The 284306-nt window shown below is 44.7% G+C and overlaps 9 protein-coding genes across 19 annotated transcripts in view; 2 read left to right on the forward strand and 7 right to left on the reverse strand.

Moving 5' to 3' along the window:
* The window catches only part of LOC142813865 (epithelial sodium channel subunit delta-like), an 18737-nt gene extending 18197 nt beyond the window's left edge, over window positions 1-540 (reverse strand). Inside the window, exon 1 of the mRNA XM_075891823.1 lies at window positions 358-540. Coding sequence (XP_075747938.1) covers window positions 358-539 — 182 coding nt within the window. The 5' untranslated portion in view covers window position 540. The remainder of the gene's footprint in view (window positions 1-357) is intronic.
* Window positions 541-7291: 6751 nt separating this feature from the next.
* On the reverse strand, window positions 7292-27259 carry LOC142814131 (epithelial sodium channel subunit beta-like). Its single transcript, XM_075892062.1, has 13 exons — window positions 27078-27259; window positions 24868-24925; window positions 24532-24668; window positions 23787-23883; window positions 22539-22709; window positions 21433-21531; window positions 20382-20496; window positions 18271-18343; window positions 16760-16805; window positions 16175-16197; window positions 16011-16113; window positions 10636-10778; window positions 7292-7596 (listed from the first exon to the last, which is right to left on the reverse strand). The coding sequence occupies exons 1-13, from the start codon at window positions 27257-27259 to the stop codon at window positions 7506-7508; spliced, it is 1338 nt and encodes a 445-aa protein (XP_075748177.1). The 3' UTR covers window positions 7292-7505.
* Window positions 27260-36161: 8902 nt separating this feature from the next.
* On the reverse strand, window positions 36162-93285 carry LOC119171652 (guanine nucleotide-binding protein G(q) subunit alpha). Of its 3 annotated transcripts, none has more exons than XM_037422442.2 (9): window positions 93037-93285; window positions 92702-92929; window positions 85991-86175; window positions 73634-73788; window positions 66495-66623; window positions 57879-58008; window positions 56719-56872; window positions 45272-45379; window positions 36162-40560 (listed from the first exon to the last, which is right to left on the reverse strand). In XM_037422442.2, the coding sequence occupies exons 2-9, from the start codon at window positions 92820-92822 to the stop codon at window positions 40478-40480; spliced, it is 1065 nt and encodes a 354-aa protein (XP_037278339.1). In that variant the 5' UTR covers window positions 92823-92929; window positions 93037-93285; the 3' UTR covers window positions 36162-40477. The 3 variants fall into 3 exon arrangements, with proteins under 3 accessions (XP_037278339.1, XP_037278338.1, XP_037278337.1); XM_037422441.2 differs by having other exon boundaries at window positions 93012-93285; XM_037422440.2 differs by having other exon boundaries at window positions 92702-93285.
* Window positions 93286-98562: 5277 nt separating this feature from the next.
* Window positions 98563-121758, reverse strand: LOC119171656 (uncharacterized). The gene is made up of 10 exons (XM_037422445.2): window positions 121621-121758; window positions 116353-116380; window positions 113279-113384; window positions 112585-112670; window positions 110548-110634; window positions 106509-106657; window positions 104793-104886; window positions 101499-101592; window positions 99382-99474; window positions 98563-98761 (listed from the first exon to the last, which is right to left on the reverse strand). The coding sequence occupies exons 1-10, from the start codon at window positions 121621-121623 to the stop codon at window positions 98593-98595; spliced, it is 909 nt and encodes a 302-aa protein (XP_037278342.2). The 5' UTR covers window positions 121624-121758; the 3' UTR covers window positions 98563-98592.
* Window positions 118659-121549, reverse strand: LOC119171655 (uncharacterized). The gene has a single exon (XM_037422444.2). The coding sequence runs from the start codon at window positions 121418-121420 to the stop codon at window positions 118847-118849; it is 2574 nt and encodes an 857-aa protein (XP_037278341.2). The 5' UTR covers window positions 121421-121549; the 3' UTR covers window positions 118659-118846.
* Window positions 121759-128204: 6446 nt separating the features above from the next.
* Window positions 128205-226606, reverse strand: LOC119171657 (zinc transporter foi). Of its 8 annotated transcripts, none has more exons than XM_037422450.2 (15): window positions 226460-226606; window positions 163015-163144; window positions 162091-162147; window positions 160253-160604; window positions 159117-159214; window positions 157932-158127; window positions 155615-155784; window positions 153970-154149; window positions 152056-152188; window positions 145807-146029; window positions 141386-141536; window positions 137119-137200; window positions 136586-136666; window positions 134514-134701; window positions 128205-128468 (listed from the first exon to the last, which is right to left on the reverse strand). In XM_037422450.2, the coding sequence occupies exons 2-15, from the start codon at window positions 163132-163134 to the stop codon at window positions 128319-128321; spliced, it is 2181 nt and encodes a 726-aa protein (XP_037278347.2). In that variant the 5' UTR covers window positions 163135-163144; window positions 226460-226606; the 3' UTR covers window positions 128205-128318. The 8 variants fall into 8 exon arrangements, with proteins under 8 accessions (XP_037278347.2, XP_037278346.2, XP_037278343.2 ...); XM_037422449.2 differs by having other exon boundaries at window positions 134514-134689; window positions 160175-160604; XM_037422446.2 differs by having other exon boundaries at window positions 160175-160604.
* LOC119171659 (proton-coupled zinc antiporter SLC30A2-like) lies at window positions 188458-242635 on the forward strand. Of its 2 annotated transcripts, none has more exons than XM_075892240.1 (8): window positions 188458-188616; window positions 228067-228205; window positions 230306-230452; window positions 231960-232113; window positions 233600-233798; window positions 240043-240148; window positions 240891-241025; window positions 242202-242635. In XM_075892240.1, the coding sequence occupies exons 1-8, from the start codon at window positions 188533-188535 to the stop codon at window positions 242342-242344; spliced, it is 1107 nt and encodes a 368-aa protein (XP_075748355.1). In that variant the 5' UTR covers window positions 188458-188532; the 3' UTR covers window positions 242345-242635. The 2 variants fall into 2 exon arrangements, with proteins under 2 accessions (XP_075748355.1, XP_075748354.1); XM_075892239.1 differs by lacking the exon at window positions 188458-188616 and adding an exon at window positions 226917-227472.
* Window positions 242636-258241: 15606 nt separating this feature from the next.
* On the reverse strand, window positions 258242-262094 carry LOC119171660 (calmodulin-like protein 4). The gene is made up of 5 exons (XM_037422454.2): window positions 261985-262094; window positions 261839-261869; window positions 261619-261750; window positions 260715-260897; window positions 258242-258454 (listed from the first exon to the last, which is right to left on the reverse strand). Exons 1-5 carry the CDS (start codon window positions 261985-261987, stop codon window positions 258354-258356), a joined length of 450 nt encoding a protein of 149 aa, XP_037278351.1. The 5' UTR covers window positions 261988-262094; the 3' UTR covers window positions 258242-258353.
* Window positions 262095-262309: 215 nt separating this feature from the next.
* On the forward strand, window positions 262310-267639 carry LOC119171661 (peroxisomal membrane protein 11C). Its single transcript, XM_037422455.2, has 4 exons — window positions 262310-262634; window positions 263603-263781; window positions 263976-264047; window positions 267110-267639. The coding sequence occupies exons 1-4, from the start codon at window positions 262413-262415 to the stop codon at window positions 267303-267305; spliced, it is 669 nt and encodes a 222-aa protein (XP_037278352.2). The 5' UTR covers window positions 262310-262412; the 3' UTR covers window positions 267306-267639.
* The last annotated feature ends 16667 nt before the right edge of the window (window positions 267640-284306 follow it).

The following is a 284306-nucleotide window of genomic DNA, read 5'->3' on the forward strand; positions in this document are numbered from 1 at the left end:
TACGTCACAACGTTTATTTTGAGCGGGTGATTACTCGATGCGTCACATATTAGGTGCCGTTAATACGGAAGCCAAGCAGGGCAGACATTCAAGGGAAGATGGAAGAGGGGGGGGGGGGGGCATGAAGAGGTTAATTTTGTTTGCTGGATCCAAAGTTTCGACAAGTGGCACTGTCTTCTGCTTTGGGGACAACAAAGGCACTTGTCCAACCATTTGTTCTTGTGGCACTCCTGTGAAAGCATATTACCCTACTACGTAATTGAAAGTGCTTAAGTAAGCGCTGATCAACGCTCCAGCGATTTCCAGCGATGTCACGCCACACCACGTGAAAAGTGATGAGCCAGCAAGCAGACTCACCAGCTCTCGACGCACACGGTCAGTCCCGGAAACAGTATGTTCTGGCGCACTTCCTCGATGATGGTCACTGTGAACGGGTATCGCCGGTACATCTCGATGATCTCCGACGTTTGGTACAGGAAGCCGCTCATGCAGAACAGCCACACCAGCACCCGCACCACCATAGACGAGTGCAAGTTCATCCTGGAACTGAAATAGAAGCAAATGGTGGCTACGGTCATATGTATATGTTACAGCGTACAGGGAGCTTACACTAGCCGTGTAAAGCTTAAGAAACAGCGAAGCTGGTTGATCTTGGGGCTTAACGGGACCTTCCAGGCTGAAGCTGTAGGTATTTCTTTGGCGTAGACAGAGTAGCATCGAACCACAGCCTGTCACAGATCATGCAAGACCGGCCTAACTCCAGCGCCAGGAATGAGGTTGCAAACCTGGATTTGGCACCCCCGATAGAAGCGCTTACTTTTGTCGCTCGTGCTCGGCTGGCGCCAGGCAGCCAGCCACATCGGACAAACTCGGCGCGAAGCGTCTCCGTCTGTGGGCGTGTCTTGGCGGCGGCTTCTCCTCGGCGCATGCACAGCTAGGCCAGGTTAAATCCAAGTGATGCGCAGCTGTAGCTTTGTCATTTATGAGGAATGACGCGGATGATTTTTCGCGTACACCCGAAGTTTTGAAGTTTTATTATTTCAAGTTTTAAGAGCTTGGCACTATAAAGAAAAAAGGACGAAGCTTGCACTAAGCCGTACAAGGCTTAAACAGCGAAGCTTGATGATATTGAAGTCTAATGTGGTTGCTTCTTAAGTTGTTGCCAGTCTTTTGCTAGCTCATAGGTAATGTCACGTTGGTCTTTTTTCTTATGATGCTCCTTAGCACAGAAATGTCCTTGTTAAACTATCGACAGACAGCTGGAGGCAGAAACTCGCTCTGAAACCGAGTGTTGGTATACCGCTTATAATGTATACGTACACATCGTCGTTCAAGAAGGGCTTCCGTCGCTTCGGGGTATTCTCGCAGCTGCCCTTGCCTTCTCCATTCCCCCGTATTCTCTCGCTGTACAGTGCCAATTTTTATGAAGCACGTGGCCTGCGCACTCTGGCGGCTGATGGCTGCACGTTCAAGTGAGAGCAAGAGCAACCACAGCCTCTTTACGCGTCATCTCGCGGCGAGATAAACGACCTATCATTACTTATATGGAACCAGCGGCAAAACTGCAACCCCCTCCCTGTTCAAGGCGATAACGCAAGAGGCCGATAATCGCCTTGAAAGGGAATGGGGTAGCAATCTTGCTGCTGGTTCCATGTCATCAATGACTGCTTGTTTTGCTCGGCGCGAGACAGGTGCGTAGCCAGGGGGTGGCACACCAGGCACGTTCCCCCCCCCCCCGATATTTGGAGATAAAAAAATAGAGATCGAGAGACGGCCATTTAGGGGCCTCCCGAAATAAAAGAGGCTATAGTTGCTCTAGCTCCCACTTGAATGCGCACTCTTTTGTTCCCTTTCATGAAAATTAACAGTTTACGTACCACTGAAGCATGCGACCACTGTGTTTATTACTGGGTTAATTCCAATGGTTTATTAAAGCGTTTCTCAATTAGTGGTTGCATTTCCATAAAAATTTGAAACTGCAGGGTTTGCGGCGCATCTGCCTTTTTCATTCTCAGCCGACTGCTTTTGGTTAGTGGAATTTGCCCAGTTTTGGAGGGTACTAGTTGGTATCTATTCATCAGTACTTATTCCTCGGTATCTTTTCACTTATTAATCAATAGCTATATTCATTATTATCTATCCAGTATCTATTTCACCACATGAGAGGCTATCGTCATTGTGCCATTCATTCTTAGTACATTCTCCGGGTTTGTTTTTATGTAAATGTACGAAACGCGATTTTATAAAAGCATCATGCTTCCATCCAATAACTTTAGTTGAAAGTTTGCGCTTGCGCTCTTGTGGTTCAGCCTTCGTCTTCTAAACGGTGCGCAATAACGTAGCAATAAATTGTACAGTTCTTGTGGCGCATACTTGTACATGGTGATGATAGCTTCTGTACACACGAGAGTGTTTATGGTCGGTTCAAACAGCTGCACTGTTAAAAACAAACTAGCCCAGCTGTAGACCTTGCTAAAAGCTTCGAAGTGGGTGCTAACGTGTATTTAATGCGATGACTTGATGCTCACAATGACTTGTCTATGGTTCCCAAATTTGCAGGTATAAAAATAGGAAGTGACCAGTTCCTGGAATGAGACATCAGGGTTGCATTTTACTACATCAGCCATTATCGCCAAAAACAGGCATGGCTGTAGCAATGCACATTACACAGAGGAGGTCCGACTGAGCAAATGCATGAGGTACATTTGGCGCCCGTTTTAGGAGATCAGGCACATCAGCTGCCCCTCTCTCCTCATATATGGCTACTGCACTTTGGTCGCATAACAGCACACAAAATCTGATATCCAGAACGTTTACCTCTTGCGTTTGGTGTGGCTCTTTGTTACCTTTGGACATATGCACAGCAATGTTGCGTTGTATGTTATGATAAATTTAGAAATCAAAGGTCGGCATATTGAGTACGCAGAACACCTATAGTTTAGGATGTCAATATGGGCATGCTGATTTTGCACACTTCGGGATACATTTATTTCTTCAATTTTATTTTTATCCTAACAACCGATTGATTGGGAAGGCGTAGCCGTCGCCAAATAGTGGCGAAGACTAAACTTCACGAGATGGTCTATACTTTATAACTTGTGTTGGTTTGAAGTTGTTGGTTTAAAGTTGCACTTTGCCAGTGTTACAGCATTGCGTGGTTAAGGTAGTGTTGATAAACTTACGACATTGTATTGCGTTGTTTTACGTCACTCAAACTCATATCTAGGCAGTGTCGGGCTCCGAAGTTTGTGCTAACGCTTGAGTGCGTATATTCGAAGACAACGTGAAGTTGTTAGGTTGTTCTGGTTAATTTCTGTAAGCTAAGCATGTGTACACTGAGTTGATACATAAATATTATTTGGAAGTGATTAAACACCGTTCAGTAATGTTGCATTTAAGCTAGCATAATCAGGCACGATGCACCACTGGCACGATGAGCTATACTAACCATTACTGACTTACTCCATAGCAACTGTTAAGCTCTGCGACTACAAAGCAACAAGAAAAAGGGTAATTTATTAACTGCCTACTAAGCGCAGTAACCCATGTGGTTATTTAATTTTCACTTGCAATTTCAAACTGCTTTCTCGCTTTTCTTGTAAGGGTGTAGCCTGCCGAGCTAGTCTAGTGCTTATGGCGCTTGAGTGCTAACTCGGAGGTCACGGGTTTGAATCCCGGCCGCGGTGGCCGCAATTCGACGGAGCCAAAATGGTAGATGGCCACGCGATTAGATTTATGTGGGCGTTAACGAACCCCAGGTGGTCGGAATTTCCGTAACCCTCCACAAGGGCACCTCTCTTAATCATACCGTCGTTTCAGGAAGTGTTACTCAGAAGTTATTATTATGTGCATTATCTTAATGATACATGCGTACGGTGACATGCCCCACTCCACCAAGTCTGATTAATTTCATCTAGATATGGACTATGCTGTTTTCTCTGAAATCCAAACTGACCTCCCATTATCTGTTAACATAACTTTTACAAGATTTTCTTTCCACCATTCGTTCCGCAATTCTTAGCTTTCTCACACTCGCAAGCGTCGGTACTTCTTTTCTTTCTCACAGTCGTTTCTTTTCTCTCACACCTGTTGGACTTATCAATACCAAAAAAAAACAGAGGTTCAAGTTTATCACTGAAAAGCAGTCGCACGACAATGCTTACATTTCCGAGCGGCTCTTCGTTGCTCCGCACTGTGTGACGATGTTGGCTTCGCAGGAGACTAACTAGCCGGCGTGCTGAGCCCTTGAAGCCTGTTCTCACAAAAGTGGACGATCGATGGCCGTCCAGTCTCTGTTTGCGCCTTGTTCTCTCGCAAAGGGGGACACGGCTGGGCTCATGTCGGACCCACAATTGAACGGTGCACGTTAATGGAACCCTGGGCTGCGGACGCAACTCTCATATTAACGAGACGTCCCGGGAACAAAGTGCTCTTTCTTTCGGCGCGTATTTCGCAGCCATCTCAGCACTGCTGCGCGATGTAAGTTCTGCAGTGTGCTTTTTCTTGAAATCGTGTTTCCCAATAGTTCTAACCCGGAATGGGCTTAAGCGGTGAACGGTAGAATTGTCGGTCTGCCATTTACAATGTCGCTGATGAGTGCATGCTTCTTATCATTGAATGCCCACAAGCAGCATTCGCGAATCTCGTTTACTTCTTGTAGTGAATAAATACTGTGCACATCTAGTCGGTCAGTCGGTTAGTTAGTTAGTTCATCAGTTAGTCCATTAGTTAGGTAATTAGGTACTTCATTAGTTAATTCATTAGTTAGTTAATTAGTTACTTCATTAGTTGGTGAATTAGTTAGTGAATGAGTCAGTGAATTAGTTACTGATTTAGTTAGTGAATTAGTGAATTTGTTAGTGAATTAGTTAGTGAATCCGTTAGTGAATTAGTTAGCAATTAGAAAATAATTAATTATTAATTAATCAATTAATTAATAAGTATATAATTAGTTAGTCAGTTCGTTAGTTAGTTAGTTAGTTAGTTAGTTAGTTAGTTAGTTAGTTAGTTAGTTAGTTAGTTAGTTAGTTAGTTAGTTAGTTAGTTAGTTAGTTAGTTAGTTAGTTAGTTAGTTAGTTAGTTAGTTAGTTGTGGTTATTCCTGTAAGCCACGGTAGCGCAACTGCGGTTAAAAACGCCCGTGTGACGCAGCCCGCAAGCGAGGCGTCCACGTGCTATAGAGGATGACTAACTCCACTCCCCTAACACTGATAACAAGCAAAATGAACCGTCAGCGAATCCAACGGCCAACGCTAGGAGCAATCACAGGACGATTCAAGACGCGACAAGGTCGACAATTTTAAAACCGTTTACGAAGACTGCTGGACAGAAACATTTACTGTAGTTACATCCCTGAACAGTGACACAGAAAACACATGGAGTATTTATTTTTATTTTTAAGTATCCACAGTTTTCGAGATGTACCAGCGCATAAGTCAAGAAAATTGCCATGCCAGCATAAAGCTACATCTAAAGAGCTAAGCACAGCGTTACGTATATGCTATTTCAATGTGCAAAAGCCACAGTATTCACTATATTATGTATTGTGATCCGATGCTACAGCTTCAAGCTTCACTCATATAGACGTCAACATTACCCATAAAAATATTTGGCATATCCCACGTACAGTGGGAATCGATGATATGCGAAGCACGAATGAGGAACGTTGATGTCACTTTAAACTCTTCACAACGTTACGAGGTGGACGTAAATCACGCCGTACATGACTTCCATGTCATGGTTATTATGTTTGGACGTGTGAGTTAACTTCGTCGTCTATTGACATCACGTGATACCGAATATTGTATATGCGGAGCTATAGCGAAACGACCGCGGGCGCATCATGATCATAGTGTATAGTCATGTTCTTACATGACGCGCATGCCATGATTATCGTGTTTGCACCAGTCATGTATACCTTCGTCATCCATTCACGCCACGTAATACCATATTTGCTACATGTGAAGCTAGCTAAACGACCGTAAGTGCACCATGAGCGTACGGCTTGTAATCATGACATGCATGTCATGAGTTCCCCGTTAGGGTCTGTCAGTTATATGTTCAAAGTCGCCGCTCAAGATACGCTCAAAGTCGCCGAAGTTTGTTAAGAAATGCTTCGCATTTCTTCCTAGTACTAAAATATCTCATTGTATAGTGCAAGCTATATAAAAGTATAGTGCGAGAGAGAGAGAGATAAACGAAAGACAGCGATGCTAACCAGCCGAAACATCAGGTTTGCTACCCTGTACTCGGGAATAAAAGAGGGGTGCGAAGTAATAAATGAAAAGAAGAGTATGAGATGACAGTGGGCAACAAAAAAAAAGCTAACAGCAAACTCATGACTATAGCACCATCCAATCACTGCACACCTACATTGTCTGCCAACGATCAGTGAAGCTCCGAGAATCCGCGTATAGTCGTGAAGAGAAATTCTCGTCATCGCGAACCGGTGCACGCTCTCCTTTCCCTCTTTTTCACTTTTAAAACACGCGTGTCAGTTTTTTTGGCGTGTGATGCAATAATAAACTGAGTTGCGTGTCATCAGCAGCCGCACGGACGCAGCCTCCTTGGCCTCTGAGCCACCAACAGACACTCGTGCTCGCGTGTAGCTCTGCTAGCAGATGCGTGCGTTGTTCGCATTTTCACCTCAGACGCTGAGGAAGGGCATTCGTTGAGGTGCAAAAGTGAGTCGACGAACTCGTTCGCCGTAGACTCATGCACAACTGTAACTAGGCAACTAACCTTCAACCTCTGGGTGGTTTAGGGGCCCTTCAATAATTGCAGGCAAACAACATATATCTTTATGCAATAAGGCATACAGCATAGGACTTGGTATTCGTTTAAATAAAGGAAACCACAAAACAAAAGTGAAAATAGCATTCTGAGTGATAAGGCGCCCGTGAACAGTGCGAACACTCTTCATCGTGTTCCCGGTAAAGACTAGATTTCAGTTGCCTTGCATTTCACTCGGAGGCTTCGAATGGCGTCAAATGGCCCTTCCCCGTGTGTGTTTCTCGCTTTCGTCCATAAAAACGAGGCCCGTCCAGCAACTCAATCAGTTCTTTCTAACACTTCCATGTGTAGACCACCGAAATGACTGAAAAACAGCGTGAATGCATTGCAAGACAAAAAAAAATTCTTGTTGAAAATTGTCGCGCGCAGCGCCAATCACGGTTTACCACAGCCGCCAAAAAGCTACAGTATCACTGCCGCTACTCTGAGGTAATAATCATATACACCCCCCCCCCCTTTCATATGGATGTGAGGCGTTCGATGCAGCTTCGCTGGTCAGTCATGTTTGCAGCGCCGGACGGCTGCAAACTATTTTCTCTTTCTCTGTCTTTTATCTGACACCAACATTTCCACACGCTTGGGCAGGTGAGTGTGCGTATAGCCGCTCCTATAGTATCAGCTGGGTTTATTGCTATCTTTTTTATTCTATTTGTCGCTCATCCCCACTGTGTTTCTTGCAATATCACTTTGCACATATAAGCGACGAAAGCTTTCCTAATACGACCCCATCCTCAGTGCTCGAACACGGCGGTTCAGCATGCGGTGGTTCAGCGACGAGTGTATGGCATCTTCTTTCGTGGCGTCCCTGCAGAAAAAAAAAGAAAGACGTTTTATTTATTGTTCTGCTAAGTTTGCGAATTGAGCTGAACTCAAGCAGCTTTTAACTCGAAGCGCACTTGACGACGGAACGCTATCGTCTCTTGTTGCCAGAACACAGCGTGCTTGTCGGTTGTATCTTCCTCCTCTTTAAAACAGCGCGAAAGACGAAAGACGGTGACAAACGCTTAACAATACGAGCGCTGAAACCAATAAGCCCAACTCGCCATTTTGCTTTTCTTCCTGTTACTTTAAAATATATATAACCTAAATACTAAAAAGTGCTGCCCGGCTGACAACAAGTATTCGTTCGATATCAGACACTGCGTTCAAACGTCATCCAAGGAGGAGCAAAGTAACATATCCATGGTCGCCACGGCATGGAACATGCCGGTAATGCTGCCCGGTAATCCTTGCAAGACTGCAATGACCCCTTCTAACGTCTGATGTTGTTTGCTATACTTCGAATAATCGCAAAGGAAATTTCGCAGCCAACACTGCATACATAAAAAAGTCAGAACTATTGGCAACAGCACATGAACGCGTTGAATCGATTTCATATAGAAGTGTACTCCATCGAATAGAAGCACATCTGCTACACCACTTATGGCTAAGAGTGGCTTTCGCAGTCGTATTTCTTTTGGATAGGGATGGCCGACAACGCTCAGTGCGACGCCCGCGGTACCGAGGTTACTGTGCAGCATAAATATTCTGCGACTGTCCTCGATACGCTGTACAGAGACGAGCCCTCGCAATCACTCTGGCCGGTCATGGCAACAGAATGATGACGCTAGAAACTATTGTTCAATGTCAGCTCAAAAAGTTCTCAAGTACTCAAGCAACCAAGGCACTGCTAGAATTTCTAAGGACTGCAGACTAGCACGAGCGGCTGTTGGCTTTTAATGATGCCATATACTCCAGAAGATTGTCGCTCTGCTTTGTAACATTATGTGAGTACGGGTGCGAGCCTCCTCTCTTTCTCGCTTTATTTACACTGCTTTTACTCCCCCTATCCCTTCTCCCTGTGCAGGGTAGCATACCGGTCATACCAAACCGACTAATAAACCTGCCTTTTCTCTCTCTCGTTTTCCTTCCTAAAAACTACTGGCCAAAACATGCAAACAAGAAAGAGAGAAAGAGGAAATTGCACTTTCGTGTAATAAAGCTGGAAACATAAGTTCAGATCAACCTCAACGCGCACCGCTGCTAAGAAAGTTAAAATACTGCCATACAGATTAATAATAAGCAATCGTAGTGAAGTGGATTAGTAGGTTAAAATTCGGCAACTCACACTGCTTGTGGGAATAGGTTTCATGCGAAACAGTCGGCAAGTAACTGTCGACGCGGCATTTTTCGCCTTTTATTCAAGCGTTGCCAGGTGGATCGACCTCCTTTTATAAGGGTGCACATTGCAAGCTTGCCAAAAATGTCGACCACACCAACGTTTAAAGGGTAACTTATGTCATCACTCACGTTACAGCACAGACGTCAGTACTATAGCACCTTAAAGTGTACCTTACGGTGCGGTGATGAGTACTTCATCAACAACTTTCGTCAGCTTATTTCTCCAGGGTCGAGCGGAATCGTAGGGCAGCAAGCATGTTTATTAGACATGTTATAAAAACGGAGCCTGCTATGGCACCACTAATGACAGCAACCGATTCAACACCAGTATCACATTAGCACATAGGTAGTATTTATTGTCCTGTTACGAAATTAGCTAGCTAGCACTGGAATTATTGACGTTGCCGCCACATTAAGCCTGCATAGGCTATTTTTCCAAGGCAGTTTAAGGACCAAGCGTGGCACTGTGGTGGAATACCTTACTGCCCCGCAGAATGCTTAGGTTCCTGCTGCAATCATAATTTTTATCATATGTATTTTTTCGGTTAACGTGGCCGATGTCGATTTTTCTTAACGCTCTAGCATTTTAATTTTAAATGTCTGTTGTCACCATTTCTAGATGGATATAAAGTGAAAACTACCTGTGGTGCGTACCCACACACCGGAGTTCGTGGTGAGCGGGTTTGTGCAACACGTATCTGGACAAAATGGTTTGACGTTGTACGCAAAAGTTTTTAACGTTATTCATGTCATAGACAGACATATCTTTCCTTCTAACGCTTTTACTCTCTCATATCAAGGATTGTCTTACGTTAACGAGGCGATCACGAGAGTACCCGGACATAGGCAGCTAGATAAGTGCATAGATAGAAACGATCAAACAGTACTTGATTAACTAAGAAATGCTTCGGATTTAATAGCACACTGTATAAAGTATTTACTACCAACGTAAATTTTGCGCTATTCACACTTCTATATTTCCTGCTCTGAAGGACCATGTCTCGATATTAGTCAGATAAGTTGAGCATCTGCATAGCTGTCGAAGGCGCCCAACTAAATCTATTTATTAGGAAGTTTTAGAATAGCGTACGCAAAAATGAACACCCGCCACTTCCGTCACCCAACGGGAGTCTGCAAGATGATAAAACGTACGACGCATGCGTAGTGGCTAAAAACACTAACACAAAACTTTGCATTCTGATACAATTCTAAGACAGCCTGTTCACGTTATAGACGCTATTCAAAGTCTGGCTATTCGCGTTATAGTTACAAGCAAGACCTTAAGATGACACATGTGGCACTTTGGGTACCAGTGCCGCACTTTTTCATTTGCCCGACGTAGCACCATGCAGAAGTCGTCATTGACTTCAAATCACCTAATAACAACAACAACAACAACAACAACAACAACAACAAAAGCATTTTTCTCGTCGGCACACTTTAATGTTGCTTTTGATGGCGTTCTTACCCGCATATAATTATTTCTGGGTTCTCGCACAATTGTACCTATCCTTGTGATATAAACGCCGAAAATTTTTCAGCAGCCCTTTTCCGACAACAGCCGAAACTTCCCCGAGCCAATCCTGTTAAACAGACGCTTTTGTTTCTGCCTTGTCGCATCCGATTACATACCTTGGAGTCCTTATGGACTCACATACCTTCGAATCCCTATGGACTCACATACCTTCGAATCCTTATGGACGTCACCCGGCCGCTCCCGAAGAAGAAATCAAGGATCTTTTCCTCCAAACCCTTGAGAATGGAGAGCAACGAGAAGCCCAGCCACATTCCTAGGTAACCGCCCATGTAGCCGAAGGCTTCCACAATCTGGAGAAGATAGCGAAGAGCAGATTACTGTTTGCCTCGAGGACATTGCGTGGTACCACCTACGTGGTGACGTCACTCAAAGGATGGCGGAGGGTGTCGTCTGCTCGGACACAACATATCTTGCGCACACCAAGCGGTTTTGTTGTGTGCACCGCGCGTGCTGCCCCCTGGTTCTGAAACTCATTTCTTAAAAAAGCGGCCTAACCTGATAACCTGGGCCAGCAGGGTCGTTGGCAGGTTCTTTTTTTTTTTCTTGGGGAGTGCAAACCAGTGTTGCATCACGGCTGAGGGAGGAGAAGAGCACTGGTGCAGCTGGGGTGAGTACAAGTGCCCCTTTTGCACCCCCTGCCGACGCAATGCATGTGGGCAAGCGAACCACAACTCGCAAGGCCCCCGCGGTGACACCCACGTGTCTAGTCAATGTGCTACAATCGTGACCTAAAGCCGGTGCAGCTGACACAATAGAGGGCGATGCAAGTGATGTCGTGAAAGCTAAGCTGTTACTACATTCTGAAAGACTTTCCCCATGAGAATCACTTTGATCAAGGCGATGAGGTAGAGGCCCGTGCTATGTCAGTGCTCGTTAAAGAACTCCAGATAGCTGAAATTCCCAAAGCATTCCACTACGGCGTCTCCCAAAATCACATAGGCGTTTTGAGACTTATAGCTAGAGATATTGATATTATTGTCCCCGTGAGATTTCCCAAACTGTATAAGAAGAGCGAATGAACTTGCAACAACGAGGAAAACGTGCCGTCCTCTCGTGCGTGCTGTGCACTTTCAGAACTGCCAACGAAACCTTGGGAATGGTGAGTGGAGTAAATCGCCATGCATAATTAGAAGTGCTGGTGGGATCCGCAAAACAAAGGGTCAGTTCGACCTCGACTCCTCTTTTTAGTTCTTCAATATGATTGATGATCATCGCCGTTTTTTTTTTTGCTACTGATAAGTTTACTTTTCGCTTTGGCTAACACAATGTTTTCAACTCCTTCGGTAAAACCGTAAATGTGAAAAGATTGTTTTGTAAAGACCTCGCCCTGAAAGGTATTTGAGACGCGGGCGCTTTTTTTCTTTCTTTTTTTTTTTGCTCATTCAATGAGTCTGTCGGTCTGTGTCATTAGTAAAATTTATCGACAAACGCACGCGATGAGCTTCCGGGACAGCTTTTGCACACACGTCATGCTGTTACTGAACATCATAGAGGAGTACCCGGCGCCACGCATTGGCACCAACCTCTCCTTACATACATGTGATAAAAAAAAAAACATAGCTGCGGCAGCTTACGCCAAATCCTCGTCTCGAAAGTGCTTTCTGCAGACCCAAGCGTTAGCACGGCCGGTGTTTTTCATCCAGCGGCCGCAACATTGACGTCACCCATTTCTTTAAGTTTGAGGCGATGATACACGAGGATCTGTCACATACATGTTATGTGCACACGCACAACTGTCAACGAACATTTGGGAATGATGAGCGTAGTGCATCCTCATGCATGCTTAAACGTGTCACACCTGCAATACAAAGGGTCGATTTCTCCTTCACTGCTCTTTTTAGTCGCGCTCCGTATGATTGAGGATCACCATCATGTCGTGTTTTTTTAAACCACTATATGGTTGATTGATTGATTTGTGGGGTTTAACGTCCCCAAACCACCATATGATTATGAGAGACGCCGTAGTGGAGGGCTCCGGAAATTTTGACCACCTGGGGTTCTTTAACGTGCAACCACTAATATGGTTACATTTAGCTTTATCTTAGACTTTCGGCAACGTATTGATATTAGTTTTATTATTTAGTTCACTAACATCGAAGGTGCTCAAAAGCACTTTCGATGGATTGATGAGTGAATGAACTTTATTTGGTCCTTCGGAACGTTGCGGGCCGCTCCCACGACGGAACAGAAATACCAAGTCTCTCTGCTGCGTCGCGGGCCTGGTAGACTGCCCATAGCTGTTGTTCAAGTCCAGAGCTTGCAATAGCACCCTCCCATTTGGACGGCATGATGCCTTCCCCACAGCGTAATGCGTGGTACTGCCAGAGCATATATTGCAAAGTAGCTATATCGTGGCAGTAGCAACATGTATTAGTTGGTTGTATATCGGGATAAATTTTGTTCAATAGCGCGGGATTAGGGTACGCCCCGACCTGAAGAAGCTTGTGTGTCAGAGCCTGAGGTCTTCTTAGTTTTCTGTGCGGTGGAGGGTACTGTCTCTGCGCCATGTAAAAATGTTTTGTCAATTCATTATACAAGATGGGATGGTCACGGTTCTCCAAGACATCAGCGCCACGCCCCCCCCCCTCCCCCGATAACTATACGCGGTTTATTAGTCCTCGCGCAGCTATGTGGGCTGACTCGTTGGGATTGGGCGGGGCTCCCTCAATGCGTCCCATATGAGCTGGGAACCAAACGAGTGTGTGTGGCTCGAAGCCTTTGTCCCAAAGAATTCGCAAAGCTAGTTCCGATATTGTTCCCTTGGCAAAGGCTCGGACCGCTGATCTCGAGTCGCTGTAAATTGTGAACCTCCTGTTATCCAGCAGGGCCAAGGCAATCGCCACTTGCTCTGCCATTTCAGTGCACCGTCGTTCGGACCATGTCGATGTTATCGTAAAATTGACTAAATGTTCCATAAGGACCTCGTCGTGAGTGATATTCGTGGGCACTTTTCTTCTCAGTGTATTTTGCTGACTTACAGTGAGCCTATAGTTTTCCAACATAAATAAATGCCTGTGATAAGCTACCGGTAGCGCTCGTGAGCACTCGACAACTGTACGTCACCGAACATCTTAGCTGCGGTGAAATACAAAAAATTCTCGTCACGAAAGTGCTTTTTGCAGACCGGTGAGTGAGCATCGGCGTTCTTTTTCATTTTTGACTTCACGAGCCAAGTGTAGCGCATTTCTTTAGATTTAGGGGAATGCTGAAAACTTATAACAGGATTTGTCTTATGCGTCTGGCAATGAGGCAAAGTTGCTTGCACGCAACCTATAGCACTGTTAATAGGGCGATGATCCAAATAAAGCTTCTCACGCTGAGAATTGAACGTGGCGCACCATAATTTCACTTGACCCTCACGTTCCACAGTATAGTACGCAGCGAAGCAAGCAAGGGCATACTACCTGTGACGTCTAAACGATCGCAATGCCGGCCTCTCCAATGGAAGCCCTCGCAGCCAATATGACCCATATGAAGATGCGTTGTGAAATGAAACAAATCATATATAACAACAACACTAAGACATACGAAAAACGGGCTTCAGGTCATGCGTCTTGACCTCCAAGGTCCCAGCCACGTGCATTTCACCTGGTCTTGAAACTCGCAATAACAAATAATCTTTTAGTTCTCAGATTACGACCCCATGCATCGCAGAGTATGGTGCTCTAACATGTATTTGTTTTTCGTCATATTTATGGCGGTACCGTCAGCCGTCGTTATACACACAAGGGGTTCTCACAAAAGCAAATGAAAAACCAACGGGGCCGGCGCCGGCGGCGGGTTTTCTGCGACACGGGCTCTTTAACGCTATTGCGTTAAAAAATAATTAAGGCAATTTCGCTCTAGTAGTGACAGGCCTGAAAGAGCTGGACAGCTTTGTTTCTTTCTCTTCGAGTTTCTTTTCTTTCCTTTTCGTTTTTTTTGTTTTTATTTATTTATGTCTTTCTTTCTGTTTTTCTATTTCTTTTTGTCTGTCTATTTTCCTTCCAATTAATGTCATTTTCTTTTTAGTTCACGCATGGTTCCTCTAATTTTATATATTTATACGTGTTTTGCGATCGTTACGCCAAACGCCCTTTTTTTTTTTTGCTGCTGATGACAAGACATGATCGTCAAGGCACTCGAAAAACGAGAAAAAGACGTCTCCTTGGCACGAACGCAAGCTCAATATGATATGCATGGAGCGTTTATGCCAAGCGAAGGCAAAGGATGTGCCAGCTCCTTTCCTTAAAGTGCTCCGCAGTAAAAACGCTTTTTTTTGCCTACTATATCTCGTAACAGCGGCACCTTCTTATTTTAGGGGCAAAGCACTTGAGGATCGAGGCTTGTCCGTCCCTATCTGTGTCCCTCACAGGGAGATCATTGAATGTGAAACAAGAAAAAAGGTTTAACAAAACACTATTTTGCACCATAGTTGTGACAGAGCAGTATTAAACATCTATAATGTAATGGTCAGCGCCTTCAACGTAGACATCATGGCCTTTAGGACCTAGTCTTGTCGTCGACGCACACTGCCCGCTGTCATGTTTTATCGAAAACCGTTGCTATAGTCTAGAGTCATATGCGTATGTGTGAATAAAAAAGCATTTACAAGAGACGAACAACAACCATAATTGTGACGGAACCGTATAAAACACATACAAGCCCAAGCCTTTTATACTATACGGCGACTTCAACGTGACGTTACAGAACTTAGGAGCGAGCTTTGCCGTCGACTCTTTATGTCACTTTATGTCCCTCAATTTACGTTCAGTTACAGTGAGCGACATTTACGTTGAGTTACATTGAGTGACATTTACGTTGAGTGAGTGAGTGAGTGAGTGCTCCAAAATGCCCTGTTTCATTGAAAGTCAGCAACAAACGGTACTTTTGCGTGTTCTAGGCTTTCGTCCATCGAGGCACACACAAACAAAGAGCGATACATTTTCAATTCAATGTATAATATTAAGTACATTGTTCGGGAACAATTGGATATAACATTGAAGTACGTTCGAGGCATTCCAGTGATCACTTTCTGCTGTCCCTTGATGCAGGGCACGGGTGCTGCAAATAGCCGGAGTTGTAAAGGGGAACCTGGGTTTGTGATCAACATTGCAGTAAGTTCGCTCAGCGCCGTGCCATTTGATACCGAGTACCGAACAGTAACCTCGAAGATGTCCCTCAACGAATGCACTAAAGAACGTGCGGGCGATTTGGTGAATTTTCCGGGGAAGTCGCCGGCACAAATAGTACTCGTTTCCCCTCTGTTTCTTCTACGGTGCTAAGACGTGACGTCGTAAAGTAGATCGACAGAGTATGTCAGGTTCTAGCGATTCTCTTTGCTTCTCGCGTCGGACGGGCTCCGCGAATGGGACTCCCAGCGGGATCACGTCTTGGCTTCCCTTGGCGCCCACTTAGGGTGCGACTGGTACGCTGAGGTAAAGCGAGAAAGTTTAATAACGAGTAAATAAAGAAAAAAGGAAGATCAAGGCGCGAGGAACATATATCTCGGAAACTCGCCGTAAACGGCCAAAGTCACTCACCGTGAGATTGGGCTCGTAGACAAAGATCTTCTGCGTGTCCGAGGAGAACTTTACGGTCAGACCGAGAAGCTTTGTCCTTGCAATGAAAACAACAATACAGTCTCTTCATTGTCGACAAATGTATGCGGTTGTTTTTTTAGTGGACAAAAACTTTTTTTTCTTACTCGTCATTGGTTAACCACTTGTACTGCATAGAAAGAGAAGAAAAAACAACACAAGAACATTGATTAGAAAAGCTTGAATTACCACACCTTGTACGTGACTCGTGTTTTGCTTTTAGTTTCATTTGTCTGTGCGAGACATACTCAAGCTCCAGGACGCAACAAACAGAAGTCGAGGAAACGTTGCCAAGTACTCATTTTATCAGACCGTGCTCTTGAAACCAGACCAAGCAAACAAACACAAGACATATATTTCTACTATCACTACAACAATGGTTTTTAACATCTATAGCTTTGCGACATTACCATCAGCAAGCACTTTGTCAGCTTTCGTTCGGGCATCATGCATCTCTCATTGAATCGAGCTTTTTTGAAGACAGAACCATGTATAAGCTAAAGGCCAGAAGGGGGTGCTCTGCTGGGCGCTCATTTGCCAATTTTCAACACACTTTGCAGACTCCTCGCGCTATGTAACTTCAAGAAGTTTTGGTTCCGATTCCTCTTAGCGGTGTTCACTTAAATCAGAGCCCGGACTTCTACTTCTTTGAGCTTACCCCTTCGACGCATACAAGCCGCCGTTACACTTACCGATGCGACACCCATGCCAGTGAGTCGAACGTCGTACGCAGTGTCCCTGTAGAATAGGACGAAAATCAAATCGATGACTTCTGTATAGCTGGATGTTTAGAGCAAGTTCAGCTGCGGTGCACATGCAAAGCGGAGCACATGGGCTTTGCAGCTGAGAGCAAACGCGTTTCTATTCACTCATTTCGTGGCTCTGGCTCCTAGCGACATAAGGCGATGCTAGACCTCTCCTGATCCCAAATAATAGCGCCTGTAGAAAGTGTAACGAGTCTAAGGCACGCTATCATGCTAATTGGTTATAGAATTAATAAATCACGTGGTCGCGGAACGACAGGGACAAAAAAGAAGGACACATACACAGGGCTACGTGTGTGTCCTTTCTGGTTTCTCTGGCAAGTTGGAACATGGGAAAAAAAGGACAAAGTAGATAGAAGGTGCGCCGTTTCTGTCTACTCTGCCCTTTTCTCCTACGCGTGTGCGTTGAAAAAAAAAACTTACCAGTATGACTACACACCAACTAGTCTAAGCTTCCACTCTTGTAAAGTATATTTCTTGCCCCAGTCATGTTGCACTTCACCATATGAATTAAGAACTAGTCAAGCTGTTTCAAGCACAGCTTTTTGCTTTTCGTAGACCTTTCTTTCTGTAAGACAGTATGAACATTATTTTAATTCAATGTGATGTGATTTACCTTAATTAAACTGTGCTTGATGATAGCACGTCTTTCATTTGCCCACTATTGGCTACACCAGACAGAACTTGTTACTTGTTCGGGATTTTTACGGTGGCAGTTATTTTGATAACAATGCTGGACCGATAATACGCTGGCTGCGATTAAGTGGAATGTTTGTTTGCTCAACTCAAATAGATGCACATTCGTTTGCTCGTTGTTATTTGGTTTCCCTATCCGATTTCTTACCCAGCAGGAGCGGGTATTCACACCCTAGCTATTAAAAATCAATTAGGTTTATTATATCACCGAGATAAAGTTTACATTCAGACATCAGATGTGGCGATTATAAGAATATTATAATGGTTGCATAATGATTGTATTACAGTGATTGAATAGCTAGATAAATCAATGCCGATTAAGTTAATAGAAAAAAGTGCAGTCACCACTGTGGGCGGTTAATCAAAACCAAATTAAAGAACCGCTTATGCTCTGGAAGCACTGAAAAGTGCCTATAGGTCTAACGTAAGTCAACATGTATAAGAATGACGTTCGGTTATAGTACCCCAACTGTGTCATACTTTTTCTCTCTATTTATGTGTAGCTATGTATAAAGAATCCAAACAGTGTGCTTCCCTAAGCCATCACAGGTCGGCCTTAAACACACCTCGGATGCTGCGACAGCTCAAGGAAGGGTGCAGGACAACTGCTTTTGGATAGATAGACTCGTTATTTGCAAAATATATTTTTGCTTGCGCCTATACACCACTACTGACATGCCAACTGTGCTCGGAGTTGCCGTACGCTTCGCATCGCAATAAAAGCAGACATCTGCAGTACTCACATGCATGGTGCCCGGCACTTTTTGAGGCACGGTTTGAAAGTGTTGTTCTTACTGAGAGATGCCACACACACCTCTGAAGGAGAAAAATGAGCACTTCAACTGATTTATAAAGTACCCCTTCACGATTTTCCTTTATAACTTCCACCGTTTTGAGAGCCGATCAGAGGACGGATATAATGCGTCATGGCGGACTTTTCCAAAAAGCTACGACATTCACTGGGGCAGGACGCAGATTAGTTTTTGCGGTACACGCGTAGAAACAATAGTAATATTCTTATGGTCACACATCTGTTCCTTGCAGTGTATTTTGTTTTAGCGTGTTTATACTGCACGCACACCTAAAGAAGCACGCACAAACATATATTATGTATGATTTAACCCCTCTCTCCCCAAAAAAAAATTCCTGCTATGCAACCCGCAGCTTGTGTCAGGTAGCCATGCTTAGGTCTGCTTTGGTCGCCAATTTTAGATGCGGAGCATCTAATACTCGAGGCTTGTAGTGCGGCGCCGTCCGCAAGCTTCCTCCTCCTTCTTCCACCATCTGTGCATCCCTTCCTCCTCTACACACCGCGCGCGCTTCACTCCTACACCATCTGTGCACCCTTCCTCCTCTACACACCGCGTGCGCTTCTCCTCTTCACGAACATTCGCTAGCTGTATAATGTAGCGCGCATGCGCCGTCACGCTTCGAGAACATCGGCAGCTGACGCGCGCGCATGCGCCGTCGCGCTTCGAGAACATCGGCAGCTGACGCGCGCGCATGCGCCGTTGCGCTTCTCCCCCTTCTCGAACATTCGACAGCTGACAGTGCATGCGCCGTCGCGCTGTATATATACTCAAGGTCGGCGCTCGCTCGCTCAGTTGCCGCTCGTCGGTTGGTTTGTACGGCGCGTCGACGTCCAAGGTCGTGGTGAAATGAATTCCAACGAATCCACAAACACAATGATCGACGTTCCTTCGACCAGCGCCGCCCTTTCGCATACGTGTGTACGTGTTCACTCATTTAACACCCCCTCCTACAACCACGTTAACCAATTTAGCCATGGACCCAAGTAAGTCGCAATTTAACACCCCATTTCACAACCACGTTAACCAAGTTAGCCATCGACCCAAGTAAGTCGCACTTTAACACCCCGTTAACCAATTATATGCTCCGCATCCTCCTCAGTGTTCCCCCGAGGGAAGCTGCGGGCAATTTTTTTTTATCGCATTTCGAGTATACATTTCTCGAAACTCTAAACGGGAAGTTTGCGACCACCCACGGTCCAGTCGGCTGCGGAAACGCTATGTTTGCAGCGACAAGAGGCGTGCGAAAACGTGGTGCAGTCCAAGAAATGCGAAAAAAAATGCACAGTATCTTTTTCCACCTTCACATACATGTGTTATTTTTACAATTACGTAAAGCTTCATTTATTTGAGCCAGGTTACTCCGCGAATCGGAAACATGTACCGTTTCCTAGCACGCGCACAGGCAAGCATTTCGGTTCCGTAGCTCCCACACTATAGTATACTGCCTTATAAAGGTTACCACCTAGAGGCTATAAAGGACCTGTTGCAGAACAGTGAGGTTTGGCCACAATATTTATTGCGTGATAAACAATTTTTACCATTAAATTGAGTAAAATAGTGTTTATAAAACGTGTTTTGTCAATTTTAGTTTTTTTTTTTTTTAGGGTCGAAGCTCTTTATGGCATCACCCGTTCGTCTCCCGTTAACGTTTGTACTCACCGGTGACACATACCAGAGAGAGCGGGTATGTGCCACAGGGGATAGACTTCTACGGGCGAAGCTTCTTAAGCCGAGGGCTATGTATGTAGTAGGTAGCCACTTCCTGTCTAGTTCTTGGAATAACCACTACATGGCAGTACTTGTATATAATCACTATATATGATGAAAAGATGTGATATGGTGGTACTTGGTGTGTTCACTAGACGTACGGACATACAGACAGATAGACGCATGGACGGACGGTCAGGTCGACCCACGGTTGCACGGAGGGACGGATGCACGAATGGACAAACGGACGCTTCGCCCCACTCATCAACATTCAGACCGTGAATATGCTGCAGTTTTTTTCCTGGCATTCCTCTACAGATAATTTTGATCCTTACCGCCAGCCCCAGGATCGCATGCCGTAGCTCCAACAGCGCCAGTAAAAGCAAGCGCTGAGTACACGCAGCCACAGTGCTTTGTTTGGAGCCTCATTTCACAGTCATGTAAACAAGTCTGGAAGCAACCAACAATCGCAATTTGCAGACAGAGCAGTGCATGGGAACTCTCTGTATGCTAAACAATATCTACTGATAAGATATATTATCACGACGTGACAGTAATCTGGAAACGAGGACAATAAAAATTTTAAGGAAGAAACACTTAAGCATCACTGGTCACGGCTTCTTTATTATTATTATTATTATTATTATTATTATTATTATTATTATTATTATTATTATTATTATTATTATTATTATTATTATTATTCGGGGACGGAACGGGATAATAAAATAGTAAGCGGCTTAATGAACCCTGAGTTTCTTTTTAACAGGAATTTTTCTCTAATTATTGGCTGAAAGCTGAATAAATGCCATGAGCGTGCTCATTATCTTTATAGAACAGAGCCGAAATAAGAAAGCGGGATAATTTTATTTATTTATTTATTTCAAGGATTTCTCAAAGGATATTTAAAGTAGAAGTGTGCAAGGAAAATTAATAAGATAAATAGAAAGAAGTTATACAATGTTAGCGGGTAACGGTGATCAGAAAAACATGTAATTGATTTGTGGGGTTTAGCGTCCCAAAACCACCATATGATTATGAGAGACGCCGTAGTGGAGGGCTCCGGAAATTTCGACCACCTGGGGTTCTTTAACGTGCACCCAAATCTGAGCACACGGGCCTACAACATTTCCGCCTCCATCAGAAATGCAGCCGCCACAGCCGGGATTTGATCCCGCGACCTGCGAGTCAGCAGCTGAGTACCTTAACAACTAGACCACCGTGGCGGGGTCAGAACATGTACACTAACTGTGTAAATTAATGTGGCGCAATGTAAAGGTTACAACCACTGTGCAAAAACTAATTTTCTAGATCTCTGCACATGCGTCCTACACGTGGAGAAAAAAAAATGAAGAAACCGTGTGTTGCATGATGATTGATACTCACGTCTTGATTTAAGTATCCACCGTAGGCCCTTTGCTTGCCGTGCCTTGTGTATTCCGTGCATTTGGACGCATATGGAGGTGGCAAGCGCTTCACTGTTTGCTGTTTGCGAGTCACAGAATATCAGTGTATTGAACAAGGCAACGAGTACATGAGTGATACGTTGGCATATTCGACATAGGCAGTCTAAATTGTGACGACGTAACAAGGTTTTTCCCCCATGTCTTTACTCATCATCATCATCAGCCGGACTACGCCCACTGAAGGGCAAAAGTACGTCTCATAATCTCCGCCGAACAACCGAACAAAGCTTATGCTACGTCTACGGATGTATATTACACACAGGCACTATATATATATATATATATATATATATATATATATATATATATATATATATATATATATATATATATATATATATATATATATATATATAGTCGCTATTTGTTTATTATACAGGCACTGCTAGCTGTAGCTCGAATTGTAGCTCAAAATAAAGAAAAGTGACTGAATAGATAACTTGCCGTGAGCAGGAATCGAACCTACGTCCTTCGACTAACGCGTTCGATGCTCTAACCACTGAGCTATCACGGCGCCTATCCCCCCAGCCACTTTATTTGGTTTATATTTGAATTTAAACGTGGGAGTGTCAGTCAGCGCCATCTGTAGCCATGGCAGCGAGTGTGTAACACCCTTTTATGCGCCTGTGTGGCGTCACGTAGCACGTAAACCTATTACGAGCGGGCAGCTCACCAATAGTCCCTCGTATACAACCTAACGGCACCAAGTCTGCCAGTACGAGACCCTCGTTAATGAATAAGGGAAAGAAGTGTATACGTAAGGGCTCGTTTTTCCGTGTTTTGACACAATATTAATGATATCTAACACAATAGAGTAAATAGGAAGAAGAAAAGTGGGTGAAAAAATAACTTGCCGTGAGCAGGAGATACTGCTCACGGCAAGTTTATATATATATATATATATATATATATATATATATATATATATATATATATATATATATATATATATATATATATATATATATATATATATATATATATATATATATATATATATATATAGTGACGAAAAATAGCACGCACCTGCGTCACAGAGAGAACGTATTCAATATCGGTCTCTCCAACGATAGCAGACAACTTGTCTGGAGGGCACGTCTCAGGTCTGTGCACAATCACGGGAAACTTGTTCGTGTCTGCAATGGCCACCGACGTCCTTTTGCTCCAGTACACCTTCATTTCGAGCTCTAATTGTATGAATGAATCAATGAATGAATGTGTTAATTATTTGCACTAACGCTGTTCCGGGTGGTCTTGCTCGATTGCTTTTTGCCAGTGTTAGCATGCTCGCCATTACGTCACATGTGTACCTATGCCAAGTAGTTCGACTTTTCGGCTTGTTTTATAAATTACCATTCACTTTTACATTCCACTGCTTTGTTTTACCGTACTTTTATTTCATGTATTGCTGCCTCCTGTTTTCTTAAATCACAATGCGTTCATGCCACGTTGCATTCTCTTCGAGAATACTCCGTCAGGAAGTATCGCCGGGTGGTTAATGTCGTAGCTGTGATTAACAATTTCATTACTAAAATCCGACCAAGATAGGACTGGATAAAAGTGGGCGAGAGATGCGCAGGGCAAAGTTTAATTGGAAACGTTCTCGACAAAAAAAACTTACACGTGCATGTTAAGATGACGCTGTCAAATGAAGCTCAATTTGCGTTAATAGTGTTCCAGCGTATGCATTTAACAGACACGAAAAGCGAGGTACTTCAGTCATAACGTGGCGTATTGCAAGAGGGGAACACACAAACAGTTACTTATTATGGGCGAACTCGTACTCAAAAAAGTGGGTATGATACAATAGAAAAGTTCGCCACACACGAGTTGCTTTCGAACAACTAGAGGTCAGTCTTTTCGGCTCGTGCCCGTGCACGAGAGGCATGCCCCGCATTGCCCAAAATGCGCCAGCATGCTCGAGGCACTGTGGACGCCCACACAAGGTCTCGCTGGTTCTCTTGGTAAAGAGAAAGAAAGAAGTTGTAAAGCGGTTACAAGGGGTAATCTCGGTGGTAATATATCGGCTTAGTATTCGTCGGGTTCTGTTCAATCATCACAGATAGGCTGAATGAAAATCAAATCTGCCTCCAGTGGTCGCTATAGAATGTGTCGTTCGTCTTTGTATGCGACGATCGTTCTTATACACACAGGTACATGTGATCGTCGGATTAGGGAATTTCACTCATTCTGTTGCATGCCACTCACGTGACGAAGTCAACTCTGTTGTGCGAGCGTGGTAAACGTCACCGACTTACCCCACGTTTAAGGCGCCTTGCAGCGAAGAAATGTGCTCTCGGACTGTGCGTACTCTATCAGGTCCAGCGTGTAACACATGTGGCCCGGGTGCCGAAAGTACGTGCGCACTATACTGCGTTCAGGGAGAGATCCACTCAAGGTTTTTGTATGCAGACGCGCACAGTTGTACGCATTTGAAGTAATTGACTGCGCTCCGATGAAGAACGCCTCCGAAGCAGTAGTGTCGGAAATGAAGGTTGGCTTTTTCAGGGCCACAAATTATGAAGACAAGCTTTCCCCTGGAATGTCGGCTTTCGACCACTTTCGATCACTCGGACAGTCAGCGAAGCAGCACGCAATTCATTCTCCGCTTTTATCTTTTATTGTTCTTAGCGTGAGCCAATTTTCATATTGAAGATAGGCAAGAAACACTTTAGACGTTCTGTTCGATCCCAGAAGTTGACTAGTTTACGCTTGGTTGACACTATATTTCTTCGATAGCGTTGACTGTGACAGTCTTCCAACGATGTACTGGTACCAACATTCTATGATCCGACTTTTTTTTTTCACATTGCTTTTTTAAGTTTTGCCGCAATTACAATTGCTAACTTCATAAAGTATTGTCGTGCGAATGCTCTCAATTAGTAACACAATTGAGTTATCTTTAAAGCGGGTTTCCAACACTTTTCCAAGTAACCATCGAATAACCTTACTATCAGTGCATGCAACAAACGCTTGTCATGCTCAATGTGAAACCAAGATAACTGCATCTAACGTATACTTCTCTTTGCAGGGCATGGCCGAGCACGTTGGGTCTGTGGAGCGCAGGTAACACTCAAACATGTCGCCCGCGGATATGGCCACCTTGGCCTGTACCTCCCAGTCGTGCCCCAGCGCCGAGAGTCTGTCGGGGCGAGGCTTGCGAGTATAACATGCGATGAAATACACAGGCGGTGCATTACAATGGGCACAGCTTCACACAGTCGGGCGACATTCAACAAAATCGCAGGGCTAACTATGTACAATATTTTGAATAGCTTATTAACGTGACTCGAAGAGAAACCGCATTGCTCACCTACGTTTAGCGCAGAAAACGTTTTTTTCGTTGCTTGCCTACCTGATAGTTATCGTCGCAGTTGTTCTTTGATAAGGCGCAGTAGGCAGACTTGTTAATCCTAAGAAAGATAACAAATTTATTGGTCAAAGTGAACGTTTAATGATTTAAGACGTCGATACCTATGCATGTCTTAAAACGTTGGTTACTAAGCAAGAAGTCAAAGTAATGGTAAACAGCTTTGCACGAGTTCGAAATTCGTGATAGCATTTTGAAGAAATGTGAGGTTCGCAAACGAATAGGTAACAAAGTATTACCACAGTAACTGAATAAATCTTAAAAAATATTGGTTGGAAGATATGTGGAAAGCACCGATTCAAAAACGGCAACCTAGCTACAAGATCAAAGCGAAAACTACATAATCAATGCAGTGTACCCATAATATACTTTCTGAGGAGTATTAGAGATGACAGAACTCTGTAGGTATAAGGTCCTTGCTAAGGGTAGCTGGGTGTAAAGTAACAGACGTACGTTTGGAAAGTGGCCGTATGCCTTAGATATAGACTGCGGGCACGTTGAAGTGAGCTTAAGAGGGATTAAATTCGAATTAAATATATCGCGTATGTCATATCTAGAAATGTTATTAAAGAGAAAAAAAGAACGGGTACTAGAAGTGGAAACGACCGTGATTAAAACAAAGATTAAAGGCTAAATTAAGAAAATCTACAAACCTACGATGCAATAAGTCGGCGAATAAAAGTAACAAGCGCCTGCCCTGTCTGTCCCTCTTTTACTGCCCATCTTTTACGATTCATTTTACAAAAACAATAACAAGATAGACAGCTTCTGGAGACATTCGTATTGACCGAAGCCTGCGCAAGCGAGAACACAACCTGAAAGCGATTCGCATTGTAGATTGATATCGGCGTGAACAGTCGTCGGCAGTCGAGTAATGTGATCTGTGCCGAGGTGCGTTGCCATTTATACATGAGCCATGGAACCTTCCAGCCTTATCACTGGTGGCCACGTGAGCTCTCGAACAAACTTGACTATTCGCCTCCCTCACGCTCTGCGCCTGAACCTAGTGATCTTTAACAATCGCGAAACTTCTCAAGCATTGCAGCGCTGTATGGGCCAGGTATTCAGTACAGTATTTGTGGGTGCAACAGTAGACGGCAATACCAAATTACTAACAGTTAAACTACCTTCCTAAAATTTCATTGACAATAATAGTAACTGTAGGGGTTTAGCATCCAAAACCCACGGTGTGATTATGAGAGACGCCATAGTGAAGAGCTCCGGAATTTTCGACCACCTGGTATTCTTTAAAGTACACGAATCTCGAGCACTTTCACCTCAATCGAAAAGGTGGTCGTCTTGGTCGGGATTTCATCTTGCCACCTGCCGGTCAGCAGGCGAGCACCATATTACCAGTAGACCACCGCTGCAGATAGTTCCGTCGACATTTGGCTCGTACGTGATAGGAGAAAGAAACCAATGCATTTTCCGATGTAATCTATTATGACTATAGTTTCCACTGTTATGACTAATTACTTAACATTACTTTCTTCGATTTTCTTTTTGTATTCATCACCGTTTACCTTCTGACAAAATGTCTCATAGCACAGTACAGCTCCCTCTTTCAGCAATGTTCTATGGGACCTCCTCCTGTATCGCGAATAAAGATTTGATTAATTTAAGTGACCCTTCTCACTTTCCACCTGAAAACTTACATGAAAGTTTTGAACTCAAACGGGGTTTTCGCTTGTAACCTTTGTTCGTTGTTTGCAACCTCGTGACATGGGAGATAAAAATAAAGCTGCCATTTATATTCCAGTTTTCTACGTTACTGTCTATTCGCCAAGTCTTTTTTTCTCTCTCTCTCTGACTGCAGCCCCCCCCCCCCCGATAGGCCTTGAAGCCCTCGACTTGTCGGCTTACTCAATTCGGCCCTAATGAAGGGAACGAACTACACCAACCAAACAAAAGCTTAAAAGAAAACGACGTTTCGGCTCCCATAAGGAAGGAAGACTTGTTCACAATAAACTCTCAGTTCTAACTAATTAGCGTTCCTAAGAATGAATCAATGCGGAAAGTATCGAGAAAATCCCCGTTATAATTGGTCATTCCCCTCCCTCTATTGGGTACGAGCCGTGTGCAGGGTAGAACAACTCTCGGTTTCATCAACTCCGCCATCCGTCTCAAAAAGTAGCCGTCCTCTGATCTACGCGTGACGACCACGAAAGGAAAGAACTACGCATAGGTGGACTTGCCAGTTTTCGGTGCAGACAGTCAGTGCTGGGAACAGGATTCCCTTCTGCAGCTCTTCGACGACTGTAACCGAGAATGGGTACTGGAAATACATCTTCAGGATTATGCCCGTCTGCCAAAGGAAGCCGGTAAGCGAAACGAGCCATATTGCCGCGCGTACCACGCTACGTTCTGTCACGTGCATCTGCGAAAAAAGAAAAGGATTGAGCGACACTTTTGAAGACACTCCACTTAAAAGCTGCTCAGTTGAGAGCACGAACCTTCAAGTAGCATGCACTTCAAACCGACCCAGTTGAAGCAAGGTCCGGTTTTTATTTATTGTTTTTCCTCTTGCCGTCGTTACAACTATGTAGATTTACGCCTATCTATCAGGGATATGCATATACCCGACTGGCGTGATTCTGCGTGGTTGCACAATGACAACGTGGCATCAAAACTGGACGTTGCTGGGTAGACAGCAAAGTGGATCGCAAGACAATTGGGCCGGGGTAGCCGAAATGGATTTCGGCAGGAGGAGTGATTAGAAGGACAGATAACAGATGGACAGTTAGAAGGTAGGAGCGGATACCGATAGACGGGAGGAAGCGCCACCTATGACGTCAAACGGTTAGGTAATGCGACAAAATTTTAAAAAGGTGGTGGCATAAAATGCAATAAGCTCTCGCAGGACAGAGTGGATTGAAGATCAATGGGGGAGAGGCTCTCAACCTACAGTGGACATAAGACAGGCTGATGCCTTCGAATACGTAAGTTCCCCACAATCGTTGTAATTAACCCCCAAATCGCGCGATTCGTAGCGGTTTATCTAGCACGAGTCGTTTCACCGAGGGTTCACAAAGCCATGCGGTCATCATGAAGTCAGCCTCGAGTGCTCGAGGCGCTTCGTCATATGTGTTTAGGTGTATAGGCGCGATCGTTCTATGGTCCCATGCGACACTTACGAATGTTTTGTTGTTGTTGTTGTACGAATAAAATTTAAACACAAAAAACTATCGATGCGGCATGCAAAATGGTAATTAAAAACAGCAATGCCTCAGTTTTTTTTATACGAACAATGCAGATTTTAGTCACCTCACAAAGTGCATTCTTTAAGAACCCATTTCAGGGTATACTGTGCAGTCTAGTAGACAAAGCCAAGGAGCAAGGACAGCTAGCTGTCTTTGTACTACATAGAGCTGTACAAAATACTGCAGTCAAAACATCTTCAGAAACGCGCCTATGGCAATACAAACCACCAGTGTGACACCAACGGTACCAAGAAGAATCGACGTGAGCTCATTAAATCTGTGAAGTCGCAACAAAGATGGTAACTCAATGTCTTAAAACACCTACAAAAAGCAGTCAGTAGCGCCTGAATTGGTGATCAACTTACTTTGAGCAGATCCTGATTGGTATATGGTAAGCGACTGCGCCGACACCAGACTTGTCTGCTAATGCCACAGCCGCTTAACTTGCCTGCTTATTTCGGTCTTTTGAAGTGGTTCTAGAAACTGTCAATAAATGAGGCCACTTACAAAAAAATGCACACATTATGAAAGACACGGTCTCATCGACGCAAAGCGTGCTACCGGGCAAAAAGACAAATACTCTGGCGAGGAGCCAAAAACCAAAACAAACAGAACATGCAAAGGTTCACGTATACCACCCGAAAAACACGGTAAAATCAACTTTATAAACAACGAAGACCTGCTAGGCGATGTTCAAATGAAAGAAGAATCAAATAAAAGGTGCCGCCAGGGGACGACGACATACAAGCAGTCACGAAAACAGCCGCCGTGTGCATGATAGCATAGCGGTAAGAGCAGAGACTGCGGCTACCCTACAGAAAACGCGGTCAATATGAGCACGGCGACATTCAGAAAACATTCTTTCGAAGCACGACGAACGATAGCTGCAGAGTTTGTCATTAGACCAGGGCACAATGTCACAGAAAGTGGACAGCCTTGAAGCAAGGTGAACGCTATGTAATCCAGGACGATCAATCCGTTGCTACCATGTCAAGAGAAAGAAAGAAAGCAAGAACGAGAGAAACAAGGACAGAGAGAAAGAAAGAAAGAAAGAAAGAAAGAAAGAAAGAAAGAAAGAAAGAAAGAAAGAAAGAAAGAAAGAAAGAAAGAAAGAAAGAAAGAAAGAAAGAAATCACTACGTCAGGCGTGCTCGCGTCAACCTTTGCTTACCCTTATTTTTTCCTATTTAGAAAGCGACCTTAATTTTTTTTTAAATTCTCAGTCGTTTGTCGAAGCAGATTGTGCTTATTCCGTGTTGACCGCGAGCAGCCTTACAACAGACCTCCTACATGTTAATTGTTAACTACATTTTCACATTAGTTTTAAAATGCATCCTTACACTGTCTGTTTATGAAGTATTAATGACTTCCGAACGTCTCACATCCTTTCCATACACGTACTCATATTTTTCCAATCTCGGTATATTATTTTTTTTTACTGTAATCACCTGGTCGCAGACATGACTGAAAAAGTGAGGCCGTTTTCTTTTTTTAACTAAAATAAATCTTGGAGCACCACCATACTACCCACAACGTGTCAGAAATCGAACATATTTGTCTATTAGCAAACAAAACAATTTCACCTGTATAGGGGCGTACCCATAGAATTTTTTCGGAGGGGTGAGGGGAGCGGGGTACGTGTTTAACGGCTAACTTTGGCAACTGTGGATCGATGTGAAGATGTGTAAAGATTTTAGTATCACCCTAAAAGTTACATCATTCAAAATTTTCGAGCGTTATGAGAACCACCTCAACTCCCCCCTAGTTACGGCCTTGCACCTGTGTGCAGTTTAGAGGTGGTCATAACATCACTTGACTGTGGTCTCTCTGCTGTGCGTATGATGCTCTGTGGAGCGGAAGTTGGGACATTAGCATGCCATAAATAAAAAAGGTATTATACAGAGCCATCCGCTGTCGAATTGTGACTTTGCGTGTGTAGGTGTAACGGCGTATCACAGACTCCTATCTAGTCATTTTCAGCATTACAATCAGCCTTGCCTGGAATCACGTTTATGCTAGCTTCTACTCACAAGTATTCAAAATCAGTCACGGTCATTTATACTCCATTTCAATATGTATTCATCACAGGCACGAATTACGAATAGTGTGTCCTCGACTCCCCCACGCCCACCCCTACCAACTTTTCCAGATAATTCCTTGATAAATATACCGTATGCTGTCGTTCATTATTGTACAATACTTTATTATTGTCCTGAATCCCGGTCTTTTCAGACCGAGGCGGGCCGCCCCGTCGGTACCGTCAGGCCACTCGTAACTGATCTCGATAAGAAGCGCTTTGCACCATCTTCTGCCAGTGAAGTCATTTTTCTTCGACGCCGGCGAGAGTCGAGGGACAGCTCGTCAGCATGCATCTGATTCCAATGATGTCATCACATGCGTCACATTCTTCTTGAATTTCACTTTCAGGGAGAATTTCGTTTAGAAGATACGGATGGCGGTAAGTTCCGCTTTGCAATAAATGTAGCGTGGCTGTATGAGCCCTGTTCAACTCCACGTGTGGCAGTGGGAATCGCCAACGACCCAAGTAATAATATTTTATGATATCGTGGCACGTCATTACATTATCTTTATGATCCCCGGAATGGTAGTGGACATCGGGTCGGCTCTGACCGGCACGGCAAGCGAGTCCTCGTGCCAGGTCATCCGTCATCTCGTTGAGGTTGACCCGAGTCTCGTCCACTCGTCCCATATGCGCAGGAAACCATCACATTTCAGTATCGATAACATTGACTTCGTACGTAAGTTTAACCGCAGTCCCAGCGACATAACTCTCGCCAGAGCTCGTAATTGCTGCTTTGGAGTCGCTATAAAGGTATGACCATTTTCTGTTCCTGATAGCTAGAGCAATTGCGGCTTGCTCCGCCACCGTGGAGCCCTTAGTGAGTATAAAGTCAGGGCGTCCTGTACGTCTTTCTGGCTGTCTACCACCACAGCCTTTTCACCCAAGCTGCATCTACGAGGGCCACCTGTTGACCTACCTGTTCAATATGACCTTACTGGTTTTCAAGCTCTCCGACCTCGTGGAAGATACCATGACCAACAGCGCCAAGAAGAGCATCGATTGCATGAGATATTGGTGTTAAATAGCATTGACACTATGGTCGAGGGAGCTCATTCTCGACTCAAATGGAGCCATAAGTGAGTCGGGGTGAGCGATGTTTTGGTCGGAGTGAGTCCGATTTGAGAAAATTTTCGTGAGTATGAGTCCGAGTGAGTACAAAGTTCAAAATATATTTCATGAGTGAATCTGAGTGAACTGCACAAGTTTTGACGACCTATGATCGCAGAGCATTGACACGTACTCATGGGATTTACGATTTGACACACTTATAGTTGGGTACAAGGTTATAAAACTGTTGTATTTTCTCAAAGGCAGATGCACACAAGCCTGAACCAATAGGCACACAATATACAGACCGACGTCATGAACCTGATGGCCAGTGGCTTCAGACTCGGAGAACATTACCGAGTGCTTAAGCGGGAACACGCGTATCTTTTTTATTTGGTTTCGAAAGCGATCGATTGTTGCGGTTCGGTCATCTGGGCGGAACCTCTCTGGACTTCCTATTTTGCACCCCCCTTCCACCACCCCCAAAATGCTTTCAAGGTAGCAGCATAAGTAATTTTTTTCATATAGGGGGGGGGGGGGGGTCAGTCATATCTTCATGTATGTTCGTGCGTACGTTTGTATGTGTGCATGTAAATGTGCCAAATTGAAAAAAAAATAGGGCAGTTCGAGCTCTCTAGCCTAGCTTCGCTAGTACTTAACGGCCACCGGCGGCATCTGCGTTCTCCAAAATTTCGCTCGTTTCAGTAAACATAACGGGACATTCGAAGCGACTGAAGGGCATCTCACTTGCATTTCTGAAAGTAGTGTTTTCTAATGCTATTAGCCCCGATGCTCATTTGTGGCGAAGATCAATACCGTATAGCCGATACCAGTGCATCTAATGGACGCTCCAAGCTAATGCCGTGTGCTTGAGTGAACTTAAAGAGATGTAGTGGCACGAATAGCTTCGCACAGGCGTCCCGTTTTCGATTGGATGCCACGAGATGGCGCCACTTTAACTTTTCATATTACTATGGTGCGCCAGTTTATGGCTGCCGTGGATTTTCGTCACGCAATACTGCAGATTTTGACATTTTCGGTGCTGCTATCTACACACACCAATACTTTTTTTTTGGTAGTGAATGGGTTGGTAAATCAATAGCACTCAAACCCCGTTACGTAAAATGACTTTTTGGGGGACCGGCTTTCCATAGACTTGCACCTGCGCCCTTCTTGCGACGCGGATGTGTGGATTCCTTTCGGGAATTCGCTCACGTCATAAACGGCAACGAAGTACAGATTCCAAGAGGAACCCGCACTTCGTTGCCGCTTATGATAGGAACTATACTCCCGCAGAACGGTTCAAAGTGGTGCTCGCATACTACCGAAGAAATGACGAAAGCTTTACCTTTCCTATAAAGGTTTCGCTCACACTTGTTTCGAAGGTCATCGTTCTTCAGTGCGGTGACAGCGACGCTTTTGGCCCATTCGAGTAGCCCACGCGGCAACCCGGAGCGAAGCAACGTTCTAGTAACGTTGGAGCGAAGCACTGGTGCCAGTCTGTCCGCTTCTTGGCCATGCTGTATGCGGTGGTGAAGATCCACGCGAGAAGGCACTAAAGCGCAAGGCGTGCTCCAAACAATGACGACACGCAAGCCCAGACTACGGCACGTTGGGCGCAGCCATCCGCACCATACCACCGCCACACACACACTATGAATATGAGCAGCCTTCATGTGCGCACCCATAATAACTCCCAGACACGGACGAAGAGAGACACGAAGAGAAGCGCTGGCTAACAACTGAGTTTTATCACGAAAGAACGTGTACGCATCAATATGCACAATTGCACATGCGCGACTAAATGCTGTCGAAAGTGTCCTTTGATCATGATAGCATGTAATCATTTACTCGAAGTTAAGAGAAGCGTGCAAGGGAGATCACTCGCCGTAAGAACTCACTTGTGGAAAGCGTTATAGAAGGCTTGCTAATCGCTTATTTTTCTTCAATTGCCGCAGCATCAATAGTGAGCCTTTTTTTTTTTTCCTCGCATGGTGCTTTAGCGATTACAGCAGTGCCCTTAAAGATATGAGTGCAGCCACACACGGAACAACGTTGCGCCAAAAAACCATGCCCACCTTCTCCCGTTTTTTGACGATGCTCTAGCAGACGCACGTTGAGACATCTTCCCGTTTGTCCCATGCATGCCGCTCCGCGGTAAACGGGTAACCACGTGTTTGGCACACTCTGTGATTGGGTTACTGTGTTTAATATTGCAGCCTTCATCCGTAATCACAGAACGGGTTCGCTTGCAGAGCTTCGACGGTTTATTGGGAGCGAGAAAACGAAAACGCCACCTCCGATTTCTCGCCGATTATCTTTAAGCGGTGCGATATCTGATGCACATATGTGATGCACGATATCTGACGCGCATACTTACGCTTGAATGCTCCTTCGAAATAAATTTCCGTTGTTAGAGCGCGCAGGACACTACGGCGCGATGTTCCGGCGCGGGTGACATGTATCGAACTTATTCTGCGCACGCGCTGAGCAAGGTTGGACGGGAAAAACGACGCGTACAACAGCAATATGACAACGCCTGGCCGATTCCGGGGGCAGCGCGAGGCGTGGAGCAGCACACCAGCAAAAAAGGTTATTAAGCGTCTGAAATGTTAACTTGATTCAAAGATGTAATGCATTACTGAAGCTGAATACGGTTACGATCTAAACAAAAGTGCGTCCCTTTATCGAGTCGCGTGATCAAACAATAATGCAGCGGAGACCTGTCCCACAATTTTTCTCGTGCACACGATATAACAACTGAAAAGCTCGCTCACTATCTTGCAAGAAGAAATGGCGCGATTATTGTCCGCATGCTCACCTTTTCTCGCGTGGCCCTAAGGCGCCAAAACTTGTTCTTGAAAGAAACAGGTCGGTGCACTTATGCTGCCAAAGTCAGTTCATCAGTGACCGTCGCCAGAAAACTTGCCCATACGGTCACGCTGGCGACCTCTGACAAAGTGACATTTTTTTATCAAGCATTATTCACAGCTGACGTGACAGTTTGTAAAAGTAATGACGATGCAACTGACGGAAACATGCCGGGGCCGGAGTTGCACCGTCATGTCCGTGAAGTGAGCTGCGCCACGGGGAAATTGAACATTTTACGTCATTGCGCACACGACAGCGCTCGCCGCAAGGAAAGAGTATGCGCAACTCTGCCTGCGTGTGGGTGACACTAGCTGCTCCGAGATGTATTCGGTCGGTACGCTGCCTCTCGCGCTCCGATTGAGTTGCCACGGCATCTGGCGACTCCCGTCGGAGCCAGCTGCGACTCACATTTTAAATATTTTCACTATCTTCAAATGGATCTGCGACTCATGTTTTCAATCGACCTTGAATGCCAGCGCTCTTTTGTTCAGGGCGGTTACACACCGCCATAGTGTGTAAGGCCGTAGGGACACGCTGAACTAGCCACAGCAGAAGGCGCGCACGCTTCCTAGCAGGCAACGCCTGCTAGGAAGCGTTGTCTATGGGTGTCGCCTCCCCTGAAACCAGCTTCCTGCAATATTTCAGCCAACAACGGGAGGCGGCGCTAGCTTCGAGGCACCGTAGACTCAACCACTAGTGGATAAACTACACCATGTGTCGAAGGCCAGGGCGCTGTTCTACCTCAGAACGAGTAGTGGCGTAGAATCGTTTGCCAGCATAGACGTGCACAGGGTTCCCCTTCAAGGTGGGGGGTGCACAAAGGGTGATCGCAGCCCCCCCCCCTTTTTTTTTAAGTGGCCCATACCCACGCCTATTAATGCCGGTTCGCCTCATAGTGACGTCGTTCGTATCGCAGATGACAAGCACAAATTTGTAAGACCAGGATGCTACGACAATGCACATGAAAACTTGCATCTATTCCGCCAACTGTTGCGCAAACTCGAGGCGCTTGAATATGCATGCTACTTCGGCATCCACAGTGTGCAACGAATAGGTAACAGCAAAGCAATGGAAGAACGCATTCAATATTGAGTTTTCAAGCGTCACCCCCCCCCTCTACCTCACTCCTGGACAGTGCTGGTGAGTAGAATGCAAGTCATGGCTACCTGAAATGAGAAAGTCGCCCACTTGTGGGCGTAGAAAACGCGCATCTGGTTCTTATATGTTATTTTCATTCATGAGGTAGCTGAATTATCCTCGGATGGATACAATTCGGAGCACAAAAGGTCCAGGTGTAAAGATCATGCAATGGACACCAGAGAAAGTACATGTGAGGGGGGAGGGGGGTCAAAAGTTTTCCGATTACTATTCCACGTATTCCACGCTATGGGAGCGTGGCCTGGGAACTTTAGACCCACCCTGCACATGTCCACATGCTCATATTGCTTCATTATGGCTAAACCGCTAAGATGTACCTACAGAATGTGTGCACCCACCCATTGTGCAAACTACTCTTAGGAGTAGTTGCTAATAAAATTGAGTGACATCTTCGAGGTCACTTGATAAATGTTTAAAATATGACCTCTCTCAAGCCAAAGTAACATTTCTGTTGACTTTCTGTGCAATATTGAACCTGCAGTGATGTCTTATTAGACACTGGATCAAAAATTTGACCTTGTAGATAAATTTGCGATTTACTGGGTATGTATGTACATCGACCTTGACATTAGCTTGAGTGTTGGCTGCGAAGGCACCACCAGTGTTGATCACTTTAACTGATGGTAACCACTGGTAATATGCTTTAGAACACCCAATCTAGTGTACCAGCTGTCTTTTTGGACAATGGCACCCAAAGGAAACAAATTGGCAAAACAAATGGCCCAATAAATCCAACAAACAATGCCTTGTGAAGCTCATACACAGAAGTCCAAACATTTCATTCCAATGGGAAACCCATGAAAAGTACTTGCATCCGCAGCAACCTGTTCAGCCATCGTCGGCAGGACAGCAGAAAGGCCACCCAAAGATTGAAGCTTCATCATCTTGTGTAAAAAAACAAATAAGGTAACACACAGCTCGTTTTCAAACGAGAATTTAAGAGAATTTATTCAATACTTTACCCAACGGTTGCATTAATTTGAATATTACAAATTTACACATCCATATAAAGGTAAAGTCCTCAAAGTGTGTGTGTGTGTGTGTCTCAGAGCTCAGTCTGAGCGGCCTGACAAAGCATTTTGTTTTCCTCAAGAGCTCATATTTTATATATATTTATATATATGTATGTATAATATATACATGCACACACACAATACACGCACACCTTGTCCCGTACTAGGTGGGAGTCTGTTCCTGTCCTGTCTGGTGCTGCTATCTTCTGCACAATGGTCACACGCACTGCATTTTTCCCGGGGAGGGGGGTGCGGCACGTCTCTCTCATCACCGAGGAAGCGCCATATACATCATAATGAAAGTCCGTACAGCCACGCAGCGCGTCACACAATCAACAAACTTAACTCTTCATGTGTGTGCAGCACGGAAAAAAAAAAGAGCCAACAATCAACATGACAAAAACAAAAAGATGCTTGACAAGAAACAAACAAGTTGCCTCTTCCAGCCTCTACACAACAAGGCAAAAAACACATACTTTGCAACAAGCGTAAAGCAGCTGAAAAACACCAGCATGGCTTCCGCACTCATAAGAACCCCCAAAATAAGTTTGGCAAGGCATCAGACGGGGGGGGGGGGGGGAATGCTCTGTTAAAACACAACAGGCATGTGTCCTACGAAACTAATATATATATATATATATATATGCGTTCCTCTCAACTACAAACGATGCTCCGAACAATACTGTACAAAACACAGGAGCAATAATAATAATAATAATAAAAAGAAATAATTAAGTTTTGTTCTAGATTGCAAAGATAAAGAGAGAAAGTAGGCTGCGAGCAGCAAATGCTTCAATTTGCCTTCCCCCCCTTAGCCAACATTTTTTTTTGCGTAAGCTATGAATAAGAAAACCAAGGGCTGAAAACAGGAGTACAGTGATGAGACGATGTCAAGCGAAGTGCAAAAAGGAAGAAATCGCAGAGACAAGTGGCCGAGCGCACGCACAATATTCTCCTCCCAGCCTAGCCCCCCACCCAGAAGTCGTCAGAACGCCATTGGTATGCGCTCGAGAAAAAGTACAACTACCAAGTTCAACTCCTGCACCACGCACGTATGAAAGCGAAGTCCAGCGCTCTGAAAAAAACTCTGTCCTCCTGCCTGGTGTGACAAGAATCAGGTACCAAGTATGTTTTTTTTTGTTTTATCGAATAGGTCGCTGAAAAGGGATAGAGGTGGTGTTTAAGGGTGGAGGGATGAGCCAGCCAAAAGCGAGGACTGCACATCGGGGAAGAAGGAAGTCCACCATTAACTACAACAACACAACACAGGGTAACTGGAGGAGAAAGGTAAGGGTGTAGAAAGATTAAACGCACGTAAAAAGGAAAGTGGGGGCAGGCTGTGAAGAGAATGGAAGGCCAAGGATGAAAAAAGCACTTTGGGAATGACACTGGAAAGGGGGCTCAAGAAGGGGACCATATCCATCCCTCTATAAAACACTAATTGCACCTTTACAGACTGTCCTCTTTTAATTAACTAGTCATTGTTTTCCTCACTATATATATATATATATATATATATATATATATATATATATATATATATATATTTAAAGATAGGCCTGACATACACAGCGTACCGAGATACATATTTTTTTTTACCTTTTGCATGCACTCAAGGCTTCAAAAAGCTCACTCGCACATTTTATTTTTTTTTCTTCATGTCAGACACACACATACACAGCAGTCGCACAATGCGCGCATGCGCAAGCTTATAAAAAACATCAGCATACACCCCCATTTTCATGTTTTTCTACTTCTGCTGCTGTTGTCTTTTTCATAGTCCTACACACGCATACCTCCAGCAACAGCTGTGGCAACAGCAGCAGCAAGGCATTGTGAAGAAAAGTAGAGAAGGGGGCTGGGTTCCAAGAGGGAGGGCAAAGTGACCAGGGGAGGGAGAGCGCATTGCTCTCTCATTGAGGAGCGCACTACACCTGTTGTAGCTGAAGACTGTACACCCATTCGCACACTCAGAAAGAATCTGCTAGAATAAGCGAGACACCATAGTTTGGTTTGTCCCCTTTGTGAGGATGCGACGTCGCACCACAAGCACTCTGGGATTGCGACAGTTAACGAAGCTTCTTAAAGAAAGCCTCTTAACCCACGTGGCAAACGGATCTGCACCGACACATGTCCAACCAAATCGGAGGACTAGTCTTTTTCCCACACTCCCTCATGTCCCAACATGGCAGTATAGTTATGTCCCAGCCCCTGCCTTGGAGTATGAAACATCCACAAGAAAGAGTCTGCACCCTGAAGACTCCTCTCAAAATGTGCGTTGCCACAGGAAGAAGAAGAGGAGGAGGAGATTATTGGATATATACACATAAAATACGGTGGACAGTTGTGTCTTAGTCATCCGCAAGACGCTTTTTCAAAGGATTAAAGGGAAAAGACCAACTAAAGCAGGAATACTTAAATACATTATTGTAAATGTCAGAGGGCTGCCAGCTGGTACAATTGCTAAAACGAGAAAAAAAAAAAGAACAGCAACTCTGCCAAAATGGTAAAACCAATACTGTGCGTTACACAGCGGATGTTCAAACTCTCGCTCTTATGAACACAGCGATTGATTGGCAATTGATTCTAAATAGGTGCCCGTAAAGTTCGAAAAAAAAAGAGAAAAAAAAAGAAGGGAGGGGGCAGATAGAAGAAAAGCATGGTCATACTTCAGCAGCCTGCACCTTCATCTGAAGATTTATTTTGTCTGCCCGATATCTAAGACATGCATGCACGCACACATTCAAGACGCTGAGAATAGCAGGCAGTGGCACAAAAATGAAACAAAGCCATAGCTGCGTGTCCACAATACTGCTGCCAGGTGGTGGCTATGAGGCCTACGGTGGCACTGCAGGTGTGCCTTCTCACAGAGCCTGTCCTGTTGTTTCCCCCTCTATGCACAACACACATTCCCACTGGTTGCATTGTGCTTGCCAAGGAGTGCAGAATTGGACCCACAGCTGTTCCAGAACTCGCAATGACACACACTGCCACCTGCCATATTGCCTATGTACAAAATGCTGACTAGGTAAGAGTTCAAAATAAAACCTGCTGGAATTAAAAGAAATATAAACTCACAAACTCGCAGATGGGTGGGAACTTGTGAACAACACAAGGACAAAGCGAAAGTACAGAAGGAAAAAAAAGGAACTCACATTCAGGTGTGCGTCAACCACATGCACGCGCAAAGCATGGCGACTGGTTTCAAATGGACTGTCGCCAAGTCCGCAGGCATGGACTTGTTTGCCCTGGTCATGACTTGAGCTTGCCAAGGGCAGGCAGATTAACCAACTAGCAGTGGGTGCAATGTACTAGCATACAACCATAGGCTCTGACACAAATGTGCACCATCAATGCCTCATTGTTGCAGTGTGGCAATACCCATGCTTCCACCTATGCTGACCATGTGGCTAAAGTCCTTGTAGCTGGCAGGCAGCACACATGCAGAATCCTTTCCATTTGGCACTCCTTTAAAAAGCAGAGTTATTAAAAAAACAACAAAAAAAACGCTGACAGAAACAACACACAAGGAGGAGCACAAATGTCCTCAAGTGGTTTTAGGGTTGCAACCCTAGAGAAGGTTGTTCCAGGCATGTAATGCTGTTACACCCGATAGACCTGAACAGTAGCTGCTCCACACAAAGTTATATACTTTCTTTAAAAATGCAAACAAGTGTTCCTTTCAATAAATTTGAGTGGAGCAAACTAACAGCAACAGGGTGTGGTGGGCATGGCATAATAAAGACAAATCTTGTATGGCGGCGAGGCTAAAAACAAGTGTACAGGCTGTGTGTGCGAGTCCAAGAAAAAAGGAGAAGCATCTGCCCAGGAGTGTGCGGCAACAACAAGGCATCTCTTCCATCCTCCCCAGAAATGGCACCACACAGAGAGAGTCCCTTTCGTCATGGGAAGGAGAGAAGCACTGTCATCTCTCTTCCTTCGTGGAAAAGCAAGCATGTGTGTTGTCCATATGTGCGCCAGCAAACTATCCACAGTGGCGTTCGTCTTGGCATTGTGTCACCTCCGTAGGAGGAAGCAGGGGGGAACGTCGCCTCCATCAGTTTGTCGCGGCAAGCGGTTGTCACCACCGAGCTTGCGATGTTCTCTCTCTCTTGCAAGCCGGTCGAGAGGGAGCAAGATGCGAGAAGGGGCAGAGAGAGAGGAGAAGACAACCTGCTGCCTGGGGTGGGCTTGGGAATACCTGTGGTCAGCTTCAGGCAGTTCCTACACTAGGTTGTACTCCTTCAAGTTCAGCTGCAGGATGGTGTCCTTTACGGCGGCGAACACAAATCGGATGTTCTCTGTGTCTGCAGGCCGGAAAGGAAAAGAAATGGGAAAAGGAAAGGATGAGAGATGGCTTTGAAAAGAGAACAGTGATCAAAAGAGAAAGATAATGCACACCGTAAGAGTTCGCCAACCTAGAGAAGTTCATAAGCGTGACAAGTTTTACGACGGCACGTTGAATGACGGCACGTTTACGACGGCACGTTGAACACGACGGCACGTTGAATGCAATGCTATGAATGTGATAGCAACAAAGTGTAAGGCTGGCAGCCAACTCTATTGGATTCGATATCGCGGAACTCCTATAAAACGCTGGTGTAAGCAAATACGGCCACTACAGGAAGCTGCACTTATTTTGCAAACTCTCTTTGCGTTGAAAGAGCACTGATGCTTGCCAAGATAGCACGCGGGCCAGCGACGGCGCCCTTAAAGTCAAGGTTCACTGTTGCTACTGATTGAGCGACCCACCCCCACCCCCCCTCTTGTGTTTTTTTCTTGCTCGTCCAAGATGAGTGGCTTCCTTTCTGTTTGAGAATTCAACGGCAGTTTTAACACACGGGGGGATGTTATCGCATGCGCCCTACAAGCCATAAAGATGGGCCAGCTCACTTCATCTCTGCTCCAGCAGCACTCTCGCGCTTTTACTCACTCGCAGAAGATACGATGCGCGGCGATCAATTTGGACTTGTTACAGAATATGGCGGCAACGGTAAGAACCCGCCGAGAGTGTCCATATGACACATTTCTTGAGCGCTAAATAAGTGCTTTGGGTTAGCGATGGTCCTAAAACTGAATAGCGATCTACTATTTTAGATCATGCCTTACAAACAAAATTTAAATAGGTTAGAGCCTGTGATATTCGCCCCACGTGCCGTTAAATAATCTGAAAGGCTACAATTATAGCGGTACGATGGTGAAAGACGATGGTGGTACGATGATGAAAGTTGTATATAACTCATGTGTGCTTGTACACTGGTCAATACGACAGCCAATAAAAATGCTAATTCCTACACATAAAGCACACATAATTCGCCTTCATCACCATATTGCATTCATATAACAATCTCCTACACTGCAACATCAAGATTTTGCTACTTTTCAAGCACTTGCACTTGAAAATTCTACCCCTTGAAACTAAAACATACAAAAATTAAAATTTTATCTTTGCTTGTGTACCAGAACTTCAGCCAAGACAATAGCTCCATCAAAACACTTGTGTACTTAGATTACATGTCACAGTAACTGGAATATGTGGCTAGCATGTCATGACAATTTGAAGAAATGGGCAATGCGTTCTTAAGCGGTCAACACAACAGGAATGACCAAACAGCACAGAGAAACAACAGTGCCATATGTACCCATGTTACAACCTCAGTAGATCAAATACACAAGTGCCAAAGAAGCTTTGTGAATGATATCACAGGAGAACTGTGCTGTTATGTCTCACCTAGGAGCTTGATGCATACATTGGAGCCCTGATTATGTGACCCTAAGGGGACCTCACAAAATCATCAAAAAAAGAAGGATAATGCCACTCTGTCTTGCCAAATAAACAAACACATACTTCCTCAACAAGTTCGCAAAATGACCCTGGACTTGTTCAAGAAAGGTAAATTATATTATTCTTAAAAATCACAGCAAAACACTTAATCAGAGCTGGTGCAAGCAAACCTTCATTCTCAACTTAAAAAAAAAATATCTAATCTGTCGTGCACTTCCCTTCCTATGAAACCAGCCCAAAAAGCGCCTGCATATAGAAATGAAACCACCAAACTGCATAAGAAACAGCCTAACATCCTCACATCAAAAAAGACAGGCACAGTATATCGGCGTTACATAATGACGATGGAGCAATTCTGTGGAAGTTCCAAGTGAAACTGAGCTGTGCACGTCTTATTGGTTACCTTGTGAAGTGCAATCGGCAAGGTGCTACTGTTTCTATGAACACTCCTGTCAAGAGAATGTTAATTTGCAGAATGCAGTTGCTGCGTCACAACCTTTTGTGTGCTGGAGGCCTGAGACTGCAGGTGCCATAAACAAAGGGAGGAAACCTTCAGCTGCATGTTGAAAACGAAAAACTTCCACGGGCCGTTAACGTGAAAATATCTAGGTCTTGAAGATGAGATTGTCAACTGACTAAAGCTACTCCACGTAGGAGGAGCTTGTTAAGGCAACTGCCCTAGGACGCGCCTGTGATTGAGGCATATCTAGAAGCAATCTTGAAGCCACTGGATCACAGAAGAAAGTGAACTGTCAGGAGAATAAGTTTCCCACGCTGAACAGGCCTGCTGTACCTGTTCTCTCTTTTTTTTTTCTCAGCTATCAAACTAGGAGCAACACATGTTTTTTTTTTTTTTTTTTCCGGCCACAAATATGGTTTCGGGCGTTACTGTAGTCATTGTACGATGCGTGGTCAGTGTAAAAAGTTCGGACGTACAATCGAGGTTCTAAATAGATATGGGGCTTTTGTCAGGACCAAACTTACTCGTCATAAAAGGCGAGTCATCACAAAACCGGGGAGACGTATAATCATAGTTCCTCTATATATTGTTGGTAGCAGCCCTATAAAAAGGGTGCAATTTACCCTGACCAGAAAGGGTAGTACAGTTTTATCTCTTGCAAAGCATTCGATGTAAGTGCAAAATGATTACAACTGGGCTGGACAGGGAAGAGCATGCATGCTTCGCTTAGTCTGATGTGCTAACCATTATATAACGCTTTGATAAGTGATACCCAAGTTACACGGGCACCCTAACCACAGTTATGACGAACCTCAGTTTACGCAAGAGCACAGTTACATTCAGTTGTACGGAAAGCTTCAACACTACTAAATGTGGTTGCTCCAAACTGAGGTTGACCACTTTAGTTGTAGAAGCTGACCAAATTGTAGCACCTATGTCGATGGTTGAAAGCACTATAACTTCAGCAAAGACTTCCAAAATTGATTGAAAAAGTGTTTTCAAACAAAACAGTAGATGATGGATTAAAGGGTTTAGTGTTTTCTGATTTTCATTGAGAAGAGAAAGAAAGCCGCAGCATGACCTAGAAAGCTTTCCTTCGCAAGACTTACCAGGTATGCATAATACAGGGCAATCAACTGCTTTCAAAGCAACGATAATAGCAACCAGATCGCTCTAAGAAGAGCTTCAGCAGAATGAAAACTAAACTTTTGCCATTATATTTCTATCGCCTCGCTTCCGGCAGCAATAAAACTCCTAAAAAAAAAAAAGCTTAGACTTCACTTTTCCAAGGTTGCACTGGCCCAGAGCTCTGTAAAACGGTGAATAAATAGCGGAGATCCGTCCATTTGTTCTATCGCAAGCTTGTGATACTACAATGCCCAAGAACAACCCCATACTGTGACAACAGACGAATGAAATGGAAATGAGAAGCGAACCCATGGACAATGTACAACAGACGAATGAAATGGAAATGAGAAGCGAACCCATGGACAATGTGGTTTGAACACTGATAAGTTTAGCTTAGCACAGACCTTAAATTAGTTCCATTGGTAATTTTAAACAATAGCACATTTCACAATGCAGCTCATAGACGTGACATGCTGGCCAAAGAAATATCTCCAAAAGTTCAAGGTGCCTACTAAGGACACTGCACAGCAATCTCGCTGCATTATCACCAAAGTAATGACTGGATAGCACCAACGTAATTAGTGCAACCTAGCCTACAACTAAGGAAGCACAGCACAGTGTCACCGTGCAGTGCATTGCTTATCTATTCCAAGCTAAATACACAATTCTAGATACAAGTATACTTTTGTTTAGGTGTAGTGCAGAAAATTTTTATTTGTGTATCAACTATTTAAGAGCAGAATGAATTAGGATGCGCACAGTAATGTTCTCGTGAGACGTTTGTTGTACACTCCAGTCAAACCATTTACAGCTCGCAATAAAGCTCATTCAGCATCCGAGCAGAAAACAAAAGTATACCTTACATATTGCCGGCATTCACTTCCAATTAAATGGCAAATACAAGAGAGACTTTACTGTTCCTAAAGCACTCTCACAATTCAGAACAGCAAGGCCCATGGCCAGGACACAGAATTTATTTTTATGTCCTGTCATAGTTGACAAAGCTGCAGGTGCAACAGCAAAAGCAACAATTTGCAAGAATGCTGAACATGATGCAATGTTAATTAAAAGACACTGGTAAAGAACTTTCCAAAATGTAAAAACAAGGATAAAAGTGGCAAGTCACACAAACCCATCCAAACCGAAGGCATGCGGCTCAAAAGGAATGCAGGGCTGAGAAAGAAAGAATCAGGCAAAGTTGAACTCTTTAAGGTTGTTCTGCATAATGGTGTCCTTGACAGCACAGAACACCATCCGAATGTTCTCCGTGTCTTACGCCCGCAAGGCATGCAAGAGGAAAGAAAGGAAAGGAGAAAGGATTAACATATCAGGCATGGGTGGGATCACCCAAGTCTGGAAACAAGAAGTACACTCATTTCACAGTACGAACAAGAAACAGGCGGCAGTCAGAGCACAGCAGTCAAGAGAGGGGCATACCAAAGTGAGAAATTGAGTCAAGACACCGTTAAAAGTTGAAAGGTTCCAGGCAGTGCAAGCGCTACGCAAGTCGCATATTTCCAGGTGAATAAAAGCATTCCAACGAGCAATGATGAAGGCCAGTGAGAAACCCATGCAGGCTTCCACCGTAAAAGAGCACAACAGCCGCAGCAATGCGCAGGCCAGCAAGGCTGCCACACGCTCCTACCTGTTGCACACGTGAAATGAGAATAGATGATTTTTTCACTGTCCGGGTTGAGGTCCACAAACATTTTAAGGATGAACTCCCTAGCATGAATGGCATCTTTCTTTGGTCCTACAAAAGCGAACAAATGAAGCAATATCTACATAAAGATCAGCAGGTAAATGAGCTAGAGGGTGGGAAAGAGTGGCTGCAAGGAACGGGAAAGGGTGGCTACAAGGAACAAACTATGTGGCTACAAAGGCGTCACAACGAATCAGCACAACACTGTTACACAATGTGTAATATTGTGTAACAATGTGTAATATTGACTAAAGCAATCAACTACTATGTACCCACAGCAAACTAGCTGGTGGCTTGTAATAGAGAGAAAAAAGAAGAAAGACCCCCAACAAAGAACCATAATAATTTTAACGCATTGCTGAGAGCCAAGCTTATAGCCTACTGGTGCATAGCACTCGTCTATGAAAACAATATTCAGCAACACTACAGCACAAGAACAATACCAACAAAGCAAGTGAAAAGGAATGCATGTTTGCTTGTTCCTTGAAACAGCAGTTTTTGCACACAAGAATGGCCTCAGAATGGCCGTTGTCATAACTGCACGCACACATTTTAGAAAAGAAGGAAGAAAGAAACCCACAATAGCAACTACAGAAACACTCGGCATTTTGATGGCCTAATGTTCGCCTCACGATATCCACCACACAGTGCACTTAGCAGCAACTACACAGCCATTGGTACATCCCCTTCAAAAGAATTCAGAAACCATACCGTACATATCGGCTGAAGAAGCCCATGCAAGTGCCGTGGCATGGTAGAACTCCTGTGGCTTTTAATAAATGTAGAATAGAAAAAGAAGTGTTCTGCATTGCGTTGGAACTATAAGATACGACTTGGTCTTGTGATGCATGTAGGAACGGGAAAACAATAACAGCAATGACAAGAAGAAAGCTCCTGGGACACTAGAATAAAATTATGTGGTGGAAAAAGAAAGAAAAGCTATGCGAGAAATCCTCATGGCCCAGCATCTTGAGAAGGAAAGGTAGAAATCCTGGCACGTGTGAGAAGAAAAGGAGCAGCAAAAGAAGCAGCCATGCCTACGAGCCATCCTGCCAATGCATCATGTCCTTGAGCCAATGGCTCTTACGGCTGGCTCGTGTTCTTGGGCAGTCAAGCACGCCATCTACACCAGTCGTCCTGTGGTGCACCGGCAGCACTCTTTAGAGGCCCACTGCCTGGTCACCTGACTCCCCACTCAAAATTGAGCACAGAGTCAATGGTGCTGTAACATCCCTTCAGGGATGCTCATGATTTCCAGACAGAGATGATAGTAATGTGCACCCCGTTTTTTTTTTTCTCTTGAAAAGCAACTGTGGCCGACATAATGTAATCTCTTTGTTATCTCGTTTGTATGTAATCGGAGTTGTGTCTTTATAAAATCTGTTTATGTGAATGTGCAACGTAGAATGCTCACGTAGTCATTATTATTTACGCTTGATTCAGGCGATTAACCAGCTACAGTGACTGCAGTACATCGTGACAGACATATATTTTACAGCGTAGGCATTTTTCAGATAAATCTTTTACGCCCTGTCATAATACACGATGCAATGTTAGCGATTTGGGCAGCTGCTAAACCCCACCAAGGAGAATTTGTGCACCTTCTTGCCACTATAAAAAAAAGTATGTTAATGTTTGATTGGCTAACCTTCCTGATGAAAGCAGCATCACTATATGAAAACATGCACGTAGTTTCCTGTGTGCTTCCAACCTGCACAAAATCGAGAAATTGTGCCTGCATATCCAAAAGTGCATATGCCTCTGCACTTGCTATTTGACACAACGAGGTGTGAATACCAGGACTTCTTAAAATGAAAGCAAGCAAGAGTCACTTTTCAATGGGAATGCAAGAAAAAGCAATTCAAATGCAGTATTGCCAGCTGCAAAGAAGAATTTTGCACATGCTCAGCCACATCAAACACAGCAAAGGGCACTGTTAACTTCTCCCCCCCCCACTTCAAGCATAAAGTTTTCTCTAATGCCCTTATTCTCAATAATGCTAGCTTGACACAGACACCACCAAGAAATATACTGAGAAATTGCTTTTCACAAGCGTAACAGTAGGCCAAAGGAGTGTCAGCATAATTGATTTGATTTGATTGATATGTGGGGTTTAACGCCCCAAAATCACTATATGATTATGAGAGACGCCGTAGTGGAGGGCTCCGGAAATTTCGACCACATGGGGTTCTTTAACGTGCACCCAAATCTGAGCACACGGGCCTACAACATTTCCGCCTCCAACGGAAATGCAGCCGCCGCAGCCGGGATTTGAACCCGCGCCCTGCGGGTCAGCAGCCGAGTACCTTAGCCACTAGACCACCGCGGCGGTGAATGTGTGTCAGCATAATTAAGGAAGCTGTTACAAAGGAACATACATCATGATATTCTTCAATAGATTTTGAAATCTTGAAGTTAACAGAAATAAGACAAGTCCTGTCTATCACACAGGCATACACAAGCACACATTATCTATCGAATAAAATTACCAAATAAACAAATTTAGACAAGAAGTCAATACAGATTTGAACCTCCCTCACAGTTTCTGGCTATTGGCATGCTGAACCCTAAAAGTATCTGCATATGCTACAATTACAATCGCCTTTATGGGACACTAAAGACAAATGCTATGTAGCAAATTGTTGATGAAATAGCATTCCAGATACTTCATAGCCCTCTGTTAGGGCCAAGGAAATGCTTATCTTGAAAGAAAATTGGGTTTTAGTCGCCTGCGCACCGTTGGAGGAATTAAAATTGCCCGCCTGAAAATACCTTCTGGTGTGACAGATGCCTTGCCGCACTTTCGCTCGCTTTTACTGTGCAGCAGCCAACACTGCGGTTTCTTGCTCGTGCTGCCCAATAACGGCCAATAACCAATCCAAAACTGAGCTTAGCTTGGCCAGCAGCAGCAGTTGAGTAGAAGCAGTGTGGAGGTAAGTGAGAGTAACGCTATGTTCACACTACGGTCGTAAGGCGTCGATTTTTCATAACACGCGTAAGCGGAAGCACAACAAGCGTACGCGTCTAGTTCAGACTGTGAACGTAAAGGTACCAACGTTCGCAACGAACGCATAAATCGTGGGTGAGAGTGTTAAAGGCTAGGCAACTTTTACGACTGCGATACTACGACCGTTACGACACAGCCAATGACCGACCAGCTTTCGGTTTTCAACAACCGGTCACGAGACCTGACGGGACTTCCGTCCTCCCGGCTGCAGCAGCATCGCGGAGGGGATGGCGGTAGCTGCCGGCGCGGGAAGTGCTACTTCGCCATGAGTGGTCTCACTAAGTTCTCAAGGAAGTTGAACTGCTGGGGTGACATGTGCAGAAACATCGCAGCGTCTCCAAGTCGGAGCTTGACGAGAAGGTTGTGAAAGTCGCCATCCACGGCCCTGTCGAGGAATACTTGGCGCACCCAAACTCTTCTCTGTCGCCTTCGCCGTTTTCGGGCGATTGAATACACGACTATAAGCTCATTTTGAGCGTGAATTTCTTCCAACTCGGCCAGCGCTTGCGTGTTGATGGGAGCCATATTGAACCGCTAGTGACGTCGATTGTACAGCGAAAAATATGATTGGCCTATCGTAAAATTCGTAATGTACGTAGCTGTAAATGTGAACAAAGGTATCAGCATAACTGCGGTAACGCTTTTTATAGCCGTTGCGTTCGATACGCCGAACGAGCTGTTACGCACGTTACGACCGTAGTGTGAACATAGCTTTAGGCAGCAACTGACCATCAAAACTTGTCGCAATGGGTCTCGAGGCCCGGCACTCGGCTACAGGGGTTCATTCTGTGGCACCCAGTGGAAATTCACATCCGTTGCTTTGCTGCAACTAAAGCGGCTTACTAATGTCATTCAGGTATCCGACATGGACATGGCATTTTGTTGAAATTTCTGTCAGAGCAACCTCCATGAGTGTCCAAAACACAGGCAGTGGCATGCAATAACAAAACTACCACTGCGGTACAATCGTGTCAGTGAAGCCCAATCTGGCAAAGATGGAACTTTTGAACCAGCTGTGCCGTTCTTTATGGTAACACCTCCAATTTATTTTATCCATGCATCAAACAGAAACACACATTTGATGTTTTATTACCTCCTGTAATGCAAAAAAAAATGTTCTTTTTTATGATAAGTAGTTTGAGTACTAATGATTTGTTCTACTTGGGACTCTTGACGTCACCAGGCTAATTCTAAGTGTCCCACTTGTGGTGCATATGGTGTCGTACTACCTTAATTTCTTGATTATTTGAGCATTGCTGAACAATATTGACATCTTAGAGGTCACCTAAGGTTTGCATTTCAATAAAACTTGCTGCTGAGCGAGTCAGTTAATACCCGAAAGGAAAGAATGGTTGCACACAAACTACACACGAAGACGAGTGCAACCTGCATTCGTCCTTGTTTTTATGTCCTCGGGTGGCTTGTGCACAACCATCTTTTCTTCCCATGGACATTTCACAGCAACATAAATTGTTATTTGCCTTTAGTGCCCCTTTATAATATTATTACGGACAGTAAGGCAAAGAACACAACACAATAAACTGGCGAGCATGTTTTCATTAGTACATTACATGAAGTCATTGACACTGACGTGACTTATCCACTGACTTTTTGAGAAAGTCTATTCGTAGCATCCAACTGCACGATGCTGTTAGCACTCGATTAACTAACAGCGATGGCACTTTCTTGCAACCGACTTGTGTCTAATTCAAACCCAACAGCCCATGAAACCAAGGTGCACTGATGTCATGATTGACATCAATCAAGAGCCACAAGTATGAGCTTTATTTCAGGGTGTGCAAGCTTAAGGACAAGCAAGCAGCGAAACGATCATCCCTTATGACACCCATTTTTTTTATTTTTTATTTTCCTCACATGCCAATAGCGGATCAACTCAACTATGAGCATCAGTACTTATAAATATACTGAGAATGCTACCTTAGGAGAATGGACATAGCATACGTTAAGTGGGACTTACATATGCACTCACTTCCAGTGCATTCTGTATGACAGTCTTTCGAATTCTAAAGAGAAGCTAAGTTTAGTCTTCGTGCCCGTATTTTGCGTCCATATTTTGCTTAGTGTACAAGGGCCTGCTACAAAGTGCTTCCCGCACTGAAACATGGCATTGTTTGCTGCCATCTCGCAACGTTTAAAAAGGCCCTGCAACACTCAATCAGCATGGTCAGTATAGGCTGTCGATCGGCAGTTGAGGGTCTTGAGAACACTTGAGCCAAGCATTATAGTTCAGCCAGAAATTTGGAAGTCGGCTTAAAATAACTTTATTGCGATAGCAATTATATGGACGCTCTCGGCTGGATTTCGCCACCAGCGTCGGCGTCACTCACCATATATGTATACATATATAATTATGAAAACGCAAGAAAGAAAAAAATCCAGAAAAAGCTCAGCACAAGGAATCGTACTTGAAACCTCTGCATCGTGAGTGCGAGGCATTAACCACTGAGCTACCAAGGAGCACGTCCTTCAACATGTAAACGGGAAGCTATTTATATCTACCACTTACCGCTGGTGAAGGGCATCTTAGAGGGGGACTATCGTGTTTTCAGCATTAAACAGCAAGATGTCGCAATGAGTGCGCGCCCTCATCTCTCACGCGTACTTTGCCTTGCAGAAAGGAGTGGGTGGTCCTAAAGCCCCTGAACGCCCTTATCTTGCAGTTGGGAGCATCTTATGTCTTCGCTGTCCTTAAGCTTTCACCGGAACGATTCTGTTGTAGTTACCGGGCACACAGAGGTCTTGCGAAAATAGCGCACTTTTCAGTCACAGCAAAGTAACAACTAAGATGCTTATTCGCATTCATCTGTACCTGTGAGTACGTTCATGCATTATTTGTGCGTGAGAAACGTGGGGCACGTTTCAATCTGCTTGCCATTTTGCATGTGACCTTACGATTTGTTGCTATCGCGTTCGCTGATTCGCCTTTGCGGCAAAGCTGTGACTTTTTTTAATGATGCCATAATCCCAGATAACTGTGTCAAGAAAACAAAGGTTCACAGCTATTGGCTCATTAATACCTGCCAAGTTTAAGGATTCTGAATCCGGGAGATTTCCACAACAACGGTGTGGATGAAGTATTTGCCCCCTTCCTTTTTTTGGCAAAAAAAAAACAAGAACAAACAAGCAAACAAAAAACATCACGAAAAACAAGAGGGGTGGGAGGGTCCCAATCGCAAGCGTCAAGGTCAGCCTTGCGGTCTTATGGTGGCTTGGCATGGCCAAACACACGAAGATACGGTTTCCCACTAATATAACACTAAGGTGAGAGTCTCAAAGGATCAACACAACTAGCAAATCTATTTCCGTGAAAACAACTCGTGTATGTCTTTCTGGGACACACATGAACAGACGAGACAGAGCAGCTAGCTGCCGCAAAAGCGCGGGTCAATGTTTTGCTTACCACTAGATTCTTTTGACAGGAACGCCAAAATGCGTCTGGCCCCTTTCTATTACGATATTATATGGACAGTCTAGGCTGGTTTTTGCCATTGTCGCCACCGCTGTCAATCACTTCACCATATATGTATACTTATTTATATATATACGAACACTCAAGGGGGAAAAAAAAAAGCCGCCCGCCCGCGGCGCGTAGCTCGTCGCGATGCACCGACGACACACAGATAGGGGGGGAGGGGGTATATGCTTGTGCGCGCGCTTATCCTTCAGTGGAGAAAATTGTGTGCCTTTGGCTTACACTGCAACGATTGCGTTAGTTGTCTGGCGCACAAAGGTCACTTCCGTCTCTGAACAGGCCCTGTTTGCAAAAGGAGCGCAATTTTCCTACACAGCGAGGTATAACAACTGGGACACTTGTTAGTTTGTACTCAACTGTACCTTTGATTACGTATGATGCATTGTTTTTGTTTAAAGCGCATGTTACGTGTCAAGCAGTAAACATTGTTAGTTCGCTCTCGTCCTGTATGTATCGTTTTCGTGCATCATTTTGCGAGCAGTGCACTGCACATTTCGTCTGCTTGCTGTTCTCAGCGTGACATTCCAAGTCGTTGCTGTCGCATTCATCGGTTCGCCCTTGCGGCGAAACTGTGACTTTATTTTTTTATGTATTTACTGCCTTTACTCTACACCTGCGTGCCCTCGGAGCTCATAGATCGCTATGCGATTTTGTGCACGACGGTTGTGGCAAACGGTAGTTCCTTTTACAATCCCTATACGCTTGGCTGCGCATGCGCCTTCAAGACTAAGTCGTTTTATGTCATCTACGATCCCATCTGAGCCAGTTTTGTCCGCAGAGTTTGTAGGAAGCAGCGTTGCTTTGACTGGTTGAGTGCACACTTTCGGGGTTCTGTCAGTTATGTTGTCACCATACATGATTATGTTAAGAGTGACCACGATTTCGTCCACAGCGGTTGTAGCGGCGACAATCACACGCACTGTGGAAGACAGTGTGTGCGTCGGTCACATGCCTACTTTCCAAGCTTCTAGTACGCTGCTCTCGGCCTTCGTTCGGCGGTTTCCATACGAAAGTTCATTACCACCCACAGCGATTAGAAAATATGTTCGGAACAATCGAAATAAGGCCCAATGGACATAGTAGAATTTGGTTGAGGAATTTCACCAATTCGTATCTGCCGCGTTTCCGCATCACTGAGGTTCTACTGTACGTTTAGATGAACGCCTCTTAAACTCATTTATAATAAAATGGCGTAGGTTAGAAAAGCCTGGAGCAGATTAGGCTGCTTTTTTGTCAATGCAGCCAGGTCACGCACAGAAATTTCAATTTCCGGGCGATTTTCATGGCAACTGTACAAACGGAAGAAACTGTTGAAATCCAGGAGACTTGGCAGGTATTCTCGCTCAAATAAGCATTTTGAGCTGACAGTAACCGTGGCTGTTGCAAGTGATGCCGCGCACCCATGCACATGCTTGCGATCACATTGAAAGTAAACTGTGCATTTGAAGAAAAGAAAGTGTTTAAAATTATGGCACACGCTGATGAAGGGACACATCTTGCCCCCTTGTCCTCCCTGCATAGCTTTCAGCGCACTCACTTATATAAGAGAGAAAGTGCTTGAAGCATGCTAAAAACACCTGTCACTCCACTCGCACTCAACAAATTCTACAAAAATTTGCAGCAGTTAATTCGTGAGGCAATAAACTGATTTAATGAAGCCATTCCATAATTACTTGGTATGTGCTGCAGGGCCCCTTTAATCTTCCAAAAAGATGATACCAACACATAGTATTCGAACAGCACAGAAAGATGAACATCACCTACTACGTGTTGCTGCTTCTAGATGGCAAAGCCTTCTTCCAGCTAGGCACAGGCTAAGCAGCTGTGGATGGACTCTCAACTAAAAGCAAAAGCACTGTGTGCCTGCTGTCCAAGCCGTGCTGTCACATTGCCACATGGAACCTAACTGACCTGTGGCACATGTGAAGTGGGAGTAAACCATACGTTTTCTATCGGGGTTCTGATCCAGATACGTCTTGAGAATGAAGTTCCTCGCAGCCACGTGATCCTGTTTCGGACCTGTCACAGTCACCGAGTTAATAAGGCAATACTTGAAAAAAAACAGAGCAGCGATAGCATTTGTCTACATGCCCGCAATCAGTCCGAAATCAGTGTGCTTGGAGAGGTACACTCAACTGAATTTGAGTGCTCCAGAAGTAGTCCTCAGAAGCAGCGCCAATTTTTCAATACAGCAGTAAATTCTTTTCCAATATGCACCAGGTTTCTCACAACTGTATGTTCTTTGGGGGGGCGTTCTTAATATTTCTCTTCCAAATGCGTCAGAAATACGCATCAGCCAGCCAGGAAAAATCAAGTGTCACAGTAGGAGAGTAAAAAACTTCGAACTGCCCAAACACCAACTCCCCTCCTGCTAACATAGTCACAGTATATGGCTATGGCATTTTGCTTATATGCTTCTGGATATCCACTCTGACATTTATGTTTTAGTTGCCGATCTCGGCCGTTTAAGATGTAAGGTGGCCACACAGCCCATTAGATCTCGCACCCTGTGCGACTTATGTACTTACTCAAAGCAGTTAGCACATCACCGAGTATAGCTTTCCTGCCTGCTGACATGACATCATTCTTGGGTGAAACTTCACACCCTTCACAATGCCACCATTCACAAAGCTTGTGCTGGGCTCGAACTTTCACGACTGAATGTTGCACCACAACACAAAGCTGCTGACCAGCCACATAAATGAGTTGTCTGTGAGAACACCTCCCATGCCCCCTTTCTCCTTCACCTTGTCCCCACCTCCTGCAGTACCCTCACCGATGCTACCGTCTTTCACATGCTGTACCTTTTCGTTAGTTGTAAAGCTGTACTTATACTGTTAGCAATGTCAGACTTCACCAGCCACTTCAACAATTTCTTTTCTTGTGTCTATTACATTGCTCATCGCTGAATGTCTCAGCCATATAGACCATCTGGACTCTTCTTGTTTGGTTGATGTACCACACAGCTCTTTTCATATAAACCTAAACCAATTATACACACTTTCAGCAATAGGAGTTGTATACTAACAAGTCCTGCAGCTCTATCACAGTGGGCACCAGTCAAGAAATTCATTGCATATTTCACAGGTGCAACTTTACCGAACATGAAGTGGAGCACTACACCAACACTCGATTACACAGGTCATTCCGTTAACCAGGATGTTTAACAAGCATAGACACTGTATACAAATATCTCCACAATGTCCCCCACCTTTCAAAATCTGTATACTATATGCTCATAACCATACATCTCATGCCAGAACGGCCAATAGCCAGCATTGCCCATGCATATGTCTTCTGATGTTTTTAATATGTTGCTGCATACATGCAAAATCAACCTCCGGACAATCCTGCTGTGAAACAATTATGTGCTAGTAATAAAGTGCCACCAAAACATCAAGACAAATTTTCGTAGTTTGCTGAAGTGAACCATTGAGTTCTACAAGTATTTAATGAGGATACTACCACAGAATGGCCTTACAATCACTAATGCTCTGTTCATACCTCTCACGTGTCATCAAATGCAGCACAGTAAAAATCATATGGAGCAGACGTCACTCACACACACATACAATCGCATATGCACTTACAATGTAAAAGTTATTGACAATAAGCTTTACCTGACTCACAATCTCATTTTTTTTTTTTTATCCACTGACCTTCCTATACATCAGAACTGTGAAAGCATATGACTAGAAAATGCATGCACCAATGTGGAGCTGTGATGCAGTGGACAAAAAAAGCCCTCTGTAAATGCAACACATAACAAAAGCATCCCCACCCAAGAAGCCACAACAACATTCATGCAAATAGCTTACAGTAAACCTGAAATTTTACTGTAACAATCGTAAAAGAATGTTTGAATGCTTAGCAATACTTTAGCCCTTATCAAGAGACTGCAAGACTGTATATTTGTGAGTTACACTGCCATATAAACGTTTACACATCAGAGAAGTAACCAATAGAAAACATGTTTGCTGCTTTTTGGCAACAAGCATAATGAAGACCAGAGAGAGCACTATCACTTCTTACTAAAAAAAGACCATCAAAGCAGCCATCAATGTTAAATCTAACTTTAAAATTGAAATGCTGGTGACTGCACGTATAGGTCGTTTTGGTGCCATGTAGAAGCAAGTGGCACATTTCTTGCAAACGATGTTCCAAAACAAGTGGAAACGTCTTTTTAACGTCTATCGAGATCACTTAACCAAACAAATAGAATTGCTCGCTAGTTAAATTATAGGTTGCTCCATTTCAAACAGCTGCTTCTAAAACTTCTGCTACCTGCTATATGCTGGCAGCAAGAACACCAAATCAAGCACCAAAACACGGCACACATGTAGCTGACTAAGCTGCGTCAAATGTGAAATGCGGGACACTACTGTGTCAACCTGCTCTCCTCTTCACTGCTCCAGAGGCAAGGAGGACATTCAGGTAACTCTGCCCATTATGGAAACATGATGCTGCATTTGAAAACTGCTCTGCAATACAATGTGCGATTTTAAAAATCTCTTAGCGGAAACTGCAAGCAAGTTACCCCTGGCACCAGCAGCAGTTGGAATTGAAAATAAAGTGAAATGAAATGAAGTCTCAAATTGTCTCAACCTTTTTTAAAAAGCCATAGCAGTGAAACTTGGTTATGCTAAACTGCTGATAAACCAGTTTCGATGAAGTGGTAATAGTATAAAATACTCAATGGTGCTGAGAAGTTCATTACATCAAGGTATAACTGCGCTGCCCACCATTTTCATGTACCAGACTGAATTGAGCAGCTTGATTTCTGCTCGCAATGACATTACGAGCATATTTTCCAGTAGATTCGTTTCCCCCCTTTTCACTTATTGCCCTGAGAAGGCAGCGAGATGGTTTATCAACAAAGAAGAGACTCACCATCATATTCCGGAAAATAGTCCACTAAATGAGAATACATAATTTTTTCTTCTAGTAAGTCCTTCTTGTTTAGAAATAGAATAACAGACGAGTTTTGGAACCAGGGATATGTGATGATGGTCTTGAACAAAGCTTTGCTCTCCTCCATTCGATTCTGGAAGAAAGCATTTGGGTGAGAGATGTTCCTCTACAAGAAAGACGAACATGGACCATAAAATGCATCATCAGTTCACTACAAAGCAGCATTATATTTTTAAAGGCCCAATCAATAGGCTCAGACTTTTTTTTTTTTACACCCCCAAGGAAGCTCGGCAATTCGTAAAGTAGACAATGGTGACCATGTTTTCCGAATATTATAGTGCTGCGCGTGGCACAGAGCTTCTATTTTGAAAAACTATTCTCGCGCTACTTTCCTACGCCTAACCAATCCTCCTTTCACGCGCAGTGGTGCAATGTCGCGACTTGGTCTATATTAGCCACGTCAATGGGCGACACTTTCCCCTCTCTGTGAGAAAGAACGGCGGCGAGGCAGCACGAAAATTTAGAACAAGTTGAAACGGATGTTCTAGCCCCTGTAACTTCCTTCATATAGCATGTATTTGCAAAATTATTGTGGCAGAATGTTCACAAAGCCAAAGTGCACATGTTTCCCTTTATAACAATTTTTAGACCTCGGGATTGTTTACTGGGTCTTTAAATAACAAGTTTTTATGCACTGCTCAACAACAAAGCACAAGGACAGAGCTGACTGCGGGAAAAACAAAGTAAGGTGCAACACTGATACGACTACCGAGGAGGAAAGGAAGGGGGCTGTGCATGTAGAAGTAGTCAAGTCTAAGAAAAGACATTTAGCCAAATTACCAAAACTTGCAGAGAACCCAATAATGAATTGAAACAAGTAAAACATAGGCCCTAGGAAAGAGTACGTCCGTACAAGAATGAACCAAGAATCCATCAGATAAACAAGTCTTAAAAAACATGTGACCGTTCTCAAAGCAAAGCACCTATCAACAGACTAATGATCATTTGCAACAGCAGTACATCTAAGAAATGCAGATAAAAACTACAGAGTTTAAGACATAGCAAGCTGAAATTAATGGCCGCATCTGGCCATTTATAGCAGCCCGAAAGTTGCAAAACAATGCACAATGCAGGCTTACCTCATTGTCGGACTCGAATAAAATCTGGTCGTATTCACTTAAGGCTACTAGGAATATAATAGACGTGACATTCTCAAAACAGTGTATCCATTTCCTCCGCTCAGACCGCTGGCCACCAACATCCACCATTCTACAAGCAGAGAGAATAAAAATGACAAAAAATGAAAACAACAGCACTAACGAAGAAAATCAAACAGCAAATGAATTGCTCAACTACTGTTGATAGAGCATGTGTTAGTTTTTTTGTTTTACTAATAAAAAGGGGAAAAAAAGCGTGCCATATTGTGATCAAGTGCATGAGGCTTTTAAAAGCTTCATGTGCTAGCATCTTCACTCATTTGCCCATCCTTAACATTTAGTAGTTAGGTCGGCAAACTCACTCATGGGCCGACACACGCCGACTCTCAGATCGAGTCGAGAGTCTGAGAAAGTACTGCTGAGCAATATATTTGTCAGTGAGCCCGAGCGAGTCCGGCATATGAAAATTTTGGCGAGTTATAGAGTGAGCTTTCATAATTTTGCCAACAAGCGGCTACAACTTAAATATTGGTTTTGTTAACTTAGTTTTTTCTTCATTTGCCATTGCTACAGCACTATTCAGGCCGTTTTCAATGTGGTGGCCATCTCATTCACAGCAAAAAAAAGCACTGGAACATCACAGACTTCCTTAAAGAAGTACAAAAAGAGTTCCTAAACGTGCCCCTGTGTGTCTCGTCTAAATTAACTTCGAATTAGCTCTTACTAGGTCAATAACATACATGAGCAACATCTGTTAACATCCTCGGGATGGTTAATGTGTATGGTCGCAAAGTGGTCCCTCATGTATGTCATCACTTGTAAGTTCCTGCCTTCGGGATTACATATGCCCCTGCCCGACGCAACACATGGTGATGAGGATGCAGTTTAAACCCACGCAGGCTTTGCATTCACCACCTTTTCACGCGCCACAAACTGCCTGGCATAAAGCTTCCCCGAGTATGTAACCACACTCAAGTACAGGACCAGATAATTCCCAAAGTCGCCAACATGCACGTTCAGGCTAAGTTGCAGTCCTACAGGGAAAGCCTGATGCTGCGAAAAGCGGAAGAAATTGCACGCGACAGCGAGGCGCTACAAAAACAATATGCAATGTTAAACACAATAAGCGGCTACTCGGCTCGCATTCCGATTATGGGGGCAGCATCTAGCTGATAGTAGAGACTCAAAATGGCGGGTCAGCAGTTTCATTGGCGCAAAGTTCGAGTCAGCCAACCACCCTTACCCAAAATGATTGCATGGGCTCAACCCACCTCTGACATGCGCAAAATAACTAAGAACTGGCCTAGTTGGTACGTATTCATTCTAAATAGGCGCGGTCTTTCGACTTTCTCCTTGTGTTCGTGCTTGCATACTGTTTTTTTTTTTTTTTCAGAATGAACAGCGGCATTTCTTAAAACCCGATGTGAAATCTCCTTCTTAAATGATTCACACTCAAGCTTCATTACAACAAAGTAGCATCTTGCAAGAAAATAGCTTTGTTATATCTGAAAATTCGTTATAAAGTTTAATCCTAACATTGTATCTATTGCAAGATTATTTTTAGTTTATTTCACTGTACCGACATTGTTGTTGTATTTGTGTTAGTTATATCTACTTATCGCTTTCTCCCTTCACGTCACAATTTGCTTTCGATTTACTTTGAGTCCTTGTGGCAGGAAGTTTTAGTTTATTTTTTTCTCATTTTGCTTTCTCCTGTTCACCTCAATGCACCCATCAAGACATAGAGCAGAATCCCTGTCATTGTCGGTCACTGTGATAGCTCATTTCAACAAAGGCCTGTCACGCGGTACGTCTGCAACAGATTTTTTTTTATTGAGTCTATGGAAAACCAAACAAACATTACCGTGTTGTTCGTCTTAAGCGAGAATTCGTCTTAACTGGAGTATACCGTATTTCACGGCTAACAATTTCGGACACTTAAGGATGGGCTGTTCAATATTTAGGACTTTCCAAGCATCAGTCAAGCCGACTACCATCACTTTTTTCGTGCCGCCATCTTCATTGTTTACATTTTTTTCCAATAGCCTCGAACCGGTGCTGGCATTGCACGCTGCCGATACCTCTGCTTGCCGCCGCTAGGGTGGCTACTTCAAACACCTCGAACTGCTGGATCAAGGCTATTTCCGTACCAGTGTCGCTGCCGAACAATTCTTTTTTGCTGTGGCTGTTGAAGGGATCACACTGTTGGACTGCCTTAACTGACTGTTCGCCTGTGCGCGTGCCATATGTTCCAGGTGTGTCGCCTGGCTAAGTGCACTAATTTGAAATGGGTTAAGGAATTGTGAGTGCTATTGTCGGCCACGAGAGCTCGACATACTTTCCAAGCAGGGAAAGTATGTCACCATGTCGATGGCGAAGAAAGCTGTCATAGTCAAGCACGTTGAAAGTGGCCAATCGTGGGCAGACATTGCGAGTTTCAGATTTCCAGACTCAGACTAAATGAAAGACAAGCAGGAGATTTTGGAGACAGCGGAAAAGTCTACTGGATGTCACTCGAAAAATGCAAGCCAAGGCACCTACCCAAAGCTCGAGGAGGCCCTTGTCACATGGCTGAAGTCAACAGTGGCCATCAATCTCGGTAGGAAGCGCAGCCATTATTACACAGAACACAACACAAGCGCTGTGTTCTGTGAAATACAGTCGAAACCCACAATAACGAAACCCCGCGAGTACGAAATCCCCGCGGCAATATTTCCGGATCCCCGGCGAACGTTGATAGAAGACCATGTGTTACGTATCTCGCGGCAACGTAATGTTTTTGGACAGCGATCCCGCATTAACAAATTTTCTACTACGGTGCGGGCCTTATTTTACCTTCCCGCCAAAGGTTAACTGTCGAAAATATGCTCGTATGCGAGTTATGCGAACTCAAAATTTGTAAACGTCTGCTTTTGCCGCACTAGTGTGGGTACCGCCATTTTTGTTTACTTAAGGGAGGACGCGGCTTTAGGATCGCGAAAAATGGCAAAAAAAAACGATTTTTTGAAAATCAAGTTTTCAGTTTCTGGAACCTTTTTTCTATCCGATTCCAAAATATCTACACTGAAAACCGTGCAGAAGTGCTTCGGAAAATTCATTACACCCACCTAGGTAGCGAAACTTCTTCTGGAAATCGCGAGAAAACAGCGATTTTCAAAAAATTCATCATCATCATCATCATCAGCCTGTCTACGTCCACTGCAGGACAAAGGCCTCTCCCATGTTCCGCCAGTTAACCCGGTCCTGTGCTTGCTGTTGCCAATTTATACCCGCAAACTTCTTAATCTCATCTGCCCACCTAACCTTCTGTCTCCCCCTACCCCGCTTCCCTTCTCTGGGAATCCAGTTGGTGACCCTTAATGACCAGCGGTTATACTGTCGACGTGCTACATGCCCGGCCCATGTCCATTTCCTCTTCTTTATTGCATCTATGATATCCTTAACTCCCGTTTGTCCCCTAATCCACTCTGCTCTCTTCTTGTCTCTTAAGGTTACACCTACCATTTTTCTTTCCATTGCTCGCTGCGTCGTCCTCAATTTAAGTTGAACCCTCTTTATGAGTCTCCAGGTTTCTGCTCCGTAGCTAAGTACCGGCAAGATACAGCTGCTATATACCTTCCTCTTGAGGGACAGTGGCAATCTACTTGTCATAATTTGAGAGTGCCTGCCGAATGTGCTCCACCCCATTCTTATTCTTCTAGTTACTTCAATCTCGTGGTTAGGCTCTGCGGTTATTACCTGCCCTAAGTAGACATAGTCTTTTACAACTTCAAGTGCACTATTACCTATCGCAAAGCGCTGCTCCTTTCCGAGGTTGTTGTACATTACTTTCGTTTTCTGCAGATTAATTTTAAGACCCACCTTTCTGCTCTCCTTGTCTAACTCCGTGATCATGAGTTGCAATTCGTCCCCTGAGTTACTCAGCAATGCAATGTCATCGGCGAAGCGCAGGTTACTGAGGTACTCTCCATTAACTCTTATCCCTAACTGTTCCCATTCTAAGCTTCTGAAAACGTCCTGTAAGCACGCAGTGAATAGCATTGGGGAGATTGTGTCCCCCTGCCTTACACCCTTCTTTATTGGTATTCTGTTGCTTTTTTTTATGAAGCACTATGGTAGCAGTTGATCCCCTGTAGATTTCTTCCAGAATGTTTATATATATTTCATCTACGCCCTGATTCCGCAGTGTCTGCATGACGGCTGATATTTCTACTGAATCAAACGCCTTCTCGTAATCTATGAAGGCTATGTATAGTGGTTGGTTATACTCTGAGCATTTCTCTATTACCTGATTGATAGTATGAATGTGGTCAATTGTTGAGTAGCCTGTTCTAAATCCTGCTTGTTCCTTTGGTTGATTGAATTCTAATGTTTTCTTTACTCTGCTAGCAATTACCTTTGTAAATAGCTTGTATACTACAGAGAGCAAGCTGATTGGTCTGTAATTCTTCAAGTCCTTGTCATCTCCTTTCTTATGTATTAAGATGATGTTAGCGTTCTTCCAAGACTCTGGTACTTTTCCCGTCAGGAGACACCTCGTAAATAGAGTGGCTAGTTTTTCTAACACAATCTGTCCTCCATCTTTCAGCAGATCTGATGTTACTTGATCCTCACCAGCAGCTTTGCCTCTGTGCATGCTCTCCAAAGCTTTTCTGACTTCTTCTATCATTACCGGTGGGGTGTCGTCTGGGTTACTGCTAGTTCCTATAGTATTAAGGTCGTGGTTGTCTCGGCTACTGTACAGATCTCTGTAAAACTCCTCCGCTATTTTAACTATCCTATCCATATTGGTAGTTAATTTGCCTTCTTTGTCCCTTAGTGCATACATCCGCCTTTTGCCTATCCCAAGTTTCCTCTTCACTGCTTTGACGCTTCCTCCGTTTTTCAGAGCGTGCTCAATTCTCTCCATGTTATACCTTCTTACATCGCATACTTTACGTCTATTAATCAGCTTCGAAAGCTCTGCCAGTTCTATTTTGTCTGTTGTACTTGACACTTTCATGATTTGACGCTTCTTAATTAGGTTCTTCGTTTCCTGGGAAAGCTTGCCGGTGTCCTGTCTAGCTACCCTGCCTCCAACTTCCACTGCACACTCCGTGATGATACTCGTCAGATTATCGTTCATTGTATCTACGCTAAGGTTGGTTTCCTCGCTAAGAGCAGAGTACCTGTTCTGCAGTGACACTCTGAATTCCTGTACTTTCCCTCTCAGTGCTAGCTCATTGATTTGCTTCTTGCGTATCAGTCTCTGTCGTTCCTTCTTCCAAGTCTAGGCGGATTCGAGCCCGTACCATTCTATGGTCACTGCATCTTACCTTGCCAACCACTTCCACATCCTGCACGACTCCTGGGTGTGCAGTCATTATAAAGTCTATTTCGTTCTTATTTACGCCATTAGGGCTCCTCCATGTCCACTTGCGGTTTTCTCGTTTTCGGTAGAAGGTATTCAAAATACGCAGATTATTGCGTTCTGCGAATTCTACTAGTAGCTCTCCTCTGGCGTTTCTAGTGCCGATGCCATAATCTCCTACTGCCTGGTCTCCAGCCTGCTTCTTCCCTACCTTTGCATTAAAGTCGCCCATTACTATAGTATACTGTGTTTTCACCTTACTCATTGCCGATTCCACGTCTTCATAGAAGCTTTCAACTGAAGCGTCATCATGGCTAGATGTAGGCGCGTAAGCCTGTACTACCTTCATTTTGTATCTTTTATTCAGTTTAATTACAATGCCTACCACCCTTTCATTAATGCTATAGTAATCCTCTATGTTGCCAGCTATGTTTCTGTGAATTAGGAACCCTACTCCCAGTTCTCTTCTGTCTGCCAAGCCCCGATAGCAAATGACGTGCCCATTCTGTAGCACAGTATAGGCCTCATCTGTCCTCCTAACCTCACTCAGCCCTATTATATCCCATTTAATGCCTTCTAGCTCCTCGAATAATACAGCTAGACTTCCCTCACTAGATAACATTCTAACGTTAAACGTTGCTAAGTTCAAGTTCCAATGGTGGCCTGTCCGTATCCAGAGATTCCTAGCACCCTCTGCTGCTTTGCAGATCTGACCGCCGCCGTGGTCAGTTGCTCCGCAGCTGGTGGGGACTGAGGGCCGTGAGTTAATTGACGAATGCCTACGGGAGGGGGTGGCCAGATACTGCACCAGGGTGGCCAATCCTTCTCTGGTGAGATCATCGGTGAGCCGGTACGATCAGACAGTAGTGTCTTTTTCAAAAAATTATGGCTTCGCGATCACGGGGCCGGGAGCCGGCTTCTTGGGCTCATCGGAAAGAGCACTTCTCCGTGTTTAACTTTCCCGCCTCAGCTGCCTCCTCCCTTTAAATATAAGCGCACAAAAAGCAAATGTTTGAAGGTCGTTTCAAGGCCCTTGATTGGCTGTGGCCGCCATGTTGCCGCAGCTCGTCTCGCCATTGGCACGGTGCTCGCTCCGGGAGATCGTCGTCTGCTGCTTGTGCGTCGCGAGGACATGGCTCTCGAAAATTGCTACTTCGTGACGTGTTCACGGCTCGATGATCACTTAAGATATAATTACGCTTTAGTTAGGAGCAATAGGTGGATGCACGATCAGGTTACTACGAGCGCGGCGCGTCATGGGAGTCGTCTTTAGCCCTCACTCTGCCGATAGCGAGACTGCGGCCAGGAACGACGCGCTAGCTCACTCGTAGCGACGTGCTTCGTCGCAAGCAACGATGCTGTAAGCGGCAGCACGGTCAGATTACTACGAGTGGCCGCACAAGATGCACGATCAGATTACTACGAGCGGGGGCGCAGTCTACAAGTGCGGTGCATCATCGGAGTCGGCCTTAGCCCTAACTTCGCTGATAACAAAACTGCGGGCAGGAACGACGTGCTAGCGCATCCGAAACAACCCACGGGTTATTTTGTATGCGCAGGACACCCTTCGCTCCTTCGGCGCACATGACGACGATGTAGCAATGGACCACTTTTTCCAGTGCGAAGGCAGAGCTTTGAAGTTGTTGCATGGCAAGGGTCGGCAAAGTAAGTTGACCGACTTCTGGCAATAAATTTTTGTTCTGCTGGCCGTATCACTATTTTTATGTCTCATACTCGCGGCAACAAAATTCTCGCGAAAACGAAAATGTTTCGGTTTCCCCGGCGATTTCGTTATTGCGGGTTTCGACTGTAGTGGCTGCGCTTCCTACCAAGATAGATTCATACCAACTGGCCCGATACAATTGTTTATTGAGCGGCCATCAAGGTTGCAGTCTAGAGGAGCCTTCTCAAACAAAAAGCCGAGACGATGGCTAAGAAAGTTCAAGAAGCGCTCTGATCTCAGTTATAAAAACTGTGTGGTCAAAGTGCAGCTGTCGACCTTAGCGCCGTTGCGAACTATGGCTCTGAAAAGCTGCAGTCTTTTTTACAGGAGTACTAGCCCGACGATACTTTCAACTGTGACGAGACCGGACTTTTTTCAAGCTGATGCCAGAAAAAAAGACTTTTGCCTTTGCTGGCGAGCCTTGCAATTGTGGCAAAAACAGTAAGGAGCGAGTTACTGTACTAATCGGTAGCAATATGTCGGGCACAGGAAAACTGCCGATGCTCGTCATCGGCAAGTCGAGAGCTCCAACGTGCTTCAATGGTGTAAAGTCTCTGCCTGATTTGTACGAGGCAAAACGGCCTGGGTAACTCAGCAGATTTTTTTAAAGTTATGTGAGAAGGCTAGATCGCAAATTTAATCGAGAGCCGCAAAATTTTGCTCTTTATGGACAACTGCGCTGCACACAGGCACATTAACAACTTGAAAGCTGCGCGCGTCGAGTGCTTGCCACCAAACACTACAAGTGTCCTACAATCGATAGACCAGGGTGTCATACGCACTCTGAGAGTGAACTATCGGTTATGCTTGCTTTCGCGTACGTGGTGTGCCTCGACAGTGGAAACGTTTACTCTGTCAATTTGCTTGGAGCACTTAGCATGCTCATTGATGTGTGGAAGTCGATGGCATCGACAACACTGCACAACTATTTCCGCCACATGAGATTTGTATTGAATGGCGAGCCGGCCGAATTGGATGAGGACAGCGTCATCGACAATGTGTCCGGAAGCGAGGTGCTCATCGACTACCTTTGCACTGCGGGCGCAGAGATTCCCCCAAATGTCCCATTTTCTGAGTTTGCGTGTGTGGACAGCGAGTTAGAACCGTGCGCTGGCAAAGAGTCCGAGAGCGACAATGACTAACCAGGAACCGCTCAGCCAACGCGAGCTGAGCTGATGCAAGCGATCGCAACCCCTCGCAGCGACACGGCAACTCCAACCTAAATGCGGGCGGACAGGCTTGCAAATATGCGAAATATGGTCCAGAAGACGATCAATCACTTTTTCTGCCCCCTATCTCAATAGTAAGCAATAAATTGAGCATTTTGGGGGCACATTTGCTTTTTCCGACAGCCTGATTTTTCGGACATTTTCGCGGTTCCTTGCGGGTCCGAAAAATCGGTCATCAACTATAATGTGCCCTCATTGAAACAAACTCGTTGAAACCAAGGCACACATGGTAATAAATACTGTCCCACAAGAAAGAAGAGGAACAAATGGCCAGCAAAACTTTCATTTTGGCTTACCTGAAAATGATGGAGTCCAAGTCAAATGGGTACTCGATAATGCCCGTTGTGGGCACTCGTACCCGAAGGATGTCTTGTTGCGTAGGAAGGTAGTTTGGGGCAGCTATTCTGTCCACATCTGTAAGGTAGCTGCACGGCAAAAGCAAATGCTTCATCAGTGCACTCTCAGAGTATGGAAGATTCGGCTGTGACAGGCGCATAAAATTAAACCATCAGGAGCATACTGCACCATATCCCGTCTTACAACAGCCTTTATCTAGTTATCAATACGAAAAGATCAGTTTTAGCTAAAAATTACAAGCAACAATCGATCATTTGGGCTCGGTAAGGCCACGTAGAAGTTGGGACAACTGGCACGAAGAAATAATGCATTCATTAAATAATGGGAGACATTACTGGCCAAATAAGAACACATATGGCTAACTTGTATGCACACATGCTTCTTTCAATTTCTCAGCTAATTTTACATTTTCATGTTGTTCCGGTTTCCATTTCCAGTTTGCTGAGTTTTCTACACATTCATTCAGCTCATAGAAAGCTGACAGAAGTGCAGGTCCATTGCTTTGTAATCCAAGTAAGCAAAGCTGCTGCACGCATTCCGCAATTGCGGTTTTCCATGACACCCTCAGGTAATGCACTGAGTGGCACAGCACACATGGAAGCGGCAATGGATCACCAAGCCAACTTTGCTTGCTTCTTTTGGATTGAGTTTTCAGCTGTCACCGACTTACCTGCAACTATCCAAGCTTCAAACTTTTGGGGGCGACCCAAAGAAGCCAATGACAATGGTGTTGCGAATATACAACCTTTCGATTAATAGAAAATGGCATAACCCCAATGCCCCAGAGGACCTCCCACAATTAGATCATCTATTCACTTTTTTTTTCACAGCACTTTTTTGCAGCACTGCTAAATTGATTTTGAATGCACAATAACCCGTTTCGATGCCATAGTTGTACGATGCCACCAGCATCCGTCATGGAATAAGGAAACCTCTAGAGAGGCCTTATCATATCCCAACGCATTGCGAAAAATGTAGCGGAAATGTCAAATATACAGGGCAAACCAACCGGTATGGGGGCAAACAAAACAGCTGACGCTCCGTGGCATGCTCTCCCCGCTGGCTTGCTGCTGAGCAGACAAGCCCCAGCATAAACTTAGTGCACATTGTGCAGTTTGCATGCAGTGAAATGTTGCAACTACACATTTACCAGGCTATTCGTGCGTGGCAGGCCCGAGTGTTTCGTGCTGAAATTCTCCGCGGGGCGTTTTTGTCCAGCAGTACAGAAGGTACCAATATGCACTGCGATCCATAAAATTCAGCCCCTGTATCACCGTATTTTAACTCGCATGGCAGTGGCTTACGCACTCTGCTGGGTATTAGGCCTTTCTTTTCCTTTGTTATAGCCCGATTAGACTAGTAGCCGATTAGCGGTTCTTCACTGGTATAAACAGAACGAGCGTGGCATCGCACAATTTTGAAGACTTACCTAGTAGCTATCATATTTATTCGTGTAATCCTTGATCTATTTCGTGTAACGTATTTCGTGTATATTCGTGTAACGCTTGATCTATTTCAAGCCTATCAGCAACTTCCAGTCACTGAAGACACAGCAAATGTTTTGACCGTGAATACAATAAATGAACTGTATGCAGTCAAGAGACTTCCATTTGGAATCTCAGCAACGCCAGCAATATTCCAAAAAATCGTGGAGACAACTCTCGCCAAAATTCCTGGCCCCAGCGTGTATCTCGATGACATAATTGTCTGCGGAGAAACTCCAGATCAACACCACGAACGGCTAGACCAAGTGTTGTCAAGACTGGGTAATATGGGCCTGCGCCTACAGAAAGACAAATGTTTATTTGGGGACAAACATGTGGAGTTCTTAGGACATCGCATCAATGAACAAAGGGTACATACGACTGGAGAGAAGGTGAAAGCCATCATGGATGCACCAGCACCGAAAACTATGGTTGAGATCCAAGCATTTTTAGGCTTGCTTGCTTTCTACGACCGCTTCCTCAAGGACAGAGAAACATTAGCCTCACCATTGTACATGCTTTTACATAAAGAAACTGAGTGGATATGGGAGAAAGAGCACCAAAAGGCATTCGAAGATTTAAAAAAACTCGTTCACGACAGCCCAGTGCTCGCTCACTATGACGAGCGCAAACCCCTTCTCCTATCATGCGACGAGTCACCATATGGTGTCGGTGCTGTTTTATCGCAAGTGGAGCAGAAGCACCTATTGCTTTCGCGTCCCGAACGCTAGGAAGGCAGAACGGAGTCATGAACGGAGTCATGCACGATGAATATCGTGGCAGGAACTTGCCACGATATTCGGTGTTGATCATTTTCAGAAGTATATAATCAGAAGACATGTGACTATCACAACTGATCACCAGCCGCTACTCAGCATCCTCTGGCAGAAAAGGCCACTCCCGCAGCTCTCGTCACCACGTATGACCAGATAATGTCTGCTGAAACTGTCTGCTTACGACTACAACCTTGTTTACAGAAAAGACAGTCAAAACGAGAACGCAGATGCATTAAGCAGGCTGCCACTCCAAGGAGATGACGATGAGCCATCCCTTCCCAGTGATGTTCTAATGCTAGAATGTGCAATTGACCCCCAACTTTCGCCCAAGCACATTGCAGAGCTATCGCGCGAAGACAAAAGTCTAGCAGCAGTTATTCAGGCAGCCCAGCAATGAAAGGCGATGACTTTCGACCGTATGTCAAACTAGCGCCCGAGCTGTCGCTGCTCTAAGAATGCTTGCTCAGGAACTCTCGAGTGGCAATTCCGAGCACGGCTCGCACCGCAGCTTTAAAAATTATTCACTCAGGGCACAGGGCATCGTTGCTATGAAGGCCCACGCTAGAGGGTACCTTTGGCGGCCCAGCCTCAGCAAAGACATAGGAACGACTGTCCAAGAATGCGGGCCATGCCAGGAAAACCGAAGGGCACCTGTGAAGGCACCCCTTCCAGAATGGCCAAGAGCAGCACAACCATGAGAGACAATTCACATGAATTTTGCAGGACCCATTGAGGGCAGCATGTTCTTGCTTGCCGTTGACTCATTCAGTCAAAACACCTAATCATGCCCCGCCGCGGTGGTCTAGTGGCTAAGGTACTCGGCTGCTGACCCGCAGGGCGTGGGTTCAAATCCCGGCTGCGGCGGCTGCATTTCCGATGGAGGCGGAAATGTTGTAGGCCCGTGTACTCAGATTTGGGTGCACGTTAAAGAACCCCAGGTGGTCTAAATTTCCGGAGCCCTCCACTACGGCGTCTCTCATAATCATGTAGTGGTTTTGGGACGTTAAACCCCACATATCAATCATCAATCAAAACACCTAATCAAGGAATGCATAAATCTTTTCGTGACCTTTTTTCTAATGAAATGGAGTGAAACATGTCACGAGCGCTCCGTACCATCCTGCCACGAATGGTCAAGTTGAACGCATGGTCTTCGAACTTAAGCAAGCGTTTGTGAAAGAGAAGGACGCATCTGTTGCCCACGAACTTTTGCGTTTTCTTCTAAAGCAGCACACGACAACGCATGTGGGCACAAAGAAAACACCCGCCATGATGATGTTTGGTTGTGAACTTCCGATTGCATAGACATACCTGAAGCCCTCAGACTCACAGATCACAGAGGAAGAAGGAAAGGACGCAAAAAGCAAATCGTCTACGTGAAGAACTTTGTAGGCGACCCGGTATAGATGAAAGGAACCATCATCAAAGTAAGTCGTCGGTCTTGGTTGGTCAGTACGGACAGGTGTGTCATGCGACGTCACAAAAACCATATTCGGACTACGAATCAAGAAGCTACGGATGGCAACGCTTCTGCAACAGAGTCCCTGCCGGTCTTCACTGCTTCCGTTTTTCCCCCCAGACAGCCAGGCTGATAATCAACAAGACGCATTGACTGCAGGCGCTCCAGAGTGCTGTGCCACGCCAGCGCAACTCCCATCCGATGACGCTCTGCAAGAACCATGACAGCTGCCCCCGAGATGTTGCCATCCACCCAACCATTATCAAGATCAGTGGTTACTCGAACAGAGTGGGGAGAAATGTGTCGTGTTCGTGAGTTTCGGGTTCAATGTTGTGCTCGCGTTTCGGTTTGGACCCCACGAGATTTCACCGCCAGAGGGCCGAGCAGCAGCAGCACACACGCCGAGGGCACGCTGCCCTCTCCCCCAAAACAGAACCACTGTCTTCATCTATCAGCAGTGTGCTTCAAATAAATAAACCGAACAGACGTATGTAGCAATTGCATCGCTTGCACGGTGAAAAAAGAAGACTGCGAAAGTTTCGCGACTCGCTCGAAGTGCACATGCGCGTGATTACCACAAGACGAAAATAGCTAAATGTTTAGCTGCTGCTTCGATAAAAGGCGATAAGGGTGTTTGCGATGTGGAGGCTTCACGAATGTGATGTTACGGCTTCTCCTTACTATTTTCCTTCATCGTGTCCATAATCGCGACTGCATGAAATAAAAAATATCCCAATCAGATTGGATTTCAACCCAGGCTCCCTCTTGGGCAGTCAAGTATTCTACAGCACAGCCACTCCGATGTCTGAAACTCTTTTGCAAAAAAAAAAAAAAAAGCATCATGTCATGCAAGAAATCTCGTCAAATCGACTGTCAACCAACTTTTAAAGCACCCATTTATTTTAACCCAATGGAAAGCTTACTGGTGAGAGTGTCCAATTGTGAAACAGTAACGTGAAAAAAGCTGTGAAACATTTGAAATCAGAAACAAAACTGACAACCATGCTGCAAACAGCATGAGAGCAATTCATGTTCGAGCGCGTTGGCTGTTGCACGGCATTTTTCCTTGGCTACCATGAAGGCAGCACCCCTCCTCCCTGTGAAACTCCTTTTAACTTCTAAGCAGCACAAAATAGAGTGGGCATATATAATAATACAGTCGAACATGGACATATCGAACTCACATATATCGAATTTACGGGTATATCAAACGCGTAAGTTATCCTTTTAAAATTCCTTTGTAAAAATGTAGAAATTCGCACGTTTACGTCGAACAGTATTTTTACCAGCCTTCCATGATATAGAATCGCCACGTGAGCTGGCAGGTGCGCTTTGGCACACGCAGTGCCCGGCGACCTTCGCGCGGCACCATGCCTCCACCCCGCAACGCTAGAAAAAATGTAAGGGCGAGAGGGCTTTTCTTACTTGCAAGACGGCTTTTTTTTTTTCTTTCTTTTTTTCATTTCTTTTTCTTTCTCTCTCTCATGCTTTTTCCGTATACCCGTCGGCTCGGAGAGCAGAAACGAAAAAGTCGACGTCCTCCTCCTTTCGCCTTTTATTTTTTTCAATTTTTTTTGTTGCTGTTTTGTGAGTTTCGATCAGCTAACCACAGCTCACGCCTTTTGCGGTGAAACTCGCAGGTGGCCATCGCTTCGGGAGCGCTTTGTTGCTACTATTGTCGTGTCGCCTACGTACCTCCGCATTTCTTATTTGCGTGTGTGGTGTGCAAAGCCACTGCGGACTCGGCCAACGTCCAGAAGCATAAGACCCTTGACTTTGCGACGACGTTGAAGGCTATTCAGTGTGTTAAGGAGGGGAAGAAATGTTCGACCATCGCGGATGACTTCGGGATACCAGTGAGCACTCCGAGTACTTTGTCGAAGAACAAAGCAGATATCAAGGCAAAGGCGGGGAAGCAGCGAACGTCGGGAGCCTGCCATGTGCGCGCTTCCGCCTTCCAGAATGTAGAAAAGGCACTCTATGCCTGGTTTTTAGAAGTGTGCACGAAGAACATTCCGGTGGATGGCCCGATGCTGATCGCCAAGGCCAAATGGTTTGCCACTGCACTCTGTGAAACAACTTCACTGGCAACACCGGGTGGCTTCACCGATTTAAGCAGCGCCACAACACCGTTAGCAAAACTATTTCTGGTGAGAGCGAAGCTGTCAGCAGCCAGGACATCTAGCAGTGGGTGGCGAAGGAGTGGCCAGAAATCTCCGCGAAGTTTTCTCCCAGAGAGATCCTTAACGCCTGGCGAGACAAGAAGACGGATATAGTGGTCAACTGCTTCCGCAAGGCAGGCTTCAAGACAGCGGGACTTGCGGAAACCAGTGAAGACGATGAGCGCATAGACGACGCGTTTCGCGAGTTGTCTTGCTTTCCAGCAGCAGTTCTACACTAAGTGTCTGCGCACTATTTCGAGGAAGCGGACTGCAACGTCCGGGCTGTTGCGAGCCTCACCGACCAGGACATCGTAGCTGCGGTGACAGGGAACCAGAATGCCCGGAGCGGCAGCTCATGTGACGTAGAGGATCGTCCGGACGCGCGTACTCCGCCGCTGAAGTGGCGGCAGCGTTCGACGTCATTCGCCATTGTATCGGCCAAATGAAGGGAACCGGCCTGTCACACCTGGACAGCCTTGATAAGATCGAGACTAGCAACTTCAGCATTTCAAAAATGAAGAAGCAGGCCAAGATAAGCAATTTCTGCACACAAGTAAATCATGTTGCGGCGTGTGTGCAGAATTAGTTGTCATTCTTGAATGCACCTATTGTAGGTGGTGATCCGCTATAGCTAAGCTCTCGGGGCCTGTATTTTTTCATAACGAATTTTTCATATATCGAATTATTTCGTGATCCCCTTCGAGTTCAGTATATATGTGTTCCATTGTATAAATAGTACTCCGACAAGGAAGCCTAATAATGGCGGACATGACAGTATCAGACTACTTGCCGCAAAGTGATCAACCTCATATTTCCAGCTTCAAGGCTATTCCACTTGGCTGCACAACATACTGGTTCTTGTTACTTTTATTCACTATTTAAAAATATAAATCCTACTCAAAGCACGAAAAGAATGCTTGAATCTGTCACTATACTTAACTTTCTTTTCATTTCCACCAGAATCTGAGCGCACACTCTGACCAGTTGCCGATACCTTCAATATATATTTAACACAGCATAGTAGAAGTGTAAAATAACCGAATGTAACAGAATGCGAACTGCACATTGTGTGACACCCGGTTTTGCTGCAACTGCACTGTGGGTTCCGTGCAGGCCTGGTAATTTTTTTGTTTTCCTACTTCTAGCCGAATTTGGGATGTTTCTCCAAACAAATATAACATAAGCAGACAAACTCACTATTTGGCAGAATCTGTCAGCTGGTACTCGCGACGCCTATCGTAGCACTCCTGGATGCCATCATCACCCCAAAGCTGCTTGATCGCATCCACGTAGGGCTTCTCAAAGGTCGTGACTGTTTCGTAGTCTACAGACATCACCAAATTCGCATTCTCCTGCAAAAGAAAGCAGTTAAAAGCAACAGTAAGCAAAAGAGCCAATACCCATTTTACGTGAATCACCAAACACATCAAATGCTGGTTCCAACACACCAGTATTCACTGAATGAAAAATGAAAAACATTATTTTATAAAGCCCATCTGAATACTCCATGCAGTTGACAGTATCATTGCTACCGAATGCCTCTACCTTAACTTTTAAGCTTCTTCACACTGTCAGAATATTGAGATGACTGACTAGCAAGTTAATTCAATAAGCAACTTAGAAATAATGTTCAACGGTATTACATAACCATGGTCACCTAATAGCTACGTACATAAACAAGTGTGCAAAAATTAACACAAAGATGTCTACTTGCATACCTGCCAACATAGGGACTTTGTCTCAAGCGGGGAGACTAGCCACAGGAGAGAAGGGTTGAGGGTAGAAAAACATGTTCCAGGTGATGCATGTGACCGGTCAACTATATTTTTCTCATTGCTATTGGTCACTTCAAAAGAGCCCTGCGGCACTTTTTGAACATACTCGGAATTCACTGCAGATCAGTGATTCAGGCTGTTCTGAACATGAACCAAATACAACAGTGCACGACGCATGGAATTCATGCTTTTATTTTATGGACATCTGGAAATGGTTCACTGTATTCTCGACCAACCAAAACAAACATTGCAAATGGCAGATTCCATTGCTGTGGAAACTTTCATAATAGCAGTTTTGCGTTCAATAAACAACAAATTTATCTCTCTTTGGATATATTAAAGAAGGCCTCTTAGTTATTTCTGTCCTAATCAATGGTCATCAGCTTATTTTGCTTCTTCCCATGTTCAAATAAGGCAGCATGCGGCTTGGCAAAGCCTGTGCCATTTTGGACGCTAGGACCCGAGTGAATCACTTGCCTCTCATTGCACACACTATCGGAGTATGAACAGATTCATATTTCCACATGTGGTTATAAACTTCATCTTGGTGTCTTCGTCTTTCAGCCACAACAGCTATCAACACTCAGCGCGAATCATGCCACATCTGAGAAGGTTCGAGATCATTTCAGATCCTCCTGTTAAGAATGCCAGGTCGAATGTGAATAGACTAGTTTATTCCCGAGCTTACATGACCACCAGCGATAAGTTCTGATAGCACATGTACAAAAGCTCAGACACTTTACCTCTTAGTTTCATTCACGGTCAACCCTTTGTTCGCCACTCTCTGAACAGTGTTTATTGCTGCAGTTCAACCTCCTGTTTCCCAGTCGAAAGTTGGGTCAAATGAAGTTTCATCTTGGACACGTCTACTGCTGCCTTTGACAACATCGCGACTCCGTGATGATATTGTAAGTTCCAAACACACTGACACACTGGCCAGTGCATGCTTTATTTCTTACGTGCCTCGCAAAATAGAAAGCCTTGGAACTCCACTTATTGAAACTGCTTCAAAGCACATTATCCGAGTTTCGTTACCATCTTTCGGTCAACCTTACAAGACAGAACAGCACAGAGAGCACCAGCTACTCACAGAGCTTGGTAACACATTTGAACAACTCTGGCACAGTAGTGCCAGAAGTGCTTCTGCGCTGGATAGTTACCACGGGCTTGACAGATCCTGCGGCGGTAGAGTCACAATGACTAGCAAACATACTGGCACTGTAGGGCTTTATTCTTTTTTCCCACCTTCAAATCTGGGTTGGGGCAGTGTATGAAAATTTTACAGCCATGGTCATACATTCAGAAAGACTGGTCATAAATCGGGAGTCTTCAGAGAAAAAATTGGGAAAGTTCGCAGGTATGCACTTGCATACTGATAGTTCAGCAGGTTACTCCTAGATGGTACTAAATGCTGTCCTACTGAACTGATGATGACATCAGCATCACCATATTCCACCACATCATACAGCTCAGTTCCATGGTGCTAAAGTGTCACGTTACAGTGAAAAGCCATTGTCCTGAACAGCTTTAGCCATCACTGAACTAAGTACGTAAAGTCTCTCAATCATAAAGTCTGTCACAAATGAGCGCATCCATTCATAATTAGGTGACGAGCATTCTGCGGCTACTTCCCATCGATTTAGAGTGGCTTTCCAAAGCACTCTTGGAACCAACATTCTGAACGAGAAGTCCAGAATGATATTGTAACATGAAGGCAGTAGACACACGAGCACAGAGCTGGTGTACAGTAAAAGCACTCTTGGAACCAACATTCTGAACGAGAAGTCCAGAATGATATTGTAACATGAAGGCAGTAGACACACGAGCACAGAGCTGGTGTACAGTAAAAGCTCGTTTATCCAGACCTCGTTAACTTGGACTTGCAGCGCAATCCCGGCAAAACTGTGTATGTTTAATGGAGTCAAATCCTCATAAATTCGGAGGGATTTAGCCGCGCACAGGTTATCTCAGACAACGTGCAACTTCAGAGTCACGCGATCTCGGCGGCTTGGAGGCTCGAGCATCGCTTGCCATAACCAACAGAGGAACCACAGTTTTAGAGAAACTGAAACCGAACCAACTGCACAAGAATATGATCATGATGATGGTGAATGATAGGGAAGTGGCTAGGTGGCACTAGTTACCAGCCTGCGGGTCACCGGCACATCCAGTTTGGGCCACTGGCACATCCAGTCTCTACTAACAGCTGCTCCCTACGCCTACTGGTGTACTTCGCGACTTGGTTGACGTGGTTCTTTGCATTGTTACTACATTTGTTGCGGCTCTGTGTGTGCACGTTGCCACCGCCGTCACGCTCCATATCGATGGCGACCATCACAGGAGTTAAGCAGCCAACACCAGCCAGCAAATGATCTTGAAAGAAAGCTGATGATATTGAAAGACGTGAACCAGGGTTCTCCCCAGAAAATTTTGAGAGGTGGACGGCGAGGGGGGGGGGGGGAGGAGGAGGAGGTCGTGTCATATGAGCGTTAACCGAATAATGACAACACAACAGAGGGTCAAGCAGGGGGAGGGAGGGTGGGTCCTATTAGCATGAACCGAATAATGACAGCGCAACAGCAGATGTGCAGATGTTCAAGCAGAATTACAAAATACAAGGGACTTTATTTCTTATTTCTGCCTTCCCAGACATGTTACACCTTCAGCCTCCGATTCTTGCTCTTCGCCCACTTTTAAACAACCTCTTCATATGGATAGGTGTCAACATCAGGTCCTTCGCATGCAATGCGAATAAGGCAGTCCAGCGACTTTTCTTTCAGGCGGTTTCTTAGCTGCGTCTTAATTAGCTTAAGAGCAGAAAAGTCTCGCTCACAGTCTACAGTGTGCGGTGGCAGTACAAGATATGACCCTGCTAAACAAGCCATGATAGGAAACAGTTCTTTCATAGCATGTGCCACAAAAAGCAAGAAGTCTGCAGCTGTCAGCTTTTGTACACGGTCGCACTCAAGCACGAAGTTGGCAAAAGCAATCCACTCTGCAAGCATATCCTCAGTATATGGCTTGCCAAGAGTGGGGCAAAGCCTCTGCAGCGCACTGACAACTTCAATGCCGTTGCCACCAACCATTTGTTTGTAGCTGCTACGGTCAAACACAGTAGAATAGCTGGCCAATATAGGGTGGTCCTGAAAACTGTCCTGGATATTTTCCAGCAGCTTCTTGACAAATGCCGTTTTGGTGTTATGGAGCCATTGTTCAGATTCCTCTGTAATGGTTACCTTTATGTCATGACTGACACAAAAATCCTTGACCTTTGTTTGGATGTTGCTTTGCGTTTCCAAGGTCTTTATGCATGATTTTATAAGTCCTTGTATAAGGTCCACCTGCAGCGATGATGTTTGAAGAGTTCTGGAAAGCCTGTCAATCGCTGGGCGAAGGTCACACATCATCAGTAGAGTCCCAACAAACTTTGCATTCGTCACGAACTTGAGCAGTCCCGCTGCCCTGATGTCACTGCGTTGTTCTGCCTCCCTAGAGAGACTGATGATGATGGCCGAGAGATTATTGCGGATGGCTGTGCATGACCCGCCAACACTCAGCCACCGTGTGGGAGATGGCTCGATGATTTTCCCTCCACGTTGCTCCGACTCCAAAATGTTCTGCACAGCACTCAGCCCAGCTGTTCGAACTGAACTGGATGCATAGAAGTTGTACAGTTGCTGCAAAAGTTCTTTAAATTTACTGATGTATGGAATTGATTTGGCGGCCTGCAATGCTGCTAGGTTGAGCTTGTGTGCCGCACAATGAACCCCTACAGCCTGAAAGCTGTGGGGAGCTGTTAGAGCTTTTTGCTTGTCAATCAATAACTTCACAGCCCCCCCTTTTTTTCCCGTCATAACAGGTGCGCCGTCAGTTCCAATTCCGCGAAGGGCACCAAAGAGCAGACCCTTCTTATTCACAAAATCTTCAACGGCACAAGCAATGTTGGTGGCATTGAGGGCTAATGCTCTTTCGTCACCTTGGTGTGGTTCGTGGTTGCCCAGTACATCAATCATAGTCAGGAATTTTACTCTTAATTCCCCACCGAAAATGTACCTGCAGTGGATGACCAGCTGCTCCACAGTTGCGCAGTCGGTAGTTTCGTCGAGCATGAGAGCATAGTGCTCACTCTGACGAAGTTCGCAAAGGATTTTATCTTCAATGACATCCGACAGGCACGTGAGCATCTCCTGAATTGATCTCTGGCTACAGTACGTAGCATTCTTTCCGGCTGTTATTTGTGCTTTCACATCAAGGCCAAGCAGAGACAGCAGACCGAGAAGCGGCTCGAAGTTCGTTGTGTGTGGTATCCGGTGTTTGCACAAGTAATACATGGACGCAAATGCTTGCCTCATGGCATTGCGGGAGACCGGGCACTGAACTTTTCCAAGCGGCGACACAGCCACCTTGCTGTTTGCCTCAAGCGTGACGGCGTCGCGGTGCGAATGGCACGCATCATGTTTACGAACACTGTCTAGCCGTATCCTTTTGCATGGTTGTTCATTCCATACGGGCTTCTCTAAAGGCCTCTTGTTGTATTTTATGCACAGCTTGCAAAACATCCCACCTTTGATGTTGTTATAAAAAAGCCATGAATGGTCACGTATCCAAGATGCGTTGAAGACTGCTGCCTGCTTGCCGACTTCGCAAGCATTTGTCTCATCACACGTTGCTTCAACGCTTGGGGTTGAACTGCCGCCATCATGCGCACTGGATTTCAGTCCCTGCGACACAGGCGATGTCAGGGGCTCAACAGCGTCCACGTCGGGTGTTTCCGGCTGCGTAGTTTGTTCTTGCGGATCACTACTGGTCACTTCTTCGGTAGCTTTTCGAGAAAAAAACGACAGCAGAGATGGCTGCGCCGCCTTTTTTCTCGCAGCCATCTCCCACGCACTGAACCAACTGAACGACTGAACCTCTGACTGAACGAACAACGAACGACTACGAATTCCACGAGCCTTTTGTTCGCGTAGTCAGAGAATATCTACCACTGGCGTAGCGCGCGTGCGCCCGCCTCGTTTGCTTGGATTGGATTGGATTTACGGGGTTATGAAGATGGGACGTTCAGTGGCGCCACACCACGAATGTTTTAAAAATGTACATATACGCCGAGCGTGTAGGCGCTGTCTTTACTAGTGATGCTGCGCAAATAGGAAAATGCAGCTTCTTGAGAAAGCAATAAATAAAGTTGAGGAAGAAAGCAGCGACAACGTTGCGAATAGAGGCCCTCAACAACGACGAGAGCGCGCGCGCGAGCTGTACGATCGGTATCGGCGAGCCGAATGCCGAAGCTGTATGGAGGCGCAGCCAAGCCAACGCCATGCCGGCCAAGCCTAGGCATGAAAGGGGAAATGGCACCCGTATCACCGTGCGCTCTCAACTCCTGTTCTTTTGCAATGAGCGCATTCTTTGACATTAACTTTTCTCTCCAGCCGCTGACGGGTCCGTTCATTGAACATTTCCTTCCCGGCCTGCTTTTTCGGTTCGCGCTTGCGGGAGCCGGCGTGCCGGCGTCTCGCACTCGTAGGTTCCAGTTTTCCCCCGAGTACAGCAAGCTTGAACCCCGAGAGGTGGGCAGTGGTGGACGGCCGACTGGAGAGGTGGACGGCAAAACCACCGCCGACCACCGTGGGGAGAACCCTGACGTGAACGCAGGTGTTTCTCGACAAGAGATTATGAAAAAGTATAATGTTAAGAGAAGCACCTTAAGCAACTATGTGAAGAACCAAGCAAAAATTTTTAAGGCGTTTGACAGCGGCAGATTCACCGGAAAACGGAAACGAGTAAGGACGGCAGCACACCCGAAGGTGGAAGATGCCCTGCTGTGGTAGATAACAGACACGTGGAATAGCAAGCTTCCCTTGAGTGGACTGTTGATCTGTCAGCAAGTTGAAAGGTACACACTGACAACGAACATCCAATCTTTCAGTGCTTTTTAGGGCTGGTTTGCCCGCTTTAGAGACTCTAAAGACACGGGTTGGTCTTTCAAAACCTGTGCGGGGAGAGCGAGCAGCAGTCGAACGGCGTATTGCTGACTGGAAGACAACTGAGCTTCCCCAGTACCTAGCTTGTTATGAACCTGCCAATGTTTTCAATTACGATGAAACGGCTCTCTTTTTTAAAGCCTTGCCAGAAAAAACTATCACGTTCAAGGGTGACCCGTACGTTGGAGGGATTACGTTGGAGGGACGTTGGAGGGAATATGTCGGGCACCGAGCACCTGCCCCTGCTAGTCATCGGGAAGGCCAGTAATCCAAGGTGTTTTAAGAACATTCCCCACTTTTCTGTACAATATCGCGCCAATAGAAAGGCCTGGATGAGGTCGAATATTTTCCAAGCTTGGCTGCGCCAGCTCGACCGCCGTTTCTCTGCTAAAAAGCGCAAGATTTTACTTCTAGTTGACAACTGCAGCGCTCATACCAGAGTGACAGGGCTGGAGTGTATCGAACTTATATTTCTATCTGCAAACACGATGGCTGCTCTGGGAATGCTGAATTAAGGAATAATTCAGCACGTAAAAAGCAGGTACAGAAAGCATGCCCTAGAACAGATCCTGCTGTGCAAGCAAGCAGGACGAGAATATGACGCGGCTCTACTGATCGCAATTCACATTTTAGCACATGTCTGGAGCAAAACGCGGCTCGCGGTCATTGCAAGTTCTTTACGGTACAGCGGCTTTGTCCACCCTGATGACTCGGATATTCCTCCAAAGGCCACTTCAGAGGACACCCACGAGCCCACTGCAAATATGAACGACGAGGTGAATGACATGCGTTTTGACTCTCTACTTCCAAGTGGCATCCAGATTTCAAACTACATCGCTAAAGACTATCATGTTGCCGTTGCTGGTCGGCTCACTGATGATGATATACAGTCAAACACATTTATATCAAACCCAAATATATAGAATTTTCAGGTTTATCAAACTCACAAGTTATCCCCTTGAAATGCCTTTGTAAAAGTATAGAAATTCTCATGTTTATATAGAACGATATTTTACCCGCCTTCGATTATATAGAACGCCGCGCGAGCTGGAAGGTGCGCTTCAGCACTTGCCGTGCCCCACAATCTCCGCAGCAGCACGGCTCCGCACACAAGGTGGAAGGCGCGCTCTCGCACTCACAGCGCCCGGCAACATCCTCGCGGCACCACGCCTCCGCCAAACACGGAACGCATGAAAAAAAAAAAAGGCAAGGGCGAGAGGACTCGGAGTGCGCAGTCTCTAACTTGCAGAACGGCTTTTTTTTTTCGTTCTCTCTCTTCATGCTTTCTCCACGTATCTGTCTGCTCGGCTCGGAGAGCAGGAACGAAGGAGCTGACAACCTCCTCCTTTCACTTTTTATTTTTTGTTGATGTTTTGTGAGTTTCCATCAGGCAACCACACCTCGCGCCTTTTGTTGTAGCCCTCGCAAGCGCTTTGCTGTTTCGGTTGTCGCGTCGCCTACGTGCCACCGCATTTGCAGCATTCCTCTTTAGCGCGTGTCGTATGCAAAGCTGCTGCGGACTCCTTCTCGTTCTCGTGTAGCTATGGCCAGCGTCAAGAAGCGCAAGACCCTTGACTTTGCGACAAATTGAAGGCGATTTGATTGATTTGATTGATATGTGGGGTTTAACGTCCCAAAACCACTATATGATTATGAGAGACGCCGTAGTGGAGGGCTCCGGAAATTTAGACCACCTGGGGTTCTTTAACGTGCACCCAAATCTGAGCACACGGGCCTACAACATTTCCGCCTCCATCGGAAATGCAGCCGCCGCAGCCGGAATCCCGCGCCCTGCGGGTCAGCAGCCGAGTACCTTAGCCACTAGACCACCGCGGCGGGGCGACAAATTGAAGGCGATTCAGCGTGTTGAGGCGGGCGAGAAATGTTCGATCGTTGGGGACGACTTCGGGATACCACGGAGCACGCTGAGTACCGTGTTGAAAAACAAAGCAGACATCAAGGCAAAGGCTGCGGAGCAGTGAACGTCGGGAGCCTATCATGGGTGCGCTCATGCCCACGGGAATGTAGAAAAGGCACTCTATGCCTGGTTTTTAGAAGTGCACGCTAGGAACATTCTAGTGAATGACCGCACGCTGATGGCCAAGGCCAAATGGTTTGCCGCTGCACTCAGTGAAGACAGCTTCGCCGACAACACTTGGTGGCTTCACCAATTTAAGCAGCAGTACAACATTGTTGGTAATACCATTTCTGGCGAAAGCGACGCTGTCAGCAGCCAGGACATCTAGCAAGGATGACGAAGGAGTGGCCGGAAATCTCCGCGAAGTTTTCTCTCACGGAGATCTTCAACGCCAACGAGACCGGTCTCTTTTGGCAAATGTTGCCAAGCAAGACTTCCGACATCCGCGGTAGCACGTGTAATGGGAGCTAAATGAGTAAAGTTGGCGTGAGAGTTCTGCTGGCAGCCAAGATCGATGGGTCAGGAAAGCTACAGCCCTTTGTGATCGGAAAAGCAAGGGCACCGCACTGTTTTAAGAACTGTAAGCAGCTCCCCGTCCACTAAGCCTCGAACAAGAATGTGTGGATGATGTGACAGCTGTTCATGGAATGGCTACAAGCATGGGTCGTCGAGCTGGGCAGGTTGGGGTGTCGCGCTTGCCTTCTTGTGGACAACGTCTCGGCCCATCACACCACCTGTGAGGTCAAAAAGATCGAGCTGAAGTTTCTGCCACCCAACACGACAGCGAAGCTGCAACCACTTGACCAGGGCATCATAAAGTTCTTCAAGGTGCGCTACAAGAGGTGACTCCTTGATAGGCTGCTGATCAACCTCCGCATGACCACTGAGCTGAAGGTTGACCGTCTCTGTGGCATACAAATGATGACGGGTGCCTGGTGAGACGTGAAGACGGACACAGTGGTGAACTGCTTCCGCAAGGCAGGCTTCGAGACGGCAGAACTTGCGAAAACCGGTGAAGACGGTGACGATGACTGCATGGACGTGTTTCGCGAGTCGTCGTGCCACTTTCCGGCAGCAGTTCCACGCGAAGTGTCGGACAAATTCGTGGAAGTCGTTGCAAGCCTCGCTGACGAGGGCATAGTAGCTGTGGTCGCAGGGACCCAAGATGCCCAGGCCGACAGTGTTCGGCAGCCGTTGTATCGGTGATATGGAAGGGCACCGCTCTGTCGCACCTGGACAGCCTTCAGAAGATCAAGACTGGCGTCTTCAACTTCATTTCAAAAACGAAGATGCAGGCCAGGATAAGGGGTTTTTTTTTCACGCAAATAAATCATTTTGTTGCGGCGTGTGTGCAGAATCAGTTGTCATTCTTGAATGTGCCTATTGAAGGTGATGATCCGCTACAGGTAAGCTCTCAGGGCCTCTATTTTGTTACATAGATTTTTTTCATATATCAAACTAATTCGCGATTGGCTTCGATATATATATCCGTGTTCGACTGTATTGTTGGCAGTGCTTGAGGAGGACCAAAATAACTGTTCCGATGATGACAGTCAAGATGAGCCGCCAACGGGACATCGCCGAACCGTGCAAGAGGCTGCCGAAGCCCTCGCAGTCCCTGAGGAGTTCTGCGTTTGTTCTCGCAACAGTGAACGTGCTCACCACCACCTATGGCACTAAATAAGATCGTTCTGTCAGAAATTCCGACGACGGAGCAGACAAACATAACAGACTTTTTCAATAAATTAAGGTTTGTCCGTGCCATGTACATTTTCTTTTTGTTTTCATGGTACATTCAATATTTAGGAATTCGGTTAACTCTGACATTTTCTCCGGTCCCGTGAGATCCGAGTTAACGAGCTTTTACTGTATTAATGGCCAATATAGCTGCTGCCCAAGCAGCGACAAGAGACGTCGCCTTCTTCTCGTCGGAGCGAGCATCTCGTGCTCTTTGCCGCAACAATATATAGTAGCCACATTCAACTGGACTTCACTCTTATGTGGCAGTCGAGGCAAACAGCACAGTTTTTTTTATTGCTTCTGTTGTCTTTTACACCGACCTTTGAGCATACTGATGAGGTTTTGACAAATGCACCAGCGCAGTCTCAACACCAACGTGAAGTGCTCTTAAATACTTTTTAATCAGGCTGGACTGCATGCCACAGGAATGCCATATGGATAGCTCAGAAACAACTTTTACCAATCAAAGTTTCTTGATGTAGAGCAAGATTAGAACAAGTACCACATGATGCCACAAAACAAAACAAAAATTTCGTGCTCGCATCCAGGCCTTCATTATCTCCAGCGTTGATCACGAAGCAGGTTTGTCTGCCCGCAAGTATGCATGCTCCCTACTTATCTTTCTTGCAAGGAGAGGAAGAACGCTCGGCCAGCAGGAAATATGAGCCAACGAATAGAGCATAACAAAGTCAAGAGCAGTCAAGAGCGAGGGCCAGATTAAGATCGTAAAAGGAGTGTGCAAAAACTTTTCACGGCCACGTGTTCACTGCATACTCATGCACAATTGCCACACAACTAAATTTCCACCTCTTGGTAAAAATTTGCCACACATAGGAATGAAATGAAGAGGTAAGGAACAGTGCTCAATTATATTAGTTTGCATATATGGTATGGGAGTATGCACATGACATGATGCTGCCCCCAACCTCCAACTACCCACTAGCTCGTGTCCCTAGGCCCAGCTTTGAATGGTGGATGAAGGTAGAGAGAGAGATTTGTAAAGAGTCTAATCCTGATGACTCTTCAATGCTGCCCTCCTGCAGGGCGCAACTGGCTACCATAGATTGCCGTGCCCAGTCGAAGGCCACCAACTAAATTCACAAGTTCAGTTGAGTGAGTCATGCTTCTGAAGATTATTTCTCCAGTTCCTTTCATACAGTTTGTGGGAGATCACAGCACTTGGACGGTTCGTGAACTGTCTGTCGCGCGTGTGTTAGTGTTGCATCATGTCTCCCTACCAGGTCAGATTTTTGTGAACCCACCCGGGGCAGATGGCACAACAGTGTTAAGTGCGGATATTTGGCGGTCCATCCGAGGCACCAGTCCCTAGCTTGCTGTCTTGCAAATTCTTATGGAGAAAAGTGAGCTATCATCTCGTTAGGTGTCGATCTTCCAGTATCTGACTGCAATTGTTCTCTCTACCCTCAGCATTCACTTCACCAGAGCTAACAATAATTTGCCTGTAGACACAGCCAGCGCCTCCTTCATTTTTTCAGTGTCTGGGCGAAGGAGCGGACAGCAATGGGAAGCGGCCATCAGCGTTAGTGTGGCTTTTAGCTAGCAGGCGCCGCCACCGGAATAGACCTGTCGTCGGTCGTCTCTTGCGCAAACATATAGACTTATTCGTTGACAGTTCAGATGCAGTGCAGTCACGTTTAGTGATACCAACTGCAATGCTTGCTAACAAGATGGGTAGAGATACCGAGTTATTTGTTGCACTTCGTCTATTCACAATGTCTTCGATGCGGTCAAATTAAAATTTGCAAGGCAAATACACAGCTCATGCTTTTAGCTCAATAGCCATTGAACATATGCGCACAATATTCATTATCATTTACCTTGATTTGCAAACGTGGAGTGAATGGTTCAGCCGAACATATAATCTGCTTTTCATCACAAATTGATACATGCTGAGTGACCCTAAATGGCCGATTCATTTGCAATCACACAAAAATGAGAGTTAAAAAGCTCATCTAACAAGGCCATCAAGTACAAGAGTTAGGACAACAGAAAACTTTTAATTGCAACGAAGTGTCCATAATGGTCAACACCTTTGCTAGAAATGTCAGTTGATCCTTCTCTCCTTGCACAAGCAGTGTAATAACCACACCCACATATTTTGTCAGTCATAATGTCTCACCTGGTTTTCTGGAGAACGGAAAGGAATCTTCAGCATTTCTCTTGCCTTGATCATGCTTTGCATGGCCATAAAAATGTTTTGATAGACAAGCTTGATGAAGCCCTTCTTGTCTTCATCATTATAGCCATGACCATGAATAATTCGCATCTGCTTGATGAAGGTGCTTTTTCCAGACTCGCCTGTGCCTGCACACGATATAGGGATGTCAACACAACCAAAAATTATACAGGTATCCTACATAGCAACCACTGCTACAGAACACTAACAAACTCAAAACTTCCTTGCACAAAAGGTATTGAGCTATAATGAACTTTTCATCATGCTTGCACTGCTGCAAAAGTTATACAAAAAGCACAGATAGTGTAATTGTTTAAGTCTATCAATGCACTCATTTGACAAAGCTTGAATTAGCGACTCCTATTTAAAAAATTTTACACTCGACTAATTCTGCACGTGATGTTCTGTTAGCAAATGTGGACAACGCACTACTGAATCTACCCATATTGCAACGTCACGTATGCATATTCTTCCAGACTTACCAATCTTCTGTGTACCGAAGATAAAAATGATCTCGCCTTCATAAGCAGCCTCTAACAAAATGAATAGCACCACTTCTTAGTGTGCATTTCATGCAAAAAACTGGGCCACATTATATTGCAAACAAACCTGACTTTACATGGAAAGTTTCCTGAGCCTCTATTAAACCAAAGGAGCCACAGCATGGTAAGGCGATGAAAAAACTAGAACACATAAAGAGGCGTTTGAGCAAGTCTTCACAAAAGTTAAGCTACTAGCCTACAAAACATTTATTCGGCCATTCTTGGAATATTGGGCCACTGTTTGAGATCTATACACAAAAAAAAAACATTTCAATATTGAAAAAATACAGAGCAAATCAGTGAGGTTCACATTTCATAAATACAGCTGGGAGACATCAGCCGCATCTCTTTTAGAACTGGTGAGCACGAGAAATTAGAAATTTGGTGATATCATGAGCGAATCAAACTTTTGATCTTCTTTATCATAGACCTTTATTATAGACAGTTAGGTATCAAAAAGAATACATATCTAAAAGATGCTCGCCGGCGGCCTACTCGGATGATGATGATATCCATACTTGGCTAAAGAGCGCCATGAGAAATGCTGATAAAATGGCAATGGTGCATGATTTGATACAATATGTACAGGATATGAACTATGGTACTGTTTCGTGGCTGTAAAGAGGCCTAAAATTCCACGCCCTTAAGTGGGTTAAAACATACAAGTATTTAGAATGATGGAAGTGACGTGAAATGTGTGTAGCGGAAGTGAGAGACAATGTTCGTGGTGATAAAACTGGATTGAGTAGATGAGATTAGCACGAATGCCTCATTAATGCATGCCTTTGAACCCAAGGGCAGAGAGGCAGGTGCTGTCTTTAATGGAACCACCGCAGCCTCGACCTCTGTACAGAGGTCGTGCTACGGATCACCTCGAAATATGGAGTGAAAACTATCTATATCTTTTAAAAACATGAACAGCGATTCAAGCTTAAAAAGAGGATCTCTACCGATGAACATGACTGGATGCAATGGAAGTTGCTGTCAGTAGGGTACTAAAAAGTGCTGTTTTCTTAGTCTAGCTCATAGCACTGACCAAGTATATGAAAAACCGTAAGCGGTTCCCCACATCTGTCACAGATGGGTTGCTCACCGTCAGATAACAAATGTGCATGTGTGCTGTGTGTGTGTCCTATTTGTAATCTGGTGAACGTTACTTGTGTGTAGCGTGATCTGGATACTGGTGGCCAATTTCAAGTCTCGGTTTCATTACATGTAATTTGTTTTGCGTTTGTCTATCTCATAGCTACTGCCAACACGCCATGAGCTCCCGTCAAAGGAAGGGCTTCGGGAAAGGCTTCAGGCGGCCTACTCGGTCCCATCATACTAAAAAATTAGTCGAGTTTGCCAGCCGCACCAATATTTTTTAATATTTTTTTCCCCCCATGACTTTAACCAGTTGAAATTCTCTCCCCTCGGCTGTGGTGGAACGCCCGCCGCTGTCATCCTACCTTCAGGCCCTTTCACACAATAGCTCTGACGTACTTGTTCATGAACACTGACAATATTTAATTATGTTGCCGATTCATAGCTACCGTTACTTAGTTATGTTGCATAGTCACTTAAATATGTTGCTTCCTTGCTTGTACGAATTTCTTTTGTTTTTTCCTTTCCTTATATTTTAATTCATTGTTCTTATTTATGTTAATTTTTTTCGTGTATTTTCTAACCGAGGTTTTCATAGTCATTTCTGCAATACACCATATGTAAGCATTTTTAATATTCACTTGTACCCACTTCTGCCCAAGGGCTGATGATCAGACCGGCAGTATTGTAATAAATAAATAGAGATAAAATGCATCGATAGACAGGCACTGAAAATTCGCCCTTAAAAACAAGAAAAAAAAAGACTATTTTCTTATACACACTATCTTTTATAATAATGAACATTCAATAGTGAATTTACAGCAGCTATTTTGAAGTGTTTGCTCAATGTGTTCATTGCGGTAGAAATGTTTTACTTGCATGTACAGCAGCGGAGTTCTAAAGGAATAACTAATCAGTCTAAACAGGCATAAAATTTCATTTTAAATACGCAGCATACTCATATCAATATATACCTGTACAAGACATTTTGCAATTACGGTTTGATACAACTTTAAAAGGGCTTGGCATTTCCTCCCCAATGGCAGACACATAGTCAAGCCTGCACGCATTCTGGGCTGATGACATGAGCCAGACTACCAGTGACTCTGCCGTTGGAAAACATTACCAAGGGCAGGATCAAGACTATTTCTTTAATCGCGGACGCCATCGACTACAGCACTTGGGTCACCTGGGCGAGGCATTCCATACATTGAAGTTGCACACAACCGTAGGTGCACAATACGTCCACATTTAGTTGAGTTTCCTGCTGACCTAATGAAAAACTAAAGCCTGCTGAAAACAATGCAGCAATCTCATTTCGGTGAAATTGAGCAACTGTCACTAATGCCTGTTACTCAGACCAGCTAGAGGCTTTATATCGGCAATGCCTTGGGCTGGTAATTTACACATATACCATACATAAATAGATACTGGGCATTTCAAAGGCAGAAACTACATGCTTATGAGGCACACTACAGTGTGGGACACTTTGAATTCTGTTCACTCAGGTTTCCTAAATGTGCAATAACTATTCTTAGGTATATGAGTGTTTCTGCATTTTCCCCCCACCCAGATGCAGCCGCTATGACATGAAATATGAAATCAGACCGGCTAGCTAGCTGAATAAAAAGCACATGTCATTTTTGTAGGCATTAACAGTTACGCTAGCAACAGATGGCTCCTACATGATGTCATAGACGCAGTTTCTGAAATGAGCTGGGACTCTACGATGGCATCCTTGATAAAAAACAAGTTCCATCTATTTGAAAACAACACGGCAGGAAAGTCTTTGTGTGTGAATAATGAAATAACCTACATGTAATGTTTTGATAACATTATTGTGAGATCGAAAACGATGCGTCCACACATAGTGGTGCTCCAGCATGGATATTTCAGAGAAGTCGGTGCAAGCAGCGACATGAAAACATTTAGGGCTGGTAACAAAATTTATAGAAGAGTTTTGGGCAAGCCTGTCGCAAGATCTTCTGGCAAATCAAAATAATAATAAATACAAACAAGAAAAAAAGCAGACGGTAGCAAAAGCATCATCATTATCATCAGTCACAAAGTCGATTCACAGGCTGGCAATATGAAGTGCAAGGGCAATGCAAAGGAGCCTAGCAAAAAGGAATACAACTGGCAATGCTCAACATAATTGGGCACGTAACATTCAATAACTTTTTTTCTGCGAGCTAAGTGAAAGTGGAAGCTTTTTAGAAAGTGCAGATGTGCATGGTTGGACTAATACATATTAAACAAGTGTAAAAAATGGCACTTTGTATAAAGTAAATCCCACAAATGTCACTTCTTATAATCTGCGACTAGGATTGATTGCTTCCTATAGTATCTTGTGTTGTGGATATTTCGGAGCGCAAGAAACACAGCAGGTTCCTAGTGCTGTAAATCATACCCGCTATAAACAGATGTCCCTTGATGTTTTAACGAGGAATCTTTACAGCATCAGTAAATTACAACTGCAGGTGAGCGTCATATCAAGTCTTATAATATTGTGTGTGCTCTGCCAACCATACTGATTGACACACTTGATTTAGGCCGCAGTGCTGGCAGTGAAATTTCGTTCTAGCTTCAACAGCACCACATCCTAACTGCGAAACATACTGTGCTAATACACAGCATTTCAAGCCGTAGGCTTTTGCACAACATGCTCTATATCCATGGGAGCTACTTCAGTGGCACCATATTGCCAGTCATTTTATAGCTGCTGCTACAGTTCTGGTTTTGTTAAATCACAGGAGGACATGGCTGAACCCAAAGTAGAACTGATTTATGCCTATTTCAATGTTGTTCATTGCAAAATAAACAGCACAAGCTCCTCTTCAAGAGACCGTAAAGGCATGAGGAAGTTAGATGTGCCCAACAGTTGCACAGTGGGCTACTTGGCTCACGTTCATTATGATAGGAAAGAGCAGACTTGTCTAGTGAAACACACAGGGCAAACAAAACTTCAGGTGTCCATGTCTCAAGCTTACACGAAACCTAGAGCTTGCTAGAAAAAAAAAATCACCTGCAATTCTCAGCATTAGCATCCTTTCAAGGTGCAGCATACATTCATGTTACAAAAGCTTCAAAGCAAACGCTAGCGTGCCAAATGGCTGTAAACTCGGAAGCCCTTCATGATGCTTCACAACTTCCCACCCACTTGCAAAGGCCTGATGCAAGGCTATGTTTCACAACAACAGCAATATAAAAAACGTATCCCAGCCCACTCAGGATTGCCTGTGCAATGGCAACATATATTGAAGCGTAGTTTGGGTGAAATGAGTTAAGCCATTGCTATTTCTTTTGTAAGCATTACAAAATGACAACGCATTTAGTGTTTGTTACCAAAGAATAATGGGAACATTAGCAGCATCAGACAGAATAGTGAACTGATGGTTTAGCGCAGCCCTGCTGTGCTGCAGAAAATCTGCCCAATGCAGAATATTAAAAATACAAGCAAACTGCAAAACAAAAGAAAGTTCTGTCTTTTCCTTTACTTCAATACATATATACATGAGTTCTTTTTCTGTTTAATGTGCAATTCATAATGTGTTAGAGTTCAATGCATGCAAAAACGATAAATCTGGCTCATTAAAGGTGCGCTGAACTTGCAAAAAAGTCTAGTAAATCAACTATTATACACGGTAATGCCTTATGTATTCCAACAGGCTTGTGAACAAATGTTTCCAAAGATAACTAGCTGCCATCGCTTGACACAATCACAGTAGCAAACAGGATATGACTAATGTGCAAAACAAGTAGGCTGGGCCAGCTTCCTCCACAAGTACGCGAGATAATACCTGGTGCGGACAAAACGAAATGCTAGCACACATCGCCACGAAATCTATGGGCGCATATGGGCCCTTACAGTGTGTTTCAATTGAACTCGAACGTGCCCTATGGCTAAGAGCTTTCCAATACCCGCGATCAGAGCTCTACTATTACAGAGTATAGCTGGTGCCTACGCTTTGACAGCCTGTACGCCCCAACAATCGCGAGAAAGTACAGGCCAAGAAGCGACCAAAAGGAAACCATGCAAGCAGAACCTTTCGAGGTCGCTCTTTTGCGGTCATCTCTACACCTTCTGATCTCGCGGATCAACGCGACGTCTTTTTCTTTTTTCGCGTCTACGTCCGGCTCGCGCTGTGCAAACGGCGCTGTTTACGAGATCGCGCCTTGCCAGAACGCCGCCTGCCCCCACCACGCCTACTTCAGTGGCCGTGCGCTTTTTTTTTTTTTAGAAACGTTACACACACAAAAAATATCGTCACTTCCGACGTGTACTGGCCGGCGCAAGGAAAGGATTTCAGCCCCAAAATAGCGACGTCCCGCCGAAATGCACGTAAACCGATTTCGCTGGTAGCACTGCTTCGATATTGGGAAACCGGTGCCCAGTCCAATACACGTCGACGTTCGCGGAAAAGAAGCAGATAGCGCGCTAGCGATGTATTTCGAGGTGCAACCGGTGCGCCCGCCTTCTTCGGGATAGCGATGCCACACAATCGCGCAAGCGGAAAAACGATCGGTGCAAATCCGAAATGAGCTGAAAACGAATCGCACCGGAGGTGTGACCGCTGCGCGTAGTTTACAAGACGCGTTCTTGAATGTTCCACGGCGATCGGAGTTATAACGAGCTGCTATTCAGCATCTGTGCCCCTCAATACAACTGAGAAACGCCGTAATAGACCAAGAAGACTCATTTCTCGCGTGTGCAGCAGCCGGCGCAGCATTTTGGGCCGTCGGCTGTAGTACAAGGCGCTAGCACACCGGTACAGCAGCGGGCTGCACCTAGTACAGCTCCGCTACACTCCTCACGTGCACGGCGCTGCTTCAAAAGGCCCCGCACGATACGCGCTTGGATCAGTGGCAAAGTTTAAGGAGATTTTTAGCGCTTGAGGCACCGTAATAGGCTTAGTACCGGCCAACGTTTAGGCCTAAACCAACATGGCCGCCCCATACACAGAACCTGTCATGTAATTTTGGAGTGTAGTTTATCCGTGCGCAACATGCAATCCGTGCTACTTACCGAGTAGCAAGAGCTTGAGCTCCCGCCGGGCATCACGCTTATCCTTTCGTAGTTGTCGCTCGATCTCTTGGTTGATTCTTCTCTGTTCTTTCGCTTCTTCGCTAATGCAACACGCCATCATGATCGCGGACTCCTCTGAACACCCGCCGTCCAGTTTGTCACTCCGACGACTCCGTGGTGCCACAGTCACAACAGGCGTTCGCCGGACAATCCACAAAATGCTCCAGCCTTTCGGAGAAATGAGGAAAACAGAAAAAAAAAATCACCCTAGTTCTGAACACCTCGTCACAGATACCCAATCAACCCTCACCGCCGTACTCTCAAGCTTCCTTTACTCCTCTGGGTGTGGTGATAGCCGAGAAATTTGCGCGAGTCCCCCCGTTGTTTGTCACGCAACTAACTTCTTTGCCACATCCTGATCACTTCGGCCAACACAAAAAGTGGCCGCATAAATCAATTAGCCGGCGATGCAGGCTTATGCAAGGAGTACTACCTGCTTAAAGGCTTCCTAATCCAATTTCTACGGAAAGAAAGCACATCACCACAGGGAGTTCGCGCAACTGTGCGAACAGCCACCACCAGAATGCGGTGCAAAGCATTGTGGGACAGAGGTCATGCCTTAGGGTCACGTGACCTTACCACGTGAGTTTTCATGTGTGTTCGTCGGCTAGCCGAAAAAATGAGTAATCCATTTAAATAGTGCGAAACCCCTGTTTTCCTTTTCCGCGATTCTGGGCTCAGAACTATCCTGTTATCGTTACGAGAGCGTAGCAATTTCTCTGCATAGTCTGAGAGATCGTGAGTTTCCACAAAAACAACTCCAAACCGACTTTCGTTCATCCCTTGGCGCGAAATTTGAATGAGTACGGTCACTATCTTGCACGGAATAGGCACGCACAGACGGATGTTTTTGTAGACGTAATGTGTGTTATATCTACGCGCGTACGATTTCCTAAGCATTATGTTAGTGTGGGCATGCTTCGCTAGCGCATTTTCTAGTGTGTGTGTGTGTGTGTGTGTGTGTGTGTGTGTGTGTGTGTGTGTGTGTGTGTGTGTGTGTGTGTGTGTGTGTGTGTGTGTGTGTGTGTGTGTGTGTGTGTGTGTGTGTCATTAGGAAAATTGCGAGCCCTTCCGTTCCCCTTCTTATTCTTCATTGATGTAATCGTAGTTACCCAAGTGTACTTATGCGATGAACGCAAATAGTTGCCATGCGTAAGTGGGATTGTGATTGACATACGTATTTCCTACTGCCTACAATTTTCCTAATGCATGACTGGTTTACCTGCAGTTGGGGTATGAGCGACTGCATTGAAATCTTGTTCGTGCACCAGAAAAGGATAAACTCGTACGCACTCCAGCTAGACGGCCAATCTTGTAATCCACGTTTCATTATTTCTCTGCCTTTTGCTACAAAAAAAAATGATATATATATATATAGAAAGAAAGAAACCAGGTGTGGCGAGTCTTTACGACAATGAATATCTCCAGTAAATAAGCCCATCAATTCCATGTCATTTTTAACATGCCTAGTTTAATGACGAATAATATTGGCTTATGCGGGATAGATTTAACATAATGTGCGTAGTAACATATGTCTTTGTTGACTTCAACAGCATGCCCCGCCGTAGTGGTCTAGTGGCTAATGTACTCGCCTGCTGACCCGCTGGTCGCGGGATCGAATCCCGGCTGCGGCGACCCAGGTGGTCGAAATTCCTGGACCCCTCCACTATGGCGTCTCTCATAATCATATGGTGGTTTTGGGATGTACAACCTCACATATCATCAATCAACTTAAACAACATAACTTCGTTAGTTCATTACTATGTTATGAAGAGCTTACTTGCTTGCATTTAGCTTACCACGCCAGCCAGAGGACATTTATATCCCTAAGACTAATTATATGAAACACTCTTGCTATCAAGATAGCATGCTTAAAATATTAGTAAGCCCCGCCGCGGTGGTCTAGTGGCTAAGGTACACGACTGCTGACCCGCAGGTCGCGGGTTCGAATCCCGGCTGCGGCGGCTGCATTTCCGATGGAGGCGGAAACGTTGTACGCCCATGTGCTCAGATTTGGGTGCACGTTAAAGAACCCCAGGTGGTCAAAATTTCCAGAGCCCTCCACTACGGCGTCTCTCGTAATCATAAGGCGGTTTTGGGACGTTAAACCCTACAAATCAAATCAATCAAAATCAATTAAAATATTAGTAATGTTCAAGTAATTAAGACATGATGCAGTGGTGTTTTTAGGCAAATAAGTGCAAATAATATTATTAAGAGGACAGTGCAGTAATGTTTTTACCTTGAAGTTTCTTGTAGGCTATGCTTTAGATGTTATCAAAAGGTTCACTACCACTTTGTAGAGTGAAACTGTTCAAAACTCAGGCATTCCATTAGTTAGCCAGTATGTGCTACATAAATTGGGCACAGCCCACTACTCACAACTGCCCTACTAGAAAAATGAAAAAGGAAACACGCATATTCTGGCACACTATAGCACAAAACACACACAACATATGGAACGAGCACAAACAATGATGACAAGTGCTGCATTTTCAACAACCTTTATTGGAAATAATTATTGGAAAATAAAGAATTATGCCCCAACCAGCCCTACTCGCCACTTATGGAACACACACAACTTGTGTTCCACACAAAATACAAGAACATGCATTTCCCTGCAAAAATACGCCAGCTGATCAAATGGAAACCTTCAAGGAAGCTAAGGGTAAATTCAGTAGCGACTTCGTATACAGAAATTTGAGATTTATTAGCATGGTGTGGTTGGACATGATTCGAAATTCTGTGTCACTTATATAGGTCTTGTGTCAAGCGACTTCACTTGTCATCCACTCACATAGAGTGGAATGGCTCCACTATTTTTTTTTTTGCCTAGGTAAACTGCACAACCAGTTCATCATTTCATGCAGCATGAAGGTCGACATAGCAGACAAGTTATGAAAGTGTTATCTACTTGACTTTCAGATTGCTTTGGCCCTATGTAATGAGTGCTCAGCCATGCTTCCCACAATAAAATGCCAAAAAGACCCCTAAGCACCACTTCGGTTACTGGGTATGATGTGGTGAAGAGAAAGTAGTTACTTCATGTACAATAGTGCTTACAGATCTTGAGTATTCCGTACTTGCAGTTCAATTACACTCTATGTGACAAACAGGCTAATGAGTGTTTTTTTTCTCTGCACCAAATCCTGCAGTGGTTACTGTGAGAATACTGATGAACCTATTGGCTGCTGGAAGCGTCCAAGAACACTTTCCTGTGCTCACTGATGTAGGTGAGTTACCACCTTTGGAAGTGCTTTGGACGATCCTGTAAAGTTAGAAGCTCGCGCATGACTGCACTTGTCTTGAGAGAACACGTAAATGATACAATACTTTCATGTGCACAAATGTGCATAAAGCTTTATTAAGGAAAAAGGCAACTTGATTACTACGAGTCAATCTTTGAACTCCGACACTTTTCTTTAAAGGGGCCCCGCCGTGGTGGTCTAGTGGCTAAGGTACTCGGCTGCTGACCCGCAGGTTGCGGGTTCAAATCCCGGCTGCGGCGGCTGCATTTCCGATGGAGGCGGAAATGTTGTAGACCTGTGTGCTCAGATTTGGGTGCACGTTAAAGAACCCCAGGTGGTCAAAATTTCCGGAGTCCTCCACTACGGCGTCTCTCATAATCACATGGTGGTTTTGGGACGTTAAACCCCACATATCAATCAATTTTCTTTAAAGGGGCCCCGCAACACTTTCTGAGCATGGTCAGAAAAGGCTGCCGATCAGTAGTCGCGGCTCCCGAGAACACGCGAGTGTTCGTAAAACGTAAAACTCGGCTTGGAATCCACAATAAATTCTCTAAGCTAGAAATTTTTCTCTTCTCTCGACAAATGATGCTACAAGCTAAGATATCACTCATCATCGCCATTGTATTAGCCATTGGCTGATTTGAGCATTGCGCGCTGTCATTACTATGGCCGCCGCGACTTGCACACGTTTGTGCACAATCGCAAATGAAGAAGCCATGCATTCAAAGAAAGAAAAAAGAAAGTACTCAAGGTCACGAGGCATGCGTCACTTATTTTCTTCTCCCGTGCCATCCTTCGCTGCTTAGCTTTCAGCGTTTTCGTCAGGACGAGAGAAGAGAGAAGAATGCAATTGCAGCATGCAACAAATCTTTAACACTCCACTCGTACTGAACGGATTCTGCAAGTTCTTGCAGTGGTGAACTCATGAGGCAATAAGCTCCTTTAGTGAATTCATCTCATGGCTACTTATAATATTAGTGAAAAAGCTTGCCCGTACTCATGAAATTATATCCCAGTTTACTTGCAAATCTATATTTTGCTATAAAAACTTTTTGGTGACTGTGGAAACATCCTAATATTCACAGGTTGAGTTAATTATTGAATGATACTACAATCCTCGACGACTTTTTTTACAGCGCTGTGAAAGTTACAGAACCAAGTCGCATGCCTGCTGCCACGCCAGAATAATAGTACTTAGGTTAACTTATAACTTTCTAATTTGCCTTGTTGAAATAAACACAGCTCTATTTATTGTGAGGCTGACACAGTTATGGGAACTCGTAAGTAAGATACAGTTATTGTTCACTTTGTAGGAAAGCTTTTCTTTATTTCCGACTTCTCATGCAGCACCACCTTTTCAGCCCACTTGTTTTCCAAGGAATCATGGCGTTCGTGACGTCAGTGTGGCACCACAAACACCCTGTTTAGTAGTCCAAGAAAAATATATTTACTAGGGGCTGTTAGGTAGCAAGTATACTTCTTTACTTAGCGTCTTACAGAATACAACCTGTGCATGCAGAACGTAAACCTTTACCTAACTAAACTGCTTGCCGGATAAGGTTTACATAAGCGGCCCTATCTCGCAAATCCACCTTTGTTTGTAGGAACTGGCAATATACACATTGCACAGACTCCAGCCATTGCATCAAATTAAGCCAAAGTGCGAGTGCCAATAGCAATTACATCGTTTCAACCGGATTACCAAAGCTAGAATGGCCTAGAACATTGAAGCCGTAAACGTGCGAGCCCCCCCCCCCCCCCGACAGGCTGGACACATGGTGCCATCTAGTGGGGCCAATATGAACCAGGCAATTACAAAACTGTTATTGCAGAAACATAGTTCATTATGCCTCTGGTGTAAAAACCTGGCAGCAACGTATCACAATTGAGTTACCTTTTTCATCGTTTTCACATCAAAAACATTAAGCGTAAGCCAACGTGTTCATGATTGTGGTTGAACGAAGTGTCACAACACGACGACACCATCATGTCGGTAACTTTGTATATATACATGCGAGAACACTGCACATGATAAAAATGGCTTGCTATTTTGTCACAGTGGTGATTCAATCCTATCTAAGTTAATTATGATTTAAATGCAGTTAGCATCACCAGTTATGGTTTGCAAAAAGGCACAAGTATACATTTATGTACATACATAACGGCTTACATACGAGATCTAAAACCTCGAAAAAAATGCGTTCCGGTCAGGCGGTAAATTCAAACCTGTATCCGGTAACACGTTAACGTAAAGAAGTATACGTACAAGCCAAAAGCCCCTACTCTTAATAGGACACTATAATGTACACCGAACAACTGAAATGTTTGCTTCGTCCATATTTTTTTGCATATGTTTTCCTAAACGCATTAACGATGAAAGCAAGCAGTACCGAAGGCAACCGCAAGCTGCCATACTACTTGCCCAGCTACCTAAATGTGTGGAAGCCCTCTTTAGCCTTCACTCTAATGTCAAAATAAGTTGTCGCCGAGCATAGCATCTTTTTTTTTCTTTTCCAGTGCTAACTATGAAAAAACAAATAAACACCAATATCCCAGGTATAATAGCTAGACATAGTTTATTTACAGAGGACAGTCATAGATATAGATGCTCTTGTCTTCGGAAACTGAGACCAAGCGGTTCCCCATGGTGTTGTACTTGGTGCACCAGACCTGATCAGTGTGCTCACTGAATGTGTGGACGCACTCCTTTGCCGGCAGGTCCCATACTTTCACAGTCCGATCTGACGAACTGCAAGTTGGAAAGAAAAAACTTCACAAGGCGAACTGTCCTTCAGCACTGTTCGTAGTCGAGCAAGATACAAGATTATTAAGTGATGTAGTACGTAGCTTAGATGACACAAACTAGCTTCCAAATAAACCCAGTCCTTTACATGAGCACAAAATCAAACTTGGTTATCAGAACTCAAGCATCCGTATGAACAGTGTTTGTATGTGTGCCACCATTTGTGAATGAAAGGTGGCCAACAGCAGCTGCACTCGGCAAGGAAGAAAACATTAGAAATAGTCACAAAATGCTGAAAACTGCGATGAGCACTCAAGCTTACTTTAAAATCGAATTAAGATACTTTAAAGGCAACATTTATTAATCCTCATTTGTGAGAAGCGCCCACATATGCAAGACTACCAAGCAACATAAACATCTCGAGTTTCCAAATTTGGTGTCAACGGTCCTTCAAGTTTTTTATAGTCCTTGTATTCTAAGCTATTTAATTTCTAGTTGAACACTATCTGCCATGAAATCTATCTTCTGCCACTATGAATTACACGTGGAAGCGAAATTTTATCGTAGCTGGCCTCTCTTGTTCCCCTGAATCCAGTACAGGCTATAACTTACTGGGCCACACTTACCTCGATGCAAAGTGAGTGTTGTCAGAGCAGAAGGTCACATGCAGCACCCAGGAGCCATGGCCAGAAAGCGTGGTCACAAGACCAGCATGTTGGCTGGAAGAGACGTAAGCAAAAGTATACACACTATCTGGAGGATAACAATGCACATAAAAACTGTTCACTGCTACTGCTAGAATATGGGATGCAATGAAAAGTTCTCTGCGTTATTTCTTTCTCCTGAGCAAATGATCTAGTTCCACTTCCAATCTATGCTACAAGCATTTATTGCCCGCATTAAATATATGCCAGGTATACACGACCCTTCTGGCTAAACCATTGGCTGTGACATTGAAACGCAGTGCAGAAATGATACTGCCATTTTGCTCAGCCAATATCAACACACTGTTAGTCTTGCATCAGAGCAGATGAGAGTTGCGATTAATTCGGGGTCAATTCAAAGAAATATGGCACCAACAACAGCACTTAGCAGCACAGCAGTACACCACAATACACCCCTTCTGTGTGAATTTCGAATAAGAGTTTGTGCAGCATTCAGAATACTGGGCATTGCAATGGTGTAATATTTAAGGCATGTTGGAAGTGGAAAGTACTATGATCATTCATTGTAGGCTATCGCGTTCAGCTAATGTCCTTGGGGAACGCCGAAATGGGCTTTTTTTGGTACGACATGCTCTAAGTTAAATGCACGCATGGCCCCAAAGAGCATTGGTGTGATTTAGCAGCTGTTTCAGAATATAATTTACAATAGGGCACCCACAACAAGGGAGTCCTTTCAGAAGGGTGTTTACTGGTTGTGGGTGCCTAGACTAACAGGTAACATCCAACATGTGCAATGAATAGAAAAGTAAGAAAATAGCTTTCACTAGACTTGTGCAAATATTCAAACACTTTAAATATTTGGACAAATAACACAGTGTTCGAATTAACTTTGATACGAATTTAAACTATTGAAAATTTCAAGGTATTCGCAATGAACAAATAGGTGTATATTAGTCCGCCTGTAACCACCTGTAAAGGTGGTTTCACTCAAGTTTAGGGGTGCTAAACCGTGAAAGCAGCTGTTTAAAAAAAAAAAAATCAGCTCAGCCGCGAAGCCTCATTTCAAATTTAAAGGGGCACTGCAAGACGTTTTTGACCATGGTCAGAAAATGCTGCCGATTGGTAGTCGAGGTCACCAATGTTATAGCGCAGGACGCCAACTGCAAATTAAGACATATTCTCAAAGTCGGCTAAAGATTGCTCTCTTCTCTCAGCAAGGGACACCACAATCTCAAAAATCACTCGTGACAGCCATTGTATCAACCATTGGCTGATTTGAGCATGGCACGCTCAATCGTTACTGGGGCCTCTGCAACAGGCCTCTACTTTTCCACAAGTACATGAGTGATCACGCTGAAAAGCCGCGTATTCGAGGGGAAAAAAACAGAGAAACTGTGCTGAAGGTCATTCGGAACGGGTGACATATTTTCTTTCGCCCAGCCACCCTTGCCTGTTTAGCTTTCAGTGCTTTTGTGGAAATGAGAATAGATACTGCAATTGCAACTTGCGACAAATCTTTGCAACATCGCTCATACTGGACAGATTCTAAAAATTTTTTTGGTGGTGAATTTATGAGGCAATAAGCTTCCTTAGTGAACTCATTCCATGTCTACTTGAAAAGGTATTGCAGGGCCACTTTAAATGAGAATGTTACACTAGAATCGATTTATCACTTTTTTAAGATAAAAAGCTTGTTCTGATGGCTTAATGCTCAGAGTATAATAAATTTAAAATGTTACGTATTTTACAGGTTATCACTTGAACCCTACCAAAAGCCAAATCCTGCTACTACTCAAAGTTGTTTCGACTTTTTTTGAATGAAAAAAACAAGGAAGTTTGCATGGAGGCCTTATTTTAATTCTTAAAAAAATATTGTGCAGCTTATTTAGGTCATAATAAATATTCCCATTTTGCTTTGTGTGTCATTTATATACTATTCGAATTTGCTTCAAAATTATTTGACCAAATCACTATTCTGTTCGAATTCGCTTTGAACTCATAATCCATTATTCGCACAAGTCTAGTTCTCATTCTAGTATACTGCACTTCTGTTAAAAGAAAAAAAGAGCACTGCTTACACGTCATAAACCTTGATGTGGCAATCATCAGAAGCAGTAACTAGCATCTGAGAGTCTGGCGAGAATGTTAATGACCTGATAGGCATGGCATGACCTGGAATTGGAGGAAGAGCATAGGCAAAGAACAATGTAAGCGTAATCACCCGCTAAGTAAGCGAACTATCTTCGCAACCAACAAATGTAGCACAATACAAATACATATACCAATACCGCAGTACACATGCAGCAATGCTACAGACATCATGCTTCTTCAATGCACTAGCAAGTCGTAAGAGATGACCTCCACAGAAAAAAACGCCAGGCCTGAGTGGAAGGCGCAGCACAGTCACAGGAAAAGCTAGAAGAGCAGCCTTTCAAAGCCTTTTCTGAACACTCATTGGGTAACTGCTGCAAGCACACTTGCTTGATGCCCACCGTGGCATTATTAATAAAAATTTTAGGGTAGTAAATCAACATTCGCTAAACTATTGCGAGGAATTTTGTGCAAATTGTTCATGCAGTGGCGGACGACAAAGAACCATGCCTGAAGTGGGTATGCACCACAGTTATGCACCATAGCTGCACCATAGCTGCATAGTATGCACTATAGCTGAACAAAAACAAGCTTTTGTAACATAGAACGTACCACTCTTTACGCTATCTGCATTGTGCAATGACTGGTTGTTCATTCGCTGTTTTAAAACGCCTTATAAGTCGTATTAATGCACTTGCTTTCTCGACATCAAGCCTACTTAAGGCAAGTTTGCCAACGAGTCCCAAGCACCGGCGTGGCTCAATGATGGAATTCTGGGCTGGCACCGAGCGGACATGGATTCGAGCCCCACTGTGTCATTGGTACTAGTTTTTTTTTTTTCTAATTTCACGCAATGTGGTTACGGACACCGGCAGTGGACAACTTCAGCGCTGCGTGAGACCCGAGTTGTGATGTAAAAACACAAATACTTGTCAACTCCAATTGAAGGCCATCCCTTTGCAAACAAGACCATCACTTGCACATACAGAAGAAATTGGGTATTTTTTCCTAAAGGAAGTGGCTCGCAAGGATAACATGAGGATATAGAAAATTCCTTTTGAGACAAGCGTGTTTTCCACTACTGCCAGTAAATGTGCAGAGATGAAAAATTTGTGTGTCGATGGAGCAGACGTTTCAAAAAGCGGACTTCAAGGCTGTAAGAAGACAAGTCCCCTTTTAAGAACTTCTGTTCTATCGACACCCCATGTTTACCATTTTTTCATCTCTTCTCAACTTCTGCTTTTTTTGGGATTTCCACAGACTGTATCACAGTTTATAATTTTTGCTTGTTTTGCACTCATAATAAATTGCAAATCTCCTTTGTTTTCATCTGTTTTCTTTAGCATAAACCATGCATAAACTGCATGATATTTAATAATGCCTAGAACAATAGTCATTACCATAATTCAGTGATACCAAACATTTGGCAGAGCTAAAAGAATATTTGCTCCTTTCATTCTATTAGCATGTGTGTTCATTGATTCACTGCTGGAGGTACTCAATAGGTAGGACGCAAATGAGCTGACTGCAATCTAACAACTATGCTGGTTTTCTACTTTAACCTTACTCCAATGCCTGTTAGTCATGTAAATAAAATAAAACTTGAGAAGTCAGAAACTTGCTATTGAACTCTTTCCAGGAATGCAATCCAACACCAATTTTTTCAAAAAGAAATGATGAAAAGTTTATGGTAAACGTCCTCTTAGGCTGAATTTGATGAGTGCTTTTCCTCAAAGAGTTTTTCGTGCCTCATAAGAAGCTTCAGAGAATACAACTTTAAATACTAATATATTTTGCAGAAGGTAGGTCCCATGCACTTCATTATGAAAACACCTTGTGCACGGTCCATTGTACAGACAGTTGACAATCATCACAACCCCACGTTCTCCGCTGTATCCGAATTTCTTAAAAAGTATTTTACCATCCAAAGCGATGGGTTCACAACTAAACACTTAAAGCTAAAGGTGTTATTGTGTGTTTTTAGCAATGAGTAATATGTTAGCGAAACTATCATTAAAAATAATCACTTCCCTAGCACTCCGTACATATGGTTAACCAGCGGGAGCTGAAATGTGCGGCCTCGGTGTTTACCAGTGGATTAAATCCGACATGGCACTGAGGCGTTTCACAATTACTGGTTACACGTTGATGCTTCTGAGAATAGACACGCCTTTCACTCAGGTTTACAACAGTGTTTATTTTTCACATGCCCCATGATCACGGTTATGGAGGAATGTAATGAGCGGTTAAATGCATTTTGCAGTGCGTCATTCACAATGGTTTTTCTCGAATTACAGGCGGTCACAGGTGTCGCAGCCAAATCCAATGTGCTGCTGGAGAAACTCCCGCCAAAAGCAGCGTTCGCTCCGGCGATCGCGCTTCCACAATCATCACATTCGACGCCGCAATGCCGCGTTGTTGCAGGCATCTGACATCCCAAGCCAACTCGGCGGGGAGGTCTCAGGAGAAACTGTTGTGCCGGGACTCAGCGTCATGGCTGCGACGACGTCACTCACATCGCAGCCAATAGCGCACATGATTGGGAACGACGTAACTGATAACACAACAAATGAAGAACGCTCATGACACCGCTGCCAAACAGATTTTCATTTCTTCTAGCCATATACAGCTTTTACTGTAAAAATGATAGGAAGTGTGCCAGGAGAACATCACCCTGGTAGCTTGTTGCAAGTGACAATAGGTCAAAATTTAGATGATTGATTGATTTGTGGGGTTTAACGTCCCAAAACCACTTCTGATTATGAGAGACGCCGTAGTGGAGGGCTCCGGAAATTTTGACCACCTGGGGTTCTTTAACGTGCACTCAAATCTGAGTACACGGGCCTACAACATTTCCGCCTCCATCAGAAATGCAGCCGCCGCAGCCGGGAATCGAACCCGCGACCTGCGGGTCAGCAGCCGAGTACCTTAGCCACTAGACCACCGCGGCGGGGCGTCAAAATTTAGATGAGCATACAATCCACTACAACGATAAACTTCTTTCAGTTGCTTTCTTGAAGGCTCGACTGCTCTCTTGAAAATTCTCCGGCACACATAATAAACTAGAAAATAATAATAATCTTCGCAGCCCGATTTCTCGCACATTGTTTACTCCCACATTGCATAGGTGGTGCTTTAATTCTTATGTTCACAAGGTCCCCTATTTCTCTTGCACTTACACCTCATTTCAGAACAAATTCAATAATGACACATTGCCTAATATTCACCAAGTCATTACCTTTAATGACACAAAAACATTGCTGTCAACAAAAAAAAATCACCTTCGAGTGTGTGCACCAGTTTTCCTGTGGAAATGTCAAACACATTGATGATGCCATCAATGGCACCGCTTGCAATGTACTTTCCATCTGGACTCTGCGAGAAAAAATTGAGCACGAAATGAGTCGAGAAAATGATGCCTGCTAACAAAAAAGACACGGAAGTATACACCAATCAAAGTTTTTGCACTATACAAAAAAATCGTGCAGCTTCTGCTCATATGTGCAGTATTGGCCGTACACCTGCCTGTACACGGAATATGATGCACAATTATTTCTTACAACGAAGCTTTGTTTCTGTGATCTGTCATCAAGGCAGTGACCAGTCTGGCATACACAAGTGACCTTGGCATACACAAGTTGCATTTTGTATACTGCTATAAAAACAGAAAAGGCACGCCCGTGTGGAAAACTGACAGCCCACGAGCACAGTAGATCAAGCTGCACCACAATGCTACCCTCCCAACCATGTTGGTGGAGTCCAAAAAAAAAAAAAGGGGGCTTCAGTATAAAGCGATAACATCATTTTCACAAAGGCCTCCCATTGGTACTATGGTGTAAATATAAATTTGGGAGGTACTAAACAGTTCTTATGAATACATCATAGATCTTCAATCACCATTATCATCAAAAAATGTGCATACACATAATGTTGTCATTAAAAAATGGCCTGAATGAGTAAGAATATAAGGCAGAGTTGGTGCCCCTTCTTTAAGGTTGCAGACTGGTCTTTGGGACTAAAAAGTGACAATAAAATTCATTTTTTCAAATTGACATATTTTGTTTTTGCAAGTATTTTTCTATCTCTCTGTAAATTTTCAAGCACCAGGAAGTGGTAATTTTATTTTAATGTCATTCTAACTGTCCAGATACTTAGTGCTGTTAAGAGGCATAATCTTAAAAAAATGGGGAACTGACTTTGAGGCTTCTTTATAATTTGCCGGCACCTGTGTTAGAAGCTCTGCTACGAATTTATGAGCACCTTTATGAGGATTTCAAACATGCGCACCATGATTGTTGCTTTCTGAAGAAGCTGGGTGTTCTCAGTTTTTTCCATTTTTCTCAAAAAATTAAATCTACGACTGTTCGATTTTGAGGCCTCAATAACTCTGCAGCTAGGGCAGGTACAACAATAATTCTTTTTGCAATGGAAACCTGTATGTGTGTAGAATGCAAGTATAGGAGCAGAATTTAGAGCACAAGCCTTTTAAATTAATTACTCATTAAAATTGTAACACAATTCCAATGGCTTCTGAAAATGGATAGTTCATTTTACTGTAAAATAACCAAGAAAGGCCTAAAAACAAAAAGCTCTTGTATACTTTCAATCTATATCATTATGTATGTTGGCATATCTTAAATACCAGTTTTAATTAAGTACTTTTTTTTCTATGGCGGCCTTAAACAATAGGGGGTGAGCTTATTAAATTTGGGAATAAGATGAGTTACAGGAAACCTAAATATATATTTGAAATCAGCAGAAAAAACTGCATGATTCTGTGCAGTTTGACCAAGATCACCAAAGAAATGAGCAAAAGAATGTCTAAGACCAGTCTGCCCCTTAAATGATTTGGGGAGGAGGGGGGCAGCTCTCCCACTGTATGCAAGCTCATGTACACCATGCTTTATTTGCCCAACGGTCTCAAACATCTCACATTTAGGAACATTAATCTTCCCTGCATGCTGTCAATTTGAACACAAGAACAGAGAATGACTCACAAAAGCTATGCTGAGTGTGAACTTCCCCGTGGTGTCAAGCGATGATTCTAACTTGCAGGACTCGATGCCATAGAGGTTTATCTTGCCCGAATGGGAGCCAGACGCCAGAAACCGTGAGTCGGGTGAGAATGTTACAGACCAAGCATCAACTGGACAAAAAAAAAAAGCAAGCATTTATTATCACATATATAGCAACACAATTAATTATGTATTAGTGGAAATAAAAACCTTTATTGTTATTATTATATTTATTTATTTATTTTCAAATACTGCAGCCCAATACAGGGCTATTGCAGGAGTGGGGTACATTTACATGAACAAAATACACTGATTACAAGGTTGACATCAATAAAAAAAAATATTTATTATAACAGTGCGTCTACAACTTCCGACAACGATAATTCACGAATACTACCGGGTAAGTCATTTCACATTTCAATATCTCTAGGAAAAAAAAAACTGTTCTTGAAAATGTTCGTGTGTGTAAAGAAAAGCTTTAAGTTGAGGCTGTGGTAACGTCTAGTTGAAAGAGTATCAGCATATGAGATGTAATCATCTGAAGATAGTCGACAAGATGAGTGAAGAAATGAATGCAATAGCTTCAAAGAATCGGTATCCCGTCTGGTGGATAGGAGAGAGAGTTTCAAGGCAGTCATTGCTGATGAAGGTGAAAAGTTATGATCGTAGGGATGGCAAATGAAACGAACCGCCTTCCTTTGAACAGATTTCATTTTGTTGATGTCGCATGTTATATACGGGTTCCAGACACAAGAAGCATATTCTAGTATAGGGCGTATGAGCATTTTATACAACAGTAACTTGGTGCATTTCGGAGATTTAGATTACGTACGACGCAGGTAACCTAATTTTTTCAGTGCTTTGAATGTGATGTAATCAATATGCCGCGACCAATGTAAGTTGTGTGATAAGATGACCCCAAGGTATTTATACTCTTGTGCCCGGGGAATTATTGTGTTCTCGGAAGTGTAATCATGCAGCAACAGAGAACGGCTGTTAGTGAATGATACCACTACAGTTTTCTGAAAATTAATGTATCTGCCAAAGCCTGCACCATGTGCAAAAGCTGGTTAAGGAATCCTGAAGTAAGGCATGATCGCTAGAAGAAGAAATTACTTGATATAAAATGCAGTCGTCGGCATAAAGACGGACCTGAAACTTCGAATTGTTCGGAAGGTCATTTATAAATATTAAAAATAATAAAGGTCCTAGAACGGATCCCTGTAGAACACCCGAAGTTAGTACATCGACAGTTGAGGACGAAGTGGAGTGGAATGACACATATTGAGATCAAGATTCAAGAAAGCTAGCTATCCAGTTGGTTAACCGAGGGTTGTTTAAAATAGCATCAATTTTACTTAGCAACTTATTGTGTATAACAGTGTCGAAGGCCTTGGAAAAGTCTATGAATAATGCGTCAATCTGATTGCCAATGTCAAGATTGCTGGATATTGCAAATTCGACCAGTTGTGTTAGTGTGCTGAAACCACGACGAAAGCCATAATGAATGTTCGAGAGTAGGTTATTTGACTCAAGATATTCCGTTATATGATTGTGAAAGACATGCCCAAGCAGTTTACCAAAATTTGAAGTAAGTGATATCGGTCTGTAGTTGGACAGGAGTTGCTTGTTACTAGACTTATGCAAGGGCAAGACTTTGGCTAGTTTCCAGGACTGGGGGAAAGTGCTTGAAAATACAGATTTTCGAAAAATGATTGACAAATAATGTGCACACCACAGAGAGTATCGTACAAGAAAGCTGTTTGGAATGTCGTCAGGACCAGTGCACTTTTTTGTGTCTAACTTAAGTATCCTGTTAAGGATGCCGTTCTCATTAATCAACACATCATCAATAGCAAGCTCAGGATTAGGGCTTCTGAATACTGGGAGAGAACTGTTGTCATGTGTGAATACAGACTGAAAGTAGACATTGAAAGCGTTAGCTATTTCAATGTCCACTATAGCTAAATTACAATGAAACCGACTGACATAGAAGCTAAAGAATGTTTAGGGGCCGTATTAGTGCTCTTGAACTCTACTTTAGTAATTCTGGTACAACAATAAAGAAATTAGGGTGAATGAAAAGACAACATGGCACTGGTAGGAACAGAGCCTACATGTTATCCATAGAATTCGGTCTTTACCAGTTTTCGTCCACTTCAATTTCTTATATTTACATTAAAATACCACTGCCTCTATAGTTTCCTTGGCTGTTACTTTCATTAGATGGCACTTAACAAAGAAAAAGAGACCATGATGAATTTTCCTTTCTTTGTTCCTATTGCCATGCCCGTTTCTTGATTTATTTTTATGTATTGGAGGTCCCACAGTCCTTGGACTATGGGACCCTAGTCTGTAAAGCATTTTCCTTCATTTTATGTATCACTACTTTGCTAATAACAAACTTCCGACTTCCAACTTCAATCACAAAGGTCGTTAGTGATGCTCAATGCAGACAGCGTCACAATTTTCTGGAAGCTTCGCAATTGTCCGAGATCATTCTCTTATAAGTAAGCACAGAATATGAATAGTTAAGCTTTTTGAAGAGCTTTTGCAAGCAGTAGCAATAACGCTAATGCAGCGTGCATAAATGCCATCGTGCCTTACCACAGATCAGATTAAACAACGGCTGACGCTCTGTACACCACTAACAGTTTACAGTGTGTATCGCTTGTAATATGACTTTTAATTTTCCGGGCAGAAGTTCAACCAAATAAAAAGTTTGATCACGAAGCCAATGAATGCTGCCTTCTTCAGCATCATAACCACTTGACAATATGTAGCTGCACCTATTTCATGCCTGTCATAAGAAGACACATAGTCGTCAAAGTTATTATCGTTTGCAAAGCATTTTTTTCCCTTAGTAATAATTAGCTGACAGGGCATGTTTCATCAGATAGTGAAAAAAAATCCATTCGTGTCCAGAGCAGAAGGCACTGCTACAATAACATTTGCAGCATAAAACCAGTGCATTTGGCACAAGCTTCGCCGTGCAGCTTTACCAATGAGTTCCCGCTTAATGTTCATTTTGATTTAGAGAATTAGAGCCACCAATACAGTAGCCTCTCCCTAGACAGAAATCTGTTAACAAAAATGCTGTCTAAATGGAACACACCGATTGTTTTCATACCTGAATTCTGACACTCAGTCCGCCTCTCAGTAAACGGAACTTTTGTTAAACGGAACACATTTCTCTGGTTCTTTCAGGCTCCGTTAAATGAGAGTTTACTGTAATTCAGAGCAGCACTTCATGGCTGTTGCTTTGTGTTTGGAAAAAAAATACTCCCAAAAAACTCCGAGTCATCGCTCATGAACATTGCCCTGGTATGACTACAAGTTTCCTACTTAAACAGTGAAAAGCCTGAATATACTGATGGCGAATTCCACTCGTTGAGCGGGAGCAAGTTTTCTTGCTCCGCGGCCAAGAATCTGCATTCCGCTGGTAGATTCGGAGCAAGTTCACGTGTTCCACAGGCAGATTAGGAGCAACCTACTCCGTGACGGAACGTTCCGCATGCTCCGTCTTGTAGAGCCGGATTTCGCCAGAACACTGAGAATGTGCCGCCGCCATTTCCGGTAGAATCAGGCAGCGATGTTGCCTTCAAAGTTTTTTTTCTTTAAGGCGATGCCCTGTGCACTTGTTTACGTTTCTCAAATGGCATTGTTTGATGCTGCTGTATGTGCTGCTGCTGGTTTGCTTCTCGCTTTCACCAACAGTGGGAGCACTAGTTTTGCTTGAAGTAGCAGCAGCCAGGACGATAAGCCGTATGCGCTTTCCCGCTGTGTGCGCGGCCGAAGTGTTGGCACTGTAGCTGGAGATAATCGGCTACGTCGAGGAAGTTTCCGGTACTGGTTTAGAAAGGTATGTACAAACAACTTCCAGCGCGATTTTAGGCGAGTTCCACCCGCAGTTCTGACTTGGCACAATCCGAGTGCTTGCTCCAGGATTTCGGCGGCCGTTCCGGATCTACCAGTGGAATTCGCCATAAGGAAAAGGAAAATTACCTGTACATTTTCTTACCTGGACCTGCATCAATGTTTTTTTTCTCCTCGCCAGTCTCTAAATCCCACAGCTTTATGTTGCTATCTAAGGAGCTTGATGCAGCCACTGTAAGAATAACACATGGAAATATTTTCACTTATAACATGCCTCATCATTTTTTATTTCATAATTCATCATTCTGCCATTTTCATATATATTCTGCTCCATCAATCTTTTTTCTTTATTGTGCCATGCACCTCGAGCTGCGAATAATCCACCACCACTAACTCGACAAATGGTTCTCAATCCAGGTCCATTCTTTAGGTCCACACAGTGAAGGAGCACGCCATTTTTCAACAGATATACACACAGCTCGGTATAATGATTGTAATATCAGCATCATGGGGCACATTTTCATTTGTGGTTTAGCCCAATTGAGATTGTATTTCAAGATTGTCATTGCCTTTCTTCTACAGCCCGTTAAAAGGAGCCAGTCACAATCAAGAAATCATATCCCAGGTGGGCTCGATTGTAATTTAAAGCCATCTTGCAAAAAATTCATACATGCTTCTGTAGTGCTACGCTGCGGTCTTGAACAAGAAAAAAGTGAAATGTCCAAACTTCACATAGACTTTTATGAAAATAGTGAACCGCCGCGTTCACTTGACTAAGCAGCCTATTAGGAACAGATAAGATAATAGGTTGTCGTCACATAGGCAGAGAAATAAGCAATTCAAACAGATATAAATAGGAGGCACTCAAAAACATCCCGTGTCTATGTATTCGCTTCAAGGCACTTCAGTTAGTCGAGAATCATCATGTAACATATATTCCACAGATTAACCACTAAGGTTGAGGGGTGGCGCTAACTTTCCTTTTCTGAGTTCAAGATAGGTTGCATAGTAGGTGATCACGAAAAGGACACTAATACGAAAAATTGCTTAAGGTAGTACACATGTTCAAACCTGATGAAACTAAATAAATAAATTAGTTTTTCATGCTGTTTTAAAATATGCAAACATTTTTTTATGCCTAGGCTGGTTTATGAAATGCACACAACTACATTTCTCATTGTTTTTGGAGACAACAGAAAAAAATACCATGCAGCAGAAACTGTACGCTATGGAAAATCTAGATACTACAATATGCAGTAAGTGCAATGTTGTAAACAGTTTTCAGATTGAATCATAACTATTCATTCTGCAGATGATCAATATTCAATGTTTGTACCATGACTACATGAAGGAAAAACCAAATAAAGTTTTAAAAGCTTGTAATCAGAAAATGAGTTTTCCACTTGCGGCTCTTTGTGGTGCCCAACTTCGGCTTTAAGGTAAAAAAAGGTCATAACAACTCTAGTGGTCTTTGGTTATAAAGTCCAATAAGGTATACAAGAGATCCAGAAACATTTAAAATTTAGCTCACATTCGTTGCACAGATCTAAGCTGAGGATGTGACTTCATAAGACTTCAGTCAGGCTTCACATGCAAAAAGATAGTTGTAGATATCAATAGTATAATAAAGAAAATACTTCTTTTTACAGTTTTTTTTTTGTTCTCCACAGGTCATGTCCCCCTTCAGCTATATATGAGTAAATTACTTATAAAGAGTAAAAAAAAAAGACACTCTTACCATAAGGCGATTGTTATGAAAAAAAAAGACCAAAAAAGAAAATAAATAAATAAAACAGGTGGTGCAACTTGTAGTTTCTGCACCAGCTCACACAAAATTTTGATGGAACCTGTACATGGCTAGTTAATCAATCACTGTTTACAATGGACCATGTTGTACTTCAAATGAGCCACAAATTGAACAATAAGACGAGAAATACTACTGTACCCAAGCAACCCAAATGCAGAAAAATGCAGAAAATCTCACATTTATGGTGCACTGACATTTATGATGTGGTGCAAAGCTGAAAAACAAAAAGCTAGGACATCAACATTTATTTTTTTCTTTCCAGGCATGACTGCCAAACAGCAGAAATACAGTTTTGAAACATCTTGGCAGTGTAAATTTAATGTCTTGTGGAACAGAAAACAAAACTAGAACAATAAATCAATATGAACAGCTCACCTTTGCCGTCGTGAGACACATCAACAGAGAAAACCCCGAGAGCATGGCCCTCAAAAATGTGCTGAAGTACCAGTTTCTCGTCATCACTGGAGAAGCAAGAAAACGATATGCAAGACCCCTATAATTAATTTGACAGTGATCTTTGTTACGTATACACCGTCGTAGAACCTCATAGAAACATTACACCAAATTTGCAGGCCAGCTGCAACTGTTTATACAAGGACATGTTGTCTGATGTGGTTTACATCATATTACTTCAGCGGAAAAGACTACACATGTGTAGGAATATGCTAAATAAACATGAATATTGACATAATTAAACTGTGCAAGCTTGATTTTTAAGCTCGTATGGCTGATTATATAACAAATGAGCTGACACGCAATAGATGTGACATTCTTATCAACATCCTAATAATATACCATAATTGTAGAGCGTATCTGTACCACACTTTCAATTTGTCTTGATTCACGCACGACTACCCTCTACCTTTGCTGTACATTACTTAGCTAAACATACTAAATGAACAAGGTCAGCTTTTCAGGGTATGCGCAAGTACACTTAAGTCACGAACAAGAATGCAAATAGATTTTTGAAAATGTGTTTTACAATCAGACCTGAATAGATGAGAAAATAAGATGCACTAAGATAAACCCAACTATGACAAATCAGCTATGAATCAACAGGTCAACTTGCCACTTCCAGCACTTCACAGTGTCATCAACGGAACCAGTCAAAATGAGGTCACTCCCATCTTTTGGTGACTTCGCCCAAGCGCAGCTCCAGATTGCATCATCGTGAGCTGAAAATTAGTAGAAGCAACTAATTCCTGCGTTCTTTTTTTTTACAACTTTGGAGAAACCAGAAAAATATATATATATATTGCTGGCAACCTCTGGTCAATATATGCAAAGCATTGGCACAGTACATAAAATATTTGAAATCACTCATAATAAATGAGCTTGGTGATCACAATAAACCGTGTGTTGCACTTTCAGAGCTTGAATTTAAATCTACTGTCATGATGTGGGCACATACTTAAAACTGATGGAGGACTTATCACACGAGCTACTCTTATTTTGTTTTTATTTTCACTCAGTGTACAATAAAATCCTTTCAATACATTTTTCATGAGATAACAAAAAAATGCAGTAGCTGGGAACTGTATAACAAAAACAAGTTAAGATTGGAATAAAATTGCTGATAAAATACTAGCGTTGCACATTGCACTACCTTAGAAGCATTTGTTATTCAATTTAGGCTAAGAGAGTCCTTGATGGAAGTGTGGTCTCTCTTTCGTACCACTGTCAAAATCGGGCCCTTTTAGACAATTTTGATAGCCTTGTGGCAGTTGCCACAATTCATTACTAATATACTATTAATTGCCGGAGTTTCATGTTCTAAAACAAGTATATGATTACGAGGTATGCCACAGTGAAGGGTTTCAGAAATTTCGACTACCTGGGGTTCTTTACTGTGGACTTCAATCTACCTACACGCACAAGCCCCCAGCACATTTTTCTCCACCAAAAATGTGGCTGCTGCAGCGGAGATTCGATCCTGTGACCATCAGGTCAACAGTAGGGCACTATAACCAGTAGACCACCGTGGCAGGTTGCCACAACCCACTGACATGCCACATCAGCACATCTATAGTGCAGTGACAGTTCACAATCCATCGCAGAAAAACATTGCGGGAACGATGTGCGAAAATGGGATTTCAGTACAAACATGCCTGTAGATTCCTTGCTGGGACTAGATGTAGAGATGTTACATACATCAAAATGCGCATGTGAGGAATGTATAAGGGGGTTCTTTTATACATGGTCAGTTTTGAATGTAAACATTCGACAGAAGTCTGTCTGGTTGGGTATGACACTGAGAGATAATTTAGACTCCGACCAAAAGTTTTGAAGAAACCCGACGTTTTGAAACCGACTTGATTCCCTCTTCAGGGGTGACTACGTAGCAGCGGCTTCTTCAAAGCACTCGCGGTGCGGATAATGAACCCCCCCCCCTCACTCTCTCGTTTTGCCATGGAGCGCAGTCCATGTGTATACACTGCGGGAAGGGTTCCGATAGAGCGGTCGATATGGGCTGCCCTCTCAACCGCTCTCTCGGAACCCTTCCCCCAATGTATGCACATGCTCTTCACGGCAAAACAAAAGAGAGAGAGGGGTCATTATCCTCCCCGCGAGTGCTTTGAAGACGCCGCTGCTACGTAGTCCCCGCTGCTACGTAGTCCCCGCAGTCACCCCTGAAGAAGGAACCAAGTCGGTTTGGAAACGTCGGGTTTCTTCAAAACTTTTGGTTGGAGCCTAAATCATCTCCCATGGTCAGTTTTCCATAGAAATAGAAGCTGCTAGAAGTAGATACTTTACTCCTTAATTCCATCACTCTGTGTGCACTATGAAAGATATTTCATCTCATTTTAGCATTTGATTTTCAAGCACAGAAAGTTGGGTGTGTTTGTAGTGATCCGTAATGGTAATTGGGAGTGCAAAACACTTCCACGCATATCAACAAATGTCATCGTAGCAACGCTTACGAGAAGCTTCTCTTTTGCACACCTAGGTATCATCATGCATTTGATTTATTCCAAACTTAGTGGCATAACTCTAGACATGTGTATAATTTGTGGATGCTATCCACTTTGGTTGACAGATGTGGTTGATATTACTGGTATACTTTTTTTGCATCATAGTTGAAAGCTAGAGGCTTTTATTGGGTTGCCTTGCAACTTTTACGTCATTTTGTTATAATGTAAAGAATCTAAATGTCTTGTTTCATAGGTGCAAATTTCAGTCTGCTTATTTTAGCGATTGCCAAATGTGAGCATCTCAGCATTCTAAATGCATAAGAGCAGAAAGACTTTTTGAAAAATCCTATGCTACACTAGAAATCGTGAAGTATCATACAAATACTGATTTAACACAATTTTTCCAGGTGTGCTTATCAATGAGCAAGATAGAAGCAAATGAAATATCAACTAATAAAGAGAAAGAAGCTACCCTCATGGTTTACTGGAGTAAAACACCAAATACTATGGTTTTTCCTTATTTGAATACAATTTCTTTCTTTCCAAGAAGCAAACGCTTTTAGCTCTGATGGCCTTGAAAAACGTGCCCAAGCAACATATCTTAAACTGGAAACAACAGCTCACACATTTTCATCATGGAAAATATTATATTACAAAACGAATCCAGCATGGAAAATTTAACTGAAATTTTTCACAGAGGAGCACAGCAGTGCCAGCCTCTTCAAACTGCGTTGTGAACATGTTTGAGGGAGCTTAGAATTCCTGTGTCAATTGGCCCGTTCAGTACAACACTTTGATGTGCGGAAAAAACCCAAACTACCGAAGCAACTAATTCAGCAACAATTTTTTCTACTAGCCCCGCCGCGGTGGTCTAGTGGCTAAGGTACTCGGCTGCTGACCCGCAGGTTGCGGGATCGAATTCCGGCTGTGGCGACTGCATTTCCAATGGAGGCGGAAATGTAGGCCCGTGTGCTCAGATTTGGGTGCACGTTAAAAAACCCCAGGTGGTCGAAATTTCCGGAGCCCTCCACTACGTCATCCCTCATAATCATATCGTGGTTTTGGAACGTTTAACCCCCCAAATCAAATCAGTCAATTAATTTTCTCTACTACAAATTTATTGTTTGTCAAAATTTTCATTTAAGCGCATTCCAACAATGCCTGTTCATTCAACATTTGCTTTCAGTACAAGAATAAAAAAGAAAGGCGAGAATTTTTCCAAACCACTCACCCAGATCTTGCTTCATAAACACAGAATACTGAAATCAAGATTAGTAAAAAGTGACGCATGTCAGATTTTGAATGTAATCCTCAAGTGTACAAGTCATCAAACAACCGAAGGCTCAATTGCAACTTGATTCTCACTAAGCCACCATTTAGTACAGAAGACAAAATATGTTCAAAAGGTCACAGCCAAGATGCAATATTGAATGGGTGCAGCTACAATTCCATTTCATTTAAAGGAATCACTGCCACTGGCTAATTTATGCCAACTACAGGATGAAGGTTTCTCTTGGCAAATGCATAACTGCTCCCATCCAGTGTAAGATGATTTCAATTTATGGCTCCAAACCTTATAACGTCATTACACAATCTAATCTTCCATTGTCTCTGAACATGTTTCTCTTTCCCACGCACTTATTTTTATTAAGTGAATTGCTTGCCATTTGCTCCATATCCTACACCACTAGCCCGACACCCACTTTTTTTTTGTACAAGAACGATGTTGCGAGTCACCGATCCTTCCTCATTCACACCGCCATTATTAAAGAAGCCTCATTTCAAATATAATCTGAAGACTGGTAGTGGTAAGGTTCTTTGTAAAGATTTCTTCACAGCCTTCTTTGCCTAACACCACAGTAGAGTTGAAATCCCTACTGCCTTTTTTTTTCTACTATTTGCTCTGCTCTTGAAGCAAAGTGCACTTCCAGTGGATATATTGCCTATTCTTCATTAGCTGACTTGGAGACCACAAGGTAAGTGATGTTGCAAGTAGTAGGCCTCATGTATAGGCATTCGTGCAATTGACCGCAATTTTCTCTTTGTATATGTGTGTGTATATATCAACAAAATTCAGCTTCTCAGGAACAACTTAGGCATATCAACTGTGGTAGTTCGTTTCACTGTACCTTTGAGTTTTCATGTTACAGATGTTTGGTCAATGCCATCTGAATGCACTAGTTATATACTTTAAATTGTATTAACATAGTATGAACAATCCTTGAAAAGGGGGTGTGACAGGAGCCAACTGCCTAACTCAGCATGTGCGTATGCTTTGCACACATACACGCGCATAGGCATGCACGCCGAAACATTGACTCCAGCGACATCTCCTGGTAATGTTTGTTAAACGAGGCCAACAACATATTTCACGGTACTCATTTCCTTTAGCACAACGAAAACCTTACCAGTCAGAGTGTCTAATCACGCAACAATAACACGGGAAACCCTATGAAACATCATGAAACATCATAAAAATTTTTCCATCCGCAGTGACTATGAAGTCATTTGTACACAACACATGCCACAAACGGTTAGAAATCTGAGCAAAAGGAACTCATATTTGTGTGCACCAGTTTTGCTGCACATGCGCTGCAGCTCAACATGTTTAACAAGTTGCAGGAAAGGCAGCAGGAGTGCTCAACGTGCAACTACTTTTACCTCGTAAATAGCACAGAATATAGAGAGGATCTACAATAATATATACATACTAATCTTGAGCACTAATTATGGTGCACATAACAACATCAGGTTAGGTACAGTAAAGTGAACGACTTCGTAATCCAGCCTCAGACCTGTTCTGGTAAGCTGCGTGACATGCAAAATATTTGTTACTTTTACACGTGATCTCAAAATATAGGTCCTACACAGATCATGAAAAGGATGCTTAAATGTGTCACTACAAGTCACGGTGTTTTCATTTCAGCTATTACAAGCTCTTACAAGTTGTAAGTCCTTTTAAAGTGCGCTACAATTACAGGTATGCTTGGTTATCAACCAGCGGGTTATCGCCAGTTTAGCACGTCAACACCTCGCTTAGCCAGAGACAACCACTCGCACCATTGTTTTTTCACCCGCCTTGACACAACTTTGTTACAATTCTTTAAAAACCTTATCTCATGTTTCAATAAACCCAGTTCATAGAGCTTGTAGTGCCGTCCTTGTTCGGGGAGTCATTTCTAACCTGGCGTACCTCACAAATGTAGCACAGTTTAACGAACACGTGAAACTAACTAGCCCAATACCCATTCACCCCCTATTTAAGGATCTTTCGACTCTTCAAACCTCTATTTCACCCGGGACTTCTGCCTTGTTTCAATGTTAGGACCCGCGGTTAGAACACACTCATATTCCAGCAATTTTCTTATTATAATTAATTTATTAAAACCCATCACAGTATGGAATATGTTTGAGGCATGTGCCACAACTTGAGCTACTATTCACGTAAAAGTTTCTTGCCACTAAAATTTTTCATACTCTCACCATTTCATTACATCTTCCAGCAACATTGCTCAACACAGCATGTAAACATAGAAGTTTTCATTTACGGAATGATAAATTTATTGTACACAGTGTATTCACGATATGTAACAAGCATCACAACAAGGTGTCCAGGTAACAGTAAATAAATAGATGGCTGAGAATAGAATACACAGCTTATACATGGCTTAACATTGGGGCCAATAAAGCTAATATTGAATGGGAAAAAATAGTGCATAACTCTATCAGGCATTTTCATCAAGCCTGGCATCACAGTTGTCCTGAGCGAGCAGAGAATTGACAAGGATATCTAACAACTGGTAAACTAGACATTTGTTCAGGTCTCGAATCTGTATGGACTTAGCGAGTGTCCTTGCTGCCTTGCACACATTGTCCACACCAAAAACAAGCTGTGCCCATACAGGCACAGCCTTTACCAGACCCCTGGCAAGCTGTGCCTCCCCAAATAACCGTGCAATGACTTCGGAGCCCCACAACTGTTCGTGCAACCTGTGCAAATAAAAAGTGCAATTGGCCACCCCAAAGAGTTCAGTTAGCTGATCCCTCAGAGACGTTTCGAGTGCCCTGCCCATTAAGAGTTCAACAAACAGTACAAGCTTAGCTGACTTGCAGGCGTGGCCGTCGTCGAGGGAGTCCGCCACTAAATCAACTACTGAAGCAAACAGTGGAATGTCTATATGGAGGGACTCTACGACCCGCTCCATCGGCGTCTGTGGAACATTGCCTCGCCACAATGGCACAATGTCTGCCTCCATTGGCGGGAAGTGAACTTCAGGGGTCGGCACTTCCTGGGTGCTCTTGTATGATGCAGTGCTTGGCGACCGGTCCTGAGGCAGAGATAAAAAGCTTGGGGTGAGCGGCGGTGAGAATTCAGGCGATGATGCCTGGTCAAAGTTGTCAATGAAATTAAACATGCACTGCTGCAGCTGCTGACGATGGTTCTCTTCAGCAAACGAGTACTCAAGATCACTGGGAAGGTAGTCAGACATCAACACCATGCTGCCTTCCAAAGGTGAAAGCGGGCTTAAGGAACTGTGGTCATCTCCTGGCAGAGCGGTTTTGAGCAATTCTAATGTGCTCTTGACTCCTTGCTTCAAGACTCTGTCTAAACGACTCGACGAAGTTTGTCGCCGCATCGGAGTCGCCTGTTGCTCTTCTGCGTCATCAGAAAAATCTAGGAACTTGTGAAACTCCTTGCTGTTTACAATTGCTTCACGACTACAAAGAAGCTTCAGATAGTGCTGCAGAAATACGAGTCGCTCTTGTACATTCTTTTTGTCAGATAACATGCTCCCCAATCCACGGCTAGGGCCACGGATTCCTTTCAGGTGCTTTCTCAACTGTGGGTTGCTTTCAAGGCTTCCCTGCAGTTCCAGAAATTCTCTGAACCTTCTCCATACTTTGCGGACTTCAGTCGAGGGCGCTGTGGAGTCATCGCTGTGCTTGCGAACTTCGTACCTGATGCAGTAAACAGTGTGCACTCCTTTCCCAGGCACAGACCTCGACTCTGTGCGTATTATGCCAATGTCCGAGAACACCAACGACCCCAAGAAAACTTCTGCTTCAACAGCTTTTTCGATATCATTGGCACTAAAGATTTTTATTGAGCAGTCTTGCGTACCAACATAAACAGCTGGGAGAGTTAGGCACTCACTCCCTTTGGCTGAACTGAGACTGGATGAGCTAGATTCCCTATAAGGCAACATAGATTGCTCATCCTGCTTGATACTGGAAGACCGGTCAGTGTTCGCACTCTCTGCGGTAGTACGCGCACCCGTGCTTGAAGGCTCTTGCTTCGCCTTGCACGGACAGTCACCATTACCACACTCCACGCTACTTTGATCGCTATGCTGATCTGCCATATCACCGTTGTTCATGGAAAGTATTTCGGCGTCTTCTTCCATTGAAAGCAGGAAAAGTAACACCCAGTTTAGCCATTCGGGCGTGCACAAGAGGTCGACACCACGAGCGAGGATGTTGTTGGTGAGAATGTCAACCACCAGCGCGTTTGTTGCCGCACTAGCGAGGAGGTGCGGCGGCTCTATGAGCTTTACCAACACCGAAGTGACTCCTCTCAAATATTGCTGCTCCGAGGCTTCGCTCTCGAAGGCAATGTGTTTGAATGAAAATCGCCGCTTGATGGCTTCGCGCCGCATCGCTTCGCACGATTCGTCGCAGCTGTTCCTTTTGGTGCGCTCCACTGCCACGAGGCACGCCCTGTACTTTCTATAGTGAGCTTGCGCCACGGGCAGCATTTTCTCTAGCAGGCTGCACACGTCCAAGGAACCGAGCCGCAGGTAAAGGGCCCGCAACACATCTTCGATAATGTACTCGAGCTCCCGCGGGAAATCCTGATTGCTGCTCACTGCAGCATACCAGGAGTCTATGTAGTGGGTTTTTATGTTGTCCACGAAGGCTTTCACCTCTGCGGTAACGTAGTCCGGCGGACAGCGACGCTCTGCATCGCCGTCTTCGCCTCGAGAAGACAATGTGAGGCAGGTGGGGCCTATTTGCGACTCCGCGCTCGAAGTCTCCTGGCCTGAAAGCACACCGTAAAGGTGACTCACAAATTTCACGGCGCTGTCCGGCAGAATAAAGGCGTTCTCCGGCAGCCGACATTTCGTGGCGCTCCTTCCGGAAAACTTTTCGATCACGCTGTCTAGCTTTCCTTGCAGCACCTTCTTGATGCCGTAGAAGGCTATTATACTACATACTACGCTTCCGAAGAAGGGGTTCCACTTATGACACAGCATCAGACCGAGCACAAGCACAACTAAGCTGAACAGTGTCGAAAGCATCACAGGCCAAAGAGTGACACTTTCCGATCATACTTTCTGAGGGAAGTTAATCTTAGCTTGTTAAGGCAGGGGTGAAATGAAGCTGACAGAGCAGAAGTTTAGGAGGCTATCGACGTACGCCATCTTGCATAACCCGATAATCCGCGATGCTCATTGGCTGCTGGGAATGTACGGAAATCAAACCGGCACTATCGGCTTACCATTTTTGCACTGCAGTAACTCACTGGGTGAGGTAGATCGCGTTGAAGACAGCTAGCTCTCCGGCGAAGCGACCGCTTTTTGTCTATTTCACATTCAATGTTAACAACTTGGTAAACAAACTTTGTTAGTAGCTTCAAAAAACATAACACATGACTCTGGAGAGTATTTGAAACGCTAATATGGCCTTTTCCACTCGTTCACTTCCGGTATATTAGCGTATTTTTCTAAACATTTTTGGAAGAAAACATTCACAATACTACCTTGTAATTAACGTTGTAATCATTTTATATATTTTTTAAAATATTCAAATATATAGTTCATTTTTACTGGGTTATACTAGTTTTGAACGTTACCATTAGTAATGCTGCGATCGCTTCAGTCGCGTCACATGAGTCACGTTTATGGTTCATCCATAGCCTCCTCTATAACTTATATAGGAGGCTATGGTTCATCACTTGTGCCTTGCTGCGTGACGTTAATTATTGCGTCACAAGGTTGCTGCAGGCATAGCAGAGCACAGTTTCCCCATGAGGAGGAAGCGAAGGTTAATCACACCCCTTGCTTAAGTCAATGCATAGGGTAGATTTTAGGTCCCGCACATTCCCCTTTATAAGTTACAGGCCTACGGTTGCAGGTGGAATGCGGTCGCATTTTAGTGCTCTGCAACATGCCTTTTTTTATCGTTACTTCAATGCGTGGTTCATACCAAAACAACTTTTTTGTGCCCTTTAGCAGTGCATGCCAAGAACATAAATATCTTGCCGCGATAAAACGCGGACAAAGGATAAATGCATGCCATAAGCTTCTGCTTTATAACGGTGCTGCGACATATGTGCCACCTCTCTCTACAAAAGAGAAAAAAACTTTTTATAATGCCTTGTCTACTTCGAGTAAAACGATTCGACTACAGAAATAATAATAATAACAAAATTATTGCCCACTTTTCCACCCCTTCAGGCAAAATGTTCATATTACAGTTCTTCCCAGTACTTACGTTTTCCTTTTCTCCGTAGCATTCTGCCATCAATACACTTTTAACAATCTCTCAATTATATTGCGGACATATGCAGCTTTTGATTGTTCTCCATAAAACTCAAGGCTTCATGTGGGCTCATGCCCAAACTTAAATGTCAATCATAAGATCCTTCATTGTTTCCTTAGCTTTCCCACACCATGTGCTTGTCCTTTTTCTTTACTGATCTAGCTTTATAAGTACACGCTCTAAGGCAACCTGATTTCGTGCGAAACAGCTAGTATAAAGAGCAGCAAATACTAAGTGTGTTGTCCCCTGAGGAAACCAATATTCTAGTATTGAAGTGACCATATTTCACAGACTCCAAAGCAGGGCATGCAGGGTAGGCTGGGATGTTGGCGGAATGACGAAAGGAAGAGCACACCACATAGCTGAAACAAGAAATTCCACTTCCACGAAAACAGGCTCATAAATACCTTTTACGTCAATGCATGCATAATGTGCTTCAGCCATGTACACACGCTATCAAACGCTCTCAAGGTATCTCACTTCTGATCCGCACAGATTGAAGTTGCACTTACAGAATCACTACCCCTCTTCTGTATGAAAAAAAGTCCCCTGATATTCCCGTGCCATACTCTGTTTCTTGATTTTTCCCAAGATTTGAAGCTCGGTGAAGCGTGGTAGGCATCCACATAATGAAATATGCACGCTTAAATGCGCCCGATCCTTACTTCTCACAGTAAGAGTGCGCTCCCTCGCTAGATATCATTGACTCGGCGCACCGTCTGGCCAACAGGTTTTTGTGCCCTTTAGGGGTATTTGATAAACCACTTCAGCGGCGCACATGGTGAACCTTTTGGGGCTTTTTTTTTTTTAATACCTGTGCTGCCTTTTTCTTTATACAGCACAGGGCTAGTGATTGTGTCAGGGAAATCACAATTAATCTGTACGAATCAGACGTGCTAGATCTTGAGGGTCCAATAGCCTGTTAGACTATGCCTCAAGCACATTGCGTATGCATTGACTAAAGTTTGAGTAACTCAAGGAATGAACAGTGAGTGCCCATCCTGTCTGTGTGTTCTGTCTTTTTTCAGAGTGCTTTTTTTTTTCATTTTCCTGTATTTTTCTTGCTAAGTTGACAATTCAGAAGTGCACCAACTACCCTAACAATGAGTACTACTATAGTTATTATAACTACTTTGAGTTATCCATGTGCACTCAAATCTTGTGCAATACATTCTTGCATTTCTCCTTTGATCAAATTCAACTGCCACAGGTAATAATTTTGGAGGTTTTATGTTCCAAAAAAATATTACGATTATGAGGGATGCCGAAGTGAAGAACTCTGAAAGGTTCTTACCTCCTGTTCTTTAATGTGTACTGAAACCTAGCTACTCAAGCGTTGAGAATATCGCCTGCATCGTAATGTGGCCGGGATTGGATCCCGCAATCAGTCAGCAGCCTATAGCATCATATCAACTGAACCACCAAGGTGGGTTAGGTGGGATCGAAGTTATAGCTTTAGCAGCAGAGAGTCGCAGACTGTGACCAACTGTGGTGTGCAGCCCAAGAATAATTATGAGCAATTACATTGCCTTCTCAGGAGAATGCATAATACCGAGTACATACAATAATGAACTTCACATGTATATTTATACTTATAGTGGCCAAGTAATGTAAACAAGACAACTTCTGTACGTAATGGAGTAAGTTTGCAGTTGGTAGTTTGTATCTAAGGCAAGCAGGAGTGACTTGATGCCATCAGAAGTGCAACAGCCAAAATTGAATTTAAAACAGTTTTTGGAGCACTAAAATACAAAGTTGGAGCAGATTAAGCAAAAAAAAAAAATACATTCATTTTTTATCATGAAAGACTAAATTTGGAACAGTATAAAAGGTGTACATTTAGAAAATGAAATACGTACTATAAACCATTTGACATCACCTAAATCGTGCACAGTAAACATGATCACTGTTATTTCAATAAAATTGGTATTTTGAACCACCTCACTGAGCAAACAATGAGTCCACATTACCATTTGCTGCTTCTGTCAAATCCATTGACAGACTCTGCAAATTCAAATGGGGACCTGCCAAGCTGGTGACCTTGATGTTCAGGGGATTCGTTAAACCGAGGAATACTGGTAAAATCCCTGGAAATGTAACTAAAGTAGCACCATTCGCGTCAGCGTGCGGGCTCCTCCTCTCCCCCTTCTTCGAAGTAAGCACCATCTTGTCCATCCTCTGTGGCGTGTTTTCTTTTGCTTCCACCACGACACCTGCTTACCCTCTCCTGTGTGCTCGGAGAGGGTATGCCCGTGTCTGCAGTTTTTTCTGCAGCTGCTGGCAAAGGAGGCAGAGGCAAAGGGGCACAGTTGGCACTACTTTAGTTTTGCACAAGTGCGACAAAAATGTCTCACATTGCTCCAAATGAGTACCAGTATTTTTTTCAGACATCAGCGATCATATTAGTACTAACAATTATACAGCGTATAGAGGCATGAGCAATTAAAAATGTGCAGTGTCTCACGACTAGTGCTGACAGCCCCTTCCGAATCACAGTACGCTTTTCTGCAGGCCACCTGTGTACTGCAGTAAAGGTGGCTTAAGTGAAGATGGGAGTCGAATAATGCTACTTTTTTGCAAAACTACATAGGTGTTTTTCATTTTTATTAGCTTTCACTAGTTCTCTACGAAAGAAAACCTGATAATTGTCAATAAACTCAAAGTAGGTTAAAATCTCTTTTAAAGAGAGCAAGGTTGCCACTAAAAACCAAAAGTACTTCATTCTCTACAGCCCCCTGAAAATTGTCACCTGGCTGCCTGCCATTACATTTCGCATGAGTTCACTAAAGCCACATGTGCAAAATAACCATAATTTCCAAGCTCTGATGATGGAAGAAATCTTTTTACAAACATGGCTTCTCTGCATAGATGAGCTTTCACGTATACTTTTAAAATGTGCTCTTCTCAAGATCCCTGTACGGGCAACTTCTCGAGTTTAGACATCATGTCTTTGGTACTTCTGATAGCCCGATCGGGATGAAATTTTGCCCACATATTTCTTAACATGTGAAGGGTGCAAATATCTGTTAAGACTTCATATCTACAGGGTAATTATTAGTAACTTAATCATCAGCCAATACTAGTATTAGTAACTTAATCATCAGCAAATACTAGTAATTGCTTACTTTATCTCATTAAAATTTTTCTTGTCCATTGGAATGTCTTATGCACATTTTCTTTATAGTTTTTTGCATTCTACAGTCAATGTGGAACAATATGAGGCATGCGTGGCTGAAAACCATGAAAATTTAGAGCCATAAGAAGCTTGTCAAAAAGGAGCAATACTTTACATATTGTCAAGGCACAAAACAAAAACACAACTTGTTATAAAACTAATTACATATTTGAAATCAGCATAAAAGCCTATATATACAGCGAAAGTTTGCTTGCCCTAGACTACAGATTAATGCAACTTTTTTTTTGTTTTCGAAACGCATGTCACTTTAAGCAGCATTCTGCACAGATTAGAACAAGGCCAAAAATTCTTCCAACACGACTATGCTCCCCCACCCCCCTTTTTTTTCATGATGATGTTAGGTTTAGGGCACAACTTCTCAACTCGCATACAAGGCATGTTCTATTGCTGGGACGAGGTACCTAACACAATTTCGACAGAAAAAAAGTTTCACGAGCCGTTGCTATGGTGAACAACGTGGTCGCTGGCAACGCCAGCATTCGCAGCACGTTTACTGTTCGCACGCGAGAAATGCGGCATGCACTTACAGCTTTAGTCGTTAACATGCCATAGCTATCATAGCCGCGTTTGCTGACTAGGAAGTTCATAGTACTCGTGAAGCGTCGGCAGCTAGGCATTTTTGTCTTGTTGTGTGGTCCCACCGATAGGTATCTGCTGCGGTCAGTGGACAGATTGACGCGAGGTGTAGCTACTTTATCCGGTTCATCACGTCTCACGAGTGCTGACTTAACTGGAATATATCTTGCACCGTAATTTCGGGTTAGGGCCTGAGTATTTAGATTCATTGCGACGCAATTTCAGCAAATATGATTTTGGCACAGCTCTGCGTGAAAATGGGGAATTGTATCAAATTATTACAATTGGCGCAGCTGTTGCACTTCTATGCCATGCAGAACGGGCACACTAACAATCTCATCCGTGAGTAAACCAAGCTTATCAATGCAAGCATAATGACATACCAAAGACTTTATTAGCAAAATGTATCATCAAAGATATATGTATATAATATAAGGCTGTTCGGTCTGAACAGCAACAATTTGTGTAACCTATGCTGTCAAGAATAAAATGTGCAAACCAGTAACCTTCTCAAACATTGCAGCACGACTCGGGGCATGAGGCGGCACGGCCTGCCAGAGTGCTTATGTGGGTGGGTGTAAGCCCATTGACAATCTCCGAGTGCTTCACTCTCTCGCTTTACTCGCATGTCTGCACCAATATAGACAAAATTCAAAATAAAAGAAGCGGGCAACAAACGACAACAGTAAAACCACAGTCCGTCCACCTAAGCAGACCAAATAGAACAGGAACAAGCAAAGGAACACTACCAGCACGTCTTGCCACTGTGCATGCATAAAACTAAAGAACAATGCCACCAGTTACAAATCAATGAGTATGAACAGTTTGCACACAAATGCTGGGAGTGCGCCAAAACTACACACAAACGTAATTTACAAAATGCCAGCAAACACTGCATAAATTAATGAAAATGATGAGCTGCACAATTGAAAGATCCGATAAAAAAAGAATGTAGCACATTGATGAAACAAGGCATGTCATAATGGGGTAGGAAAAACTTTAGCAGCTCCTTTCACAGCAGTGTTGAAAAAACTGTAGTACTGATGCACATACCCAGCAAAATAAGTGCACCAGAAACATTCATGTTGTGGAAATGCGCAGCTCACTCCACTCAGCTGTCATCAACAGTTATTTAAACTTCATATTCTGATTGCAAGATTATCCCAGGAAAAAAAAAACTCTGCCATAAAGTCTTTTTCACAGCATCTTGCTCATGGATCGTTCTGGTTTTTACAGAATATGGCTCTGAAAATTTCCCAAAATGGAAGATAAATTGACATCGGTCAACAGAGGCAATAAAAAGTAGGAGAGGACAGGACACTAAAACAATAAGTGTGAACCAAGGTTGTTCGTGCGTAACAAAAAAAAAAACAAAAAAAAGCAGGAAAGGATACAAGCAGGCACATATTATATGATCATGCGGGTGGGAAGTCCAGAACAAACAAAGTTGTCTTCACTGTATTGCTAAACGCACCACGATACTTTGTTATCACACATAAATTACCTAGGCATGACTCTTCCTAATGCTATGCACCATATTTTGTATCCTTTCGCGAGCTAGTCCGCAATCTTGAACGCAGCAATGTTCAGCACGCACAACACACACACACACACGCATCGAGGATGCCGGCTTGCTTGGAGACTGTCCAGACACTTCTGACAAATGGATATCCACAACCAATGGAGCTGGAGAGCAACTGCAGGCATCGTCGGGCTTCCTTCTGGCAAACCTTTCCTAACACCTTGCTCTTGCAGCTATAAGAGGCCTCTACAAGAAGAATGCAACAGCAGCATGAAGTCGTTTGATGAAGGAGTCGGAGACAATGGTGAATGACAAGCCCACAGTGGTGTACATTGATGCCTTGCGGGTGAAGAGTAAAAAACTAAGAACTCATGAGTCTTTGAAGGTCCCGCTCATACAGAGCAATCACAAACATTGTCGTCACTCCCAACGATATGCCAAGCAGCTGAATTCCAAGCTGGTGAACGGCCCTCGCATTGCCGTGGTTAGGGTTGACAGACAGCTCCGGAAGCTGCAAACAGTAAATGTGAGAGATGAAAAATAAGAAATGATGGGTAATAGCCCTGCTGCTCAAATGCAACACAGGAATGGCTTTGGCTAAGCTTTGTCTTGAGTTAGAACCTGTACATAATACAAACTGGACAATTACATATTACATGGCTATGAAAACAACTAAAGTAGTCACAATAGCATAGCTAATGACTGTTGAGGTCTTATGGCTACCTTGGCCATTTTGTTTAACCGCCATGGCACCATACAAGTAAAAAAATGCGTGCATGCATGCTCATGCCACATGTGTTCCTAGTGTGTTTAAGGGCCCCTAAACTACCTTTATTATCCTAAACTTCCTAAACTACCTTTAATATTTTTCAAACAAGTAAACACGCACATCGTGTGCAGAATGCTGTTGCAATCAAAATCAACCATTGGCAACGCTATGAGCCACCCATGCCACAAATTTCAAGAAACTATTCCTCCTCCCGGGGACTCCGGGCTTTTTGGGCTTGCACGTGATGTGCAGTACGAATATGCTGCGTTTGGTCAAGCAAGAGCCTACGACATCCGGCCAGTCTGCAAGCAGCTGTTTGCGCTGCTTGTTGTTATTTGTTGTGTTGCCCGTGTGCACTTGCAAATCAGGTACTGCTTCCCGTAACACACAGTCCATACTGGTACGATTCATATAGGTACAAGCTGGCAAGGCAGCCGCAGTTCGCCAACAAGCACGCACTTGACGGAGTCGCGGCAGCCAGAAGTAGACGGTGTTTAAGCAGAGTGTCGGCGATGATGTATGCCGTGGAAGACTGGGAAGGGAGTTCGGCGAGGAAGTGGCTGGCACTGGCTGTGCCCCGACGAATTTTGTGAACAAGGCCTTTCGGGAAAACGAAAAACGTGGAAGCAGCTCGCGATAAAATTCAACAATCGACACACCGTGCATTTGTAAACAGCTGACCAAACAACTGGTAAAGTGTTTGCGCCATTTCGGAAAGTTTTACCAGTACGGGAAAACATGTTTTTGCAACCACGAAAGGTATCCACTGGACTGTATACTCGTGACATCGTCGTCTACAAGACATTGACAAGGCCTTCGCTCCCAAGTTGAAATGTGCCAACTCCATAGAAGGGCGATGCGATGAGCTGCTGCATGAGACCAGGCATAACGAACCCACGACCATGGATATTTTCCTTCAGAAGCAGCTCAGCGAGCAGATTCTTCACGGCACTTTTTGTGAAGCAGGGGTGGCACAAAAAATTACTGCTTGTCGTACGTCTCAACAAGGTTTCGTCGATCATTGAGGACTCGCCGCAGCGGTGATGTGTATGCATACACTGTGCCGTTCAATATTTCTTCTTTGCGGTAAACATACAGTCGCCGACCAATTTTTCGGAGCTGGCGGGGACCGAAAAAAAGAATTGAACAGTCCGAAAAATTCATTTTTTCCAGAAATACGAACATTACTGCATCAGGCAGGCTTAAAAGAGTCCATGATTCTGCCTTGCCTCATACTACGCTTGAAAGCAATTTGGTTTACCCATATTTGCGCCAAGGTGACATCGTCACCGTAAATGCTCGACAAAAGCGTCACGGCAGTGGCAATCTCCGCTGCCGACAGTTGCGAATGATCATCGTCGTCATCATCCGAACCGCTCTCTGGCTGCGGCACAACCTGGCGAAGAATTTCTTCGTCTGTGGGCTCCGCGCACGAAATTGTCATCGTCTGCACGAGCTAAGTCTTAAAATAGGGAGTTTTAGAATAATGTTTGCAGGCGCTGCGGGCGTTGTGGGTATAGTGGACGCATCACGAGTTCTAGAATAGGGTTTGCTCCCCCTAAGGAAAGGTCTAGGGACATTCGCCCCAACCGCAAACCGAAATGCACAGAAGCTTTGCGGGCCGCGATCGCCGCACGCTATTTTGGATTTTCTGCGGGCAGGCCGCGAACGGCGGCTCGCGTTGCGACACATGCGCAGTGGCAGACCGCACCACAAGGGGCTCGCGGCGCGCTATTCTGAAACTCCCTAATGTCAGTCTGGCAGGCCCATTCACTCCACTACTGCACAGCTCTGCCTCTACCCTGAACGGTGCGATGACGGCAGTGCTGACCACTACGGTTGATTAAAGACGAGGAAATGGTCCCGTGCCACGTTTTCTAAAGCAGACAAGGCCTCCGAAACTTGAAATATGACGTTTGCTTTGCAATCTTGGAGACAAGAAAGCTATTTTAAAATTAAGCCACTAAGCTTAGTCAAGCCGGCAGAAAATCCAACATGGCGGCGTCCATACAAGTTCGTGGCACGGCTTAAAACAAGTGATTTAGTCCGAAAAATCCAACTTTAGGAGGCGAATTCGTCCAATATTAATCGAAAATATGCATTAGCCCCATAGGAACCCTGACAGTGCACTTTTGCAGTCCGAAATACCCAACAAGTCCAAATTTTTGGAGTCCGAAAAATCGGTCAGCGCCTGTAAACGGAATACGTAAAGGGGTAGTCCCCCGACGTGTTTATAAGGAAGCCTTACGGCATGTGATAGGCAATCTTAACCGAGCCTTACGCACGAGAAAAGTTCCGTGATAAGTACAAGGTATACGTTCTTGGAACGTGTTAAGGGCAGACTTATGGCTAAGGATGACTTAAGTCACAAGGATAAGGTTAAGTTAGGCTTGTGAATACGGGGCTAACTCTGCTATTGCCGCACTTTTTAAAAAAAATATTCTTGGCTCCATGTTAGTCATACAATCGTGCACAATTTCTCTACAACTACTGAATTTCAACCTCTAGGTCGTTTTGAGGCTCTTTAAGGGCCCCTCATTAGGCTATATATAGTAAATTTTACGAATTAGCAACCGTTCTGTGCCCAACTGAGAATATTCCAGTACCACAATAATTTTTTTAATTCATTCATTACAAGCAGAGGTAAATATTTTGAAGCGGCACGCAGCCATGATGTCAGGAGGAGGATTGTGCATCCTTTCTACTTGCCCTGTCTAGCACTTGCGAGCCAAACTCTTTCCCTGCATTCTCCATACTACAGTCTGATGATCATGTGACATGCATGTGTTATTAGAGTACGTACCCATACCCTTCAGGTGCCGCTTCGCATGACGGCTGAGAGAGACGTGGAGGCTCTCTTTGGTTTGCAGGGCAGCGGCTTTACCTATGCAACGCAACCTTTAACTACCCAATGGCCCCCATCCCAGAGCGCAGTGCCCACGAGGATAAGAGCAGACGACATTCAGTTAGCAATCAGCTTTTTTCCTTGGTGCCTAGAGATACTATTGCATCGCAGACACAATTGTAAGTGTGCAATTTAAGGATTGCACCTGGCCGCTCAAAATGAAGAGACTCTGTGAAGGGTCCGCTGAAAGGGTATCTACACCAGTTTTCAAAGCAGAGCTTACTCTTCCATATAAATCTATTGTATACAGAGATTGCTGTGAGCAAGTGTGTGAGCTCCGTAAATGTTTATAAGCGATTTTGACATTAAAGCCTCATTTGACACTGTGCACGTACTCCATACACAATTGTGATGTCAGGCTACAGTGCTAACTTCCGCAACATCAAGCACCATCAGGCTAGTTGTGATGATGTCAAACACCAAAACATTCAAAACAGCCATTTTGTGCATCACGAACGGAGCCACAGAATGGAGCAGTCTTGGAAATGTCACGATATCTTGTGAAAGCATATGACAAGAAGCTTATACAGTGTTGTAAGATTAAGGTAAAGCAGCAACCGAAACTAGCATTTAAAAACACTGTAACTACTTTTTCAGGGTGTACTCTTGCTTACCAGTACATTTGCTAGGCTCTTGAGAGCTCAACTTTCCATTCGAAGCAAAAAAACAAACAAACAACCGAAAAACTTTGCATTAGCACACTTTTAAAGTAATTACCGTATTTTCCGGTGTATAAAGCGCACCTTTGTATAAGACGCACCCCCCAGTTTTCCCAAGTTTTCATGCAAAAATTAATATATAAGATGCACCGGTGTATAAGACGCACCTACATTCACTCACTTTCCGCAAAGAAACTTCATAACGTGCAGTTGAGCGAGCATTGTAAAATGCCGTACTTACGTTTCTGAGCGCCAGTCCGTAAGAAAACTTATACTACACCGAACTTGTGAGAAAAAATAATGCGGACCCACTGAAACGTTCCGCACGACTGCAGGAAAACATTTTATTCCTCAAAGCCCTCAAAGTCCTCGTCCTCCGACGCGCTTTGGAATAGTTCAGCGAGCTCTGGCGGCAGTGACGCTGGGACTTCCTCTGTTTCCTCTTCGGAATCGCTGCTGCTGCTGCTGTCGTCGTCGTCGAGGCCAGGGGCTGAGGATGCTAGCAGGCCTGCCTTGCGGAACCCCCCAGTTACGGTGGCCTGTGACACCGCACACCAGGCTTCGCGCACCCACTTTGCGACCTCGCAAAACGAAGCACGCCTCACGCGTCCAGTTGCGGTATAGCTATGCTCGCCGTCGGACATCCATGACTCCCACAGGCGCCGCAGAATAGCCTTGAAACTGCGATTCACCGAGATGTCCAACGGCTGAAGCATTTTTGTGATCCCGCCTGGGATAACCGCAGCGGTGCAGTTTTTTGCCTTGATGCGCTTCAAAGTGAGCTCCGTTATATGCGCCCGCATGCTATCCAATACCAGGAGGCCCTTCTTCGCATGAAAGAAACCGTCCGGTCGCTTAGAAAAGCATTTTTCAAGCCACTTGCCCATCATCTCTTCGTCCATCCAGCCTTTCACGTTCGTTTCTATGACGACACCAGGCGGGAAAGACTCTTTCGGCATCGTCTTCTGCTTGAATATAATCATTGGCGGAAGTTTTTGCCCGTCAGCGCAACATGCCAGCACAACCGTGAAGTGCGCTTTTTCGTGGCCGGTAGTTTTGATGGTGACAGACCTTTCGGTGCCACACTCCTTTCCATTGGGATGTCAAACGTAAGTGGCACCTCGTCCATGTTTATTATATGGCTGTTGCCGATGCCATCGTCTTCAATGGCTTTCTTAACGAAAGCCTGGAATCTTTCAAGCTTGTCCTTGAAATCTGCTGGCAGATTCTGGCACATGCTTGTGCGGGCCATCATCGCCAGCGCTTTGCGGCGCATAAATCTGGAGCACTAGGACGGCCCGCCAACAAAATCAACGGCGCCCACCTCCTTAGCTAGCGCCTGCGCTTTGAGACGCAGCTGCACCGTTGACATCGCCCTACCTTAGGCACGCTGCTCCAGTATCCATGAGTGCAGACGTCCCTCAAGGTCTGGCCATCGTGCTTTCTTGCCGCGGTCAGCTTTCTTGTCACTCTTCATGGCCTGAAGCTTAGCAGTCGACTGTCGCCATGTGCGGACCATCTTCTCCGTGACGTCGAAATGACGGCCCGCTGCCCGGTTTCCGTAGTCCTCTGCATACTTCACAGCAGCAAACTTAAACTTCGTCGTGTAACTTTTCCGTTTAGCCGGCATACTGCAGGTGAAGGTAACCAAGGCGCGGACCAACCGAACGAATGAAGTTGCAAATGGCGACTAGTCCAACTCGCTGAACGACAGCGTAGCGGTGGTAGCGGCAGTAGCGGCCGAATCCGAACCAAACCGCCGAACCCGTCGCGCACCTATCGCCATCTTACGCCGATTTCACTCACTGAGTACAGCTCTCTATGGTACAGCCTCCGAAACTCGCGCAGCTTCAGTGAGCTGAGAACTCGCACGACGACATACTTTTTTAAATTTTTCCGTTTTATGTACTTTGGTTTTGTTTTAAAACTGTAGTACCGGCACGTTGAGTGTTCGTTATTATAATTATGATGCATAATTCGCATTGGACTGCTTTAGTGGTTTAAAAAAAAAAAGACTAATGAGCATCAACACGAGTTTCTCCCAAAAAACTACCCAAAAAAAAGTGCGTATAAGACGCACTGTTGTATAAGACGCACCTCCGAAAATATTGGAAAAAAACCGCGTCTTATACACCGGAAAATACGGTAGCCACCACTACGGCTATAATCTGGAAAGTTAAAGCATTGATTATGGTAGAAAGAGGTGCTCATATGCATACTCACCATGTCAACCAGAGCAATGTAAAGGAACATGCCACCGACACCAGCAAAAATCCACGAAGAAGCCGAGTGGACGTTCCCTAGAGAGATGCCGATGGCCATTCCCAACAGGCACAGCACAGATGACACTATGTTGTAGAACACGGCCTGTTTCACCGACATGCCCGCCTTGAGAAGCACTGCAAAATCACCTGCGGTTTCAAGAGAGTTGGAAACGCCGTGTCTTTTCTCAATATCAACTTGGTGATCATCACTTGACTGCTGTCTAGCTGCTGGCCTGCAGGCCTTAGTGCTTTCCTAAATTTAAAGAATCATGTAACAACTGGTGGCGAGAATTTTATTTTAATTTCACAATTATATTTCTACCAAGATGGCAATTTTACCATATTTCAAGTAAGAACAGCAGTTAATAAAGTCCAGTCAAACCCCAATATAAAGAAGTTGTAGTAACGGTGAAAGGCATCTCGCCACAAATTTTGTTAAATAGAGGTTCTCATGTTCAAGCAGTACAAAACACCACAGCTTCCCAAGAATCAAAAAAGAACAACTTTTTAAAGGCTTTTGTTACACCCAGCCAAATGAATCCACAGATAGCTTGGCCAAGCATAGCATAGACGACATTAATTGTTGTCTAAACTGTAGGGTGGTAACTTTGCAAACAACTGAAAAAGCACCCTCCAATGCTTTCAAAGCCCCCATTTTTCATTTGTGGTCTGTGTAAACTGATGGCTGGGTATATTGCTGGCATAGGTTTAAGCACTGATATTAAATGATTTAGTATTTTAGTCCCTCAAGGTCACTACATCGCTGCACACTGCACAAGTGCGTAGTGGCGCTTGCGAAAACTATTGCGGACGGAAATGAAGGTAGGGTGAGCAATCCTGACATTGCATAGATGTACCGTATCTATGCGATTCTAAGCACCCCTCCTTTTTTTTTTTTCTTTCTGCAAGCATGGCGCAGTCGGGGCCGCTAAGCGCGCCCTCTCGTCGCTCATCTCGGAAGCCGCCATGTGGTATGTTGCTAGGTGCAGACAAGAGATGGCGGCACAAGAGTCAGCGGATAATCCAATCGAATCCGCAAAACCCGACAGGTTGTGCTGGCTTTGTGGTGGCGGGTGGCGTGCGCATGTTTCTTTGTCACTCATTTGATAGCCCTGACATCGGTCAGAATGAGTGCTGCAGCCTCTGTACATCTCGGCGAACAAGTCGTTTGGGCTCATTTTCGACCGGAGTACGAAGAGTAGGGCGGGAACACCGACTGGAAAAAAATGTTGACGGGAAAGTTGCAGAAAGTGTCCCCGTCCACCGTGGCAACTAGGATTTCGAACGGCTGGAAACATATCAAAGTCTACGTTGTCACGAAGCTGTTGAAGTGTTGTATCATGAACAATTTGGATGTCGCCGTAGACGATCTGCTGTGGTACACCGAGAGTGACAGCTCGAATGGTGCGATGGACTCGAGTGACAGTGACTGCCCTACTACACGAGTGGTTGGTTCACAGTGTGTACCTATTTTTCTTTTTTATTGTTTTTTAATTAAAATGAGATTTCTCTCGTCAACCTCGTTGACAAGAGAAATCACCTCATAGAATATGTGAGAAGCACCTCACAATAATATGCTTAAGAATCCTCAAGAAGTTTTTTTTTCTGCAATTTTTCTTTGAAGTATTCAAAAATGTTCGAGAATATTAAAAATTGTCTATTCGATTCGCACACAAAATATTGCTATTTGCACAGCTCTTGTTATTAGTAGCACTCACCGGGTGTGTTTCTGTGTGTCCATTCTGTTTTTTCACACTATATCATGATTAGCAAGTGCAAACTAGCCCAACATTAGGTCCTTCTACAGTTACCACTTAAAAAAATATATATTTGGTTCTCATTACCTGAAACACCCTGCATGCAGTTGCATTTGTTCCACCAATGTGCTCCATTGTGAAGCATGACAGCAACACTAATGCAATGTGTACATATGTAGCTAAGACACTGTTGTTCATGACATTGAAGTAATCAACCTTAATCAAGCACTCTGCCACATTTAAACTAGATCCAATTTAAAACGTTTGAACATACCCAGCTCATGTGGAAGTTCGTGGCAGAACACTGCAATGGTTGTGCTAAGGCCACCGGAGAGACCGGATGCAAATGCTGCACCTGGAAAGGGAGGGGACGAACAAAAATTGAGACATTGATGATTTGAGAAAATGATTATTTCTTCAGAAATTGCATTTCTCTTTGAATGGCACAGATAATTAAGGAAAAAAAACTGCAAGCAGACTTCCCATCTAATTTGACAAAGGAGCACTTATGCAACTTATAAGATTGTTTGATAAATGTGAAAAATAAGCAATCATTTAAATGTCACATAAAGTGGTAGGATCATCCACATTTGCACAAATACGCAATTACAAGGTTTGGACAGCTTCAAAGATTCACCCCTTGTGTCCAACACTGCTGATGTTACAGAAAATAGAAAAAAACACACATAGAGAGAATGAAATAAAGAAAGAGGGGCATTTTTGTACACGAATAAGTGTTCTTCCTTTGGAAGAAATTCCAATGGGAACTTGCATATAGCAACGAGCATATTAATCTTTTGTGCCCACCTATAGCAAGTCCATCGGAAAAGTTGTGAAGCCCATCACCAATGATCACCATCCAAGCCATGGCAGCTATAGAAGACGGCACCTGCACATGGCATGGAGAACAAGAGTTTTGTAAAGACGCGAAATAGGCCGTGTAGACAGAATATAGAGAACATGTACTGCCATGAGCAGTGCGAAATTTAGATGGAGTAATGCATTCTCTGAATACTGAGGGCGAAAATGCACAGAAAAGATGTTTAGTAAGCAATTCAAAAAGATTTAGCATATTGCTACTACGTTGCCCTTGTTCAACAGCTGACAATAGCATTCTCGTCATCACCACATTCTGAGCAGATGTACCAAATAACGAATGTCAGACAAAATCTCACCACTGGTCACCAGTTCCAAACAAGGTGCTTCAGGTTAAGCCTATCCAGTGCACAAGGCAGGACAGGCAGGCATCAAGACTTTGCAGAAAGATCGCCATCAAATGGACACCAATGAGAAACAATGACTTGGTTTAGATTGACAAACTGAACTCTGGGAATGCCATGCGTATTTCCCTATCACAAGTTGAACCTCGATTTTTTTCCACTACAAATGAAGTTTCATTCTTTAAAATTTCTGAAACTTCATATGCAAGGCCTATGGCATGCACATACAACAATGTACTTCATTTTTACCGATTATAAGCTACAGAAGACCCAGCAGACTCCTTCAAAATCTACGGCGTCACGGTGTTTGGTGTGGGAATATTAAGGTGGAGTTTCTACCTACATTTTCTTTTCTCGCATTCTCTCTCTTACAAAGCATCGAGTCGCGAAAAGAGTGGTTTTTTGGGATTGGGATACGTATTGTACTTTACAAATATGCAAAACATCGTTTTTCTTTTTAGTGTCCCTTCAATATATTTGTTTGATGACAATACTACACTAGTGATTACAATACTACACTAGCGAGCAGATTCTATTTGGACATTTTCTGTGCCTGAAGGATTGGCCTTGACTGTAAATGTACGTACACACAGTCAGCCACCGAAGATTGTCTTATCCTGATTAACTGGAGTCCAGTATAATGCTATAAAAAACTACAAGGAAAAGGTACAAGCTGTACATAGAATGTCATTGGAGCCCACGATATGTAGCAACTTCATTGCCTACATTGTTGCTGGCAACATTTAGTGTGGATTGCTCCCTTGGTGAGTAAATGTTTATACAATGGTTGTGCTAACAAGCTGCTTTTGCTTATTGTATATGAGGATACCGTATTTATTCGCACAATCCTCGCACTTTTTTTTGGCGGAAAACCAATGCAGAATTGGGGGGTGCGAGAATTGCACGGGGAAAACTTTCCACAAAAACGTACAGAGCGAAAAAGAAAATGAAGTGGCCGCAAATCGTGATTCTCACACCAGGAACTAAGAGCAAGCTTTGAGAGGTATTAACTAAAGCTTACCTCAACAATAAACGCAGAGGTTCTACACAAGGCAATATTTATTAGCCGCAGGACTTCAAAGTGAGCAAGCATTGGGTGTGTCTCTTCATGCATCACGCCGAGTTTTTCCTACGTCGGCGTACGTCGATCTCGCAGTTGCAACCAAAAAACTACGAAGAGGACTTTGTGAAATTTCAATAGTATGCAATTGCAATGCGAAAGGTTGTCCCCTTTCGGCTGGGCCATATCGGCAACGGGGATCAACCGCCGGTCTATTTCGATATGCCCTCAGCACTGCCGAAGGATAAGAAAGGCTCCAGGCAAGTTATCATGCGATCGACTGGGAACGAAAAAACGCAGGTGACTTATGTTGTCTTGCACTGCAAAGCATCGCAAGCTACCACCCTACGTTGTGTTCAAACAAAAGACTCTGCCGAAGGGGGAGAAGTTGGCAAAAATGTCATCGTCCGCTGCCAGGACAAAGGGTGGATGGATGGATCACTAGTGCTTGACTGGATGAAGTCCATGTGGTATCGACGTCCCGGAGCATTGTTGAGGCTCCCTTCGATGCTTGTGCTCGATGGGTTTCGATGTCACCCGATTGACTCCGTAAAGTGACTTATGCACGACTCCCGCACCGCGCTCGTCGTCATGGATGACATCAGAGCTGCAGCCGCTTGATGTGTGCCTTAATAAGCCATTTAAGGATGTCAAGCACCTGTATGTGGAGTGGATGAGGTACGGAGAAACAAAAGTGACCCCTGCCAGACGGCTGAAACGGGCCTCGCCAGCGATGCTAAGCTTGTGGATAGTCTAGGCTTGTGCCTGCATTCATGAGGCGCTCTCTTGCAGCACATTCAAAAAGTGCTCCATCTCGAACACGCTTGATGGCACTGAGGACGATGTGCTGCGGCAGAACATTTCCGACAAGGGAGCTTCGGAAGAGAGTGTGTCCAACGACGACGATAAATGAAGTGTGTCAATAAACTCATTTTTTCGTTTTACTCGGGCTGTATCAGGGTGTAAACTTTTTTTTTCTCGCGTTTGCTATTCTCAAATTACATACTGGACTATATGCGGGTTCAAGCTATATGCGAGTTCTTACGGTACTACCGTTTTACTCACATAATGAACCCACCCCCCCACTTTAATATCGTCAACAAGCGCTTGACAAGGACCAAACATTTCGCGAAGAATGAGGTTGGTGAGCACATTCCACAGGCGATTGTCATTCGGTGCGAATGTCATTCGCTATGTCCGTGTAGTAGCAGCAGCAACAAAAATGACATTAGCACCTTATATCATTTGCAGGGCATGACATTACAGGTGCCATGTGACAAGAGTATTGAAGATGAAAGGTTCATGGTTACTGCTTAAAAAATTAAGTTTGGCTGAGCAGCAATACAGTCAAACCTCAATATATCGAACACGGATATATCGAACTATTGCCTATATCGAACGGTTCCTATATCACGCGGAAAATCGCATGCATTATTGATTTTTTATTTCGAACAAAGTGTGAAATATAATGGGTATATCGAACTTAGCCACCCCAAACCGCCCGCGCTCCATTGACAGGCGGCGAGCTTTCCCGCAACTCTCGAAAGTAGCGGTAGAGCGGCGGGCGTTTACGAATGCTGCACACATCGATGGCGCCGAGAGCGCCACTTTAACGTAGCGGCGTACGTGCACCGCAGCCTTGCGGTAGAGGTTCTTGAATGAGGAAAGTGAGAAGCGCGGAGCTGTTATTTTCTTTCAATACGAAGGCACCAACACGGCTTCGCGCGGGGGAAGGGGGTGTGGGAGGTAAAGATTGAGGAGCAAAGTATAGGAGGGAAAGGACGCAGACGACTGTCTCGGACGCGGCCCGCGCTGCCGCCGGGAAAGTGAAAGCAGTTAGGCGAGCCGGCATGGGCGCACCATGAGCGCGCTTTACACCCGGACTCGCGCCGCAGCCTTGCAGCTTGCAGTCGTTGCAGTCTCTATGGTGTCAACGGCACACTTCGCACTTGTTGCAAGCTCCTCCCCCGTAGCATCAGCAGGCATCGGTCGTTGCACTCGCAGTGTTCGTGCGTTCGGAGTTAGGCCTATCGCGCACTGTTCGGAGTTGGGTCTGTCGTGCGCTGTGGTGCGCGACAGGCCTAACTCCGAACGACGGAGCTCACGGATGTGGAGATTGTCGCCGAAGCTACTGCTGAGCAGCCAAATGAAGACTCTGCCGACGTGGATCCCGCAAGTGCTGATGGTGCCCCGCTCCCGACATCGGCTGAGGTCGTAGCTGCCTTGGCCCTTGTGCGCCGCCACTGCGGCGCGATTGAAGGCACCGGCCTATTACTTATGAATCGCCTGGACTATATTGAGGACGCAGTCGTCAAACACGCCATGGCCAAGAAAAAGCAGGCTACTCTTTTTCAATATTTTAAACCAACACAATAAATACTATGTTTGAATCTTCAAGTGAGTATTTACTGCACCACGCTTGAACGGTTCGTTGGTCGTTTTCAGCAAGCTGTTGACGCATTTTTTTCGTGATTTTTTTATATCGAATTCTGGATATACCGAACTATTTCGCGATCGCCGCGCCGTTCGATATATCGAGGTTCGACTGTATCAAAATACATAATGAAATTTCCAAGAAAGTTCAAGTTTATGACCTAAAACCAGTGACACAAGTGTATGTCTATATGGCAGAGTGAGACATGTTAAGCTTGACGTCAAAAAGAAAGGGGGGGGAGGGGTGACTGCTATTGGTTGGAACATTTATGCAAATTCTATGTGGGAGAGAGAGCAATGACGGTGGGCGGTGCTGACATTTTTTCGAGCTTGTGACAGACTATATTGGCTTTTGGCTCACCTCATGGCTATGAGCGTGACTGTGGCGGTGATGGTGGTGATCGGCGACTGTTAGCATAAAGGTGTGCTCTTCACCAGTCTGGCGATAGACCAAGGTTTCTGTGTGGCACTGCTCCGTGCGTTGGTCACCAGAGCCGTGGCAAATAGGATGCCTGAAAAAGTGGGACCACACCGATCAAACACCACTTTATGCTACTCATACAATGGTAACGACAAAGAAAAAAAGTCCTGAATAGAGGTGCACAGAATCTTCTGCTATCATTGATCAAATTAATATACAGTCCTCGTAAACACAGAACATTTATAGAGTGAAACCACATTACAACAAAGTGACACCTCGCACAAATACGACTTTGCTGTGTACAAATATTCATCATTAATATGCACTTGTAATCCTGTATAGGTGGAAACACAATAGACCCTTTTCATAATTCACAAGTGCACTTACCTGAACTGCATATTCACCTAATAAATGGCCGCAGCTGTCATGCTTCGAGCGGAGATGCGATCCTAGTTGCGCATGCTGGGGCTTGTGTGTTACGATTGTTTACCGTATTTACCTGAATGTAATTCACATTTTCCCCCCCAAGATTTTTGTTACCTCAAGTAGATGCTAAAAGTTAAAATCGAAGATCGAAATTTAGGTTGTCTAAAAAGTTCAATAATTCACACAATGGTTTTATATTTATTTTTCACTTCCTGTAGAGTCGCCCTTGCATTACAATTGAGCAAGTACCGCATTTACTCGCGTAATGAATTCACCCTTTTTCCAGATAAGTTGATACCAATTTGGGGGGAGGGTTCATTTACGCGGGAAAAAAGTCACAGGAATTATAACAGCAAAAATTTCGCGTGACGGCTTTGCTTGTTCTGGCCCGCGAAATGCTTGAGAAATCTTTTTTGTAGCCCGAAGCTCTTTTTGTTTTTTCCCATAACCAAAACGCACACATCGACGCCGAAGTATTGTCCAGCCGCTCGCTTCCAATGCTCCAGCGCATGCTGTTAGTAACCAACTGTGTAGCTAGTGTACCGGTCGAACGCGCCCTGCATGGCAGGTGTCCCAACTAAGTTCTCAACGACAAATGAAACAACAAAAACGCAGCGTCGGATGGTGGAACACAAATGTTGCAGTAGACGTTGCAGGTGCATAACGCGCCATCGACGCAGTGGGTGCAGTTGCGCATTGCCTAAGACCGAGACGATGAGCGCGCTGCGTTTCTGCGCTGAGCTCGCCCCGTTTTGGACGCCAGGTTCTTTGTTTTTGTGCCTCCGTGCTTCCGTAGCGCTATCAGCAAAAAGAAAAGGTTTCTCCTTCATTAGAGAAATGGCACTTCGTCATAAAAGGCGCGACTTAAATTTCACCTTACGTCGTCTGTGCTGCTCGCGACTGTTTGGCATGATTGCAAAACTATGTTTCAACTTTTATTGCACTGTTATTTTGCGATATATTGGTTTGATTTAACATTGTTTCGATTGTTAACGGCACTGAATATCATACCGAAATAAAATGAGCAAATAGATCAAAGGTTTTTATATTTTTTTTCAAGGACCAATATTCACTATGTGGCGGATTCATTACGGAGTAGTTTCATTAGGTTAGGTTCATTATGCAAGTAAGTACGGTACGTACTAGAGTATAACAGGAGAACCAGGTCAATTTTTTATGTCATTACACAAGCAAAGAGCGATTGAACAAGCTTTTTCGCAGAAGTGACTAGTTGCCATTAGTTCGACTACAGACATTGCAGGAAAGCTAGCTCCGCAATTATAAAACAAGTGTATTTATCATTCACTTTGTTACAAGTCTTCATATCCATATTCATTATATCGAAGTCTGACTGCATTGACATTTCGCCCAAAGACAGTCATACCGAGTTTGTCCTTCAAAAGAACCGAAATACACACTCAAAGAACATACACTAATCAAAAGCAGGCTGCCGCATCATGACAAGAACTCATTCATGGATTGCAGCCTCAGAGTAGTTTTTCTTTTTCCACTTTATGCCTTGCTAACATTTTGCCAACACAATTCCTGCTAAAACTTTCTACTGATGCTTTCTGCTGAATTCCATGTCTCACACGACTTTCCAATCTAGTTGATAACAGCAGTAGAATATCACTTATTATAAAGAGAGAGCAGCACGGAATGCATCGAAATGAAATTGTGGCCGTGCATATTTAGACACGAAGGGATAGGAGGGACAAATACCACGGCGTGGGAGTGGGCTAGGTGGTATTCAATGTCTTTACCAGCTGTTGTTACTTTTTCTGCACTACAGCTGGCAAAAACAAATACCATAATCTTGAATTTCGATTCAAGATCGAGCACGGTAACTCTTCCAAATCTTGTGTCGCGTCGTCTTTCACCTCAAAGTCGGGGGGGGGGGGGGGGGGGGGCTTGCTCCGGTTTTTAAAACAGTTCATGTCCCACCATATTCTTGCTCTTTTAGGGAACACACCTATTTGTAAGATACGGCAAACACACGTGCATAGGGAAGACAGGACTAAAGTTGTCAAGTGCATAGCATTTAAGGGGATTGATATGTTGTCCATCATGCATCGCCTGTGGCGCGACTATGCTCACTGTGAAGTACACAATACAGGTCATAACAGGGCTCAATACCAGGTATGAAATAGCATAATTAAAGAGAAATTACCAAAAAGTAATTGCAATGACTTACTTAACATAGTTATAAACGTTTAGAAATGAAAGGGTGCCACTGCCTCACCAGAGCGAACGCTTTTCTTGCGCTTCACCTGCGCTGCGTTTTCGAATCTGACGGGGGACACAACCTGATGGAACTTTCCGCAGACGGCGGTTATCTCGAGTGTCGTTGAAAGCCGGAGGTCGAAGCACAGCAAACAATAACACAAATGTCGCACATCGACTTACTTTGCCAATCTCCCGAACAAGATTCAACAAGTGCCGGAGAAACCCTACATGTTTACTTCAAATGCTTGTGTTAACACTTTGGTGAATGGAGCAGTGTGAACTCTACGAAGGTGAATCGCTGCGTCACACACTTCCTCAGGTTTCTCAGTAATAGAGCTGCCATACGTTTTCTTTAATCGAAAGTTCCGATTCCCTAGCCCTGTCAGCAACATAGCAGCCAGCTCTCCTGATATGCTCGACTGATTTGCGAATACAGCCGCCGACCAATTTTTCGGACCTGGCCGAGACCGGAAAAAAGTCCGCAAAATTTAACGGTCCGAAAAATTCGCTTTTCTCAGAAATATGAACATTGCATCAGGCAGGCTTAAAGTCCATGATTGTGCCTTGCCTCATACTGCGCTTGGAAGCAATTTGGTTCGCCCATATTTGCGCCAAGATGACATCGTCACCATAAATGCTCGACAAAAGCGCGGCTGTGGTGGCGATCTCCGCTGCGAACAGCTGTGGGCGATCGTCGTCATTACCCGAACCGCTCTCCGGCTGCGGCACAACTTGGCGAAGGATTTTTTCGTTTGTGGGCTCCGCGCACGAAATAGTCATTGTCCGCACGAGCGAAGTCTTTAAATTGGGAGATTTAGAATAACATTTGCAGGCGCTGCGTGCGTATTTACGAGTTCGAGGATAGCGTTTGATCTCTCTAGGGAAAGGCCTAGGGACATTCACCCCGACCGCAAAATCAAATGCACGGAAGCTATGCACACTTTGCAGCCTCGTGGGCGGCGATCGCCGCACGCTATTTCGGATTTTCGGCAGGCAGGCCGCGAATGGCTACTCGCGTTACGACGCATGCGCAGTGGCAGCGACTGCACCGCAAGGGCTCGCGGTGCGCTATTCTAAAACTCCCTAACGTCAGTGTGGCAGGCGCATTCACTCCACTACTGCGCAGCTCCGTCTCCTTCCTGTACGATGCGATGACGACAGTGCTGACCACTACGGCTGACCGAAGACGAGAAAATGGTCCCGTGCCGCATTTTCTAAAGCAGACACGGCCTCCGAAACTTGAAATATGACGTTGGCTTTCCAATTTTGGAGGCAGGAAAGTTATTTATAAATTAAGCCACTAAGCTTAGTCAAACGGGCAGAAAATTCAACATGGCGGTGTCCATACAAGTTCGTGGCGTGGCTCAAATCAAGCGATTTAGTCCAAAAAATCTAACTTTGGGGGCAAATTCATCCAAAAAGTCGGTCAAAAAATGCATTAGCCCTATGGGAACCCCGACGGTGCACTTTCGAAGTGCGAAATATCCAAAAAGTGCGAATTTTTGGAGCCCGGAAAATCGCTCAACGCCTGTATGTAATCGTGCACCTGTCTGCGGTGTACAGAAAAGAACCTTTCTTAAATAGAGTGTAGTTGCAAGTAACGCTAATTCCTCTACCCCTCGTTTCCTTGCCTTGCGCTATTATCTTTTGCACAGTAGATTAACCAATGAGCCCAACAACATGTTTCATTATGAAACTTTTCCACTTGCCTGTGATTGTTCTCCTCGTCCTGTGGCAAAGGAGATGGCGGACACCTTGGGTTGGTGGGCAGCTTGGATCCACCGTTCTTGACTATGACCAAGAGGTCCTTTTCAGGCTGTGCCTCCATGCCAGCTTTGGGACGCAGCTCAGAGTCGCGAATGTCCATGATCTCCATGTAACCCTCGCCCAGGGGGGACAGCTCCAGTTCCTCAGCTGGAACTGCTGTTAGCCCTGCCACAAGTGCATTCAACAATGTGCTCAGCAAAAGAGGCGAACTAACCTGTCTGCTTACATCGATGTAAAAACGATCAATTACATTTCAAGCTAAGTGTTGTAAATTTGCTAATCTTAAGATCGTCCCACTGATAATCTCTTGCTTCAACTTGCTCCCTTCAGATTGCTTGCACATTCTTCTTACTCTCAGCCCCAAATCTGAACCTAAACTCTGTAACATGCTCATAGAAAACAGTTTCCATATTCTACCAGGCTAACCAGCAAATAATCACCACAAAAGTAGTATGAAATCAGCAGTGCGACTTTCTCCAAGGAACCCAAAAGAAGGGGAAATTCCCTGAATTTTTCCAAGATAAAAGATATATTTTATTATAAATAATTGGCACTAAAACACAAAGTGAAATTGAAATAAAATAACTTCATTTATTTTCATACAGCAAAAGTACTCGCAACTGTGAACGAAAGCACATTTACTTTTTGACACCATTTTCAGGTTCTCTACGGTTGATTGAATATTGAATGTACATTTGCCAGTGCGTGATTGAAGTTATTAGTTAATTCTTTTAACGTATGTTTCCGTTCAACACTCGACTACTCAAGGTCGTCGACAAATGTGCTATTGTAGCAGTGCCATTTTTTGGGCGTGTTGGTAAAGGGAGCTTGACGACATATTGAGCGCTAAGAAACAGGGACAGGAGAGAGTGGACACCACAATGCGCTAACTTCAACGATTTTTTATTTTCAGGAAACGCGAACCTATAAATCCGTGTACAGTGGCGCCACCAGTCAATCCACTAGCCAAGCAGAAAAGCCCTTTCTCGATCTAACAAGTCAACTGACGGTGCACTTACACATGTGTCACCTTTGCGAAAGATAGCATGGGCTTCAATTATCTCTCGCACGTCTTTATCTTTATGCTTCGCCAGAACACTGCAGGATGCGTACAAGGGTGTGCAACCACATTCCACGCAATGTACTGACAAATGGCCATAATTATTCTTGTTTTTAACATTGAGCTTATGTTCACGAAGACGGTAGGATGTTATTATAACTAAACTAACTTTATTTGCTGTAAAATGCAAACAAGCCCAAAAAACGAGACGAGTGACTGGAAAACTCTAAAATGACTTGGTGAAAAACGAAGCCCAAATCCGGTTATAAAAGTGGAATCCGTAACTCTTCCGTTCGGTATTTGACTTAAACTATGTCACCATCCAAAGATTATTAACGAACAGATGAAATTGACATGCGTGCATATATTGGTTCAAAAGGCAGTATGAGCTACCTGACAATGTCATGAAATCGTATGTATCTCACTAAACATCTTTCATGCTACATATTTACAGTCAAGTCGATGCTGTGCAAGATTTAACCAGTCTCTCTAAGGTATCAAGTCAATTAGACTCTGAAAAAAAAAAAAAAAGATAGCCTCTCCATCGAATTACTCAAAGAACTCCTGCGTTGCCTGACTGTGCACTTAATTAAAAACAGAAAGAAGTATTATTTGCATGGCAGACCAATGATAGTACGTGTAGAAGCTGGAGGCATGTTCCAAGCTGTATTTCTAAGTAAGGAGGAATAAATGGGCAAAGGCGGGGCATCAGGGCATGTGGCAGGATAATCTGTGGTCATTAAGAGTAACAGACTCCATTCCGAGATAAGGCAAGAGGTAAAAGGAAGCAGGAAGTTACTCTTATTTGAAAACAAGAACACACAAAGGAAGTACAGTAAACTTCCTTTAGAACTCTGTTCAGATGTTCAGACAAATGCTTGCTTAAGACCAACAAAACGGAAGTGTTTGTTTGGTTTCCCATAGACTCAATGAAAAAAAAAAAAATCTGCTTAAGACGAACTGCGTAACAGGTCTTTTCTATTAAGAGGAACTCTCACAGCAACCAACGACGACTAGAATTCTGCACAACGAACATTATAGTCTTGATGGGGGCATTCAGAGGAATAGGTGAAAGCAATAAAAAATCTTTCTGGTGCAAAGACTTAAAGCATATCGAAAGCTATTTGCAACGTGGACTGAGAAAGCGAGACGAGAAAGGTCTGCACATAAAGCTGGCGTTTCCCTTATGCCCAGCATGTAGGTTCAGAAAGGGCCGGCGTTATTCACAAGGAAAGCAACAAAAAGCGTTCGTCCTTTCAGATTCTCGCATTCTCTCGTTTCCCCGCAGGAATACAGTAGAGAACAGAAGAACACAAGAGTTTGGCTAGAGAGGAAAATGCAAGAGAAGGGAGCTGAAAAAAATGCCAAATGAAAGTGAAAACGGGAAAGAAGATTATTTGTACATTATATTCGCATGAAATGGAAACCACATATGTGGCACTAGCACTTCTAACAAAGGAGTCAAACAGTGCATTCGACTCCTCCCAACAGAGGAGTCAAATGCACTGTTATTGTCATCACACAATGGAGCCTGAGTACATGTGCTCAGTATTCGCCGTTTTGCAGAGTCTGTGCGAATAGTATCTGTTCCCAGTGAAATGTAGCAATTTGTGATGCACTATTTTCATTATTAAAGTGCCCGACAAAGAAAGGTCATTATGCACACTAAATATAGCTATGTTGTCTTTTTTGTGTGCCCGCGGCTTGTGATCATGAGTAGTGTGAACGGAAATTTCCACCTGCCCGTCGTTCAGGAAAAGTTACTGCGGGCCGAAAATAAGAAAATATCGAACCTCAAAGAAAAGCTTGCCGACTTTCATAAGCAACTTGGCATATACAGCAAAAGCTCGTTAATTCATCACCCATTGATTCGGAAATTAAGATAATTCAGACAGCTCTACTGGTCCCGGCCAAAGTGCATGTTAATCTATGGGCCCAAACCTTCGTTAAATAGTCAGAATTCCGCTCCGCACCACTTAATTCGGCCAAATTCTGACGGCTGGTGCTGCACAAAAGTGTGTGGTAAAGCAGCTTTGGCCCCACTGGAGTGAAACCAAAACCAGAGTGGCGTCGCCATCATCAACTAAAGAGGGCCACCACAGCAGCATCACCGAACGTCGGTGTAGTCTTTCTTCTCTACTGCGCCTCCGACGCCATTTTCCCTTGTGTTGTCGTGTCGGCACCATCTTTTCTTGCGGAGTTCTCCTTTTCTTGGTTTGTGACCATATTTACATGCCACCACCATCGTGCACTACAGTGGCAACGCCGAAAATGCGGAAGAAGTACGAAGCCAAGAACTTGGCGAATAAAGTGAAAATTTTAGAAGCACTGAAAAACGGCGAATCACGACAGCACATCGTGCATGCAGATACAGCAGAGACCTCATAGCGCCTCACGGAAAGTCTCAGAGGCGCTTTTAATGTTAGAGGAGGTTTGCCTGAACATTCCCGACAGCTTGCGTGCTGTCGCCAATTTGGAACAGTTACGCAAGATTGTAATGTCGGCCGGAATCTGCTCGAGAACGCAGAAGACAATCACAAAATACTTCAACAAACAAAAGCATGCTTCTACAGCTCGATTTTAATGTTGTTTGTCATGTTCATTTGTTAATTCGGCATTTGGTTGATTCAGACATATTTTACGGTCCCGCGAAATCCGAATCAACGAGCTTTTACTGTATTGGCTTTGTCAAGGTAGTGGTATGCAATGGAGGCATATCCAAAAGTGATAGCAAAGCCAGTAAAACAGCCTCTCAAAAAGGTGAACAGCCAGAACAGTCAAAATAGCCTCATGCTACAATTTTATTGTTAAAATGTCGTATCAACTTATTCATGAGCATACTAAGTTTGAACTCGTGAAATCGAGTACTCTCTAGATTAGCTTAAATACTCTAGTTGAAATCACATTTCTGATCATGCTGACCCAATAAATGCTCTTTCTTGCTCCTTCCCTCCCCATTGTAAGTACAGTACTCTCTCAGTAAACGGAACATGAAGAGACTGGGAAAATATATTCTATTTAACAGGAGTTTCATTTACTGAGAGACGAACGTGGGTGCAGAATACAAGCCCGTAGCCAAGTATTGCAGAGGCAATAGTACCGTTTAAGCAGTATTTCCATTCAAAAGATTTCCGTTTACTGAGAGTTCACTGTATTTACTTCATTCAGTGTTTTCAAGCAACATATTTAGGCGTACTTAGCATGTTAGCATTTGGTTTTTGGGGGCATTTCGGATAAGACGAACTCCTGGTAAGACGAACAAATGATTGTGATTCCTTGCATCTCATATTAAAGGGAGTCTACTGTAGCAAGGGAGCAGACCCGCAACTGTCACCTAGAGGGCCACTACGCCTGCCTGCTCTTTTGAGAAGGGGAAACACAGAGGAAAGAAAGGTAGGAGGAAGTAAACAGGAAAGAAAAAAATTGCACCATCTCAAGCTCAAGGGAACTAGGTGTGGATGCGAAGCAGCGGAAAGATGGTTCGCTGGAGTGCTAACACTGACGACAGAAGAGAAACAAGGGGAGGCTCAAAGCACGCAGTGATCGACAGGTGTTTTCTGCTGAAACATGCTAATCGTTGCTAAAGGGCAGCGAGAGGCAGAAGCCTCCGATCGGAAACAGGGACCCGCAGTCCGCTTTTAGATGACGCGCATGCTGTGAATTTTTATTTTTCAACAACGCACAGGAGAAGTCTCCCACCAGCACTATCTTGGTGGTCAAGATCCAGTGCCGATAGTACCGTATTTACTCGCATAATCGGCGCACTCGCATAATAGGCGCATCCCTAGTTTGGTCGCGGAAAATTCGATTTTGTTTAATTCCGCGCATAATAAGCGCACCCCGAACTTGGCCGTGATCAGAAACGATTCTACCCCCCAGCGGTACAGTTGGAACGCGGTCCCCGTACCCTGAAGAAAAAAAGAAGGCAGATCGACGAGCAAATAAAAAAAATTTGAAGTGCAACGACCTAACCAACGTGTTTGTCGAAATAAAACTTGAAAAAAGAAAGCGTCCATGAGCGAAAAAAAAAAAACGGCTGTTCCATCAATTACCGATACCCCCCAAATCGCCGCGCTTTTTGGAGGTCACGTGTACAACGCCAGGGGCTCGATCGCCGTCACCACCATCAGAGAAAAAGAAAAAAACGCCATTTTGCAAGCGGTGTGCGTATGTTGTGGTCGTGTATTGAACTTTGGTTCCACCATGGGGAAGTACGCGAGCTACACGGCTGGGTTTAAACTCGTCAGGAAAAGCTTCAAGAAGACTGGTATCTCGAACGCACTGGATGCGAGTGAAGATGACATGTTGTGGGGTGCGGATGATTCGGACACCGAAAACGAATCCCCGCTCGGCGAGGATGAATGTGTGATCTCCGACTCGGACTCCGAATAGGGAAAAGGAGGAACAGCTACGACTTTTGTGTAAATAAATTTAACGTGTGTGTGTGCAGTTGACGGCTCTCGCTTGTTCATTAAAAGGTACGTAGGTATGTTTGTTTTATGCTGAATTGATTGGTAAACGATAAAGTCGCCTTTTACTTGACAAGTGTGCAGATTTAAAGCGCGAGAACCGAGTTGAAAAAATTTTCGAAAATTTTACCCCGCGTAATTGGCGCACCCCTAACTTCGAGCCGGATTTTCTGGAAAAAAAAAAAAAGTGTGCCTATTATGCGACTAAATACGGTATATGCAGCGTGGCCAGTGAACGGTTGCCCAGCACTAGCACTTTGTTTTTTCAATCAGGAAGCTTGCTAGCAGACACTGCCTGCATCGGCATTGGAAGGAGAGAGAGAGAGGCAGGGAATGTGTATGGGCAATGTGGGTGAAAATTCCGCAGGACTAAGGGACGCAAATGCTTTGCATCTAAAACACAAACAAGTAGTCTCATTAAAAACATCTACTAAGAACGCAGAGCTAAATCATTTTTGTTAGGTGGGCATCTGGGATTACGAAGTTATGGGGTAGCAAGCACAGGACCAAGTTGACTGGAAAAACATCGGAAAGGCCTTTGCCCTACTGTGACGGTGGTTAGGCTGACAATGATATACCAAGCAATTGGAAGAGCCAGCACAGTAGTGCATTTTTAGTGCATGTTCGATGCAGACCCTAGCCCCATCCATATATGTACTCACGTTCAAGGGCTTCCATTCCAGAGGGGTCCACATAGCCGTAGGAGCCCTGCTTGTGTTGAGACAGCTTCTCTCCCACAACTTTGCTCGGGTCATCTAGAGAGGAGCGCTGAAGTCTCTTTGGCGTCGGGTTTGACTTGCATCAAAAATAACAGAAACAACTGAAGCAAACAGAGAGAGTGTGAAGAAAAAAAAGTCGAAGGTTACAGTAGGAAAAACAAATGGCAACCTATCATTCTGCTAGACGGCTATTATATGGTACAGTCGAACCTCGATATATCGAACGGCGCGGCGATCGCGAAATAGTTCGATATATCCAGAATTCGATATAAAAAAATCACGAAAAAAATGCATCAACAGCTTGCTGAAAACGACCAACGAACCGTTCAAGCGTGGTGCAGTAAATACTCACTTGAAGATTCAAACATAGTATTTATTGTGTTGGTTTAAAATATTGAGCCTGCTTTTTGTTGGCCATGGCGTGTTTGACGACTGCGTCCTCAATATAGTCCAGGCGATCCATAACTGATAGGCCAGTGCCTTCAATCGCGCCGCAGTGGCGGCGCACAAGGGCCAAGGCAGCTACGACCTCAGCTGATGCCGGGAGCGAGGCACCATCAGCGCTTGCGGGATCCACTTCGGCAGAGTCTTCATTTGGCTGCTCAGCAGTAGCTTCGGCGACAATCTCCACATCCGTGAGCTCCGCCGTTCGGAGTTAGGCCTGTCACGCACCACAGCGCGCGACAGGCCCAACCCCGAACAGTGCGCGACAGGCATAACCACCGAACACCTGCCTAACTCCAAACGCACGAACACTGCGTGCACAACGACCGATGCCTGCCGATGCTATGGGGGAGGAGCTTACAACAAGTGCGCAGTGTGCCGTTGACACCATAGAGGCTGCAAGCTGCAACGCTGCGGCGCACATATGCCGCTACCTTAAATGTGGCGCTCTCGGCACCATCGATGTGTGCAGCATTCGTAAACGCCCGCCGCTCTACCGCTACTTTCGAGAGTTGCGGGAAAGCTCGCCACCTGTCAATGGAGCGCGGGCGGTTTGGGGTGGCTCAGTTCGATATATCCATTATATGTCAAACTTTGTTCGAAATAAAAATCAATAATGCATGCGATTTCCCACGTGATATAGGAACCGTTCGATATAGGCAATAATTCGATATATCCGTGTACGATATATTGAGGTTTGACTGTACTTCACCTGCATACAGTTTGTGCCATGCAACACTAGAGCGATATGATATGTGAAGAAAAGCAAGTTGTCCCAAATGACCTAATTAACTTCAACACGATTTAGAGGGGTAGTGAAATGCTTCCCGAATATTTTCAACTATGTGTGTATTGAGAACCCTGGCTATTCATTTATTACTATAACTTGACTATTCATTGTCCGAGTTCATTAAATAGCTATAAAAACAATTTAGATTCCCCACTCCCGTTCACATCAACTTTTTAATCCAGCCAATATCTTTGTCAATGACGAAACCTGGCATGTGACACGGTAAGGGGTGTAACCGGAAACGTTTTTTCGGGGAAGGGGGGGGCACTTATATTGTATTTATGTTTGCATACGCATTGTGCGTGTGTGTGTGTGTGCGCACGTGTGTGTGTGTATGTGTGTGTGCATGCATGCACACGCATGTATGCAAGCAAAATTCAACAATTTCGGGGGTGGAGAGGTTTCTAAAGAATTCCCATATACACCTGAACCACAGCTAAAGTTTACAAAAGCCTTCATACCCTGAGAAGGAGAAGAGATTAGAAATAGTCACTGTTTAGCTTGACAAAGCACAAATGCCACTGTGCCCACTGACGTAACCTCCAAAGCAACCAATGTCAGTGAAAAACTTAGAAACAAATTGCTTCAAGAGAAAGACAAAGGAACAAATGCCAACTGCACACCTGTATGCTGTTGTTAGATCGTGGACTGTGCTTGCGATGCTTGTGGTTGGAGTGTATGGAGAGGAAGCGTTCCACGATCAGGAACAGGTAAATGCCTCCCAGCGCAGCGAGGCCGTGCCATACGTAGTTCTCCCCGTCACCACCTTCCTCCGCGTGATCGTGGTGGTGGCCAGACATGGCCTGGATACATAAGAAATGGGGCACTCTATGCTGTCCCTCCTATCGTAGGATACTCTTTCGTTACTGCCAAACATTTTAAGAAGCAATGCTGTGAGTGAAAAAAGAACTTTCAGTGGCCTAAATGTATTGCCAGACTCTCCCCGCTACTCAAATGTTGCATTTAGGTATGCCAAGGAGCCTCAGTGGTGATCAAAATTGTCAATGCTAAGTTCCTGCTTTGTGGTTCTAACTTTTTCCATACACATGCTCCCAGTTCACTGAGCGAATATTGATTACCAATTGGTCCACCAATTGAGACTTTCATAATCTCTTTTGGTGTTTTACTGAAGCTTAGTGGCTGTTGTCTCAACTGAGCAAACAACGAAAAAACAGGGTCCGAGCGTGTTGGCTGACCATTGCTGAGCAGAACACAAAACGCAGAAGCCAACAAAGGACTAGTGATAGGATGAATGCTATACTGGTCAGCCATCAATGAGCAAAACAAGTTTTGCGGGCAGCACTTCTGCGCTACGCATTCTGCTTAGCGAGGAACAACAAGGGAACCTTCAACTGCAAACTGTTAATCATTTATATTTTCCCACACAGCAACAGCAGTCTTTTCAGCTATTATTCAATGTAGTGCAAAAGACACAGAAAAGGAGAACAAACACAGCGCTATCAACTGAATTTATTTTAAGAACATACACACATAGTATATGTAAGAAACTAGACACTTGACTGGAGTATAAATAGTTAGCACTGTGTTAGTCCTCTTCTTTTTTGCATCTTTTGCACTGTGTTTAATAATAGAATATAATATTACCAACTCGCCCAGCAAGACACCTTTGATTCCAACTTTCCAGCTATGTAACCATCACTACTAATCCTTGAAAGATACTGCTGCAACCCACCAGCCACGAATCCAGGCATATTGCAAGTTTTGCTACATTCTAAGATACAAAAAGCACTAAAGTGAGTCATTGCCAGTGTGCTGAGCAACAGTGACAGGCATAAGACTGGTAACAGTTTTAAAAAATTTAGAAATTGTTTTATACTCTCTAAAGTATTTGTTGTTTGTGCTATTGAGGCTGTGAGCTGGTCATGTAAAACAGATTGACATTTGTTTATGTTATGTAAAACTTGTGACAAAAGACTCAATACTTGTTGATGTCATCACCTTGGCTGATTCTGTCATCTGTTAAAGTTTTCTTATTCACGTGCGAGTTGCATGTAATCCCTCATTCATGCTTATTTTTTCTACACTCCTATGGCCTTAGTAATGCTGCACATTTTTTTTTTATTTCTGTGTAATTTTGGGTTTACATGTGACAGGCCCCTTGTCAAGCTTTATTGCCTTTTTGCCGGTTCCCCAGGTAATTCATACACCGTTTTTGCCTGAAATAAACTTCAACTAGATCAAAAATCATAACCTGCCCACCTCACGCACATGTATGCCTATGCAAAACAAATGTGGAGTAGGACTCACGTGGGGCAACAAGTGCAGAAGAGCATCGCCCGTTAGGCTCCCCACAGCAAGCCCCACCAGGAACTGGATGAGCGTTTGGTAGAAGACTTTCTGCATAAGTGGCACTATGGCCACACTCAGCAGGCCTGTCACACTGATGCCGAGCACACCAAGGAAGGCGTACATCCACACTGGTGGGTGGGAGAGAAGCACAGGCAGAAGGATCAAAATGTGGGCCAGTTGGTAATTCATTTTCTTCGTTCAGCGAACTGGGAGCGCAGAGAAAAACACAAAGGACGAAGCGAGGAACCACACAACACGAGCGCTCGTGTTGTGTGGTTCCTCGCTTCGTCCTTTGTGTTTTTCTCTGCGCTCCCAGTTCGCTGAAAGAAGCACAGGGCCTTTGAGACAGGAGGGCACTCAAAATACACTTACCTCAGTTAAGTAGGTATTTGAACCAATGTAGGTTAGTTTCCATTATATCGAAGCTGTAATAGGAACTAATCTGTGCCGCCACTGCCATCGCAGTAGTAGTAGAAAAATGCAGGTCCCGTGACCAGAGGGCAGTGGATGTAATAATGAAAGCGTGCAAGTGTTCAAAATTTCGAATGTTTTTTTTTAATAGCATTTGCTATTCGATTCGCATTAGAATTTTACTATTTGAACTTCCTGAAGACAAGTGCTATCAACATCCGATCGAAAAATGATCCCTTCAAATTTTCAACATGCTTCGCCCAATGCCATTCCAGTATTGCAGCAAAGCTGTCTTTCAGACTCTGCTAAAATTGCATATGTATTGACTAAAAAATTATGTAGTAAATAAATACAACGCGGCCACTGCATTGCCTCATTCTCTATAAAACAACTATGAAAGAACACACAGCCAGCACTTCATCAGCCCAGCAAAAAGGAATGCTTTCATAATGCTATCCCACAGTAATATACTTGGGAATCCACTCAAACTTTTTTTTTCTGCAATTTCACCATGAAGCATTTCAAAAATATTCCAAAAATGTTCCAAAAATATTCCATTCAATTCACATTCATACTTCATTATACAAATTCGCCTCATGCCCAAAATTTAGCTATTTGCACAGTTCTAGAAATGAAGCGAAATAATAATGACTATGCTCAAAGTGGTGATGGTGATCACGACAACTTTTGGTACGCAATACCGAGAAAGCAATCTGAACATTCATTAACTACATTAAGTAGAGACTTAAATGAAGAATTGTAATAAACCGAGGCAAGGCACCAGGGAGTTCAAAAGGGTCATGCAAATAACAGGGAGTGCACACTTGGCACGATTTTGGTTGCACTGGTAACGAGAGGTGTTTGCCAACACACCATTGCCTGAAGCCAGGAGGTCGTGTTATTTCACCCTACCATATGAAGCTTAGACAATATTTCAAATCTAGCGCCACATTAACAACACCACGTGATCTTACTAGCGGGTCACATACACTCGCGCGCTTACAGCTTTGCTGGCCAACAGTTTTCATGGTGTGGAAAAAGTTTTTGTTGTGTGTTCTATACATTCTAAGAATTGCAATATTATTAATTCATTCCATTGGAACCAACCTTACAATATCAACACAGTTTTAGTTTCATTAATGTTTCAAAGGTGTTGACCAAATTTTTGTTAAAGGAGGGCCCCAAAGAATACAGTTGATCAGTAGTATTGCCCGATGCTACAGTGCAAACGAGTGAACACTCATCCCAAGAGAAGCCCGAAAGAAGCAGAAACATGAATATATTGTCAATAATGGAAAAACTCGTTTTTTAAGAAAAAAAATGCCACTAAAATTCCAAAGGTTGTTCATACAAAACAATGGAGTGATTGTTTGGTGAAAATATGCAAACTATGAATTAAAGAGCATGGCTCCTTTTTAGCATTGTTTCAAAGTAGTTTCCATTCAGTTGAAGGCAAATTTGCAAGTGCATGATTAACGTTTTCTGTTGATTCACCCCAAAAATGCCCAACTTCAACACTAAACCACAGACATGCGATTGGAGAGCGGGGGTATGCACCTTAGCCCCCTCGATAGGGAACCCTGTGGACATCTATGCACAAACACTATTAGTGAATGACAAACGCGCACTGGGGAACCTGATGATCACTAAATCAACTATATTTGCCAAAATAAGCCAAAAAATTGGAACAAGCGACTCAGCAAAAAAGGAAAGGCAAAGTCCATTTATTATAAGTAGAACTACAACTCTAATTTCGCAGCAATCATTTGGAAATTTTCTAGTGTTGCTCAGAAGCAGAATGTTTCTCAGCCCAGCAGGGGCACAGTGCAAGACAAATATGCAGGAAGCCCTTGCAGACGCTTACCTTTGAAGTCCACCGTTGTCTCCTCTTCACCGTCACTATGATGGTGAATGTGCCGGTTTAACTGTGGCTCGGAACAATGTTTCTCATCCAGCTGATAGACGAGCGCCGGACATAGCTGCTGAAAGTCCTTCAGGTTTATGACACTCGCCTCGGGACTTGTGTCTACAGTGTGCAGAATTTCTGTCGCTGTGAGGCACTGCAACGGAAAATCATGGGAATGAAAAGTCAAAAGTTAATGTTGAGGCTCTGTGCATGCAACAAAAAAGTAAGTATACTCGAGGGCAACTTTTCTTGGTGGTGCTGTGCAAGCTACAGAACTGGCACACGTGCCTGCTAGTACTCAACAAAAAATAGAAGCCAATTTTATTGATAATGTTCTCATCTCCCACGCTCAATCGACAGTACTGCTTTAATTATCACGAGATTAATAAAACAGCTACGGGAAGTCGTAGATAAAATTGTTTACTTTATAAAATACATACCTTCATTTGCATTTTTTCGACACCGCCACATTTTCTGCGTGCCTGTCCTACTTAGTAAACATGGCATCCCTAGTGTTTTGGTTCGTGTTTGTAAACATCTTGAAAACTAGCTGTTTAGGTATTTTAAGAAAAAGTTATTTGAAATGAGATGCTGAAATATACATTGAACAATCGAAATGTCTTTGTCTGTTAAAAAAAGCATATACAGGACAAATTTGAATGGGACAAACACTGCAAGCAGGTAAAACCAAAACTGTAATTGAAATCAGCTACGAGCTACTGTGCTACTAGCAGAATAAGGTGAATGTGCAAAAAGCCCCACCTCCGTAACCTCCACTCCACTTCAAAGACGAGCTCAAAATTGAATTTCGTTACATATCCATATAAATTATGAAAAGATCACATTATCAACATTGAAATTTTATTATGTACATTGCAAGTTCGAAGTGTGCATAACCAAGTTAGTAGCATGCAGAACAGGCTTTACAACATTCACCCGTGTACCCTTTATGAATTTGTGGCATTGTAATTGTGGGGATATATTGACACATGCACCAAGTGCGAATGCACCTCTGACCAGATGTGCTTTGAGATTACTCAGCGTTGAGCTGTTGCAAACCCAGACACATTTTTCAGGTGAAACTTGCCTATTGAGATACAATTTTTTTTTTTTCAAAAGAGGCAAAGCAAACAGTGGGCCAACCTTTTCAAATGAGACTTCTGCTGTCCTTGTGGTGGCTGAAACCTTTGGCACACTGGGAGCTTCTGTTCTATTAGAGGAGTCAACTGCCTCTGTGTGATCTAGAAAAAAAAAAAATCAAAATCAAGTTGTCCCCTTTCTTGATGGAAAGTCTTCAAAAAAACCTTCTTTTGAAATATTTGTGGGATAAATGCATTCTGACAAATTTGACAATGTATCTATCCACTAGTTTTAAGGATGACATCAAAATATTTTCGTCCAACAGGGCAACATTATATGGAAGTTTTTTCCCTCAATATACATAGCTGACCCACACAGAACCAGGTCTTTGTAATCACTAGTGTCAGTGACTAGATTCTACATTTGATAAGACAAGTTTAAGAGTGAAAAAAAAAAAGTTTTGCTTAACAAGGCACCCTATTTCTTTGTATTCATTCACTTTGAACTGGCTAACACTCCTAGGATTATACAAACAAATGTGTAATAAAGTGGATGGGAAAATAACTGTTGCTGCAGCTCAATTGGTAGAGCGTTCGATGTGTTATCAAAAGGTTGTAGGCTCGGTCCCTACCTTTGGCTAGTTCATCGTTCATTTTAATTCTTTTTCATTTAAGTCCAACTAACTGTAACCACCAACATACAAGTAATGTCTCCCATACATTCTTTAGCTTGATTGTTAGCTGGTTTATTAGGGTTTCTAGAGTATGTGCACTGGACATTTGAGCTTCATTTCTGCTTCAAGGTAGATGGTGCGAATCTTGGTGCAACTTGTCATTTTAGGGGCGAAGCTCCTCTTAGTCTAACCTTGTCCTGCATTAGGCGCAACCGGCTATATCATACTAACAGATGAACAAACAGAGGGACGGACAGACAAACGCTTTGCCCCACTAATCAACATTCACTCCACAAATATGCTGCGATTTTTTGTTTGTGCAGCGTTATTCTGCACTTTTTACCTTGCCATATTAATATTACTCCTAGGATGACCACCAACAAACAACGCTGAATAAAACATTATAAAGGATGCCGTCCTGCACTACACACAAGCGTGTTATGCTTACCCTGACTAGAGAGGTCCCTCTGCACCCTCGCATGACGATCTCCCTCAGACGCATGCATGTGATCCGAACTGTCCCTACCATCTCTGTGGTCGTGGTGGTCATGGTGATCGTCCACAACAGCGGTAGCACCCACTCCGTCAACATGCACGTGGTGAGCATGATGATTCACAAATCCGACGTTTGCACCTTGAGGACGGTGCGCTGACAGGTCGTGATCTCGGATGGTGATGTGTGCCAGGCCGAGGTTTTCAAGAAGATGCTCAAAGCCCTCGAATGTCATCTTGCCGTCGTGCCCGTACTTGTCAAACAGCTTGCGGAGGAAGTACTCGTGATCTCGGAACCGCTCGGGTGTCTCTTTCGCCTCCAGCGATGGTACCGCACTCAGTACGCACAGGAATATATGACACCAGAAACACATGGCTCGGTAGCACTGTCCCGCACACAGGCAATGGAGAAGAGAAAACAAAATAATGTTGGCACATAAGCAATACGTTATCAAGGAAGGAGCTACACAATACAGATGTGCACAAAAAGAGCATAATGATGGGTGCATACTATCTACTGGGCTTAATTTAGAAGAACATCCATACGTATACTATGAAGTTGGCAAAATTCATCTTCTATTCACAAACTTGAAACCTGCTTTCATTCTGATGCAATTCAGACACGTTATCATGGACGATTATTTCATTGTTCGTTATGAAAGAAGCCTCGGCACGCTCCCATGCCAAATGGTTAAGATTGTGTCTCAATTTTTTTTTCTTGCCAGCAAAGGCCAGCACGGATACTCCCAAGAACTTAACAGACATGCACTGCACTGCTGGGGCAAGCTAGACTTTTGTCAAATCTTCATTAAAAGCACGTTTTTGCCTCAGTTGTTCACACACACACGCACACACATATATAGGCTCATCGTACTGGTGTAAAATGTTCCACAAGTCTGAGGAATACCATTCTTGGCACACACCCAAGAAACCAAGTGGTGTGGCACTTTTAAGCAGTGTTGAAGAACTCTCTGGTGTTCGTTCTCATTTAGGACAGGAATCAATGAATGCAATACGTAGTGTGTATGAACCGAGAAAAAAGCTTGACCTGCATCTATCATCTGCTCATATTGGTTATGTACAGCGCAATAGCAGGCGCAGCAGTTGCCAAATACATAAATATATAGAAAGCTCGACTGACTGCACTGACACGGCCAGGACATTGGTTACCGACTTTTTCAGCTACGAAATTCTTTAGTGTGCCTACATTCCATAATATTGTATTGGCCTTTTTTGGCATTCATGATCATGTTTAATATGCACGTTAGAAATATGCACACAAAAAAGGTTACTAGAAAAAATGAAAAATTAAGGGTCAATAGGCAGTCTTTGCCTGCTTTTTTACCATCTAGATACAGGTCAAGCTAACATGTGCTTGGCTGGGAAACTTTTTCATGTGGAATGCTAACGCACGATATCAAGTCTTGACATTTCTCTGTCACCGAACAAATATACCTCACAAATAATAAGGCACTTTAATAGCCTTGCACAAGAATGCTCCCTTTTTAGTCCTCTGCTCTGCAACGAAAAGGGAGCTGTGAAATGTAAATTTGTGGAAGAGAGCGCAACTGGAAAGCTTTCAGGAGCAGATACTAGTACGAAACAGTGAATTAAAAAGCTCACTTATATACCCATCCACGTTTATTGCCTACTAGCACTGAAAAATTTCAAACAGTAATAAATCTTTTCACATAAGGGTTAAGGCTTGATAGCAAGTGTTTAACTACCCAAAACTTGTCAACAATCTAGCCTTACATTTTCAGTTATTTCAAGCATGTACATTAAGCATAGGAAGCCACTATGCTTCAAAGATATACTGATTGTAAGCATAATGCTAGAGATTCTGGTTACAAAACAATGTTGCAAACTTACGTGAGTACTTCTGTGGTGCCTTGACTTGAGAACCTTTATTAACCTTTGTTTCTTTGCCTAAAACAAGAAAGTAAGCAAAATAAATGCATGTAGCATTAGACCTCTGCAGCAAAACGATACATGCATCTTAACCGTTTTGCCGACACGATTGCAAACATAGATGTACTAAAGCCCAGTGCGGGTACTCTGATGTGTTTAGTGTTCTTTCAGTAGGCCCGCCCTTTATGCTGCTTTACGCAGTTATATCCCGAGCATTTTTTCATACAAGGTGCATGTGAAATTGTCAACCACAGACCAACGTATGTTTCCTCTATCAAGGCAATTCAATTCCGGGTTTACCGTTTGGCCCCTTCAGATAATGCTGAAGGCGCAATACATGCTTCGAAACTAAAGGAGTAGGTCGGCACCTGAAGAGAATATGCCCATGTGAACGTTACGAGAAGCAGAGATGGCACCACCTTGACAAAGAGAATGAAAGGCTTCTGTGATGGACAAAAAGGCTCTGCATTCATCCGGTGGAGTTTTTAAGCTTAGATATCATCATAAGTTTCATCAGCAGCAAGGGGTCGATGCCTTGCGCTTATGTGTGGGTGGTGTCTTATTCCGGTGTGAATTGGCATTGCAGATATTAAAAAGATGTCTCGTTCCTGTATGCATATAACAAGAATAGATGTTTTCTACAACTGTTATTCATAAATTGCCTATTGTGTTATCACAATATTCCACTATAACAGTGCCATCTTCAGAATGTTACAAACGACAAAGGTGGACATTGTTAGATTTTAGCGCAGAGGATGATTTCCTCATGCTCTGCTGACATACGCTCCTTCAACAGTGGTGGAATCTGTACACACAAGCCTGCCTACAATGGCTAAAAGATAGTGAAAAGCAATATGAAGCAGTAAGGCAAAGAGGTAGACTTACCAGCCCACTGGCAGGTGCATGCCCCGGTCGTCTTTGTTGGCACAGTCCAGCCAGTAGACAGGCCTGTTGGCACTGATTGGCCACCAGTTGGTGAAGGTCCTCTAGGCTGAACACCCGCATCTTCACGACTCTGCACAAAAACCAACAGGACTTGATCACAACACAGAAGACTTGCTGCGAAAAGATCAAAGCTGGCCCCTGCGTGAGAGTTAGCAAAACCATATGAAAAAAAGTGTTGCATCTCAATTTTTTATTTTTTGGTTCGTTAGGGTCACAACAAAAAAACTAAAAAATATAGCATTAGCAAATTACTCAAGCAAAATGCCAAAAGCATCACTTGTACCATGGGTAGTTCCTTTATAAGCTGGAAAATCTGCAAAAGGAAAATGTAGGTGGCGTCGCACATCATGACCCTGAACCAACTCTCAGTGATGTCACCATGTCAAATTTTGATGGTGTGTGCTGCAGCCAATGCCATTTTCAATCCGAAAGATGAAGTACATTGTCTTCTAAAAGGGCCTGGGGTGCTAACCAATTGCGGTCCATTGTTAGGCGGCTATGTACAGCCATCAAAAATGCCAACACACTGGAAATCAGATGTCTAGAACAGCGGCTAATTATTTAGCCACAGTTCGCATGCCAGTTGTTTTGCTTGATGTATGTATGTATGTATGTATGTATGTATGTATGTATGTATGTATGTATGTATGTATGTATGTATGTATGTATGTATGTATGTATGTATGCATTTTGCGGTGTGGCAGTTGAAGAGCTCTACCACATATTTTGATGTATTTTTTTTTTAATTCCAGAGGAAATTCCCCATACAGCATGTATGTTATATATAAAAAAATATTGGTCATCTTGAAATGCCCCCCCGAAAAGTAATGAAATGCCCTCAGCCCTGCAGTGAATACTAAAAATTAAAATACTGCATACCTATCAGTTAATTAACTTAAGCACGATACAAGAAGTACCCTAACAAGCAAAACACGACAGGTGACTACATGTCAGTTTAATTCAGCAGCAGTAAACCAATTTCTTTTGCTTTAAATGCTCGTTCAAGTCAAGTGAAGAATCCTGCATATCAGAAAGAGAGACCACATACACACGCACACATATTTAATACACACGCACAGGCGAGGCGTAATGACTCCGAATCCCCCCTTTCCCATTTACGCTATAGCAACGGCCGGACGTGCAAAAATGGAATGAAGGAGAGAGCTACAAAAATAAGCGGTGGTGGGTCGGCGAGGGTAGGGGCGACGCACGGCGCTAGCCCAGCCGCATAAAGTGGGCGAAGAGCTAATAAAGAAAAGAACGAAAGCGCGCGAAAGAACAAGCAGAAACGAAAAGCAACGGGAGAGAGAAGTTGGCAGTGGCTGTCAACTCGGGCCGGGACCGCGGGGAGTTGGATGCCGTGCGTTTGCAGTACATACGTAGGGTAGCCTGCAGACGTCCCGCACTTGGTGACCGTGCGCAGCAGCCAAGAAGTAGCGTGCGTCTGGGCACGAACGCGCTACGAGCCGCGGTCTTGTCCACCTGTTCGTCCAATGGGGGGCGGCTCTCGCCGAAAAGGGCGGCGCTGCACGTGACGCGCCGTCCAAGACCACCTCCGGACGCTCGGGGATCGCGTACTGTTTCACGCACGCACGTCGTCGGCGGGAAAAGGAACGCGAGCCTGGGGTCTTCTTTTTTGTCCGGCAAGAAGAGACGGACAGGAAGGAGGCGTCTTCTTCGCGCCAAGTCGACGCGACGGTACCGGCGGGCGCTTCGGGAGGGCCAGGCGACACCGCAAACGCGCAGGGCGATTCGATCCCAGGAAAGAAAAACGACGCAACGACGCTGGCGGCTTAAACGCCGGCGGCACACCGCTCGGCCTGGCCCGTCTGGAGCAGCGGAAGCCTGCCACGGCTGCGCTGGCCTACATATACGGGATGCGAATCGAACGCGCTTCGCGAGACTGGCATCGCGCGTCACCCTTCAACAGAGCGCTCATAGACCAGCCGCTTTCGGCCGCTGAGGGATATTCATTTCACGCAGGCTGGCTGCAGATCTTTTGCGCGCGCTAAGGATGGATGGATGGATGCATTGGCAGAGAGGAGCGTTGGAACGACGGGCCTTGCGCAAGAGCAGGTTGTCACATTTTTTCTTCTCTACGGAGAATTTCGATACATTGCGAAATCCGCAGAAGCCGCGAATACGAGCGTCCTCGGCTGCGCGCGCAACATAAAATTTCCTTTCGCAGAAAGCACCAAGGGCGGCGGGCGTCTGCCGTGACCGTTCTTTCGGGTTTAAAAGACGAAGGGCGTGCCGCGATTCGCGTTCAAGTACGGGTAAGGAACATCAAACACCTCACCGTTAGATTATCTGCACACAGTTTGAATTATTCTTTCAACACCATTTGCTCGCTCATTTTTCGGGTGTAGTAAGCTTTAGAACCACAAAGCGAAAATTGAATGCACAGTCGTGTTTAATCTGCGATAGTTGTTAATTATGTACCGATGCGGCACACTCAATTACAGGAGATGTTTCCGCTTGAGCATCAGTGTTATGAACACTACAGCGCTTGTCTACAGCGTTTAGTCGCAACGGAGTTGAATATGGAACCTCGGTGTTCCCTCTTGCATTCCTTACGACAGTATGCCTGTTGTATCATTCGGACAGTTGTGGTTCTAAGAAAAGCCACAGATACAATATATATATATATATATATATATATATATATATATATATATATATATATATATATAGGAAAATGCTGAACGCCGCAATTTTTTGCGGTACGTCGTCATTTTCTTCTCTGCGACCATGCACATTTGCCAACTGCGTTCTCTTCATCGGGCCGATTTCTCGAACATGCAGCTCCAAAGTTCCGAGTTTCGATCATTAAAGAAAAGACAAACAAAGCAGTAAACACATAATAAAATATTAAGCGAAAGAAGACAGAGAGAAGCAACAGGCGTAGGCAGTAACTACATTTCGATCGAAACGAGTCGTCGTCCCTTCCGCGAGTCGAAAGGATTAGAACATAAAGGTCACGAACAAGAGGTCCGGCTTTGCGAAGTTTGACGCAGCAAATCGCATACCTTTTCGTCCTGCTGTATTCCACTGCAAGACACAGGCCTCTACCAGAGTCCCTCTACCAAAGATTGCGTTCATCCTAGAGCGGTTTCGTTTTATCCCTACGAAGTTAATTTCGTCACTGCATACAACTCACTGCCTTCCTCGATTGCGTTTCCGCTGCCTCGATAGCCATTCTGTTGCTCTCACTGCCCACAATGTCTCTGTCCTACGCATTAATTTACGCGGCACGCCCACGCCAATTTCTTTCGCTTGACGTCAGCTACAATACCAGCCTACTCATGCAGGATCCCTGACCCTCTCTACGGTTACCCGATATATTATTGATGTTCTTTCTACTGTGTCACATCCCACTACACACCGCGTGGTACCCAAATTATTCTCGAGTTGCTTCACCTTTCAGTTCCATCTGTTAGAAGTGGCAGTGTGCAGGGATTGTACCCTTTTTGCTTTAATGGGAGCCTGTATGTTTCTCTTCTGCTATCTTTATTTATTTCCCCTTCTTACGCTGCGCCGTGCTCCCTATTAGGATGCGTCGTTTCCTTAACTAACTACTACTAGTGAGCTTACATACGACGTTTTATATTTAGCACATTTCTCCCACAGTTCGCGCACAGGTCGGCTCAAGCCCTTGCCTTCGGCATGGCTTACAATGGCTGCAAGTGTACACGAGACATCACTGATCCGAACTTCGTGCGTTCTTCTAAACTGCAACCACAATTTGAAAACACTGATAAATTTTATAGAGAAATGAAACAACAATAGAACACGGCGTACATTTTACCGAGAGATGAAATAATCAAACACGGCGCACATTAAACGACTGGGAGAAGAGACAAACAGCAAAGATTACCGCAGCCATGCTAAAGAAAAAAAAAAGCGAACGCGCAAACAAATGATGTAACCGAGGTTATATATACTACACAACTGCTAGCAGCCATGCTTGGTTTCACGAGAACGAGAGAAAAAAACAAGCGAGAAACAAACACGGCGCGAAAAAGTGAGTTGTGGCTAAACATACACGGTCACGACTCGCGCGTGCAAAACAAAAAACGGCGAGGCCACATTGGGTGCTGTAATTAACAGCACAGAAAAAACGTGCACAATCGCACGCACGCACGACGGTAGGTACTATATACGACACGAGCGAAAAACGTGACGGCCAAGTTGCCCCCGTTGGCGCGGCTTTTCTGGAAGGCAGCCTTGAACTGTGGCGCGGCCGACACGAAAAAACGGCGAGGGTTACTATAAACATGACTGCACACGAAAGAGAGGGGTGTGTGAGTAGTCGCCTGAAACGGGGGAGGCACAAAATCTGTCCCATACATCGAGCTGATAGGGAGCCCAAACGCTGCAACCCCCCCCCCCTTCAAAAAAAAAAAAAAACACCTACGTACGCTTATGCTTTACAGGTACTTGGAAACGTGCTCAGTGAACTCGACTAAATCAAAACGACACGTCATCTACTTTAGAAAAAAAGGTGCACAGTGACGCACTGCAGTATATCAAATGAGCCGTGGTTGGAAATTTATCTTTCTGACGCATATGGCCAGCCTACAAGCCAACGCTCCGACGCATTTGTCGTTCGAGGCGTGCGGCTTAAGGCACACAAAGTTCAAGCGATCTGCATTACCGAGAATGCCGGCGCAAGAGAGCAAATCTTGAGAAGTTCAGCAGCGGGGAAGAATAAGTGAAACTCGTTCTCGTGAAACCCGGCGCCCACCCAGCATGCCACCATCGGTCGAGGTGAAAGAAATTGCGCCACCGGCGCCAATGGCAAACAGGGGGCATTCATTTTCATGTCGAGAGGCGACGCTACAGGAAGACCCTGGAACAGTTGGTTGAAGCACAAAGTTTGACGACGGTGACTGCGGGGAACGCCTTTTGTAGTAATTATACGCGCCACCTTTCGAGATTTTTAATGACGCCGTCATGACCCCAATGAAAACTACGATATATAACCCTGTATACTACTTTCCGATCATGTACATGTTAAGTAAACAAATATGAACTTCAGCAAAGTATTTCGTTACTTTTAACACAGCCCGAGGCTAGTGCATGGTAAGAAATAGCGAAACCTGTTTATCGTCTTAATATGTACTACATGGCACTATGTCAAGAGCAGCAAGCTTTACAGGATGAACTCGGGCCTTCTTCAATAGTATACTTTTTTAAAAAGTCACGTCTATGGCACAGCATGAGTAACTGCAGCCCTAAGGCTGCTCCTGCCCCGGAATACTGTATACCCGGAATACTATATGTCCTGTAAACACGGCAACAAAGAGCATTGCACAGCGATGGGCACTCGAGCGGAAAACTCGCCCAAGAAACCAAACGACTAAACCAATCGAGTCGGCAGAAGCTTGACAGTTTTCGCACTGCCAATTTTTTCGCAAGTCTTACGCCAACCACTGCCGAATCTACCACGCATGGATCACGCAAGCCGCCCTATACACCTGCAATGCGACCGAGGTTTCGCGATAGATAGTGCGAAAGTAAGAAGTCCAGCTTTTCTACATGCCATTATATAGGGCTCAAGAAATTTCGGGGCACGGGACGCGCACAGGCCTGTCTTCGAAGTAGCGTGTGCTAGCATTCCTGCTTTATGATTATTGCGTGCTCAAAGACCACCACTCGAAGACCGTATAGAACGTCGCTGTTAGAAAAAAAAAGGGGGAGGGGGAATGGGGGAGAAAAACGCTTGCGTTAGCAGTACGGGCTTCTCAAAACAGGTATAGTATTACATTACCGCTGCGCTTCCAGTAACGTGGACAAGTTTAAAGTAACTATGACGTTACATCTCAGACACGTTACAGCAAGGCGAGGGGACTGCGCCAACGAACAAAAGAAAAAGGAGGCGCGGAAAAAAAAAAAGATACTGACAGCCGTCGTAAGCATTTCTCGCGCCTGGCACCCAACCAAGCGCCGACATTCGACCCGGCGTATTCAATCCACTAGCACATAGAAGGAACACTATCGAAATGCGTCGGCGGGAGAAAGCACACACCAAAAGAAGCAAAACTTTAGGAAATATTCGAATGAAACTTCGCGGCGCGCATAGTTTGGACGGAGAGCCCAGTCGGCTAGCCAGAAGAGACGGGAGGTCACCGACGTCGACGGACGCCGTCTAGAGGAAGAAGAGAGACCCACTTGGATGCTTACCAGAAGATGGAAGGCTCAGCTGACTGACTCTCCAACGGCGCACCGCCAGTCCCCTGAGGGCAAACGCCACTCAACGGAGGCTGCTCTTCCTCCTCACCGACGCTCCAAAAGCGCGCGCCCCGCGAGGAAGAAGCGGGCACAACTTTCGTTCACAGAACCGGACGGTCGGCTGTGCGACACGCCCGAGACGCTTGGAAAGCACGAATCAAAGAGGGTAAATTGAACGAATCGACGAGACACGGCATAAGTGGGCCGGGGCAACAGGTGACCAGTAGCCAGCCGGGCCGAGTGGAATGGAACACCGACAGATGGTGACGAAGAAAAGACACCCGCACGCACTGTCCAGTCAACACGAAGTAGGCTCGATGATCGAGAGGCATTTCGGCTCTCTCTTCCCGTGCAAGCAAGGCGGCCCGCCGACCGCCCCAGGAGAAATGGCAACAACAAACACGCCGTCGTTACGCCACCACACCTTGTGCGCAACTCCGCCAGACGAGTGCGCGCCCCAAAGCGCTGCCACGAACGAACGAGAGGGAGGGAGCCAAGAAACCGCGTGACCCACCCTTCTCCCACTTCCTCCGGACGAATTTGTCCACCGGTACCAGAAAAACACCCAAGAGTTTGTGGACTGCTCCTTTGTGCTTCGGCCGGCCGGAGAATGGTCGCTAATGGGACAAGAGAAAGTCGACACACACACATCTTCGGACGACAAAGATGCACTTAGGTGCGGCGGGGTGCTCCCGATTATCAAACTACCCGTTGGCTTTTTATTATGCACATGCACACAAATCAAGGTACGTGGACGTCTTAAAAACGAAGTTTTGCAAGTCTCTCGACATTATGCACTTAACAACACAACTATATTGCCACAAGGCAGTAGTGCGATTGGGGCATAAAGCGGTAGAGGATCTCTGCCTGAAAGAAAAAGACTACGAAGTGGTTGGAGACTGGTCCCAGCCCGCCAGTGTGCCAGGCATTGTCGTCGCGTGTATACGTCGTAAATATCTGCAAATATACGTTTACTTGTAAGAATATTGGTGGAGGTGCTGTGTTTCGACGCAGTAAGGCAAGACAACAGAAAGAAAGAAAGAAAGAAAGAAAGAAAGAAAGAAAGAAAGAAAGAAAGAAAGACCAAAATAAAAAAAAATATTTCTTTCACGCTTTATGTCTGCGTGAACGGTTATCTGACCGTGCCCCGATTTCAGTGCACGGTGTTGAGAAGGTTTTTAATGTGGTTTGTAAAGCGAAATCATTAAGGATGCACTGCAGCGTCACAACCCCTGAACATTGTCGTAGCAAATGTCAGCAGGACTGCCGGGACGCCAGAGTTACGATACTAGTAGCAACACCTTACGAAAGTTTTGTAGATTTACAAACCAACCTTAGACTTCCCTAATCTACGTCTTTCGGACAAAACCTCATACCACCGCAATCTGTCAGACAGCGGACTCTGAAAAAATCGCGCTTGGATATGGTCGAAACATTTTGATTATTTGTGAGCTCAACACTAACAGAGACGAATAAAGAACATACACGGACAACCGCATGTCCGTCTACATCCTTCGTTCACCTCTGTTAATGCTGCGCTGCCAAATCTTCAAAATGGAACCATACAAGCTCGCCCAAATGTTTACGCTTTTATGTTGCATTCAAACTGGTTTGTCAAAAAAAAAAAATCGCAGCATATCCACGGAGTGAATGATTCAATGATGATGAGTGGGGCGAAACATCCATCAGTCCGTGCGTGCGTCCGTCTGTCCATCCGTCCGTCCGTCCACGCGTCCATCTGGTGAACACTCCAAGTACTGCCATCTCACATCTTCTCATCATACATTGGATGGATGGATGGATGGATGCTATGAGCGTCCCCTTTATAACGGGGTGGTGACAAGTATGCCACCAGGCTCGACAAAAAAAAAAACTTTTTTTCTTTTTTTTGATGTTGGCCTAATGCCTCTACTTCGATAAATTCTATCTTAATGGAAAAAAAGGTAAATTTTCAGCTTAAGTTCTCTGCCATTTACGGCACACTGTCCATATTTTATTTTTCCAATATTTATTTTTGTCCTTTTTCTCTAATTTTCTGCCACCAATACTCTAACCGTCTCTTACTTATTTCAATCGCGGGTGTGTTCAGCTTTCCATTGTTGTCCCTAAAACCCAAGGCTTCCTGTAGGCTCGTGCCCAAACGTACACCTGGGTGGATATCTCCACATTCAATCAGAACATGCTCCGCCGTTTCCTTATCTTTCCCGCAGCATGTGCATTGTTCTTCTTCTTTACTGAATCTTGCTTTATAACTACGCGTTCTAAGGCAACCCGATCTCGCTTCAAACAGTAAAGCGCTTCCTCTTGAATTATCGTAAAATGCCTCTCTCCTTATTTCATTTTTGCCCTTTCGGTAGTTACTCAAAGCCGGTTTTTTCTCCATAGCTGCCATCCAGTAAATCCTCTCCGCCTCCCTGACTTTTCCCTTAACGCTCTTTGTTGACATATGGCTTACAATACCAGCCGTATATTTACTAGTGAGTCTTCTAGTTCTTTTTCTCCACTGTGTGTCCACGCTCTTCCTATACAAATAACGGAACACCTTCTCTGCCCATCTACTCTCCTTCATATTTCTTAGCCTTTCTTCGAACCTTATTTTGCTCTGCGCTTCCCTCGCCTCAAAACCTGCCCACCCCATATCGCCCTTTATACAAGTACCGCCATCCATATACAAGTACCGCCATCCAGCGGACATTCCAAGAACTAAAGGAGAAGTGGCTACCTACAACTACTACTACATACATCGGGAACGCACGACCCACAGCTCAAGGAGGTTCGGCTCTAAAAGAATTTTATAGAAAGCGCACGGTTCGTTTAACCAGGGATGAACAGCCATCAGCGTTACTGAACAAACACCACCGCTATCCGGAATGTTCAGCTTGGCAGCATCAGGACACTTTCGCAGCGCTGCAGTGCGCCTCATGCGGACGGGACGAAGAGGAGGAAGAGAGTAATGTTTTCCCAGAGGGAGGAAGCGAGCACCGAGATAGAGGACGTCACCGACCCATCTCCACCGCCAAGGCAAGGGCGGCACGCGAAAAAGCCCGCTTCCGCAAGTGCGCGAGGATAATTCCAAGTCGGTGACCGCAATATAAACGGCTCGCGTTTTCATTCGAACGCCCGCCGCCCATGTTTGCCGCTAAAGGTCGCCGCAGTCGCCCAGAAAGTGGCTTATTTTTATTCGCCGTATCTATTATTGCTATTTATTTCCAGGCAACAGACCCTTTTCGTGTCCGCGCCCGGGTGGCCCTTGAACGCTACACGGTCGGAAAGTCCTCCGGCTCGAATCCAGTCGTCGGCCCGAAAAAAAAAAAAAGGTTACGGCCACAAACTCTCTCCCTCTCATCTTCCCTGTCACCACGTCGATGATTTATACCGAAATACTTCCGGGTAACCACGGCATATTAACAGTGTCACCAATAATAGAGCTTGACAGTGGCAGCAGCGAAACTACGAATCCGAAAAAATTGGGATCTGGTGCTGGTATACGCTTCGCTTTTTTATGCTTTCAAATTGTAAGATATAAACAGGCATGAGGAAGTGACGCACGCTCATCGTCTTATTTCCGCCCGAATGCGCACCTCGACCGAGATGAATCTGATGGGGAATGCGCCGAACCTATAAGCTGAACCGAGACGACTAGAGGAAAACGCCATTAGTGAAAGGCAGAAAGGAGTTATCTTTTGTTGCGCATCTTCAGTGAACGCACGTTTCGCTTCTAGAACAAATCATCCGTTCCTGCTCGACAATTTATACGCTGTACAATTAACCGCCTTGCAGAACCGACTCCACGCAAGACAAGAGCAGCTTTCCTACTTCGAAGATGCGCTTCGAGCGCCAACAGATGCGCGGTGACAGACTCGCTACTTCGTATACTATCCGCGGAAGCCACTTAACACGATCGTGGCTACACGGCGCTTTATTCTTTGTCTGTGTGTCTGTCTGTCTGTCTCTCTCTGTGTCTGTCTCACTCTGTGTCTGTCTCTCTCTCTGTCTGTCTCACTCTCTGTCTGTCTCACTCTGTGTCTGTCTCACTCTGTGTCTGTCTCTCTCTGTGTGTCTATCTGTGCGTCTCTGTCTGTCTGCGTGTCTGTCTGTCTCTCTCTGTGTCTGTCTGTGTCTGTCTGTCTCTCTCTCTCTGTGTGTCTGTCTGTGTCGGCGTGTCTGTGTGTGTGTCTGTCTGTGTCGGCGTGTCTGTGTGTGTCTCTCTGTCTGTGTGTCGGCGTGTCTGTGTGTGTCTCTCTGTCTCTGTCTGCGTGTCTGTCTCTCTGTGTCCGTCTGTCTGTCTCTCTGTGTGCGTCTGCGTCTATGTGTGTGTGCGTGTGTGTTCCGGAGCACATTTGTGAAACGGATGAACCACAGCTGGTCAAGACAATCGATGAAGATAAGCCATCAGAATGAGATAGTACGAGGTCAGAGCAGCAAAAGGAAAATTGTGCACGTATCAAGAAATAAAAAACAGCGGCACATGAGCCAGGGCCGCATACGCCGGACGTCGCACGCTTATTCGAATAATAAAGTGAATAATACGAAAAAAAATGCTTCTACGAGGTCATGCGCATCTCCCCACTTGATGCCATGGTCGCAGGGCGAAGAATCGGAAATTCTCCTAACAAATTCGCTCGATATGTCATAAAAATCCAGAAAGACGAAAATAAGCAGCACGTGGAGATCGCGATCGACACCTGCCAAGAGAGTATTGCCGCACTACACGCAGAGCATGTGGATGTTTGCGTTAAGCGATCGACACACAACGTATAGGAGCGACAGCATGGAAGAGGTGTTGCCTCAACGTCTCGCCGAGACGACCACGCCGCGTGCTCGCACTTCCTCGATTCTGGCAAAACAGTTTACGCAACGGCCGAACGCAAGCCATTTCACTAAAGAAACGTGCAAAAGCGGGTACAAACTTGCTCGAGGGGGCAGCGGCCAGCGGCTTTGTGCAGCAGAGAGAGAGAGAGAGAGAGAAGGGGGGGGGGGCATAGTAGGCAAAGGGATTTTCCCAGGTCTCGATGAGATAAGGTAGCACCGATTGCCCGCAGCGTTATGTTTGCGACATGTATGCTATTGTAATGCGTCGTCGCGTTTTAAAAATAATGAACCTGCCCAATGAATGGGCTGAGCACGAATCGACCCCCTAATTCCCCGGGCCCCAATTAAAAGCGATTCTATTAGAATGAATACTTATGAACTAGTTCCACTCTGCTATTCTGCGCAGCGGAGAACACACGGGGGAAGGGGGGCAATGGGGTGATCTCTCCGCCTTCAAATAAGATTAGTTGGGCCCAAAGTCTTCCCAAATCTTTCCTCAGCCGTACCTTTCCCAATATTGTTTGAAGTGTAGAATTATGAGCAAGCAGACTTTCTGAGGATTATGTCGGCCGAGAAATTCTCGATGCTGTATTTCAATATTTGTTCACGTATTGCCCCATATCTTCAAAAATACTCCATAAATGTGGTCGGGGAAGGCGGGGGGAAAAGACAGCGTAGCACTTCGGTGCAACTTCGCTCTCCTTCACGCGCACGCAAGTGGTGATGCGACAGGAAACTCATCAGTCACACGTTGCATTCATTCTGCAACGCCGTCTCAAATGTGCAAAACACGACGCTGACGTTAGACGAGCGCGCACTTTGCCACCGTCCTGTGCGTCCGTGAGGGTCTGCCGTATTAGCTACAAGGTATTTTTTGAGATATTGCTCGCGGGAAAATCCGCTCAATCATGTACCGACACTGACGTATTTCTGGACATCTACGCCAGTGGTCTTCAAAGATATATCTAAGGAACCGAAAAAAAATGCGAGTGTGATTATGTATAAAATGAACGTTCCGATTTGAAGGCAGCGGATTCGGCGATTTTCGAAGTGGGCTTGACAACCATTGGCCTATGCATGGGGATGGGAGCTTACTTCAGCTTTGGCATTGCATACCGATCGTAATGGACTTTGTGAGAGGGGGTGAGAAGAGGGCTCCAGTGAAACTTCGCCCCCACCCTCTCTCCTATGGCGCAAACGTGTGGTGACGCTAAAGCTTTATAAAAATTTGGAATCGCTTCCAGCTAGGTAGTGTGCTTAACCTGTGCGCAAGGTCCGAAAAGTAAGCTTCTCTGCATACAAAAACCATGGAGACATCGGCAATGTGCTCAGCAGTAAAGCTCGCTTGCAAGGTACGCTGGCGAAGGAGCGTTGCTGAGCAGATGTATATGCCGCGCTCCATAGACGAAGAGTACCAGGGCGGGGGCTTGGGATCCCTGCGGGTTGCATAAGGACGGCGGCTTTGTTATATTTATGAGAGACGAAATGGCAATATCACGACGTATTGTTAACGGACGGAGTGAAAGTTCGAGCTTTAGCCGACTTATACTAGACAAAATTTTATGATTTCGCGTGATAAAACGGCATGCCCTTTCTTTTTATATGCCCGTTATTTTTCCTTTCAGTCTCTTAAAATTCGGATCATGGGGCAGAGAAAACTAGGGAGTCAGGCAGCGTGAACTCACCGAGAACGAAGTCGCACATGACGAAAATTGCGACATAAATGAAAGTTTTTTTTCACGCAACAGACTGCTTGTAACTTCTCTTGTCTATACTTTCACTAAGTCGTCTTCTCTCTCACACGTACACAATATGTATGTATGTATGTGTGTATGTATGTATGTATGTATGCATGGCACATAGCGAATTTCTTTTGGAAACTATGAAAGCCTATGGGTTTGAGCTAGTTGCTACGGCTTCGTTTTCGCGAAACAGCGGGAAAACGAGGAGACAGAACGGAACACACGGGAAAAAGCGCTGAACTGTCATTACGAACACATATATACGTGTAGAGAGTTTTGAGCAAGAAAAAAAACCGCGATAACTCAACACAGAAACGGTGCTCACTTTTTGTAACAATCCTAAACACGACCGGCATTGAAAACCAACAATATGTACAATTCCTCCCTTATCAAATACTTTCATGAAATATTAGTCCCCACACGAGCCATACACGCGCGAAACCCGCACGCAATGTTAAAAAGATGTTCAGGCTGGCTTTATCAATCTGTATATCGAACGAATCTCCACGTAACAAGGCGCTTGTAATCTCGGCTCGACGGAAGTTTGAAATGCGGGTCGTGCAGTCTGGTAAAATACGCAAGTTGATTCGGCCGCCACGTATACCAGCCACGCCCCAATGCAGAGCCTCGCGTCAAACGAGACATCGAAAACCTCGAATTGCGCGAGCCTAATTTAAACTTGGCTTAAACGGTCGCAACCCACCTCCTTCGCACGCACGCGAGGCAGAATGCGGGCTATCGCCCGAAGCCATCAGCGGCACCCTTTTGTTGTACCACGCTGCACGCAACTACATGCCGGGCCATGAGAGTACAGTACGCCTAACCTCAGCTATAAACGGGCGCAGGGCCAGTTGGCACGGCACTGTGCTGCACAGTGACTGTGCACTCGGCGTCTGAAGGCGGGGCCAGAGCAGTATACAAAGAAAAAATATTCCCGCCCTCCCCTACACACTGTTGAACCAGAATTTATTTCGTTTGTCGCTATGCAATGTTGTGAAACGTGCTACATTTGAAGCCCACATTCATTCATATATGAGGAACTGCTCTTCGTATTAAACGCACGCGGTATTCTTGCGGTTATGGTGATTCACTGCTGACCCGAAGGTCACGTAATCTAATCCCACCGCGGCGGCCACCTTTCGATCAAAGCGATATGAAGAGGCCGTGTGCTCAGATTCAGGTGCACCTTCGAAAACCTCAGATTCCCGGAACCTTCCACTACGGCGTCACGCAATGAATGAGGTTTTGGGACCTAAAAGACCCGATCATGATTTCTAAAAAATGAACCATACCATTGTGATTCAATAGCCCCATGCAGCAATTTGTTTTAGGGGCGAAGCTCCTTAGGGCGTGGGCTGTGCGTCCCCTGTAGCCTGTATGTAGCCACCTCTAGTTTAGTTCTTGCAGTATTCACTAGATGGCGGTACCGTCCCCTGTATCTAGCCACCTCTAGTTTAGTTCTTGCAGTGTTCACTAGATGGCGGTACCGTCTCCTGTATGTAGCCACCTCTCGTTTAGTTCTTGTAGTGTTTACTAGATGGTGGTACTTGTAGCTGATGATGAAAAGATGCAAGATGTTATAAACCAGAAAGCGGTACTTGTAGTTGATGAAAGACGCGAGATCTTATAAAATAGGAATGATGTCACATATGGCGCGTGTCATTGGTTGAAGGCAATCGTTCGATTTAGTGCGGCGACGTACGCTCGGGGGAGCGATGTAATAAAATCGAGTGGGCGAAATGTACAGAGGATTCATGGTTTACCAGGTTTATCTCCGGAGCTTCGCCCACTCATCATCATTCACTTCGTGGATATGGCGGAATTTTTTGATACGCATCCCAACTACAAAGTATGCCGGTCAAAACCTGCATTATTTTTCTCTTGTAGCCGACGTTCGCAGTTTTGTCAGAATTGCCAACGTGTCTTGCGGTCAGCCACCAAAATTCTCGTCTTGTTTAAAAATAATTACCATATGTCTACAAGGGCTAACCATTAGGCAGCCATATCATCAGGTTATTCTGAGGCTTTTTCCTTCTTCCTTTTTTTGTTTTAAAAACTGAGGGGGGGGGGGTGTTTTGTCGACTTTTGCTTTGAAAGCCCGACATTAACCATATTTCTGAAGGATCACCGCGGTCACGTTCCCATCTAAGGTGGAGTGAGGCCACTAGCACAAGCACCGCAGAGTATGCGTTACTTCGCCGCTGTGAGCGTGGGCCAAGGTCTGCAATACCCTCTCTGTAGACCAACTGGCCAAGCGTGTACGTAGCACCCATATTTCAATCCAGCTCAGAGCGAGTCTTCCTTTAGTAGACGGAGGAAAAGTGCAAGGACAACACATGTTTGTACTAGTGGCAATTGAAGCTCGGGCGTAAGAATTGTTTTGATTGATTTATCACATAGGACGCCTCACTGAAACTTGACACGAACTTTCCACAGATGCAGCGTACAAATGCGCTTTGTGTAAGGTTCGGCATTATACTCAGACAACTTGACCGCGACGTCACAGCCAACTTCGTCTTGAAAGACATGTCTTGTCCTAGTGAAGGTCAAATTGCAATGTTCGCCTATAGACCTACGCTTCGACAGAACGTTTCGCAAGACGTCGAAACGAAACTCTCCACACACACACACACACACACACACACACACACACACACACACAAAATGTGGGAACATGTCTAGGTGTGGTTGAGCAAGAAGTAACGCAAGACGAGGTCCTGAGATGTACTTTAGAGGTACTGCTCTGGATGGCCGGCTATGGAAGACAGCCGCTACTGCCACGACCCGAACGCTGCTTTTATTTGCTTTCCAGTTTCTTCCCATATTTTCCCACCATTTCCACTCCCTACAAACTCCGCCATGCTCCCCAGGGCTGCACAAAGTCTCCTTTCTTAGTCATATCTTCCTCTTTCTCTCCTCGGACTAAAACCAGGGGTGCATGCAGGAGTTTTGCTAAATGGTGGTCAGCTTATGGGATGACCTGAAAGGTCCTGTTGTTAAGGGGGTACACATTCGTAAATTAGGGGGAGGAGGACCAGGGCATCCTGACCTTCATCCCACTGTGATCAGCACATGGCTCAAGCTATACGAGGGCACATCAATCGATATGAGATGTTTACACTTGCATTCACACTATACGTTTAATCCAGCACCATTGCTTCCGTCACCTTCAGGCATTGTTCTTCCCTTATAACAAATGGAGCATACAATACGGCTGAAAGGCGTTTAAAAACATAGTCGACCCTTCCACCACAGGAATCGGTAAAACACAGAAGTAAAACGTGCCCTGACCGAAGTAGTTTACTGTTTGCTGTACAGAAATTGAGCAATGCCGATTGCTGTTTGATTGATATGTGGGGTTTGACGTCCCAAAACCACTATATGATTATGAGAGACGCCGTATAGTGGAAATTTCGACCACCTGGAGGTCTTTTAAAGTGCACCTAAATCTGGGCGAACGGGCGTCATGCATTATCGCTTCCATCACAAATGCAGCCACCGCACCCGGGATTCGATCCCGCGACCTGCGGGTCAGCAGCCGAGTACTTACGACCACCGTGGCGGGGCTCTAATGCTGTTTGACACCAGTAGAACAAATACAACGTGAATGCATTCACATTGACACTTTTCCATCCCGATGACCGACGTCCATCATTAGTGATTATACAAGCCCTTGTGGTAGCTGCAGTGGTTGACGGCGAGAGCGGAACCAGTGAAAGCGATGCGACTGGCTGGACTTGGGCTAAGATCGACTATTCGCGGAATATTGGGAGTTATTTAACACTGCCCGACCAGAGGGAAACGCAGCGGCACAAAACCAGCAAGCGTCGCAGAGCTATTTTTGGTACGGGTGGATGCGAAGACGACGCTTGGGGTAAGTAAGGTCTCAACCTGGGGGTGTGCTAAGGCGTTGACAAAATTTGACTTCTATTGGGAACACACCGAATGGGACGGACGCTTAGAAACGACGCGTTGAAGGAACTTATCGCGGATGCCATGATCGTGATGCATTATTCCGATTTGCCAAGAACGCTGTGGGAGGACAGTGGTAAATATAAAAAGCGTATTTTTAAAGCGTACAAAGTACGTGTTCGTGGCGCAGTGGATAGCGTGCCCACCATCTGTTGTCGTAGAGGTCATGGGTTCGACTCCCACTGACGGAACTTTTATCTTTGCCTTCTGATCAAGAACTTTTCGACGTCATTTCCGTGGCGGAAATGCACCACTGAAGTCCTAGTGGAAGCCCGGCATAATAAAACACTTTCGTGTTGAAAAAAATGGAACGCGCCGGCAGGCAGTCTCAACGACTGTCCGAAACGAAAGGCTGCTCACGGGACCAGCAAAACACGACCGCGGAATGGGCGGCAAGCTGGGATCCACGGCACGTGCTCCCTCGGCCGACCTCAACGGTCACGCGGATCGGCCAGGAAGAAGAAGCTCGGGGACATGCTGGCACACAGCGCCGGCGGCACTTTTTACGAGCGCCTCGACTAAAGGCGAGACGTGATGTCGCGTGCGATATCGAAATCATCGACGCGGAGGTCAAGGCGCCGTTCGTGGTTTGCCCGCCGGCACACGGTCACACGACTTGGGCCACGTCACCACATCCTCGTGATCAGACGCCATCGGCATAAATTAAAGCGCGATAGAATTGAAGAAGAGAGACGATTATTACGAGGCGTATCCATGGAAAGGCATTCTGGCAGTGACAACGCTGCACCCCCGCTAGTTACATGCGGCGCGCGTCGAAGGGACGTTCATTTGCTGTGTCGTCACGCACACTGGTAACCACGGAAACCCGACTCGTTACATGCAGCACTGTAGCTCAGCGGACAAGCGCATGGTTGCGGGTTCGATACTCGGTCATGGCAATCGCATTTCGATTGTGGCGAAACGAGGACTTTACCGTGCACTTTACATCAACCCCAAGTCCCCTACGGCTCTACTCGCCACAACCCGGTCCCGGCCTGCACAGCCACATAATTTGTTGCGTTCCTTTTTTTTTCATTATTATGTCGATTAAGTATTTCACACACAGCACGCACTATATCAAAGGCGAGCACCAAGAATAACCGCTCAAATCTCAGACTTCGAGGAAAACGGACTTTTAAAACTTCTTTTTAGAGCTTCCTATAGTAAAATTTCGTACTTTTCCTTGTGCATAGGCACAAGACGAACGATAAGATTTGCACGCCACTAAATTGCAACACGAGCGGAATCCACTGATAGAACAATATCACCAGTAGCGCAACCAGAGAAATATTTTTCAGAGTTGTGGGGGGGGGAGGTTGTAATTATACATTATGCGCATGTGTGCGCGTTTGTATGTGTGCATGCACATAACCAAATTAAAAGTAGAAATTTTCGAACGCTTCTAATTTTAACATCACCAGTCTCCCCATTCGAGCTACGCCAACAACAATCGGGAAAGGATACGAAGTCCTGCATTACCGAGAAAAACGCCCATCATTTGACAACATACCTTTTCAGTGTAGGCACTATGTGCAATGCACATCGGAACGCTCGACAAGTGTCGAAGTCTTCCCCAAACATCTATATCACAGAATTTATATGTGTACCCGAGAAACCCTCGTCTTTGCACAAAGGGGATCAGCGCAGTTATCCCCTGTGTTAATATAACATGCACCAACCCGCCCAGAAACACGTTCTTCAGCTCACGGCTACACAAAGCGCGCATTAAAATTCTACTCGCAGGTCGCTCCACATTTCAAAACCTTTCGGAGGCGCTTACAAACGATATTCAGTAGTTTATCAAGCGGGATTTGCGACCACCAATGAGTTCAATGTCAATAGGCACGAGACAATTGGATAGCATTTGAAAATGTGCCAAGACAACGATAAACAAACTCGAGTGACGTCACCAAGAATGTAGTGGCTCCTATAGTGAACAACATCCGATGACTAACCCCGAGAGCAGGTGTGCATGAGCTTTTAAAAAAATGCACATGGTGCATAAGTGGCCTGCGGCGAGACGGACGAATATCTCGTGCGAGGGCGACTTTATTGGATATTTACCGAAGACGGGCGTAACTCTACGCATACGATAAATCAGCAGGAACCAGCCCCAGCTAATAGCATCCCGGCTGACACTTCTCGCCCAACAGTCAGAAGGCGGCCGAGAGCCGTTCTCATCAAGCTTCATTCATTCTAAAAGCCCCTAAAACATGCAACCTAAGCAAGTGTTACTGTGCTCTGCCGATAATTGTGGGCTCTGAAGTGGAGAGCACCACGCTCTTGGAGTGAACGGACACAGACGCGGTCAGACCGAACCAAACAAGAACACACATTTATTTAATTACCTTTAAAACGACGATATGGTCAGCCGATTCATTATAACATCAATTGTGATCAACATTCTAAGACATACTTGCACAATATTAAACAATATGACAAACAAGGCGGTGTCTCTAACGCCTGACACCTTAAGGGCCCCCTGGCAGACGGCCCGCGGTGCCATGCACCGGGGTCCCACTGCGAGAGATAACCGTTCGTGGCAAACGCCACTGTTGCGGCTCCCAGCACTGAGGACCCGTTGTTGCGGACCGGGGTCTGTCCGGTCTTTTGTGGTAGCGTGGTGTAGCTTCGGGTTTATGGCACTATTTACAAATATTTACAGCATAGAAAGGTTGAGAGTTTTCACAAACCACGAGCGTGGTGGTTGAACCGTTAACAGTTCAGAGCGACGTCCTGCACTCTGCGGCGCCGTTATAAGCCCTGTCGGGCTCCTCCTTCTTGAGTGGAACACCAATCACACACACACAACAGGCGAGGGGTACGAGCATGCACGGCGCACGTGAAAATCCAATATTGAGTCGAGATCACTGCACTGAAAGGTGGCGCCAGAGGGGCTTTTCCTCGTCGTGTGTGTCGCTGGTCGAGGGGTCCCAAGCTTCGGACAGCAGACATCAAACGGTCCGCCAATCTGTCCGCTCAATTAGCAGGGCACTTTGTGGCGGCGGTCGCGACGTCTTCCAAGGAAGACGCTGTCTTTGTTGTCCTCTCTAGAACGGCTTACAGCTTCGTGGCGACACGACGTCTCATCCTCCGGCTAGCAGGGACAATACCTGGTGGGCATAGGCAGCCGGCTAGTCGGCTACTTGTTTGAGGATTAAAAGAGCGCCGCTCCCTTGTCATCTCTGGACGCTGGTTCCGAGAAAACTGGGTTCCAGGCGTGGGAACGCTGCCCGGCTACGCTTCTCAGCGACAGCATGGCGCCTGCTGACGACGGTCATAACACCACCAGCCAAAGAGACTCGCTCAACTCGTGCCGCCACGAAGGCCTGCCACCACAGGTCACTGCCGGCGCTCCCGATCTAACCATGATGATGATGATAGTGGTGATAAACGCTCGCGAACACAACGCCGCCTACCGCTCAATAGTTGTGACCGCGAAATACGGCTTTTGCGCGAGACACGTGCGCCACGCGGCGCAAACAACTTTACAGTAAGTGTCAGCACTCCCGCATAATTTACTCGTTTATTTCATGTCATCTGAGGCGACAATAACCAAGAATCGCCAACCTATTGGGGCCACGTGCACGCGTTGCCAAACCTCGAAGGTTGCATTTGATCGTCCAGCTGATATAGATTAAGCTACCATTATTGTATTTAATTGGCTCAGGGCTACGCGCCCTCTCACAAGAAATCGCACAAAAAGATCATTTTCAACATATTACTTTTACGGAGCGTACAAAGTATCGCACGGGTGATGCGAGCGAGCTATACTTTAGATATATAAACGTGTCAAGCAAGTAACGCTTCTTCGCTTCCCATTACAAAAGGCGCACTAAGCCCAATCGTCACTAGTTGCTACGCACGTGCACCAATCGTTGCAAGCCATGATTGAGGCCGGAGTACCTGCAGCTGCACGTTAAAGAACCCCAGGTTATCGAAATTCGCGGAGCACTTCGCTACGCCGTCCCTCGCACTTATATCGTCGTTCTGGGTCTTAAAGCCCTGTAAATAATTATTAGGTTAATGGCTGCCAGCCGAAGCAAATAATGCGGTTGTAATGGCCCGAACATCTTGGAAGACCGAGTCTCGGGCGACTGAACTACGGGAGGCGTCAATTGCCCCGCATATATATATTTACTGGTGCAAGTTATATAATATACTTATAATAATAATAATGATAAATATTAATATCAGGGGTCTGACGTCCCGAAACTACGATATGATTGTGAGCAACGCCGTTAAGTGGAGAGCTCCGAGAATTCAGAGCATCCGGCGTTCTTTAACGCGCATTCACTTCGCCAGCATACACCAACATCCACAATAACCACCTCCAGCTAAGTGCTACCGCCACTCCAACATCTACCACAAGCGCAGCCACAAGGGCAAAGAATTAGGGGATTTATTTGGGCGCTTTCACCTATCGCGAACTTCGAAACGCGACCGCCGTTCGTTGCTGGGAATCGTACCCGCGTCGTGGATCTGCAACAGCGCAAATCTTAGCAGATCTTTGGTCGCTAAGCTACCAGGGTATATCTGAGAAACACATCGTGAGGGAGCCCGAATCACGCTAAAATTATGCTTGAATAAAAAAAAAAACGCACGTTTTCGGTGGAATGTGGCACGGCGCGTATGAAATGACGGTAGACGGAATCCCCAACGTCATTTTTTCCTTGTTACGCAAATTCGTTCTCCCACACATTTTTTTTTTTCTCGTCATTGTTGGATGAGTCGAGGCTAATGTGTTTATCCGTTTGACAGTGGCAGTCGCTGCTGCATCCCACATCGCCTGACCGCTGTGCGCATTAGAAGAAAGGGGGCACCAATTCTTGCACCGAAAGCGTTTACGCCTTGCAAAAGCATGAGTGAGCGGAGCACCTCGGACATGGCCATTAATACAACGTTTTGCCCGAATCACTTGCTAATTTATATTGAGCTCAATGGTGTAGTTAAAACTCGACGAGACGCAGTGTAGGGCCTTCTTGGCGCAGCATAAATGTTACTGCGAGAAGCGCACTTTAAGGCATTCCTTAACGAAAGCAGAAACAGAACGAGAAAAAAACTTCCTATTGAAGGTCTTATTGCACACTATAGAACTCTAGAAAAGCAAAAAACAGGCGGTGAATGCAAGATAAGCCGGGCGCATATCCTAACAGACTGGATTCCAAGAGAAGGCAAGCGGGTGAAGGGGAGACAGAAAGCTAGGTGGGCAGATGAGATTAGGAAGCTTGCGGGTATAACGTGGCAGCAGCAGGCACTGGACGGAAGTCAGTGGCGGAACATGGAAGAGGTCGTTGTGCTGCAGTGGGCGTAGTGAGGCTGATGATATATAACAAAAAATGAATGGGGAGGGAGGGGGGGGGTCTACAATTTTCGAATGCCTAATGTGTCACGAGTGCCACGCTATTTAGGCAACTTACATCACATATTTTCGCGTCCATACATAGTTGTTATTACAACATGGTGTCTCAAATTTTGTCGACGTGCAAATACAAAAACTTCGGGCGTTTTGAGCTTTAACAAGCGCCCAATGAGCGGTACACGGGCGTTCTTGCATTTGGCCACCATCAAAATCCGTCCATCATGATCATCAAAATGACAATGATGATGATGAAAATGCCTAAGGAATCGGAACCAGCAACTTCGAGCTCAGCACCACGACTTCGTGGCAGTGAGATATCTATCACGGCGAGCAGAATGTGGACAGGTTTGGAAGGAAGACTCACTAGGAATCAAAAAAAAAAAGCTGGAGGACACTTAAGCTCCGCCTACAAGAGTAGGTCGCCAGCGCGTAATCGCACATAGTGCGCATCGCCTTCTGAACCATGTTTCGGTACTCGGTGCATGCCTCAACCGCGTCGTAAGGAAACGAAAGTATCATTGAATGCCAGTTTCCAAGTATACGCCATAATTATTACTTGTGCGAATCAGCGAAACAACCACTACGCGAACCTATGCAGCTGTTCACCTTGTTGATGGTTCTGCTGCTGATGATTAGATACATCTGTACGCTTTGTAATGGGTGAGCCTTAGAAACACGTTCTCCTCGCTCTGTTCCAATCTTTTTGACCCCTGGCGCGATTCTACGCTTCTGCAACGCAAAATATGATGCGTTAAACACGACAGTGATTGTATTTTTTCCACAGAATTTTCAACTTATCTCGCGACTCTGAGACAGAACACCTGCTTGCTACGCAAACGGCCTAGGAGGTTAACCCCCGTATTCAGAAACGTTCCTCGACTCGAATTTCATCGTTCACTTGACTGAGTTGGCCACTGCGCCGCTGCTCGACTAAAATTGACACTGAATGCGCTTCTCAAGAATCGCTGCAGAATATTGCCGATATGCAGTGACTTGGTCTGCCAAGAAATGGCGCTCTCATCGACTTCTTCAAGTCGAGGAGAGCCCTTGAGTGAAGGAGCGTTTGTGAATACGGGTGTTAGATTCCCACTCGGACATGGAATAATCTTATTTTGCTTGCATATTTCTGAATTTTTTTTTCTTCACGGACAAGACCGTGATTTTTCGCTCCCTACCAACGACGCCCAATATGTACACGCCGTCACCGACACCGGAATATCAGCGAAACGAGCTCTGAAACGTTATCGCGTTAAAAAATAAAGGTACCCGAACTTGCAGTCCCTACCAATGTCAGCAGCCCCAGTTTAAATGATTCTTCAAAACCTGATAAGATTAGGTATATCGGCGACTGCAAAAAAAAAAGTGGAAATCGGACAATCTTAAAGCAGTCCACAATAAGGAAGCTGGTCGCACCATATTCACGACATCGGCATTAAAAAATGCCCACATGTTATACCAGGTGTGAGATTCAAGGCCACTCCTTCGCGTTTGCATATTTGTTTGATGTGTGGGGTTCCAGGTCCCAAAACACATTATGAAAGACGCTGTAGTGGAGGGTTCTGGAAATTTCGACCACCTGGAGTTCCTTAACGTGCACCCAAATCTGAGCACACAGCCTCTATCGAAAATGCAGCCGCCGAAGCCGGGATACGATTCTGCGACCTGCGGGTTGCGCTTTTAAATATCACCCATGCGGGCTGCAGTGTATGTTTCCCCAAATAAGCTTACCACGTATAGTATATATCAAACCTCGTTCGTGGTATTCGAAGATATGGTATCACCGCGTTTTCCGTTGCTATCTAATATCCTCGCCCTCCGACCTTGGCCACCGCGGTTTGCACAAAAAATTTGACGCAGACCGTCACATCTACTATATAGAAAGCGAGCTGAGTGCCCATGCATGCATGCACGAGTTCACAACGCGCTATGTACGCATGCATGAATACACAACACACAGGGAAACGAACTTGGCTCCAGTACAACTTAGCTGTTTTCACTACAGAGAAACACCAAGAGATGCTACAGGGCCCCGGCTCCAGCTTGTGCGCGCGCAAAGAGCGCGTGATGACGTGTTTCCCCGCCAAATTGACGTGTGTGAGAAACTTACCAATCACCGTGGAGGCGGAGTCGTCGGACCGAAGCGTTGTGGGAAGGGCCATCCTCGTTTGGGAGAGACGAACTATGGTGGCTAGAAAGGGACTTTACTAGCCACTATAAACGAACCAAAGCCAACTCCGTCGATTCACCGCAACGCGAACAGCGGCACTTCGTCCACAATGCACCGCGGACGACTAAATGCTCGTCGCTCCATAATGTCGAGCGCAGTTCGCGGGCGCCCCAGAGAACAGCTGCCGCGCATCGGTGTCGTTCGGAAAGAGCCACGCGCGTGCTGTATATTTTGTCAGTCCAACACAAAAGGCGGCCACAAAGGCCACACTCGTTTTACAGCCTGCGCGGTGCAGCCGCGAAACGTGCGGCAGCGCCGGCAGGAAGGCGCCTCGCAGCGAGCGCGCCGCCATGCACAGGCGACATTTCGAAGCGTCCCGGTAACGTCACAGGCGCTTGGCCGCGGTCGAGACCACGCGCCCGGCAGCAGCTGACGAGGAATGAAGGAGAGGGGGGGAAAGAGCACAAAGTGCATTCTCAAACGCACAGAGACAACACAGAGAGACGTTTCACGAGGAAAAAAACAAAACACATACGCATCCGACGACGGGTCGAGTGTCGTCCCCGAGTTGACGCTGACGCGTGTTCCGGCGCGGCGACAGGTATGCGAGTTTTCAGCGTCAGTCCGGCTGCGATCGGAGTGCACGCTGAACCACAAAACGTACGCCGTATAACAACCGGTGGCAAATATCGACGACACGGCGCTCACACGAGCCCCAACAAGTGGACGGCCGCCTCGTAACACCGAAAAGGTGGGGAAAGAGGGAGAGAGAGTCAGCCTGTTGATGCGGGCAAAGTGCGCGCGCGCACAGACAAGAAGACAGCTGTAGACAACGCGAGCCACACATCCTGCCGAGCGCTGGACGCATCGAGCGCTGACGGCTATTGGAACAGGAAGCGCTCTTTCCACTCGCGAACCTCGAGTCCTGATCCCGTCTCTCCGATATTGTCAAGCCAGAGAGCCGCGGGACCGCGAGGTTCGCCTATAGGTGTGTTACGCGAATCCAGCACCGCGCCGCAAGTGGCGCATTTCGGGGCCAGTGGACGCTATAAATTCGGCGCTTCCAGCGGGGTTTCACCGAGCAGCTGCATCGCTAAGCGCCGTCGTCACCAAAGAGCTGTAAACAGAACACCGGCGCGGGGCGATCACGCCACGATGGGAGTAAAGCAATGATGGAAATGCGGGACAGCCGTGCGACAGCGAGTCCCAGCGACCGCCTGGTGGTGGTGGCATCGCGCTACGACGTCTTGAGGGTGAGTCAATGCACATTACTATAATGTGACCACGCGCAGCCGTGTCATTACATACGCACGCGCTTGGCTCGTAGAACGCGGTCTCCCGAGCCAGACAGGATGGTGAATGATTACGCTGCCGTTCACTGAGCATAGGCGTACGTAGGATAATTAAGCTGGAAACAAACACGCGGTGAAGATTATCGCTTCTTTTATTAACCTGTCACTGCAGTGACAGGCCATAGGCCCGCGCATATATGTGTGGCTGTTGCCAACATACTGCAGAGAAATACTTATCGCCTCTTGCACCAGTTTAAAACAGCTTGGATAAGGGGCAGATAGGTACAAAAGTATTTGAACGCATTAGAAATAACATTTGGAAATCGAAATTCCAAGGAACTAAAAAAACCGCTTGATACTCATAGATTGCTTTCTTCATTAATTAAACCCTATGCCACGGAATGAATGAGATCATTTAGGTTAGGCAGCACCAAGGGAGACTGCAGAGGCCTTGATATTTATACAGCGCACCTGCGAGCCCAATCTAAACACAGGGAAGTAGCGATGTGCAAAAAAATTTTTATTGTGTTTGTGCGCGAGCATGTGTGCGTGCGTGCTGTAACCAAAACAACAATTCAGTTGAACGTATACATGCAACGTCGAAAAGCACGTACGGTCGGTCGTTCCTCATCGTCTCACTTCCTTTGCGTACATATAAGGGTCACGAAATGGAAAAAAAACAAAGTAAAATGCGGCGCAGACGGCGGATAGGCGCTGCAGATATTTATGGTATGACAAGGGCACCAAGCGGCGATTCTCATCGATTAAACGAATGGTAGACATCGATGATAATTATTAATGGTGTTGCGGGATGCGATTGTAGCGTGGCAAGCGGAAAAAGCGACTCCACAGTCGAGGGTCAGTTTATTAATATTACATTCACGGGAGACGTCTATTACAGAAATGAGAGATTTGCACAAGAAAATGATGAAAAACACACAAGCGCGCATTTATTTTGGCCATTTATCTTCACGGCCTCATCTAGTGCCAAACGTTTCGCACCCTCTGCGGGAGCAGAGAGCGCCTACATTTTATGTGAGCTGAACAAGCTAAACTATTGGAAATTTTACGTCCCAAACGCGCCATTGTCAGAAACGCCGTGGTGGAAAGCTCCGAAAATTTTGACCATCTGCTGTTCGTTAACGTGAACCTGAATCTAAGTAGACAGGCGTCTGACGTTTCACCTCCATCTAAACGCGATCACCACGGCCAGAATTCAATCCCGTCGAGCACCACAACCACTAGGCCACCTTGGCGGGTAGATGCCGAAATCAAAGAGAAACTGAAGACGCCACGAACAAATCCTGTCCCGGGCACGCCAATGCGCCCAAAGTATGTGAAAACTCGGTACACGTCTACCGACTACAACTGAAAACGCGTCATCACGGCCAGATTTCATCTGAAATCGCTTTATCAAAAATTGAAGGACACCTTTAGGAAATTCCAAATGTATTCAGCAAAAGCCTGTGGCCACCCCCACGGAGATGGCGTTTCCGCTCAAGCCGCTGTGCCGTGACGTGATTGCCGAGAGAGTGTAAGGGGGGAGAGGCCACAGCCAGCACCGTTCCAGGACACGGCCAGGCGGACGGTGAAAAGTCTTTGCTATCTAATCCCTTAACAGAATGAACGGCCACCTTCATTCCATCGAAACAAAGTCACTGACTCCTTCACATGCATTCCCAATATATTACATGTACACGGTTTCATCGATGGCCCTTTTTCGTTTAATATTTTCCAAACGGTATTCCCGTATGGACGCATAAACGTCAATTTGACGCGCCTCGGAAAGTGACAAGATTGAAGACTGCTTTACGACTATTTCAGACCATTTTCCTCTCATGGCCTAAATCGGCATTCTGCTTATATATCAGTGATATCACAAATAACGGGTCTGCACGAGCTAGTCCTTACCTCAAGTGGGATATTGAAATGTAGTTCACAGACTGTGTTGTACTGAAGGCCGAGGAAGCCGCCAGGAAGAAGACGATATAGTTATAGCGCGAGAACAGAACGATGACAGAGACAAAAAGGACACCTTCTTATCTCTTTGTAGTCGTTCTGTTCTCGCGCTATAACTATCGTCATGTCATTTCCTATACAAAGGAAAGCTATGAGGTTCATTTACAACAAGTACAGACATACAGATTCTCCGACTAAACTAATGAAAAAAGCTTGATTACTTACTCTATAGAATAAAACAAGGTTAGCACGTGCAAAATTCATACATGAATTAATACATGGTCATTTAAACATTGATGTATCCGCCTATCTTACGTTTGATCAAACTAGAACAACACGCCAAAAACACCCAATGAGACTTAACGAATACTCCTTCAACACAAACTGCTTTAAGTACTCATTCTTTCCGTTAGCCACTAATGAATGGAATAAACTGGATCCGAGTATCTCCAGCACTACCGAATTAGCAAAATTTCTAACCCTTGTCGAAAAAGAACTTTGTATTATGCAAACGGAATCACCTGGTTGATTTTAATGTGTGTGTTCGTGTGAACATTGTACGAGCGAAGTATCATGTCATCATATTTTTTCTTTAAGCAATTTTTAGTACTGAATCCAGGTGAAGAGAAATCGCTCTGTTGATTCTTGAACATGTTTCTGTTTTTCAGTGTGTATAAATTTGCCCTTCCTTGAAATACTTCGCCATATTGTAGGGTAGTTTCTTATTGCTGTAATTTCTTGTTGTGTTTCTTCATGCATATGCCAATATGTCAACCAATGTGTCAACCAAGTCGCTGCATTTATTTTCTTCTGACAACTTTTCTTTACACTAATGTTTTATGCCTTCTTTGATCTGAAATTGTTAATTGATCCGATTCTGTTAGTTTCATTCTGTACTTTATCGCGATGTATGTCTTTATTGTGTACTTATTCGAATTTTTATGTTCACGCCCTTTCTGCTAAAATCCCTGACGGGATTGGCAGTATGTCGAAATAAATAAATAAAATAAATAAATACCAACTAGCCCAAGCTGCCACACTTCTAAGCCAGGAAGAAGTGCCGGCCATGATCTAAGCGGGATTTTTCGCTCGTTTCACCAACTGGCAGGACCGCATACCATCAGAGGTGACTAAAGCAAAACTTGCCTTTGTCGCCTTCTCTATATGGCACAAGTATACCAAAGGTTGCGGGTTCGATCCCGGACGCAGCAGTTGCAATTCCATTAAGGCAAAACGCTAGAGCGACGGCGGTGCTCTTCAAGAATCCCATATAGTTGAAGTTATCCCGATATCACGGTGACGTCTCTCATAACCGGAGTCACTTTGTAACGAAAAAAGGAAGCGACCTCTGGCCAGAACGTGCGTTTAGATCTAGGTGGAAATGTTTGGGCTGCATTATAGTGACAGATTTAAGCAACCAAAGGACATAGCTTTTCTTTTTTTTAAAGAAATACCCAATTTGCACGAAATATCATCCCGAAGAACTTGCCCTGAAAAAGCATGAGAGAAAAGGTTTTAGCCCCCCCCCCCCCCAACTCTAGCCTCGGATAAACAAATACGAGGTAACGCATTGTTGAAGTATCTTCGAATCGAAAAGACTTGCTAAAGCCGACAGAACGCTGATAGCAATGCTAAAGATGAGTCTACAAACCCATGAATCCCATAACGAGACGAAACTGCGCCCATTGTAGCAGCAAGTAAGAGAGCTTTATCACTATAACAGCGCCTGAGCCTCCTCGCCGGCGGCAATGACATGCCGGAACGCATGCAATTGAGACCGTTGACGGAGAGCAATTTCGTGAGGCTTTAGAGTCCTTTACCGAGTTAGGCCACGCTCCTCGGCAAACGGCGAAAACAAATAGGCCTTCCGTTGCTCAAAAATCGTGCGCTGTTAAGCCTTCCGTGCGAGTGCTAACTAAAAGACTTGACGCCTCCGCCTGACAGAAACGAGAAAAGCCCCTCAATAACGTGAGAAGTTCGAAGCTGTCCGAGGCACCTGCACGTTTCTTCTGTGCTCTTTCCGCCGCGTCAACTGCTGCGCATCGCGCAATGATATATGGGCGACATTTGAACGACGCCCAACGCGTTTAGCGTATACCACGAACCGGTGCTACAAGAAATAGAAGGTAGATCAGGCACAGAGAAAGGGAACAGTCCGCCGTGTCCCTCGCGACGGACTGTTAACTAGAAAAATAAGGGTGGGGTGAGTCACACTCAGCAAGCATTCTCAAATCATGAACGGTAATCTGCGACTAACCCTCAAGGCGAACGTATATAAAAGCTACATATTACCGGCACTTAAGTACTCTAAAAAAAAAAAGGGAGCGAGAATGGAGAAACGGGCTCCGTTCCTCCTTCGGCGCAGCGACTTTCTCCCTTTCGGGCGCTTTACCCGTCGCGCCCTCTCGCGGCAAGGACCAAAGGAGCAACGTTCCTCCTTCAGCGTTCAACTTTCTCCTCAATCACGGGGCTCTTGCTCGCGCGCATGCGCACGCCAAGCCTATAGCCGGCCGCGGCCAGTCGCGAGCGATTGCTTTTGCCTAAGATTGTTGTAAGCGAGGCAGGAATGACGTTTTCTTTGTTTTGTTAGTATAGAGTAAAAGCCTCTCTCTCTTTTTTTTTTATCGTCAGGCACTCGCACGATGCTCCGCACACTTCCATGTGTGTCTCGTGTTGTTTCATACTACCAATTTGTCACGAATACAAGGAGCTCTGCTTCCCAAGCAGTCTTGCTTTATCGATTACCTTAGAGTGTAAAAAAAATAATGATTTTTTTCGGTGTCGACATACTTGGTAAGCCCACGCATTTTTAGTTTCGCACGGCACCAACAGCACTCATGAATTCAACGAGGCGCGTAAAAAAGCATCACACTTATTTTTTCAATAGTGTAGGAAACCTGATACCACTCCACAGTCCATGCGTGAAAGTACGATCATATACAATTGATAGAGTTATACGTGTCACTACTACCATATGGATGTTCTTTGCAGTTTACCCCCATTCGAATACGGCCGCCGTGGTCGGAAGTCGAACCTGCGTCCATCAGCATAGTCACACGACCCCCAATAAGGCTATGCTACCACGGCAGGTGAAAGTACAAAGGGAAACAGGCTGCGAAGTTTCACCGAGCGTTTATTCGCCAGACTAGATTACAACCATTAGAAACTTTTTAAACATCATCATAACTAAACTTTTGAGAAAAGTGAACCAATGACTTCTGTAGGTTAAACCAAATTCTCAATCGCATTCGTTTTGAATTGCCCATGCCAGCACTGAGAAGTAGGAAGGAATTATGCACGCGAGCACGCGAGCAGTATGTCTTTCTCATCCATGATTCTCCTTTGTCGTGAGAAACTCAACACAAAATGCACTTCTAGTAGCAGCTGTGCACAGCAAGTAAGTACTAACGCTCACTCACCTTTGTGAAAAGAGTATTCCGAATCCAGAGTAATAACCACCACAGCCACAGCGCTAACAACAAAATTGTGCAACGCACTATGATTGCAAGTTGACACGCGAGGCGAATCGCGAGAGGCATCTGAAGCAGAAAAGTATGCAGGCACAACATTCTATAAGGTTATAGTAAACTTGCGCACTGCAGCGATAGTTCCTCCACTCAAGTATGAGAGCTGCCGCGGCGCCAACAGCCACTGTCATGGCTCACGAAAAAATACCGTCGGATGCGAGGTCATCGCTTATTTATCTCGCAAGACCCGCGTTGTAACGTACGTATACACTGCTAGGACGGTCGTTACCGCATCAAAAACATTGTCATTGAAGGGCTAGTGGTGTACTATATCCATGGCTAACGGCCACACTTGTGGTACGCACGTAAAAAGAATATAAGCAAACGTTAAAACGAAACAACTAAACGAGGTCGACGTGACCACAGAACACCTACCACGACGGAGACAAAGTTTGGTCTGCATGCTGCGCCCTCTCCAAGTAACCAAAAGAAAAAAAACGTGACCTCCGAAATGGCTAACGCGTGGCAAGTGTTTGCACTCTCAGAGGCTTCAAGAAAAAAAAAAGTAACTGTGGCCGTGCTCGACAGATGGCGCAGCGTTCGAAAGACCGTGGGCATTCTAAGCACGGCTTGGGGCATCCGGCTTCGTGAAAACCTGATAAGCTCTAGTAATTATTCCGTTCATTATTGTGCAACCATTTATTAACTAAGGTTTGCCTAAGCATCAGATACAATATATTTACGTGTGCGCATGTTGTGGTATTGATAAAAAACGTAAAAAAAGTGTAGGAAAACCTACTTGTAACCTGTGCCACTCAGGTCAGTTGAATTTCATCGCTATATAAGCTGGCGCGCTTTCATAGTAGAGTGTGAGTAAACACGTCGAGGTGTGAGCCGTTGGTTTGAATGGTTGATTGTGCTCTTGTTGCGTACTTGTTAGCGTATACGCTAGTGTACTTGTTGCGTACTATTTGTGTTCTATGTGACCATGTGTGCATGTGTAGCTATATGGGTTGCATCAGCACATAATAGGCTTTCGGTGTCCGTAAGTGGTCTTGAATGGGTTGATGCGTAAACAATCCGCAAGGGAGCCGTGATAGTGGGTAATACCAACAAACGTCGCAGTAGCCAACTTTTTTTTTAAATTTTGTTCAATCCCTCTAGATGGCGCCACCTACCCCCACCTACTTCATTGCTGTGGCGCGCTCACACCTCCATCGATTTATATATCGTTGAACATCTATCTATCAAAGCTGCACTACGGATTCGGAATGGTTTCGCTGCGATCGAGTGTACGGTTTGGAGGCACATCTCGTGACCTGCGGACCCGTAAGCGCATGGATAACGTCGCTACACTATGTGAATCTGCGAGAAATAAATACAGCAAGCCTAGCATGCACTCTTCAGGTGAGGGCTGTGCAGAAACCGTGTCTTTCGGAGTGAACGTGGCTTCGCTGACCGAACGAAACGTACTTGCTCCATCGTTCTCTTTCGCGATGTGTTCACTGCCACAGGTTCGTCTGCTTGTTTTTATAATGATTTCGTTCAATATCAAGCTCAGCGGGACCGTTTTTTGTAACTTTCAGTGCCGTGTATTCCTTACCAGTCGAGAATCGTTGCATTTGCTAAGCCTACTCGCTTCGCCGGGGGGCAGCCATGTTGATTTTCATAAGGAGAAACGTGTTTCTCCGTGGATGAGGGAGCAACGTTTCTCTATTTGAAGACGAACATTGGGGACATCGCCGTTCCTCCCTAAATGGAGAGTACGTCACTCCATTTTTTTTTAAGAGTGTACGGAGCAAAAACGTGGACGCTTACAAAGAGGGTTGTTCGGCTGGCATTGAAATCGACGCGGCGAGCGATGGAAAGGAAGATGATAGGTGTAACCTTAAGAGACAAGAAGAGAGCAGAGTGTGTCGAAGAACGAGTCGGCGTATAGGATATCATAGTTGAAATGGACACGGACCGAGCACGTGCGCGTGTACTTACACACAATGACCAGCGGTCATTCTGTCTAACTCACTGGATTTCCAGAGAAAATGCAAACGCACGAGGGGGAGAAGTTTGCGGGTACAAAGTAGCAGCAGCAAGCAAAGGACCGAGTTGACTGGCGGATCATGGGAGCAGTGGGCGAAGTCAGGCTGATAGTGAATACGGTGCACGACCATAGACAATACACGCGAAAAAGTATACTTAGTGCCGATCGGTATTGAAGACAAGCAAGGAGGAGAACTTTTTAGATGCGTCAGTGCAGGGACGTGGCCATCATATATGTATACGTATACGTCAATGAATGTGGCAAACATGAGACCAACTTCACGCGGCCTTTCTCTAAACGCCACCTCTATCAAGTTCTTTCCATCCATGCATAGAGCCAAGGCCGTCTCATTTTTTCTCTATCTCAAAGCTGTGCTTGCAAAACATATCACCGCCTTTTTCTTTCATTTATTTATTTATTTATATTTTTATCAATAACCGTTTAACCTAAGGTGTTTCGAATGTACGAAAATCCTCAAAATGGAACTGCGATATCGGCTCGCAACCTTCCGCTGTCTTTGTCTGTAGGTGACGTTTAAGATGCATATTCAAATGACCAGAGACTAGACGAATTTAACTTGGAGGAGACAGACGGTCAGGTCAAACGGAAGCATTAGGAACTTTCCAGCGAAGAGTTCATTTTACGGAGCTGTGAAATCCGACTAATGTCGCCGGTGAAACAAGCTGCCAAACTACTCCACGACTCGCTGAATGACGTTGCGATCAACAATCGACGTACTTCGTTTCGCGAGTGCGCGGGCTGCACTAAGACGCAGGTATCGTAAACAGAACACCAGGGCAATCGCTGTCACAATCGGCGGCATTAATCCGGTTATCCCCACTCGTGTATAACCAAGTTGCTCTCTTGGGCGTTATGGCTTCGGTTTCGCCGCATAACTGCGTCGAATTTAAAGAGCGAAACGATTTTTCACACTGTACTTTAAAAAAAATAAAACATCCCGATGCCAAAAACGCCACTGTTACCACGACACGACGCCTGGAAAGCGAGCAAACACGCGAAGAAAAATACGGGTGGAGACGCCACATTGAGATCTCCACACCAAACAGCGTGATGTCACGGTGTAAATTAGGTCTTACGTAGTTTATAATCGGTAAAAATTGAGCACATCGTCATCTATGGGGGCCATGGAGCCACATACGAAGTTTCAGAAAATTTCGTCGAACCAATGTCACGAAAATACGAGAAATGCTCTTGCGTAAAAACAGTTTATCATTATCAAGAAACTCGATCCACATCTTATTCGATCGCTATCATAACAGTCTGCGCAACACTACCGGTATAGTTTCCAACCTGGGCTCCACAATCCTGCCGGCGCACCGTTCTTATACTCACATTTTGAAATTTTTGACGCCACGGGCAGAGATTTCGGCACGAAAGTTAAATATGAAGCTTTAACCTTGATTTTCTCCACTAATAATTAACTTGTGATAGTGATGCATATGTTAGTAGAGGTCTCAGAGTGTAGTTCTTCAAACTAAACCAAGTCATTGTTCCTCTTCAGTATCCCTTTAATCATTCCTCGAGATTCGCCAACGGACGGCTTTTTTGGAAATCTCGAATCGGCAACGGGCTACTTTCAAGAAGGACATCAATTTAGCTGTATAGCTTGTGTTTATATCCCAATTACTAATGAATAAATGCTTGTCAATACAAGTGACAAGACAACTAGGCTGCAATAGTCACATAATACTGACATCACCTGACATACATCGACACATAAGCCACACGCAGTTCTCAAAATTATTATCATGAAGTTTTGTCGTAAATTGGCAGGGATATATGTACCCGTTCATGTGACAACTATATGAAGAGCTATTAATGAGAACTCATAGCAGTAATTGTAGCGTGAATGACGCAGGGACCAAACATGCGAGCTTCGAAAAAAAAAGCGCCCGGTGCTAAATACGTCCGATTTTCTAACAAAAGAAAACGAACCCTTGAATTATTTCCTTCAAATATATTGACACATGTATGGAACTGCCCCTCCGACGCAAACGCTAAAATGACACCCAAAAGGACGAATACGACAATGTTGTTGTTGTGGGTTGAACTCTCGAGCTGCCCTGTTGGCCTGCAGTAGATACTGCGCTCTGCACGGAGTCAGTCAGACTCGATGTGAGCGAATAAGTCTTCCCGGTAACATATGTTGCCACTTATTTCTACAATAAGAGAATACAAGCTACAGAACTATTTTGCGAGAACGCAGCCGCCTGCATACAACTGCCTAGACTTCGAGTGTTCCCACCACTGCCAGCAACAGCTCATGCGAGTCGTCTCAGCTATAGCTTCAACTACTTTACCGTCGTATAAACGAGACGCCAACCAACCTATTTCACAGCTGTTCAAAAGTGTACGCAAAATGTTTCCTGCGCGAATATCAAATGGGCACTTTGCACTATTCACTGCAAAAGCAGGAACACTCCACGTGGCCAAAGGCAGAGCACGAAGCCGGCGCTAGGCAAGTTATAGTGTATCGTTTGTGAGAATAAAATCAATCTTTTGTGTCGCATTCAATGGTTAATAAGTAGTCCCAAGTGCGGGCACAGTTATACAAAAAAGCAAATGGTCTTTTCTGGTGAAGTTCTGATAGCCGTGTAAAGGTTGCATTGGAACAGACTGAATGACGTTATCGTTTTCCCGGTAGAACGACAGAGTACTGCGCACCACACGACAGCGCCATTGTCCCGCTGTTGGTCATGCAGTGATACACAACCTTTGCACGTAGTGGTGGAGTACATTTCTTGCACTACGGCTCGTATTGGCTGAAGCGACGTGGCCGAAATGCAACGAATCGCACGGCTGCATGGCATTTCGCACGCGTCGATCGCCGTTTTCGTACAGCGCATTAGGACTGTCGTAATGTTCACAAACAGGACCAGATGCGAGATCGTTCAATATGAGAGGAGATTGGGGGAAGCCAGCATATGTGAACTCCGATACCGAAAGCAGAGTGTGGGGCGCATGTATCTATATCCTTGCGGTATGTACGAGTAAAATGAAGGGGAGGGGGGATTCTATTTATATGTGGAACGGACCCGTGTTCGCAAAGGTGGAAACAGCGCTCAAACGAACCACACAGATAAGGAAGACACACAACAAGTGCTGGTTATCTTCTCTGTGTTGTTAGGTGGTCCTGTCTGCTTTACAAACACGAACATTCGTAAAATAACGCTTACGAGAGTAGCAGTCCGGCTCTCTCGATCGTGCACAGTTATTCTTTAAACGCAAAAACAAAGCGCAGCACGTGAGAGCTGCTTCCAAGAAAAACGACATTCCGTCGTCATTCGTCGAGGGTCTGCGCTTCTTGCTTCCACAACGCTATAGTAACGCGACAGACACAGTTCCCGAGTCAGGGACGTCAGAAAGGAGAGTCCTTGTCGAGGAGCGCAGCGCGATAGCTTCGAGTGCCTCCAAAACAGGCCTATACGCTGCGAGGAGCACCGTGCGCTATAGATATCACTAGTAGATCACAAGCACCTCGAAGGAACGCTAAGGCGAGGCACCTGCCCGTCGCTTTGCGTTCTACACCTCATCACCTCCGAGACTGGCGAGCATCTTTCTCCGCGGTCGCGCGTGCCTTCGTTTTCGAAGATAACTGCCAGATGGCGCTCGTGTTTAACGTGCCTAGACGCGCTTGTTCGCCTCCGTTACACGCTCGAGGCACTCTAACGCAGCGCCTTCAGAATACCATTCACCGATTTTCTTGCGCAGAACATCCAATAACCGTTTTGTTCACTCTTTCCAGACGCAAGACTATCGTCTTTCGATGCATTCACAGTGTAGCAAAACTATTCGCTAATGCTACCATCATAGGTTTATCAATGCAAAAAGAGAAGGAAGTCCAAAGTTTCATGACGAATGAACCAGCAGAGATCGTCTAGCGGTTATGGCGCTCATCTGCCGATTCGAAGGTCACGGGATCAAATCCCGACGGAAGCATTTTCGAGGAAATGCCTAAGGCCCGTGTACTTATATTTAGGAGCACGTCAAAGAACCCGTTTTATATTTTTACCACGGAAAAACCCCAGGTGGTCGAAATTTGCGGAGCCCTCCAGTACGGCGTCTGTCAATCATATCGCGGTTTCGAAACATTACACAACAATAATTAACATTTTCAAATTCAGCGCGGAAATCTCCGCACGTGACGTCGACATGCGTGAATAATTTTTTTTTGATATCTTGGCGGCATTGCCTCCCATTTTTTTTTTATTTCACGAGTTAAGTTTCTAGATCCCTCAGAGGACAATAAATTTCATTTTTGTCGCTTAGGGATCATTACACGTAGACCCTGGTAGACGCTGTAAAAATCTGACGTCACGGTCAATGGTGTTGGAACTTTCACTATGCAGTGACCACGGATTTTCTCTCGGCGAGCTTTCTCGCTTACCAAGCGTCTTCCCGCAGCAAAAATAGTTCGCTTAGTGACATCAGGAAATAATTTACTAATGTGGGAAAAATCGAGAACCGATGAGCAGGACGCAAGAACACAACGCCCGAAAATGCAACGGCGGTTGAGCAGAAGAACAAGCCATGGAGGCGGCGGCAGCAACTCGAGCGTGACCTCATTCCCGATGAGGCAGACACTGCGTGGCGCCTCTCCATGGCTGAGGCGGCTCGCAGAAAAAAGCCCCGGCACCAAGGACCAAAGATAAGCGCGCCTCACTCACCGCGTTACGCAGAGGCACTCCAGAAAGAAAAAAAAAAAGCGAAGTGAGGCCTGCCCTCGTTTCCAAGCGAGCCTCAGAGGGGAAACGGAAGTTGCACGTACGTTGCATCATGCTTCGCAGCCCGACGAGGCAGACGCCGCCGCCGAATGTCCTCTTCTTTAACCTTGAAGGGATTCTTCGGCGCAAAACGTGCACGTCACGGTTGTACCACTTGGATCGCCACTTGCTTGCAGGCAACGGCAGAAGGGATTGGTTGATATGTGGGGTTTAACATCCCAAAACCACCATATGATTATGAGAGACGCCAACGGCAGAAGGGAATCAATCGGGAAACGGGGCAACGAACACAGAGCGTGCACAGGACGAGACCATAACAGTTTCGCGCGTACGGCGCGCCGGTCTTGATGAAGTGCTCCAAGATAAAAAGTCGCGAGGGATAACTTGCGTCAGGCTCTTGTCGATTAGATTTGAGGTTCGATTCGCGGAAAGCTATACACTTGCGAAATTGAAAGGGGGGGGGGGGACTTTCTCTTGCAGAAAGTGGACAGGCCTTTTGCGACACGCGGAACTTGCTGCACATGACTTCCTTTTCGTCAAGCAGCGAAGTTAATTTTTAACTGCAAAAAAAAAAAGAAAAACCAACGCTAGGAAAGGGTTGTAATGTGCGTGCGTGCTGGTGAATCATCCGTCAACTTTAAAGTAACGCAAAAAGACACTGCTGTATATGAAAGAAGATTATGGTCACGTGGAGACATGACGACATTGTTCATGCACCGGATGCATCGTTCCTCTCTGACCTATAGATACAACAGACATGGGTGTACTTATGTGCCTTACTTAATTCTTGTGCCAGTACGCCATTTTGCGATACATCAAAGTTGTACAGTCGGCTACAAAACAATACAGACCACTGGAGCACGCGCCAAAATCATCGCCACACCATCTTGGGTCAAGCCATCGGTTGCTCAAAGCATTGATTGATTGATTTGTGGGGTTTAACGTCCCAAAACCACCATATGATTATGAGAGACGCCGTAGTGGAGAGCTCCGGAAATTTCGACCACCTGGGATTCTTTAACGTGCGCGCAAATCTGAGCACACGGGCCTACAACATTTCCGCCTCCATCGGGAATGCAGCCGCCGCAGCCGGGAATCGAACCCGCGACCTGCGGGTCATTGCTCAGAGCATTTGTTTGGCGTTTTCGAGGGCCACGCTTCTGCTCTCGCCAACAGACTGCTTTTTCTCCACGAGTTCGAGTGGCCCATATTACATTGTGGCCGACTACTATCTTGAAAAGCCCGCGCGTACGCGAAACACCGGACGTAATGTCGAAACTTAAGATGATGCCACACGAGGTTCAAGTTTGCAGATGGCGACAGAAATACCTATCGGGTACCAGTAATACTGAAGTCACGTTCACGCGCGAAAAGCTGCAAGTCTCTTTCACACAGACGCCTCTTTTCTTCCTCCTTTTTATTCCTTCACAGAAGGAGAAGCGTCTGCCTGATCAGTGCATACGATTGCAAACGGCGCTCACATTTGTTTCTTTGAAAGGATTGCATCACGAGTACGACATTGGTGGCTTTAAATACGCGCACTTTGCCGTTGCTATGCGTGGTCACCCGCGTATAGGGTATGGGCGAAGTTTAACTAAGAGTTGCCGCTTTCCTCCACTTTGCTCTAGAATACGTGCTAGCTGACACTGCAAGCAAAAGTGGGTGTACGTACGTGGACGCCGAATGCAAATATTTCCCCACAAAAGCTCTTATCTGAAATGGCAAACTGCGGTTAAAAATAGAAACAAAACGATTTGCATAGTTAAGATCTAGGATAGCTAGCTGGAAACGCTAAGAGAATTTCGCTCGCTATTGTTTAAAGGCACATTATTGTGAAACAATGCATTAGCTTAGACTAACAAAATTGTACTTCGAAAACTAGCGTCATTAATTTCACTGCCACATGTTTATTAATAAATAAAAAATCAGTGTCAGAAGATCCACTATTAAATAGCCCATCGATGTCTCCAATGGTGACGTCACGAATTTAAAGACGGTCTTTTCGTATTTTGGACCCACTGGCCCAACGAAATTTCTTGAATCGAATACGAGAACCGTAAATTCTTTTTACGATCCCCCTTTAAAGGGTCACTAAAGAGCAAAATGATTATTTACGTATTAGGAAAGTACAATTTCACAGTCCTGAAAACACCACTCTTACCACGACACGAAGCTTGATAAGCTAGAAAAACGCGCGAAAAGAAAATGCGGGTGGAGACGCCACCGTGAGATTCCACCACAATACACCGTGACGAAGAAAATTTTGAATGCATCTACTGGGTCATACATGGGTTCTACTCAATAAAAATTTACGTACATTGTCATATCTGGGTGCCATAGACCTAGCATACGAAGTTTCGGAAAATTTCATCGAGCCAAGTTCACTGTGTCACGCGCGAAATTTAAAGCAAATTGTACGCTTGATTTTCTCCGCTAATAATCAACTTATTATAGTGAGGCTTACGGCAGTGGTGTTCTCAGAGTGCAGTTTATCAGTCTACGCAACAATCTAAACAAAGTCATTGTCTCTTCGAGATGTCCAGTATGATAGCTGGCTCAACGCGCCAACTGAATTTTCCCGACCACTCAATCGCTTTTAATCAATCCCGCGTCCTCGTGATCGCGCTTTGTTGGCACGTGTCCACCGATGAGGTCTATCAATCGAAGAAGTCAATCAAACGCGCCCAACAGTGCGTGGAAAGGGAGCAAGGACAAGACGGCGAAAGTGAGCGAGGCAGCACACAACCAAAAAAGGCGCGGCCTCGCAGATAACCCAGGGGCACTCGAAAAGAATAGCGCGGTAACGCTTCGCATCAGCGCGATAAGCGAGGAGAGGTAAGTGGCCAGGCCGGGTAACTTGTTCCACGTTTCGTGAAAGATCGCGGGCGACACAAAGCCTGAAAGCAATCCTAGATCGACGAGACTGCACGCAAGGAGTAAGCGCACGTCAGCACACCACACTCGTAGTATAAGATTACTCGTGCCGATAGTTATAGCGCGAGAACAGAACGACGACACAGAGACAAGAAAGACACGAATGTCCTTCGCGTCGTCGTTCTGTTCTCGCGCTATAACTATCGTCATGCCGTGCCCCGAACTAGCCCAAGCTGCCACACTTCTGATAAATTACTCGTGCACCGAGTCGCGGAGAAACATTGATCAGGGCACACTCGAGAACAGCGAGAAGAAAGACGGAACAGCGACGAGTTCTCGTGAGCCGACAATATTACTACGCTATGCATGCGAGTGACAAGTCATTACGAAAAGTGATGATGGCGAAATGGTCGTCTTCGCCGAGCTATTCGCAATGCCCAAGGGCTATAGGCGGAGCGCCCGGCAATCCAAGATGGCTGCGGAACGGTGATCAACCCGTGAACTCGCATAAGATACGAAGCACGTACTGCCTGTGCCGCTTTCACGGGATGAACTCTTGATCGTCAAATGAATGTATATCAACCAAAGTACTTTCCCAAATATAGGAACTGCTTTATGTCCGATACTTCATTTCTTGCCGCAGTGCGAAGGTTGGTGGTGTCAGCTGATCGACCGTGCATCAACGATGCTTTGCGTAATCCTGAGTGTGCCACACAAAACTACGCGAACTAGAATTCACGTATGAACTGAACGGCACTCCGAGATAATGCGCTATTAGGTACATTCGAATGTTGCAGGTTCCATCAGCACGATCGAAACAAGGATATCGAAAGTAAATCATGCGTGCTCTTTTTGCAACGTCAAAATTCTGGAAATTCGTCAACGTCGTTTGGAAGGCACCGGTTAAGTGCAGAAGTAAGCGTGGACTGTAGTCGTAACTGCACTGCATATTTCATTGCTCTAACCATTTCGCTTCACTGGTCAAGCTCGAGCATGTCGGCGGCATGCGCCGCTTTGTAATATCCACCGTAATTGGGCTACAACATGCAGTGCACAAGAAAAATTATGCTTTTATTTTGAGCACGCTGAATAATATTATACAATAAAGATACAATCAAAATTACTTACGAGCGTGCAAAAAACATTTACGCACGACGGGGCGTGAAAGTGCAATTCGCTGCTCGTGAGCTATATAGCTGTCACTCTCAGCGCGTTGACAACCATCAACGTCCAGTGAAAAATGCTCGACGTCAAGACAGTTTCTTCGAACATCACGGCTGAAAGTAATCTGAGGAATTCTCTCCGCCTAACGACTTCGATGGCACCAACAACGAGTCATTCACCACGCGTGCACAACACTAACACGGCGTCACTCAGCACATTTTTCTGGGGGTGCGGAGAACATTTCGCTCCAATACCCGGCAAGAAAAAAAAAAAACGCTTGCAGTGTGCTGCCATCAAAGGCGCAGTGTAGGCCAAAGTTTGGAAGCGCAAATCGCGAGCCTGCGCTACTTTCCGCGTACAATGAATGTTACGGGATTCATGCAGTATACAAAAGCACCGACGAATGCTGATCGCGCGTAAAACAAGGCGAGTTTCAACTGCAAAGGCCAGACGATAACATTTAACTATCCCACGTTTGCTGCAGAAAATCTCGTGAAGCTGATATGTGTACTCTGCGAGCTATAATCGAAAGCGCGAGTTGCCACGTTTTTTCACGAAAACTTCGCGTCTCGCAAGAACGAATCAGATTTATCGTGTCACGGACGGTCCGGTATATTCACTCATGCCCAAAACGTACGAAGTGGTCTGTGTTCGTTTCTTGGTAACGCGTTAACACTGAGGCTAGCTAGCACCGCCAAACAAGGAAGCCTTAAGAGCGTCTGCCTACTGATCATCCTGGAGAGGACGCCACTGAATTCCGCTGGGCGGCGCGACAGTCTATGAACATTGCGAATAGTGAATATTTGCGAAACAGTATAAACTTTGCTTGCACTGTGTATAGTTACCTAAACATTGTTTCCCAAACAGCCCACTTGAATTATGGTTGTAGAAAGGACATATAGGGCGCCTCCATGTATACCCCTGGCACAGTTTTACGAATATGTGTCATCCCCAAGGCATACACAGGGTTCCTCTTTAAGGGAGGGTGGGATAGGGCGAAGGCTCGTTGCAGCGCTTCTCATGTCAATGTATGAAGCTGACCTTGCCCCCCCCCCCCCTCGCCCTCTTATATGACTATGGGGGGACGCCTCCCCTGCCCACGGCCTATGCCACTCCCCTTGCCCCTCCCCTCAAATTACAGGGTTCCTTATACACACGCTAAAAGCGAAAGCCATCTTTGTTTTTTTTGTTTTTTTTTCATAATCATTTCACCTTCCCAGCTCACCTCTGACGGTTTTTCGCACTATACATTTCCAAGATCGTGGGCATTTCCAGCTGTCTCCACCTCAACTGATTTTACACCACCTCAATTATCGGCCCACCTTCGATCAAGGGACGATATCATGCGATACCATCGTGTGGCACCACAATGAAGTAATCAATTATGGCGATGCGTCATGAATACGTCACGCAACGGCGCCTATCGCTCGATTCGACATCGACTGTAAATTTTCGCGTTTGACGAGGCATCCAAGGGTCTTAATAAACGGGAAAATCCCGCAGACTCGGACGGCCGCAACAGCACTCCCGCGCGACCGGGCGCCCAGAGAGGAGGTTCTCCCTCTCTCGGATCAGTTATAAGGCATTCGGCACGGCTACAAAGTTTCGAACAACCGCAGGACTTGTTGTGCGCTCATTATCGCGCAACGAACGTCGCGGGTATGGCAGATTTTTTCAGGGCGAGAAATAAACGATGCGCGCAGACCTCGTAGTCGCGAGGAGCCTCCGCGTACAACGGGCGGTCCTGCGAGACGCGTAAAAAATGCCGCCAGCCGCTTTCCAGGGAACACGCACAAGCTGGCGCCGCTATTTCGAGGGGCTGCCGGGTGGCAGTGCACGGCGTCAAGGTCTTCTGCGCCTCACAGCCTCAGCTGCCAACAGCGGCGCAGCCGCCTCACGCAGCGCACTGTTGCCGACCGCCCACGCCAGTCGCCCGATCCTATCAGAGCGCATGTAAGGGCCGCTTTCCAATTTCGGAGGTAGGCAGAAACTTCGGACCTGTACGGATTGCAATTCACGGCCATGTGAGAAGGCACCTAAACGTGGTGCGCTGCGTTTCGGGCGTACAATTCACCCAGGACAAAAATTAGCGTGAAGTTCTCAGCTTAATTGATCTGTAGGGTTTAACGTCCCAAAACCACCATAATATGATTATGAGAGACGCCGCAGTATAGAGCTCGGGAAATGTCCAACACCCGAGTTTCCTTAACGTGCACCCAAATCTGAGCACATGGGCCTACAGCATTAAGTTCTCAGCTAGAAATTCCACTTTAGTGCAGCACCAACGGACAGTCATACATTCGGTGGTTAAACACCCGTTTAACACCACAAGGTTCTGAGAGGTCGTTTCGCGGAAAATCTGACGTCGGCATCGGTGTCCTTGGTTGTGAGCGAAAATTCTTATTAGTGACCAAAAATGAGAAAACAGCAAAAAAATAATACAAATTTTCAGTTTGAGTGAGAATAGAATTAGCAGAGGCCGTCTAGGTGGCAAGCAGGTGTTCCACCTAGGAAACACCCTATTGCTTGAAATTGCTATACGAGAGTGGAAGAAAAAAAATGCACTATGAATGTGGAAAGAAATATGAATAAATTTTTTTAAAATATGCGGTTTCAGTGAGAATCAAACTCCACCCGTCTCAGCGGCAAGCAGGTGTGCTACTACAGAGCCACGCTAATGCTAAAGACAGTTTCAGAAAAACAGACATATGAATGCCATATAGCATGGCAGAGCGCCTACAGAATCGCGCCAGGAGTGAAAACCTGTGAACTGCACGATTCTTTTTTTTTTTTGACAGCACACCAACAAAGTGCTCAGACGTATACTTGATCATCATCAGTTCGAAAAAAAGAATCAACAGAGTCGGCAGCTGCACAGATTCACGTGTTCCCTTGCGGGCCCTTCACCGATTCACAACATGAAGAATTATGGCGAAGTGGGCACTAACTACATGTACTGGCAGTGGGAATTTCAGGGTAGTTTGAAACAGTCAATGTTAAACGCGCAGTCACTTTTCCTTGCGGCACTGTTGAGGCGTGCACCGGGAACCGAAGGCAAGCTATTACTCGAGAAGTCGATGCGTGCATGGCCAGATTACCTGGCCTGTGAGTTCTTCGGGGCGAACATCAATTGTCCTCCAAGTTTACGAGCGTGTATGCAAATCTAAGAAATTCGGGGGATGTGGGCTAAATAACCCTTCCACCCCCAGCAACGCTCAAAGGCAACTAGAATTCGCAGAATCATGAAGTCTTGCGACATTGACACACGTACGACAGGCTGCATTAACCACACTCGCTACAAGGCCGACAGTGCGCAGAGCTAAAGCTTTCAGGAGAATCGAACGTGTATTTTCATAGACCGCAGAAAACCGCAATATCCAAACGAAAAAACAAGTGGCGTTGCGCAAAGTTATAACAACCGATGCAAAAAGGGAAAGAAAAGAAAGACAAAGAAACACGGATATCTAAGCACGCAACGACGTTGAAGCGCATGACCCATCTTTGCATAGCATTCGGGCATGCTGCAGTCGGCGCCACTATATACGTCCTCATAGAGTTACTGTATACGGTATACCTTTAGCTAAAGGTAGCATATACTACTACATCCTTACACGTATTGCATCCGAGGCCCTATAACCCCATTCTACCACAACGCTCGTTAACTGCGCGCGCCACGAAACATGGGCGAGGCCAGGACGAGCCGTATATAAAACTCGCATATCACGGGGCCTTGAGCCGCGGCAGCTATCGCGCAGGTTATTTATACGCGATTCCAAGCGAAAGTGGGCTCTGCCAGGGCAAGACTCGAGCACTGCGCACCGTACGCCCCGTAAAATATATAGTTCTTTTTTTCATTCTCTTCTGCCATATGTTTATACACTGTACTCGCTGAAAGGATACCGCGCTACTGCATGTGTCTACGCGTGCATATCCTGCGTCTCACGCAGAACTATCAACACCACTGCGGTCGCTGTTGTAGTGAACAGTGCCGTCATTCATGTCGTCTGTTAGTTTAGTTCATCGGGGCCTCGTTCTCAGTTTCGGCGGCAATTGCGGTCGAATTTGATCACACCGTAATAGCTACCAGTGTAATACTAGTGTAACTACCAGTAATAACTATCAAAACACCCCCGCTTTCTTCTTTATCTTAAAGCGGCAAATAGGCTCTTCGCAAGAAGGGCTTCAATTCTCTTATTGGATGAGACTTCCAATCTTCCTCAACTTAGAAGATCATTTAGCTTTTCTACTGCTGCAATTACTGTCTACTTATCAAAGGGTATTTGCCCCTGCAAAAAATAAAAGGAGGATTTGTGAAGGCAGTGAATAAATATTCTACTCCGCTTACGAGCGTCGAATAACTCATTTTGCGGAAATTCCGGTGTCGGTGTCGTAGGTCGTAAGCGATAAAGCTTTTCCGTGACCCAAAAATCAATAAAGGTCCAAATTAATAATAAACTTCGGCTAGGTTCGGAATGGCCACCAATGGATCAAAGAGGTGTTCTACCTCAGAACCACGAGATCAGTTGGAATTGCTTAGGGGAAATACACGAATATCATGTAGAGGAAGGAGTCTCCCCTTGGCCGACTCGCACAAGGGATGATTATGGCGCAGTGGGCAACGATGGTTTGAAACGGCAAATGATAAGCGCACAGTGCCTTACGGCACGGCTGCACCGAGCATTGGCTAATAATTGAGAAGTATATGCGTGCGGGTCTGCCCGATTAGGCGTTCTGCACTCGAAGGCGAAGCGTTCTCCAAATTTCCTGAAACACCCAAACGATAACCGATTTCGGACTAGAAAATGCGTGCCACTTTCGAAGTTAACTAGCGCGACCAACTACCGCGTTCACCTTCGTACTCAGCATTTGGTAACACAATGACTCGCTAATGTTTGCTAAATAATTAATACAGCTATGACAAAGTCTAGCCATAGTGTTGGCTAAGACATGGCTAAATAGCTGCTGTAATAAATATTGTCTCCATTATATTGCAATCCAATTATTGGAATGTCTATTAGCGAATTATATCCATAGAGGCAGAGCAGGGCTATGGTATAAAGCGGCTGCGTTTGCAAGCACCTCTGCATCGCGACCTCGAAGCGCTACACAAGCACACAACCCTCATCAGCTTGTCATATTAGCCCACACCGGAGTTAGTAGCAGCATGGCGCGCGTGTTTTGATGTGCGACTATAGTAACCACAGTGCACGGACCGAATTTCAGAACTCAAGGCCGCCTAATGCGTCACGGCCGAGCAAGCGAGCGCGTGCGTGCTGCCTATAGCCTTGCCGTGTATGCATCGAAGGCCTGCCTGAACCTGACGCTGCATGCCGGCCAGTTCCGAAGGTAGAATTCGTTCTTTGCGGAGGAAGGGGGAGCACTTTAAAAAAGCTTCGAAAAAGTTATTTTTATTATTCGTTTTCGGTAACCCCCCCCCCCCCGCCTCATTCCAAATTTCAAGGGAAGGGGGGGGGGTCCTAATATGCAACGATTACAATTGTGTGAAAATAAGCTGCCCAGTGATTCAGGCTTCGGGCGGGATGTGTGACGCAGGAGTGCGGCACTCCTGCGTCACACATCCCGTCCGATCGAAGGTCAGCGCAAAAACGGGATGGAAAGAATGATCACACAACACAGCGCTTGTACTGTGTATGATCATTTTTTCTCCGTCCCGTTTCTGCGCTGTTCCCCTCAATATCATGTACCAACTGGCCCTTTTAGGCGCCCTTCTGCATATATAGCAGGCTTGGAATATTTAGACAGCTTGTTCTTCAATAAGTTTAGTACCTCAGATGTAGGAGATGATGACAAAGTACACCTTGTGTAATGATGATCACAAAGTACATAGATGATCACAAAGCACATATTGTGTGATGATGATGATCACAAAGCACATAGATGATCACAAAGTACATCTTGTGTGACTTCACCCCCCTTGCGTTTGGAACCGAGAAAGGGCGCGGTCGCGGAGAAGGCGATACGCTGTGGATAACAGTTACGGCACAACGTCTATATTAGAGGATATAAATATGTCCAGCATTCGGTTAGCGCAAAGGCGTAGCGTAATACCGGATGGCGGGTACCGTAGCTGCAACAAGTTGGCTGCCACCACGTCGCGTGGCGCCATCTATGAATCATAAGAGACAAGTAACCACGCAATGATGTCAGAGGTTCTGGGAGCGCTACTCGCTAAGCCTAGAGCATCGATTATTTTTGCAAGTTTCTCGAAGACGGCGCCGAGTTGACACAAATAATTTGCTATGGAGGCTAATAATCTGAAACAAATGAAATGATATATCTTCGAAGCTAGAAACTACAGCACACATGACGACCACTTGACAGATTTTATGCGGACGGCAACTGCTTGCAGCGCCACGGCCACGTTTTCCGTGTGAGCGCATGCGCCGTTCACGCGCCCGGTATCGCGCTACACGCAAGCGTGTTGCGTATATAACGGAGTGCCGGACAGACTAAAATTTTATATTATGAGCTTACGGCCTATCCGAAGCCCGCGCACAACGCTGGTGTCTACGACCCTTTCCCTCCCCCCTAACCTCCTCGTCAGTGACATTCGTGCCCCCCGTTCTTTAATAAAAAGAATGTATCTATGGTAAAAGCACGCAATGGAGGATCATGACATCAGCATCAAGAGCGACGGATTTCTCTTATACATTATTAAAAAATGGTGCGACGCTGCCAGCAACCACATTGACAAGAGGAAATGGAACTGCCCAGCCCGAAAATGGGCGCTGCAGGCCAAGCACAAAACAAGAACAGTTCAGCGTCCGCGGGGACAAGGACGATGCAGTTCGTTCAGGTAGCACGCAGAAGGAATTTCATGATGGGGCTACATAGACCGAAACATGCTTGCTTGCGACGACCATGAACTGCGCCACGATGCAACCCGAGGAGGCATCGTACGAACCCTAAAACAGACGCCTGCAGATCCGCTCGGAGATCGTGAGAAGCAATTGAGATTTATTGGAGCGTTTAAGCCACTGAAATTGCTCCGCTTTCGGGCATGCAGTAGACAGACGGCAATATAGTTTCAGTACCTCGCGCAGGAGCTGAAAGATCCAGCAAGGCCTCATCAAACATAAGTTACCATAAACGTCATGACAAAGTGATCAAAAGTATCGTCATTATGTGATGATACCGCAAGGATTTGCGACATACGACGCCATCACATAACACCGTAACTGTGGGCGGAAGGGGGGGGGGATCAATGCAGTAGAATAAAAAAAACGTCGTTTTTGAATTCTTATTTTCAATTCTTATTCCATTTATCTTGACGTATACATAAAAAAAAACTTTCGCACTTTTTCCAGTGCGAGCTCTCATGCGCCATATACGAGGTCAATACAGCAAACCAATGAAGCCGCAATACCGGTTTTGCAACATTTAAGGTTTTAAAGGTGATGAAATGCCACTGGGGAACACTGACGTTAGCCTGCTGGCCTAAATGCCGTGCCACAAAAGAATATAGAAACGCGCGCTTTTCATCGGCCATTTTGAGATACGTCAGCGCCACTACTCAGAAATGTAGAACGCGTAACCGAACAACGTCCGTGAGCGCATAGCACATCATGCCATATAAGTTGGCAAATTAAGAAAAAAAAACATGCAGCGCGGAGCAGAGAACGGCACGTCAGCGTACACTCAGGCCGCAACAGCTAAGCGCCCACAAAAAGAAGAAAGAAGACGAGAACCACAATGTTATCTGCTGACGATTGGGCTGGGCTGCCTTCATGAAAAAGCAAGCGCTACTGCTGATGTCAGTGCAGACAGCTCAGTATACACGTCAGACGATAACAAAAAAACAATAACAGTGCACAGACACACGGTACTGTTGCATATGTATCTCATTACATGCCACGAATATAAAGGCCGCCGGCGCAATCACCACAAATCTGAACTGTGCAATGCACACCCTTCTCTTATGTTCCACTGTTTCGCAGCTGAGTCGCGCGCAAAAACAGCAAGTTGCCAGGTAGCTTCTAACAGGCACCTTGTTTTGAAAAGCAAGACTTTTTTAGCCGACGTTTTTGCGCTGTTTTTTTTTTAACTGGCGTGTTTCCACTGTTTAAGTCACTCTCTGTAAACTTCACGTCAACTCCCTTGCAGTTCCCTTTGAACCGTAATCATATGACCCTTATTTTATTTTTCTCTAGTCTGAATCACCCGCCTTACGCAAGCTTCATCCCCTGAACCCTTTACGCTCTCCACCTCACCAACAAGCTCCTCTCCACTCTAGTCACGTGACATTTCATAGCGCGACCGCGAGAACAATGCCGCCGACACAAGCTTCGCAAGAAACAGCGTCACCGTAAAAGTTCTCCCAGAAAACTATGCAAAAAGTGCTACACGCCCGTCGTGTTCAGACACAGGTCAATCGCGCAATGACTCGAGAAGAATCCTTGTCGCGATAGGCGGTATCTGCTCTGTAGAAGTTACCACACTTGGCATCGGCAGTCCGCGATAAAGGAATAGTTCGTCTCGTGCGTAGACGCTTCGGACGTCACGCCGCGGAAGAAAACGGCGGATAAATGCGAAATAACGACGGTGTCAATATCTACCCTGAACGAGCACGCGTGAGGTGTGCACATGGACGCAGCTGGCAGATTGGCACACATTTGCTTTCTCATTGTAATTACTTACACATGTTGAACAACTCAGAGCCTTCCGATAGTGCTATCCGCTGCATAGTGCATGAGGCAGCAACTTAGATTTACTGCGAGCAAAAAAAGAAAGGTTCCGGCGGACATTATGCCAACTTGTTTTCGTCAAAACGAGATTTTTCTTAAGCGACGGAATCTCTAGAATTGACAGTGAACAACAATATATACGAGGTTTTACGTGCTAAATAAAATCTCGATGTCGTTATGAGGCGCACGCCATGGTGGATTAATTACGGCCACCTGTTTTTTTTTTTTTAACTCGCACCTAAATCTAAGTGACTTTCGTCACCATCTCAATTCGGCCGCTGCTGCCGGGAATCGAACCCGCGCCGTCGAGTTAATCAGCGCGACATTTCAAGTTACCACTTGGCTTATCCATGGCCTTAAAAAAAAACTTATTGAAAAGGTCTCACTGGCATTGATATACACGCGTCACCAAGAATAGTCAAGGAATCGATGGCACTTGACGAAAACGAATGACGTCAACGGCAACATACAAGCACATTTGCGCTTCTTTAACGTCTTACGACAGCTAACCAGAGGTCTTCGCGAAAGGAACGGTTTCCTCCGATCCGTTCTAAACGAAATTCATCTGGTGTCGATGGGCGAGACAAAGGTAAGAGAGGAAAAAAGAGGAAAAGAAAAAATGACGGGTGCACGTACCGATCAGCGTCGGTGAAGGGCGGTCACTCATTCCTAAGCTCTCCCGGCACGGAAGTTTCGGCGATACTCTTGCTGCTACACGAAGCCCGACCAGACAGGGCAGCTTTACGCAAACCTTTCCGCTCGCCCGCCTATCTCAAGCAGTTTTATAAGCGGTTTAAGGCCACTTGCCCTGGGAGCTAGGCAGGCAGGAGACGCCAGCGGCGGTAAACACCTCACCGCAGGATAACGGATACGTGAGCAAGTCGAGTTGCAGGTGGGGGGGTTCACTGTTGTTAATTACGTTTTCGCAGCACAAGACAAAAACAAACACGAAGCAAAAGACGCATGTGCTCTTTATTCTTCGTTTTGAGGCAAAAGTCTTAGATGCGTTAACAAAACGCGATAGTTGACCATCGGCAACACTAGTGATGCAAATCACCAAGTGACGGCGGCTGCATATGACGTCTCTATGACGTTCCATAACGTGACGTCACCGCATGACATCGTCGCTTGACCCAAGGTAGGCCGATCAAGGAGGCAGTAGAAAAGCACGTAAAGTGCAGAAAGCCTTCAGACCGGGATGGATCAGTAAGTCGACTTGCGCATTCGCCTTCAGGCGTCGCGGGGACATTTCGATAACGGAGAAATGCGAGAGACCCATGTACTTGGATTTAGGTGCGCGTTTAAATTGACACTAAAGAGAAATAATGCCTACTTTTAGGTTAACAAACTGCAATCTGAGAACACTAATGCTACAAGTTTCACTATCATAAGTTCATTATTAGTGAAGAACATCGAGGTTGAAATTTTATTTTTAAATTTCACGACAAAATCGCCGCAAGCGACGTCAAAGCTGTGAAAATGTATATACTTTTCATATTTTCGCGACATCGGCTCGATGAAATTTTCTGAAAGTTCATATGCTGAGTCTATGGTTGCCACATATGACAGTGTACTTTAATATTTATCGACTAGAAGCTATGTCGGACTCAGTCGACGCTTTCAACATTTATGACGTCACTGTTTTTTTGGGTGAAGACGTCACCTTGAGATACCCGCACCGATTTCTTTACGCGTGTTCTCCCGCTTACCAAAAGGCATCGTCTCACGGCAAGAGTGGTTTTGTAGGTATTGCGAAATTGTACTTCACTAATATGCGAAAAGTCGTTTTCTTTTCAGCGTCTCTTTACAAACACCAGATCGTTAAAATTCCCAGGGCCTTATGCCGCGGTATCTCACATCATATCGTGGACGTAAGACTTAAGCCCCCCAAATTATTATTACTTATGCTTTCACCATCGTGTCGTCCGAGAGGAATGCAAAAAAAACTGAGTTTCAGTATAGGGCTACCCAGGCAGGATTAGGGAAGATTTCGCTGCGCAGACTATCAACAAATCGACAATGCAGGAAAGGGGTAGTAAAAAAAGGGGGGTTTATACACGGTTATATACGCCTCATCGCCAAGCACGTTTGCGGGGGAGACAGACGAATCCACCGAACCGCGTAGATAACGCCGACCTACAAGGATGCGCGTTGTTCGTCTCGGATGTCCTCACAACACGGCCAAGGCGACGGCGTATCGACGGACGCACTCGACGAAATGACGCCGTGTCCACGGCAAGCGTAGCATCCTGTCTAAACGCCAGTACACGAACTATATGAAGCTTTCTTTTATTTTCACATTTTTATAGGCAGTATAGGCTTTGTTATAAAAAAAGCAGAAGCCCTTTTCCTATCGGGGAAATGGGGACATGAGGCGATTGCCGTGCCTGGCTACCTTTTGTTTATTACTAACAATAACACTACGCGTTTAATGCCTCCGAACCACGACATGATCACGAGAGACCTCGAAGTGAAAGGCTTCGGATATTTCGAGCACCTAGGGTTCGTTAACGTGCACCTAAGCACACGGGCATTTTCACCTCCGTCGAAAATGCGGCCGCCGCGGTCGGGATTCGATCCTGCTACCTTTGGGTCCGCGGTCGAGCACTATAGCCTCCAGGCGGGTATTTTTTTTTGAAGCGAAGCAGCTCTTTGACTAGCCTGAGTAACGCTGTCCCTCCGTGCGTCCGTACGAATGCGCCGCAATGCGCTCCCCTCATCGCAGGTGTTGGAGCGGTGCCAAGTAGTTCACACCGCAGCTGCGCGTTGACGTTGTTTGTCAGTGGTGGTTCGAATAAGAATGAGACGCCCAATTCCTGCAGCTCATTAGGCACGGCGCAGAGTCTTGGGGAAGGGGAAGTGGGAGAAAAGTGGATAGCAGTGTAGGGTCGTCACAATCCACTCGCAGTGCGCACTGATGTCACTAGAGTTTTAGTACTACGGAGTGGTGCTCCGTACGCATCACGCAAGCGCCTTGCGTTACGTGGCGTCGCTTGCCACTAATTGGCTTTTAGTACGCCGTAGTACCCACATGCGTAACGAACGTCAAGCGAGTTGCGCTATACGGTAGATCACGTGTTGTTGAAGGCCAGTCTGAGCCAATCCAAGTCTGCTAGCTGTACTATGGCCATATATTTAGCCGCTCTAGTGCCAAATCATACGCGATGGAAAAGTACAGCCGGGTAGTGCTCGCCTTTGATGCCGCCATTTTGCGAAACGAGGTCTCGCGCTGTCACGAACGTGTTCGGGAGCGGCGCAACCACCACGCACGATACGCACGCGCGCATCGGAGGAGTGTCAATAGGAAACGGCACACAAACCACGCAGAATGTGTATTTGAAATAATTCGGCGATTTATACTAATGCTTCCATTAAAATTGCGTCTCCAGAGATAATCTACATCGATGCGGAAATATATTTCCACTGCAGTGGCGAAAGTAGCACTCGTATAGTTGCTGCAGATGACGTTAACAGCTCGACATTGCGACACTTGAGTAAAAAAAAAAAAAAACGTCTCTTCAAGCAAGCGCTGCATACCTGACATATCCTTTGTACGTAATTTTTTTTTTCAGTGACGTTAGTACCAGTAGTATAATTCAAAAGCTCGAAAACAGCGTCATGGAGGGTACACAGCCGCTTGAAAGTAACGCTTTCAGTGCAGCCCATACTGCAAAACGGCAGACATAATTTTGAAACTGGAGAGGCCCATGAATTGACAGAAAATAGCATTTCTTTATTTCATATACAATATCACTTTTTTTCTTTGTGGGGTCTTAGACGCACCTGCTAAAAGTCCGTCGGGACTTTAATACAGATCTTAGCTCAAGGAAGAAAACGCCCTCGCCTATGGGGATAGTTCTGGAATCACACGTGCGTCTGTGATTCACAGCTTTTTATTTTTACTTTACGTTATTACCAGCGTTTTTTGTTTTGTTTTTGACAATGGGCACGCGCGTAAGCTTGTTATCTTGTTTAAGAAAAGCAACATCTTTCAATGGAGCTACGTTACGAGTGCAGCGTTATATGCGAGTCTTCTCTTTCTTAAACCCGTCTTTTGGGCTGCTGTTCCAAGTAGCACGCTCGGAATTGAAAAAAACACGAGCGAGTCGGAAATAATACAATTAAGAGATGTTTACAACGCACACGGGTTTATGAAAATGGAGAGGCGGCACTCCTTGCCAGTCCCTTGGCCCAAATATGCATGCACCGGAAAGACCTTAAAAACCACACTTATTTCGCACAGCAGCAAAATGCCAGACATCCATGCGGGAGTGCTAAGCATGTGTGAGTGAGGTATGCGTTATGTGTTTCCAAAAAAAAAAAAACGCCGCTGCTATATTTATTATATGTAACGACCAGAAACATCATCGGTCCTTATCGCCACGCCTGGCTGGCTCTGGGGACGACTGTCAAGCACAGATGCGAGAGAAGTGGATTAACGAACAGATGAACCGCAAAGCAAAGGTGTTCCAACGTGTTTTTGAAGACGCCTATATACTCTCGAGAAATATTGAGTGCATTATAGGGAAGTGTGCCACTACGAAGGCATGTTTGCTTTGTTTAAACGATATTTTTTTTTAATCATCGGGCTGGTACACCAGCGCGACCTAGTGGACATTAGTAAAGCTCTTTCATCCATACATCGAATGTATGTATATACTTTTTGTTCCTTACTATTGTTATATACTAACAACGAATTGGAAATGGGTAACCACTGCCAAGCAAAAATGACATTTCTTAATTACATTGTATTTCAATATTAAAATACCAATAATAACGTGAGCATCTCTGCCGTCTTCCCTGCTCTTGTGTCCGTGGTTGCACGCTTTCCGCTACGTCATTGGACCCACACAATTTTCGAATCAGCAAAACGACTACGTAAAAGACAGCGAGTTCATTGAACAAAAAATAAAATTTTCGCCGGAAAAATGTGTGTGAAAGAGGAAGCAAAGTTTGGCTTATCTACGTCTGACCCCCCGCCCCCCCCCCTTCCTTTTTTTTTTCCTATCGCACCGAGTAATGCTCGTAACTTTAACCTTTCCCTTCCGGGAATCGAACGTTCACTAAGGTGCTTAGCACTGCAACACTGATATTGCTGCATGCAACAACCACGGTCACGCACGTTCACACCCGAGCAACAACGAGATTGGACCACGTGAGACATGATACCTCGATAAAAGATCAGACTGCCACACCGGAAACGGCTGATAGCCGACAAGTTGCTGCACCAACGATCGGACGTCAATTGTGGGAAATTTTGCGCATGCATATACGCGAGGTGACCAGCGCTAGCCTTCGAGGGCCGCTTCTTAGCGTGTACGTACATACACTCGCTAACGCCGGGTTTTCCGCGAGCATACGATGCCGCCACCAAATAAACCTGCAACTTATAGCTACAATCTTCGAACAGTAAATAAAAACACGGTAGTAAAACAGCGACACGATCGTCGTTTCGAAAGCGCAGCCACGCAATATTTGGCGTCTGTGGCGTCATCCGGATCGAGATGAGTTCTCATCAAGCCATGGGTTCCCGACGGAGTGCGAGCAGCCGTCCAGATAGATACGCCGGCGATTTCAACGCACCACTACACTTCATCCTTCGTGAATAGCTCATATCGAGAGCCGCCCGATTTCCGGCGGCTGGAAAACACAATAGTGACGGGAAGGGCTCGTTTTCTTTTTACTCTAATTCCTGTCTCATCTATTTCTTTCCTCTTGCCCTTCGCCTGCGCGTGTAGTGGGGCCGCAACAAGAACAGACAGTTTTGAAGCAGCTGCGCAAAAGTGGCGACAGGCGGATATCTGCATTTTGTCTGAGGTAACTCAAGGAAAAATAAAACGGAGGGAAGTAACAAACGTGTCAATGGACGTGACAATGGAGAGGTAGAAGAGTAGTACAAAAAACGCTTGACTGCGCGGTGCTGACACGAAAAGATGACGAAATAAAAAAAAAAACACGACTTGCGCGCACGTATCTGACGAAAACAAACAAAAAAGAACGGGTGTTGGGAGGTATTCGATAACCAACACAACCCTGTAGTAGTAGTAGTTGTGCTCCCTACCAGGCTGCGGAAATTAGGCACCTTCTAACCACCACAAGCTTCCACCGAAAATGTTTTTATACGCGATGGAAATCAAACCACGCGCGGGCAGTACATGAAGGAAACCTGGAATCAGACGCGCTACCGTTCCACAACCGGGTCACCATGAAGGAAACCAAACCAAGACAAAATGACGGGGCATGCGAGTAGCCGTGCCTCGTTTGGTGCTTGCCGGACACCTTTACTAGAGTTCCACACTTCTTCCACCTGCCACCAGCCTGCTCTCTCTCACGTCGGATTTACGTTCAAGGTCACACCCTAACGAGACTTACGGCCATCCACAACAAGCTGCCAAGGTCACCGTCACCACAAGCGGGGTGTTGCGACCGGGATCAAGATGTCGAGGCAGGAGGAGGTTGAACTTCGTAGAGAGGGATTACTTACATGACACGGGCTCTCTTGCCCGAAGCTCTACTTTGAAAGGGCTACAATGAAAAAGGTTGTCTATAGAACAAGCTCCGTGAACCACACTAAGTAGCCCGCGAGGGCTGATTAAAGACAGTCTCATCTCCGCAGATCCCCAGATCGGAGAATAGGTCCACACAGCACTGTCCAATAACACGTCCCGCAGCACACAGTAGTGTCATTATGCCGGCACCGCCCCCAACAAACACATATACACAAACCAAACACGTGTATGGTCCCGGCGATGCTGCCTCCTCCGGTGAATCTTGCTTCCAGCGAGCGGGGTGAAACGTGTTTGTCATCTCGCCACTCGCGCCGACCACCCAAGCTCTGTCGAACGGCGATCGCGGTCTATAGGCGCCTCCGAGGGGCCATACCTGGACATCTGGCACCGATTCCAGCGTCGGCGGCTCATCAGTCAGAGACGCACATCGTGGTGGTCCGACGTCCGTAATCAGCGGAAGCTCGGCATTGTGGCTTTTAACGGGGCTCGAAGACGCCACGTGTCACATCTCTGCGCGGACCCGAAGGACAGCGGTGCTCCGTAATTTTGACCAAGCAGCACCCAGCACATGGAAACAGCAGGGCGTCTTGGCTCCTTATCTCCACCAAATGACGCGGCTGCGTTTCTTCCGTTCTGGCGACCGCGGCGAAAGGCTGGCTCGCCAAACGCAACAGCGGCTACAGAGAAGGACCACCCGTTCCCCACACAGAGGTCCTCAATGCAGCCCTTCCCTTCCTTGGACCGCGGCCGTGCGCGCTCCTTAATACGCAAGATTTTGCACGCGAAATAACCGGTGGGATCGATTCCCGTCAAAATTAACGTTGAATATAGGTTCGAAGGTATTTCACATGAATTTTCAAGTTCGCGTGCACACCGCACCCTTGATAATGACTCGACGGAGACCCCGCCCCAACGCCACTAATTCTGTTTCGACGCGTTTGAGCCCAGTGTTAACAGGATGGGCTACTTGGCGTTCGAGTTCACGATGAATTATTTTCTTTTTGGCTATGTGGCTATTTTGGAGGTCACATTTGCTATCGACTTGACAACAAACTCCAATCGGTTACACGAAGATGAACGCGAACCCGAAAGCACCGCCTGCGCATAAGCACGGTATTCCTCCTATGTGGTGATCCATTTTAATTCGAAAGCATGCGTTTCTGAAACAGCTGCACGACTGAGAGTTTCTGCGGCGTGGCAAGAGTTCGTCTTCACGCGATGTTCACCTGATCCAATGCAGGGCGGGGGAAAGGAAGTGGTTCATTCCTTTGTACTTTACTCGGCCTTGAAAGCTGTTCGTCTCGTTCAGAAGTCTGATGCTCTTCGACGTGGCGATAGTTATAGTGCGAGAACAAAACGACGACACAGAGACAAGAAGGACACGAGCGCTAACTTCCAACTCGCTCCAACTTCCAGCGCTCGTGTCCTTGTATCTGAGTCGTCGTTTTGTTCTCGCGCTATAACTATCGTCATGCCATACCAAATAGTCCAAGCTGCCACACTTCTAAGCTCTTTGACCGTTGGATTTTTTTGCGCTTCTTGGCAAGTTGTGGCATTGTGTTTTGGGTCTGAACTTCGTATCGTGCAAGATGCGCATAACTGTAGCGCCGTCCCCCACTGACGTCAATGCCAATGACTTGCACGTGCTTGCCACTATAAAACGTAAGAGCTGATAATACTTTCTGTTCATGCTTTAGCCCACTGTCCTGAGGACATTACTCTCGTTAGAGTTGTCATCGTTAGAGTTGTCCTGAGGACATCACTCTCGTTAGAGTTGTAGCCAAGTATTGTCTCTCTGCTCGCCATGAATTAAACAACTATAATTTAAGATCAGCCTCTAGCTCTTTGTCGACAAAACGGGGCAAACCGCTCTCCAGCCGTGTTGCCGCGAAAAAAAAAAAACAGGCCGCACTTTTGGTGAAACATTTGAAAGAAATTTACGTAGCGCGAGGCGAAAAACACGGGAAGTCTTCTCAGTCTATTCTTTCCTGTGTTCGTTTTTTCGCCTCGCACTTTTGGGCCAATTTGTAACACCCCATCGGTCACGGAGTTAGCACCCTCCCTTCACCACGGTCGAGAGCCTAACTTCCTCGAACGCCACAGAGGAGCTCCGAAAAGGGCAAATCGGGGGAGTAAAATCGGAACTATAGTAATGGCAGCAGCTGGACTTCAAGTTCCTTCCCATTCTTTTTCTACCTACGACACAGATTATTTCAGCGCGCTCTATAGTTTGGTGCGTCACTATAGTTGCCCGCATTAGATGCCTATGTAATAAAAGAGCTCCATTCATGCGCTAAAATTAAATGGAAGCCTGAAAAAGAACAGTTATTAAGTGTACAATGCTGCGGCGTGGTTCTTTTGAAGGTGCTGACTGACCGTCGTCATCCGCTTCGGGCGATATGGCTTATTACCCAGCTTGCAAAGTGAAATTGCCGCTCCACGTTCAAGACCTGAGACTTCACTGCGCAAGTCGCACTTGCACAACACACCTGACGCGTTACGCTTGTCCGTCACAGGACACCATTATAGCGCCGACAAGACCGAGGAAGCAATTTTGCCGGTCCTCTGATGAGCTCAAAGTTTAAGAGCACATCCTGGCTACCGACCGTATGGGGCCCGTCACCCGTGGGTGCTTCGGCGATTCAGAAGCGGAGCTGCTGCCAAATCCGCTGATCACGCCCAAGTTGTGTTGCCTATACTTTCAACGACGGTTCTTTGGGAATAGATACGTGATAAGCAGCTACTTGTGGGCACGCTTTTACCTTTCTCTACTATATAGCTACTTGCGATGCCTTATGTTCTTCAAGTGCATATATTTCCGAGGTATTGTGGGCCGAGTTTTTCAAGATTTATACAGATAAGCTTGCAGCTTCCATTTTTCGCGGAAGGTTTTGGTAGTGAAGTCACAATAAACTTTTCTACATTGTACAGCAGTCACATTGTCATTTTGAATTACAAAGAGAAAAACGCAAAAGCGGTAAAAACTCCATTTCGACACCAGCTATTGAGCACTCTACAATACTGCGCCCCCCCCCCCAAAAAAAAAATAAAAACCACATGCATAAGAGCAAAGAAAAAAAATATCGTATATGAAACCACCAATATGTGCTATATGTGGGCTTCTTCAAATTTACGCATTTGGCTACGTATGGGCTACTGTGGAGCCCAATTCGGCAATTCGAGGTGCGTGCCATCTGAAAATCCTGCTTTAACCAGCAGACCACTTTTCGGTGGCTCCTTACGAGTCCGCGGTGCACATGTTGAAAAATTTGGATTTCGCGAGTCGTGACACTGCTTTCCCGTTCCCTGTCCGAAAGGTCCTCTTGATGCCGAAGTGCGCCACAGTCCTGTGCGCTGACGCGTTCGAGCTTCGCACACGCTAGGTGGTGACAGCCGCACCCAGTGCTTTTTTTTTTTTTGAAGCCCTCTCAAAACAAAACTGGTCGGTAATAAAGAGCTTGTAATTAAATTAATCACCTTTCGCACTCTGCAGCAAACGATGCGCCGTGTTATGACCCCCAGCAACACATTGCAAAAAAAAAAAACGCAAGGCCAACAGTTTCGTGTCAGTACGCCTTCAAAAGTGCTCCTAAATCCTAGCGTACCGGCCTCGGGCATTCTCGTCCCCAATCGAAAATGCGACAGCTGCAAACGGGATTCGATCCCGCGACCTTCGGAAGCAGAGTACCATAAGGCCACCGAGGCGGATCGTATGGCCCATAGTGAGACATACGTGAAATATCGATACACTTTTACGTCAGAAAGTGCAGCCGCCACATACTCGAGGCAGTGCCGATGAGTAGCCGGGAGGAAATACTTGTTAGGCGAGTTGGTTTACGCGAAGGTGGTAAATAATATCGCCAACTTGGAAAAGAAAGATTCGAGAAAAGAAGTAGGAGCGAGTAGAAAAGCGCGTTATTATGGAACACTTCGAATACCCAAGTAACAACACCCTGCAGCAGGCCGATTCAGAATATCAGCTTTTTTTTTTTTTTTTCACGAATCCTGCACCACCACATTGCAAAGGAGCACCTAAGATGCGCTATAATTGGTTGCCGTTAATTCCGTATTGGTTTAACTGTGCCGATGCAAACAAACCAAATGAAAGAATGCATGCGCTGTCCTTCAGTTTCTCTTTCTCGTTTCTTTTCTTTTTTTTGACGTGACGCGCACAAAAAGGGCGCCGGCTATTCCTTGTATTTGCGCAGTTAACGGAACGAACACCACATCACATCAATCGTTTCATCCGGCATCACAGGTGATACGATACAACGGGTTCACACAAGTACAGACATAACCATGAGCGTCTGTAAAATCACCTATGCGACGGCCCGGTTTTGTCAAGAGATGGTTGTTGCTGCTACTGGTTTTTGTGCATGTGGTCTCTTGAAGGGGGCAACATGTGACATAAAAAAAAAAACATTTTCATCAAAGAAAGCTCAGTCGGTAGTTCAGCACTGGTCCTGTTTGTATACCCTCGCAAATATGGCATTAACTATTCCAAACAATATCACTACAGGTATGGAAGTTGTGACCCGCGAAAACGATCGACAGAAAACGGCAGGCATTTCAGGTTGGTCATTGCGATACCGCTGAATGGTAGGTAACCGTGTACTTGCAACATTTGTGTGCGCGGTATGTGGCAACGCCCCTGAGATGTAAACAGCTTGATAAGGTACGCTCCTTTGATCACACGCAAGTGACACGCTAAATTAGTTTTCGACTGAATTATTGGCTGAAAACTACATTGCCGCTTATTCCACGACCATTGGATCTATTATCCGAAGGAAAAAATAACGTGTTAGAATTTCACGCCAGAACCCCAGCAGCTGAGAGCGACGTGACGCTGACATCGCAAATCTCGGAACAATAATTTGCCCACCACTGACTCATTCGAAACTGCCAGAAGCTTGTCATTTTAATTCTGCGGTTCCCCGTGAACACAATGATATTCATTTTTTTTTTCACAATGAACAGCGACATACGCTAACGAAGTCTACATACAATCAACCATGTCATGGCTACGTGCAATGTGACAGCGTCGCCACCGATCTATTCTTTTAAAGCTTTTTTTTTTTTTGTCTTACAAGAGTGGTGCATCTGGTGTTGTGGAAACGTAACTCACTTGTGTCCCGGCACGGTAAACTGGTTGATTTAAGGTAAGCAGCCTGGAATGCACGCAAATATGAAGGACCGTGTCACGGTAGAAGAATGTGCGCGCTGAGCGTACGTGGGCGAAGAAACAGCGTTTCTGTGCGCCGCTCTTTTTTTCTTTTTTCGGCTTGGCGTGCTGACACGTTCGCCTCAGCGCAACCACAGCGAGGACACACGCATGTGCAATACTCGAGTGGCGACTAACCACACAGTGCGCAACTCGCTGTCTGCACAGATAAGCGACTCGCGTTGACATTCGTTAGCGCGAAAAAAACAACCGCTTTATTTTAAACTGCGATGCGCCCTCCGAAATTCGCGCGTTCTATTTAAAAACACAGCTGACGACGAGGCGACGTATGTGCCAGCGCAAGTGTTCCGCGTCTATCCCTTGTTGCAGCGGAAAGAGAAATCGGTCCCCATTGTATCAGTCTCCAAGACTACGATGCTCCCCATTCACCACAACATGCGACAAGCGAAAGCACACTGCAAGTGACCGCATATTCTGATCCCACAGATTCGCGCAACGATCACGTTACGAAATTTGTGTCTACTGAAGAGCCTTGGCTGCTTGAACAAGCAAAAACGTAGACTGAAAGGCATCCCAATTAAACTCAAGGTGGGCGGACATCCCAAGCATTACAGTGAAGCCCACTTCGCCCCCACATTCAAGGCTAAACACGAATGAGTGTTGTTTGGTTTATCGCAAACACGAATTCCGTCCTAATAAATCTTTCAGAAACTTTAGCTAATTAACGCGTTCGGAAGACAACGAAAAATTGCGGTAGTGCAAAAAATTGCGGACGCAAATAAATCGGCGCCGGCCCCACGCACTCGCTGGCGACACCGAGCAATACCGCCAAAAAAGCAGGCATTGCAACTGCAGCCTTCGGAAAGGCTTAGTGCGGCGTGCCAATGCTCGAACACGAATGCTCGTCACGGCTGCCGAAGACCTGACACCGTATTTGTTGACAACCGCGGCTCACCGCGGCCGCGTGCCCGAATCGGGAATGAGCGTCTCGGAGGATGGCGCAGCAGCTTGCTGGAAGGCATTCACCATCCTTCCATATACGGCAACATACGCCGTAGTGCGGCAAAGTCACCTCGCTTCAGCGAGGCTTTTCGGCGGGCGCCGCTACCGAGTTTCGAAGTGGCCTGCGCGGGCGTCGGAAATGGTGAAATCGAATCTTACCTGTATGTCCCGTAACTTTAAATATCCCCGCGGGACTATATTCAGGTTGGAGCCGTGTGCAGATCACTCTCAAGATGGCGGGGATAATGCAAAGAGGAAAACGCCACCCAAAATCGGAAGTGACGTTGCCGGAAGACTGACAGCTCTTGATAACTGCCGCGCTTTAAAATGCATGGGATATATTTCGGTCTGTTGGCGCCATCTGTATCCGCGTACGAAAAGAAGTCCCGCAGTTTTTCAACTTACGCTTGGTATTTTATTTGAGACGAGCATAACAGATGTTTTTCATAATAAGACGAGAGGGTAATCGTCATCACAATGAACAGCTTTGTTTGTTCTGTCGAATAAATGCATTGTTTTATTCAATGAATTAGTCATGACAGCCAATGAAACCAGTGCGCATCCTTCCGCCGCTCGAAGACGTCATAACTGATACATTTCTCCAGCCTGCCTGTATTATGCTAGTGGTTGAGTGAAGAAGCCTCTGTTTCCTTTTATTTCGTTCGCTGGACTTCGAGCTTCTTACTGGTTGGCTTAGGGCGATATGGGACGGTGGAATGCCTTAGCAAGCAATCCGAATGATTCTCAACCGGAGCTGTTAGCGCCGTCGCGATCCTCCTGCTGGAGGCTGGAGCCCGCTGGTTTTATCAGCTGTAATGGCATCCGGTGGTTCCGCCAAATTCGCCCTTGTTCGTGATAAAGTGAAGCAGATATTCACCAGTGAACGCGTAGCGTACGTCTCGGAAGATTCTGTTTCTGGAGACGAAGAACTTCTCGACATTACCAGCGCACCGCTAAGTCTGATGGATGACAACGAGGACTTTTGCCTGTGTCGGCGCTGTCGCAACGCGGGTGACCCGTCCTCTCAGTGCCTACGCCAAACCAGGATGCCTCCTTCGGGTTTTAATTTGGTGAACGGAGCGCAGCAGAACGGTGACCCGACGCCTGTCACCGCGTCAGATGCCTGCGTGAACTACAGGCAAAGTGCTGGCGAAAGCTCCGCTCTCCTTTACGTGAGTATACATACTGTCTGCGAACAATTGATTTGATTGATTTGTTGGGTTGAACGTCCCGAAACCATCATATGATTATCAGAGACGCCGTAGTGGAGGGCTCCGGAAATTTCGACCGCCTGGGATTCTTTAACGCGCGATGTTTGCGAACAAGTTTCAAATATATAAGTGTGTTCGGGTACTTTTTTTACAGTACTGCAGCCACTAACAATTAGCAACTGGCTTAGTTCAATTTAGGTTACCGCATGGTCGGCTGGAACCTGCGTAGTTTCCTAACCAAAGCTGAGGGCTGTCTTGTCACATGATACCCTGGACGATGTTGCGGCGAAGCTTCAAACACGCGGATGGAAATACACGCAGCGCAGATGGTCACTTATAACGGAAGGTTAAATGCGTCGATTGGTTTGAGATTCGTGTTATCTGCCGAACTCGGATTTTTTTTTATGCCACGGTGACAACACTGCCTTACCACGTGTCAAGTACCTTATCTGTCAAATATACCGAATTTATTTTTCCATTCTCTAGTGTTCGCAGCAACAAAAAAAAAGCAAAATGTGGCATTCCGTAATACTTTTTTCTTGTGTTTTTGCACAGGACACTAGTGAAGATGACAGCGATGAATCGCTTCACTGCCATGCAAACCATCAATCAAGGCGTTCGACCAAGGTGGCCCAGAGACAACTCATTATCAGCTGCCTCATCTGCTTCACATTTATGATAGCAGAAGTTGTAGGTTAGTATCTCTACCCTAATTTGTAGAGAACTAAAATGTACAACTGTTTGTAACATCTTAAAACAGTGAATCTGTGAATTATGTTTTCCTCATTATTTTTAGGATAAACCCTTAGTGTACAGACATGGGCCTTCAAGGTAACCAGTAATAGTGTTGGGGTGAAACTAAATATTAGAACTACCTAAAGGCTACAGGGTTGTATGGTATGCCAGTTTCATAAAATAACTGGCATAATTTTACCCATTATGGCATAAAAGACACCCCTGTCACACTGGAGGTGTTAATGTTGTTAGGTTCAAATGTCATTTGTTGCAACAAATGCCATTTGATGCTGCGTAGTGGTGCTACACGAAAATTAATGCCGTTCGTTCATGTCATCAATGTAGGTAATTCAGTAAAAAAAAAAAGTGGTTGGAAAAGTTCAATGTAAATGTAGAGTAGTAGAGAAGTCATGCAGTAAGTCGTTTCGCTAAAAACACATGCATAGAAATTTTATATCTCGGAATATATGGCCACCATTACCCAAGATGAGGCTCAACAAGTGCCTACAACCGATAGAATGAACACAAGCAAAACAGCTAGCACGGCATGGCTGCTGAATGATGATGCTAAGCTGCAACAAGTCATAATTTAATTGCTTTGTTCTTGGCGTTGCGATAAATATGCTTAAGCCAGAAGAAGAGACTTGACCGTGAGATAAATGTCAAGACGCAGCCTTGCGAGTCTGCATATAAAACAAGGTGAAGTGTGTTTAATGCATGCAAGGGAGGGATAAAACCAAAGAAACTTGTCACGATAACAGATACACATATGGTATAGTTTGCGGTGCGATTACGCACTTACAAAAACCCAGAGCGTTCCGCATTTGTTCACTTTAAAAGATAGTCTCGTACATGTCCTGCAGGAAAATAACTTGCAATGGAACTGCCATAGCCTTATAAGGAGAAACTTTTTCGCCAGGGTTTATTGTGCTCATATAGCCGATGCCATTGCTGCAGATACACGTATACACGTGCCCAGAGGCGTCTGCTTGTTTGTTTTATGGCCGAGAGCGCTGGCGGCCGAATGCCACTAAGGTAGAGATTAAAAGCATTTTGCTATAGCCTTCCGTGCTCCTGTTCTCGTTAAAATGAGAGATGTCTTAAAAGAGTTACATTAATAACATGTTTATATTAATGCAGGTGTAATTGAAAATGTCATCATTCCAAGTAGTCGCTGGGGTAGAAAGTATACATCTGGTTCGACTGCGACGGCCAATGTGTTCTTAAACTCATTTGATTGTTCAATTGCGTAGTTTCTCATGACATTATTTATCACTGTGTAGTCGTGGCATAATGCCATAAGTTGCGAATGTCACTCCATTCGAATGACATTGAAACGTCCGGCATGACAGAGGTATTTTCACTTATCTGTTCCACTTGTCTGATATGGTGGAGTAAATAATAATGCTCCTGGTAAGGCTTAGGTTTGTCTCTTGATTAGCACTTGCCCGAACAGTGTACTTCGTGTCAATTCTTTCTTTTATTTCAGTGATAGTCATATTACAGCAATCCTTCCTGGTGGATTACTGTCAAACCTTATAACAGTGAACACATAACATAAATTCATCAGAAATGTTTCACTTGTGTGGCGATATAGCTATTTTGTAAAGTAACATGCCGATAATTAATAATTACCTTTGTGGCCACATCTTGTGCAGTATTGCCAACTGATGTAGCTAAACACACCAGGAGAGAATGACACTATTTCTTGTTCTACATGTATCTTCACCCCAAACGTATCCTCACCATAGTTCTGTACTCGCCTGGGCAAACATTGTTTAAATTGAACTTGATATGTATGTGCTGGATAGATGTAGCTTCGGAAACAATTGGAGTAAAAGATGTGACATGGAGCATGATTTTCCAGTGGTTGTTAAGCTCTCCCTGCTCATTTGGTTTGCATGTTGGCGTGGTTTCAGTGTACTTGGTGGCCCTTCCGACTGTCTCGTTGGGATTGGCTTGTTTAGGGCTAGTACCACAGTGCTTTCTCATTCAGTGAATTGCATTTTCTGGGTAGCACATTTTACATCTTACCTTATTGTGGCCCTCTTGTGTACAGGTGGCTACATGTCCAACAGCCTGGCTATCATGTCGGATGCTGCTCACTTGTGTGCCGACTTGGCTGGCTTTCTGATCTCCATCTTTGCTGTCTGGATTGCACAGAAGTCTCCCACGAAGAGACTGTCCTTTGGTTTCTATCGTGCTGGTAAGAGATGTGCGATTGCCCCATTTCATGAGCGCTTGTGTGCAGTACTGTGCCTTAGAGTCAAAATAGTGATATCAGCAGCATGGTCACTCATTTGTGGGAAAACTACGGATGTCTGAACGTTTTTGTCTGACTGGCTTTTCATAAGTCTTATAGCCTTGCTCTCTTAGCTGAATTGGTCAGCTCAGAGAGCGAGCAACATTTCATGTTGTTACAAAAAGAGCATGGAAGGGAATTACAAAAGAAAAAAAAATGAGGGGAAAAGCAGAAAACTGATGTCTGGGGAAGGTGGCCAGCACATAAATGGGCAAAAAGTTGAAGAGGTGGCAGCTTTGCTTATACACAAGTATTTGTTCAATGTAAGTGAAAGGCAGTAACAAATGCTGCTAAAGATTACCATAGAAACATCTGAATGAGTCTTCACACAGGAAGCTGCCAAAACAAGCTGATGACAATAGCAGATATCGTAGCTCCTTTTCTGTAACACCATTGAAAGTTGGGCTAGTTAGTACAGATGCATTTTTGGTTACAGTGCGAAATCAACGAAGACTGAAGGAACACAAACAAGTGCTGACTCGAAACTGAAAGTTTTATTTAAAGAACACAAGAATGTGAAAAAAAAAAATCTTAAAAGAAGCATATCAACATTGCGCAGAAGTGTTGAAAAAGAATATCTTGATGGCACGTGTGCTTAAAAAGATATGAAAACTATTTTTTACGAGATATATCGATGCCTTACTGATGCATGCTTCATCCATTCGTTTAACATGGAAAGCCTCTATCACTTCCCTAGTTATCTGGCATCTGTGTTTCGACAAAATCTTTGCATCGACAAAGTCAGATGAACAGCCGCATTTGCTGCAGTGCGATGCCAGATGCGAAGCATTCAGACTCTTGAGCGAATTTCTGTGCTCTCTTAAGCACACATTAATGCATCGGCTGCTCTGCCCCCTGTGTGATACCAGATAACTAGGGAAGTGATAGAGGCTTTTCATGTTAAACGAATGAATGAGGCATGCATCTGTATCGCGTAAAAAAGTTTACATATCTTCTCAGCACGTGCCATCAAGTGATCTGCCATGTAACCTTTTATATTCCTTTTTGACACTACTGTGCAGTGTTGATATGCTTCTTTTCTCAAGGTTTTTTTCACATTCTTGTGCTCTTCAAATGAAACTTTCAGTTGCGAGTCAGCGGTCATCTGCGTCTCTTCCATCTTCATCGATTTCACACTGTAACCAATAATGCATCCTTTTCTGTAGTGGTGCCCCTTGCGGTGTTTTCTATCCCTGCAGCAAAGTTTACTCAAAGTTTTCTGATTAGTCGATAGAGTATCATAAAACTCTGTACTGTTACCTTAAGAACTTTTGCCGGTCACTAATGCTCAAGCTTGTGCCTCTGAAATCGGGAGTGGCAGAATTAGGATTCCATGAACTTGCGAGTAAGGGGGAACAGTGTTTGCCTGTGGTTAGTGCTTCATTATCGCCCATTGTCTCGTATTTCGCAGAAGTCCTGGGTGCTGTGCTGAGTGTGGTGTTCATCTGGGTGCTGACGGGAATCCTTGTTTACACAGCCGTGCAACGGATTTACCATGACGACTACGACATTAATGCAGACATCATGCTCATCGTCTCAGGCACGGGTGTTGCCATGAACATCTTGTACGTTTATTTTGTTCGTTCATTGTAGGAGCAGTGCGCCAAATTTATGTGCATTGTCAATTTTCATGAAAGGAAAATTGGGAGCGCGTGAGCAGCCACTGCCTCTTTTCGCAGTCATCTAGTGGCAGGCAACACAACCAGTCATTGGCGATATAGAACTGTCCGCAAGACTGCAACCCTCTCCCCCTTCAAGGTTACGCAAGACGCCAGCCTCATGTGAAATTGCCTTGAAAAGGAAGGGGGTTGCAATCTTGCCAACAGTTCCATATCGCCACACGACTCGACTAAAGAAGCGACGCGCGTGTGTGCCACTTAATTCGTTTGTGATTACTGATGGCTGGTTCTTTTTCTCACCACAAGATGACGCGAAAAGAGGCAGTGGTTGCGTTCCCTCAAATTTGAACGTGCTGCAGGCAGCCGCTGGAGTGCACAGGCTTTGCGCTCCTATGTTTCCTTTCATAAAAATTTACATTGTACAAAGTTATGTATCTGAAAAAGTGAACTTGGTTTGTGCCAGCATTTGCATGTAAGGTGGCTAGGTGAATGCAGTGGTGGGCAGCTTTCTACTTTTGCTCGCGTGCTTACTTGACCTTGTTCTGTTTACACAGGATTTGTCAAGTGGGAAAATGTACCATTCAGTCAACCTACCAGCATACTGTATGTTAGCCCTGAAATGTTATGTCACTTCTACTAGTAAAGATAAAGCGCAGACATGTGGGAAATCCAAATAAGGCAGAAGTTCAGTGGAAGATGGAACCTTTAAAGAGAGAAAAAAAAAAATCTTGAACGTGGTGTGTCACTGGAGCCAATGTTTCAACAAGTTGTCTGCAATGCAGCAGCCTCGTAGAAAGCATTAAGATGCTGCTGCTGCCTCGCAAGAAGACGAGGCTGCTTGCCAAAACTTTTGCTCCAGTGACACCCCATGTTGCCTCAGTGGCAGCCCATGTTGAAGAATTTTGCATTTCATTAATGCATAGGGTCATTCTAATTTTTTTTTTTTTGAATGTCGATGCTGGGAAGTTATACTAAACGTGAAAGTATCACAGAGGTTTTTCGGTATTAAAGCAACCGAGTGTTTTTGGCAATGCATGTACACGTGAATGTACAGCAAAGGAGTGGGAAAGCGAAATGACTGCAGGAAGGACAGACGTGGCAAGTGCATTTGGTTCCATTCTCACCCGAACTACAGATTTTTATTACTTCTTTATTTGCATTTGTTTAATTTTCACTCATGGACAATGCTGAATTTTCACTCACACCCAACTACTCCAATTTTGGAATTTCTGAGAAAAGTGAGCTCTGTAGTGTTATCTTGTTGGAAAGCACTTGCAAATCGAAAGGAAGCCAGCTTACATGACTCCCTTTGGTAGGGGATTGAAAAGCATGCCTCAGTTTCGCGGGTAGGGCTCGCAATTATTTTCATGTTGTAACTGACTACCGTATAGTATTGTGCTATTCGGTGTGTGACATCGTGACTGATGCGCAGCATGGGGCTGGTGTTGCATGGCTGCTGCCCTTGTGCGGGCATGAGTCAGCACGGCCACAGCCATGGCCTTGGCGGACACAACCATGGTCGCAGCAATGAACGCTCCAACATCAACATTCGTGCAGCCTTCATCCACGTCCTAGGGGACCTGCTGCAAAGCATAGGGGTGCTCATCTCTGCTACCATCGTCAAGTACAATGTACGTTGCAAACCTGTCCAGACTCGTCTTGCTAAAGCTCGAGTTCGGTGCTTGCTAGTGTTGCACAACAAAAAAACAAAGAATAGAAAATATTATAGAAAGCACAAATGCAGAGTTTAAGTGCAAAGGTTGCCAACTACGAGCTGGCGATCTGTGCAGAAAGTACATAACACAGTAGACTCTCATTAAACGGAACATGAAAGGACCAGTAAAATGTGTTCCATTTAACAGTAGTTCTCTTTACTGAGAGATGAACAGGGGTGCACAGTGCAAGAACGAAACCAATCTTGTGAGAAGCATTTGTTCCATTGTAGCAGCAGTTCCATTACCGTAATTACTCGAATCTAACGTGCACCTTTTTTCCGGTTAAGCGAGTCCATAAATCGCATGCGCGTTAGAATCGAGTACGAAAAAAAATGAATACGGTCATTCTATTCCCATCGGCATTTCCAAAATGGCTGCCCCCTACGTGCGTCGGCATGGTGCGTCGGCCATTTCCGCCTATGTGTTTCCCATGTGCGGCACTTCGTACGTGTACTGAGGAGTTCGTCATCTTGTAGTGCATTAGCATCCATGGCATGGAAGGGCAGACTCCAAAAACACGAGTGCACCACAATGCCGCTTTTAAAAGAAAAGTCATCGCATGTGCAGAAACTGACGAAAATCGGGCCGCATCGCGGTTGTTCGGAGTTCCCGAAACGTGTGTGCGGGACTGGCGGAAACAAAAGCAGAAAATTGTCGACAGCAAAGCTTCACGCAAAGGCTTCAGTGGACCACAGCAGGGTCGGTTTCCGCAAATTGAAGAGCTGCTCGGTGAGTATGTGCTTGAGCAGCAAGCGGCACAGCGGCTCGTAAGGACAGAACTGCTCCAAGTGCGGGCTATGCAGTTAGCTTTAGAAAAAGGGCTAATGCAGAGCCAGTTTAAAGTCAGCAGGTGCTGGCTAACTAGTTTTATGAGGAGAAAAGGCTTTTTTCTCCGAAGGCGAACGGGCATATGCGAAAATTTTCCGGAGGAGTACTATGAAAAGCTTCACAGTTTTCAAAGGTTCGTCCTAAACTTGCGGCACAACAACGGCTACCTGCTTGGGCAAATCGGGAATGCTGATCAGACGACTCTTTACTTCGACATGCCTGGCACCACAACTGTCGAGAAGAAGGGGGCGAAGCAAGTTCGCGTGCTGACATCGGTCCGCGGTAAAACTACAGTGACGGCAATGCGCTGTTACACGTCAGATGGGCACAAGCTTCCCCCATACCTCATATTTAAATGGAAGACGCTCACAAAAGGAGTCGTTTTTTCGAGTGGCGTAATCATGTGGGCCAACGAGAAAAATGGGTGCGCGTTGCAATCAATGTCTTTTTTTTTTTTGTCGTGGAAACCGGGTGCGCGTTACAATCGAAGGCGCCGTAGAATCGAGCAAATACGGTAAACAGATTTTCATTTATTGAAGGTCTACTGTACTGTGTGTGAACAGCCTCTAATCCCAGCCACGGCGGCCACATTTTTGATGGAGATGAGGATGCTTGAGGCCTTTGTACTTAGGGTGCCTAGTAAATAACCCCTGGTGGTTGTCATGTTTGGAGCCATGTACTACGGCGTCCCTCACGATTATGTCACGGTTTTTGGTTGTAAACCCCAACAATTATTATAATTTATTTATGCATGGTATCATAGAGGCTCCAAAGCGCATTGAGTAGAGGGGGGTTGCAAAAATTTCACCTTCAATAAAGCATATAAAGAAACTGCAGCAAGGAATAAATGAAGAACATTGTACAATGGAAGGGAAAAGAACAAAGGCTATAATACACTGCAGTAAAACACAAAATGAAAAATAAAAAAACTAAATACATCTTTATACAGAAATCAAGGGAACATTTAAACTTGTATATGCTCATGAAATTTTGCAGGTTCTCTTAATGAAATAATCTCCAAAGTGCGATGGCGCGCGCAATGCAGAATCATTGAATGACTATGTGTGGCCAAAGATGTGTTTGAAACTGAGATGATGATGAAAACGTTATGTACTCGAAAGAATTTCAATCGAGAGACAATTTGTCCACGAGCTGCAGTGGTATTTATGGAAGATGCATAGAAGAGTGACAGAGCGGCGGGAATCCAAGTTTGGAAGGGCAATATCGTGTTTGATTTGGGTGATGCTGGAACAGCTATTGTACTTCGAAGTTATGAAGCGGGCTGCACGATTTTGGATGGATTGCACAGCCAAAACTTGTTTAATGTCGCCAACGCTGCCATGTTTTCCATTGCTCTGAATGAGTTTGACATCTTTAGCCTCGCAGCCTAAACTTTGCATCGCTTCATCATCATCGTCCTGAGCACTGAAGTCTCGAGGTGTCAAAAACATGCACTTTTTAATAGCAAGCCTCATTTTTCCAATATGCCAAACTGCACTGCATGTAAGCAAAGTGCGGGAGATCCTGGAGTGCTCATGAAAACATGTGCGGGCGGCAGGCACTCTGCAGAATGTCTGCAAATATTCAGATGATAAATTTTTGCAACTTTAGAGTAGCAGACAAAGGTAGCAGGACTTTAATTAGAACTATTCAAGTAGAAAACCAAGGAAAAGACGGAAATGTAAATAAAGTGAAGGGGCCAAAGCTGCAACCTTCACATAACTCATCTCCTCCTCCACTTCATTGTGTTCTTTGCATTGAAAAGTGGGTGTGCACCGCTTTTGCCGTGGCAGCTAGTGTAGAACACTCTTTTTCTACCTGCTAACATCACATGGCATGTAATCTTATTAAGAGATAGAAGATGATGAGTCCACGCATACTACCCGAATGCATCCAGTCTGCCTGAACGAGACCCTCGCTATTAATCAAGGAATGAAAGAGAATTTCAAGAGCTCACAGGCTCTGTCCTTGCCATAAGTTACTTTGAGCAAGTTACCTTTTCGTCATCTTTACTTTCTGCACATTTACTTTGTAATTATCACAGATAACATCCCGCATAATTTCCTTGGTTTTCTAGTCTGTTAGTTCTAATTAATGCATGTTAAAGAACCCCAGCTGGTCGAAATTTCCGGAGCCCTTCACTACGGCATCTCTCATTATCATATGGTGGTTTTGGGACGTTAAACCCCACATATCTATCAGTTCTAATTAATGTGGTGCCTAACAAGAAAAAATAGCACTGGAAATTCACCTTTAAGTACCGCAGAAGTAAGAAGTTGAGTGGAAGATGGAAGCTTTAAATAAAGAAAAAAAATTCTTGAACATGGGAATTGGCTTGGATTCAACAGTGGATGGTCACCTGATATGTTTTCACCGTTTCATGCTTCGGTTCTGGTTTGTCAGCGATTCCGCTGTCACGGCGTCTAAAAATTTTTATCTTTGGTTTATTTGCTGCTGCTGTGGTGTACTCTCTACAGAAGATTTTGACTGAACAGTGCAAAAAACAATCTTTTTACCATGGACATTCACTTCGCGTTTGGCTGTTTGCCCGCTTTACAGCAGTGTGTCGAAAAGAGATTGTCGGACACACTTTCAAACACCAATGTGCACCACTGTCTCGTGAAAAGAATCAATTTTATTCTTTTATGCTGCACAGATAACAACCAAGCTTGGTGCGCGTGTTCATGAAAAGCAATTCAAAACAACTCAAGTTTGAAATTTTTTTTATGTATTGTTTCCAGTCGCCCATTCTCCCGCTTTCTATTTTTTCTGAATTAGTGTTTTTCTGCAAAGCATGGCCGCCAAAGATTTTTTTAATGGGAAAGCATTGAAAGAATGTTTTAATATTGTGGCAGTACAAAACGCTAGAAAAATGAAAAAGAGAAGCCTTAAGGCCAGCACTCTATCACCACAATTTGATGCTGTGACAGCAACTTCCTTGTCGCAGTGGCCTTACATTATACCGTATATACTAGCATAATGATCGCACTTTTTTTTTTCAAGAACATTGACTCCACCTTCGGGATGCGATCATTACGCGGGGTAAATTTTCCGTGAAAAAATATTCTGAACACCGGAAACGCAATAAAGTTGCTAATCAGAATTCTTACAATAGCTATCATGAACGTAACCAAAACTAAAAGTAAATTAAGGCTTACCTTTGTAATAAAATGCACGCATTATGCAGGTGCTACATGCATGGCACATTGCCCTTTTATTTTTTACCTCTCTGACCCTCTAACGTTCATTCAGACTCCGAAGCATCACTGGCGTCAGTGTCGTCGCCGCACGATTCCCTGTCGGAACCGGCAGTACCTTCACTGTTCCACAGAGGGTCATCTTCCGTTCCGTCGAGCGCGTTGGAAATGCCAGCGACAGTCTGTTCTGCCGCATGAAGCGTGTCTTCCAGCCAGAACTGGCGCAGAAGTCCTTTGTGGCTATTCCCAGCCTCCGGGAAACTGTGCACGCCTGCGTCCGTATCATGTCTAATGACACTGCATAACCGTCCTTGCACATGTCCTTCACATATTCGAGGACTGCCTTTTCAATGTCAGGGAACTTGCCAGATTTGGGTCCGTGGAAAGCCCATTGCGTGCTGTTAGTAAACATGATCATGTCGTGCTGTTTTTTCCAATATCGGATCCGGATTTCGTCGACGCCGAAATGTCTGCCGGCAGCGCGGTTGCCATGCTCTAGCGCGTAGTCAAGTGCCTTCAGCTTGAACGCGGCAGTAAAGCTCGCATACCGCGCCATGGTGAAACGGCGCTTCAACAGACGTCTAATCACAAAGCACACCAAAACAAAAACAAAAAAACGTAGTCTCAGGGAAAAAAAAAACAATGCTGCGGGATGAACAGAGGCCGACCAACAGGCGGCCGCCGCTGTAACAGTGCGGGATGTCAAAACAAACATGGCGGCTGACGGAGCGAAGCACTCTGTGGAGCGAAGCCACCGCATTTTTTTTTTCTTCTTGGCGTCAGTTATGGAGGTTGTGAGTACATTATGCACGTCAAAACAGTTTATTCTATTTAAATAAGGAATGCTTTCATTTAAATCAGTAAATTCACGGCATTAGCATAGTGATGCCTGCTTTCAGATCACAGAAACAATGATAGGTGCGTTCAGCTAGACTTGGCACATGACATGTCGATGCGGCAAGTTCAGGGTGCGATCATTATGCGAGTGCCATCATTACGCGAGTAAATACAGTACTCGTAAAGCCATGACATCTGCAGGTCAAACACATTGTGGCAATATTTTTAAAGCAAAAATATTCTGCCTATTCTGACACCGCTGCTTGTCGTCAGAAGCTTAGTTGTTGCCCAGAGTGTGTATTGCCCATGCCATGATCATCTCCAAACTGAAGCACTGAAACTTGCACATCGTAAAGCCTGCAGTCTGGAACTGCATAAGAGCAAGCTGACAGTCTCAATTACTGCACTTTTGGCTCACTATGTGTGCATAGGTTTGAAGGATTAAGTAAGACCAAAGACGACCCAGAATGGTGTCGTGAATTTCAGTCATTAATACGCATTTCTTCGGCGTGCGTTGTTTACAAAGCCAGTAAACAACCCCAAGGCTCAAAAATTGCTACTACAAAGAGAAATATGTGCACTTTTGCTTCGTGAACATGCTGCTACAATAATCTCGCGATAAGGAAGTTACAGGGGTTAGAACATCGGTTTCGGCTGGTTTCAACCTATCGTGCGGTCTTGCCACCCTTCTCCCTCACAGGGAGGGGAAGGCAAAGCCCGTCATTGTGACTGGTTTAGACCAATAGACAAGCTGCGTGCTACGTGAAGTTTCCGATCGGGGACTTTGCATCAGTGCACGTGAAAGGAGTATTGGTCAGGCGTAGGAAAGAGGCATGAGAATTGTTTTTCGAAACGGAGGCTGTGTGGCGGCGCGCAGCGCTGTAATCTTCGGAAAACGTGATTGCAGCAGTCTACTCTACGAATTGCCAAGCTTCTTTGGGGGGTGTAAAAAAAAATGTCGGAACCTGTTGACTGGCTCTTTAAAAGGCACCTTGTTATCTTATCCTCCCTTTCTGCACATGTGAGGGGAGAAGGGGTATTGGGTTAATGATCATTCCATGGTGGTCTGCACTCTTTTGCTTATAGTATATCTACAGCAACAATACGTAGTCTGTGTAGCCGTGTTTCATGGATACACAGCGGCAGTAACTAACGGCAAAAAGCGGCAGTAACTGAATTATACCTTTCCTCTACTGAATAAGTTTGTGTACTTGCCGACCTGTCTTTATTGAAGAGCTCTATTGAAATGAATCAAGGCAACCTAATCGCACCTTCATTACTTTTTTAAAATCTTGCAGAGCCAGTACAAGATAGCAGATCCCATCTGCACGTTCATCTTTTCGGCTCTTGTGTTGTTCACAACTGTGCCGATCCTGAGGGATGCCGTGTTTATACTAATGGAAGGTGAGTGTTGCGACATTACGCTTTAGCATATTAACATTAGTTGTTTATTGGGTTGACTAGTTAATCATGTCTAATCATTCTGTTTTATAAGTCTTTAGTGCTGGCTTACTCAGTTCAGCAATCCAGACATGAGGGCATAGCCCGAATTTATGCCAATTCATAGTTACACTAAAGACATTGTCCAATAGGCTGTCATTAAATAGAACATGAATTGACCAGGCAAATGTGTTAACAGCGTTTTATTAACTGAGAGAGATAAACAGAAGGGTAGAATTGAAGTACAAATCCAACCATATTAGAGGCAGTCATTCCATTATAGCAGCAGTTTCATTTAAGAGAATTCTGCTACGTGTGTTTTTCTAATGTGCACCATTAACTAGCTTTAAGAAAGGATGCATAGCACAATGACAGTTCTGAAACTTCAGCTTATAGCTGAAATCTGAGCTATTTGTTCTTAGAAACTGCAGATGGAGACCATATCGTGCTGCAGCCTACCTGGCAGCATAGTTCTACATTCAGCTTGCGCTATAGGACACATAGTGTATTGAATTGGTGGTGCTTTTACTTACGAACATTTGAAAAAAATAAATTTTTCCTGGTTTACAAGGCAATAAAAACGGAACTCAGTGTTGATAGATTGGATAGTTTCGTGTGTTGTATATATATTTGTTGTTTATGTAGTTTGTCATGTAGGCAATGTCGTTTCCTTGTGCCGTCAAATTTATTATTGATTTTTTTGTAGGATTCCCAAAGGACCTTTCTTACAACACGGTAAAGTCAGCGCTGCAAAGCATCAAAGGCGTCCGAATGGCACACAGCCTCCACGTGTGGTCATTGACAGCCAATAGATTCGCCCTGGCCGTACACTTAGCTGTCGGTAAGTGGTGAAACCTCCATCATCCATTGAAACTGAAGTATAAGAAATGGGCCATAAGAGAGGTGACGCTGAAGTTATTTATAATCAACTAGTACTGCCAGATAAATTCTTTAGTCCGAAGCAGTTCCGAGCGCTTGTCACTTGTGGTTTTCGCTATACCAGCGTGCGAAGTCAAATGCATCCTGAGCCACCGCTCTCATGCTTGGTGAAAAAGCACATAGTGGAAACTAGTGAAGGAGCAAGCGGAAGGCAGAGCTTGCTGCTCAGCCAAATCATGCAGTCCTGTGTGGCAAGAAGAGTGCATTTATAGAGCGTGATGTTGCCCCATTCCCAAGCGCCCACTCTTCATTTGAAGACCTGTGCGCTCTCTTCAGATGGCAGTCGTACAGCAGATTGCCGCTATTAGGTGACAGCTTGCATGAAACAAGAGCAGTGTTAGGATCAGATGCCCTTCTTGCTAAGGGGTGCTGTCACGTGTAGGTGCCGTGCTATATACTGAAAAAAAATCAAGTAGCAACTCCATGCCTGCACAGGTATCTCAATGGGAGAGTGAGATAATGTTTCACGACAGGCATGACACGACTCCTTTCCCCTGTGAGCTTTCAGAGCTTGTCAGGATGAGAGAGAGGGAACACTTAGTGTGTGACAAATCCTAACTTCGTTCATTCTTGACGGATGAGAGAAATTTTCGTCGTGAACCATTCATGTGGCAATGAACTGTGACGTGGCGTGATTGGGTTAACAGCGTAGGCTTGTGTGAATAGCCAATTTTAGGTTAAAACCAGTGATCTTGGTCAAATAATATTGAATCGAATTTGCATAATATATATCGCATACTAGTGCAAAGAAAACGGGCATATTTCTCATGACCCAACTAACCTGCACAGTATTCTTTAAAAATTTTAACACTTCCTGTGCAAATGCCATTCCTTTTGGTTCGAAATAAGTAAAAACAACTTTGAATTCTAGACTTTCAGTAGAAGGCAAGTGGTACCCTGTAAATTGCTGCACCGAATTTTTTATTTCTTGCTTTTCTTTCCCCCCTCCCCTCCTGCACTAAAAATTTTGCCGAAAGGTCGAATGACTGTTTCCACACTGCCAGGAAACACAAAATAGTTCTATTTTCTATTAGTGTCGATTTCTGTGCCTTGATAGGTGTGACCATGGTATTTGCAGATCCCGACACAGACCAGACAGCCGTGCTTCAAGCCGCTCAGAAGTTGGTGCGAAAGAACTTTGGCATCCACAGTTCCACAATCCAAGTGGAGATGTTCAGCCCAAGTGAGATGCTGTCTTGCGAAACTTGCAAGGGACCGTGACACCCTGTCGACCTTTATATGACCTAATTCAACACGCGTTGAGCGAATCATGGTTGCTCTCGGAAGGTTTCGAAATGTCGATATAGAGAGAAGCCAAGCTGAATTTCCTCACAGTTTTACGATACGTTTAGGAAATCGGGGAAACCCTCCGCCACTGTGTCGATTCTCACTTTTTTCAGTTCCTAATTGTGCACTTAGGTTAAATTGAGTTCATTTTTGAAGTTTTCCATATATTAATCGTTGCAGTCTGAGTGCCTCTGTGAGCTACCGGTTAGAAATCATGCTCTGAAAGTCGCTCACACTCTTTCGGTGGGTGCATTCACTTTAGTGACATTTTGCCTAACTAAAGAACTGGACACATCAGCTTTTACAAGCAGGCAGTGTTCCAAAATCGGCGCATTGTCGTGCACGCTCTTGCTTGTGGATTCTGGCTCAACATGTGCCAACCTGTGCAAAAGGGATCGCATACCCAAAAGTGAGTGAGAACACCACTTCTGTACGTGGCTTTGTGCTCGAAATGTGTGTGCAAGTCAATAGTCAACACATGGTTTACTGCCAGACGTTCTAGTCTGGGCCGTCAAGTTGACTTGCCCACGATATTACCATCAGTGGCTTTTATTCATAACTGCATTGGCAGTATGCTTTGCCTCAGCTGTGGCAAAGCAAGGTGCAATAAGTCTAGTTACAGTCTTCTGCTGGTGTTTGCAGCCCTATAGCATAGCATTATGCTTCTTTCCATTTTCTGAGTGCAGCTTTCGATAGTTATTGCTTGTTCAGTAACATGAATCTCTGATAGTGTGAAGTGTAAGGAAGACTCGAATATATGTGTTCCTACCTTGGACCTGTCATTTTACGACCTCTTAGAGCAATGCTTCCTTGTTTTATACTTGCAATAATAATGCCCGTGTGCATTGCAGATGTCGGAAAATGGTGCTTCGAACATAATCACCTTTTTTCTTTCAATCGCGGGATACATTTGCACTTATCGACTGTGCATATGATGTTTCAGCTGACTCAAAGTTCAAAGTTGCATAGTAATTGGAAATCAGATAGATAAAAATTGAATCTATTTTTCCATGGGTTTTTTCGCCTCACACAAAAACCAGGATCAGAGCTTGCTGAAGAGTAGGCATTTTTAATGTACTGTGCAAATAAAATACCAGTATAATTAGTGAAAAAACCTTCTCTCCCCCTTTTTAGTCTCTGAAGTGTTAGAAAGTTGATCTTTCAGCTAGTTCCTTTGGGAGTGCCCCTCCCCATCTCTCTCTGGAGGACAATCCTGCTGGTGATGTGCAATAATTGAGTGAAGCTGTAAATTATAGCATATGTGTAAAGTGTAGGATGGCAAGGCTTTCCTTATGTGTCTCCATCTCAACTATGTAAAACTACAAAATTGCATGATGTTCACTAAAAATTATTCAGGCAAAACTGCATTTAGGAAAAGTTTGACTAACATGAGTTGGCTCTATTGTATGTTCATCATAACCAAGACATAGTTAAGTATGTTTTTATGCATTTAAAATGAGTCTCTCATAATGTTTTACGGAGCAGTAACATTTTCCTCTACATGTACCATAGAAGTAAAAAATGCTTTTTGATACATCTGCATTGTGAGCTTGGCTTTAGTCGTAAAAGACCATCACTTTTCTGTGTTGAGCGCAGAGAAAACTGCCACAATGTCCATTTAGGGTTGCCAAAGTGTGTCATGATCCTAGACTAAAGAAAAAAAAGTGTTCCGGAGTTTCCTCGTGATGTGTGTGTCCAGTATTATGCCGACAGAAACAGTGAAGCAGCATTTCGTAAATAAGCTGAGTGCTTCAGATAGTAAACATGTTAATTGATCATGCAGGGCCTCTCCCCTCAATCTATGTTAGGGTTTGAGATACTGCTTCCTTGAACACTTTGTCTTCCGTAACAAATTAGAAAATGCGCTATTTGTCATATCTTTATTTATTATAGTGTGCTATACCGACCTGTTCTGCATCTGCACTGCATCATGTATTAATTGAAGCTAGATTGTCACCTAGATATCTATATGTAACTGATGAGAAAGAAAACTCTTTCACAAGACAGAGGTAGTAGCCAGTTAATTTGGCAATGCACTATGCAATTTTACTTGGCAGACACATGTGTAGAGGTGCAACTGCACAGCTGTGTAGAATGCAAGCCTTTTAAGAGACAACCAAAGCATATCTGAATTGTGTGAACACAAGTGATGATTTTTAAAAGTGGTCAGCATCATTTGGAAACCTACATCTCTTGCTCGCTCGCGTGCTGGTAACCATTAAACATAGTCAACAGTGAGCTTATAGTAGCTATTTGTCCTGAGCAGCATGTCTGTACTGCGTAGGCAACTTGACTTGCGCAGATGGCATTGTATATTCTGTGAACTGATGCTTGACAATTGATTCATCCCTCTCGCAGTGATCTCGATTGTATTTCAGCTCGGCAAGCTTTCATAGCAATCGGTACGTACGACCCCAAAATGTTATCGACGCGCTGAATCCACCTACTTCTGGTATATGCTAGCGGAGTTGCTAGGGCTTTGTAGCACACCTTGCCTGCAGTTCAAGCTCATCTAGTTATTTCAATACATATTGTTGCGGTTTTCTTGTTATGACATGTTTTGCAGTGTTTTTGCTGATAACTTTACAAGCAGAATGACTTCTTGCCAAAAGCTTTGCTGAAATTTTGCTGGAATCAGTGTGTTGTTGCTCTCATTTTATTTGTACATGAAATTTACAATTGCAACTTTATTTTCTGCAATGTTTGATTAAGTGTTTTCGCTGCACACTGACTTTTGGAAGTAATATGTGAGAAGTGCATAGCTCCTTTCAAGAGCAACGCTTGCAATAGCTTGTACATGATGGCCTGCTCTTTATTCCCTCGATTAACTTGACACCCTATTTGTGAGGAGGTGATTTTGTAGCTTTGTTTATGTTTGCTTACCAAGAGCTTCTCACCACAGAAAAAGCTCTGTGGATATTTCCTTTTCCAGTTTTGATTGCAATGTTTAGTTTACTGTGGCTGGCAGGCCATGCTCTGCTCATTATATCAACTTGACTGTCTGGTGCTAAAATGCAGCAAAATATAGTTAGTGCTATTGCTGTTCTTTTTTTCTTTTTCTCCTCATTTACTTGCTCAACAGTGCTGGCTTGAATGCTTAAGGCATTTGTGCACCAGTACTTGAATACCAGTTCTTTTTTACATGTAGTATCATAAATGGTAAATTGTACTTAAGGTGTTTCTATTATTCACTTGTGACAGTCTGTGTGATTCTAAAGGCCATGCTGCAAATGTGGTTGTTTAGTACTACTGTGCAGTGTGCTCCGAACAGGAAACAATTCCAAGGAGTACTGCCTGCATAATTAATTACACAGGGTCCTGTGTCACTTTCTTGCACAACACCATACATGTGGTCTCATATCAATGCAACAGGGTCTCGCCCAGGACTAATATTAAGATTTGTCTATGTCTGCGGCACAGATAGCTATTGATTTGCAGAGGAACTCCATGCGAACCAAAATAAATATGCAAGGCAATTGTATTGCATACACAGCCCATGCAAGCATGCAGAGTGCTTTTTTTTTCTCTTCATTTTTTTTTTTTTTTTTTGCTGGTCTAAAAGCACTGTGTAGGTCTCATGTTCACAGTATTGCTACACACAGTGAGTTTCCTTTGCTGCTGGCAGGCAAATGGGAGGAAAAGCATGTTGTTGCCTAAAGCACATACCTGCTCAGTTTTCAAGCTTTAAAGATTAGATAGTTTTTGTTATTGCATAAGCCTTGCTCAATGATTGAAGTGTGTGGCACCTTGTTTTGTTTGCAAAATGTGATCAATATTGAGAGTGGTGGTGAATGGATAACATTATTCAGCATACAGAGCTTGATGTAGAAGCTTTCAAAGCACAAGTTACAGAGAATGAATAAAAAGACTTCATGTGTAGTTTTGCTTGAGCAAAAGCATAGTTTGTTCAGTATATCTATATATATATTAAGTACCATTCTTTATGCTACTAAACATATAATTTTGCTTTACGATATTAGTCTGGGCAGTCTGCAATATCTGTTCTATAAAACGAATATATCATATAGTTAAATCTTGCAGAGAAGAAATTGTGAAGAGCAAAACTCGATGCAGGTTTCATATTGTTTCATGTGATATTTTACTCGTTTTGCCTTGTGATGATGGATATAGGACAGATGTTAACGACTTTATAAGCTCCTCATATTGAGCACTCAGTGGGCAGGGATAGCTCCCGAGTTCACGAATGGATGACAGTTGTCCAAGGACGTTACTATTCAGCACTGCTGCTCTGCATGAGGTAAACCGCAAATGCGAAGGCTTATCCGCGACTCAGCCGCAATTTATTAACTGTAATTAAAACTAACGCATTCAAAGCCATTACATTGGATATTCAGGTTTCACCATTAGTATTAGTACCTACGATTAATGCTGCAAGGCAAAGATTTTAAAAATTTATTCTCTAGATAGGACCTGTATGTTATCTAGTAAAATACTCAAGTACTTACGAGAAAAAATTGGCAACCATGAATCAGTAGGTCTTTAGTCTGAACACATCTTGGACAAAACAAATTTAGTCGTCGAAAATTATGTTTGGAGCTCGGATGGAACCTCGTGACAGTGCATGGCTGCTGGAGAGTCATCCTCTGAGTACAACACACATTACTACCTGTGAAGTGTTAAATCAACTCTGAAAGCGTACAGACAATTCAGAAACCAATTTTCATTATGCTTTGTTACACAATTGCTGTCACCATCCACCCTAATTGGCATTCCTTTCTTCGAAGAGGTTGTGTATAAACTTGTTTTGCCCATCTTTTGTCTTCTGTGATGTATGTTCACATTGAGTACTTTGAAGACTCAAGGTGGTGGGTGCATTTTCAAAAAGGGCAAAAGAAACAAAACAAAAAAAGTATTTATTCAATAAGTGAGTTGTGTTGCTGTAGTATAGTGGATTTGTGGTGCACTTGTACGTTGACTGTGTTCACTGATGTTTGTGTACGTGCACATGACTTTGCCACCATTTAGTAGACATTCCATTTTATTACCAAAACTTTTTTTTTCCAAGCACAAAGTCATATCTCTAGTGTTTTGGAACACAATGTGCCTGTGGAGTACTTTATACTGCAGTACATTGGCCTGCATGGTGTACAGTGCAAGCAAATAAAAATATTTTCACGAACCATACCTCTTATCTTTCCTTGCTTATACGCTATAGTGCAGCACAGCAGCTCAAAGTAAATGCCAAGTGGGAACTTGTGAGACATACCTTGATAGCCTAGCCAACTCATCTGTGGCAGGGAGACACTGGATATAAATGTTTTAAAGAGAAGCTAAAGGGAAAGCGATTTTTCTCATTCTAGTAATTTACTCTTTCAATATTCTAAAATCGCCATGGTTGCTGCTGAAAGAGGCTTGGTAAGTGAGAAAATGTGCAAAAAAAACTGGTGGTAACACCACCTTCAAATTCCCGCACCAAATGTGATGTAGAGTTTGACTGCATTTACGGAGTCCTGCATAGTTTGCAATGCGTGAAAATGAAGTGGATTGTCCTCTGAGGAGGTCATAGATGACATAGCAAGTTTCAGAAAATTTCTTTGTGCGAATGTCGCCAAAACGTCAAGAATTGAAGCCACTGTCGCGTCCAGATATTTCAATGCGATATTTAAAGAATAAGCCTTGCCCTTTATTTTCTCTAATAATCTATAATGGCAAAGTTAATGCCATCACAATTCTCAGCCTGCAACTTGTCAATTTAAACCTGACTTAAGTGTTCCGTAAGGGGGGAGGGGGATGGGTGTCGGAATGATAAATTTGGTCAAAATGCTTTTTTTTTGCAATCCTAGGACTGTTTTACATTATAGTGAAATATTAGAACAAAGCAGTAGGAGTTGACAAAAAAAAAAGCATTTTATTGGTCGGCTGCCGTCTAAAGCTATAAGAAAATTGGACTTTCGTGTTCTAAAGGCAGATCTGCAGCGTTTCCTTGGCAAAATGCCACCATATTGGCATCGTCATGAAGACAGATCGGAGCACATGATAGCCCCAAAGATACATTTCTCTAATGAAAAATGAAGCCAGCTCCCCTCCCGTTTCGTTTTCTTACCTTCTAGCTCCAATTTCTTTAAGCTCCCTTCTCTCAGCTTTCACTTCTTGAGCAGTTGCTGTCAGTCATCCCTGCTCCATTTCGTAACAAACGAAGATACAGCTATTCCGTTTTCCACACTAAGATACTGAGAAATCGGTGAGTGCCATAAAGCTATATATATGTCTGCATCTATTATACAGGTTTTTATAATTGCTTTTTGTAAAAGTTGCTAAACAATATACCCAGGATGTTTCAAAAATTTCCTGTGTGCTTACTTTAATATTCAATAATAATCCAATAGCATTATGGCACAGAACAGGCACTTGTGATTATCCTTATCAAAAAATTTTGACAAACTTGTCAAATTAATTAGTTTTGAAATCACCATGACTATATCAAGTGCTGTAACTCAAAAACTACATTAGACAGCTCAAAACCGATTTCAGTTATACCACCACAACAAATAACATCTACATTCCAAATTTCATCACTCTATCTAAATAAATAACAACAATGGTTTTCACTGCCATGTCCCCCTTAAGGGAACACCGAAGCTGTTTTGCATTCACATATTTATTGCCAATTCGGTATCAGCAACCTCTCATAATATGCCTATGCAGGTTTTTTCCACAATATTCAAATAAACAATGGCATTATAAGCGAGAAAACTGACCAAGGGAATGCCCTCCGGCGCACGCACAGCGCAGGGGAGGAGTGCGAGAGAGGGAGCACGTGGAGAGGAGACGTCTACTTCGGGTCTGAGCCAGGCCGCTTAGCCTGTTAGTTTTGGGATTGTGCCTCATTTCTGCTGCCTAACAAAGTACCAGTTCTGCCAGTTCATAGGAATCCTTTGTAATTAAGCCATTCTCTTATGGTTAGAGATTTTTGCCATCCTACATTCACTAGTTGTGCTTGTGCGGGGTTGAAGTGGATTCGCGATGCCGAATTACTGAGCAGCAAATGGTTGCCGAAGCACTTTTGGTCACAATGAGGTCGCTTTTACAAGTTTCCTTGGGATAAGAAGGTGCCTGAAAAATAGGTCATGGCACTGAAAAGAAAGGACTCCAAACCTACTAGATAAAATGTGCTGTGCTCTAAACACTTCTGTGACAGTGACTACATTTGAAGCCTGGTTCTCATGCAGTCGCTGGGATTGACAATAAAGTTTCTGCTTGTGAACAGGGACACAGTTCTTTCCCAACTGAGATTGGCCGACAGCCTTTGGTTAGTAAACAAGTGGGCAGAGTTCGGCAACCACTATTGTCAGTCAACCATTGGTGGCACAAGGTGGGGCCCTGATTGGCAACCAGTTTCGCTGGTTATTAGTAGGCCACAGGCGTTCAGCCGACGGTCAGCAAATAATAGGGAAATTGTTGGCACCTAGTGCCCGGGCAACCGAACGTGGTTGGTTGTAGGGTCATGCTTTGCAGCCGCAAGCTGATATTGCATACCTGTGGGTGCACATTTTTTTTTTTCTACACTGCACGCATTATTTTTCGTTCAGCAAAAATTTCTTGTTTGAGGGTTCAGCAGCAGGTTGTACTAGATTATTTGCACAAGATTATTTCATCCATCTGTGCATCACTTGTCATCTACTAAGTCGGCCTGCAGGCTTAGGCCTGTGTTGGCACCCAGACGTCGGCCCATGTGCGGCCGTTAACCAAAATCACCCTCCGCCCAACTTTGTTGGTCAAGCTTAGGCCATTACCGTCCAAGTTGGCCATGTATGTTGGGCCAGCATAGAGTTGAGACCATTTTTTTTTTCAGTGGCGCCCTGTTTTTCCGCACCAGAGGGACCCCTCGCTATCACCCCGACTTGCCTTTGTGCAAAGAAAGACTGGGCAAGGGTGCAAGAATGCTTATGTGCCATAGCAGCGTGTCGTTCGTTGGTGAGCGTGCGCTTACCGCAGCCGTGCTCAGCTCACTGTGCTGCTTCGCTTCTGCGACACTCACTTCGAATTTCTGTGGAACACACAAATTGCGAGCCGTCACACAGACACCGTTCATTGTAGTTTTGCTCAATCTGGGACCCAGTAGGCCTTTGATATCCCTGTTGCAGCAACAGCTCGCGATAGAGCCTTTAAAAATATTTATCAGAGCCTGTCTCAATCACAAATCAAAGTGACCATGTAACATTGGCACTTTATTTCGATTCAGACTGAGGTCATATTTTTCAATCAGAATCCAGAATCATCAATGCTATACTAACTACAATCATTTGTGGCCAAATACTTGTAGCTGACCTAGCCCGTTTTGTTACTTTTTAGGTAAGTGTTCCCTGCAAACAAACCTCGTGTAAATTTTTTTTTTGGACTGCGAATTCCAAGTGTGTCTGTCTGTGACGGGTACAGACATATGCACGTATCGTGTTCGCATTGGTTACTTCGCCTGTAAATGCAGAGTAAAGGCAACATGTACCATGGTGTGATTGCTTCTGGTTACCGTCCTTGCTAAAGTTTGCATTGTGGGGTGGCTATATTTTGTGTTGTTTTGTGTGGCGCACCTGCTGCTTCGTGCAGGAGACGTTGCATTCAATCCTGGCCTCGACAATGGTAGACCAGCTGCTAACTTTTGTTAAATGTATGATTGTGTCAGGCGAAAAGATTGAAACAGAGATCTCAAGGAGAGACAAAGACATTCGAACAAACATAACCAAAAAAAAGAGACGTTTTTCCAAACAGAAGAATAAACAGAAGGATCGTCTGGATCTGACAAAATTGTTCAGATGCTTAGGGACACCCACAACAAACTGAATAGCATAGAATCAAGACAATCGCAACATTGCACTTTGGTGGTAGAAGGCCTCAACAATAGAATGCGCCAAAATAACCTTATATTCAAAGGAATCATTCAGAAAGACTCTGAGACATGGCAGGAAACAGAAGGGCTTGTGACTTAGTTCGTTTCTAAACACTTAGGAATTGCGGCTGATGAAATAGAACGTACTCACCGAAAAGGACAGAAAAAGTCAAGCCATACTTAGCCAATAATAGTAGCGAAATTCCTCAACCTCAAGGAAAAAACTAACATACTGAAAAATACATTTAAGCTTAAAAAGTTAGAATAGCCTCGTGTGTGGATTGAAGAATTTTCACCCACGTTGCAGATCATTATAAAAAAGCTTCAAGATTTCACTAAATCTAAACGAAAACCCACTAAATCAGAACAAAACTCCCGTGTCTCTTTGACAAGCTTCTACTAGACAACACGATTTACGTCCTGGGCCATACTATATTAACAAAGTAACTACCCTGCTGAAGTATCAAGTCCCCGCAAAAACCCTGTGACGGATGCATGAACATTATATGTGCATCTGTCCATTCTTGTGTCAAACTTTCACAGTCTTTTTGAAAGCAAGATCACCTGTGTTCTTATGTCCAATCCTGTTCAGCAGACACAGTCCTGGGCACCAAAACAGGGTTAACACACATTTCTGATCATGAATTGTCTTTGTTTCGTGAATTTCATTGTTTAGAAAAGATAGGGTTGAATCTAGAAAGGGTGGTGTGTTGGTCCCGGGAAAAGCTAGTCCAGAAGCTTGTGTTATTGAAACTAATTCCTGCCTCGAAATCTTATGGGTTGATCTCTGTCTGCCCACACCTGTTTCACTGGGGTCTGCTATTGCCTACCTGTTTCATCTCGCAAATTTCCCGATTAAATTAGTCTTTAGGTTTTGTTCAAAATAAATACCCCACATCATCAATATTTCTTGCACGTGATTTGAACTATCCTAATATTGAGTGGCAATCATGATTGATTGATTGATTGATATGTCGGGTTTAACGTACCAAAACCACCATATGATTATGAGAGACGCCGTAGTGGAGGGCTCCGGAAATTTCAACCACCTGGGGTTCTTTAACGTGCACCCAAATTTGAGCACACGGGCCTACAGCATTTCCGCCTCCATCAAAAATGTAGCCGCCGCAGCCGGGATTCGATCCCGCGACCTGCGGGTCAGCAGCCGAGTAGCTTAGCCACAAGACCACCACAGCGGGGCGAGTGGCAATCATGCAGACCCCTGAATGGCACAAGAAAACGTGATGGTCAATGTTTTCTTGACGTGCTCGCATCTTTTGATTTGCTTCAAATGGTCTCTGTTCCCACTCCTGGCGATTCACTTTTAGACATTATATTAACTACAAAATCAAATAATGTTTTGGTAAGTGTTTTGGATGGTGTCGGTGACTGTAGTGCCTTGCATTGTGAAGTAGTATGTATTGTGCAAAAGCCTGAATATAGAAAGAAAGTAATATTTGATTATACCCGAGCAAATGTAGAGGGGCTTCTCACTGACCTTTCCATCTTTTTTTTTTGTCGACTTTCTACAATTATTTCATCAATGCGACATCAATACAAACTGGACACTCATTCGTGACAAGATGATTACACTTAAAGAAATGCATATTCCTAGAGTGAAGTTAACAGCCAGCACGCTAAGCGCCTTGCTTACGACGCATGTGAAAGGCACTATTGACAAAAATAAACGTTTATATCCGAGAGCTACCCTATTGCCACCCGAGGAAGATTGGAGGCTTTATCGTGAGCACGCACTTTTATGAAGAACCGAGATAACAACAGCCAAAGATAAGATTCTCAACCACGACTTTTCAAACATGCTTCGCAGTGACACGAAAGAGGTTTGGAAAGTTCTTAACCCTAATTAGGCATCAAATTTGATAGTGTCATTATCCAAGGATGTAGCATTCTTTCTTCAGCATGCGTCGTAGAATTCAATTAGGCTTTTTTGTCTGTTTTTGTGGATGAGACCCCTATTCCTAGTAACCTTCAGCTCCCTCTTCTGCATTCAAGCATGCACGACATCAAGATGAACCTGGAAGAGATACAGTCCTGAATCGATCGTCTTCCGACTAACTCTGCTCCTGGTCCTGATGGCATCTGCCCTAAGCTTCTCAAAATGCCAAAACCTCTGCAATATGCAACATTTTAGCCACAATTTTCCAGCAGTCTATTGACAAGAGATGCATCCCAGATGATTGAAAGGAACCTCACGTAATTCCTATATTTAAATATTGTAACCCGTCTAACCTATCAAATTTCAGACCAACTTCCTTAACTAGCACGTATTGTTAACAACTAGAACATATAACTTCATCTGAAGTTTTGTACAGAACATAATTTCTTCTTTATCAACTAGCACAGTTTTCTGTGTGGTTGTTTTTGTTAAATGCAAATGTTCTAATTAATTAATGACTTACATCACTCTGTTCATTGCTTGGATCAAACTGATGCTATATTAGCAGACTATACAAAGGCCTTTAACAAGCTTCCTCACTTGCGGCTTGTTCATAAACTTTTAGGTCTTGACATAAAAAGAGAAAGAAGACAACCTTCATTGTAGCACGAAGTCACAAGGATATTTGTACGGTTTTCACAGAAATAAAAGCTTCTTATTTGCCAAAAAATTCGTCCTGGTTTGGAATTTGCACCTTAGACGAACACCTTTCCGGGGTGGCTGCTCTACCAATTGAGCTTACAAGGAAGCTAACAAACGGCTGAGTGAGGGGGAATTGATCGGCAACTTGAAGGACATGGACACGAGTAATGCCACATGAGTTCTGCGGAAATCTGCAAGATGGCAGAAGGGTTTTCTTTTTTTTTTTTCATGAAAGGGAAAGGAGACAACTACCTGTTATAGCACGAAAACGAATTTCTGAGAAATGCATACGGATTTCCTCGTGGATTCATGCTACAATGAGTGGTTGTCCCCCCTCATTCTTTCCCTTTTCTAAAAAAATACCTTCTGCCACCTTGCAGGTTTCCGCAGAACTAATCTGCTTTTTAAAATAAATACAAAAAATTGTTAAAATGTGGATTATCAACTTCTAAACTAACTGGTGCCAATCCATGTTCATTGATGATCATTCGTCTGCGTTAATGCACGTAACATCTGGCGTACCACAGTGTTATATGCTCGGGCCTATCTTGTCTTTTGTTTATACGGACAATATCACTAATGGTTCGCATTCCACAGATCATTTGTAGATGACTGTGTGATTTATGAACAAATTACTGTCAATCACAGTAAATGGTGTAATGAGTGGCAAATTAACGTAAATAAAAACAAAAGCTGTTAAGTTCGGGACAATGGTCAACCCCGTGTTATACGACTACGCGTTGAAAAACATAACCATAGATTCTGTATCCACAGTAAAGTACCTTGGTGTTCATTTGCCATCAGACCTGTCACCGAATGCTCATACAGATGCGATTTTTAGTAGAGCATCAGGTCACTTGGCTTCATGAGGCGAAATTTGCATCCGGCGAACTATGAGACCAAACTTGTTTTTAAGATGCTCACAAAAATGAATACGCCTCCTTGATCTGTAATCCGCATTTAACCTACCTCATACAGAAGCTGGAGTGTGTACAAAATAAAGCTGCTAGCTCCATCACAAAAAAAAACTACTTGCACTCATCAAGCATAACTGATATCAAACCTTCAGTCAATTTAGCTCCTCTAGAAAAGCGCAGAATGCTGACACTATTGTCCTTCTTTCATAAGCTTCACTACAATCAATATATCCCACGATACCTTTAATATCAGGCCAGCTCATCCACATATTTTCACAACTATATTAGCATTATAAAATTGAACAGATTTTCACCTGCACTAATCTGTTGAATCACTCGCAACTTCTCATCACCATTTTTGCATGGAATGTTTTCCCTACCAACATCACACTGATTCACAATCATGACTCATTTGTTCATCATTAAAATTTTAAGTCATTCCTAAAACTTCAAGTTAATCATTATCTTGAGCTCTGTCCCCTCTCCAATGGAAATAATATTCATTGTTAAGTGCTTTAACTGTGATTGCTTTTCTTTAGCCATTGTCTAACTCCTCAAATGTTTTACTTACTATTTTTTAGTGTTTATTTTGTCTATTATTTGTCCCATTCATCGCAATCCCTCTATGCAATGCTTTTTGGGCCTTTAAGCTACTTGAATAAATGAATATGACAATTACTCATACGATGATCCACATTTAATCGGTACCGTGGCATTCGGTCACTGCTGGTCAAAACCAAATTAGTATTCCAAGGTGTCTGCACAGCAGCCCTAGATCTAAAGAAAGGCTTACTCGATTTCGGTCACTGCCTGTGAAACAGATTCGATAACGGCTAGGGAATACTCCCGAATGCACATATTTTAAGTGAACATACCGCTGGCACCTATAGTGCTCGTGCCCCTAGCTTTCTTGTTCAGAAGCTCGCGGCCTGTACAACATTGTACTGCTGCTTACAACCTACACTGTGCTGAATGGGGCTTGTCATGGTGGTAGTGCTGAGATTGATTTATGCAAGCGTGCTACGTATCCGTATATTGAAATGAAGGTGATGGTATTTTTCATGACGCTGCACCAAAAAAAAAAAGAGAAAAAAATGTGTGACTGCAAAATGATATCAGTGTTCAGGCACGTCTTGTATGTATCCCCCCTCTTTCCCCATTTGGATGCAGAGCGTACATGAGCACCTATGGCCAAGCCACGTGTCTGCAGATGTCAGTACGCAGCATCGAAATCTGGTGCTTTATTTCTTTCTTTATTTATTTATTACTGCCAGCTTGCTTCGGAAGCCATAAGCAGCAGTGGGTTGTACAAAGGATAAGAGAGACAAAAGTAAGGAACTGTGATCACACCTTGAGGAAAAAGAAAAAAAAAGTTAAGAGATCTGTCATGAACAGTATTTACAGCATGTGAAACATTGGAAACAATATAGCATAAGCACAAAGCATTGCAGGTGAAAATTCCGGCAAGCAAATAAATGAATTAAAAAAGAACAGAACAAAAAATGCAGCCTTTAAAAATAAAGAAGTAACAAGAGAAAAATGACAGAAATTATTAACGTGACAAAAATGCGCAAAAGAGCACTTGCTTACTTTGTGCTCACCTCAGCAACGAAAGGAATATGTCTACGTTGAAACACCTTACGTCATAGATTAGCAAGAGCGTGGACAAACTACGATATGCATGGTTGGGTTCTGCAGTACATATTCAGGCAATTCATACCATTCACGGATGGCACGAGGGAAAAAAGGCTGTTTGAAGAAGTTAGTTCTGCAGGAATATTCAGTTAGTTTGAGCGAATGAGACGAACAAGTAGGGCGCCGGCCACACAGTTTAATGTACAAATCCTTGTCTATTTTGACGCGTTCGTGGTGAATTAGGTATAACATTTAAAGTATCTCTTGATGGTGTTGTATCTCTAGAGGTTCAAGGTTCGCGTCCTTTAGTAAATAAAGCACTAAAGGATGAGTGACGACGGCACACACAAGTCGCATATGCTTCTAACGCAGCTAATATTCCGCTTGCATTTAACACACTATCGCTGTAGTTCTGGCTAGAATAAAGAAAAATCGACGGTATTGTAAAAAGAACTGCAACATGTGAGTCAAACTATCTATCCCCAAGCTCGCAGCGCAGTTCACAGCACATGTCACCTCTACGGCGCGCTAACGGCACTCGTGTGTGCGCGTGTTTTTCCTCCAGGTAGCACACTGACTCATCGCAAGCTTCTTGTTCCCAGTGACATGCGATACTGACCGCATTAACAAGCAGCGATATCCACGAACAGCTGATGTTTCCACACGATGTGCGCACGTTGCGCGGACCGTGCCGATACGCGGCTAGAAGCGAGTGCCGATGCTGCTGTTCCTTACCAGATTTAATAAACACGGCTGAACGGATCATTTGCATCAGTTTACTACGGTGAAATTAAGCATTGACATTCGTGTTATACTTACCAGTCTACGTTTCCGACGCGGGTGAAGGTGGCTGGTTGGGACTCGCTTTCCTGTGCTGTCACTGTCTTCGGTCGTCGCTCCGACTCGAACATGTATGCACGGATGCATGAAACAGCGAACTCATTTCAACCAACGTTTAAACCACGTGGTTTCAACAGATAAACACGGCACCGCCTGCCGGCGAGCGCAGGCAGCTACCCTCACCGTCCCGAACGTGATGTCATAATCATGGAGCTTCGACCAATCACAGGCGGTGGCGAGACTCGCGATGCTGGCCGAGGCGCCCGTTGCTAGTAAAATTTTGGCAAAATAATCTTTTCTTATGCAAAATTTCCACTTGATTTTTGTGTTTGCCACACGAAATTACATATAATGAGGCCACAACCTCAGTTTTTCTTTTAAGTGCTAAATTTCAACCCTTAAATTGTAACGTTACATCAGTGCGAAATTTAAAGAATATACCTTGGCCTTGATTTTCTCTATTAATAATCCTGTAATAGCCAAGTTAATGGAGTTACGATTCCTAGAATACAATTTATCAATCATTGCACATTAGTAAATCTTTAGTACTGATGCACATGCACACCTCTCCACACAATTTCTTCTCATGAAAACGGTCACATGCCGCCATCTCCCAGTGCACAACTATTTAATCTTGGTTGAATGCTTATCTTTTATGAAAAGTATAGGCGTGAAAGGTGTGGCTTGTGTGGTTTGTGAGCATTTTTTGTTATTGTTGTAAATAAGTATTTGCCTGATCACTGAGAGAAACAACTTTATTTTATGTGATCACAGCTTCGCTTCATATAAAACAAATGGACGCTTTCTTAGGACTTGCTTTGCTATGAGCGCCGGAAACCGTTTGCAACCTGAAGCATGCATTTTAAAATAAGGACGATTTTCAACACCTGTTAAGTTTTTCGTGCAATAAGTAACTTGCAGGTTTTCATTCAGCGCAAGTGTGGTTTTGCAAAATGGCAAAGCTGCTGCAGTTCTCATCACCAAAAGCACCACACTAATACAAAAATATTTATTGCTTTCACCATTCCATACAAAAATAAATTATGCAGATAATAGAGAACTGCACTGATGTGCACTGACAAAATTGGTCGTCGGCCCGGCACTGGATCAATAATAGTCGGGCACTGGTGCACACACGACCCGTACCAAATCATTGTACTGCACGGGGCCGTTGGGTGATATGCGAGCTTCCCGAAATATTGCATCCACTGAAAAACAGGACAATACAAAGGGCAAGTCAGAAAAAGCTGTATTATTCAGACAATGCAGTGTTTTGTGGCACAATTGCTTCTAGTAGCATACAGTAACAGATTGCAACTGGTTGTAAACTAACAGTTTACAATTGGTTGGTCTACAACTTTATAACTGGTTCTCCAACCTGTTTTTCCAAGTTTGTGCTACTACGTACCCCATTGATTAGGCCCAGCATTCATCAGGTTAGTCAACAGCACTACATGATGCTAAAGACAAAGAAGTTCATAACAGAAATCCACGGACTGTTCACATTTAAAGAGTGATTTCGGTGTTTTTGTACCACAACAGGTTATTGCCATTTTCAATGGTATCGACATTTGGTGGTACAACTTGTTTAGAAACTCATCAGTACTTAAATAACCGAAAAACATGTTGAAACTGAAAGTGGTGGTTGGTTCATGTATATGTTTATTTCAATATCTATCCAGCCAGAACGTAAACAGGTTACATGTGCTACTAGTGTCAGTAATACAAAAATGGGCAGTGTCATCCAACGACGTGGTGAGCTGTGCCATCTGTTCGAGCTTAGCAGCGGCAATTTCAGGGAGGAGATTAGCACTGAAAGGTCACTATGTTGAGTGAAACAGCCATCAACATTGCAAGCAATGTGCGGACCATAAAACGTAAGACTCTAGAGAACGATTCAGGAATATGCAAACCAATGTTTAGCCCTTTGTTTCCTACATACAGTTTGCACAGTGAATGCAACAGAAAAATGATGTTTTCAGGCAGTTTTTGTTCAAAGCTGGAGAAAAACTTAAATCAATACTTGCATATTTTATCACTGCCACATTTGTTACAGTAGAGAATAGAGAGTTGACAGTAGGACAGCATGCACTGGACTCTTATCGTGACCATACACAATGAGGGGTTGTTCTATCTAGGTTTTGCAAGACGTGCGTGCTTTCCTGATGTTGCCCAGGTTTTGTTGATTTGACTCCTCATGCCTTTTTCTCCTCCCCCTTTGCTCTCCCTTGCTTTTTATTCTATCCTGTATATATTCCCTAGGTCTTGCAATAATGCTTCAGTTGATAGTCTGCACTTGTCTGTCTTTTCTCTACTTCGTGTTTCCGTCTGTTTTTTGTGCAGTACACATATGGATCAGTGGCAACTTGCCCAACTAGCCATTCTTTTGAACTCTTAAAAGCATTCTTGAGGGATAAGAAGTTTGAAAGCACTTGATTTCTTCTGTGTTTTTTTCTAACTTGTTTTCAGACTTTCCTATTAAGTTGAGATACTTCACCCGGTGCCAGTGTTTTTGATTGTTCGTCTGAGTCAATGTTAGTATAGCTTTTTCATTGTTACTGTCTCTAGAGCTTTTGCCATGCCATCTATGCATGGCTGTTTCTCCAGTGGAGTATACTCTTCTTCTCAGTCAAGTTCTCATCTTTGCTTCCAATCGTATTGTCATTTTGAAAGAGAATTTCTCAGATTTGCTCGTCTTCTAATTGTTGCTCGCATATATACAAAACCTTTTTAAGGCTTTGAGGTACTGTAAAAGATTTTTTGAAGTAAAGTAATAAAATAACTGCAATGCACATATCCAGAAAGCTGGACTTCCTAGTCTGAAGTGCCATAAAGTTGTCAATAACTTTATGTACAGCAAGAACTGCACATTAAGTGGTCAATAACCAATCATACTAAATTACTATGAACTAGTTTGGTTACGTAAATTTTGCAAAAAAGAATGCCGGCACTTGTAGCTAGATATTACAGACAATAAGCAAGAGAAGCACGAAAAAGTCGGGTGCTCGCAGTCTTTGACAGGCGCACATGGTGTCTATTTTTGCGATGAATGAAGCACTCGTGTGCAGTATCAATAGCGCTAACTATCAAGTGTAGGCGAAACCTCAAACTTTCAAGTTTGTGGGATCTAGGGTCCCTTAGTGAAATTTCAAGAGAGGAAAACAAAATTGGCAAAAGTGTTATGAACCTGGCACCTGGGATATAAAGGGTTAAAATTTGCATTCAGAACTAAATGACTTGCAATCCCATTCTTTAGCTCAGCTTGGTCATCCTAGCGCGAAAGATGTATTCAAAATTTTACTGTTATCAGTGGAAATAAAAAAAATCGCTAGTGTTGCTCTTGAAGCTTCTCGTAAATGACTGGCATTAAAATTTATATTGTATTCAGTGCACGTCAAAATATTGCCGGAGTTGCTCTTGGAGCTTCTGCATGGATTGACAAACAGCAGCTGACAGAGAGCACCTCACCTTCCCGTGGCGACAACTTTTCTCCCCAGTTGAGGAGTATGCGACGTAGCTCTCTCCCAGAGATCTGACCAGATCCAGATCTGTCACTGGCTCTGAAGGCTTTGACAATTTCATCAGGTATGCTTTCCTTCTCACTATGGGCATGCATGATCTCCAAGAAGTCTGCAAACGAAATCTTGCCTCCTGCACAGGTAGATACGACTGCACTTGAATGATCTATTGATTGACAGGGCTAAATTAAACTGAGCAAAACTACCATGCATGCTATGATGGTGGGTGGAGCTGAAAAATTAATTCTTGCTATCATGGGCACACTTGCCCAATATGCATAAACCAAACAACACAGTGCTGAACTAAAGCTGAACAATTAGTTGCATAAATGTATATGCAAGTGAGAGAGCTTGGACCAAGAGCGTGAAAAGCGTAAACAATAGAGTGTACATATATATAATCGTAAACACACAACGAAATGCATCGTCTTCTCTGAATGTCTTACATCAGATACATGTATCTATAATACTAATGAATCAAATGACGCGCGTTGCATGCGCATACACTAAGTTCATTAGAATATGCACCGCTTCAGTCCAAATATAGGCGGTGCCTACATATGTGCAACAAAAGAGGCGTTAGATTTGTTTTCTTTGTTATTTTGAAAGTTTATTAGTTAGTTTGGTTCAGCATTTGAATCCATTGCATCCATCGGCACACATATGTCCCAACACTGGTATAGTTTTTCAAGTAGTTGTAATATGATTGCCTCTTAGTTGCTGCCTGCATACTGCTGATTTAACTACGAGCCTGAAGCAATGATCGAGACGAACGATGAGAAACTTTGGTATGAAGCTAGAGGTGGCGAACTGTTTCAGTCTCACATTCACCATGCAAGAAGCTAGCCACTTACCTTTGTCTTTATAATACTTCTTAAGCTCGGTAATTGTAGGGCTTAGCCCCAGTGACCGCATGATCAGGGTAAGCTCATCGAGCGTACGAATTTGTCCGGAGTGCGCGTTCAAATAAAAACAGTCCCGGAACTCTGTAACATATAAATAGATCGGTGATGCATCGCGGTAGTTCCTGAACATATTAAACAACAAGTAACCGAGTAATGAGCACGGTCTTACCATCTATGTCTTGTTCCCGGAAATACCGCGCCTGAAAACCGAAAGCAGCGATGTGTTATGAGAAACTGGTGCTACGGGGTTTCAAACTGTCAAGTGTAAAGAAACAGTGCTGTTATGACATGCCGGAATTATATGTGAACACTTACCATGCTTCTTGACAGCAAACTAAGTAAAACACCGGTAAATTCTAAATGTTTCAGGCCGCGCAATGAACTGTGATGTAGGCTGAACGTTTGCGGGGCAGGTTGCCTGCGCACAAGCGCTGAATGCGAGTTGAAAGCATAGTGCGACTTATACTTACAATTTTAATTATTTTGAGGCATATAATGAATATATTCTGGGCACGCATCTGTATACTTTTGTTCCTATTTGTTAATGAACTCACTGTCTTACATTGGTCTTTGTTAAAAGTAAGATTTGGCTAAAAGTTTTGGATGACGTTGGCGTGGTTGTCATATTACTGCGCCGACATCTGTTTGTGTTTGTTTACTGCAGCTTACGCACGTGCGAGAACTGAAACGACAGGTTTCGTGTTTCTGATATCAATAATTCTCGTACAACTATATCGTTGGTGATGAAGAGCTTCGAGGAGATGCTGAAGACTCACGGAGGTCGGGACGTACTTATTCGGACTTTGGGTTACGCTTGTCTCCTGAGCAGCGGTCTTACAAAAGGAAGTTTGTCGCGAAAGTTCAGAATCGCAAGCTCGGAGTTCAGCCACTGTCGTGTTGTGTGTAGGCTTCTCGATGACTGGCCAATGTTGCAGTACAGTTTATCTTACGGAACTGGAAAGCATGTAAGTGTGTGATGGTGGCTTGCATTAATCATCATATTCATTCAACGTAAGTGTATCCACACTAAAGGCGGAAACAGGCCTGTCCACCCTTTCTCGATCGTCTCCGCCGCATTGCCAGCCTATCTCTATTGCACAAAATGTACCACAGTTCACTCAATCAGATGCCTTATTTCTCACCATCGTTCAGTATATCACCTCGTACAAGCCATTCGTTAAGTGTTACTCGCCCCCCGTACCCACACTCTTACCTTCTCGTCTTCCCTTTTCCTACGCACCATTGTAGACTGGAACGGCCTTCCTTACGCCATCGTTGCCGTCACCAAACCAGAAGCATCCATTGAAGCGGTACCATATCATTTCTTATCCTCACCCTGATTGGTCCAGTGTCATAAATTATTCTTGTATCCCACCTCTTATGTAATGCCCGCACGTGGGATCTTTGAGGAAGGATCTTTGAAGGCTAAAGCGGTTTGACGGACAATAGTGGACAAAGAGGTAGCTGTGGAACCAGCCGAAGGCGTCCGAGAATTCTGCATGACGTTCATTCTGTAATGGTTCCAAGTGCCGCAGGTATACTAGATAAAGGATAACCGATGTATGACGCTTTGTAGTATTCGTTTTACCCAAAAGACTGCTTTAGTACTACATGCTAGACGAAGTGGAAGAATATAATCTGTGGGGCGCCTCACTTTTGCAGTTAAACCATGGTTTTAAAATATAAGTTTGATTAAACATTAGTTAGCCACTTAATGGCAATTTAATAGTCTATATCGAATTGTTATGTGATGTCTGCAACTACTAGTAATTCGTTTCGCCAGAAAACAGGAAATCTATTTAGTGTATTGGAAGCTTCATTTCTTATTGTGCATTTTCCTCTCCCCGTTTGTTGTACTATGCATCGTGCATACATGTCCGAGCTTCTGAGTGGTCCAGAGGCTGCCTACATATAACGAGTTTTCCCTTCGTAGGAGAACGACTCCACGCTGCAAGTGTTGGGTGTGCTAAAGAACATTGCTGACCAGGTGTTTTATCCCGTCGAACACATCTCGTGGTTGTGTAACAAAAAAATAATCTCTCTCGATGGCAGCCACTGGGAGACTGCCAGCACAGTACTGTGGGCCATCTCCCTTTACTGTGGTATTGCAAGGTATGTGAAGGCTTTTGTTCTACCTAAGAAAAGCATTCTAATAAGCATTCTAATTGTGCTTCAAGGTGCAGTATTTTTATAGAATTTTGAAATTATGTTAATTAAGCAGGGAACGTACTTCTTGGCTCTGACAAAGCTAAGTTTTTGATTAACTAATTTTATGTATTTTTTTTTTTTGTTTTGTATCATCTTAGATCACTTCGGACCATTAACCTTCTGCAACAAAAGCGAGAAAAACTGTCGAGCATAAAAGGCGATGGTACAAGGTGGGTATAGAAAATTCTACATTTATAAATTTGCTCTTTGTACAAGCATCTGACAGTTCCTTTAGCATGAGACACAGCAAAACTATAGGTGTGCTAAAGTACTTGCCATTTTGAGGAAAGCTTGCCTCTGCAAGTAATGGTGTTTCAATTTTTAGTCTTGAGAAAACTTTTGTATTATTCATTAAAATAATAAAAACATAATAAATGCAGCCTTCATACAATGAGTGCAAAACACATTGATAGAGATATAGCAAGTAGGTTCACAGACATGCATAGCACAATTCTTTTTAGGTGATGAGAATGGGTTGCCATAGCTGCAATTGTCTAGACCACATAAAAAATATTGCAGGCGTGCCACGGCGATCCTTCTGCCGGTCACTTAGATATATATATATATATATATATATATATATATATATATTCAAAAATTAATTGGTGTGCACCGAGCTGCAACAACTTTGTTTCTTTTTAAATTTTTTGTTTAAAACATTAAATGCAGTCTTTTTTCAGAGAGAGCACTGTAGCTTCAAGAAAACGTCTCCTGCTCTAAAGACTAAACCCTAGGACAAGAGTCTCAAACTCACTTAATCAGTGGGCCGCAGTTAGGCAATTTAGCTCTGCATTCAGAAATGCTCCTTGACTTTAGGTTGACTTGCCACCGTCTTTAGTGTCAGTGATACTGGTTGGCTCAAAATATTCTGTGTGGTTACAAATTAGAATTATGTGAAGAGGCATTTTTTATTTAGAGCCATTTCCTCATCACACAGGCTTGTTATTTCTAGAATGTGACTTCTGTATTGTGACCTTTGTCCTTGAAGTTACAGACGACTGGTGAAAGTTGAAGAAAAAAATTTGTAAAACAAGTTTTCATTGTCTCAGGTCCATATTCAAAAGCAACCTTATCCTATCTCACGTATTTCTTATTCATTCTGTCTGTTTAGAGCACTTGATGATCAAGTAAGTTAGTATTCCCTAATAAATCTGGTAGCTATATTTTACCCTGTTACCATATTTGACCCGTGTAATGCCCGTGGAGCTTATAGGCCATAAGGAAAATGTAAGATAAGGATAAGGTTGGTTTGTGAATACGAGTGTTAGTCATCTTTAAGACCCCAATCGTAACAAGCGCTTAGGCTTGTTGTAAAAGGTTCCCTGAAATAATTGGTTATCTGCAGACAGACAGACAAAGAAATTTATTGGGTCCTGAGAAAGGCTACTCTTTTAGAGCAACGTCGCAGGCCGCTCCCACGTAGGAACGAGGAGGCCTCGCCTCACCACCCCATCGTGGGCTCTCTGGACAGCCTGTAGTTGTGGTAGCAACTCTGACCTTTGTAAGGCAGAGTCCCAATCCTCTTCTGTGAGCCGACTTGGGCCCCATAACGAGGGGCAGGAGAGAATTAATATGGCCATGTTTCAGATGGCACAAAGTGGCACAAGCACTTTTATCCGGTAGTGTAGTCTACCCAAGCACAAAAGGTTGAGTTGGTGGCCATGCTACATTTTGCACTTCATACAGTATAGAATGGCAGTTTACATTTACCACTCAATAGGAAGGTATACAACAGCTGTATCTCACAGGTACTTACTCAAGGAGCAGGAACTTAGGAGCTTACAAAGAGGGTTCAATTTAAATTGAGGATCATGCAGTGACAAACATGAAAGAAAATGATACGTGTAACCTCAAGAGACAGGAAGAAAGCGTAGTGGGACAGAGAACAAACAGGTCATAATTCTTTAAATAAAGAAAAAAAACTGGTCACGGGCAGAGCCTGGAGCACTTAGGTGGAATAACCACTAGTTATTAACTCATTAGTGCCTGAATTATAAAACTGCCAAACATACAAAAATTGTTTTCATTTTTAAGCTTCAAATAGCAACCTTTATTTATTCTGGTGTTAAATTATCCAAAATTCAACTTTAATGCATACTTTTAGGTATATTGCAGATTCTTCATATGTCACAAAAGCGAGAACGTTGCAACAAAAAACGTACTTCAGAACTACGTAACAGGTTGTGTGGCACATCTTGGGTGTGTACACACCTAATAAACAAAATTATTGGAGATAGAACATGAGCTACCCCAGTGAAAAACAACGAAAAAGTGAGAGCTGTTGCACATGCTTCACGCTCATCTCCATTAGCTACAAAACAGCACTGAATACCTTTTGCAATGCGGTGCTAGATTGTTCCTGCTCATAGCTACCTTCCGCATGAGTACTTGACTGCTGGCATTAAAGGTGGCATGCATTTCGTGAGTTGCTTGCTTGAAGTTTTCCGGTATGTCACGATTTCGCGACACCCGGCAGTAAAGGGTTATGGAATAGATGACTGAATGTATTCCAAGAAAAGGAAAATGCATGAGCGGTGGACAGAAAGTGAGGTGGGCTTATGAGATTAAAAAGTATGCGAGTATAATGTGGCAGCAGCAAGCACAGGACAGGGTTGGTTGGGAAAAGATGAGAGACGAGGCCTTTGCCCTGCAGTGGGCATAGTCAGGCTGACGAGGATGGCTCTGATGACACTTTCAAAATCTGAAGGCAGAGATATTGTATACCTTGAATGAAAACCAAGCATCTATCTTGAAGAACATGGCATTAGTAATTCAAACTTTTAATAAGAGCCATCATAGTAGGCTGTGTGTCCATGCTATTTGGCAGTTTAATTATTTGTGCCTTCATTCGACTCTTACCAGCAATTTTTTGTCCTCTCCTGTAGGTGTTAACTTGTGACAGTAATCAGTAAGCCACTGGTTACATTTCATCGAAACAATAATGAAAAAATGTTTGTGCATGCTAAAGAGTCCCCTGTAGTCAAGTTAATATGGGTCCCTCTGCTATGGCACCACTTACAGTCCCAATGTACATATTAAGGTGTTGTACATCACCTGTAAGCGAGTTGGATTATGATTTACTCATCACAAGAAGGAGATTTGCAATGTTCATACGGTAAATGAATGCACTGGTGGCGGCTGGAATTTCTCAAGAGACCATCATGTTGTCAGTCACCTTTTCATGCTTCCAGCTGCTAACAGATGGATTGTAAACGATTGCTTGTCTTTCCAGGGCTGAATGCGATCTTCTTGCTAAGGAGCAGCTGGGTCACCTGTTGGGTGTTCTGCGGAATATCGCTGATCTCGTAAACGCCATCAGCTGGCTGCCGTGGCAGTTCCTCTGGGCAGGCAAGCTTAAACTGTGGCACAATGGGCTGCTTGGACTACTTTCGTCTCTCATTTCCCTGACCTCACAGTTGCTGCTCTGACATGCTACTGTTGCGAGGTTGTTGCAATGTGCATGAACAGGGTTTTTGAGATCACAATGCGGAATTCGAGATGGAATTGTTTTCGGGGGGTCACGCATATTTACAACACCCGAGAGGGGATTATAACAGCATCCAGGAAGCCTGCTTTGGAAAGAGTTGCCATGGCGGTGCTCATGTGAAGGAAGTTCTGTGTGCTCATGAAGCCAGCTTATGCTTACATGAAAATCATTCTACTTGATGCCTCCTTGCCCGGCACTCTTTGAAACTGAAGCTGAGACTGTGCGCTATAAAACTATCTCCAAATAATCAACCGTCCCGAGTATGCGCAAAGAAGTGATGATAAGTGGGTCATTAGTTACTTATTGCAACATAAAAAAATGTAAAATTTTCTGTCAGTCTTCCAAGTAGACAACAGTGATCTGAGTCAATGTCAAGAGTCAGAAACAGTGGAACCATGCCATGTACATTAATTTCCAATGGGGGCGGAAATGTTGTAGGCCCGTGTGCTCAGATTTGGGTGCACGGTATAGAACCCCAGATGGTCGAAATTTCCAGAGCCCTCCACTACGGCGTCTCTCATAATCATATGGTGGTTCTGTCACATTGAACCACACATATCATGCCATGTACATTGCAGGTGTGGAAAAGTGTTCGTGTGCTAGTGCTTGATGTTCCCCATCTTGAGTGAGCATTTGTAATGCACCTGTCCATACTGTTAGAGGGAGCACTTCAGACATGTGCTGTGCTGCTTTCCTCCCACTTTCAATTCCTCCTTGTAAGGGTACCAAACTAAATTCTTTTGCAGTTGACGAGATTGTGTTTCCCAATCCTGGTCTCTCTCTTTCTCTCTTTTTGTATCAATAATTAATTGCAGTTTTGTTAAATTGTGAAATACATACAGTGCTATAAATGCAGTATGTTTCACTGGCCATTAACACTTTTCAAAGCTGTCAACTGTTTTCTAAGAAGTAATTCAAGAAGACTGGGGACATTTCATTTTAACAGTGTAGTTGCAAGAAAACTGACTACTTTGCATGTGACTAAAATAGCAACAAAACGCAAAAATGTCCTGTTACAAATTAGCTGAAAAAAAGTGCCTTCATCAAAAATCAAAAACCCAAAGGGCCAAATCATAGTTCTTAAACTATGATTTGGCCAATTTATTCTGTGCTTTTTGACGTGTGATCATCACATTATATAAGTCGAAGTTTTATATTGCAGTTTTCACTTATTTGAACATAATATCCACTGGTGGAGCAATGTTTATTTTCACATTTGTGACACACAAAACGTGTTTTGGTGAAACTAAGTGGGAAGTTTTTATGTGGAACACTCATGATACCTAATGTAAGGAAGAGAGTACATATGTTTTATTGCATATTTATTAAATGTAAGAAATGTATGCTTCTAGTGAATATCAAATATGACTAAGTGCTCTTTCTTGTGTCTGCTGTCACTTTCCTGTAATGAAGTTTGGCTGCACAGTGTATGAAACCTTGTGCAATTGCAAAAATGTGAGATGGCACCGAGAAACGTGACCATTCTGGTGTAAAAGAGCATCACCTGCTTGAAAAAATGTGTGAGCTTGGGTTATATGCCATCTAGAGTACAGCATTTCGAAACTGTATATGCTGAATCGGGGGTTTGGGAAAACACTTCTGCAGTGCAATTGATGTTTTTAGACCAGAAGCATCTGGTGTTTCAAAAATAATCTTAAGGGCATTTCAGGGAGTCTGCAGGGTTGGCGTTTTGTAATTTTTCAAAACCTTCTATGGAGGAAGTTTGGTAAAATTCGTTATTTGGAACTGACAGACATAAGCATAATATTGTGTCTGGCAAAGAAAAACGAGCCCTTAAAATTCCCCTTCTTTGGCATAATTCATGACATTCATGGCTCTTAATTTAATGACGAGTTTACCATGCCAACCCATATGCTCACACTTCATACTTAATTGTTTCTGCATTGTTGTCTGTTTTTATAAAATGTGTATATTTTGTTGATTTTTGTTAGAGGTGCAATAAAGATTATTTTTGCAATGATGCCCCCCGGCATGCCTCAATAAGTTTTTTTTAATTTATTTTGGTCGTGAATGCATTTCCGAGATATTTCATGATGTTTTAAATAAGATACATATTAGATTTCCTGCTGCAGTGTTGTTTGTTCTGGGAGACTTCAATCTGCCCGATATTTTTGGTGTTTACCCCAACCAAGTGCTAGCTCCAGCTCGTCTGAAAGCACATCTTTTATCAGTGTGTGCTCAGATTTCAATCTAATACAACTTGTCGAGTACCCGACCCGTGTTACTACTACCAGCTCAACTATTCTAGACTTAGTCCTCACAACTCACCCAGATCATGTTACATCCCTTTCTGTGATACCTGGTCTCAGTGACCATTCAGCAATCCACTTTACCATTCCCAACAGGAATCCCAGACGACAGAAAACCTCCGAAACATTCAGAGACTATAAACGTGCAGACTATGCTGCAATAAATAGGGAGCTTGAAATATTCACCGAAGAACTGTTTCAAAATTTTGATCAGCGTTCTGTAGACGAAAACTGGCATCGGTTCAAATCCAAGGTGTCTGAGTTAACAGACCACTATGTACCACTGCGTAGAATAACGAATACTGTTCAATCCCCGTGGTTCACACCGACCCTAAAGCGACTACGCAATAAAAAGCAGCGCCTTTTTCGGAAAGCCAAATGCTCGAGGTCAACTGACCGATGGGCTGCGTACAATGAATCAGCCGATGAATATGCGCACGCGCTTGCTGTGGCTAAGCGTTCTTTCTTTGAAGTTACCCTCCCCTCTATGCTTAGAACTAATCCCCGTAGATTTTGGCTAACCATCAACGGAAAAAGTGAAAAGAAAATTGAACTGATGTCTGAAGACGACTGTATGATCCCAAGTGAAATGTGCTGCGAAGCCTTAAATACGGTATTTTCGTCGGTATTTGTGACCTGTACGCCACCCTGTTTGTCCCCTTTCTCTGCCTGCAATTATTTACCCATGGATCCATTAATCATAGACTGGGTGGGTGTTGCCAAATTGATAAGGAATCTGAATCCTTCCTCCCCCGGAGATGATGGTATTAACCCCAAATTCTTAAAAAATACTGAAATGTTATCCGCTATAATTCTATCTAAGATTTTTTCACAGTCTCTGGAAACTTCTGCAATACCACAGGATTGGAAGGTCGGGAAGGTGGTTCCTTTGCCCAAAACAGGTTGTCACATACAGGTCCCGTTAATTAGGGAGGCGATCGCCGGGCTAATTCTAAGGGCCGGAGTCTCGGCCCCCCGAACCGCACTACGAAAGCGTGGACAATTTAGAAGTGGTCCTTTTTGGCGCGCCAGCGGACGCCGGCCGTGGCCCAGAGAACAAGTCAGAGCCGAGAGTTGATAAACAAAACAAATATATTCTCAATAATGGCAGATCAGAAAAACAATACACCAATATGTTCACAATAGCTGAGTACAATATGTCACCAATCAATCAACACACTACACAGTACAATTAGCCACACTCGAACAACGGACACAGACAACAGTACACACTACAATGCAGTCGCGTGCATTGAACAACCAAGACCCTAAAGACTAAAGAGATAGAAAACCTATTCAGTCCAAAGTCCTTGGAACCAAAGTCTGAATGATACTCTTCCGAGAATCACTCACTCAAAGTCCAGCGTTGTTGCCGTTCCGCTGTCCCGAAGTTTCTCTTCCAGGAAACCTCGCGTCTTCAGTTGGCCACTCTTCAAACTTCAACTTCTTCGCCGGAACACGTCGGCTTCACACCCGCAGCTGTTGCCACGTGTCTTCGCTCGATAGCGGTAAACACACGCTCTTGCCTGTAGCTCGAGCCTTCACCCCTCAGGTGGAAATCCTCTTCATCTCCGGCTTCGTCCCTACGGACCAAAACCTTCGCCGACTACACGGCGGAATCCCTACGCGCTCTGGCGCTCACTTCCGTATCCTCCTGATCTCTCATCTCCGCTGCTCGGTTAAATACCTTGCGCGCGACATTCCAGACGGTTCTCGTCATTTCGTCGGCGCGATGCGCAGCGAAGGCTGGGGAGAGGCGCGAGACGGTTCGACTGCCCTCCGCGTCGGATGACTTAACTCGGCGTGGCCACGCCTCTTTCGTTCTAGAAATATCGCGGGCTATCTCGGCCGCTGATGTGGGGTGAGGAGGTTCGTCGGCGAAGCCACGCTTCCAAGGGGAGAGCGCGCGCCCGGGGAGCCTTGGATGTTTGTTTTCTTTTTTTTTCTTTTGACCTCCCGGCGTCTCTTCCGCGCGTTACCGCAAGAATTTGGCGGCGCGCCCATTTTTAGCGCTCGTTCTGTGACACTGCCCCCCACTTTAAGAATATTATCTCATAATATTCAAAACCACACAAACGAGCGCGAACAGTCACCACACACTCTCACAGTCTGTAACATAGTCCGTCGCTCATGACACTTCACATTCACAATAGATCACTTAATACAATTGTACATTGTAATTCAATTACACAACACGTGAAAACACAAGCACATGAGTACAACACTGCACCACACATTCCCAATAATACAAATGTACAAAGTTCTCTCATTACAACAATGGTCCAATACTATACATCACATCACAGCACAACACTTCGACACTTGTGACACAGGATAACACAACATTAACACAACATATGGCACTCAGCACTGCCCAACACATTCTGATTCGACTTCAGCACTTATCCTGTGTATTTCGCTTGCGTCCTTTCTTGCGGTGCTCGCTCAATCTCATCTTGTGTTTCCACGTTCCTTTTCGGCGAGCCCTTTCCAACGACGATATCTGAGACGGCGTCTCAGCCATCATTGTCACTTCCGACCCTGCTAAAGGGTCATGACGCTCAACCGATCCTGCCCGGTTATTCACCCGCTTGTTCACGTCCCGACATTTGGCCTGGTTGGCCAACTCCGTCTCCTTTACACTGTCGGTCGGTTGAGGTCGTGCCGACGTAAGTCCAGTTGCCCGGCCCGTGAACTTATTCAACACGATCGCCTTCTCATTCGCTGTCTCTTGCGCCGCGGCTTCACCTTGGGCTCTAGAGAGATCCGTCACGGGATGCTCCTCCACTGTATCTCGCGGTCGCTGGGTTGGCGAGGGCTCTATATTCGGGTCTTCTCCCAAACATTCCGGATCATTCGGTGCTCGCGCCACGTCGATGTTTCCGATGACAAGGTCGTAAAGGGGGGTCATCATACATAGAGCCGTAACCTTCCCGCTGAAGTACGGGGTTTCCACCTCAATCTCTGCTTCGGAAAGCATCCGAACCGTACGGTCAATTAGGCAAACCGGTTTCGTTCTGCCTGTCAACTCACTTTCCCGTACCAAATTTCTCCTCACGATAACAGTGGAGCTGCCGGTATCTCTTAACACCGTAATCTTTTTGTCCGCAACTTTTCCAGGCAGCGCTGGCATTCCTTTCGTAACACCGGTAGGCTGTTTTGACATTACAGCACCCACAATAGGAATTTTCTCCCCATTCTTCAACTCTACGAATCCATCGGTGCCGGCATTATTATCAGATTTCGGTGCCGCTTGCACACAGGATACCTGGTGAGTTTGACTCGCTCCGTTTCGACAAGCGTCTGCTTTGTGCCCAGTCTGACCACACTTGAAACATTTTACAGCCGTAGGGCTCGTAAAGATCGTTCGACAGTTTTTCGCGCGATGACCCACTCGGTTGCACAAAAAACATCGCGGAATGCTCTCTGGTGCACGCTTCTTTTCTTCGGGAGCCAATTTCTTCGAATCATCGGGACAATCCTTCTTGACCTTGGCCAAATTAGTGCCACCTTGCGCTTCCAAGAATTGATCAGCCAATTCAAGCATTCCTTCAAGTGACTCAGCCTTCCTCTCTTTCAAGTAAAGCGACAGGCTCGGGTGGCAACTAGTAAGAAATTGTTCTCTAACTAGGAGCTCTCTAAGCTCACCGTACTCCTGCGCTGTCCCTGAAAGTTCAATCCATCTGTCGAAATAATGGCAAAGTCGGGCGGCATACTGCGTAGCCGTCTCCCCATCAGCTGGCTTTCCTGTCCGAAATCTGTCCCGGAATCCTTCTACAGTAAATCTAAATCGCTTCAGCAAAGCAGCTTTCACCTTGGCATAGTTGGCTGCATCGGTCGGCGTCAGCCTACCGTACACACTGAGCGCTTCACCACTCAAGCAAGTACTCAAAGCAGTTGCCCATTGATGTTCCGGCCAATTCTGGCTCCTCGCAATCGTCTCAAATCTGTGAAGGTACGCGTCAAGGTCGTCCTTTTTTTCATCAAATGCTACGAGCAACTTGCTTGGGTTCAAGCGGAAGCCATGATCCTCTCGTTCGCTGCTTTCAACTCTAGCTTGGACCGGAGTTTCACTTCGCTGTTGCAAACGGAGCCGCTCGAGTTCTATCTCGTGCTGTCGCTGCCGTTCCCTTTCCTCTCTTTCTTCTTTCGTCCTCTTAGCTGCCAGTCTTTCTTTCTCCAGCTCCAACTTCAATTGCAGCTCTCTTTCTTCTTTCAGCTGTCGCTCCCTTGCCTCTCTTTCTTCTTTCAGCTGTCGCTCCTTTGCCTCTCTTTCTTCTTTCAGCTGTCGCTCCTTTGCCTCTCTTTCTTCTCTCGCCCTTTCAGCTGCCAACTTTTCTCTCTCCAATTCCAACTTCAATTGTTGCTCTCTTTCTTCCTTCTCCCTCGCAGCTGCCAACCTCTCTCTCTCCAACTCAGCTGCTTTTTCTTCCTTTGCTCTCTCAGCTGCCAACCTCTCTCTCTCCAACTCAGCTGCTTTTTCTTCCTTGGCCCTCTCAGCTGCCAACCTCTCTCGTTCTAACTCAGCGGCTTTTTCTTCCTTGGCTCTCTCCGCTGCCTCTTTCTCCTTCTGGCTTACCCACTTCCGTAGTTCGGCGCCAGAAAGAACCATCTTCTCGCCAAGAGCAACTAACTTTTCGAGATCCATTGTGTCTCGCAAATAAAACCTTGCCGCGTGCAAAAAGTATCTGCCTAGATCCGTCTATCGGAACACTCCCCTTCACTCGTTAACGAGAACACTGAACAACACACAAAATTGTTCCGATAGCACTATCGACAACTCGAGGCTCTTTCTCACTACTTTGGACACACTGTGCACCAAAAAGTCCTATGTCGCGGACGCCAAATTAATTGTCACACACAGGTCCCGTTAATTAGGGAGGCGATCGCCGGGCTAATTCCAAGGGCCGGAGTCTCGGCCCCCCGAACCGCACTACGAAAGCGTGGACAATTTAGAAGTGGTCCTTTTTGGCACGCCAGCGGACGCCGGCCGTGGCCCAGAGAACAAGTCAGAGCCGAGAGTTGATAAACAAAACAAATATTATATTCTCAATAATGGCAGATCAGAAAAACAATACACCAATATGTTCACTCCACAATAGCTGAGTACAATATGTCACCAATCAATCAACACACTACACAGTACAATTAGCCACACTCGAACAACGGACACAGACAACAGTACACACTACAATGCAGTCGCGTGCATTGAACAACCAAGACCCTTAAAGACTAAAGAGATAGAAAACCTATTCAGTCCAAAGTCCTTGGAACCAAAGTCTGAATGATACTCTTCCGAGAATAACTCACTCAAAGTCCAGCGTTGTTGCCGTTCCGCTGTCCCGAAGTTTCTCTTCCAGGAAACCTCGCGTCTTCAATTGGCCACTCTTCAAACTTAACTTCTTCGCCGGAACACGTCGGCTTCACACCCGCAGCTGTTGCCACGCGTCTTCGCTCGATAGCGGTAAACACACGCTCTTGCCTGTAGCTCGAGCCTTCACCCCTCAGGTGGAAATCCTCTTCATCTCCGGCTTCGTCCCTACGGACCAAAACCTTCGCCGACTACACGGCGGAATCCCTACGCGCTCTGGCGCTCACTTCCGTCTCCTCCTGATCTCTCATCTCCGCTGCTCGGTTAAATACCTTGCGCGCGACATTCCAGACGGTTCTCGTCATTTCGTCTGCGCGATGCGCAGCGAAGGCTGGGGAGAGGCGCGAGACGGTTCGACTGCCCTCCGCGTCGGATGACTTAACTCGGCGTGGCCACGCCTCCTTCGTTCTAGAAATATCGCGGGCTATCTCGGCCGCTGATGTGGGGTGAGGAGGTTCGTCGGCGAAGCCACGCTTCCAAGGGGAGAGCGCGCGCCCGGGGAGCCTTGGATGTTTGTTTTCTTTTTTTTTTCTTTTGACCTCCCGGCGTCTCTTCCGCGCGTTACCGCAAGAATTTGGCGACGCGCCCATTTTTAGCGCTCGTTCTGTGACACAGGTAACACTCACAATCCCATCAATTACAGACCCATATCGCTCATCAGTGCACCATGTAAAATTGTTGAGCACATTATCTACAGCCATTTAGTCCGCTTTCTCGAAAACAATTCCTTTTTTAGCAAATTCCAACATGGTAATGCGAGTAACACGTCAGTAATGCGAGTAACACGTCAAAAACATAATACTACAGCGTGCACTTACATACTCAACCACGACCCCCTAACCAAAGTGTCATGTTACAAATATCTTGGCGTGTACATCTCGGATAACCTTTCTTGGCAAACACACATCGATCATATCACAAGCGACGCTAACCGCATGCTCGGTTTTTTACGACGAAATTTTGCTCTTGCTTCAGCAGATATAAAACTCGTTTTACACAAAACTTTAGTTCAGCCAAAGCTGGAGTATGCGTCGTTGATCTGGGACCCGCATATCAACTCGTTACTTCATGATATCGAAGCTATCCAGAATCGTTCCGCACGCTTCATATTATCAAACTATTTTCGTACGGCTAGCGTCTCGTCCTTGAAACGCTTCATATTATCAAACTATTTTCGTACGGCTAGCGTCTCGTCCCTTAACCTACTTGATCTGTCTGTTCGCAGGAAAATATCACGACTTTGTCTTTTTATAAAATTTATCACGCCAATTCAACGCTCAAAGATTCGATGCTTTTTCCTCCCACTTATCATTCGACAAGAAACGACCATCAGTTCAAGGTTGGCGTACCCAGCAGCCGGACAAACTACTATTTCAACTCATTTATTCCTAAAACCAGCTCGGACTGGAACAACCTCCCCACCTGCATTGCTTTAATAATTAATCCAGCCAATTTCAAGGTGGCTATTAGTGGCCATATTACCTGATTTTTTTTCGCGAATTCCGCGGTTTTGTGTAAATCCTGTCCGGTTATTCCCGTGTACGGCAAATGTTTTCGCGCCTTTTGATTTTTCCTTTCTGTTATTGTTTGTTTATTTTTCCAGTTTATGCGTATATTTCAAATAGGTTTCATATGTGTAATCACACTACTGCTGCATTGTATACCTGTAGAGTGTTTTACCCCCCACTCCTCTCTGTAATGCCCTTGGCCCTGAGAGTAAATAAATAAATAAATAAATAAATAAATAAATAAATAAATAAATAAATGAATAAATAAATAAATAAATAAATAAATAAATAAATGCCTCTTGTTACGTCCTAATGAAAATCAGCGTTAAGGATATGTGAAAAAAAAATACACGAGCCCTCGAAATTCTATTCCTTCATTCTCGTTGCTTATTCTATTTTTCGACACGCTCGCCAGTCTTACCGTTCTGCAGTATTGCGAACCAGGCCAAAGGTGATCGCACGTTAGTTACCATGCAGTTTATGCCGCAAGGTCCGTGAATTAAATTCCAACTGTGCTATATCGATTCTGCAGTGAAGGGCAATGTTGTTAGCGCGAAGTACAAACAGAAATTTGCGCTGTTTTTAATACATTGATTCCTATTTAAAGGGACCCTATAAATCAAAGCGATTTCTCGCGTATTAGTGCTCCCCCCCCCCCCGTTTTCAGTAAATTACAATTTCACAATCCCGGAAACACCACTCTAACCGCGATACGGCGCTTGGTAAGTGAAAAAACGCACGAAAAAAAAATGTGGACGGAGACGCCATCTTGAGATTTCCGCTGCTGTTTCCGCACCTATCTTCCTCAATGCCCGCACCAAATACCGTGACGTCATAGATTTATTAAGCTTTCTATTGAGCCCTACGTAGCTTCTAATCGATTAAAATGAAAGTGGGTGCAATAGACCTTAGATTATGAAGTTTCAGAAAGTTTCATCCAAGACAATGTCATGAAAGTACGAAAAACACATTTTAAGATACCTGACGTCACGCGCGTAAATTTCGGCACGAAATTTAAAAACAAACTTTTGACTCGTTGCTTTCGCTAAAATAGCGAAACACATTTGGCATTACAGTTCCCAGAGTGCAGTTCGTCAATCCAAACCAAGTTATTGTTTCTCTTTGGTGTGCCTTTAAAGTGAAGCGGATGCCGTATTGCATCAAAATAAACGCGTCATTATGTTAAATTTCTGTCACTGCAATACATATATATTAAACATCATACGAGTGCAGTGTGATCTCCGAACAATCCCTGCGCCTACTCCAAGGTGTCGGACCCGACAGAATAAAACACTATTCGCTAATATGGTTCTCCGGACATGTCCGGTACACACTATAGGCTTTGGACAGAAGCGACGCGCACGCTACCTGCATGAAGTTACGAAACAGCATTGCTTTGCGTGGAGAGAGTACCCTCTTCCTCACTCGAAACTAAATCGGCCGCAGGCGCTTTCGTTTAGATTGCTACAGACGGCGGCACCCGAATCTTTGTACACTACATGCAATATACCCCAAGAACTATCCGGATGACGCGTGCCCCGCATGCGGAAAAAAGTCCACATTAGCGCCCAGGCTCCTGGGGTGCCTTCAATCAAGCCCAGATTTCTCCATGGCCAGGTGAGAAGCGACCATCCGCAGTCTGCTCCTGGCGGATCAGCTTTGGGCTATCCAGCAGGCCCGCGAAGCGACCGACGGACTTGCCCCAACAGTTCCGACGTAGGAGTTGCCCACTGCGGGCTAGGGCGCGTCCCGCAGGACCTCAATAAAGTTAATTCAATCAATCAATCTGTAATAATTGTCCACTGCAGTAAACATGCGAGACTTTCCCATTCATGCGAAACCTTCCCTCCCCATTTCTGTGTGTATTTCTATCGCCAACTGTGCGCTTACCTATTTGGCAATAAATGCAGTCAAAATTAATATTAAAATGCGACTAATCTTTCCATTAAAAAACGTTTTCAAAAGTTTACCTTCTGGGTCTGAAAAGCAGAGGAGGAATTCAGCCTCGCGACCAAGAGTAGGACGCGATAGCGATAACCTACTGCTTATAGTTCATCCACTTTGTGCATACTTTTTATCGTACGATGTTATTCGAGAATTTTAAATCGCAGATTATGGCTGTATTCTACGAAGTTGGCAGCGTGCTTTAAACCACGAGCACTTGTGCGCGTGAAATGTTTCCGAACTTGCTATGCAACCACTGTGGCGTATTAATTAAGGGAATACGTTGAGTAACGTGTATGTGCCTTTTGTAATGAGTGGCCGGCTTTAAACTACCAAGTCGTTATGATAATCTCAAGTTCTGACGTCCGATGGCAGTGCGCACTTGCAACACGCAATATTACTGCGATATTACATGTTTTATTATGAAGCCTGTATAAAGTACGTGTTTGTTTGTAAGACATGGAAGTTATTTTCAATGCATTTCCACGCTGACTCGTGGCTTTGCGATAAAACACCAACAGCTCGGTCCTCACTCGGACCCTTAAATTTTTTATATTCATTTTATTTGCATCTTTCATGATTCCTTGGTCACGGACAAGATGATTTTTTCGTCCCAACCAACGACGCCCACGACACTGACGCCGGAATTTATGCGAAACGAGCTCTGTAACGCAATCGTGTTAGAACATTGGAGGACGCTTCAGCTTCGCGATCACAAGCAGAACGCGATAGCGTAGTCAGCGTAGTCGGGCTCGGTGCCCATCGGCTTCTCAATTCTTAGCCTGGCGTCGGTTATCGGTGCATGCCACAACCGTACCGTAAGGAAATGCATGACTGTGTGTGTAACATTGGCAGTTTCAAAAATTGTCAGGTCTGCGCAGAACATGCAGCACAGTCACAGTGAAAGCTTGAACAGAGCCTTTTTTTAGAGCCCGCGTTGTGAACTTGCTTGCACCTATTAGCGCATCTTCTATTTTTCATTGGTGGTGGTGGTAGTGGTTAGAATGAAGAGGAAAAAGGCACCTAATTTCTGTCTGCCTTCAGGCGACACGGCGCAGTGCCTTATAGGGGTGGAGGGAAGGAGGGATAAAAAGAATAGAAGGAAAATAGACGGGGAAGAAGACAGCCAAGCGAGAGAAAAAAGAAGGAGATAGGAAAGTGGGGATCAGGTCGAAGCAGTCCAAGGACGGGGTGCCACAATGCGAGAGCTGCACGGCGTCAGGAGACCGCGGAGGGCGAACCAGTCGGCGGGAGCAACGCTGATGTCGGAGATCGCGAGGGCACAACCTCCAGCTTGAAATCCTGCGAGCGAATCCTTTTTTTCATTGACAGCCAGACGCGCTCGATCCAGCCTTTCACCGCCCTCTCCTTTGCCCTTTTCTACACTCGCCGATCGCCAAGCAACCAAGCCATCGCGTGTTATTTGTGGTCAAAGATGGTCATAGGAGAGAAAACCTATTAGAGTACGTGCCTCGATGCGCTCGCGCCTCCGCCACCTCCGCTATGGTGGCATACCTCTGCTGCCAGGGTGGAAACACCTTTTGAAAAGCTCCACACCGCCTGGCTGCCATATTGGTTCAGACGTGTTGGGCAGCGCGCAGAGGCTAGCGCGGGAACGGTGCTGTGAACAGGCCTAACGTTTTTAGGGGCGAATCTCCTTTGGCCGTTCGTCGTGCGTCTGCGATGTATGTATGTATGTATGTGTGTATGTATGTATGTATGTATGTATGTATGTATGTATGTATGTATGTATGTATGTATGTATGTATGTATGTATGTATGTATGTATGTATGTATGTATGTATGTATGTATGTATGTATGTATGTGCATGTATGTATGTATGTATGTAGTAGTAGTAGTAGTAGTAGTAGTAGTAGTAGTAGTAGTAGTAGTAGTAGTAGTAGGTAGCCACCTCCACGGCCGTACTAGGGAGCGGAACACGCGCGCACACCTTTCAATTGAGGAAACCCGCGCACTTTAATCATAAATAAAAATATGCTTGTAAAATTATGCTTGTACTCGTGTGAAAACTGGACTGAGAAAGATAAGTTCAGACCAAATAAAGCCGCAGAAGTCGTCGTCTGTAAACTCCGCCCACCGCTGGAGACCGCCATTTCATCATGGCGTGCGTGACGTCACAAACCGTAAGGAACAGCGCCATGGCGTCTGCTACCAAACACCACCTGTGTTCACTTTGTAGCGAGTATTGCTTGCCGCGTGGTCCGCACGTCAGTGTGTTGCAAGTGTTGCGGCGTGTTATCAGTATACTGATAACGATTCGAGCAATGGTTCATCGAGCAGCAAAAGCGGCGGCGACGTCGTTGATGATTGATTGATTTGTGTGGCTTAACGTCCCAAAACGATCGTATGATTTATAGAGACGCCGTAGTGGAGGGTTCCGGATATTTCGACAACCTGGGGTTCTCTAACGTGCACCCAGATCTGAGCACACGGGCCTACAGCATTTCCGCCTTCATCGGAAATGCAGCCGCCGCAGCCGGGATTCGATCTCGCGACTTGCGGGTCAGCAGTCAAGTACCTTAGCCGCTAGATCACCGCAGCGGGGCGGTGATGTCGTGTACGCTGCACATTTTGACTTTGGCCTTATCGTCAAGCGACGAAAAAAGCGTCGAAAACGGAGTGAACCCAAATGCGGTGACCTCGGCGTTGTGATAGACATAGCAGATAGCCTTAAGCATTGATAAATAGCTTTATTTGAAGCGTACGTACCAGGTCGACAAGCGAGTTTGGGATACAAGCGTCTGTCGACGCTGCATTCGCGAGTAAGTGTTACTTTGTCCAATGGAATTGGTACAGCGTGCATATTTTTGTGTGCTAGCATATATATGTGCACGCATGACTTTCGCAGTGCTGAACATAACAAATATGCGGTAGTAACAACGCTGCGCATTGGCACCGTTCTTCTTCTAGCGGTTGTTGCGTGCGGCATTTTTAAACATCACCCGAGCGCCAGGCTTACTCATGATATACATTTTGGCCGAATCTTTGCTTGAACTCAGTCGATTGCATTTGGTTCTGATAAAAGACAGCAAGTGTGACGCTTGAGCATGGCACTGCCTTCCATAAATATTTAATCGTAGTGTCGAGCGACATACACGTTGCACATTCACAGGACACATTCTCACCTCTGTCAGAATAACAAAAAATGTTTGCTGCAAGTACCAGCGCTACAAGGGTGACGCGAGGCCATTTCAACAGCTGCAAGTCATTTAGTTCCAGTGTAAAGTTGAACAAAGCAGGAAAAGCTTGATTGCAAGCGCAGCTTACCACCAACACGATTGTCCTCCGGAATGCAGCCCGTGCAGCAGCTTCATGGCTCGCTCACAGAACACCTATACCAGTGGCTCGCCCAACAAATGACTCATTGTGTCGTGGCTATAGCGATCGCGCCAGTGTTGCCTGACTCTCAGGCCGCTCGCTCGTATAAAAATTTTCGATTATAAATTAGCGGCAGGACTGAATGCACCAAATTTCGCCAGCTTGTTTGTGAACGTACAAGGATCAACCCGCACAACATATTATGGCCAAAAATTGGGAGCCATGGCCTCTTTGCGACTCCTTCCACTGTACATGACATAGTATTTTACAGTGAAAGCTGTTATGAGATCACAACAAAGGCCGATTCTAGTTGTCCGCCGCCACTGGTGTCCGTAACCAATATCGCGCCATATTAGAAAAATAAAATACAAACTCCAAAGCAACGATGAATCGAAACCGGGCCAACTTCGTGGCAGCCCAGTACTCTGTCACTGAGCTGCGCAGGCGTTCGAAACTTCGTTGCTAACTGAACCTATATATATGCACGCTTCATGACGGGTAAGGAATCGCCTTAACATGTGTAATAAAGCGTTTTAGAATAAGGTAACCAGGCGTCACACAAGGCGAATCGCACTGCTAGTGGGTCGTTGAATGCTCCAACGCATTACAAAAGCCTCAGGCATAATTGTTCATTGGTTCGTTGTTCCTCAGAGTCCTGGCGCAACCCACCACGGGGCATCGGCCATGAAACGGACGGTGCCCCATTTGTGAGGTGGAGTTGTTTTAGCAGCCGGATTATTTAGATAACGATGTTTAAACAAAGAGCCAATTCATTGTCGTCACAAACAAAGTGCCCATGATGCTTTAGAATTGTGTAGTGGGTACCATGATTTTCCGAAGAATGATGAATAATGGCATAGTGGGCACTTCCCACTACACAAAAATTTTAGTGATTTATCGCGTAATGGGTACCGTGCAAGTGTTCTTGTAGTATAGTTACCCCAAGAGTGTTTAAAAAGAGGCTGTAGCCTCCCTTCCAGCTTTCGCTCTCTGTTCTGCGCGTTCCGCGCGGGCCTAGCGGTTTTTTCCTCGAAGCAGTTTCAGACAATAGCGTAGCTCTGTGGTACAACTCCTGCACGCCACGCAGACGACCTGGGTTGAATTCTCACTCGAACCGAATATTTTTATTGTTTGTTTTATTTGCATCTTTTTCGAAGTTTCGGTCACAGACAAGATTGGCGATTTTTCCAAACCAACGACGCCGCAACTTCTGCTTTCGTTCTTTAAAAGGGCCCTGCACCACTTTTTCAACATGTTCAGAAAACACTGCCGATCAGCAGTCGTGGCTTTCGTGAACGCGTGAGCTGAAAATTGTAGCGCAGCACGCGGCCTGGTATTTACAACGAATTCTCAAAGTCACCTAAAATTGTTTTCTCTTCATTCGACAAATGACGCTACAGACTCAAAAGTCACTGCGTCACAGGCCAAGCATCAGTCATTGGCTGCTTTGAGCGTGGCGCGCTCGGTCGTTACTGTGACCCTTTCGGAAGGCCGCGATTTGTCCGCGCGTGCGCGCGTGATTTCACTGAAAAGACGCGCATTCGAAAAAAGAAAGTGTGCTGAAAGTCACGAGGCGCGCCTGACGTATTTCCTTTCCCCGAGAGAAGATATAGTGTAGTAGTTGCAACTCCGCTCGTAATGAATGGACTTTAGAAACTTTTACGATGATGAATTCCTGAAGCAATAAGCTCCTTTAGTGAATTCATTTCATAGCTTCTCTGAAAAGTGTTGCAAGGCACATTTAGCACTACACCATTAAAATGAATTTCATGGCAATTCAACTAGATTTTTGAACAAAAATAGAAGCCACAGTTGTAAAAAACTGGTTAGCGCGAAGCTGGCTCTAACGTGGGTTAATTTTAGTTTTGGTTTCGGTGTATCGCCGAGTTTAGTGCGCTTGTGCGTATTACGTTAAGACTTAGTGTTTTCTTTTTCAATTATTTGCTTGATAAAATGTGTATGTCCTTTCACCACGCAGTCACCCATCCCTTTTAGTCCAATCCTTCGCAAGCACTCCTGAGATAATTGCGACGGCCCTCCACTACGGCGTATCTCATAATGGTTTCGGGATGTTGAACCCTAGATTGCATTATTATTATTATTATTATTATTATTATTATTATTATTATTATTATTGTTGTTGTTGTTGTTGTTGTTGTTGTTGTTGTTGTTGTTGTTGTTGTTGTTGTAAAAATGCGGCCGAAATCAGTGTTTAAAAAATCGGCAAAACCTTTCGAACAACCGATGAATTTTAGTTATTCGGAAGTTATAGACGTAGTACTTCGATTAAAGATGCTCTAAAACAAGTGTAAAAAGGTGCAATCGTGGTAGCGCTGATGTGTTTAAGAATTTGCTTACAATGCCGAAGGTACCGGCTTCGATTCCCAGTGCCGGCAAGTTACATTGCGGTTTTGTATGAGAGGTGGAGGGATACGCAGACATCATGTGTGGTTGTTTGGAGGTATTCATCTGAAAAGGCGTGCTGGTTATTCCTCTGGACTCAGGTCAA

The sequence above is a fragment of the Rhipicephalus microplus genome, chromosome 4 (genome assembly GCF_043290135.1).
Source record: "Rhipicephalus microplus isolate Deutch F79 chromosome 4, USDA_Rmic, whole genome shotgun sequence".
Classification (NCBI taxonomy): domain Eukaryota; kingdom Metazoa; phylum Arthropoda; class Arachnida; order Ixodida; family Ixodidae; genus Rhipicephalus; species Rhipicephalus microplus.

What these genes read in the sequence shown, in the direction of transcription:
- LOC142814131 (XM_075892062.1), bottom strand. Translation starts at nt 27,259, where the DNA reads ATGCACGTGACAGAACGTAGCGTGGTACGCGCGGCAATATGGCTCGTT. An exon ending in ACTGCGACGATAACTATCAG is followed by an intron (nt 24,669 to 24,867) that starts GTAGGCAAGCAA and finishes TATACTCGCAAG; the next exon opens with CCTCGCCCCGACAGACTCTC. An exon ending in GCACATTTCTTCGCTGCAAG is followed by an intron (nt 22,710 to 23,786) that starts GCGCCTTAAACG and finishes ATTGATTCATTC; the next exon opens with ATACAATTAGAGCTCGAAAT.
- LOC119171652 (XM_037422442.2), bottom strand. Translation starts at nt 92,822, where the DNA reads ATGATGGCGTGTTGCATTAGCGAAGAAGCGAAAGAACAGAGAAGAATC. An exon ending in TCCGTTCTCCAGAAAACCAG is followed by an intron (nt 73,789 to 85,990) that starts GTGAGACATTAT and finishes TTTCTTTTGCAG; the next exon opens with GAGAATGCGAATTTGGTGAT. An exon ending in TTGGACTCCATCATTTTCAG is followed by an intron (nt 58,009 to 66,494) that starts GTAAGCCAAAAT and finishes CTCTGCTTGTAG; the next exon opens with AATGGTGGATGTTGGTGGCC.
- LOC119171655 (XM_037422444.2), bottom strand. Translation starts at nt 121,420, where the DNA reads ATGCTTTCGACACTGTTCAGCTTAGTTGTGCTTGTGCTCGGTCTGATG.
- LOC119171656 (XM_037422445.2), bottom strand. An exon ending in GTTTATGAAGCAAGATCTGG is followed by an intron (nt 113,385 to 116,352) that starts GTGAGTGGTTTG and finishes ACTAATTTTCAG; the next exon opens with CTCACGATGATGCAATCTGG. An exon ending in AACACTCACTTTGCATCGAG is followed by an intron (nt 98,762 to 99,381) that starts GTAAGTGTGGCC and finishes TCCAACTTGCAG; the next exon opens with TTCGTCAGATCGGACTGTGA.
- LOC119171657 (XM_037422446.2), bottom strand. Translation starts at nt 163,134, where the DNA reads ATGCGGGTGTTCAGCCTAGAGGACCTTCACCAACTGGTGGCCAATCAG. An exon ending in TTCTGCACTTGTTGCCCCAC is followed by an intron (nt 154,150 to 155,614) that starts GTGAGTCCTACT and finishes TTATGTATCCAG; the next exon opens with GCCATGTCTGGCCACCACCA. An exon ending in TTCCGATGGACTTGCTATAG is followed by an intron (nt 136,667 to 137,118) that starts GTGGGCACAAAA and finishes CTCCCTTTCCAG; the next exon opens with GTGCAGCATTTGCATCCGGT.
- LOC119171659 (XM_075892239.1), top strand. Translation starts at nt 227,116, where the DNA reads ATGGCATCCGGTGGTTCCGCCAAATTCGCCCTTGTTCGTGATAAAGTG. An exon ending in AAAGCTCCGCTCTCCTTTAC is followed by an intron (nt 227,473 to 228,066) that starts GTGAGTATACAT and finishes GTTTTTGCACAG; the next exon opens with GACACTAGTGAAGATGACAG. An exon ending in CGTGTTTATACTAATGGAAG is followed by an intron (nt 240,149 to 240,890) that starts GTGAGTGTTGCG and finishes ATTTTTTTGTAG; the next exon opens with GATTCCCAAAGGACCTTTCT.
- LOC119171660 (XM_037422454.2), bottom strand. An exon ending in CCGGGAACAAGACATAGATG is followed by an intron (nt 261,751 to 261,838) that starts GTAAGACCGTGC and finishes TATATGTTACAG; the next exon opens with AGTTCCGGGACTGTTTTTAT. An exon ending in GAAGTATTATAAAGACAAAG is followed by an intron (nt 260,898 to 261,618) that starts GTAAGTGGCTAG and finishes CTACCTGTGCAG; the next exon opens with GAGGCAAGATTTCGTTTGCA.
- LOC119171661 (XM_037422455.2), top strand. Translation starts at nt 262,413, where the DNA reads ATGAAGAGCTTCGAGGAGATGCTGAAGACTCACGGAGGTCGGGACGTA. An exon ending in CTTTACTGTGGTATTGCAAG is followed by an intron (nt 263,782 to 263,975) that starts GTATGTGAAGGC and finishes GTATCATCTTAG; the next exon opens with ATCACTTCGGACCATTAACC. An exon ending in ATAAAAGGCGATGGTACAAG is followed by an intron (nt 264,048 to 267,109) that starts GTGGGTATAGAA and finishes TTGTCTTTCCAG; the next exon opens with GGCTGAATGCGATCTTCTTG.